General features: G+C 40.2%; 4 protein-coding genes across 8 annotated transcripts; 2 read left to right on the top strand and 2 right to left on the bottom strand.

Annotated features, from left to right (window-relative positions):
- Positions 1 to 50749: 50749 nt before the first annotated feature.
- SLC25A14 (solute carrier family 25 member 14) lies at positions 50750 to 106669 on the top strand. 4 transcript variants are annotated; one of them, XR_014239738.1, is made up of 12 exons: positions 50750 to 50954; positions 51085 to 51334; positions 56218 to 56311; positions 58280 to 58427; positions 60593 to 60687; positions 61954 to 62039; positions 65304 to 65399; positions 70140 to 70264; positions 71061 to 71196; positions 84022 to 84150; positions 88106 to 88266; positions 96407 to 106669. XR_014239738.1 is itself a non-coding variant. In XM_082377952.1 (11 exons), the coding sequence occupies exons 2-11, from the start codon at positions 51260 to 51262 to the stop codon at positions 88169 to 88171; spliced, it is 1050 nt and encodes a 349-aa protein (XP_082234078.1). In that variant the 5' UTR covers positions 50750 to 50954; positions 51085 to 51259; the 3' UTR covers positions 88172 to 90482. The 4 variants fall into 4 exon arrangements, 3 of the variants coding, with proteins under 3 accessions (XP_082234078.1, XP_082234080.1, XP_082234079.1); XM_082377952.1 differs by lacking the exon at positions 96407 to 106669 and having other exon boundaries at positions 88106 to 90482; XM_082377953.1 differs by lacking the exons at positions 88106 to 88266; positions 96407 to 106669 and adding an exon at positions 85094 to 85548 and having other exon boundaries at positions 50756 to 50954; positions 84022 to 84102.
- Positions 90577 to 96416, bottom strand: GPR119 (G protein-coupled receptor 119). The gene has a single exon (XM_082377966.1). It carries the CDS (start codon positions 95350 to 95352, stop codon positions 94345 to 94347), a length of 1008 nt encoding a protein of 335 aa, XP_082234092.1. The 5' UTR covers positions 95353 to 96416; the 3' UTR covers positions 90577 to 94344.
- Positions 106670 to 110138: 3469 nt separating the features above from the next.
- On the top strand, positions 110139 to 126917 carry RBMX2 (RNA binding motif protein X-linked 2). 2 transcript variants are annotated; one of them, XM_082377964.1, is made up of 6 exons: positions 110139 to 110242; positions 110454 to 110569; positions 111692 to 111743; positions 123018 to 123174; positions 124866 to 125043; positions 125824 to 126917. In XM_082377964.1, the coding sequence occupies exons 1-6, from the start codon at positions 110238 to 110240 to the stop codon at positions 126324 to 126326; spliced, it is 1011 nt and encodes a 336-aa protein (XP_082234090.1). In that variant the 5' UTR covers positions 110139 to 110237; the 3' UTR covers positions 126327 to 126917. The 2 variants fall into 2 exon arrangements, with proteins under 2 accessions (XP_082234090.1, XP_082234091.1); XM_082377965.1 differs by having other exon boundaries at positions 110143 to 110242; positions 123045 to 123174.
- Positions 126918 to 143083: 16166 nt separating this feature from the next.
- LOC309620164 (fibrous sheath-interacting protein 2-like) lies at positions 143084 to 217237 on the bottom strand. Its single transcript, XM_082376225.1, is given in 37 exon segments — positions 143084 to 144826; positions 144828 to 146162; positions 146166 to 147299; positions 147304 to 147926; positions 147929 to 148073; positions 148075 to 148527; positions 148531 to 148970; positions 148973 to 149406; positions 149727 to 149806; positions 149810 to 150648; positions 150651 to 152076; positions 152080 to 152562; positions 152566 to 153388; positions 153390 to 153918; positions 153921 to 154015; positions 164152 to 164312; positions 164316 to 164477; positions 171526 to 171549; positions 171551 to 172278; positions 172281 to 172470; positions 172474 to 173487; positions 173490 to 174228; positions 174230 to 176334; positions 176620 to 177669; positions 177703 to 177864; positions 177866 to 178756; positions 178758 to 179948; positions 179951 to 180395; positions 209697 to 209797; positions 209882 to 209992; positions 210703 to 210753; positions 210757 to 211022; positions 211711 to 211759; positions 212454 to 212543; positions 213284 to 213478; positions 216645 to 216737; positions 217025 to 217237. Coding segments are annotated over 37 exon segments (19266 nt in total). The 5' UTR covers positions 217226 to 217237; the 3' UTR covers positions 143084 to 144418.
- Between the last annotated feature and the right edge of the window lie 42192 nt (positions 217238 to 259429).

The raw sequence follows: 259429 nt of genomic DNA on the forward strand, positions 1-259429 counted from the left end.
CCCACCTGCCGCAATTAAGGAGCCCACGTGCTACAACTAAGGAGCCGGCAAGCCACAACCAAGGAGCCCTGGAGCTGCAACTAAGGAGCCTCCCTGTGACAACTAAGACCCGGCACAACCAAATAAATTAAAACAACAACAACAACAAAACTGACCATATCAAGTGTTAGCAAGGATGTGGAACAACTGGAAATCTTATACTCTGCTGGTGGGAATATAATATGGTACAAACACTTTGGAAAACAGTTTGACAGTTTCTGAAAATTTTAAACATAAACCTACCATATGACCTAGCAACTCCACTTCTAGCTATTCACCTATGAGAAGTGAAAACATATGTTCATATTAAGACTTGTACACAAATGTTCATAGCAGTTCTATTTGTAATAGCTAAAACTGGGAACAACCCAAATGTCTATCAACAGATGGATAAACAAATTGTGGTATACAATGGAAATTGGGGTATACCTATAAAATGGAATACAGCAATAAAAAGGAACAATTATTAACACAAGGAACAATATAGATGCATCTTAAAATCATCAAGCTTTGTGAAAGAAGCCATTAAAAAAGTGCATAGTGTGTGATTCCATTTGTTTAGAATCCTAGAAATGCAAAGTAATCTATAATGACAGAATGCACAGAATCGGTGAGTACTTGAGTTGGGGATGGAAGGAGAGATTCACAAGGTTGAGGCACGAGAAAACTTTTGGGAATGATGGAAATGTTTTATATTTTTCTTTTTTCCCCTTGAACTTATATTTCCATTCCACTTCTCTACAGAATTTTATCCTAATAAAATATATTTCTATTTTTGAAAGTCTTTAATTAAACATCCTCGAATACTTCTATGCAATAAAATCAGAGGCATATTCTTAATCTGATAAATTTTAGGGAAGAATTCAAAATGAAGCAGAGAATCTGGAAATTCTAGTTTAAAGATGATGGACTATAACATTCATTTGGCATTTACTACGTTAAATTACTACATAACTTATTATCTATATGCCTTATTTGACTAGATAATTAGTTCGTTGAAGGCAGGGATGCATCTCTGATCTTCTATAGCACAAGACCTGTATAGCATACAGTAGATGGCTCATTGATTTATTTTCTTATTCATCCATGCAACAAAGATTTCTTGAGCATTTGTATATAAGGTGCTTACCAGGCCTTGGGCATATAATGAAGGGTACATGCAGGGCTCAGTAAATTCCTCTTGATAACTGATTGATAACTGATTGATAACTAATTATTAGGTACATTTCAGAAAGGGTGTAATTCTCTTTTCTCCTGTAAGTACAGGTGCATCACAGGTCCTATTAACCCTGTTGTAAAATCAAGGACTCTAAGACACAGAGATTAAGTGACTCACTTAGGGTCATGCGCTTCGTTGTGAGTGAAGCAAAGATTAAGACCCTTACAGATTCTTTCCTGAAGCAAGGTGCTAGAGGAATTCATTCAGATTGACTGGGGTTCACATTTCATTTAAACACTCTCATTTCACTTCTGCTATATCCACCTTCTCAGACTCATATTTCTGAATTGCTTTACTTCCACTTTAGACACTGTCAGGATAAATTAGACACCAAGGGTCCATGATATCCTCGGAAGCAGAACTGCTATATAACAAAGGAGTTTTGTATTTCTATATAGTGTAGCACTTTTTTGGAGATGTTTTTCCTAAGACCAAAAATGGAAATGATAACTTGGGTGAATTTTGAAGCATAAAAAAAGAAAATAAATTTTTACTTTACTACATATCCTCCAGCAAATGCAGCCAAAGGAGTGTAAGTAATAGTAAATATTTTATCGCCTGACAATGCATCTACAAATCGTTCTGCTGAATAATCTGATAGATTCCTGACGATGAGCAGAGAAAGGAGAATGACTCTGATGATACATAAACTTGGACCAGATATAGGCTCCATTTTTGCTGTTATCATCCATCCATGGCCTAGCCCACTCAGTTGACATGGCATATTGTTAATAAAGCATTAGTACCACAAGTACATTGCCCTACACTGTGTTTATCTTGTTGGAAACTAATTGTGTGAAACAATGGCCTCAGTGAAAACCGTAATATGTTATGAATTATATAAAGATCAAAATAATTTAGACTAATAATAGTAGTTGTTCGTGAAGGATAAAAACATGGGTTATACTGTGTAGAGTTTACAACTCAGCACTGCTCTTAGGTTTTGTTTCCATTCTAGTCCCTGTGAGAGAGCCATGAATTTCAAGCCGAGCCTTGTGGGAGAAACAAAGTTCCCAGACCAGAATGTGAGCTCCATGAAGGTGGGGAACCTGATTTATTTAGCAGTATCTTCCTAGCACATTGTTCTTAGAACAGAGTTTACTATTTGTTGAATGAATAAATGCATAAATGGGAGTGTAAAAAGAAAAACAACTTTCAGTTTCAAGCTAAGTCATTCTCTGATTTCCTCCAGGATGAGACACAGAAAATTAGAGTGAACCCAATCTCCAAGGGACTGTGGCTGGTGGGGGTGCAAGGGAGCTGAGGATACCACGTGGCACTCCTACATCCCAGAGTGGGACAGAGAATCCTTGCGTATAGAATCTTGGTAGGAAACAATAAAACATGCTCTTGGCTCTTGCCTCCCTGTCCCCACTCCTGCCCCACCTCATAGAGTCTGAAAGAGTTCTTGCATCTTTAAATTCGGATTCCTCTGGCACAAAGAAAAGGGCTTCAGATCTCGCCTGATTCTCACTAATATAGTGCCAGGTGGAAAAGCCTGCAGATGTGGTTCAGGGATCACTGTAAGGGGCTAGAAAAAGAGCAAGGTCAAGGATCAATCAGGTAGACTGATAGAGGGTCAGGTTTTGAAATGGATGGGAATTACCTCTCTGAGATAGTACAGAATCTGGGTGAAGATAGAACAATTCAGAGGTGATTAAAAGGGAGCAGATACAGAAACATTTTGCAGTAGAATGGAGTATGTACAAACATTTTGAAGTAGAGGAGAGGGAAGGTGAAGGAACTTGTTGGGGCCTAAGCCACAGACACCTTTCCTTACTTCTTTCTGGTAAAATTTCATGTTTGAGCCTACTCTGCCACATCTTCTGGGAAGGTGATTTTCCTCCTCAGCATGGAAGATGGATTATGAGTACTGTCATTACCTTGACAAGCAATGAGTTTAGCATGGGTGTATGACACAATTTTGCCCAGTGGAACCCAGGAGCAATTCTGCTATAGGGCTCCTGAAAGGGTTTTTCTTCCTTTGGAGAGAGAGAGAGAGAGGGAGAGAGAGAGGGGGAGAGAGAGAGGGGGAGAGAGAGAGGGGGAGAGAGAGAGAGGGAGAGAGAGAGAGAGAGAGAGAGAGAGAGAGAGAGAGAGAGAGAGAGAGAGAGAGAGAGAGAGAATGAATATGAATATCACAAGTATGGGAGGCAATATCCCTGGTCTTTGCTGGATGCCCCCATTTGCATCTGACATCAAGGAATGCTGAAGCCATGGTGTAGCCTTGCCAGGAAGTGCCAGGAAATATACCATCATGCTGAGGATGGCAGAGCAGGAAGAAGAAATCCACTTGGGTCTTCGATGACATACTTGAGCTACCCAATTAACCAATCTTGGAACCATCTTCCCCCAAACTTATTTTATGAGCTAATACATTTCTTTATTTTTAAAAAGTCACTTCTGGGGACTTCTCTGGTGGTTCAGTGGTTAAGAATCCACCTTCCAATGCAGGGGACGCGGGTTGGATCCCTGGTCGGGGAACTAAGGTCTCACATGCCGCGGGGCAACTAAGCCTGTGCACTCTGGAGCCTGTGTGCCACAACTAGAGAAAAGACCACTGTGCCACAAGGAGAAGATTCCGCACGCCACAACAAAGATCCCACGTGCCGCAACTAAGACCTGACAAGGCCAAATAAATAAATAAATATTTAAAAAAAGATTTATCAGAACACAGCCATTAAAAAAAAAGTCACTTCTAGTCAGGTATTCTGTTGCACCTGTACTGATGCCTTCCTTGATCCTTTGGAGTAAAGTAAGAAGTGAGAGCATGTGTGATAAATATGAGGTGTGGGATTTGAAAAGTTTGAAACAGATATTTCAGCTTTCACCTTGGCCCCCCTTCTCTCACACCATCCCTACCCCACCTCCCACTGGACTCAGACTAGGGCCAGGAAACACAGGACTGGAGTCAGAGGATCTCTCTCTTCTGATGACATGGGCTTTGCTTTTGGCTCAAGCTTATTGTGTTTGGCTCCTTCTTCCTTCAGGACATGTCCTCTCCCAGGAGGCTCCTCAGTCACTGAGGTAATCGGACATATCTGAACCCCAAATCACAGCTTAGGCTCAAGTGGGGGACCTCAACTTCAGCACCATTTTGTGCATTATCTAGAATGCTCTGCTGACTTTGAGCATGAATAGAGTGAATGAAAACAGCCCAGACTCAGGGCTGGGAACTGGCACAGGCTTGAGAGAAGGTCAGAGTACGCAGGAAGGAGCGTGGCTCCACTAGGTTATAACGCCTATGAAGGCCACATACCACACAGCCCAGAATGCTGCATTTACAGAGTTAGTGCTCAACAGATGTGTACTGAATTTATCTGAAGTTGACTGGTTTCTAAACTGAAGGTCAAAAGGCTTCTTTCTACTGAATCTTCATTCAGAGTGCCTTTTACCTGCCACTCCCTTCCCTCCCAAAAAAGAAACCTTCAGTATTTTCACCTCAGATATCTGTTTATTTTATGACATTATTTGTGAAATAGGGAAGGATAAGAATAGTCTAACTTAATTTATGAGAAAGCAGCAAAGACACAAAGACTTAATCTAACTTGGCCAAGGTCCCAGAGGGTGTCTGTGCCCAAGCTGGGATCGCCCACTAAGTCCTCAGGCTCTCAAGCCATTGTACTGATGTCCCTGTACGTACTTTTTTTTACTTTATTGGAGTATAGTTGACTTACAATGTTGTGTTAGTTTCAGTTGTATAGCGAAGTGATTCAATTACAGATATACATATATTTTCCTTTTTTTTTCAGATTCTTTTCCCATATAGGTTACTACAGAATACTGAGTAGAATTCCCTGTGCTATCTACTAGGTCCTTGCTGGTTGTCTATTACATATATAGTAGTGTGTGTATGTTAATCCCAAGCTCCTAATTTATCCCTCCCACCCACATTTCCCCTTTGGTAACCAAAAGTCTGTTTCTGAAATCTGTGCAGACAAGCAGATTAAAATTTTATTGAGCTCTGCCCACCAGAGCAACACCCAGCTCTACCCACCACCAGTCCCTCCCATCAGGAAACTTCCACAAGCCTCTTAGATAGCCTCATACACCAAAGAGTAGACAGCAGAATCAAGAAGAACTAGAATCCTGCAGACTCCGGAAAAAAAGGCACATTCAAGGACCTAGAAGAACTAAAGAGCAAACAAACACTGAGGAACAACACAATAGATGAAATTAAAAATTCTCTACAAGGAATCAACAGCAGAATAACTGAGACAGAAGAACGGATAAGTGACCTGCAAGATAAAAGAGTGGAAATAACGACTGCAGAGCAAAATAAAGAAAAAAGAATGAAAAGAAATGAGGACAGTCACAGAGACCTCTGGGACAACATTAAACGCCCCAACACTCGAATTACAGGGGTCCCAGAAGAGGAAGAGAGAAAGAAAGAGACTGAGAAAATATCTGAAGAGATTATAGTTGAAAACTTCTCTAATATGGGAAAGGAAATAGTTAATCAACTCCAGGAAGAGCTGAGAGTCCCATACAGGATAAATCCAAGAAGAAACACCCCAGACTCATATTAATGAAACTATCAAAAATTAAATACACAGAAAATATATTAAAAGCAGCAAGGGAAAAACAACAAATAACTCACAAGGGAATCCCCATAAGCTTAAAAGCTGATCTTTCAGCAGAAACTCTGCAAGCCAGAAGGGAGTGGCAGGACATATTTAAAGTGATGAAGGAGAAAAATCTACAACCAAGATTACTCTACCCGGCAAGCTACCACCTTTTAATTCATTGTTTGCAAGCCCCTCTCTAGAAGCAGGTATCTCTAACAGGTGAATGACGCACACTAGTTTACGCGTCACGCCCTAGGTGGGTCAACTGACTAGGCTTTTTAAAAATATTAAATGACAAAGAAAACAATTATAAGGTCATCATCACTCACTTATAAATACTATTTCTATAAAACATCTCAGTATTTAATTTATAATACAGAAGAGTAACAGAAACTATCTAAACTCTTTCCCTCCAAATAGTGGACTGGTTAAATAAGAACTCATACATACATAAGATGCAGCCATTAAAAATCATCTTTTCCAGGTTTTCTTGGGGATATAGCTGACTGTAGGATTGGAGCAGAAAATTACAATGTGATTCTGCAACATCCTGTCATATCAGAAGTTAAATATCAAAGATCACTGGGTCATGATAAAAAGGACTCAGGAAGCAGAAAAGTTACCTGGGCTGGACCGGGAGGCCGGGTGCGCCGCGGCGCGGGGAACGGGCTCGAGGGCGCGTCCTCTGCTCGCTGCGCGGAGGCTCGGGCGTGGAGAGGAAGCCGCAGACGCGGGCCGCTCGCCGAGCTCCCCGCCGCCTTTTGCAGGAGCCACGGGCGCTCCTCGGAGCACACGCCCAGAGATGGCACGTGGCCAGGCTCGGCCGCCGCGGGACTTCAGGACCCTTGCTCGCCTCCACGGAGGGAGCGCCGCGGGACTTCAGGACCGTCCCGCCGCGGCTGCCTTCTCTATCCTGGCGCAGAGGCGCGCTCCGAGTCCGCCCGTCCTCTGCTCGCTGCGCGGAGGCGCGGGCGTGGAGAGGAAGCCGCAGACGCGGGCCGCTCGCTGAGCTCCCCGCCCCCGTTTGCACGAGCCACGGGGCTCCGCTGAGCACACGCCCAGGAATGGCGCCCTGCCAGGCTCGGCCGCGGGGGAGGGGGCGCCACCTGACTCAGGACCCTCCTACCGCGGCTGCCTTCTCTAGCCAGGCGCAGAGGCGCGCTCCGAGTCCACGCCTCCAGACCGTGCCAATCGCTTGAGCCTTTAGATTTCCGCCTGGCTCTCTATCCCCCGCCCCTCCCAGACACACCGCCCCCCGACCCCCTCGCCCCAGTGGGGGGAGGGTGTTCCTGACCTTCAGCCGCGCGGCTGACAGGGTCTCGGTGCTTGACAGGGTCTCGGTGCTTCCTCCAGGTGTCACGCCTGTGCCTGTGAGGTGGAAGAGCCGAGTTCAGGACGCTGGTCCACCAGAGACCTCCCGGCTCCACTCCACGTAATATCAAACGGTGAAAGCTCTCCCACAGATCTCCATCTCAACGCTAAGACACAGCTCCACTCACCGACCAGCAAGCTACCTTGCTGGACACCCTAGGCCAAACAACTAGCAAGACAGGAACACAACCCTACCCATTAGCAGAGAGGCTGCCTAAAATCATAATAAGGTCTCAGACACCCCAAAACACACCACCAGATACGGTCCTGCCCACCAGAAAGACAAGATCCAGCCTCATCCGGCAGAACACAGGCACTAGTCCCCTCCACCAGGTAGCCTACATAACCCACTGAAACAACCTTAGCCACTGGGTGCAGACACCAAAAACAATGGGAACTACGAACCTGCAGCCTGCAAAAAGGAGACCCCAAACACAGTTAGTTTAGCAAAATGAGAAGACAGAGAAACACACAGCAGATGAAGGAGCAAGGTAAAACCCACCAGACCAAACAAATGAAGAAAGAGGCAGTCTCCCTAAAAAAGAATTCAAAGTAATGACAGTAAAGATGATCCAAAATCTTGGAAATAGAATGGAGAAAATACAAGAAACGTTTAACAAGGACCTAGAAGAACTAAAGAGCAAACAAACACTGAGGAACAACACAATAGATGAAATTAAAAATTCTCTAGAAAGAATCAACAGCAGAATAACTGAGGCAGAAGAACGGATAAGTGACCTGCAAGATAAAAGAGTGGAAATAACGACTGCAGAGCAGAATAAAGAAAAGAGAATGAAAAGAATTGAGGACAGTCTCAGAGACCTCTGGGACAACATTAAACACTCCAACATTCGAATTATAGGGGGCCCAGAAGAGGAAGAGAAAAAGAAAGGCACTGAGAAAATACCTGAAGAGATTATAGTTGAAAACTTCTCTAATATGGGAAAGGAAATAGTTAATCAAGTCCAGGAAGCACAGAGAGTCCCATACAGGATAAATCTAAGGGGAAACACGCCAAGACACATACTAATCAAACTATCAACCATTAAATGTACAGAAAATATATTAAAGGCAGCAAGGGAAAAACAACAAATAACACACAAGGGAATCCCCATAAGCTTAAAAGCTGATCTTTCAGCAGAAACTCTGCAAGCCAGAAGGGAGTGGCAGGACATATTTAAAGTGATGAAGGAGAAAAACCTACAACCAAGATTACTCTACCCGGCAAGCTACCACCTTTTAATTCATTGTTTGCAAGCCCCTCTCTAGAAGCAGGTATCTCTAACAGGTGAATGACGCACACTAGTTTATGCGTCACGCCCTAGGTGGGTAAACTGACTAGGCTTTTAAAAAATATTAAACAACAGAGAAAACAATTATAAGGTCATCATCACTCACTTATATATACCATTTCTATAAAACATCTCAGTATTTAATTTATAATAAGAAGAGTTACAGAAACGTTCTAAAGCTCTTTCCCTCCAAATAGTGGACTGGTTAAATAAGAACTCGTACATACATAAGATGCAGCCATTAAAAATCATCTTTTCCAGGTTTTCTTGGGGATATAGCTGACTGTAGGATTGGAACAGGAAATTACAATGTGATTCTGGAACATCCTGTCATATCAGAAGTTAAATATCAAAGTTCACTGGGTCATGATAAAAAGGACTCAGGAAGCAGAAAAGTTACCTGGGCTGGACCGGGAGGCCGGGTGCGCCGCGGCGCGGGGAACGGGCTCGAGGGCGCGTCCTCTGCTCGCTGCGCGGAGGCTCGGGCGTGGAGAGGAAGCCGCAGACGCGGGCCGCTCGCCGAGCTCCCCGCCGCCTTTTGCAGGAGCCACGGGCGCTCCTCGGAGCACACGCCCAGAGATGGCACGTGGCCAGGCTCGGCCGCCGCGGGACTTCAGGACCCTTGCTCGCCTCCACGGAGGGAGCGCCGCGGGACTTCAGGACCGTCCCGCCGCGGCTGCCTTCTCTATCCTGGCGCAGAGGCGCGCTCCGAGTCCGCCCGTCCTCTGCTCGCTGCGCGGAGGCGCGGGCGTGGAGAGGAAGCCGCAGACGCGGGCCGCTCGCTGAGCTCCCCGCCCCCGTTTGCACGAGCCACGGGGCTCCGCTGAGCACACGCCCAGGAATGGCGCCCTGCCAGGCTCGGCCGCGGGGGAGGGGGCGCCACCTGACTCAGGACCCTCCTACCGCGGCTGCCTTCTCTAGCCAGGCGCAGAGGCGCGCTCCGAGTCCACGCCTCCAGACCGTGCCAATCGCTTGAGCCTTTAGATTTCCACTGCGATTTCCGCCTGGCTCTCTATCCCCCGCCCCTCCCAGACACACCGCCCCCCGACCCCCTCGCCCCAGTGGGGGGAGGGTGTTCCTGACCTTCAGCCGCGCGGCTGACAGGGTCTCGGTGCTTGACAGGGTCTCGGTGCTTCCTCCGGGTGTCACGCCTGTGCCTGTGAGGTGGAAGAGCCGAGTTCAGGACGCTGGTCCACCAGAGACCTCCCGGCACTGATGTAAGGAATTAAAGATGATACAGATAGATGCAGAGATATACCGTGTTCTTGGATTGGAAGAATCAACATTGTGAAAATGACTATACTACCCAAAGCAATCTACAGATTCAAGGCAATCCCTATCAAACAACCACTGTGATTCTTTCACAGAACTAGACCAAAAAATTTCACAATTTGTATGGAAACACAAAAGACCCCGAATAGCCCAAGTAATCTTGAGAGAGAAAAACAGAGCTGGAGGAATTAGGCTCCCTGACTTCAGACTGTACTACAAAGCTACAGTAATGAAGACAATATGGTACTGGCACAAAAACAGAAATATAGGTCAATGGAACAGGACAGAAAGCCCAGAGATAAACCCACGCACACATGATCACCTTATCTTTGATAAAGGAGGCAAGCATATACAGTGGAGAAAAGACAGCCTCTTCAATAAGTTGTGCTGGGAAAACTGGACAGGTACATGTAATAGTATGAAATTAGAACACTCCCTGACACCATACACAAAAATAAACTCAAAATGGATTACAGACCTAAATGTAAGGCCAGACACTATCAAACTCTTAGAGGAAAACATAGGCAGAACACTCTATGACATAAATCACAGCAAGCTCCTTTTTGACCCAGCTCCTAGAGAAATGGACATAAAAACACAAATAAACAAATGGGACCTAATGAAACTTAAAAGCTTTTGCACAGCAAAGGAAACCATAAACAAGGCCAAAAGACAACCCTCAGAATGGGAGAAAATATTTGCAAATGAAGCAACTGACAAAGGATTAATCTCCAAGTTTTACAAGCAGCTCATGCAGCTCAGCAACAAAAAAACAAACAACCCAATCCAAAAATGGGCAGAAGAGCTAAATAGACATTTCTCCAAAGAAGATATACAGATTGCCAACAGACACATGAAAGAATGCTCAACATCATTAATCATTAGAGAAATGCAAATCAGAACTACAATGAGATATCATCTCACACTGGTCAGAATGGCCATCATCAAAAAATCTAGAAACAATAAATGCTGGAGAGGGTGTGGAGAAAAGGGAACCCTCTTGCACTGTTGGTGGGAATGTAATTTGATACAGCCACTATGGAGAACAGTATGGAGGTTCCTTAAGAAACTAAAAATAGAACTACCATACGACCCAGCAAACCCACTACTGGGCATATACCCTGAGAAAACCATAATTCAAAAAGAGTCATGTACCAAAATGTTCATTGCAGCTCTATTTACGATAGCCAGGACATGGAAGCAACCTAAGTGTCCATCATCGGATGAATGGATAAAGAAGATGTGGCACATATATACAATGGAATATTATTCAGCCATAAAAAGAAATGAAATGGAGGTATTTGTAATGAGGTGGATGGAGTTAGAGTCTGTCATACAGAGTGAAGTAAGTCAGAAAGAGAAAAACAAATACAGTATGCTAACACATATATATGGAATCTAAGGAAAAAAAAAAAAGGTCATGAAGAACCTAGTGGCAAGACGGGAATAAAGACACAGACCTACTAGAGAATGGACTTGAGGATATGGGGAAGGGGAAGGGTAAGATGTGACAGGGTGAGAGAGTGGCATGGACATATAAACACTACCAAATGTAAAATAGATAGCTAGTGGGAAGCAGCCGCATAGCGCAGGGAGATCAGCTCCGTGCTTTGTGACCACCTAGAGGGGGTGGGATGGGGAGGGTGGGAGGGAGGGATACGCAAGAGGGAAGAGATATGGGAACATATGTAGTATATGTATAACTGATTCACTCTGCTATAAAGCAGAAACTAACACACCATTGTAAAGCAATTATACTCCAATAAAGATGTTAAAAAAAAAAGGAAGAGAAAAACAAATATCGTATATTAACGCATATATGTGGAACCTAGAACAATGGTACAGATGAACCGGCTTGCAGGGAAGAAATTGAGACACAGATGTAGAGAACAAACGTATGGACACCAAGGGGGGGAAGTGGCGGGGCGGTGGTGGTGGTGTGATGAATTGGGAGATTGGGATTGACATATATATACTAGTATGTATAAAATGGATAACAAATAAGAACCTGCTGTATAAAAATATAAATAAAATAAAATTCAAAAAACAAAACAAAACAAAAAACTACAGTGAGGTATCTCCTCCCACCGGTCAGAATGGCCACCGTCAAAACATCTACAAACAATAAATCCTGGAGAGGGTGTGGAGAAAATTGAACCCTCTTGCACTTTTGGTGGGAATGTAAATTGATACAGCCCCTATGGAGAACAGTATGGAGGTTCCTTAAAAAACTAAAATTAGAAGTACCATATGACCCAGCAATCCCACTACTGAGCATACACCCTGAGAAAACCATAATTCGAAAAGAGTCATGGACCACAATGTTCACTGCAGCACTCTTAACAATAGCCAGGACATGGAGGCAACCTAAGTGTCCACTGACACATGAACGGATAAAGAAGATGTGGCACATACATATGATGGAATATTACTCAGCCATAAGAAGAAATGAAATTGAGTTATTTGTAGTGATGTGGATGGACCTAGAGTCTGTCATACAGAGTGAAGTAAGTCCAAAAGAGAAAAACAAATACCGTATGCTAACAGATATATATGGAAGCTAAAAAAAAAAAAAAAAAAAGGGGTTCTGAAGAACCTAGGGGCGCAATAGGAATAAAGACGCAGACGTAGAGAATGGACTTGAGGACTTGGGGAGGGGGAAGGGTAAGCTGGGACAAAGTGAGAGAGTAGCATTGACAGATATACACCATCAAATGTAAACTAGATAGCTAGTTGGAAGCAGCTGCATGTCACGGAGAGATCAGCTCGGTGCTTTGTGACTACCTAGAGGGGTGGGATAGGGAGGGTGGGAGGGAGACACAAGAGGGAGGGGATACGGGGATATATGTATACATATAGCTGATTCACTTTGTTATACAGCAGAAACTAACACAACATTGTAAAGCAATTATACTCCAACAAAGATTAAAAAAAAAAAAAAAGAATCATATGTTGGTGAATTCCTTATGCACAGAAAGCAAGTTCAGATGCTGGGCAGCCAAAACACGCACACACCCTCAAATTTCCACTACAGCCTTGCGCAAACTCTGGTCCAGAAACCAGCATCACTGGTATCAACTGTTAGAAATGCAGATTCTGCTCCAGATCCTCAGAATCAGAATCTGTTTTTTTAACAAGCACTCCAGATAATTCATAGGTACAATACACTAAAGTTTAGAAGTGCTGCTCTACATTATACAATATGTAGTCCTTTTTAATGTCCCAACATTAGTCACTGTTACTCTCTACCACCCATAGGGTTATCAGATTTAGCAAATAAAAATACAAGACTCTCCATTAAATTTGCATTTCCAGATAAACAATGAATACTTTTTCTAGTATAAGTATGTCCTGTCTTTTATCTGGCAACTCTACTCATCCACATACTCCTCTCTCTACAATTAAGAAAATGAACAAAAAGAAAAATGAACATGAAGGCCGAGAGGAATGCAGGTACACCAGTTTTCTATTTTGACATGGTAGATTATAAATAGCATGACAGTAGAGCATGTAAACGCTATACAGTTTCAAGCACACTGAATTCTGCATACGCATTCCATTCCTGAGGTCTTTATAATTTGAAGGGTGAGTGGCTTCCTCTATTAACTGTTCCATAGAATACTGTCTTTTTTTTCAAACAGATCTATGAATTAGACCTACAATTACTTATACTTCAGGAATGTTGACCAACAACACCTTTATCCCGTAGAATCGGACTTACATTCCTTTCAAAATATGGATGAAATGAGTCTTACAGTAAATGTAGAAAATACGTCGTTAAAAACAAGAAAATTTTAAAATATGTGCTGGCTTCCCTCTGGACAGTGCTTCATTTTCTTCCTAAAGAAAAGAGTTGTTGCCCGTGTCCAGGAGTCTTAGAAAAACAGTTATCAAACAATCTGTCTGAGAAAGAGGCAGATTGTATGATGCATCAGTTGGAAGTAGAAGCATCATGTTAAAAAATTAGAGAAAACTTTTAGTACTCCAAAATACATACCAATTGCCTTGGTATATATATCAAGTATAAGACGGCTTAATTCAGTCTAACATTTCAGCCAATACGCCTATTGCCAAGCAACCAAATAAGGAACTTTGCATGGTTGGGAGAGAGTGCTTTCTGTTTATAATTCTTAGGAATAAGAGACAAGTTTTCTAGATAAAAGCTTCTTGCATAGGTGACCAAGAAGTGAGCTCCCTCCAATGAAGGTTAAAAACAAACACCTTTCAGTTATCATATTCTCACCAAGTATTAATATTATCCTCTTGACTGGTGATGAAACGTCCAGGGACTGTCAGAGGGATTATAGTTCCAGGAAGCAGAATATCCTTGGGGCTAATGAATATTAGCGACTAAAATGTACGTACTCTTCCCTCCAGAGGTTTTATTTCATGTTTGTTGCCACCTTTTATTTTCTTAGTTAATTTTGTTCGGCTACCACCTTTTAACTCATTGTTTGCAAGCCCCTCTCTAAAAGCAGATATCTCTAACAGGCGAATGATGCACACTAGTTTATGGGTCAGGCCCTAAGTGCGTCAATTGACTAGGCTTCTTAAAAATATTAAATAATAGAGAAGACAATTATAAGGTCATCATCACTCACTTATATATACTATTTCTATAAAACATCTCAGTATTTAATTTATAATACAGAAGAGTAACAGAAACTATCTAAACTCTTTCCCTCCAAATAGTGGACTGGTTAAATAAGAACTCGTACATCCATAAGATGCAGGCATTAAAAATCATCTTTTCCAGGTCTTCTTGGAGATATAGCTGACTCTAGGATTGGAGCAGGAAATTACAATATGATTCTGGAACATCCTGTCATATCAGAAGTTAAATATCAAAGATCACTGGGTCATGATAAAAAGGACTCAGGAAGCAGAAAAGTTACCTGGGCTGGACCGGGAGGCCGGGTGCGCCGCGGCGCGGGGAACGGGCTCGAGGGCGCGTCCTCTGCTCGCTGCGCGGAGGCTCGGGCGTGGAGAGGAAGCCGCAGACGCGGGCCGCTCGCCGAGCTCCCCGCCGCCTTTTGCAGGAGCCACGGGCGCTCCTCGGAGCACACGCCCAGAGATGGCACGTGGCCAGGCTCGGCCGCCGCGGGACTTCAGGACCCTTGCTCGCCTCCACGGAGGGAGCGCCGCGGGACTTCAGGACCGTCCCGCCGCGGCTGCCTTCTCTATCCTGGCGCAGAGGCGCGCTCCGAGTCCGCCCGTCCTCTGCTCGCTGCGCGGAGGCGCGGGCGTGGAGAGGAAGCCGCAGACGCGGGCCGCTCGCCGAGCTCCCCGCCCCCGTTTGCACGAGCCACGGGGCTCCGCTGAGCACACGCCCAGGAATGGCGCCCTGCCAGGCTCGGCCGCGGGGGAGGGGGCGCCACCTGACTCAGGACCCTCCTACCGCGGCTGCCTTCTCTAGCCAGGCGCAGAGGCGCGCTCCGAGTCCACGCCTCCAGACCGTGCCAATCGCTTGAGCCTTTAGATTTCCACTGCGATTTCCGCCTGGCTCTCTATCCCCCGCCCCTCCCAGACACACCGCCCCCCCGACCCCCTCGCCCCAGTGGGGGGAGGGTGTTCCTGACCTTCAGCCGCGCGGCTGACAGGGTCTCGGTGCTTGACAGGGTCTCGGTGCTTCCTCCAGGTGTCACGCCTGTGCCTGTGAGGTGGGAGAGCCGAGTTCAGGACGCTGGTCCACCAGAGACCTCCCGGCACTGATGTAAGGAATTAAAGATGATACAGATAGATGCAGAGATATACCCTGTTCTTGGATTGGAAGAATCAACATTGTGAAAATGACTATACTACCCAAAGCAATCTACAGATTCAAGGCAATCCCTATCAAACAACCACTGTGATTTTTTCACAGAACTAGACCAAAAAATTTCACAATTTGTATGGAAACACAAAAGACCCCGAATAGCCCAAGTAATCTTGAGAGAGAAAAACAGAGCTGGAGGAATTAGGCTCCCTGACTTCAGACTGTACTACAAAGCTACAGTAATGAAGACAATATGGTACTGGCACAAAAACAGAAATATAGGTCAATGGAACAGGACAGAAAGCCCAGAGATAAACCCACGCACACATGATCACCTTATCTTTGATAAAGGAGGCAAGCATATACAGTGGAGAAAAGACAGCCTCTTCAATAAGTTGTGCTGGGAAAACTGGACAGGTACATGTAATAGTATGAAATTAGAACACTCCCTGACACCATACACAAAAATAAACTCAAAATGGATTACAGACCTAAATGTAAGGCCAGACACTATCAAACTCTTAGAGGAAAACATAGGCAGAACACTCTATGACATAAATCACAGCAAGCTCCTTTTTGACCCAGCTCCTAGAGAAATGGACATAAAAACACAAATAAACAAATGGGACCTAATGAAACTTAAAAGCTTTTGCACAGCAAAGGAAACCATAAACAAGGCCAAAAGACAACCCTCAGAATGGGAGAAAATATTTGCAAATGAAGCAACTGACAAAGGATTAATCTCCAAGTTTTACAAGCAGCTCATGCAGCTCAGCAACAAAAAAACAAACAACCCAATCCAAAAATGGGCAGAAGAGCTAAATAGACATTTCTCCAAAGAAGATATACAGATTGCCAACAGACACATGAAAGAATGCTCAACATCATTAATCATTAGAGAAATGCAAATCAGAACTACAATGAGATATCATCTCACACTGGTCAGAATGGCCATCATCAAAAAATCTAGAAACAATAAATGCTGGAGAGGGTGTGGAGAAAAGGGAACCCTCTTGCACTGTTGGTGGGAATGTAATTTGATACAGCCACTATGGAGAACAGTATGGAGGTTCCTTAAGAAACTAAAAATAGAACTACCATACGACCCAGCAAACCCACTACTGGGCATATACCCTGAGAAAACCATAATTCAAAAAGAGTCATGTACCAAAATGTTCATTGCAGCTCTATTTACGATAGCCAGGACATGGAAGCAACCTAAGTGTCCATCATCGGATGAATGGATAAAGAAGATGTGGCACATATATACAATGGAATATTATTCAGCCATAAAAAGAAATGAAATGGAGGTATTTGTAATGAGGTGGATGGAGTTAGAGTCTGTCATACAGAGTGAAGTAAGTCAGAAAGAGAAAAACAAATACAGTATGCTAACACATATATATGGAATCTAAGGGAAAAAAAAAAAGGTCATGAAGAACCTAGTGGCAAGACGGGAATAAAGACACAGACCTACTAGAGAATGGACTTGAGGATATGGGGAAGGGGAAGGGTAAGATGTGACAGGGTGAGAGAGTGGCATGGACATATAAACACTACCAAATGTAAAATAGATAGCTAGTGGGAAGCAGCCGCATAGCGCAGGGAGATCAGCTCCGTGCTTTGTGACCACCTAGAGGGGGTGGGATGGGGAGGGTGGGAGGGAGGGATACGCAAGAGGGAAGAGATATGGGAACATATGTAGTATATGTATAACTGATTCACTCTGTTATAAAGCAGAAACTAACACACCATTGTAAAGCAATTATACTCCAATAAAGATGTTAAAAAAAAAAGGAAGAGAAAAACAAATATCGTATATTAACGCATATATGTGGAACCTAGAACAATGGTACAGATGAACCGGTTTGCAGGGAAGAAATTGAGACACAGATGTAGAGAACAAACGTATGGACACCAAGGGGGGGAAGTGGCGGGGCGGTGGTGGTGGTGTGATGAATTGGGAGATTGGGATTGACATATATATACTAGTATGTATAAAATGGATAACAAATAAGAACCTGCTGTATAAAAATATAAATAAAATAAAATTCAAAAAACAAAACAAAACAAAAAACTACAGTGAGGTATCTCCTCCCACCGGTCAGAATGGCCACCGTCAAAACATCTACAAACAATAAATCCTGGAGAGGGTGTGGAGAAAATTGAACCCTCTTGCACTTTTGGTGGGAATGTAAATTGATACAGCCCCTATGGAGAACAGTATGGAGGTTCCTTAAAAAACTAAAATTAGAAGTACCATATGACCCAGCAATCCCACTACTGAGCATACACCCTGAGAAAACCATAATTCGAAAAGAGTCATGGACCACAATGTTCACTGCAGCACTCTTAACAATAGCCAGGACATGGAGGCAACCTAAGTGTCCACTGACACATGAACGGATAAAGAAGATGTGGCACATACATATGATGGAATATTACTCAGCCATAAGAAGAAATGAAATTGAGTTATTTGTAGTGATGTGGATGGACCTAGAGTCTGTCATACAGAGTGAAGTAAGTCCAAAAGAGAAAAACAAATACCGTATGCTAACAGATATATATGGAAGCTAAAAAAAAAAAAAAAAAAAAAGGGGTTCTGAAGAACCTAGGGGCGCAATAGGAATAAAGACGCAGACGTAGAGAATGGACTTGAGGACTTGGGGAGGGGGAAGGGTAAGCTGGGACAAAGTGAGAGAGTAGCATTGACAGATATACACCATCAAATGTAAACTAGATAGCTAGTTGGAAGCAGCTGCATGTCACGGAGAGATCAGCTCGGTGCTTTGTGACTACCTAGAGGGGTGGGATAGGGAGGGTGGGAGGGAGACACAAGAGGGAGGGGATACGGGGATATATGTATACATATAGCTGATTCACTTTGTTATACAGCAGAAACTAACACAACATTGTAAAGCAATTATACTCCAACAAAGATTAAAAAAAAAAAAAAAGAATCATATGTTGGTGAATTCCTTATGCACAGAAAGCAAGTTCAGATGCTGGGCAGCCAAAACACGCACACACCCTCAAATTTCCACTACAGCCTTGCGCAAACTCTGGTCCAGAAACCAGCATCACTGGTATCAACTGTTAGAAATGCAGATTCTGCTCCAGATCCTCAGAATCAGAATCTGTTTTTTTAACAAGCACTCCAGATAATTCATAGGTACAATACACTAAAGTTTAGAAGTGCTGCTCTACATTATACAATATGTAGTCCTTTTTAATGTCCCAACATTAGTCACTGTTACTCTCTACCACCCATAGGGTTATCAGATTTAGCAAATAAAAATACAAGACTCTCCATTAAATTTGCATTTCCAGATAAACAATGAATACTTTTTCTAGTATAAGTATGTCCTGTCTTTTATCTGGCAACTCTACTCATCCACATACTCCTCTCTCTACAATTAAGAAAATGAACAAAAAGAAAAATGAACATGAAGGCCGAGAGGAATGCAGGTACACCAGTTTTCTATTTTGACATGGTAGATTATAAATAGCATGACAGTAGAGCATGTAAACGCTATACAGTTTCAAGCACACTGAATTCTGCATACGCATTCCATTCCTGAGGTCTTTATAATTTGAAGGGTGAGTGGCTTCCTCTATTAACTGTTCCATAGAATACTGTCTTTTTTTTCAAACAGATCTATGAATTAGACCTACAATTACTTATACTTCAGGAATGTTGACCAACAACACCTTTATCCCGTAGAATCGGACTTACATTCCTTTCAAAATATGGATGAAATGAGTCTTACAGTAAATGTAGAAAATACGTCGTTAAAAACAAGAAAATTTTAAAATATGTGCTGGCTTCCCTCTGGAGAGTGCTTCATTTTCTTCCTAAAGAAAAGAGTTGTTGCCCGTGTCCAGGAGTCTTAGAAAAACAGTTATCAAACAATCTGTCTGAGAAAGAGGCAGATTGTATGATGCATCAGTTGGAAGTAGAAGCATCATGTTAAAAAATTAGAGAAAACTTTTAGTACTCCAAAATACATACCAATTGCCTTGGTATATATATCAAGTATAAGACGGCTTAATTCAGTCTAACATTTCAGCCAATACGCCTATTGCCAAGCAACCAAATAAGGAACTTTGCATGGTTGGGAGAGAGTGCTTTCTGTTTATAATTCTTAGGAATAAGAGACAAGTTTTCTAGATAAAAGCTTCTTGCATAGGTGACCAAGAAGTGAGCTCCCTCCAATGAAGGTTAACAACAAACACCTTTCAGTTATCATATTCTCACCAAGTATTAATATTATCCTCTTGACTGGTGATGAAACGTCCAGGGACTGTCAGAGGGATTATAGTTCCAGGAAGCAGAATATCCTTGGGGCTAATGAATATTAGCGACTAAAATGTACGTACCCTTCCCTCCAGAGGTTTTATTTCATGTTTGTTGCCACCTTTTATTTTCTTAGTTAATTTTGTTCGGCTACCACCTTTTAACTCATTGTTTGCAAGCCCCTCTCTAGAAGCAGGTATCTCTAACAGGCGAATGATGCACACTAGTTTATGGGTCAGGCCCTAAGTGCGTCAATTGACTAGGCTTCTTAAAAATATTAAATAATAGAGAAGACAATTATAAGGTCATCATCACTCACTTATATATACTATTTCTATAAAACATCTCAGTATTTAATTTATAATACAGAAGAGTAACAGAAACTATCTAAACTCTTTCCCTCCAAATAGTGGACTGGTTAAATAAGAACTCGTACATCCATAAGATGCGGCCATTAAAAATCATCTTTTCCAGGTCTTCTTGGAGATATAGCTGACTCTAGGATTGGAGCAGGAAATTACAATATGATTCTGGAACATCCTGTCATATCAGAAGTTAAATATCAAAGATCACTGGGTCATGATAAAAAGGACTCAGGAAGCAGAAAAGTTACCTGGGCTGGACCGGGAGGCCGGGTGCGCCGCGGCGCGGGGAACGGGCTCGAGGGCGCGTCCTCTGCTCGCTGCGCGGAGGCTCGGGCGTGGAGAGGAAGCCGCAGACGCGGGCCGCTCGCCGAGCTCCCCGCCGCCTTTTGCAGGAGCCACGGGCGCTCCTCGGAGCACACGCCCAGAGATGGCACGTGGCCAGGCTCGGCCGCCGCGGGACTTCAGGACCCTTGCTCGCCTCCACGGAGGGAGCGCCGCGGGACTTCAGGACCGTCCCGCCGCGGCTGCCTTCTCTATCCTGGCGCAGAGGCGTGCTTCGAGTCCACGCCTCCAGACTGTTGCCAATCTCGTGAGCCTTTAGATTTCCACTGCGATTTCCGCCTGGCTCTCTATCCCCCGCCCCTCCCAGACACACCACCCCCCGCGCCCCCCACCCCAGTGGGGGGAGGGTGTTCCTGACCTTCAGCCGCGTGGCTGACAGGGTCTTGGTGCTTCCGCCAGGTGTCACGCCTGTGCCTGTGAGGTGGGAGAGCCGAGTTCAGGACGCTGGTCCACCAGAGACCTCCCGGCACTGATGAAAGAAATTAAAGATGATACAGATAGATGCAGAGATATACCGTGTTCTTGTATTGGAAGAATCAACATTGTGAAAATGACTATACTACCCAAAGCAGTCTACAGATTCAAGGCAATCCCTATCAAATAACCACTGTGATTTTTTCACAGAACTAGACCAAAAAATGTCACAATTTGTATGGAAACACAAAAGACCCCGAATAGCCCAAGCAATCTTGAGAGAGAAAAACAGAGCTGGAGGAATTAGGCTCCCTGACTTCAGACTGTACTACAAAGCTACAGTAATGAAGACAATATGGTACTGGCACAAAAACAGAAATATAGATCAATGGAACAGGATAGAAAGCTCAGAGATAAACCCACGCGCACATGATCACCTTATCTTTGATAAAGGAGGCAAGAATATACAATGGAGAAAAGACAGCCTCTTCAATAAGTGGTGCTGGGAATACTGGACAGCTACATGTAAAAGAATGAAATTAGAACACTCCTTAACACCATACACAAAAATAAACTCAAAATGGATTACAGACCTAAATGTAAGGCCAGACACTATCAAACTCTTAGAGGAAAACATAGGCAGAACACTCTATGACATAAATCACAGCAAGATCCTTTTTGACCCAGCTCCTAGAGAAATGGAAATAAAAACAAAAATAAACAAATGGGACCTACTGAAACTTAAAAGCTTTTGCACAGCAATGGACACCATAAAGTAGACAAAAAGACACCCTCAATATGGGAGAAAATATTTGCAAATGAATCAACTGACAAAGGATTAATCTCCAAGATTTACAAGCAGCTCATGAGGCTCAATACCAAAAAAACAAACAACCCAATCCAAAAATGGGCAGAAGAGCTAAATAAACATTTCTCCAAAGAAGATATACAGATTGCCAACAAACACATGAAAGAATGCTCAACATCATTAATCATTAGAGAAATGCAAATCAAAACTACAATGAGACATCATCTCACACCAGTCAGAATGGCCATCATCAAAAAATCTACAGACAATAAATGCTGGAGAGGGTGTGGAGAAAAGGGAACCCTCTTGCACTGTTGGTGGGAATGTAAATTGATACAGCAACTATGGAGAACAGTATGGAGGTTCCTTAAAAAACTAAAAATAGAACTACCATATGACCCAGCAATCCCACTAGTGGGCATATACCCTGAGAAAACTATAATTCAAAAAGTGTCGTGTACCACAATGTTCTTTGCAGCTCTATTTACAATAGCCAGGACGTGGAAGCAACCTAAATGCCCATCGAGAGACGAATGGATAAAGAAGATGTGGCACATATATACAATGGAATATTACTCAGCCATAAAAAGGAACGAAATTGAGTTATTTGTAGTGAGGTGGATGGATCTAGAGTCTGTCAATCAGAGTGAAGTAAGTCAGAAAGAGAGAAACAAATACCATATGCTAACACATATATATGGAATCCAAGAAAAAAAAAAGGTCATGAAGTACCTAGGGGCCAGAGGGGAATAAGGATGCAAACCTACTAGAGAATGGACTTGAGGACATGGGGAGGGTGAAGGGAAAGCTGGGAGAAAGTGAGAGAGTGGCATGGACATATATACACTACCATATGTAAAATAGATAGCTAGTGGGAAGCAAACATATAGCACAGGGAGATCAACTTGGTGCTTTGTGATCAGCTAGAGGAGTGGGATAGGGAGAGTGCGAGGGAGGGAGACGCAAGAGGGAAGAGATATGGGGATATATGTATATGTATAGCTGATTCGCTTTGTTATAAAGCAGAAACTAACAAAAAAATACATTAAAAAAAAGGAGTCATGTACCACAATGTTCAATTCTGCACTCCTAACAATATCCAGGACATGGAAGCAACCTAAGTGTCCATCAACAGATGAATGGATAAAGAAGATGTGGCACATATATACAGTGGAATATTACTCAGCCATAAAAACAAATGAAATTGAGCTATTTGTGGTGAGTTGGGTGGACCTAAAGATTGTCATACAGAGTGAAGTAAGTCAGAAAGAGAAAAACAAATACTGTATGCTAACACATATATATGGAACTTAAGAAAAAAAGAAATGGTTCTGAAGAACCTAGGGGAGGACAGGTATAAAGACGCAGATGTAGAGAATGGAGTTGAGAACATGGGGAGGCGAAGGGTAAGATGGGACGAAGCGAGAGAGTGGCATGGGCATATATACACTACCAAATATAAAATAGATAGCTAGTGGGAAGCAGCTGCATAGCACAGGAAGATAGACTCGGTTTTTTGTGACCATCTAGAGGGGTGGGATAGGGAGTGTGTTAGGGAGATGCAAGAGGGAGGGGATATGGGGATATTGTATACGTATAGCTGACTCACTTTGTTATGCACAGAAACTAACACAACATTGTAAAGCTATTATACTCCAATAACGATGTTAAAAAAAAAGAACAGGTGGTGTTATAGTGATGGATGGTGGTGAGGGCTGCACAACAATATGAAAGTATTTAATACCACTGAACTGTACACTTAAAATGGTAAATTTTATATTATGTTTAACACAAGTTAAAAAAGGAAAAAAATAACATATGGTAGACCTTGGTTTTATATTTCTTGCGAACCCAATCAAGAACTAGAATATAGCCTAGAATATAGTCCTATACATATAATATATGTATACATATAATATATCCTTAGAAAATACTTAGAAGTAATTTGATATTTATTAGCATCATGATTTAAATTAGTTCATATAGTACAGGAACAAATTTTATTCTGTATGTGACTTGCTTTTCATATGATGTTATACAATTACTATTTTTTTAAAGGACCTCCTTTATTTATTTATTTATTTTTGGCTGTGTTGGGTCTTCGTTTCTGTGCGAGGGCTTTCTCTAGTTGTGGCAAGCGGGGGCCACTCTTCATCGCGGTGCGCGGGCCTCTCACTATTGTGGCCTCTCTTTTTGCAGAGAGCAGGCTCAGTAGTTGTGGCTTACGGGCCTAGTTGCTCCACGGCATGTGGGATCTTCCCAGACTGGGGCTCGAACCCGTGTCCCCTGCATTGGCAGGCAGATTCTCAACCACTGCGCCACCAGGGAAGCCCTACAATTACTTTTGTTTACTTCTCACCATCCATCCTGTACCTTGCAATTTGGAGTTTTAGTCCTCACCATTAAAATGTTTTTTGTATTTCTTCCTGTTCCAGGACAAAATCAGAAAAATAAAAGTTATTTGTTTAATAAGTTGTTGTACTTTGAAATAAATAAATAAATAAAAGTGAAGGAGGGACATGTTTTAGATTAAAAGACATCTAAGACATAAACAATTGTAGGGACTTCCCTGGTGGTCCATTGCTTAAGTTTCCGCTCTTCCATTGCTGGGGGTACCAGTTGGATCCCTGGTGGGGGGAAGTAAGATTCCGCATGCCTCGCATAGTGGCAATAAATAAATAAATAAATAACAGGCAAAACCAACCAACCAAAAAAAAGCCAAACCAAACAACAATAACAAAACAATTGTAGTGTGTGGAACTTATCTGGATCCCAGTATGAACAAAAGAACTGTTACAAAAACATTCATGATACAATTGGGGGAAATCTGAATGCTGACTGAAAGGTTGATGCTATGAAAAATTATTATAAAAATTGTAAGTACAATATTGATATCATGGTTGTGTTTTTAAGAAGTATCCTTATCTTTTAGATATGTATGTTGAAATATTTATGGATAAAATGAATTGATATCTGGGATTTGCTTCAATTAATCAGGAAGTAAGGATGAAGCAAAATTGGCCATGAGGTGAATATTTGTTGATTCAGATGATAAATTCATGGAGGTTAATTATACTGTTTTATCCATATTATAAGGTATGAATTTTTCATAAAATATAATTAGGTTATAAAGTTGTATTTAGAATAAGATCTTACTTTTAATTTTGAAATGTATATTATATATGTATACACACATACATATATTAGAAGGGAAAGAAAATATACCAAAAAGTCCCTATTGGCTATCTGTTTGGTGGGATTAGAAGTGAAATATAATTTTTTATTTGTTTCTGTATTGTTCATTTATAGAAAATATACTTTTGAGCTGTAGTTCCTATACTGTAAAGTTAACTATTTTTAAAATATTTATTTATTTTATTTATTATTTTTTTGGCTGTATCGGGTCTTCATTGTGGCACACAGGCTTCTCTCTAGTTGTGGCATGCGGGTTTGCTTTCTCTAGTTGTGGTGTGTGGGCTCCAGAGCGCGTGGGCTCTGTAGTTTGCGGCACGTGGGCTCTCCCGTTGAGGCGCGTGAGCTCAGCAGTTGTGGCACGAGGGCTTAGTTGCCCCGCGGCATGTGGGATCTTAGTTCCCTGACCAGGGATCTAACCCGCGTCCCTTGCATGGTAAGGTGGATTCTTTACCACTGGACCACCGGGCAAGTCCCAAAATTAACCATTTTAAAGTGTCCAGTTCAGTGGTTTTTTAGTATATTCAAAATACTGTGCAACTATCACCAATCTAATGCCAGAACATTTTCATCACTCTGTAAAGCAAATCCATATCCATTAAGCAGACATTCACTAACCTCCTTTTTTACTTCAACCATAAGCAACCTCCATTCTCCCTGATGTCCCTATAGATTTGCCTATTCTGGACATTTTGTATAAATGGACTCATACAATATGTGGTCTTTTGTGCCTGGTTTCACTCACATAGCATAATGTTTTTCAAGGCTCATCCATGTGGTAGCATATAGTAGTACTTCATTCTTTTTTATGGCTGTATAATATTCTATTATATGGGTATACCTCCTTTTGTTTATCCATTTTTCATTTGATGGACATTTGGGTTGTTTCACCTTTTCGCTATCATGAATAATGCTTCTATGTATATTGGTATACAAGTTATTGTGTGAATATATGTTTTCCTTTTCCTGGAGTATGTATCTAGGAGTAGAATTGCTAAGTCATCAAAGTGTTTCCCACAGCGACTGTACCATTTTACATTCCCATCATTAATGCATGAAGGTTCTAGTTTCTCCAAATCCTTGCCAAGACTTGTTTCTCTCTTTTTAAAAAAATTATAGCCATCCTAGTGAGTGTGAAGTGATATCATATTGTGGTTGTGATGTGTATTTCCCTAATGACTAATGATGTCGAGCACCTTTTCATGTGCTTATTGGTCATTTGTATGTCTTCTTTACCATAGTTGATTATAGCACATTTTCATCACTTCAAAAAGAAACTCCCTATACTTAACTATCATTACCTTCACCCCTTGTTCCCCTAACCCTAATTAAACACAATCTACTTGTTTCTATTCTGGATGTTTCATATAAATGTAATCATACATTATGTGGCCTTTTGTGTCTGGCTTCTTTCCCTTAGCAAAATGTATCCAGGGTTCCTCCATATGGTAGCATGTAGCAGTACTTCATTCCCTTTTATGGCTTTATGCTGTTTTATTGTATGGGTTTACCTCATTTGTTTATTTGTTCTTCAGTTGCTGGATATCTGGGTTGCTTCTACTTCTTCTCTATTAAGAATAATTTTCTCTATAAGAATAATTATTAAGAATAATAATATTTTCAATTTTGGGGGTATATACCTAGAAGTGGGTTGTTTGGTCATATGGTAACTCTATGCATAACTTTATGAGGAACTGCCAAACTGTCTTTCACAGGGACCGTTCCATTTTATATTCCCATCCACAGTATATGATGGTTCCAGTTTCTCCACATTTTTTGCCAACACTTGTTTTTTAACCTTTTAAAAATTGTAGATGTACAGTGGATGTGAAGTGATATCTCATTGTGATTTTGATGTGTTTCCCTAATGACTAAAGAATTGAGGATTTTTTCATGTGTTTATTGACTTTATATATCTTATTTGGAGAAATTCCTGTTCAAGTCCTTTACCTATTTTTTTAACTGGGTTGTTTATCTTTTTGTTCTAAGTGTGAGAGTTCTTTATATATCCTTGATACTACCTTCTTATGAGATACATGATTTGCAAATAATTTCTCCCATTTGTATGTTGTCTCATCACTTTCTTGATAGTGTCCTTTGAGGCACAAACATCGTTAATTTTGATGAAGTCCAAGTCATTTACTTTTTCTTTTCATGCCTGTACTTTTGGTATAATAATGAAGAAACCATTTCTCAATGCAAGGTCACAAAGATTTAACCTATATTTCCTTCTAAATTTTTATAGTTTTAGGTTACATTCCATTTTTTTAAAATCCATTTCGAGTGAATTTTATGTATGGTTTGAAGTAGGGGCCAAATACATTCTTTTGTATATAAGTATCTAATTGTCACAGAATGATTTGCTGAAAACACTATTTTTCCCCATTGAATCAATGTGTCACCCTTGCTGAAAATCAACTGCCCATAGAGATATAGCTTACCTCTGGATTCTCACTGCTAAACACTGTTTTGGTTACTGCAGCTTTATAGTAAGCTGTGTAATTGGGTAGTGTGAATCTTTCATCATTGTTCTTCTTTTTCAAAATTGTTTTGGCTATCCAAGGTCTTTTGGAATTCCATATGAAATTTAGGATAAGCTCATCTATTTCTATAAAAAAAGGTATCTTGATAGTTCTTACATCAAACCGCAAATCGATTTGGGGAGAATTGCCATCCTAACCCTATTACCTCTCTAGTCTATCAAATCGGGCTGGCTTTCCACTTATTTAGGTTTTCCTTAATTTCTTTCAAGAATAGTTTGTATTTTTCAGTGTACAAGTCTTGCATTTCTTTGGTTAAATATATTCCTAAATATTTTTGTCCTTCTTAATGATACTTTTTTTGGGGGGTGATAACGGATTTTCAGAACAGCTTTATTGAGATATAATTCGTATATAATGGATTTGCTCACTTAAAGAGTACAATGCAATGGTTTTTGGTGTATTATGCTATTTTTTAGTTGTGGCAAAATATGTATCACATAAAAATTACCATTTTAACCATTTTAAAGTTTATGATATAGTGGCATTAAAAGTATTCACATTGTTGTGTAACCATCACCACTATTTCATAACTTTTCCATCACCCCAAACAGAAAGACTGTAACAATTAAGCAATAACTACCCATTTCCCTTGTCTCCCAGTGCCTGTAACCTCTCTCCTACTTTCTTTCTCTATAAATTTGTGTAAAGTAGATACCTCATATAAGTGGAATCATACAGTATGTGTCCTTTTGTGTCTAGCTATAATGAATAATGCTGTTATGACCATTGGTGTATAGGTTTTTGTGTGAACATATAATTTTTAATTTTCTTGGGTATATACTTAGGAATGGAATTACTAGATCATATATTTATGTATATGTTTAACTTTGTGAGGTATGGCCAAAGTGTTTTCCACACTGGCTGCACCATATTACATTCTTACCAGCATTGTATAAGGGTTTAGCAATTGTTTATTAGATTGATGCCAAAAATACAAGCAACCGAAGAATAAATAACTCTGACTTCATGAAAATTTAAAACTTTTGTTCCTCTAAGTTCATTATCAAGAATGTGGGGGGGGGGGGCTTCCCTGGTGGCGCAGTGGTTGAGAATCTGCCTGCCAATGCAGGGACAAGGGTTCAAGTCCTGGTCTGGGAAGATCCCATATGCCGCGGACCAACTAGGCCCATGAGCCACAACTACTGAGCCTGCGTGTCTGGAGCCTGTGCTCCGCAACAAGAGAGGCCACGATAGTGAGAGGCCCGCGCACCGCGATGAAGAGTGGTCCCCGCTTGCTGCAACTAGAGAAAGCCCACGCACAGAAACGAAGACCCAACACAGCCATAAATAAATAAATAAATAAATAAATAAAATTAAAAAAAAAAAGAATGTGGGGAAAAGACAAGTTATGAATTGTAGAAAATATTTGCAAATCATATTTCTGATAAGGGTTTAATATCCAGAATATATAAAAAACTCTTACAACTCAACAACAGAAAGACAAACAACCCAATTAAAAATCAGCAAAGGACTTGAATAAACATTTCTCCAAAGAAGTCATACAAAAGACCAACAAACACATGAAAAGATGTCCTTAAGGAAATGCAAATCAATGTGGTACCACTTCATACACACTAGGGTGGGTATAATAAAAAAAATGGATAATAAAAGTCCTGGTGAAGATGTATAGATATAGGAACCCTCATACATTCCTAGAGGAAATGTAAAATATTGTCCCTGCTGTGGAAAACAGTTTGGTGGTTCCTCAAATAGATAAACATAGAATTACCATATGATCCAGAAATTCTACTCTAAGGTATATTCCCAAGCGAAATGAAAGCATATCCAAACAAAAACTTGTACATTAATGTTTGTAGCAGCAATATTCATATTTGCCAAAAGGTAGAAACAACCCAAATGTCCATCGATGGATGAAAGGATAAACAAAGTATGGAGTAATCATAAAATGGAATATTATTCTTCCCTAAAAAGAATGGCGTACTGATGCATGCTATAACATCAGTGAACCTTGAAAACATAATGCTAAGTGGAAGAAGCCAGACACAAAGGTCATATATTGTATGATTTTTTAATATGAAATATCCGGAATAGTCAAATGCATAAAGTTAGATGGCAGATTAGTGGTTGCCAGGGTATGGGTGGAGGGGCAAGTGGGGAGTGAGTACTTACTGGGTATGGAGTGTTCTTCTGGGGTAATGAAAGGATTTGAAATTGGATAGGGGTGATGGTTGCACAGCACTGTGAATGTACTAGATGTCACTGAATTGAACACTTTAAAATGGTTCATTGTATGTGATGTGAATTTTACCTTAATAAAAATAAACAAGAATACCAGCAAGGTTTAGAGAAATCTTTGTATCTACCAATGTTCAGAGAGTAAATGTAAATGAATTTTCTACCAGGGAATCCCAGAGGTGGGATATTCTTGCTGGCTGATGGAGGAGAATAGCGGGAGTAAACTGTTGGTAAATTCTGAAACCTGGCTTATGATAAAGTAGGTTTAAATCTTGGGTTTATAGTTCAGTGATAACAGACATGCCGTGAACTGAAGGGTTTGATTGTTATTAAACTAATTTTTTAAATCATATTGTTCCCTCTAGTCCCAACTGGACAGAGCTATTATAGGAAACACCCTGGTGGGAATAATAAAATGTGTCATTAAAAATGACACATGCAAAGACTGCATTACAGCATACAATTTTTTCTGTTATAATGTCAAATGATTGACAGATTTTATTCCAGCTCCCATTTTCTGAGTGTCTACTTTGTTATATGTTGTAGAAAGATGCCCGGCAGCCCCAACTCTCATGGAATTTGCAGTATAGTGAAGAAAAGAAAGTATAAAATAAAACATAATGGGCCATAATAGCTATGAAAAATTCCACCATTCAGTCCTGCACAGGAGTCACCATGACTGAGGATTTGGGCAGATGGTTATTTCTCCCTCTGAATCAGTTGTTATGTGAACAGTGAAAAGTTGGCTCTTTGTTACTCTTGAAAACAGACATGAATCCCTCAGATCAGGTTACATGTTTCCTCCTTCTCCAGGATTTCCTTTTAGCTCTACCACTGAAATGAAGTAGACTCTTATCACTGGGATGGGGCCTTAAAAGTTATTTAATCCATCTGCCCCTTTTACGCTTGCGTCTTTGCTACCAAAAATGACCATTGGGCCTGTATTAGTTAGAAACACTAGATTACAAGTAACAGAAAACTCAAATCTCACTGGCCCAATCAATGAAGGTGGACCTAGACTCAAAAGCTGTTTGATTCAGAGGCTCAAAAATGGCACCAAAGTCAGATTTCTTTCTGCCTATGCTTCTTGATGTCTGCTTTATTTTAACTTGGCTCTTTCTTATTGCTAATGTATAGCTGCCCGCAGTATTAGGGGCTCTTTATTTCTTTGAGCACATGCAGAGGAGGGGGTTGCTTCTGAAACTCCTCCAGAATATGAAAGAAAAACTTCCTCCAAAGCCCCAGGAAATTGCTACCCTCATTGGCCCCAATTAGGTTATGCCCATAGACAACCAATGGCAGGGCATGGGACTACGCTGATTAATCTGGATTTGAATTGTGCCAATTTGCTAAGATTGGAATCATATGTTCCAGGAGGGAGTAAGGGCAGGGATGTGATATTAAAGAACAGGAGGTGACTACCAAGATAAGAAGGTATGGATATTGGGGAAGTTACCACAGCGTCTGTCTGGCACAGGGTCTTGGTTTAGCCATTGACAACATCATGAAAATCCCCATTCCCAAGCTACAATTGCCTTCCCTGCTGTACAACTCGCATTTTAAGAAAGTATATTTTCTGTTGAATCAACCTTTCTGTTTCCATCCAACTCAGAGTACCAACGACTCCTTCTTGCCATGCTGTTTCCTTGCATTTATTACTCTGGATGTGTCTTCTTTCTCAGCAGTGTCTTTTCTGCCTGGGCCTTACCATTCTTTACTGAATTCACTGACCCCAAAAGTGACTAGCTGTCACTGGAATTTCTTCCTGAATCCTGAATTGAAATGAATGGAGGTTAGTTATCTTTTCTTTCTACTGCTTTTGAGGGTTCTTCCTCAAGCCAAGTTCAGAACTTATGCCAGGTAGTGGCTATGTGACAGAACCTATCTGGTTCTTGGTAAAATGAAAGGGTGTTCTGATCCATTTCCAGGGACTGGTCCCACTGCAATTCTGTGACCATGATCGATATGAAAAATTCTACCAGTCAGTACCCACACAGAAGTCGCAGTGACTGAGGATTTGGGCAGATGGCTATTTCTCCCTCTGAATCAGTTGGTATTCGAAGGATGAAAAGTTGGATTCTGGTGGGAGGAAATGATCGTCGACGTGAGGGGCTCAGTGAGTGTCGTGTTTGGAAACCTGAAGCCCACACTGCTTTGTAGAGTTTGAGGGAGGTTTTGCCCTTTATTCTGCATTGGGCTCCGCACCGAATTTGACCAACCTAAACCTACTCCAAGAGTGGGCCGAGGTATCCTGGCCTCCCTTCCCTCATGCGCGCATCTTCAGCGCCAAGCGCAGCACAGCCTCCCCGGGCCTGAGTCGCCAGCGTCCAGAGCGGCTGGCTGGGGGACGGCAGCCATCAATGGCCTGGGCAGCGGATGCAGATGCGTCCGCAGCTGCATCTCCTTCTGGGTGCGCTTCGGGGAGGAGAAAGGAGCGGGAAGAGCGGAAGGCAGGAGGCGCCGCGGTGCCCGTAGCTCCGCACTCCCCAGCGGGCCTGCATTCCTCTCCGCCGGCCCCTCCTTCCCTCACAGAGGGCTTTGTCCTCCCGCTGTGTAGCGTCCCCCCGCCCCTTCAGATGCCCGCCGGCTCTTCTGCGCCAGCAGCCCCTCGGCCACCCGCGGGCCCCTACTTCCTCCGCGCAGGTGGCGCCAGCGAGCCGGGGGCTAAGGGGTTAACCAGGGGCTCTTCGCGGCCTAGAGGGCGCGCAGGAGCGGGAGCTGGGGCCGAGCCCGTGCTGAGACCACCCCAGCGAAAAAATGCCCGCCTGAGGCGACCCACCAGCTCTAATCCGGGGGACGGCCACCTCGTCCTGGGAGGAAGGGGCGGCCAGGACGGAGAGCCACCTACCCCGCCGGGATCCAGAGCCCCTGCGGGGCAAAGTGAACCGAGGCGCTCTCCCCACCAAAGGAACTGGAATCGCGGTGGATGGATACAGTCGTGGGGCGGCTGGCAGTTTCAGGCTGGCAGCAGGTAGAGGAGTGCCCCTGACCCGCGCCCCGACTCCTGCGCTCCTCGGTAGAGCGCCGAACCCTTAGCCCGCTCTACACTGGGGAGCGGATGTGGGGCGCGAGTCCGGGATCACGAGTCCGCGGGCGACGCGCCAGACTAGGGCCGGCGCCCGGGCTCCGGGGCACGTGGGACAGAACGCGGTTTCCGAGCCCAGCGAGCCTCGTGGTCTCGGCAGGTCCGGGGCCGGTCGGCCGCGGGCAGGGCAGCAAAAGTGGGAGGAGGCCAAGCCAAGGGAGGAGGATGCCAGGCGACAGCGAGACGCTGTTTTCTTTTTAACAACGCTCCTTGGACCTGTTTTCCGACCCCAGGACCCCGTTGGGGACATCCGGCGGCCTCTCGGATCCCGCGCTGCCAGAGGCGCGTTCCCTGCAACTTGGCAATTCTACCCTTGCGGGGCTAGCGGGTCACTTCACGTCTCTCCTCGCCGCCGCTGCCGCCCAGCTGGTGGGATGCCTAATTGACCCCCTTACCCGGCCTGGGGTCTCCCACCTCCTGCCCGCACCGCTTTGGGAATTAGTAGGGGACATTGGAAGTCAGCCCGTCGCCCCCAGCCTTCTTCCTCTTTCCCGACTCCGTGCCCCACCTGCCTACTCCCCACTCTGGCTTTGGTTGCCTCCCACTGAGCCCCTTTCCCCAGCCTTAGGACCTGCTGGAAGTGGGGTCCTAAGATGAAACCCAGCAGCAGCGCGTGGCCGCTATAGGGACCTAGGAGCTTAGCGACCTGTTCGACTTCAGTGCGGTATGAGAACTTTCCGCTGCATCTGGGAGTGCTGCCAGGTTTACAAAAAAAAAAAAAAAAAAAAAAAAAAAAAAAAAAAAAAAAAAGCGATGTGGAGATCAGGCAGTTTAAACCCCATCTGCTTTGAGCAGTAGTTCTCGGGGCTGGAGTCCAGCTTCCCCGACTTGGGCATCTGAATTTTGATGTAATGTCTAGACTTGCAGATTTAAAACTTGACTGCCAGAGGGGTCATTCGATTTAACCAGTTGAGAACAGTGAAATCATGAGTCACTCTCTGAGCCTGATGTTTATTAGGAATTTAGGTATTTGGGGTCTTATATGAAAAAAGAACATTAAATTTTCTTCAACATCCCTTTCAATTCCCCTCTCCAAGATCAGATTAATATAGTTTATGATACCTGAAAGATGTCAGTTATAAGAAAGACAGTACAGGGCTAGAATTTCCAGACAATTTAGCTGGGCACTTTTATTTTAAGACTGTTTTGGCTTTTTTTTTTTTTTGACATGGGGAATAATTTAATAACGAAAAAATTTCAGCTGAAACCAAAGGGCCACTGCCCTTTTAACGGGTTGAATTTTGTTGTTAACTGCTGGGTAGGAGGCAGGACCCACAGCTGTTCTATAGAACTGTGATATAATGGATCTTTACTGTGTATGGTAGTGTCACTGGATACAATTTTGACTGCATGTGTGTAAATGTAGTGAGATTCACTTCGTTCCAAAATGAAGATCAGAGGCAAAAATTTACAATTTAAACTTAATAATCTTAAAATCTCTCATGTAAGTGACTGGTTTTTCAAAACAGAACATAACCAATATTTCCCAAGTATTGTTGGGTAATAGTATCACTCAATGTATTTGCCTTATATTTGTGGACTATTATTTAAAATGTTAATGAAATAAATGATACAAATAAATAGAAATTTAGATTTAAAGTTAAATGAAATTCTTTTTCCTAGACTAGTGCTGTCTTTAAGTTTACTTTCTGTGTATTTATGGCTAATCTCCATTATTAAACATTTATCCCATTTATGCACTTTGTTTTTCTAACTTTTAAAACTCATAACTTTTAAAATAAACATTCCAGAAGCAAGGTATATCTCATCTCATAAGAAGGGTGTGAGAATTACACAGAGGAAACTTTATAAATTGTTTAGCACAATATGTGGAATTTATTAAGCACTCTATAAGCATCCATCCCTCTTTTTACTTCTGTTCCCATGAAAAGTTACAAATTGGTTTTGATACAAACCATGTTAGGAACTCTTATAAGTCTTGGATTCTCCTTAGAGAGGTAGCTGTTTTGAATTCCTACAGTTTGTCCTGAGCAAGATGATGGATCTGTTACTGTTTATTTATTTATTTATTTATTTATTTTTGGCTGTGTTGGGTCTTCGCTTCTGTGCGAGGGCTTTCTCTAGTTGCGGTGCGCGGGCCTCTCACTATCGCGGCCTCTCCTGTTGCAGAGCACAGGCTCCAGACGCACAGGCTCAGTAGTTGTGGCTCACGGGCCTAGTTGCTCCGTGGCATGTGGGATCTTCCCAGACCAGGGCTCGAACCCGTGTCCCCTACATAGGCAGGCAGATTCTCAACCACTGCGCCACCAGGGAAGCCCTGTTACTGTTTTTTAAGTGCTCAACCAAAGGTTCTGTAAGTCAGGAAAATTAAACTCTGTAAAATTGGAGTCATTGGAGAAGTTCACTAAATTAAATTTTTTTTTTTTGGTTTTGGAAATTATTGGGAACAAAACAGGGGCAACCCAGATTCTTATGACAGAATGCAGATTCTTAGAAGAGAGGATGCTTCAGTTTCTCAAATCTTTTTAAAAGGGACAGGGAGATATTTACCTCACAGGGTAGTTATGAGACCTAAATGGGGTAGGTATGTCAACAGCTTGTCATGCTCAATAAATATTAGTTTCTTTTGTGATGTACTTTTGTTTTCGTATATTGTAATATCTTTATTTTGAGAATAACAAGCTTGAAATGATTTCCCTCAACATACTGAACCGATACTTATTTATGATATATATCCAATGTTATCCAACTGAAATAATTATTTTAATGTTAGTATGTCATAATGTGCATTTTTTTGCATGGAGCAGAGCGTTTTCTTGGCCTTTAGCATAGCTAATTATTTAGAGATTATGCAGCAACGTACCAGCTGTCCTGAACCAAATATCTTCTCTGCATTGATGATACCACTATATCTCATTGGATCTTCTTTCCTGATGCTGTGCGAACCTCCCACCAATCCTGTCTCCCTCCCTTGGATCACTTTTCCTCAGTATCTTTCTTCCCAACTTGGAGTCTTGTACTCTTCTCTTGGATGTCTGTACTCTTGTTCTTGGGCTGTTCACGTGGAAATCTGCCCCCCTCCTTTTGTTCATGAAACATTTATTGAGATTCTGCTGTATTCTAGTCACTGGAACTAACTGGGCAAAACAAAAATGGTCAGTCCACATTCCCTGGGCAGAAGGAATGCTTAGTCTCATGGGGAATACAGGTGATTGTACTATATGATGATAAGTGCTATAATACAGACAGCCCATGGAGTAGTGGAAACACAGAAATAGAAGCAACACGTGCTTATGAAACCTTCAAGGCATATACCATACCAAATGAAAATGATAATCTGTTGTGTAATACAAGGAGCAGAAGATTTAGGCCTGCAGACATCTTCCATTATTCAAGTGGACTTGGTCAAGTGAACTCTCTCTCTGGACATCACATTCCCCACATGTAAAGCAAAAATTTTGAACAAGATCATAGTTTCCAAAGTGTGTTTCATAGACTATTACTAATGTGCAAATAAAGATCTCCATGGTCAAACACATTTGTGTATTACTGGGTTAAACAAAATTAAACAGATTTGTTTATTGTTGGATTTCTCAGTTTTTAATTGGATATTGTAAACTATAAATCTTTAAGAAAGGAATATAATTCTTCACATTTTTTTACACCATAGAATCCCTCTGTATCAGTTAGAAAGTAACTGCTGCATAACAGTTTCAAGAAATATTTAACCTTTAGGTCTATGATTCATTGCGAGTTTATTTTTATATAGGAAATGAAATAAGTGAAACTTGATTTTTTTTGCATAAGGTTATCCAATTTTGACAGCATCATTTGTTGAAAATATTATCCTAGTCACCTCAGTCAAAAATCAGTTGACTGTATATGTATGGATCAACTTCTGGACCCTCTATTCTGTTCCATTGATCAGTATGTCTATCCTTCTGGCAATACTATTGTGTCTTGATTACTGTACCTTCATGATTCTAAAATTATAAATTTATAATTTTATATAAATTTTATATAAATCTTGAAATCAAGTAGTATAAGTCTTTTGTCATTCTTTTTCCAAACTGTTTTTTATCTATTCTAGGTTCTTTGCATATCAATTATGAATTTTAGAATCAGCTTGTCAATTTTTACAGGAAATCCTCCTAGGATTTTGGTTGGTATTGTATTGAATCTATTCCTCAACTTGAGGAAAACTAACATCTTATTAATATTGAGTCTTCCAGCTCATGAGTATAGTATCTCTTTCTATTTAACCCTTCTTTAATTTTGTAGTCTTGTAGTTTTCAATATCTAGCTCTTGCACATTTTTCATCCAATTTATCCCTAAGTATTTCACATTTTTGATGCTATTTTAAATGATTTTTAAAAATCTAAATGCCCAATTATTTCTGACTAATATATGAAAATACAATTGATTCTTGTATATTGACTTTACATCCTGCAATCTTTCCAGGCTCACTTGTTAGTTGTTGTAGCTTTCTTGTACATTCTGGAAGATTTTCGGTTTGGACAATTTATCATCCCTGAAAGAGAGCTTAACATTTTCCTTTCCAGTCTATATGCATTTTTTTCTTGCCTTATTGCACTGACTAGAATTTCCAGTATAATATTGAAGAGAAGTAGTAAAAGTGGATAACTTTGCCTTGTTCCTGATGTTAGGGGGAAATCATTCAGTCTCTCATTAAATGTGTTGTTAGCTATAGGTTTTTCTTCAGATTGAGGAAGATCCCTTTCTATTCCTAGTTCGCTAAAAGATTTTATGCTTTTGTCAAATGCTTTCTGTGTCTAATGAGATGATTATATGTTTTTTCCTTATTCTTTTATTAATATGGTGAATTACAGTGATTGACTTTTTCTTTTTTTAATTGAAGTCTATTTTATTTACAACATTGTGTTAGTGTCAAGTGTACAGCAAAGTGATTCAGTTATACATACATATATTCTTTAAAAATTTTTTTGTTTTTAATTAATTCATTTTTATTGAAGTATAGTTGATTTACAATGTTGTGTTAGTTTCAGGTGTACAGCAAAGAGATTCAGTTTTATTTATATATATGTATATGTGTGTGTGTGTGTGTATATATATATATATATATATTCTGCCTCAGATTTTTTTCCCATATAGGTGATTACAAAATACTGAGTATAGTTCCCTGTGCTATACAGTAGGTCCTTGTTGTTTATATATTTTATATGTAGTAGTAGTGTGTATCTGTTAATCCCAAACTCCTAATTTATCCCCCTCCCCCGCTATCCCCTTTGGTAACCATAAGTTTGTTTTCTGTGTCTGTGAGTCTATTTCTGTTTTGTAAATAAGTTCATTTGTGTCATTTTTTTAGATTCCACATATAAGTGATATTATATGATATTTGTCTTTCTCTGTCTGACTTACTTCACTTAATATGATAATCTCTAGGTCCAACCATGTTGCTGCAAATGGCATTATTTCATTCATTTTTTATGGCTGAGTAATATTCCATTTTATATATACCACATTTTCTTTATCCATTCGTCTGTCGATGGGCATTTAGGTTGCTTCCATGTCTTTGCTATTGTAAACAGTGCTGCTATGAACATTGGGGTACTTGTATCTTTTCGAGTTAGAGTTTTCTCTGGGTATATGCCCAGGAATGGGACTGCAGGATCATATGGTAACTCTATTTTTAGTTTTTTAAGGAACATCCATACTGTTCTCCATAGTGGCTGCACCAATTTACATTCCCACCAACAGTGTAGGAGGGTTCCCTTTTCTCCACACCGTCTCCAGCATTTATTATTTGTAGGCTTTTTAATGATGGCCATCCTGACTGGTGTGAGGTGACACCTCATTGTAGTTTTAATTTGCATTTCTCTAATAATTAGTGATATTGAGCGTCTTTTCATGTGCCTTTTGGCCATCTGTATGTCTTTTTTGGAGAAAAGTCTGTTTAGGTCTTCTGACCATTTTTTGACTGGGTTTTTTATTTATTTATATATTTATTTATTTGATGCACCCGCATGGCTTGTGGGATCTTAGTTCCCTGACCAGGGATTGAACTTGGGCCCTCGGCAGTGAAAGTGTGGTGTCCTAACCACTGGACCGCCAGGGAATTCCCCAGGTTGTTTGTTTGTTTGTTTTGATATTAAGCTTTATGAGCTGTTTGTATATTTTGGAAATTAATCGTTTGACTGTTGCATCATTTGCAAATATTTTCTCCCATTCCGTAGGTTGTCTTTTTGTTTTGTTTATGGTTTCCTTTGCTGTGCAAAAGCTTTTAAGTTTAATTAGGTCCATTTGTTTTTCTGTTTTGTTTTGTTTTGCTTTTATTTCCATTACTCTATAAGACGGATCCAAAAAACTGTTGCTGCAATTTATGTCAAAGAGTGTTCTACCTATGTTTTCCTCTAGGAGTTTTATAGTATCTGGTCTTACATTTAGGTCTTTAATCCATTTTGAGTTTATTTTTGTATATGGTGTCAGAGAATTTCTAATTTCATTCTTTTACATGTAGCTGTCCAGTTTTCCCAGCACCACATACTGAAGAGACTATCTTTTCTCCATTGTATATTCTTGCCTCCTTTGCTGTACATTAATTGACATAAGCGTGTGGGTTTACTTCTGGGCTTTCTATCCTGTTCCATTGGTCTATATGTCTGTTTTTGTGCCAGGATCATACTGTTTTGATTACAGTGATTGATTTTTGATTGTCAAACTTACTTTGCATTCCTCAGAGAAACCCCATGTGGTCATGATGAAGTATCCTTTTTACATATTGTTAGACTCTATTTGCTAAAATTTTGCTAAAGATTTTTGCATATACGTTCTTGAGGGATATTAGTCTTTTTTTTTCTTTCTTATAATGTCTTTGATTTTGATTTTGGAGTAATGCAGGTCTCATAGAATGAACTGGGAAGTAATCTGTTATCTTCTGTTTTCCGGAAAAGTTTGTATAGAATTGTAAATTATTTCTTACTAAATGCTTTGGAGAATTCACCAGTCACGTCATCTGGGCCCAAAGTTTTCTTTGTGGGGAAGTTTTTTAACTACAAATTAATTTTTGTGTTAGTTGTAGGACTGTGTGGGTTATTGATTTCTTCTTGAATGATCTTCGATAGTTTGTGTATTTTAAGAAATTTGTCCATTCATCCTTTTCATCAAAGTTGTCGAATTTAACATAAAGCTGTTGATAATATTTCCTTATCATTTTAACATTTGTGCTAGTTAACTATTTCTACATAATAAATTATCAAAAACTTAGCAGCTTAAAACAATACATATTTATTATCTCACAGATTCTGCAGTTCAGGAATTCGGGCACAGCTTAGCTGGGTGCTCAGTTCAAGCTCGGTTGCATCAAAAGGCTGTAATCAAGGTGTCAGCCAGGACCAGGGTCTCATCTGAAAACTTGACTAGGGAAGGATCCACTTTTATGCTCACATGGTTTTTGGCAGGATTCAGTTCCTTGTGGGTTGTTGGACTGAGGTCCTCAATTTTTTTTGTTGGCTGTTGGCAAGAGGTGGCCCTCAGTTCTTTGTCATGTTATCTCTCCAACATGGCAGCTTGTTTCATTAAAGCCAGCAATAGAGAGAGTGTAGCAAGATGGTAGTCATAGCCTAGTTTTGGAAGTGACATCCCCCTACCTTTGCCATATTTTACTGGTTAGAAGCAAGTCACTAGGTCAGTTCACACTCAAGGGAAGAGGACTACACAGGGGCATGAATACCAGGAGGCAGGCATCAATGGGGACCATTTTAGACACGATATTTGTAGGATCTATAATTTATAGTTTATTGACATTCTCAAAGAACCAGCTTTTCTTTGTTTTTCTGTTTTCGATGTGTTTGAATTCTGTCATCTTTACTTTGGGTTTAAGTTTGCTTACTTTAGGTTTAATTTGCTTTTTGTCTTTTCATTTCTTATTTATTTATTTATTTATTTATTTATTTATATTTTTGGCTGCATTGGGTCTTCGTTGCAGCGCACGGGCTTTCTCTAGTTGCGGTGAGTGGGGGCTACTCTTCATCGCAGTGCGCGGGCTTCTCATTGCGGTGGCTTCTCTTGTGGCAGAGCATGGGCTCTAGGCGCACAGGCTTCAGTAGTTGTGGCGTGCGGGCTCAGTAGTTTTGACGCACGGGCTTAGTTGCTCTGCTGCCTGTGGGATCTTCCCAGACCAGGGCTCGAACCCATGTCCCCTGCACTGGCAGGCAGATTCTTAACCACTGCACCACCAGGGAAGTCCCTGTCTTTTAATTTCTTAGTGTGAAAGCTGAGGTCATTTTTTCCAGATCCTTAATGTTTTCTAATATAGGCATTTAGTGCTATAAACTTTCTTCTAACCATCACTTTAGCTGCATCCCATAAATTTTTCTATGTTTTCATTTTCTTTTTAGCAGTAGAATTTTTATTTATTTTTTATTGAGGTGTAATTGACATATAACATACTAGTTTCAGGTGTACAGCATAATGATTTGATATTGTATATATTGTAAAATATTCACCACAATAAGTCTAGTTATCTATGTCTTCATTTTATCCAGTTCAAAATGCTTTATAATTTCCCTTTCGTTCCTTTTTGATGTCTTTCTTGACATGTGTTATTTAGAAGTGTGTTATTCAGATTTCAAATACTTGGGGGTTTTCCAGAAATCTTTCTTTTACTGATCTACTTTAATCTTTAATCTAATAAAATCTAATTTAATTTCATTGTGTTCAGAGAACATACTTTGTATAATTTTAATAATTTAAAAATTTTTGTTAGGCTTTTTATGTCTTTATTTTGTTTTTTAAAATTAATTTTTATTGGAGTATAGTTTTTTCTCTTTAAGATTTTTTTGATGTGGACTATTTTTAAAGTCTTTATTGAATTTACAATATTGCTTCTGTTGTATGTTTTGGTTTGGTTTTTTTTTTTCATTTGTCCAAAAAGTATTAGTATTTTAGGAATTATCAGAAACATTTTATTCTCATTTTTCAAAATGTGAAAATCACTTGAAATTACATCAATTTTTAATTTAGCAGAGGTAATGGCAACTGTATTTAAATAAAAAATATGGAACGCTTCACGAATTTGCGTGTCATCCTTGCGCAGGGGCCATGCTAATCTTCTCTGTATCGTTCCAATTTTAGTATATGTGCTGCCGATGCGAGTACGCATGTTTTGGTTTTTTGACCACAAGGCATGTGGGATCTTAGATCCCCAACCAGGGATCCAACAAGCAACCCTGCATTAGAAGGCGAAGTCTTAACCACTGGATTGCCAGGGAAGTCCCTTATTGGAGTATAGTTGATTTACAATGTTGTGTTAGTTTCCGCTGTACAGCAAAGTGAATCAGTTATACATATACACATATCCACTCTTTTTTAGATTCTATCCCCATATAGGTCATTACAGGGTATTGAGTAGAGATCCCTGAGCTATACAGTAGGTTCTTATTAGTTATCTATTTTGTATATAGTAATGTGTATTAATTTTAATACTTTTAAATGTGTTGTGAATTGTTTTATGGCCCAGAAAATGGTCTATTCTGGTGAATGTTCCCTGGCCATGAAAAGAATGTATCTGTTGTTGATTGGAATGTTTTATAAAAGCCAGTTAGGTCAACTTGATATAGTGTTAACTCTTCTATAGCCTTACTGATTTTCTGTCTACTTTCACTATCAATTATTGACAGGTGTGTTGAAATCTCTGTCTGTTTTTGTTTATTTTTTATTTCAATTCCGGTTTTGCTTCATGTCTTTTGAAGCTCTGTTATTAGGTGTGTAAATGTTTAGTATTATATGTCCTCTTGTAAAATTTATCCCCCTTTTAATAATCATATCAATATAATGTCCTTCTCCTGCCCTGGTGATATACACTTTTTAATTGGATTATTTAAATTTTATTGATCTGTGAGAGTTCTTTGTCTAGATACTAACCTGTTATCAGATATATGACTTGCAAATATTTTCTCCCTTTCTGTGAGTTATTTTTTCACTTTTTTGGTAGTGTCCTTTAAGGCACAAATTTTTAAAAATTCTGATGAAGTTCAATTTATCTAAATTTTCTTTATTTCTTGTTTTTCATAATATTTCCTTATTATTGTTTTACTGTCTGGAGGACATGTCTCTCATTTCTGATATTGGTAATTTATGTCTTCTCTCTCTTTTCCTTATCAGTCTGGATACAGGTGTATACGTTTTATTGATCTTCTCAAAGAACCAGCTTTTGGTTCATTGATTTTTCTCTATTTTCTATTTCCCTGATCTCTGCCCTTAACTTTATTATGTCCCTTCTTCTGCTTACTCTGAATTTAATTTGTTCTTATTTTTCTAGTTTCCTAAGATCAAAGTTAGGGTCATTGATTTGAGGCCTTTCTTCTTTTCCTATATAGGGATTTTGTGCTATGAATACTGCTTGAGCTGCATCCCACAGGTTTTGTTGTTTTCATTTTTCATTTAGTTCAAAATATTTTCTAATTTCCCTTTCGATTTCTTGTAGCAGTGAAGGCTTAGTGATTGGCTAAGGGTCAATCATGGTTCTCTTGGAGACATGCAAGGAGTAAGTCACCAAGCCTGCTGTGTGAACTCTTTCCTCATAACACCCAAACATGAGATTTCCCTATTGGTAACTCCTGCCAATTTGAGGCACAGGTCTCAGTCATGGGGCAGTGAAAGATGGTTAGGGATTGGGCACCATTTAGTCTGTAATCACAAATAACCAGGAGTCATTTGTTTTAATGGAAATTACTCTCTTTTTCATTTAAAAATGTAAAGAATAGACACCTCTGCTTTTTTGTAGTCTTGCTTTTTCCTGATAACGTCAACTCTCCCAGACTCTTCGAATAAAATCCAAAGTCTTTACCAGGATGTTACAGTCCTACCTGGTCTCCCCGACCCCTGTTACCTTTCTGACCTCATCTCCAACTGCTGTCCCCCTTCATCCCTCTGCTCCAGCCACCCTGGTGAACTTGATGTTCCTCAAACACACCAGGGTCACTCCTGCTTAGGGACCTTTGCTGTTGCCGTTCTCTTTGCCTGGAACGTTCTCAGAGATCCTTATAGCTCACTCCCTCACCTCCTTCACACCTCTCCTCAAATATCACCTCATTAGAGAGGCCTTCCTGACCATTTAATGTAAAACAGCAGCCCCTGCCATTCTCTGTGTTCTTTCCCTGCTTCATTATTCTTCACACTCGACAATGTTATTAACCTGAATATTTACTTCCTTTTTGCCTGCTCCTCCCCCAACCAGACTGTCTGCTCCATGGAGGCAGGGAATGTTTCTAGTTCACTGCTAGATCCCCATGTCCAGCACAGTGCCTGGCACACAGTAGGCGCCTGTAGGTACCTATCAGTGAATGAATGAATGAATCTGATATAGATATAGACATCTATCTATCTAGATGTATATATATATATATATCATAGATATAGATATAGGGAAGGAAGGCATTTGGAACACAAGATTCCTAATCCTCAGCTCCAGACTATAGAGGAAAATTGCTCAATGAAATTCTTAACTTTCAGGATTTGAGTATGCAAATATATTTAATACGATAAAATCTCTTTTATAAAGATGATTTGGCTTTTTTTTCTTTTCATTTTTTTCTGATTACAAGTAACAGTTTTGTAAAAGAAAATGTAAGCAATGCAGAAAGGACTAAGGTGGAAAGTGAAAGTCCTCTGGACTGGAGGTGAGGAGAGAGGGCAGGCTGGGAGAGTGCACTGTGCCTTGGGATGGGACACAGTGGGAAACAGTGGCTGCGTTGGAGCAGCTGTGTCAATAGGGCTCATCAAAATGTCCCCACAGATAAATTGGCCACATCAGACTGTCTTGCTTTGTTTTTTATATCTTTTACCTATTTTTCTAGGAAAATATCTTGAAGTGTTTGTATTTTTTTAAGTTATGAAGCTCACTGTATATTAAAGAGCTTTTAGTCTGTCAAATTTGTTATAATTTTTCCCCAAATTATTGCTCATCTTCTAACTTTTTGGTGTTTTCTGCCATTCAGAAATGATTTTTATTGTGAGGTAAGTTCTAATAATCCTTTGCTTTTATTGTCTCTGCCTCTGATAACATGCTTAGAAGGTCTTCCTCAGCCCAGGATTATAAAAATGTTCACTTGCGTTTTCTTCTAGTACTGTCATGGTTTGATTTTCTTTTTCATGTTTAAATTTTCAGGGGACCTGGAATTTACTTGGTGAAAAGACATGTCTGGAATGCTTGTGGTGCGCCAGGCTCTGTTCCAAATGCCTTTTGTGGATCATCACATTTGAATGCTCAGTAACTCAGGAGGTGGGTGCTAGCAGTAGTGTTGTTTTCACAGGGGAGGAAACTTAGGAACAGGGAGGGTGGGTACTTATCCAAGACCACACAGCTGGTGAAATCTGGCCCATCAGTGGTAAAGTCTAAACAGGGTTGTTGTAAGGAATAGAGTCAGCATGTGAAAGGTTTGTGGAATATGGTAGTCAATAGAAGGTAGAGTTTATTATTATTATTACATAGTTCTCATAAACATAATTTCTGATGGCTGCATATTATTTGAAAAATGGTATATATTTAAGACAAGTATATCTCTAAGATATTATTCCTTCAAAAGCATGTTTAGAATTCCATGGTAACAAACAAAACCTTTATTTTAAGAAATAATTGTCATAAAAAGAAATCCTGGAAGAATGTTATCAGTATGTGAAGAGTTTTATGGGATAATGGGATTAGAGGTTTTTATAAAAATCTTCTTTGTCTCTATACTCCAGTTTTCTTAAAAGAGCATGTTTTTAAAATGTTCTGATCAGAAATTTAGCCACAATAACTGTTCTTATTTTTAAAAAGGCTATGACAAAATGATGCAGCTGCTGTGGAAAACAGTTTGGCGGTTCCTTAAAAAGTTAATTATAGAATCACCATATGGCCCAGCAATTCCACTCCTAAGTGTATACCAAATAGAATTCAAAGCAAGGAGTCAAACAGATTGTTGTACACCAATGTTCAAAGCAACGTTATTCACAGTAACCAAAAGGTGGAAACAACCCAAATGTCCATCAACAGATGAATGGATAAACAATATGTGGTACATACATACAATGGAATAATTATTGTACGAAGGAAGGAATTTCTGATATAGGGTACAACATGGATTAACATTGAAACCATTATGCTAAATGAAATAAACCAGACACAAAAGGACAAATATTGTATGGTTTCACTTATATGACGTATCTAGAATAGTCGAATTCAGAGAGACAGAAAGAATAGTGGTAATTAGGGGCTGCAGGGAGAGGAGAAGGGGAAGTGATTGTTTAAGGAGCTTCTGTTTGGGATAATGGAAAGTTCTGGAAATGGATAGTGGTGGTGGTTGCACAACATTGTGAATGTACTTAATGCCACTGAATTGTACACTTAAAAATGGTTAAAAGGTTAACTTATGTTATATATATTTTACCATAAACAACAACAACAGCAGCAGCAATGACAAAAGGAGACAAAATTAGACTATCGCATAGAGTGCTGGGCTTAAATGAGGTAATTCATGTGAAGTGCTTAGCATAATGCTGGGCTTGTAGGGAATCCTCAATAAAGGAAGGACAAATGTATTTCTAATAACTGGAACCATTTAAAGATGGAAAGGGCTTCCTTGTGGATGAGATAGTGAGTTTCACGCTACTGGAAGTGTTTAACAGGAGGTAGAACAGACTTCTTAAGTTTTGTATGCAAATGAATCACCTGGGGATAGTGTTAGAATGCAGGTTCTAATTTAAACAGGTCTTTTGTGGGGCCTGAAATTCTGCATTTCTAACAACATCAGGTGATGTTGATGCAGCCAAGTGAGCTAGATGATTCTTTGGAGTGGGTGGATGCTGGAGGAGGTACATGATAATCTATCAGGTGGAGCATAAAGTTAGATCTCTGCTGTCCAGTGCGGTGGTCAGATTGCCACACATGACTATTGAGTATTTGAAATGTATCTAGTCTGAGATGAGTTGTGAGTGTAAAATATACAAGAACTTAGTATAAAAAGAAACTATAAAACATCTCATTAATACTTTTTATATTGATTACGTTCTGAAATGATATTATTTTGGTTATATTGGGTTAAGTAAAATGTTAAATTTTTTAAAACGGCTATGAATGGAAGGTGATCGGGCAATATCTAGAGGGTGTCACAGGGTTAGAAGAGGATTTTCTTGCTTTGGTAGCCTGGAAAGAACATGAAGCTAATAAGAAAGGGAGAAGTTGGCTCTCCAGGATCAGCAATGGGGCGGTGAGTGAGAGAGCAAGGTCTACAAGGAGGCTGGAGGTAAGGCAAGGTTTATGTGGCATGTATACAGTAATAGAAAAGACGGAAAGACTAGAAAGAAACACATAGAAATGTTAACGCCGGTATCTGGGTAGTGGGGATGACGTTTACATCTTATTTTTACTTCTTTTGTAATATATGTTTTTGTATTTTCCTTTTTCCTCCATAAAGAGGCATAACTTTTAAAACTGGGGACTTTTAAAATCGGGCAAATATAGAGGGACCATAAATTAGAGGTAGCTGGAAACACTGACTTTAGCACGAGGCCACCCTGCAGGAACTTGTGACAGGAACATGCAAATCACAAGAATGACAGTATAAGCACGTGTGTAGGCATAGAAAAAGGACTAGGAGGAGGTGCTCCACACTGTTAAGAGGAGTAGTCTTTGGATGTTTGGCTTTCAGGTAATTTATACCTTCTTTCCACTTTTGTATATAGTTCAAATGTTTTATAATGACTATGTACTTTTTTATAATCAGAAAAATGAAGCTATTGTACTTTCAAAAAATAGGTATAGTCCTTTATCACAGAAAATAATAGTCCCACTATATTCTGCGTGGATAAAACCACATCTTAGGATCTTGTCTCCTGCTGGCCTGGAAGGAGCAAGTGGCCGTACTGTGAACTGCCTATGGAGAGGGCCGCATCGTGGGAAACGGGACTGCTTCAGGGGCTGAGAGTGGCCACTGGCCAACAGTCAGCAAGAAACTGAAGCCCTTGTGGTACAGCTGCATAGAAGTGAATTCTGCAACAACCTGAGTGAGCTTGGAAGTGAATTCTTCCCCAGTCAAGTCTCGAAATAAAAACACAGTCTGGCTGACACATTGATTGCAATCTTGTGAGACTCAGAGCCCGAGGACCCAGTCAAGTCACGCCTGGAACTCCTGACCTGCAGAAACTAAGAGACAGTAAATGTGTGATGTTTTAAGCCACTAAATTTGTGGCAATTTTTTTTAACACAGCAATAGAGAACTAATAGGTCCTCCCACCAGCAGTGTATGAGAATTTGAAATGCTTTCCACCAAACCTCTTGTTTTGACAGTCCTTTTAACTTCAGCCATGCTGGTGGGTGTGCAGTGTGATTTTAATTTTAATTTTCTAGATGACTAATAATGTTCAGCACTTTTTCATATGCTTATTGGTCATTTGGATCGACTCTTTTATGAAGTGTCTTTCAAGTATTTTTCCCATTAAAAAAATGAGTTGCCTGTCTTTTGATCACTGAGTTTACGAGCTTTTTTTTTTTTTTAACTTTTGAGTTTATTTATTTATTTATTTATGGCTGTGTTGGGTCTTCGTTTCTGTGCGAGGGCTTTCTCTAGTTGTGGCAAGTGGGGGCCGCTCTTCATCGCCGTGCGCGGGCCTCTCATTATCGTGGCCTCTCTTGTTGCGGAGCACAGGCTCCAGACGCGCAGGCTCAGCAACTGTGGCTCACGGGCCCAGTTGCTCCGCGTCACGTGGGATCTTCCCAGACTAGGGCTCGAACCCGCGTCCCCTGCATTGGCAGGCAGACTCTCAACCACTGCGCCACCAGGGAAGCCCGTTTACGAGCTTTTTATATTGGATATGAGATGTTGTGGGATACATGATTAAAAATCTCTTCTCCCAGCCTGGAGCTTGCCTTTTCACTCTCTTAATTGTGTCTTTTAATGAAAATAAAAACGTTCTCAATTTAATTTTTTTCCCCCCAGTTTTATTGTGATATAATTGACATAATATTGTATTAGTGATGTGAACTTCACCTCAATTAGTGAAAAAAAGGTCTTCTGACTCCAAATAAAATTCTCTTTTCATTTTTTAAGACCAGATGTTTCTCTTGGGAGAGTAGAAGGATGAAAGCACGTTTTGGTTCAACATAAGTGAGAGTTTTCAGAGTTGTCAAATAGTGTAATGGGCTGACTTGTGATCTATACTTACACTGGAAGCATTCTAGCAGGGACCGGACAACTGTCTATAATGAATATTGTAGAAGGGACCGCTAAATCTCCTTCCAACTTGAAGATTCAAGGATTCTATTCTCTTGAACAGCTTATCTCTTGGAGAGATCAGAATTTGAGCATAACACAAGACAGAGTATAATCAAATATGGGTCTGTGTGGTAGAGACTACAAATAGAAGGCGATAATGTTGGAAACAAACTAAGCAAACTGCAAATGTGTTAAATAAAAGTGTGCTATGTGTTTATAATGCTATTTTTAAATTCATCTATTGTAGATCTTTTAAAATAAGTCGTTTGAAAACAGTGCTCCTTTTTAACAAAATTTACCTAGGTGGTTGGTGAGATTAGCTGGTAGTGGCAGTGGCTGAGGAGACAAAAGTGCAGTGTAGTCTCGTAGAAAAGCTAAGATAGTGATTTGGTCACAAAGAGAGCCAAAATTCTACAAGGTTGAGCAATCTGGATGTGAGGGACAGGCCCAGGCCACAGCCACAGCTGGACATACGATTCATGTCACTGGAGAGAGTATAGTCCTTCCAAATAAGAGAGACTCTAAGCTACAACCCCCTTAGTGCGGCTGAAAGGGAGTACTTTGCTGAGATGTAAATTTAAGGGTATTCGCATTTTGGAATGCATGTACGGGTTTCTTGCATTATCTCTATATTTAGTAAGGAAGTTTCTGAAGGTAACAAGGGTATTATTAAAGTTGAAAGCAGTATAGCAGTGGTTAAGAGCCTGGGCTCTGAAGTCAGAACTGAGTTTGAGGTCTTAACTTCTTAAGACCTCAGTTTTCTCATCTATCAAAAGGGGGAAATAATAGCGCCTGACTCATAGGGTAGTTGTGCGCACATGAAGCTCTTGGCAGCACCCTTGGTAAGCATTCCATAATGTCAGCTAATACTATGTGTGCTGCCTGAATAGATTTTTAAGTGGGGGAAAAAAACCAAGATGTGAACTAAACTGAGAAAGATCCTTTTGGAACAGAGGTATTCCCAACATTTATTCATTTAACAAATAATTATTTAGGGCCACAGGCCTTGCATTGACTTACTTTTACTTATACTCAATGTCTAAACCATAGTATTTTGTATTCTTGCGTGATTACGGAACCTTCACGCGAGAGGCTTAAAAACATAGCCCATTGGTTAACGTAATCACCTATGGTGCTTTGAAGTTATTCCTTCTGGCTCCTGGGGTGGGGCTAGAGCCCGAAGCTGGTCACCAGGCCCTCTCATCATCTGCTGGCTGATTGTGAGGTGCGGATTAACTCGGATTCCCCCGTTAGTATTTCTACTCTTCATTTTCTTTATCTTGAACTTTTTATGGTCCCTTTTCTGCTCCTAACTTGCTGTTTCTCAACCATGTGCTTTGAGCACCTGGCGACCTCAGACCTGGTGCTGAGGTTATTTGCTTATTTGATCTTTATTTCTGCCCCCACCCTGCCCCACTCCTCCCCCCCCCCGCCCCACTCCCTCCCCCCAGCTCAGGCACCTCTCTAAATACCGCTCACTCCCTTTCCCTCATTTTTCCACTTTTGTTTTAAGCATTTGCCCCGCCCCCTCCCTTTCCCTCCTTTTTGGTACTCTGCTCACAGGCGCCCCGCTCCGCCCCTTCACTCTGCTGGCTCTGCCCCTCGTACCCCGCCCCTCCTTCTCCTAGTCCTAGTACGCGCGAGGTGGGTGGTGATGCGGTGACGGGGCGACATCTCTGCACCCACCTTAGCTGCAGAAGCTGCCAAATTTCTCACGTCTTAGCCTCCTCTCCCTGCACCTCCCTAGAGTCAGGTTGCCCCGTCTGGGCCTTTGCGCCTGCAGCCTGCCCGACTCCCCCATTAAGACCCTTGTCATTTCCGCCTCTTATTTCGCGCCTTCTCTTTTAGGCTCGGAGGGGACGGAGCTGGAATGGCTGTACCACCGTTGCCGAGGCGACGACTTGGTTACTTCCGTTGGTAACAATACTTCCGGGTTGGAGTTGCAGTGGCGCTTCCGACTGTGGGAGCCTCGGCTTCCCAGTCGTCCGATGAGCCCGAGCAGGTGAGGGGGAGCTCCTGGGCTTCCAGGCTGGGGAGCGGGGCTGGGCCGCGCCAGGCCGCGCGGGGCCGGGCTGGCCTGGTTCCCGGCCTGGGAGGGGCTTAACGGTCCTTTGGTCTCTCTCTCCCCTCAGCTGAGTCCCTTCCCTGTCTTTCACTCTTCTGGCATCGGTGGTTTTACTTCTTCTTCGATTGAACCCTGCTTCCTCGACCCCCCAGGGAGGCCGCCTCCTTCAGGCGCCTCCCTTCTCTCCACGAACTCGCTCTGACAGCTGAGGAACTGGCAAGATCCTGCTACCCAGAGGGTGAATGGGTATCTTTCCCGGAATAATCCTAATTTTTCTAAGGGTGAAGTTTGCAACGGCGGCCGTGATTGTAAGCGGAGTAAGCAAACACCTCCATTGTATTAGTGTGACGGATGCTGTTGAAAGATGCTCCCCTTCAGTTTCTACCCCCTGCCACTCCTTGAGGTCCAAGGCATTGAAGGCATCTATTAAAATGCAGTTCAGCTAACTAATTGGGATGACAGCCATTGTTAACATGAATTAGTTTCTCAGACAAGGTAACAGCGGGGACATTTGTAGTGTTCTGTCAGTGTTTCCTTGGTTTTTTCAGGCTGGGGATGCTTCAAGTCATCATGAACTCTTCCCTCGCCTTCATTCCCTACATCATCAAGTTCCTTTGTGTCTCTATTTTAGAAGTTTATCTCTAACCTCACTGCCAATAAACATCTTGTCTGCTTTACTTCACACCATCCTAAGCTAGTTTCCCTGCCTCTCCTGTTTGTAATCCACTGGTTGGCTGCAGCCCTAGTAGGCTAACTAAATGTGGTAGATTTCCTCAAGTCACTTCCCTATTCAAAAATGTACAGTATCCCTCCCACCCTGCCACACACACTTTGGTTTCAGGACTTTCAACTTAACCTGTTCCTTATCATACTTTTCGTCTGATATTGTTTCAGTCAGATAAAATAATTCTCTGTTCCAGTTAGATTGCACTCTTCCTTCTGAAAACAAACCGTACTGATGCTTGCCTCCACATGCTGTGTTTTTCCCCACGTTTGTATCTATCCATCCTGTTCTCCTCCCCACACCCTCTCCTTACCTGTACCTGTTGAGATTCTACCTGCCCTCTGTCAAGGCCCACTTTAAGTTCTCTCATCTCCATAAGCCTTTTCAAGTTATTCAAGCCCACGCGGATTGTCTCCTTTTCCATGCTTCTCCTGCTCTTATAGTTTGTGCTACATAGTTTAGCACTTATTTTTTTCTTTAATGAACTACTCTGATTTCTTCCACCAGTTTATAAGCTCTTGAAAGGCAAGAACTGTATTTCATACAACTTTTATCCCCACACCCATCTCCTTAATTATCCAGGAAACATAAATATTGTCATGGTGTTAGAACGTATGTATATGTGTGTGTGTGTGTGTGTGTGTGTGTGTGTGTGTTTTAAACATCACGTTTATACCCATAGCACATTTGGGCATTTAGTATGCCTTCAATAAACATTTGCTTGACTCTCCATTATTACCTCCTGAATCTGAGAATCTCTAACGCCTACTCTTCCTTAAAGGAGAAAGCAAGAAAGGCACCTGCATTTTTCTGACCAGATCTTTGGAGTAGTGTAACAGGGTTATGTAATTTGTGTTCTAGATATTCTTCTCACTCTTTAGCCTTAGTCAGGCTTCAGAATACGTGTCTGCATTTTTTTTTTCGTGTCTGCATTTTGAAGGCATTTTTCATTGGCTTCTTAACACGATAAAAATATTTAAGGTACTATATTTCTATTTCAACTCAGATATGACTCTTTTCTTTTACCCATATCTGGGGATAGCCCCCACAAGTCAAAATCATTTTTAGAGTGCTTGGAGTATTTTACACAAGTAATTCTCTGCAACAAAAGCCAGGGGAGAGAATTAGTAGGGAGAGAATCTCTGAGGATCAGCAAAGTGTCGTGTACAGTGTGTAGCATTGGTCAGGTCCAGTAAGTTAACTTTCAAATTTTCCCTGTAACCTTTTACATACAGGCTGTATACATGCATAAAGGACATCACACTGGAACCAACCAAGTATTTATCAATAATGGGCGTGTACCCAGTTCTGTGCCAGCTATTGTAGGGGTTATAAAAAGTACTGTGAGACATGGTGTCGGCCTTCAGGGATCTTACCTAGTTAAGAGAGAAAATAACATGGGGCAACCAGAAGATAAACCTCATCCTAGTCATTATTTGTATGCCTGAGATTTAAGATATAGAAGGGATAAATGAAGGCTCAAAAGAGCATTATACAGCTGTGGAATAGGTATGACATAACATGCATGCATATATACAGCATTATGTAAAAGGTTTTAGCTGACATTTGAATGATTCAGTAGTGTGATATGGCCCCCACAAAAGTGACTGCAATTTTCAGCTGTAGTAATTGAAGTGTAATATAGAGAATGACAAAAATGATTGTAGATATTTAGCTTAAAAAAATAAGATGTAGAACATGATAGCTGTCTTTAAATATTTGAAGGACTCCCCTAGGGAAAAAGAATAAATTGTTCATATTGCCTCGAAAATATGAGTGAAAACCAGGGGAAGGCAGACTTTTGGCTCAGTATGAGGAAGGAATGTCTAAAATCAGACCTAATCAAAGATGATACAGGATTTCTTCATAACAAGATTCTTTCCTGATATTGGAGGGAAAGGTATTTTACTATGAGATGGGGGTGGGAAGGTGGCAGTGGTCCCAGAGTTTTAGATTTCATGGACCAATAAAATTTAAATGAAAGTGTGGGGAGAGAGCACAAAGTAGGGTAGCCAGTCTTATTTTGCCAAATAAGAACACTAAACAAAATCAGCTACCAACTACTAATACATTTCATACAAGAAAGGTGATTTTTAAAAAATGCTCCAGGAGTAGGAAGAACATGATCTTCTAATAGTCCTTTACATTAAATACATTTAGCTGAAAAGAAAGGCACTAGGTGCCCTTATTTTCTTTAGTTCAACCCAGAATCATGAACATTTCATTAAAGAACCACTGGGCTAACGGACCTGAGATTGTGACTGGTCTTTCTGGTCCCCTGCTGTGGCTTTGCCCCCTGCCTTTAATTGCTTTATTATTGCTCCCTGAACCCTGAGCACATCTTCTTTATTAAAAGGCTGGGTAGCACGTTGTCAAGTCAGGCTTCTTCTGTGATGAAAAGGGTTGAAAGAAGTTACAAAGAGAACGTGTTGGAGACAAGTATAGCAGCCATTTGAAATGTTTGACTGTTTTGGGCAATCTCTAAATTGGTGAATGGAAAGGGCATTCCCCCTTTCCCCATCTTATAGAAGGGATATGCCGTGGTCCTTGCTTTTCCATGCCTACCCTCTCATCATTTGTGTCATGTTTTACTATCAATTGTAATCTTAAAATACGGGCATAGCTGAAAATGTTGATAAGGTAGTATTTAGTACTCAAGACTTATCTCAAGCTGCAGCTGATAATTGAATTTCTTATTCTTACTTTGCTTTTTAGAATTATTTTCAACAGTTTTCCTCCAAAAGAGTTGTCTATTGCAGACTCTGTCAGATGGACTGACTGATCATGCTATGTTTGAAAGGAAGTTTCCATAATTATTTTTGTGGCCTCTAAAACATTTGTCTGTATGTTAGCTATCCTCTCTGGAAAATTGTTCTTCTGTGCTTAGTTACAGAGAATTCCTTATGTGGAAACAAAACAAAACCTTGTCTCCCCTAAAAAGAGACTGTGATTCAATGGTGCTAACCCCAGATTGGGCAGTAGGGGAGGTGGGCAGTAAGTATTATCTGTTAAAATGTATATTTGAGTACTTAACTATTCAAAAATGTAATAATGATAATAGCTAATAGTTGAAGCAGGTGCCGGGTACTTTTCTAAGTGTTTTACGTATATTATTTAATTTTCACAACAACCCTATAATATAGTATTTATTATTATTCCCATTTTACAGTTCAGAAAACTCAGGCACACAGTGGTTAAATAACTTGCCCACGGTCACAGAACTAATAAGTGGTGGTGTCAGGATTTAAACCTAGGCGAGTCTGACTTTAGAGTCTTCATTCCTGACTGTAAACCACTTGAAGTTGCTTTTGAAATTCAATAGTATGCATACCATGAAGATCTGAAAAAGGAATATTTAAAAGAAATCTGAGAATCCATCCTCAGAAAATAGATTGCTTCCAGCTGGACCAGGATTTAGTAGGCAATGCCTAGAGTAGTAGTTCTTAAAGCATGGAAGCATCAGCATTATTTGCAAATTTGCAAATTCTCACGCCAGACCCAGACCACCAATCAAAAACTCTGAGGGTAAGGCCCAGCAGTCAATGTTTTAATCTGCCTTCTAGATGATTCTGGTGCACATTGAAATTTGAAAACCACTGATTTAGAAGGCAGAACTGTGGAAAAAATAAAATCCAAGAGAGAAATAGCTGGGGGTGGCTGGAAAAAAAGGCTGAAAAGATTGAGGGTGACAGGTCTAATGGGGGCGGGATGGGGAAGGAGGTAAGGGGAATGGGGAGTAGTATACATTGTTAAAGAACCCAAACATCAAAGAAAAACAATATTTGTATATATGTGCTTTAAAAGGCCAGGGAAAAGGAGATTCACTAGATGGATGTATGTTAAATGTCAGAGAGAGGAGAGACATCATCCATATTGCCGTCATTCCTCTGGGAACCAGAAGGAAGGTGAAAATGTGCCTAACTTACCCTGGGCCTAGTGGGGGGAGGTTGTGTGTAGCTGGAAAGTAGCTAGATGAAATAAAACCCTAAAATTTAGTGGAGAGATGAGAGGACTAAGAATATGAGAGGGTAGTGGTGTCAGTCTGCCTTGCACCTGAATCAAGCTAACTGAATACCATGAACTGCTTTTATGAGATGCCTCAGCCTATATAATTTAAAGTCCAGGCTCCTTCACTTGTAATTGTCTAGTTGAATGTCTAAGTTGGGTGTGCTGGATGGAATGAAACCTCTTCTTTGGGTGGGGATGGGAATAACATTAAAGAAACTAGAGAACGTGAAGGACACAGGTTGATATTTGAGTGAATCGCACACTTACCTCTACAGAATGGCAGTAAAGAACACATTCATGATCACCCATCACATAAAACAGGAGCCTTCATTTTTTGTCATTCCAATTGGTAGGGTTTTTTCTCTACATTTGTTTTATTTGCAAATTTTGTTGATATAAATTATGTGATCATACACTAACAGATGCTCCTCACTCTTGTGCCTTGTTCTGATTTGTGTTTATTTTTAGCACCAGAAAAGTGCCACTGTAAGCCATGAGATGTCTGGTCTGAACTGGAAACCCTTTGTATATGGCGGCCTTGCCTCTATTGTTGCTGAGTTTGGTAAGAATGTGAAAACTGAGAAACCTGCTACTTAGGGTATAGATATGGTAGCGTTATTTTTGGTAAAAACTAGAGAAGAAGCAAAAAGAAGCTTGCCCTATTTTTAAAAAAAAATTTATCATAAGAAAGTAATGTACTTAAAAAAAATATATTTATTTATTTATTTGGCTGCACCGGGCCTTTGTTGGAGCACGCAGGGCCTTCGCTGCTGCGTGCTGGATCTTTGTACGGCATGTGGGATCTTTAGTTGTGGCATGCGGGATCTTTTAGTTGCGGCATGCAGGATCTAGTTCCCTGACCAGGGATCGAACCTGGGCCCCCTGCATTGGGAGCGCAGAGTCTCAACCACTGCACCATCAGGGAAGTCCCGCCCTATTTGTTTTAAAAATTGTTGTCTCAAAGCTATCAAGTAATATTTTCTTTATATATGGAATCTAAAAAAAAAAATGGTTCTGATGAACCTAGGGGCAGGACAGGAATAAAGACGCAGACGTAGAGAATGGACTTGACATGGGGAGGGGGAAGTGTAAGCTGGGATGAAGTGAGAGAGTGGCATGGACATATATACACTACCAAATGTCAAATAGATAGCTAGTGGGAAGCAGCTACATAGCACAGGGAGATCAGCTCGGTGCTTTGTGACCACCTAGAGGGGTGGGATAGGGAGGGTGGGAGGGAGATGCAAGAAGGGGGAGATATGGGGATATATGTATACATACAGCTGATTCACTTTGTTATACAGCAGAAACTAACACACCATTGTAAAGCAATTATACTCCAATAAAGATGTTACAAAAAAGATATACACCTTAAAAAAAAAGTAGTACAAACGGTATGGCAAGTGAAGTTAAGAAAAGTCAATTTTGGGAAGCTGTTTTGATAGTTTAATGATTTGTTAATTTGCTAGGCTTAAGAAACATACATGAAAATATAGAGGGAGTTAGATAAGATAGGGGTTTCTGTTACATTCTTATACAAGTGGCCTTTCTTTGTGCTCAGTTGTTTATAAATTTCTTAGTAAGTATTCAGACTTCCTTTTTTCAAACCTCTTTCCCATTTTAGAAGAAAATTGACCAAGATCAAACCAGATTCTTCTCTATTTGATTTTAATTTTGAAATACTTTTAGATTGTGTTTTTTCATCTTCCAAATTTTCTTTCCTAAACTGTTCATAAGTGACCCCAATTCACTAGTTTTTATTGACTTTCTTGGCATATTGTCTGGTGTTATGATATCAAGGTCATCAGTGACCAGAGCTGCATAAACATCTTGTTAGTTTTAGACCTTGAAATAGTCTTTGAAATATATTTTGCCAATATAATGACCACTTCTGCGTGTTGATATAATAAGAGAAAGAAGTTTGGTTAAAGAAATTTTCCCACTAAGCACTGTGCTGGTGTTAGTCCTGAATTACCTGAGGAACCCAGATGAGTAGGCCAAATAGGACTTTGCCATTATCTTTCATAATACTAGAAAACTATTTCTCATAGACAGATAAAAGAAAAAACCCACAAAACTTTGTAATAGTATTTAAGAGTATGTGGAGCAGCAATCCCATGCTCTCCTATCTTCTTGGTGAAGATTTGGGGAGATTTTATGAGGGAGAAGTAGGGAGACTTGAGGTGGGAGGGGGCAGAAGGAAGAGACAGATAAATGCCAGATTGCATGTTAACAGATGACATTAAAACATTTAAGTATTTTGCATTTATAGTGTATTAGAACTATCCTAAAGCACTTTATTATATCACAGTTTCAGTTATACTGTGGGTCAAATCCTGCTGCCTAGATATAGTACATTTCACTTTATCAGATACAACTCTTGTCCTCTGATAGTGATATTTAAGTAGAGACCTAGGTGTTAGAAAAAGAACTTTGTCTCATGTTTTAAAAATTACCATTGGCTTAAATTCATCCAAAATTTAACTGTGATTCTTTGGAAAAACTTATAAATGAGTGTGTTCCTTCACAGGAACTTTCCCTGTGGACCTGACCAAAACGCGACTTCAGGTTCAAGGCCAAAGTATTGATGTCCGCTTCAAAGAGATAAAATACCGAGGAATGTTTCATGCCTTGTTCCGAATCTATAAGGAAGAAGGTGTATTGGCTCTGTATTCAGGGTGAGACTGGACTCTTTCCTTACGTCACAAATAGAAATACTTTTTGGAGAAGCCATGTATTTCAGCTGTCTGATAGTTTGTGCCCTTTTCACCATTTCAACTTATAATTCAATATTGATGTGCCAGTTTATATTTCACTTGCTTGTAAATCTTGAGCTTTGGATTTTGTGTTCATTTGGCTATAAGTGATACATTTTAAAATGGATATCTCTTTGCAGCATTGGCTTTTTCCTGTTTTCCTGAGAGTCATCCATAGCCACTGTGAATAGCAGCACCAATTCGCAGTATATATTTCTGTGATAATCTTCCTGAGTTGCCAAATACTGACTTGTAAAAAAATTTTTCCTCTTTAAAGAAATACTATTCTGGCAGTTTAAATAGAAAATGCAGAATGAGAGAGCGGGAGACCCATCATTTTTTTGGGCGGATCATCTTTTGGTTATTCATAAGTCGGTGATCTGTTGTCCAGTGTGTTGTTTATCTGCTGCCAATTTACTAGTCCACTCCTGCATCTAGGGTACCAGTTTATTGCTCAGAGAATGGATATCAGTTTTATTATTAACTTATGTTAGACTTAATTTCAAAGATAATTTACTTGGGGGAAAAAATCAAGTATTACATCCTTAAGCAAGTGAATCATGGATCATCTGTTTCACCTTGTTCTTTTATTGGCACAGATGATCACAAGATTATTTTTTTCAGATAGCAAGCAATAAAGTCAGAAATATGCATGTTTTGTCATCATTTTAAAATCTTAACTGTTTGAGCTGCGGCTGTCTTTCTATTTATAACTGCTAAAGTACAGTTCTGCAGTTGGAAGAATCTCAAAGGGAGGTATGAGTGAGAATGTCTCCAGTTTAATAGCAGAACTTAAATAGGGTGAAATCTTGGCTCTGGTACCTCCTTGATAGGATTGAAGATATATCTGCATCTGCTAGGAAGTAAGGTTGATTTTTTTAAAAAAAATCTATGAAGTGGGTAATGGTGTATACTTTTTCTACATTACTGGATTCGATATGCTGATATTTTGTTAAGGATTTTTGCATCTAAGTTCATGAGAGATATTGGCTTGTAGTTAGTTTTCCTTTTCTGTACTGTTTTTTGGTTTTGTTAGCAGGGTAATATTAGCTTCATAAAATGAGTTGGGAAGTGTTCCCTCTTCTGTTTTCTGGAAGAGATTGTGTAAGATTGGCATTCATTTATTAAATATTTGGTAGAACTCCCCAGTGAAATGATCTGGGTGGGCCTGGAGAGTTCCTTTTTGGGAACTTTTAAATTATAAATTAAAAAATTTTAATGATTATGAGATTATTCAGATTATCTATTTCATCTTGATCGAGTTTTGGTAGTTTGTAGTTTGCAAGGAATTAGTCCCTTTCTTCTAAGTTGTTGAATTTATGAGCATAAGGTTGTTTATAGTATCCCTTTATTATTCTTTTAATGACTGCAGAATTGTAGTGCTATTCCCCGTTTCATTCCTGTTGGTGACATTTCTCTTTTTACTACTGGGACCCTTGCTAGAGGTTTATTAGTTTTATTGTTTTTTTTCAAAATAACTTTTTGTTTCATTGATTTTTCTTTATTTTCCTGTTTTCAAGTTTATTAATTTATGCTCTTTATTATTTACTTCCTTCTGCTTGCTTTCAGTTCATTTTGCTCTTCTTTTTTCTAGTTTCTTGAGGGTAGGAACTTAGATTATTGATTTTGAGACTTTCCCTCTTTTCTAATGTAAGCATTTTGTGCTATAAATTTCTCTCTCAGCACTGCTTTGGTTGCATCCCACATATGTTAATAGGCTGAATTTTCCTTTTCATTCAATTCTATGTATTTAAAAAATACACCCATGTCACCCACGGATTGTTTAGAAGTATCATTTAATTTCCAAGTGTTTGTGGATTTTCCTTATTGATTTCCAGCTTAATTCCATTATGGTCAGAGAACATATTCTATATGATTTCAATTATTTTAAATTTTTTGAGGTTTGTTTCATGACCTAGATGTGCTCTCTTGATGAATGTTCCATGGGTGCTTGAAAAAAATGCGTATTTTGCTGTTTTTATGGAATGAGGTGGGTGATGGAAGTGAGTAGGCTGTCTAGATATGTATAATCTGTGAGTGCATGTTAAGTATAACTGACTTTCTTTTTCTTTCCTTCTTTCTGGCAGAATTGCTCCTGCTTTACTAAGACAGGCATCATATGGCACCATTAAAATTGGCATTTACCAGAGCTTGAAGAGATTATTTGTAGAACGTTTAGAAGGTCAGTATAAGACTCCTCATTCTCTTTTGAGGTAACACTCAAAGGGATTGTTGAAATCATGCTTAATGAGAAGTGTTCATCACAGGGTGCCTGAGAATGGGTAACAGTCATTGCAAGGACAAAATAAGCTTGTACTGATTTGTGATTAATCCTTGCAGAGGTGATGTATAGGTTAGAGGGACCTGCTCTTCAAGTTTGTCCCTTTTCCTATCAAACAAACAAAAAAAGGCTTCTGGTCATCACAGAGAGAACATGGAGCAAACTTGTTCAGAAAATTAATGCTGTCCTCATCTACAAGAGGACTTCAGCTGTAAGGAATCCTCTAGCTGTGGGTTTTGATAAGCTTTGGTCAGATAGAGTAGTTTTATATATATATAAAATATGGCCACCTTAACCCACATTCAGCATTACCATATGTCTCTCTATTTGCTGCTGTAGCTTTTTCAGCTGGATACTATACTAAAATGGTTATTTTACTACAGGCCTGAGGCTGTTGCATAGTTGGGGACAGCTGGAGAGCTTTTCGGTTAGTAATGTCCTTTGAATTGCTTTATTGTCTAAGTCAACTTTTTCTGGAGCCTCTTCTTTGAGGATCCTGAAGGATTCTAGTCCTAAAATAATTTCCTTTCACAGATTCTTCACTTGGGTTTACCTAGTTTTTAATTTGTAGGCTCGTTATGGTGAGGAGGCATGGTGAAGATTGAATTTTAGAACAATATACACTGTGGTTTCTTTGTTCTTTTTTCTAGCTGAGAGGATTTAGTTCCAAATGACTAGTTTTTCACATTTAACTACAGAAATCTTCTGTCAATAAATAGAGGCTAGTAGATAATATGGCCAATTAAAATTAATATTTAGGTATTTTTTTTCCTATTAGACATAAGATTTTATCCTTTAACATTCGGTTCCTAAGTCTTTAGAGTTGATGATTCTCCAGAAAAAGACTTAAAAATTTTTTTCTTTAGATGTTTGAAATGATTGAAGGAGAAATAGCACATTCTGAATTTATATGGAATATTGGCAGTTATACAGAATAATAGGATATATTCCAGGGTGTTTTAGAAATATTTATTTTAATTTTATATGTTTCAGTACTGATTTGGAACCTAGAAATATTTGAGTTTCTTTATTTTCATAAGCTTTGTGGTTCATTTCTGTAGTCAGTTCTCTGACATGGTTCCCTTTCTCTGATAGCTCAGCACTCTGTTCTCGGAAACTGGTACCTCTTACAAGCAGACCTTTCTTTTTTTTGTTCATTTTTTACAGATGAAACTCTTTTAATTAATATGATATGTGGGGTAGTGTCAGGAGTGATATCTTCCACTATAGCCAATCCCACCGATGTGCTAAAGGTAAGAGAAGTCTGGCAGCGTTGGATGTATGCAGTGTGACACGAAAAGAGCGTGAGCTTTGAGTCAGATTTGGGCTCAGATCCCCACTCTGTCACTTGCCAGCTGTAAAACCTTGGGCAAATCACTTAACTGCTTTAAGCCTCAGTTTCCTCATTTGTAAAATGAAGATAATTCAGTATGTATTGCATAGGGTTGTTAAGGATTAAAGATAATATATGTAAACTGTTTATCATTGTACTTGGTAGGTAGTTGATGCTTAATAAATAGTACTCAATTTATTATGATGTGCATTAATCCATTGGTCTTCAAACTAGAGTATGCAAACCTTTATAGGTTCTTTCCAAGGGGGCTATGCAATTTTAAGGGAATCAATTTCCAGATCCCTTACTTTCTTTGTACCCTTCTCCAAAACTGATCTGAAAATGAGCTTGTGTTTAGAACAGCCCTTGCCCCACTTTACAAAAGAAAGGCACATTCCCCCACCCATTCCAAATCATAGTATGGTATATTGACCTGTGGTGTAACCTGGAGTATCAGACAAAGGGATAAATTGAAATACAGTTTTTAGAGAAGCCTCCTTTAATAACTAATCGAAATACCGTAAATCTATAATGTCGCTATCTTTTCCTGTCTTATCCATATTTCTATTAAGGATGAGATTTGGCTTTAAAATGATGTATTTTGGCCTATTAGAGATATTCTGAATTCAGAACCAGAACAGTATAGGTTAGTGGTGCTGAGTTTTTTACAACGTAATTGAATTTCTTTCAGATTTTATCAAAATTCAGAATGAAACATTTATTTAATAATATCAATAATATCAATCTATATCTTATTTAATCTAATAATCTAACTTAATCTAATAATAGCAATCTGCATCTTATTTTTGAGATAAAATGGTTAACATTTTTTACTTATTAACTCATTTAAACTTATGATAATTAAAAGCACTAAATATATGATTAAAATATGTAAGAGGATCCCAAGTTTTTAAAAATCATTTTAGGGGGAATGTGAGAAAAAAAAGTAAGAGAACATATGTTTTATTTATTTGAAACCACAAGTGGCTAGGTTGGTGGAGGGGAGATCTATTTTGATTCAGAGTTTTGAGAACCAAGAGAGTGACTTGAAAAACAACACACATGAAAGAAACCAGTGGTGGTTGATAAAGAAACGATATGAAATGATATTTCTGGGTTAAATTGAGAATACTTTAGCTACAGAATTTTTATATCACTTTAGATTTACAGAACAAGTATTTTGAAGATAATTGACTATATCCTAAAACTCTAAAATATTTGCAATATAATTACACTGGTTAGAATGTGCTTTTCAAGAACAATAATATTTAATTCCCTAAAACTTCCTTTGTTATCCATCAGGATCCTAAACTTAATCATATACATGATTCACTTCAATTTCCTGTTGCTCTGACCTGTCTGGTACAATTACAACCATTGACCAATGCTACAATCTCCCTCTTCCTTTCATATCCTTAGGTAGGGCTGAGTGGTGAGTGGTGCTGGGACGTGGAGGGTCGGGGGTAGTCACAATCCTATATAGGAGTTATAATCACAGTTGGGCTGTTTAATCCTTTCATTTATCCTTGAATAGATCTTTCTCTGAACTACGTGCCGCTTCCTTGCCTTTGTGTATGTAGTTCTCTTTTTGCCTGCAATGCCTTTTCCCCCTTTCCTCATGAATTTATCCTTCAAGACTGCTCAGGAACAGGGCCAAGACTAGGACAAGGGAGATACTCCCCTTGGGTGCAAAATGTAAGGGTGTGCCAAAAAACTCAATAATCAAGAGAAATAACATTTTTATGCAATAGTTTTCAAAAATTAAAATGAATGTGAAAAATTCATGATGAACAAAATAGCAATATTTTGTACAATCCATCTCACTCACTCTAATCCCGCCCTGTTGGATCCTGTCTTTAATTACAATTTTGATACTTGGTTCATCATGGGTTTTTGTGCATTAATTTTGATTTTTAAAAATATCACATTAAGATATTATTTATCTGGATTACTGAGGTTTTTTACATCACCCCCCCACTACATTTTGTGCCTAAGGAAAGTGCCACACTTGCCTCACCCTCATCCCAGCCCTGGTCAGGAATCACCTGCATAAAGAAGTCTTCTACTTATCATAGGATATTTGTGGTTTCAATTTGTCTTTGTGATAGTTTCTATTCCATTTTAATTTGGTTTAGGTTTTATTTCAAAACTCTTAGTAGTAGCAGTTGACTTTCCACATAAAAACGTGCTGCTGTAACATGACTTACCAAGAACATTTATTAAAACCTAGAGTTGTGCTTCATGAAAATCAGGCCTACATTTGGGCCACTAGTACTTAGTGACTGACTGCTATGATCTATATGTGCAGTCGGTGGGAAATTGTACCAAATCTTTTACATGGCCTTTTAATGCTGTACCTCCTTTCTTGTGCCTCTCAAAGGCTACTTTGCAGAATACAGTATCATGCTTTTTACAAGTAAAACTCAATTTAAGGTCTTGTAAGCATTAAATTATATTTTTAAACTTTTTTCCTGCTTTTTTTATACTTCAATAAGCAATGCATGTTCAATGTAGTAAAAAGTGGAAGGCAGGAAAAAAACACAAAAGAGAAAAATGCCCACTTGGAGCTTCATCACTTAGACGTAAGCCACTGTCAACATTTGGGTGTGTATGTTCAGTCAGTCTCTTTGTTGAACATATGGTTATTTTTAAGTCTACATGTTTTTGATAAAAATGATATACCATACATACTGCTTTGCAACCTGCTTTTTCTATTTAGCAATTAATTGTTGACATTTTCCAATATCCACAAATATTATTCTACAATAAAATTTTATGGCGGCATAGTATTCCCTTAAATGGATGTATCATAGTTTATGCAACTAATCCTTTGTTGTTATTTTTGGACATATAGGTTGTTTATAGTTTTTTACTAAACTAATCATAGTTTAAATGGATTATTTTCTACCACCACAGAGTACTCATTCTTTCTTTTCCCCAAATTTTCTTCCAACTCCAGAAATGATGGACTTAGTATGAGGAATGTGAGGCTGATAAAAATCATCTTTATAAAATATACTTTGACACAAATTACATTCTTTCTATATGTAGCTTAAGTCATTAATTTCATCATAATAGTAAGCTGATTTTTAATTCCCAAATACTGTTTTCTTCATTTTAAATGAGTGAATCATCTCATTTTGGTTCTCTGTCAAAATAAAATGTTCACCTCTTCCGATTTTAGATTCGAATGCAGGCTCAAGGAAGCTTGTTCCAAGGCAGCATGATTGGCAGCTTCATTGATATATACCAACAAGAAGGTACCAGGGGTCTGTGGAGGGTGAGTACTCTTTTCTTGGTATTATTCTTTACACAGTTGCTAGAATTTGCAAAGATTACCTTTTATATAAAGCCATAAAATTGTGAATTGTCACCTTATACTATGTAAGATTCTTGGTAACCTAAAAAATAAGGTAAGAAGCTCCTTATCAGCTGTGAAAGGACCAAAACTTATCAGTCGTCTTTATTTCTGCTTAATGTTTGGGGATTGTATGTGTGAGAGAAGTTATATTGTTTGAGATAGCCATTTTGGTTTGTTCAAATTCACGGTGAGTTTAATTTTTCAATATATATTTTTGCCAGTTTTGTATTAACACAGCAATGTATGTTTATGGTAGTGTCTATAGTGCTTATGATCAAAAGTTATTGCCTAAAACAACTTTGTTAACATTATAAAAGGTAAAAGATGTACTATAAAATGTTGAGAAAATATATAAAAGATAAAAATATCCAGTAGTCCCACTAGCTAGAGATATCACTGTTAACATTTTGTCGTATTATCTTCCAGTCTTCTATCTATACTTTTTAAAACATTTTTGTTCCTGTAATTTTTTATCCAGTTTTAATCACTTAAGTTTATAATATTAAATAAGACTACTAGTAGTAGAGAGTAGAATGGGAAATCCATTAATAGACTCTTAGAAGGGAGAGCGTTGCTTTTATTATTTCTTTATAATTTTCCCTAACTACTTACTATAAAATTTTCAAACATACAGACAAGTTGGAAGAACAGAACAATGAACACCTACATAGCTGGATTAAATGACTCAAAGTTTGGCCCTATTTGCTTTATCTACTTATGTATATACACACATGCACACATATACCCATACACACACACACACACACACGTGCACACTCTTTTTTTGTTGTTTAAATATCTAATGAGTCTCTCTCTTTCCTTTTTTTCCTAAACTATTTGAAAGGAAGTTGCAGACATCGTGGTACTCCCCTAAGTACGTCATTATGCATCTCCTAAGAATAAGGACATTCTCCTACATAATAACAATACCATTGTCACACCTAAGAAAATTAATAAGTCCCTAATATCTAATACCCAGTCCATATTCAAATTTCCTTTATTGATGAGATCAGGTCAGTTTTCTTATATAAAATGCTTCCTTGCATTTCCCCTGTATTTCCTGTAAGCTAGAAGTTAGATCTGTTGGCTTGATTAGATGCATGTTAAACATTTCTGGTAAGAGAACTTCATAGATGACACTATTTCATATGCATCACAGCAAGAGACACAAAATGTTAGTTTGTCCCAAAATTGGTGATGCCAAGTTCGTTTACTTGTTAAGATGATGCCTACCAGGTCTTATCATAGTAAAAGGTACGTTTTTTTCCCCCTTTGCAATTAGCAAGTAATTTGCAGGGTAATATTCTAACAACGTGCATATATCCTATTACTTAATGACCTTCTGCCAAATGATCTTAGCATCCGTTAATGATCCTTGACGTTTGCTTTTTGATAAAAAGCACTTGGAGGTACACTTTCTTTTCCTTTTTCTTTCTTTCTTTCTTTCCTTTTTTTTTTTTTTGCCACACTGCACGGCATGCGGGATCTTAGTTCCCTGACCAGGGATCGAACCCGTGCCCCTGCAGTGGAAGGGTGGAGTCTTAACCACTGGACCGCCAGGGAAGTCCCAAGGTACACTTTCTTGGTTAGTCTAATTTAAAACCAGAAAATGGAACTAACTAGAGCTTTTTTCACAAACTAAGGCTAAGGAAAAGACAAAGACAGAACAATAAATAGAATTGGAGATTTTGTCAGGGGAACATAGCTACTTTGTTTTTAATTAAAATAATCTTTTAATTGTGGTAAAATACATATAAAATATCACATTTTTGTACAACCAGTCTCCAGAATTCTTTTCATCCTGCAAAACTGGAACTCTGTACCCATTAAACAACAGCTCCGCATTTCCTCTTCCCCTAGCCCCTGGCCACCAACCTTTTATTATCTCTCTATGAATTTGATGGTTCTGGGTACCTCATATAAGTGGAATCATACACTGTTTGTCTTTTTATTACTGGCTTATTTCACTTAGCATGATGTCCTCAAGGTTCATTCATGTTATCACATGTGTCAGAATTTCCTTTTTAAGGTTGAATAACGTTCCATTATATGCGTATACTACATTTTGTTAATCCAGTCATACATTAATGGACATTTAGTTTGTTTCTATATCATGGCTCTTGTGAATTATGCTGCTGTGAACATGGATGTGCAGATACCTCTTCAAGACTGATGTCAATTCTTTTGTGTATATACCCAAAAGTAGGATTGCTGGATTGTATGGTAATTCTATGTTTAATTTTTTGAGGAACTGAACATAGCTACTTTTATGATCCAGGCTATTTACTCCATCCAGGCATGTAAGGAGAAGTGAAGTATATTGTGTTATGTATTCTTTTGACACAGACATGTATTATTTACATATTAAAATATGGGAATCTTTTTTTCATTTCAACAAGGAAATATGTTTACCTTTTTCTTCAAACACATGTCTGTATTTTATTTTCCTGCTTTGATTGTAACATGGGTACTGGAAACATTTCACTTTCACTGGAAACACTTCACTTTCTCCCAAACTCCATTGTAAGAAATAACAACAGGAGTACAGTAATAAAGAGTAACTGGCACCTAGGTCAGAGTTAGACAGACAGTCGAGTAGTGAACTGGAGAGCACTTGCCCTGTTCATTGCTGTCATGCACCACGTTGAGTCCAGTGTGGCCAAATTTTCTGGGCTTTCAAGAGAAGCTGGAAATTTGCATTCCTGTGTGAAATATCCATTCCTGTGGTTTTGTTTTTGTTTTATGTTGACAGCTAATTCAGCCTTCTAAGAAACACTGTGTAGGCCACACAAAACATGTCTGTGACCTGAATTCAGCCCGTGGGGCCTTACGGTTCACCAAATTAGCCTTCTGAGGCCATCTTCTAACAGAGTTGAGCAGGTGGAAGGATCAGAGAGGAAGGTACTGCTGGGCCAGCCAGCCTGATGAGCAGAATCAAACATCTCCTGATGACAGCACAGCTACATCACTTCCACTTTATAAATGGAGTTTGGGAATTTAGAGATGATTGAACTCTTTAATTATAACAGGTATCACAGAAAGCAGTTGTTCCCCATGGTATGTTATTTTCAGTTTTTTAAATGATATTTAAATTTAAACACAATTGTAAAAGTAAAACATTCCTTGTGAAAATTTTTACAAAAATTTGGCATGTGTGTGTATGCCTTTTCCCCTAAAGTTAGAATAATACTATAAATAATTTTATGTCTTACCTTCTTCAGCATTACAGACATTTTCTCGTGTCATTCATATTCTTCAAAAACAGGACTTTTAATGCTCTGGCAGTCCTGTGTTGTAACATGAGCTGTGATAGGAATACTGTACTAGTGAGTGAAAAGCTGATAGTGTTATCACAGGAGGACTCATAAGGAGGTACTCCTTTGCCTTGGCCTTCTCCCTAGCTGCATCATACCTTTGCTGTCATCCTAGTGTGTCCTTTCTGCACATCCTAAATTCTGTGAAATAAACTTGAAAGCTCTCCTCTCCCTACTGACTTTTGCTTCATGGTTTTATTTTTAATAACATCTTTATTGAGATAATTCATATACCATAAAAATTTGCCATCTTAAAGTGTATAATTTAATGTTTTTTGGATATCCAAAGACTTGTGCAACCATCACCACTGTCTAAGTTTAGAACATTTTTATCACCACAAAAAGAAACCCCATATCCATTAATAGTCACTTCCCATGACCTCCAACCTTCCCAGACCTAGACAACCACTAATCTAGTTTCTGTCTCTATAGATTTACCAATTCTGGCATTTCATGTAAATGGAATTATACAATATGTGGCATTTATGACTAGCTTCTTTAGTTTAACGTACTGTTTTTAAGTTTCATCTATGTTTTAGCATTTATCAGTACTTCATTTCTTTTTATGGCTGAATAATAATTCCATTGTATGTATATACCATATTTTGTTTATCCCTTCATCAATTAATAAGCATTTGGGTGGTTTGTACTTTTTGGCTATTATGAATAATGCTGTTATGAACATTCATGCACAAGTTTTTGCATAAATATATGTTTATAATTTTCTTGGGTATGTATCTAGATGTGAAATTGCTGGGTCATGTAGTAATTCTCGGTTTAACCTTTGAGGAATTGCCAAAGTGTTTATCACAGTGGCTGCCCTATATTGTATTCCCACCAGCAGTGTATAAGTGTATATCTTCTTTGGGGAAATGTCTATTAGATCTTTTGCCCATTTATTAATTGGGTTGTTTGTCTTTTTATTGAGTTGTAAGAGTTCTTTATTTTGGATACTAGTCCATATATAGTATATGATATATACTAGTCCAGATATATGATTTGCAAATATTTTCTCCCATTGTGTGGGTTGTCTTTTCACTTTCTTGATGGTATCCTTTGAATCACAAAAATGTTTAATTGTGATAAAGTCCCATTTATCTATTTTCTCTTTCGTTGCTTGTGCTTTGGGTGTCATATCAGTGATTTTATTTTTTAGTACAGTAAGTGAATTGGGAATTTATAAATGTTCCGGTATTAGCTATTGATTTGAAGGAGGAATAACTCCTATACTTCAGACTTGGATTTTTTCTGTTATTTTTTAATTCCTGACTTACTTTGTTCACTTTTAGACTTATGTCGCTACCAGTGTATTTCCTTGGTGTCTCATGTCACTTATGTTTTGTAGGGTGTTGTCCCAACTGCTCAGCGGGCTGCCATCGTTGTGGGAGTAGAGCTACCAGTCTATGACATTACAAAGAAGCACTTAATATTGTCAGGGGTGATGGGAGACACAATCTTAACTCACTTTGTGTAAGTAGGATAGGTTGTACTCATTCCATATATTCAGTACTTTAAGCACAAAAAGCATCTTTCACTGAAGTCCTCATGTAGAATTGATAATGGGTACATATGGTCTAAATACCTTTTTCTCTCTCATCACCAGAACTTCAAGCCTTCTGATACAGGTACAGAGATTCCAGATGCTGTGGGCACTTTGGTACTTGGGGGCAGTGTCTAATACAGTAGCCTATCAGATGTCTGTAGGATTTGCATTTGTTCATACACAGCCTCTGTATCTAATAAACTCATCTTTTATTTGCTTTGGTTAATTTTGGATCAGAAAGCAAATTTTCTCAATGAGAAACAGAATAAAAGGGTGAAATTTTATAGGGCCTGTGAAACAAAACCACAGTTTTGGGCTGAAGACTGTTGCTAATTTCATCCTATGTTTTCTTCATCTTGCAACTTTTATGATATTTTACTACTCAAATGCATTTGGCATATGATGCTGTGGTTTGAAAAATTTACATAACTAATAGATGATGCATAATACTTCCTGCTTAGGGAACTTGCTAGACTTATAAACTGTCCCCTTAAAAAAAAAAAAGGCTATCTGAATTTTGGATTGAAAAGTGAAGGGGACAACTTTTGAATAATGTAAAGATTAGTAAAGATTTTCTTTCTCTTTAGATTGTAATGAAAGGACAAGTGCCAGGTTTTATCTGATGAGTCTGACTCATTGTACATGTATGTTTGGACTAATTTCAGTTTAAGTGGGCAGAGGTGCAAGTGGGGCAGTCTATCTTCTTAAAGTTTTTATCTTTAGTTCCAGCTTTACGTGCGGCTTGGCTGGGGCTCTGGCTTCCAATCCAGTTGATGTGGTTCGAACTCGCATGATGAACCAGAGGGCAATTGTGGGACATGTGGACCTCTACAAGGGCACTTTGGATGGTATTTTAAAGGTACACACACTGTGAACTTGGATTGTATTTTTAATTTTCTTTGATGTCTCAGACCTTCTTGCAGTCCTTATTCTTAGTTGCTGCATTTCATTCTGAAGATGGAAGAATCATTATGTCTATTTTTAGTAGCCTCTCAGAGTAATTCCTAGGTAGAAAAGCTGTCTCCTTGGCAATCTGCTGATGCACAGTGGTCCTTAATATTATTATTCCAGTTTGAATGCTTAAGACTGCACGATACTTTTATCAATAGCACCATGTAGAATTACTGGTAGAAAGGACTTAACATATCCCACATTTGCCCATTTCAGACAAGGCAGAGATGCTATAATAGAAAATCTGGTACTTGGTTTCCATTCAGCATTGTGCTGTTGTTCACGGTTTGGCTTTGAAAGTTTCTGCTATGTTGTGTTTGTAGGAAGCTGAATATCATACACGTATTATGTATTATATAATCATTTGTGATAATACTTCTACAAAAAACAAATTTGGAGCTAAAATATGATACTGTCATATGGTTTCTCAGTTTAGTTAACAACTGTTATCTATCAGGCACCATTTTAGTATGTACAGAAAAATTACAGTGCACCACATGTATACAAACAGATAATCAACACATCTTGTCAAGTGATAAACTCAGGGGTCTATGGGAGGAAATTTTAGTCCAATTTGGAAGTTTGGGATAGGTTTCCTGTAGATGGAGGCATCTAAAATAATAGTAACTCACATCTGTTGAGTGCTTTCCTGTGTATCGGGGACTGTCCTAATGAGACTTACATGTATTCATTCATTTAATCCTCACCATTACAGCATACTGAAGTGCTAAGATTAACTAACCTGCCCAAGGTTTCACAGCTAGTAAGTGGGAGAGCTGGGATTTCAACTTAGACCATTGGCTTCAACCCAACATTCTTCACACTGTGGTGCCTTCCTCATGTTGGTGGCTGAGGGTTAGTTAGGTTATAAAGGATATTGAATGCTATGCTGAGATGCTTGGACTTATTCTTTTACTTGATGAGGAGCTATTGAAAGATTTTAATCAGGTCAGATTTACGTTTTAAATAGATCACACTGGCTTTGTGGAGACAGTTGTTCTCAATCTTAGATGCACACTGCAGTCACCTGGGGAACATTCACAGCTTCTGCACCCACCTTAAACCAATGACCTCAGAATGCCTGGGGTGGGAGCCAGGTTGTCAGTATTTTGAAAACTCCTCAGGTGATTGCAATGTTCGCCCAAAGTTGAAAACCATTAATCTAAGGGTTTGTGTCTTCTGTGCTAGGCACTGTTCTAGGTTGGTGAACAAAAAAGTCCTGGCCTTCGTGACATTTTAATTCTAATAGGAAGGGACAGATAAACACATAGGAAGTGAGGAAAAGTAGACAAGTACAAAATACTCTTTCAAGAAGGTTGGCTAAGAGGAGATAGAGGGTATAATAATATAGTAATAGCATTTATTGAATGTTTATTATGTACCACACACTAGCGTATATCCTTTAACTCCCAGCAACCCTATAGAGTGGATAATATCTTTGCCATTTTATACAGGAGAGAACTCAGGTTCAGAGTAGCTAAGTATTTACCCAAGATTATACACCTAATAAGTGGCAGATCTGGGATTTAAATCAGGGTTTGTTTGATTCCAGAGTTTATACTTGTAACCACTATGCTGTATGATATTGTCAGAAACATGTTTTCATGTTGACAGTAACCTTTAAGTACTTACATTTACTCACTCATTCACTTACTTGCTATTAAAATTCTTTAAAACAACTTTGCTCTTTATTGTCATCATACTTTTTTATTTTATCTATAAGAGTGCCATAACACTTTGGTGAATGAAATTATGCATTCATCTCTGACGTAGAAATGAGCAGCTGCAAATCTCATCCTGCTACCTCTATATTAAAACCCTTGAATGGCTTCTCTCTGATGCAAGGTCCATATGATTTGACCCCTTTTTACCTCTACAGCCTTATCTTTGCTACCTTTACTCTGTATTCCAGACATACTGAACAAGTTCTAGTACTAGACTTTTCTTTCATTCCCAAGTTTTCAACCATGCCATATACTTTGTTAGACGGCTAGCTTCTGCTCATTCTTCAGATTGCATTATTTTTTCATAAAGGCCTTCCCTGACCATTAAACTGTGTATGTGTATGTAGTTTTATATACTTGCTCTGTCATAGCATTTAATATATTTTAAAAAACATCTTTTTTGATGTTTTTTTAACTTCATGAAATTCATAAAGTTCACCTATTCAGAGTGAATAGGCTTTTGGTATATTCACAGATATGTGCAACCATCATCACCACAGTCAACTTTAGAACATTTTCATGACCTCAGAAAGAAACCCTGTGCCCTTTAGCTATTACCTCCCTATCTTCCCAGCCCTAAGAAACTACTAATGTACTTTTATCTCTGTAGCTTTGCCTATTCTGGATATCTTATATAAATGGAATCATGCAATATGTGAGCTTTTTGACTGGCTCATTTCACTTATCATAATGTTTCAAGGTTCATCCATGCTGTAGCATGTATCAGTACAGGCATACCTCAGAGGTATGCTTCCAGACCACCACAATAAAGCAAATGTCGCAATAAAGCAAATGTCGCAATAAAGCGAGTCACATGAACTTTTTGGTTTCCCAGTGCATGTAAAAATTATGTTTACGCTATACAGTAGTCTATGAAGTGTGCATTAGTATTGTCTTAAAAAAATGTACATACCTTGATTTGCTAAAAAATGTTAACCATCATCTGAGCCTTCAGTGAGTCATTTCTTTGCAATAGTAACATCAAAGATTACGGATCACCATAACAAATATAATATAATGAAAAAGTTTGAAATATGACGAGAATTACCAAAAGTGACAGAGAGATACAAAATGAGCAAGTGCTGTTGGAAAAATGGTGCTGATAGACTTGCTCCATGCAGGGTTGCCACAAACCTTCAATTTGTTAAAAATCCACTATCTGCAAAGTGTAGTAAAGTGAAGTGCAATAAAATGAGGTATGCCTGTACTTTGTTCCTTTTTATGGTTGGGTAATATTCTGCTGTATGGCTGTATCACATTTGTTACATTTTATTGTCTAGTTGAACCTTGAGCAACATGAGTTTCAACTGCACGGGTCCATTTATATGCAGATTTTTTTCAAGAGTAAATACTACGGTACTGCACAACCTGTGGTTGGTTGACTCTCTGGATGTAGAGGGCTGAAAATAAGTTATATGAGGACTTTTGACTGCATGGAGGGTCGGTGCCTCTAAACACCTGCATTGTTCAAGAGTCAATTGTAATTGCTTTTAATGGCTGTCTGCCCAGTAGACTCTAAGTTCCGTGAAGGCAGGGCCATATGCATCTTGTTTATCACTTTATCCACAGCAAATTATTTGTTGAATGAATGTATAACTTCATGAAGTAGCCTCTTGTCTCTGTGTATCTACAGAAGTTCTTGCTTGTTTTCACTCAACTGCCTCAAGCCAAAAAGTGTGCATCCCAATTCTAATGTTTGGAAGAAGTTAGTCCCTGTTTTGGAGCTCTATGAGGATTCATATGGCTCATGAGAGTGTTAGAGGCTGTGTGTGTGTGTGTGTGTGTGTGTGTGTGTGTGTGTGTGTGTGTAAAAGTTTGTGTGTTCATTTACTCAACAAATATTTATTCAGATATTTAGTGGAGACTTTACTGTGCCAGACAGTGTTATGTGGTGGGATAGGATGGTGAAGAAGACCAACATGGTCCCTGCTTTTCTGGAGATTACATTCTAGTTGAGGGAGACAGACAATAAACACACAGGTAATAAACAGTGTAATTTTATTATTCCAAATCTTTTTTTGGTCACGCTGTGCAGCATGCGGAATCTTAGTTCCCCGACCAGGGATAAAATCCATGCCCCCTGCATTGGGAGTGCGGAGTCTTAACCACTGGACCACCAGGGAAGTCCAATAAACAGTATAACTTCAGATGGAAGTAAATACTATGAAGAAACTAACACAGCATAATGAGATAGTGACTTGGTGATAGTGGTGGGGAACTACTTCAGCTAGGATGGCCAGGGAAAGGCTGTGAGGAGGTGACATTTGAGCAGAGGTCTGAATGATGAGAAGAAGGTGGCCACGAGAAGATCTGAGAGAAAAGCATTCCAAAAAGAGGGAGTGGGTACAAAGGCCCTGAGTTGGGAATGAGTTGGACATGTTCAAGGGTTAAAAACAAGGCTGGTATGGCTGCATGTGATGAATAAAGGAAAAAGTAGTAGGAAATGAAACTGGAGAGAGAGGCAGGGGCTAAATCATGCAGGTCATTAAAGAAAATTTGCAGTTAGAATGAAATCCACTGGGAATTCATTGGAGAGCTTTAAACAGAAAAGTGACTATCTGATTTATAATTTTAAAAGATTGCTTTGGCTTCTCGGTGGAGATTGTAGACCAGTTCCAGGTGAGAGGTGATGGGGTTTGGTTGTATCTCTCAGGTGCCTTATCTTAGCAGTCTATGATTCTAGGTTATCTGTATCCAGGATTTATTTTGGTTGATTTTCACAATTTTCCAACATCAGTTTTGGTCTGAGACCTATAGCATTTGCTGATGATCCATTGGGGCAAGCATATTACCACTATGTTTCCATAAATAGTGCCCTTATTCTGTTACTATTTGCTTTAAAAATGATTAATAAGGATAATCGTATTGAGTGTTCTTAATCTATAGGATGGGATAAGGGATATTTAGACGTCTGGATTCTCATATTGTTGTCTTATCCAAATATTCATTTTTTAGTATACTGGTGGGTTTCACTTCACCAGTGGGAAGGCAAAATAACATTTTTTTCAATGTAGAATACAATGCCTAACACACAGGAGTTACTTAATAGATATTTATGCATTAAACAGGAACTGTTTCTGTTGGTGAAATTCAATACACATCATCAATTTATGACCTTTGGTATGCATTATTTGTCATTTAATTCTTTTGTTTTTGAATTTTATTTATTTTTTTATACAGCAGGTTCTTATTAGTCATCAATTTTATACACATCACTGTACACATGTCAATCCCAATCGCCCAATTCAGCACACCACCACCACCACCCCCCGCCACTTTCCCCCCTTGGTGTCCATACGTTTGTCCTCTACATCTGTGTCTCAATTTCTGCCCTGCAAACCGGTTCATCTGTACCATTTCTCTAGATTCCACATATATGCGTTAATATATGATATTTGTTTTTCTCTTTCTGACTTACTTGACTCCGTATGACCGTCTCTAGATCCATCCACGTCTCTACAAATGACTCCATTTCGTTCCTTTTTATGGCTGAGTAATATTCCATTGTATATATGTACCACATCTTCTTTATCCATTCATCTGTTGATGGACATTTAGGTTGCTTCTATGACCTGGCTATTGTAAATAGTGCTGCAGTGAACACTGGGGTGCATGTGTCTTTTTGAATTATGGTTTTCTCTGGGTATATGCCCGGTAGTGGGATTGCTGGGTCATATGGTAGTTCTGGTTTTAGTTTTTAAAGTAACCTCCATACTGTTCTCCATACTGGCTGTATCAATTTACATTCCCACCAACAGTGCAAGAGGGTCCCCTTTTCTCCACACCCTCTCCAGCGTTTGTTGTTTGTAGATTTTCTGATGATGCCCATTCTAACTGGTGTGAGGTGATACCTCATTGTAGTTTTGATTTGCATTTCTCTAATAATTAGTGATGTTAGCAGCTTTTCATGTGCTCCTTGGAGATCTGTATGTCTTCTTTGGAGAAATGTCTATTTAGGTCTTCTGCCCATTTTTGGATTGGGTTGTTTGTTTTTTTTAATATTGAGCTGCATGAGCTGTTTATATACTTTGGAGATTAAGCCTTTGTCCATTGATTCGTTTGCAAATATTTTCTCGCATTCTGAGGGTTGTCTTTTCGTCTTGTTTGTAGTTTCCTTTGCTTTGCAAAAGCTTTTAAGTTTCATTAGGTCCCATTTGTTTATTTTTGTTTTTATTTCCATTACTCTAGGAGGTGGATCAAAAGCGATCTTGCTGTGATTTATGTCAAAGAGTGTTCTTCCTATGTTTTCCTCTAAGAGTTTTATAGTTTCCGGTCTTACATTTAGCTCTCTAATCCATTTTGAGTTTAGTTTTGTGTATGGTGTTAGGGAGTGTTCTAATTTTATTCTTTTACATATAGCTGTCCAGTTTTCCCAGTACCACTTATTGAAGAAACCGTCTTTTCTCCACTGTATATTCTTGCCTCCTTTATCAAAGATAAGGTGACCATAGGTGCGTGGGTTTATCTCTGGGCTTTATATCCCATTCCACTGATCTATATTTCTGTTTTTGTGCCAGTACCATATTGTCTTGATTACTCTAGCTTTGTAGTATAGTCTGAAGTCAGGGAGTCTGATTCCTCCAGCTCCATTTTTCTCCCTCAAGACTGCTTTGGCTATTCGGGGTCTTTTGTGTCTCCATACAAATTTTAAGATTTTTTGTTGTAGTTCTGTAAAAACTGCCATTAGTAATTTGATAGGGATTGCATTGAATCTGTAGATTGCTTTGGGTAGTATAGTCATTTTCACAATGTTGATTCTTCCAATCCAAGAACATGGTATATCTCTCCATCTGTTGGTATCATCTTTAATTTCTTTCACCAGTGTCTTATAGTTTTCTGCATACAGGTCTTTTGTCTCCTTAGGTAGGTTTATTCCTAGGTATTTTATAATTTTTGTTGCAATGGTAAATGGGAATGTTTCCTTAATTTCTCTTTCAGATTTTTCATTAGTGTATAGGAGTGCAAGAGATTTCTGTGCATTCATTTTGTATCCTGCAACTTTACCAGATTCATTGATTAGCTCTAGTAGTTTTCTGGTGGCATCTTTAGGATTCTCTATGTATAGTATCATGTCATCTGCAAGCAGTGACAGTCTTCCTTCTTCTTTTCCAATTTGTATTCCTTTTATTTTTTTCTTCTCTGATTGCCGTGGCTAGGACTTCCAATACTATGTTGAATAACAGTGGTGAGAGTGTACATCCCTGTCTTGTTCCTGATCTTAGAGGAAATGCTTTCAGTTTTTCACTATTGAGAATGATGTTTGCTGTGGGTTTGTCATATATGGCCTCTATTATGTTGAGGTAGGTTCCCTCTATGCCCACTTTCTGGAGAGTTTTTACCAAAAAAGGGTGCTGAATTTTGTCAGAAGGTTTTTCTGCATCTATTGAGATCATATGGTTTTTATTTTTCAGTTTGTTGATATGGTGTATCACATTGATTGATTTGCATATATTGAAGAATCCTTACATCCCTGGGATAAATCTCACTTGATCATGGTGTATGATCCTTTTAATGTGCTGTTGGATTCTGTTTGCTAGTATTTTGTTTAGGATTTTTGCATCTATATTCATCAGTGATATTGGTCTGTAATTTTCTTTTTTTGTAGTAGTTTTGTCTGGTTTTGGTATCAGGGTGATGATGGCCTCATAGAATGAGTTTGGGAGTGTTCCTGCAAGTTTTTGGAAGAGTTTGCGAAGGATGGGTGTTAGCTCTTCTCTAAATGTTTGATAGAATTCACCTGTGAAGCCATCTGGTCCTGGACTTTTCTTTGTTGGAAGATTTTTAATCAGTTTCAATTTCATTACTTATGATTGGTCGTTCATATTTTCTATTTCTTCCTGGTTCAGTCTTGGAAGGTTATACCTTTCTAAGAATTTGTCCATTTCTTCCAGGTTGTCCATTTTATTGGCATAGAGTTGCTTGTAGTAGTCTCTTATGATGCTTTGTATTTCTGCAGTGTCTGTTGTAACTTCTCCTTTTTCATTTCTAATTCTACTGATTTGAGTCCTCTCCCTCTTTTTCTTGATGAGGTCTGGCTAAAGGTTTATCAATTTTGTTTAGCATCTCAAAGAAACAGCTTTCAGTTTTATTGATCTTTGCTATTGTTTCCTTCATTTCTTTTTTATTTATTTCTGATCTGATCTTTATTATTTCTTTCCTTCTGCTAACTTTAGGTGTTTTTTGTTCTTCTGTCTCTAATTCCTTTAGGTGGAAGGTTAGGTTGTTTATTTGAGATTTTTCTTGTTTCTTGAGGTAGGATTGTATTGCTATAAACTTCCCTGTTAGTACTGCTTTTGCTGCATCCCATAGGTTTTGGGTCGTCGTGTTATCCTTGTCATTTGTTTCTAGGTATTTTTAAAATTTCCTCTTTGATTTCTTCAGTGATCTCTTGGTTATTTAGTAACGTATTGTTTAGCCTCCATGTGTTTGTGTTTTTTATGTTTTTTTCCCTGTAATTGATTTCTAATCTCATAGCGTTGTGGTTGGAAAAGATGCTTGATATGATTTCAATTTTCTTAAATTTACCGAGGCTTGATTTGTGACCCAGGATGTGATCTATCCTGGAGAATGTTCCATGTGTAGTTGAGAAGAAAGTGTAATCTGCTGTTTTTGGATGGAATGTCCTATAAATATCAATTAAGTCCATCTTGTTTAATGTATCATTTAAAGCTTGTGTTTCCTTATTAATTTTCTGTCTGGATGATCTGTCCATTGGTGTAAGTGAGGAGTTAAAGTCCCCCACTATGATTTTGTTACTGTCGACTTCCTCTTTTATAGCTGTTAGCAGTTGCCTTATGTATTGAGGTGCTCCTGTGTTGGGTGCATAGATATTTATAGTTGTTATATCTTCTTCTTGGATTGATCCCTTGATCATTATGTAGTGTCCTTCTTTGCCTCTTGTAATAGTCTTTATTTTAAAGTCTATTTTGTCTGATATGAGAATTGCTACTCCAGCTTTCTTTTGATTTCCATTTGCATGGAATATCTTTTTCCATCCCCTCAGTTTCAGTCTGTATGTGTCCCTAGGTCTGAAGTGGGTCTCTTGTAGACAGTATATATATGGGTCTTGTTTTTGTATCCATTCAGCTAGCCTGTGTCTTTAGGTTGGAGCATTTAATCCATTCACGTTTAAGGTAATTATCGATATGTACGTTCCTATTACCATTTTCTTAATTGTTATTGGTTTGGTTTTTTTTTTAACATCTTTATTGGAGTAAAATTGATTTACAATGGTGCTAGTTTGCTTTATAACAAAGTGAATCAGCTATATGTATACATATATCCCCGTATCTCCTCCCTCTTGTGTCTCCCTCCCACCCTCACTATCCCACACCTCTAGGTGGTCACAAAGCACCGAGCTGATCTCCCTGTGCTATATGGGTTCGTTTTTGTAGGTCCTTTTCTTCTCTTGTGTTTCCCACTTAGAGAAGTTCCTTTAGCATTTGTTGTAGAGCTGGTTCGGTGGTGCTGAATTCTCTTAGCTTTTGCTTGTCTGTAAAGCTTTTGATTTCTCCATCGAATCTGAATGAGATCCTTGCCAGGTCAAGTAATCTCGGTTGTAGGTTCTTCCCTTTCATCACTTTAAATATATCGTGCCACTCCCTTATGGCTTGTAGAGCTTCTGCTGAGAAATCAGCTGTTAACCTTATGGGAGTTCCCTTGTATGTTATTTGTCGTTTTTCCCTTGTTGCTTTCAATAAGTTTTGTTTGTCTTTAATTTTTGTCAATTTGATTATTATGTGTCTCAGCGTGTTTCTCCTTGGGTTTATCCTGCCTGGGACTCTCTGCGCTTCCTGGACTTGGGTGGCTATTTCCTTTCCCATGTTAGGGAAGTTTTCGACTATAATCTCTTCAAATATTTTCTCGGGTCCTTTCTCTCTCTCTTCTCCTTCTGGGACCCCTATAATGCGAATTTTTTTTTAAATAGCTGAACTTTTAAAATTAATTAATTAATTAATTTATTTATTTATTTATTTATTTTTTTAATTTATGGCTGTGTTTGGTCTTCGTTTCTGTGCGAGGGTTTCTCTAGTTGCGGCAAGCGGGGGCCACTCTTCATCGTGGTGCGTGGGCCTCTTCACTATCGTGGCCTCTCTTGTTGCGGAGCACAGGCTCCAGACGCGCAGGCTCAGTAATTGTGGCTCACGGGCCCAGCTGCTCCGTGGCATGTGGGATCTTCCCAGACCAGGGCTCGAACCCGTGTCCCCTGCATTGGCAGGCAGATTCTCAACCACTGCGCCACCAGGGAAGCCCCAATGCGAATGTTGTGTTTAATGTTGTCTCAGAAGTCTCTTAGGCTGTCTTCATTTCTTTTCATTGTTTTTTCTTTATTCTGGTCCACAGCAGTGAATTCCACCATTTCTGTCTTCTAGGTCACTTATCCATTCTTCTGCCTCAGTTATTCTGCTATTGATTCCTTCTAGTGTAGTTTTCATTTCAGTTATTGTATTGTTCATCTCTGTTTGTTCTTTAATTCTTCTAGGTCTTTGTTAAACATTTCTTGCATCTTCTCAGTCTTTGCCTCCATTCTTTTTCCGAGGTCCTGGATCATCTTCACTATCATTATTCTGAATTCTTTTTCTGGAAGGTTGCCTATCTCCACTTCATTTAGTTGTTTTTCTGTGGTTTTATCTTGTTCCTTCCTTTGGCACAAAGTCCTCTGCCTTTTCATTTTGTCTATCTTTCTGTGAATGTGGTTTTTCTTCCACAGGCTGCAGAATTGTAGTTCTTCTTGCTTCTGTTGTCTGCTCTCTGGTGGATGAGGCTATCTAAGAGGCTTGTGCAAGCTTCCTGATGGGAGGGACTGGTGGTGGGTAGAGCTGGCTGTTCCTCTGGTGGGCAGAGCTCAGTAAAACTTTAATCTGCTTGTCTGCTGATGGGTGGGGCTGGGTTCCCTCCCTGTTGGTTGTTTGGCCTGAGTTGACCCAGCACTGGAGCCTACCCGGCTCTTTGGTTGGGCTAATGGTGGACTCTGGGAGGGCTCACGCCAAAGAGTACTTCCCAGAAGTTCTGCTGCCAGTGTCCTTGTCCCCACGGTGAGCCACAGCCACCCCCCGCCTCTGCAGGAGACCCTCCAACAGTAGCAGGTAGGTCTGGTTCAGTCTCCTATGGGGTCACTGCTCCTTCCCCTGGGTCCCGATGTGCACACTACTTTGTGAGTGCCCTCCAAGAGTCGAGTCTCTGTTTCCCCCAGTCCTGTTGAAGTCCTGCAATCAAATCCCGCTAGCCTTCAAAGTCTGATTCTCTAGGAATTCCTCCTCCCGTTGCCAGACCCCCAGGTTGGGAACTGACATGGGGCTCAGAACCTTCACTCCAGTGGGTGGACTTCTGTGATATAAGTGTTCTCCAGTTTGTGAGTTACCCACCCAGCAGTTATGGGATTTGATTTTATTGTGATTGCACCCCTCCTACCGTCTCATTGCGGCTTCTCCTTTGTCTTTGGATGTGGGGTATCTTTTGTAGTGAGTTCCAGTGTCTCCTGTCTATGATTGTTCAGCAGTTAGTTGTGATTCCGGTGCTCTCGCAAGAGGGAGTGAGCGCCTGTCCTTCTACTCCGGCATCTTGAACCAATCTCTGTGTCATTTAATTCTAATAACCACTCAATTGGCATATGTAGGACCTCCGCTGTATAAAACAGAAAACTTAAACTCAAAGCATTTTACACTATTCCTCATCTAATCCTCTGGTCATTCACATGAGGTCAGCCATGGCATTACATACACAGAATTTACAGTGATGAAACAGATTCAGAGAAGGACAGTGACTTGCCCAACTCCTCTTCCCCTACCCTGCTTTAGTTTTCTTATTAGTACTTATTATTTGTGAATATAATATATGTCAATTTATGTATTCGTTTGTCAGCTCCACTAGAGTATGCACTCCATGAGGGCAGGGAATGTATGTTATCTGTGGCTGTGTAACAAATTACTCAAAAACTCAGTGCCTTAACACAACATGCATTTATTATGTCACAGTTTCTGTGAGTTAGGAATTCAGAAGCAGCTTAGCTGAATGATTTCAGCTTAGGCTGTCTCATGAGGTAATAGTCCAGATGTCAGCTAGGGTTGTAATCATCTGAAGGCTTGACTGGGGCTGGGACATCTGCTTTAAGGATCACTCAAGTAGTTGTCAGCAGGAAGGCTTTGTTCCTCTCTGGCTATTGGCTGGAGGGCTTAGTCTCTCACCACATGGGCTTCTCTTCATGACATGGCGGCTGGCTTCCTCCATAGTAAATGATCAAAGACAGACAAGGCAAAACCTTATTTTTTAAAAAAATTTATTTATTTATTTATTTTTGGCTGTGTTGGGTCTTTGTTTCTGTGCAAGGGCTTTCTCTAGTTGTGGCAAGCAGGGGCCACTCTTCATTGCGGTGCGCGGGCCTCTCACTATCGCGGCCTCTCTTGTTGCAGAGCACAGGCTCCAGACGCGCAGGCTCAGTAGTTGTGGCACATGGGCTTAGTTGCTCCGCGGCATGTGGGATCTTCCCAGACCAGGGCTCGAACCCGTGTCCCCTGCATTGGCAGGCAGAGTCTCAACCACTGCGCCACCAGGGAAGCCCCAAAACCTTATTATATACAAAATGTCTTTTATAGCATAGCATTGGCGGTGACGTACGTTCACTACTGCCATACTCTATTGGTGACACAGACCAATCCTGATATGTTGTGGGAGGGACTACACAAGGGTGTGAATAACTGGAGTTGGCTTTCATCGGGGTCCATCTTGGAGGCTGGCTACCACAGACACTTTCTCTCTTGTTTACTATTATTACTATTATCTCAAAATGGAGAAGAGTACCTTGCATATTGTAGGTGCTTAGTAAATATTTGTTGAATGAGTGGGTGGGTGGATTTAGAACACAAAATGTATGTCTTTAGAAAAAGGACCATTCATGGATCCTAAGTTGTTGGGGAGGGGCATGGAAGATGAATACTAAAATAAAAATAATTGTCAGATGTAAAGTGTAAGGAGAATTCACTCTTATTTTTTTTATTATATCTTTCCCTCAGATGTGGAAACATGAGGGCTTTTTTGCACTCTATAAAGGATTTTGGCCAAACTGGCTTCGACTTGGACCCTGGAACATCATTGTATCCTTTTGGAACATGAGAATGAAAGTAAATGCTTCAAGCTCCCAGGTAATTCTAGGCTATAGGAAGGAAAATTTGATTATTGAAGCCTTTAGGCAAGTGAGAATCTACTCAAGCATTCTAATGGTGACCACTGTGGGTGGAACTAAGTACAGAAATGGCTTTCAGTTGGAGTCTAATACAAACTAAAGGGATTAGAAAAGAAATGGCAAAGTTTCTATTCCTCTTTAAAACAAACAACAACAACAAACACAGCCAAATCTGGAAGGGGCTAGGAAGTTTTGGGAAACCCTGCTAGGAGATGTCCACAGGAAGGTCCATGCTGAGGTAGTCCATATTTCCTACCCCTAAGTGTATGACTAAAATAGCTGGGGAAATAATAAGACAGAAAACACTCATTGAGCAAAAGAATCCAGAGCGAAGCAGGGCTCCTTCCTCATGGATGACCCTCCTTCCTTTAACTGTGTTTGAGTGCCTCCTATGGGCAGAGCCATGAGTTGGATAGTGTGTGTGGTGGTGTTTGTACAGTGGTGAGCAGTTCAGGGTTGAAAAGTAATCCTTGCCCTTGTGGAGTCTATAGGTTAAGGGAGATAGTATCTCCCTCCCTCCTTGGGATTCCTCTGATCACCTAATGTCTGTAACAGTTACTCTAGCACTGAATTATATGTCGTTGATGTTCTTGGATAGTTGTGTGTGTGTGTGTGTGTGTGTGTGTGTGTGTGTGTGTGGCCTGTTTGCCCCTGAAGAATATAAGTATGTTAGAATTTTAATATGTTTATATTGCTAAATGCCAACAATCAAAATTGGCACATGGTGAGCACTCAACACATGCTTGATTTGCCAGATATTGTTTTAAAAAAGACTTTTAAGCAAATGCAACTTAGAATAGCACAGACTAAGTACCTCAATTTAAGAGAATGCAATGCACAATTTTAGAACCGGGTTTGACTTTCAGTATCATCCCAGTGATCTTCCATGACTTACTCTTCAGTTTTTTATTACGTACGAGCAGCTCAAGAGGCTTCAAATCTAAGGACTGAATTATATGTGAGTCAAGCCCTGCCAACCTTTCTACTCTTCTTTTCCCTTTTTCTGTGTTCTAATGTATTTTGACAAAGTTGTAAGTGTTTACTGAACCATTGGTCTCCCAAGGCCCTCCTGATGGAAGAACGATAGGATGGTTCAAAATTGCTCATGTGTTTGTGTTGCCATGTGAACTTTTCCCTGAGAGGAAGTATTAACATTGAGACTCTGGCCCCAGATTGGTATCTTCTGTGAAGATGGATACTGATGGATGACACTCAAAATGACCTTCTCTTCAAATGTGGGTTAAATGTAGTTTGTTAGCCCCAGACTTGGGCTAGAGCAGAAGGCATAGGCCAGGGCAGTTACTGCTATTTATGTTACAGACCTTGGTTCTCATTAAAGTATTTATTGGCAGAATAACTTTGGCTTTGTCTTCATTTACTGTTTTCTCATTTGCAAAATCTTTAATTTATATTATGTTCTCCAGAAAGCAATAAAGAGAAGGTGACTATGAAGTTGAGTCTGGACTCCCAAAGCACATTTATGGGAATAGACTAAGTACATTGTGCTTTCCCATTGCCATTCATTGTCATAATGCCACTTGTAAACATCAGACAAGTGGTTCTATCCTAAAGAATGAATAAACAAGCAAGGGGCTCATTTGGAAGTTTTCACAGATAAAATGCTGGAAGAGGCTTAAAATAGAACCCTGTGTCCAGGGTTCTAGCTGTCTTACAGGCAAAAAGTTCTGGCTACTTTCTTGTACCAGAATAGTGCCTACCACTTTGTAGGCACTCAAATATTTGTGAGATGAATACTTTAGTTCTTCATCTTTATCCATTCATTCATTTGTTCAACAAACATTTATTGTTATCTATTATGTCTTAGATGCTGGGGATGTAAAAATAAATTAAAACATAGTCTCTGATTTCAAGGTCACATTATAGTAGGAGAAACAGACATGTAAGTAGGTACTAAGTACAATACAGTAGGTACTAAGTACTGTCTGAGAGATGAACTAAGTGCTGTAGAAGCACAGAGGAGGGAACAGCCAATTACCTAGGGGATTGGCCAAAGGCTTCATAGTGGAGGTGACAGTTGTGCTAAAAAGCAGATGTTACCAGGTAGATAAGGCAGGGAAGGACATTCCAGGCAGGGAAATGGGGGAGATTTCAGCGTGGCTGAAATAAAGGGTTATGGTTTTCAAATGCCACATGAGGCAGAATCACCTGGAGATCTTGTGAAAATGTAGATTCTTTTTTTTTTTTTTTTTTGAAAATGTAGATTCTTGTATCCTGTCACCTGAGATCCTAACCTTATTTGGGGCAAAGGCATTTGCTTTTGTCGTAGGCATTTGACGGAGGGTGATCCTTAGATTACACTTTGAGAAGCACTTGTAAAGAAATATGGGCTAGGGACTTCCCTGGTGGTCCAGTGGCTAAGGCTCTGCCCTCCCAATGCAGGGTGCCTGGGTTCGATCCCTGGTCGGGGGACTAGATCCCACATGCATGCCACAACTAAGAAGTCCATATGCCACAACTAAGAGCCCACGTGCTGCAACTAAGTCCCAGTGCAGGGCTTCCCTGGTGGCACAGTGGTTAAGAATCCTCCTGCCAATGCAGGGGACATGGGTTCGAGCCCTGGTCCGGGAAGATCCCATATGCCGCGGAGCAACTAAGCCCCTGCGCCACAACTACCGAGCCCACGCGCCACAACTACTGAAGCCCACGCGCCTAGAGCCCGTGCTCTGCAACAAGAGAAGCCACCGCAATGAGAAGCCCGCACACCGCAACCAAGAGTAGCCCCACTCGCCGTAACTAGAGAAAGCCCGCGCGCAGCAACGAAGACCCGGCGGAACCAAAAATAAATAAATAGATTAATTAATTAAAAAAAAAGATCTGGCGCAGCCTAAATAAATAAATAAATATTTAAAAAAAATAAGGTGATTTGAGAACAGAAAAGTTATGTTAATTAAAAAAAAAAAAGAAATATGGGCTAGAATGAAAGGAAATTAGAATAGTGTGGCCAAAAGGGTCAAATTGTGAAGGGTCTCTATATACCCTAAGAAAGAGTTTGGCTTTTATCCTGGAGGGAGGGGCCAGGCAAAGGAAGTTTAAAATAGGGAATAATATAACCAGCTTTTATTTTTTAGGAAGATAATCCTTGTGTGGAGGGTAGCCTGGAAGGGAGCAACCCAAACAAGGTTAAGCCCCACTGAGCTCTACTCCCCTTTTTGTATAGGTAGACAAAATAGGGTCCAGAAAAGCTAAGAAAATTTGTCCTAAGTCACATAGCCTGATGATGGCAGATTTGAGGCTAGCACATAGTTATCAGATTCCTTCTCTGTCTCATTCTACCACCCCACAGTGTCTTCTTAATTGTCAATCTAAAGTACTACCTTTTCAAAATAAATTTTAATAGACTTAATTTTTTTAGAGAAGTTTTAGATTCGTAGCAAAATTGTGTGGAAGATACAGAGATTTCCCGTGTACCTCCTACCCCCGCATACATGCAGCTTCCCCTTGATCAAAATTCCTCACCCAGGGTGATTCATTTGTTACAGTCAATGAACCTACATTGGCACATCATTATCAGTTCACATCCGTCATTTATATTAGGGTTCACTCTCAGTGTTATACATCCTGTGGGTTTTGACAAATGTATAATGACATGTATCCACCATTATAGTATCATACAGAATAGTTTCACTATCCTAAAAATCCTCTGTGCTCTGCCTATTCATCCTTCCCTCTCCCCCAACCCCCCAGAATCCACTGATCATTTTACTGTCTCTATGGTTTTGCTTTTTCCAGAGTGTCATATAGTTGGAATCAAACAGTATGTAGCCTTCTTAGGCTTATATGGGCTATACTATATATAAGTATATATCACTTAGTAATATATACTTAAGGTTCCTCCATGTCTTTTCATGGCTTTATAGCTCATTTTCTCTTTTTTCTTTCTGGATGTACCGCAGTATATTTATCCATTCACCTACGGAAGGACGTCTTGGTTGCTTCCAAGTTTTGGCAATTATGAATAAAGCTGTTATAAATATTCATGTGCAAGCGTTTATGTGGACACAAGTTTTCAGCTCATTTGGTTAAATACCAAGGAGTGCAATTGCTGGATTGTATGGTAAGCGTATGTTTAGTTTTGTAAGAAACTGCTAAACTATCTTCCAAAGTGGCTTATAAAGCTTTTATGTGCCAGATACTGTTTTAAGTGTATTATGTTTATAAAACTGTTTACATCCTTTCAACGACCCTATGAGATAGGTACTATTCTTATTTTTCAGGTGAGGAACTGAGGCACAGCAAGGTAAAAACTTCATTCCTAGGAAATGGCAGAGCCAGGATTCTAACCCAGGCCATCTGGGTCATGAGCCCATGCTTATAATCACCATGCTAGAGGTGTACTGACTCAGCCTTGGCCAGGGTCACTTAAAGTTTATGGCAGGTGAGCAGTAAAGAATACTGATTTCATTAGTTCCCCTGTCTTTATAGCACCCTGGGAGAAAGAAGGTCAATGGTCGTTGTGGTTGATTACTCTTTGACACTTAACTGTAAGACTAGATTTAAATTATTTCCTGGAGACCTGTGATTGCAAATATATCATTTTCTTCTTATTCTCCACTTTCTACTGCTTCCTTATGTTTCCTTTGTTGGCCTTTCTTCTCCATGACCTCCTTCCTCACTAGCCCCCTCTTCTTCCCCAGTCTAAGTGAGCATACCATACACACAGGAGTTTGTTCTTGTTGTATGTAATACTATTTATTGAAGAACTTAGAATTATTGATACAGATGTCACTAATTTCTTTTTTTTAAAGTCTTTATTGAATTTGTTACAATATTGCTTCTGTTTTATGTTTTGTTTTTTGGCCCCGAGGCATGTGGGATCTTAGCTCCCCGACCCGCACCCATTGGAAGGTGAAGTCTTAACCACTGGACTGCCAGGGAAGTCCCAGATCTCACTAATTTCAAATTGAGTAATTTGGGCATGGGGCTAGACTTCTCACCCTCTTTCCTCCCATGCAAAGAAGTCTGTTGTTAGGCTTATAAATTTATGGGAGGAATGATTAAACTTCTAAGAACCTGATTATAAATACTTCTTTTCTATTCACTAAAACATATCCCTTAAGGGATAATATTTTCGATCTTCATATCTTCTCAGTTAGAATGGCCACTCGCATTAATCCTAATTCCTGAGGTTTCAGTAAAGGATATCTCTTCTCTCTATCCAGTGTCTCAGCATCAGAATTCAGTATTTGGGGCTGTGCCTAACTCATTATAAACACTCTTCATGCATCCTTGGCTCTCCCGTTTATTTAGTAAATAAGAAAAACAATTTAACACATCATTGCATAAGATTACTAAGGGACCTGGTAATCTTAAAGTGGTAGTTGGAATTTTGGATTATGAGCCCGTTTTCCACATTTGAAATAACCTCACAGCCATTCAGCTCTAATTTCTTGGTTCAGTTTTCTTACTTTTTAAACCACCTCTGAGATGACGTCAGTTTGCTCTTCCATAGGATGTGCTTTAGTATTTGTCGAACGGCTCAGTGGGCAAATCCGCAAAACTATTATGAGTGGTAAAAGCACAATGAACAGTTTTGTAAGACAGCATGGCATTTTACTGGGCCAATGACTGTTATCTCAGCGTGTTCATCATCTTTTTAGTGCCATAATGTCAACTCAGTTGAGATAGAACTGGAACCAATATGGATTTATTATATTAAATGGGGAATATAATTCAATCATGGGACTATTGGGTGACATACACCAAATGAAAACAAACCTAAAAAAATAGAGAACCCCCCAGCCCCCAGGTTCTTGGTCTGATTTTAGTCCCTCTGGAACTTTGGAGCAAATGAATTCTGCCCGCCCCATTGTGTAGAAGGCATTTTGAAAGAAACAGGAACTGCTTTGTGCATTAAAACAGACTCTGAGACCCTTAGCAGCTGCATTAGTTGTTTCCAGGACTCCTCGTGAGAGGGCTCTTTGAGCTCAGTGGCTGCTTATGGTCCCAACAGCTTGTAAATCCAGTGAACATATGGCTGGCTAGTAGCATGTTAAGCTCTCCCATACTTCACCCTGCCACAGTGGATCCATTAGGTGGAGCACATCTTTCCTGGTCAGCAAGGCTGCGAGACTATGGCTTCGTGGTTTCAGCTGCATCAAGACCTGGCTCCTGGCTCCATGTGATCATATTTTCATATTCTCGTGCCTATTTAACATTTTATGGTATTGCACAAAGCCACTATCAGAAGATTTTAAGAGTGAAAACACACTGAAATTGGTATCTGTATATCACATGATGCTGTATCAATGATGCAGTTGTCCTGTGAGGGGTGTTGTTAGACTGCTGTGTCCCATTAGTCCAGAATTTTGGATTTGCAGATTAACTCTAGCAGTAGGGCATAGCAACAGGTTTCCTTTTGTTAAAAAAAAAAAAAAACTGGTCAGCTCTCTTGGTATGGTTTATGCTTTCAGGAAGCCATGCACTTTTATTTCTTTGAGATATTCATATCACTGTGGTCTGTTCATTTATGGCTGACTTTTGACTTCTCATAGCAAATATCCTAGGGAAACATTACCCTTCAAGAAAGGCCAGCAAAAGTATGAATCAAAATTCTTTTACGTGTTTAATGCTCCTTGACCTAGTAATACTACTTTGGAGAATTTTATCTTAGAGCATTAAACAGACATGTCAAAGATTTATACACAAGGGTATTTACAGTGGTATTATAACAGTGAGAAATTGGAAATAGCATAAATGTACAACTATAGAAAAATGGTTAAAATATTATATACTCATGTTGAAAAACATGCAATCCTTAGAACTCATGTTTTTGAAGAAAGCTTAATGACATAGGAAAATAGCACAATATAATATTAAGTAAAGAAAACAGATGAAGGAAAATAACAGTGATCATCTCTGGGTGGTATAATTATGGGTACCTTTATGATTTTCTGTATATTCAAAAATTTCTAAAATGAAAAAAAATTGCTTTTATAATCAGAAAAAAAAATAATGAACATCATGTATACATCAATATATAGCTCTAAAAGAAATCCAGGAAAGCTGGAGTAGTTTTAGCACCTAGCCCTCAATAAATGCTTGTTGGGTAGGTAGATGGATGGACAGATGAATGAATGAATGCCAGTTGACACTTGTAGGTACGATCATTGAGTTTATATGATTGCAAGAAATAACAAATGAAGATTTATTAATTAAAAGGAGAAGATTCCAGACCAGCCAGCCATTTGAAGGATGACGTGGAAGGTACCGAAGGAGTCACAAAATAAGTGAGTGGCTGATGGCAGCAAGGGGTTGGGTCTGGCCTTGGGACCATTGCTGTTCTCATTGCCCAGCTGTCAACACCATGTCTCCTCTTGTTCTGTGTGTCCTTGAAGTATCTCTCGAGCCTGCTGTTTTCACTGGTCTCTGTTTAGTTTGGCCAGTGACTGAGCAAGTGAGTCACAAGTTCATTGCCCATGTGAACCAGTAAACACTTCATCATATAGGGAGAATATATCCCAAGGCTAACTCTGGCTGGCCAACTCTCAGAGATGGGCTTTTTGGTCATGTGGACAAGCAGGAGAGTGTTGGTGGATCAGGGCAACCTGCCTCTAACATTTGTGAAACCACTCAAAATGCCCCTGTCCAGAGGGCTGTGTGTACTGTTCTTGAGGGTAGTCCTCTGAAACGGAGGTGTGCTGTACATAACATTAGCTACCCAAGGAATTAGTATAAAACTTAGTCATGTCACAATGTTTTTTAACGGATTCACAATAAGATTTTCATGGAGATTATAGATGGGACCAACTGATCTACATTCTGTCCTACAAGGTCTTAATATGTTTTTGGCTGTTTTGATCAAATTGCTGAACAGGATCTGGCTTCTCTGCAAGTCCATCAGGAGACAACATTGGATGTGTGAATGAAATCTGAATGTCTCCACTCCAGTGCATTCCCTTATCTGTACAGGAGCCTGTGTCAAAGAAAGCCATTAGGCTCTTTAGCATAGCATTCTGTATCTCTGCTCTTGGCGGCTTACTAAACACAGTGTTCTTAATTGCGGTTACTCTTAAACCCAAGAATATGATAACAGTGCCTTGTTTATATCTGCTCTGTCTTGATCCTGCTAAAGTATTAGATTTATGTTTGTCTTTTCCAGCCTGAGTCACCTCTCATCACTCATTTTTCCTAATGTCTGCAGATGTGACGGATTCCCTTAGATTGGTCAGCTGGATGTTTTATTCTTTAGGATTTTTAAGGAAGAGGAAGAGAACATTTTCTGAGCACTAACAATGTGCTGTGGTGTTCTAGGCATTTTCATATGCATTGTCTGAGTTAATCGTCACTATAGCCAAATAAGGTAGGCATTATCACCCCAATTTTACAAATGAGGAAACTGTGTCTTTGAGAATTTAAATGACTGAATCATAATTTGAACACTGGTCTGTTGGACTTCAAAGCCTGTGATTTTCCCACTGCGCACACTGACTCCCAGGAATAGCAGGGTTTTTTAGACTGAACCTCATAACACAGCAATCAGCTGGCCTCCCCTCAGCTCCTGCCTTTCTCCTGTAACTAGCTTCCATTCCGCTTTGCTTGTGTTACCTTGGGAAGATCAGTCCTTTGCAGCAAGGCCAGGAAATTAAGCTTTGAACCACCAATAAGGAGGGCATTGATTTGAGCCTGCTTTCAATTTTGTCCCCAAACCCAGTTACTATTTGTGTTTGTGTTTGGTACCAAATCCCAGACAAATCATTTCATACTGTTTTGGTTTCTTCTGCTCTTTTTTGTTGTCCACTCACCAGCTTTCTAGGGAGATAATCTAGTTGAGGGCCTTAAGAGACAAACTCTCTAGGAATGTACTGTGGAGACCAGGAGGTTGTGGAAAGGGTTACAGGAAAGCTCAGGAAGGCTGAGCGTGGTTCCTGGGTTTCTTCCCCACTCTATTCTTGTAGTTTCTGATGCCAGGGTTGCCCAGGGGGAGCCTGAGTATAATTCCCAGTTGCCAACAGTCATTTTCTGTACCTACAAGAAAGCAGGATAAGGCTGGTCTCTTGGGCCATTTTGGAGACATCCTCTTATGCAACTGAGTTTCTTAGGAAAATGCAAATTTGAGAGTAAATGGAAGAAGGTCAAGCTCTGAGGAGCAAAGTGGGTCCAGTGTGGGGGGCTTGGCAGTGACTTTTTTGGTACCTACCCCTTTTTTCCCTTTCTTTCCTTTCAATGTCTCAGAATTTGTGGTTTGGCATCGTCATCAGCAAGTAGCTACAAGTGACATAAGAGGCCAACTGAGGGGAAGGGGCACCACAGAGTTAGGAAGGTGGTGGGTTGGAGGGGTAACAGCAGAAATAATTACAAGACAGGCGATTCGCCAAAGAAACACTGTTTTGAACACCGTGACGTGTGGAAAAAGACAAGCTTTAGTATCTAATTCAGTTCCTACATTTATACAACCTCACTACATAAAATGTCTGATTTACATCAGGGAGGGCAGGACTCCTCATTTCACCAAAGCAATCACTGTAGTACACAGTTAAAAAGAACAGAACCTCATTTCTCTAGTGCTGTGCTGTCTAATATGATAGCCACTGGCCACATGTAGCTCTTGAGCATTTGGCACATGGCTAGTTTGAATTGAGATATTCTGTAAGGGTAAAATACACACCAGACTTCAAAGATTTAGCATGAAAAAAATAGTGTAATAATCTTTTATATTGATTACATCTTGAATTAGTGTTTTGGATATATTGAGTTAAATGAAACATTATTTTCGCCTGCTTCTTTTTTTTTTTTACCTTTTTAACATGACTACTAGAACATTTAAAATTACATAGGTGGCTTGCATTAGACTTCTATTAGACAGTGCTGCTCTAGTGTATTCAAAAATAAGATTTGAGTTTAAGCATCTTTCCAGTAGTATACTTCTTGCTTTAAGTAAGTATACCTCTACAGAAGAAACAGACTCATTGCAAAAGAAGGGCAGGGAGGAATGGAGATTTGCAAATGGGGAAGCTGATTATAGGGGGAAGTCAGCACCCTGCCTTAGTTACCTCTCAGTCTGAGGTTAGGAGGTGCAGGGGGTGGTCAGTTGCTGGAAGCAAGTGCTCTCTTTTCCCTAGCTCCATCTGATCTCCTAGCTGGGGCTCTGAGAAGGGAGAGAGAGGCACTTTGAAACTTGTCTGCCCTTACCATCTTAGCCATCAAGCTCTGAGTGGGAGATGGTGGTGATGTGACGGGCACTTTCCCTGGGCCCCTGTGGGCCACCATCCCTGGCCGAGAGAAGGAGGAGGAATGCGGCGAGCCCCTTCTTCATTCCCAGGGCCATCTGGGAGAACTGTTGTCGTATCTCCTTCTGCCAATAGGCATAGATGAGTGGGTTGAGCAGGGAGTTGCCCACACCAAGCAGCCACAGGTACCGTTCCAGCACTGGGTAGAGGTGGCACTCCTGGCAGGCCACCTGCACAATACTAGTGATAAAGAACGGGGTCCAGGACAGAGTGAAGCTGCCAATGAGAACGGCCACAGTGCGGACAGCCTTGAAGTCACTGGGGGTCCGTGGGGGCCGGTGAGCCCCGGCCGGGGCTCCCGCATTCTCTGTCTTGCGGATCTGCTGGCTGTGCGTGGAAGCAATCTTGAGTATGTCACAGTAGAAGAAGACAAAGAGGAGCAGGGCTGGGAAGAAGCCAACGCAGGAGAGGGTCAGCACGAAGCGTGGGTGAAACACAGCGAAGAAGCTGCAGGGCCCCTTGTAGGCGGTCTGCTGGAATACGCGGACCCCGAGTGGGAGGAAGCCAATGAGGTAAGACACCAACCACAGCCCGGCAATGCAGGCCCCGGCCATGAGCCCATTCATGATCTGGAAATAGCGGAGGGGCTGCTTGATGGCAAGGTACCTGTCAAAGGCAATCAGCATGACCGTGAGGACAGAGGCAGCTGCAGAAGAAGTGACAAATGCCATCCGAAGGCTGCACAGGGTCTTCTGTGTGGGCCGAGCCGGGCTGGAGAGCTGGTCTGTGACTAGGCCAGAGATGGCCAGGCCAAGGGAGGTGTCAGCCACAGCCAGATTCAAGGTGAAGCAGAGACTGACACCATCATTCTTGTGGATCAACGACAGCACAGCCATGGCCACTAGGGCATTAGCAGCAATAATGAGGGAGGCCAGGATAGCAAGGGTCACTCCAAATGAGAAAGACGACTCCATGTCTTGAAGTGGCAGGATTTCCACTTACCAGGGCATGCTGGCTCTCCAGCTCTAATTCTCACGGGGGTAGGCAGAGCAGTGGGTTCAGAGCTGCAACGCAGTGCCGGCCATCGCTGGCAGTCCAGGCCGGCAGCTTCCTTTCTTTGGGATACTGCTGGTCACCGAGAATCACTCCCCGTCTCGTTTTCAGTCCTCAGCCTCTTGCCTCTCCAACTCTCTGAAGGCAGCAATCCCAGCGCAGACGTCTCCCTGGGTCCTGAGCTAGTCCCTCCTCCTACGCCCAAGTTACTAGACAACTCCCAAGTACCTGCTGCCCGTTGTCTCGCCAGGCTCTCTCCCTTCACTGATGTTTCAAGGACTTTGTTTGGAGAGACTCGGACATTCATCAGGTCTTCCGTCTGGCAGAAGATATAATTGACTCTAATCACACTTTTTCTTTCTCCATAGCTTGATCTTAGATGTCCACTTCTTTTCTTCCTAAGACTCAAGTTCTAGCTTAACAACTAATCTCAGTTTAATTAAGCATTTGCTTAATAACGAATTCTCAGTTACTATTATGACTTCTTTTAATCAAGCAAGATGATCATAATCAGTTGAAGTGGGAAGTGGGGCAGGCAAGCTCTTTTAGGGTCCAGCATACTTTCAGGGGTGTTACCACACGCTTAGGCTGTTTCTTTTTTTTCTTTTTTTTAAACATCTTTATTGGAGTATAATTGCTTTACAATGGTGTGTTAGTTTCTGCTTTATAACAAAGTGAATCAGCTCTACCTGTTGTGTCCTAACACCTCAGATTCTAATTCTTTCAAATAGGGTGTGCTGGTCCCCTATTTCTCATCCCTCAGAACTTGATTAGTTGAGGATTCAGAAGGGCAGGAAAAGCAAAATAGAATTGTTACTAGCTGTCATTCAGTTTAGAATAGAGCCTACTCCCTGTCGAGAGCTGCTGTCTAATGGGTATACTCACTGAGAACTTTTTCTGCACTATGTTGGACCATGTCTCTGGTCATGAGTTGTGGCTGCCAGCCTTGTACTTTCTTTTTTTTTTTTTTTTTAGGCCACACCGTGAGGCATGCAGGATCCCTGAACAGGGATTGAACCCGTGCCCCCTGCAGTGGAAGTGTGGAGTCCTAACCACTGGACCGCCAGGAAATTCCCTGCCTTCTACTTTCTCGATCCTGTAGCCTTGCCTTTCTTTTTTTTAAAAAAATTATTTTATTGAAGTATAGTTGATTTACAATGTTGTGTTAATTTCTACAGTACAGCAAATTGATTCAGTTATACATATATACACATTCTTTTTCATATTCTTTTCCATTATGGTTTATTGCAGGGTATTGAATATATTTCCCTATGCTGTACAGTAGGACCTTGTTTATCCATCCTATATATAATAGTTTGCACCTGCTAATCCCAAACTCCCAATCCCTCCCTTCCCCACCTTCCCTCCCCCTTAGCAACCACAAGTCTGTTCTTTATGTCTATGAGTCTGTTTCTGTTTTGTAGATAAGTTCATTTGTGTCATATTTTAGATTCTACATATAAGTGATATCATATGGTATTTGTCTTTCTCTTTCTGACTTACTTCACTTAGTGTGATAATCCCTAGGTCCATCCATGTTGTTGCAAATGGCATTATTTCATTCTTTTTTATGGCTGAGTAATATTCCATTGTATGTATGTACCACATCTTCTTTATCCATTCATCTGTCGATGGACATTTAGGTTGCTTCCATGTCCTGGCTATTGTAAATAGTGCTGCAGTGAACATTGGGGTCCATTTATCTTTTCGAATTAGAGTTTTCTCTGGATATATGCCCAGGAGTGTGATTGCAGGATCATATTAACCTTGTTTTTCTTGATCCTGTAGACTTGAGGTATCTCTGGGACAGGAGAAGGGGAGGTGAGCTCCATTCTGGAAAGTATCTACTCTAATGTTTGGTTGTGGAATTTTCCATTTTCCAGGGATAGAGTTAGGCCAAAGGGCGGCAGTGTTGCTGAGGCAGGTGAGATGGGCCCAGGGAGGACGGCTGTGTAGCTCACTGCTATTTTAGATTGTATATCCATTTGCTCGGGTACATTAGAACTAACCTTTTGCCTGCTACTCTCATCTTGGATACCAAGAAGAGAGGGGTGGGGAGAAGAGTGGTTAGAAGCTTGTTTACTCAGTTCAGGTCAGAGCACAAATGGGAAAGGTTAGTGTTTTAAGTGAGGGAGTGAAGAGCAAGGTGCAGAGTTGGAAGCAAATATTATATTCCAGGATGTTTTGACAGTCTGAGAGGGCCTTCGGCAGATGTCTCTCTTACAAAGGATCAGAAAGGTTGTGGCGTGGGGACTTGGTATTCTGGTTGCCAACCTGAGAACTGTTTTTATTCTTTGGTACATCCATTAGGAGGCTGGTTTCAGTCGCTTAGCACCTGGCCTAATTTTATACCTGGATCTAAGGTGTGCTTTTGTTTCCCCAGCCCTTGACTCTATGCGTGGAGTCAAGGTGGCCCTTTTCAAAGCCATGCTAAAACTCAAGAGTGCATCAGAATCCCCTGGAGGGCTGGTTAACACCCAGATTCTTTTCTTTTTTTTTTTAAATGTGAATTTTATTTTAATCTCAATTCCCTTATGCTCTTGCATCTAATTTTTTTTCTTTAATTAATAGTAATCTCTTATTTATTTATTTATTTTTATATTTATTTTTGGCTGTGTTAGGTCTTCGTTTCTGTGCGAGGGCTTTCTCTAGTTGCGGCAAGCGGGGGCCACTCTTCATCGCGGTGCGCGGGCCTCTTCACTATCGTGGCCTCTCTTGTTGCGGAGCACAGGCTCCAGACGCGCAGGCTCAGTAGTTGTGGCTCACGGGCCTAGTTGCTCCGCGGCATGTGGGATCTTCCCAGACCAGGGCTCGAACCCGTGTCCCCTGCATTAGCAGGCAGTTTCTCAACCACTGCGCCACCAGGGAAGCCCAACACCCAGATTCTTGAGCCTCACCTCCAGAATTTTGAATGTGTTAGTTCTGGGGTGGGCCCAAGAATCTGCATTTCTAACAAGTTCCTAGGTGATGCTGATGCTGAAGCTGCTCTAGTGAAATGCTCTAGTGAAACGGTTCTTAACCTTAGCTGTGCAGTGGAATCACTTGTTGATTCCAAAACTAGTGATGTTTGGGTCACACACCAAGGGATTCTGATGTCATTAGTCTGGGATTTGACCTCTGCAACTGGAGTTTTAAAAGGTCCACAGGTGATTCTAATATTCAGCCAGGGGTGGGAACCACTGTCAAATGGCAGAAGCACAGGCTCTGGAGTCAGGGCACCTGGGGGCCAGCCTGACGCTATTTCTGTGCTTTTGTGTGGACAAGTGACTTCACCTCTCTGATTTAGCTTTGGCTTCCTCATGTGTGACATGGGGACAATAATACCTACCTCTCAGTGTTGTGGGTATGATAAAAATGAGATATGATGGATGCAAAAAGGCTTTATGAACAGTAAAATGTTACACAGGTATTTTTCTTGATTTTCTTCTATCCTCCTGTTAATCAAAGGGTGTATCAGATCAGGAACATTGGTATGACCTGACAGCTTGGTAGAAATGCAAATCTCAGGCCCTGCCCAAGACTTACTGATGCAGAGTCTGCATTTGAACAAGATCTCCAGGTGATCTGTAGGCATGTTAAAGTTGTCCTTTCCTCTCTTCTACTGTCAGGTGCCTGGTTGTATTGGTTTCATTTTGCTGCTGTAACAAACTACCACAAACACAGCGGCTTAAACCACACAAATTTATTATCTTAGTTCTCAAGATCAGAAGTCCCAAACTGGTCCCACAGGCTCAAATCAAGGTGTTGGTAGGGCTGCATTCCTTCGGGAGCCTCTAGCGGGGAATAATTTCCTTGTCTTTTTCAGCTTTTAGAAGCTGAGCACATTTCTTGGCTCATGGCACATCACTCAGACCTCTGCTTCCATAATCACATCTCCTCTGACTCTTACCCTTCTGCCTCCCTCTTTTAAAGGACCCTGTGATTACTTTGAGTCTACCCGGATATCCATGACATCCTCCCCATATTAAGATCCTTAATCACATCTGCAAAGTGCCTTTTGTCACGTAAGGTAAAATACTCATAGGTTCTGGGGATTAGAATGTGCACATCTTTGGTGGTGTGGGGACCATTATTCTGCCTATCGCACCAGTATTCTCTGCTGCCCAGGTCTCTTTTCCCTCCATCCCCAACAGATGCTCTTCTCAGTCTACTCTTCCTTTGCTCATACCCTAGACAGTTATTTGTTTTCTTTTAGCCATTAACACTTTCCTGTTTTCTGTCTCAGGAACCCACACGCTGATTCAAACTAATTTAGGCATCCTTGGAAAATAGTGAACTCTCTGTCATTGGAAGTATGCAAGTAAAAGATGAATGCCCACCTGTCAGAAGGGCCTTAGAAGGAGATTCTGCAGTGGTGCAAAACATCATTATTCCCACTGAATTGTCTTTCACTTGTCTTTCACTCCCTACACAATCTGTTTTTGATGGGCCTCCAAGAGTCTCCCTTAGCTCTCTCCCTTCATTCTTAGCTACCCCCATCTCTGTGTTCCCCTTGGTATTTTCTACCCCCTTTCCCACACTACCACCTGGTCTCAGCTGTGTGTCCTAGGTCATAGCCACAGAGAACATGGTTCCTTCCTGGGAGGTTGGTTGCTGGTCCTTACGGTCCTGGAGCAGACTGAGGACCCTGAGTCTCCAGTGTGGAGCATTGACAAGGCAAACAAGCTGGGGTTGAGAAAGGGAAGAATGAAAGGGCTTATTCTCTGGTCAAACTATCCTATAACGAATGCATTAAAGGCTGGTCATGGTGAGCTGTCACCAAGGATGCAACAGGGCGCTTCATCCACCCCGAGGGAATGGGACCAAGGGCCACAGGTTTCAGCTGGAATGGGAGTGCAGGAGATGCCAGGCTTCAACAGAGCCTGGCTTTGGAGCCAGGCTCGTGGGAGAGGAGCTCTAGGAAGATATTCAAGACAAGTCACACCTGATTTCTCATGGTGCCTAGACCAGCCATCTGCCGGTGATGGTTTAGCTGCATCTTGCCCAGGACTTTAATATCTCTTCCTGAATGAGTAGACTGGTACATCCATTACTGTGAAATATTATGCAGTGGTGTGAAAAGAATGGGATAGGTTTATATGTCCTGACACAGAGAGACCTCCAAGACATGTTGTTGGTTGATAAATCAAGTCACACATCAATATGTAGAGTCTGAACCCACTTATGAAAATAAAACCCCAAACCTCAGCTAAATGTATAGAGAGGAGATTGTTAGCAGTGAGTGAATAACTGTGAGGAGGGGAGTGGGATTGATGGGGGGTGAAGAAAGACCATCACGATTTACTTTGAATACTTCTTACTTGTTATATATTCTCACAGTGAGGATGTATTCATGTAATTTCAAAAGAAAAAACCTCCTCAAAACTCCACCTTCCTATTCCAACTCAGGCACTAGTTTGCAAAGGCCTTTTTCGGACTATACAGAAATGCACACACACGTATTCTCAGACAGCCATTTCCAACTGTTTCCTGAGGAAGATCTGGGGGTAAGATTTGGGGGTTGCAGAAGGGGTGGGGGATTGTAACAATGCCTGGGGGTATGTGGAATCTGAGAAGATTATTGTTAATATTAGTAATACCTACATTTTATCACACACACTTTACATGCGTGATCTCATTTATTCCTCACAATATCCCTGTGAGATGATATTATCACCAACGCACATGGAAGTTCATTGAAGCTAATTAAACTGCTCAGGGTTCCACAGCTAGCAAGGGGTGGAACTGGGGTTTGAACCCAGGTCTGCCAAGCCTCAGAGTCTATATTCTTCTAACTCTGTCAGCTGGTCTCTTCAGAATTGTAACGTTATTACAGAAATGTAAATTGCTGACCAGAGAAAGGGTGAAAGCTGTGTGGCATCATCTGAAGGCTTTGAAAACCTGTGCCCAGCCTCATGAAGGATGCTAGCCCTCACCACATACAAGAAGAATGCTGCCAGCCTACATGCAATGTCATTGTGACTTGAGCCAAGACAGGCCCGTCCTGTGCTGCTTTTCTGAGGGCTTTACTTGCCCCTCAGCTTGTCTCTCTGATCGCCCATCTGATCTAGTCTTTTCAATGATGTGTCTCAGTGATCTGGCTTCTCTGCCCTGTGGCCCACCCGCTCCTTTCCCTAATCTGCAGACTCTCTGGATCAGTGTTTCTGGATCATTCCTGCTAACTAGCTTCTTCACCTTGGTCTCGATATGTCATTCTGTGATATGGCTCAGCAACAGAACACCCCAGAAAAAGTCTGGCTCAAATAGAGAAAATGAGGACAGTAAAAGCTGATCATGCAGGGAACATTTTGGAGAATAGGGAGTGGAGCACTAGTCATTGGTTTGGAGATTGACCTGATCAGGCAGGCTCCTGTCATCCCTCAAAAATGCTTTTCCATTCAGCTCCAGCTGGATTGGCCCAGCTCTGTTCCTCACCCCATCTGCTCTGATTGTCCCATTCAGTTCAGCTCAGCACACACACTCCATAGCCCTGCCTGCCAATGAGGATTTAACATCATGGATTTAGAGTAAATGTGATTTGTGATTACAGGGGGCTCCTCTTGGATCAGAGCCATTTACTCCCCCAGCAATTTCTTCTTTACTCTCTCACTTTCTTCTCTGGAACTGGATTCTGCTTTCAAAGTCAGCTTATCAGAAATCTTGGCTGCTTCTGAAATTTCTGGTGCTTGACGTGTGGAAAGCTGCTGCTCTGGGCAGTGGAGGAAGGGGAAAATGACAGCCGGGTGGTAAAAGGACATCTGTTGTGTGTCTTCTAGAAGGCATACTCACCCCTGGAAGCAACTTGGCCTCTTGCTCCTCGGGAGTTCGGGATTCTCTGTCCAGTTACTTGGGATTTACCTAAAGCATCACATTGCCAGGGGCCAACAGTTGTGCTGAGCCTGGCGGGGAGCCCATAGGGGTGACTCACATAACTCATGCCAGTTCTCCTGCAACACCTTCTTGCTAAGCTTTGCAGACTGCTCTCAATTATCTGTGGATGACGGTATTCACAGATAATCAAAGGTGCTTATCTAAGGCAGTTATCCTTAGCTATTATTGTGGTATTTTTTAAAAACTGAAGTATAGTTGATTTACAATGTTGTGTTAGTTTCAGTTGTACAGCACAGTGATTCAGTTATACATACATACATATATTTATACACATATATAATCTTTTTCAGATTCTTTTCTAAGTTATTACAAAATATTGAGTACAGTTCCCTGTGCTATACAGTAGGTCCTTGTTGTTTACCTATTTTGTATATAGCAGTGTGTATATGTTAATCCCAAACTCCTAATTTATCTCCCCACCCACCTATCCCCTTTGGTAAAGGTAAATTTGTTTTCTATGTCTGTGAGTCTATTTCTGTTTTGTAAGTAAGTTCATTTGTATCATTTTTTAGATTCCACACATAAGTGATACATGATATTTGTCTTTCTCTGTCTGACTTACTTCACTTAGTATAATAATCTCTAGGTCCATCCATGTTGCTGCAAACAGCATTATTTCATTCTTTTTTCATGGTTGAGTACTATTTCATTGTATATATATACCACATCTTCTTTATCCATTCATCTGTCGATGGAAATTTAGGTTGCTTCCATGTCTTGGCTATTGTAAACAGTGCTGCAGTGAACATTGGGGTGCATGTATCTTTTTGAATTACGGTTTTCTCCAGATATACATGCCCAGGAGTAGGATTGCAGGATCATATGGTAACTCTGTTTTTAGCTTTTTAAGGAACTTCCATACTGTTCTCCATAGTGAATGCACCAATTTACATTCCCACCCACAGTGTAGGAGGGTTCCCTTTTCTTCATACCCTCTCCTAGCTGTTGTTTTTGAATCATAGAACCTTTTAAAAATCTGACGGAAGCTGTGGACCTCCTTCTAAACAATGCACATGTTCATGTACATACACATCATACAAACAAATTCAGGGTCTTCATAGACTCCCTGAAGCCCACGCATGGATTCAAGTTAATATCCCAGGAAGAGATGATAAGATCCTCTGTTAACACAATGCATCATTTCTTATTCCCTTTAGTCCTCCAGGAAACCTACAAATCAGGATCAGATCTTTTAAACAAATACATTTAAACAGCTTTCTTTAGCTCAAGTAAAGTGTGGCCTGCATCCATTTTTTTAGGCTTCTGTTTTGCTTCCATCAAGCAGCATTACCCCTAAGTCTCCAGTGTGGGAGCAGGTAAGTACAGGATGGCATGCTGCTTAGATCTATGGGTCCTCTTGAGTCAGCCTTCCTGATGGTGACATTGTTTTTGGATCAATTGAAATAAGTGGACGAAAACACTGAAAAATTAAAGGTGCTTCTACCAAGAGACCTTTTCTGTAGTGTCTGACAATGTTGATCACCTTTCACTCTTCTTGAATCCTACTTTCTCCTGCTGCTTCATCTTCATCTGTCATCCTCCTCCTCATCTCCTTTGTTGGCTCCTCAGGCACTTTGACTCAACAGTTTACCAACAAATTCATAATCTTTCTCCCAAACCAGTCTTCCTCCCTGCCTTTCTTGCCTCGGAAGAATGCCACTACCCAGCTAGTCTTGAACCAGAAACCTAAGCGTCATCCCTAGACGTTTCCTCACCACCCACATTTACTTCAATCAACATACTGTGCCACTGAAGTCTGTTGACTTTGGTCCTGCCCATCACAGCCAACTGCTCTCCCAACATAAAAACTCGTGCACCTTCAGTCTATTCTCCATAGTGGTTCCAAGGTGATCTAAAATAAAAGTGACCATTTCATTCCCAGGGTTAAGGGAGAATACCGGGATTGTATTTTTTCCCCCCACATATATGTTTTCCCTTGAGACTGAGCATGTTCACCTTTGTATTCTCAGTACCTAATGCAGTATCTGCGTATAGCAGGTCCTCAACAAAAGCAGCTGCCTTGTTGGTTGGCTGAATGACTGAATGACTGAGCCATATGATCACCTCTCATTGCCTACAGGCTGGAATCTGACTTTTTTAAAAACATCTTTATTGGAGTATAATTGCTTTACAATGGTGTGTTAGTTTCTGCTGTATAACAAAGTGAATCAGCTATATGTATACATATATCCCCATAACTCCTCTCTCTTGTGTCTCCCTCCCACCCTCCCTATCCCACCCCTTTAGGTGGACACAAATCACCGAGCTGATCTCCCTGTGCTATGTGGCTGCTTCCCACTAGCTATCTATTTTACATTTGGTAGTGTATATATGTCCATGCCACTCTCTCACTTCGTCCCAGCTTACCCTTCCCCCTCCCCATGTCCTCAAGTCCATTCTCTATGTCCTCTGCGTCTTAATTCCTGTCCTGCCCCTAGGTTCTTCAGAACCATTTTTTTGTTTTTAGATTCCATATATATGTGTTAGCATACGGTATTTGTTTTTCTCTTTCTGACTTACTTCCTCTGTATGACAGTCTCTAGGTCCATCCACCTCACTACAAATGACTCAATTTCGTTTCTTTTTATGGCTGAGTAATATTCCATTGTATATATGTGCCACATATTCTTTATCCATTCATCTGTCGATGGACAGCATTTTTCACAGAACTAGAACAAAATATTTCACAATTTGTATGGAAACACAAAAGACCCCGAATAGCCAAAGCAATCTTGGGAAAGAAAAATGGAGCTGGAGGAATCAGGCTCCCTGACTTCAGACTATACTACCAAGCTACAGTAATCAAGACAGTATGGTACTGGCACAAAAACAGAAATATAGATCAATGGAACAGGATAGAAAGCTCAGAGATACACCCACGCACATATGGTCACCTTATCTTTGATAAAGCAGGCAAGAATATACAATGGAGAAAAGACAGCCTCTGCAGTAAGTGGTGCTGAGAAAACTGGACAGCTACATGTAAAAGAATGGAATCTGACTTTCTTGGCTTCATCTACAAGGCCCTTCACAAAATGGCCTGAACTCTTCCATCTTCATAGGATGCCCTGCCCCCCATTCCATCCCCTGGTCACACTATACACGTTTTAAAAATGGAAGTATAGTTAATTTACAATGTTGTGTTAGTTTCAGGTGTACAGCAAAGTGAATGATATACACATATATATTCTTTTTCAGATTCTTTTCCATTATGGGTTATTACAAGATATTGAATATAGTTCCCTGTGCTATACAGTAGGTCCTTGTTGTTTACCTATATAATATTTGTCTTTCTCTTTCTGGATTACTTCCCTTAGTATGATAATCTCTAGGTCCATCCATGTTGCTGCACTTGGAATTATTTCATTCTTTTTATGGCTGAGTAGTATTCCATTGTGTATATATATATATATACCACATTTTCTTTATCCATTCATCTGTTGATGGACACTTAGGTTGCTTCCATGTCTTGGCATTGTAAATACACCATACACTTTTCACACTTTGATGCTTTTGCCTTTGGTGGTTCTTCTGCTGGTTCCTCTGCTTGAAATGCTCTTTCTGCATGGCACCCATCCCCTATCTTCCACCTGCATGGTGATTGCCTTCAAGGTCCAGCTCAACTGTTACCTGCCTTTCTGTATCTTTACACGACAATCTGCTTTCCATCCCCAGCTCCCTCTGACCCCAAGCAATCAGAATTAACCGATTCCTTATCTAGTTCCAATAGCATTTCACTCATGTCTTCATTATGACACTCATCCTTTTGTGTTATATTTATTCACATATGTAACTGTCTGGCAACATTGTGAGCTGGTGTCTTGTGGTCTTGTTCACTGTAGTATCCCCAGCATCTAGCCCAGCACCTAAACACTCGCAAACACAGGATATGACTTTATGTTGGTGTTAGATGTGTTCTTATTTATTTTTTTAAATATATTTTTTAGCTTAAAAAGATACCAGCATGGAATACCACCTCCTTTGCTGTCACCCTGAGGCAAACCACCAACATCTCTTGCCTGAATTATTGCAGAGCTTCCTAACTAGTCTTCCTGCTTCTACCTTAGGCATTCCTCCCCACTTCCCCGCCCCTGGCCACCTCCAATCTGTGGCCAAAGTGATCCTGCTAAAATGTAAGTCAGACTAAAATCCTTCGGTGGTTTCTCACCTCACATTGAGTTAAATCCAAAGTTGCCACCCAACATGGCCATGCCTGATTTGCTCCCCTGACCCCCACTTATCCTGTGCATAATGGCTAAGGGTACAGACTTTGGAGCCACACTATCCTGGCTCTCCCATTGTGTGACCTAGGGTAAGTGACTTAACCTCTCTGTGCCTCAGTTTCCTCATCGGCAAAATGGGGATTACAGCATCTCCTTCATAGTAACCTCTCTGTGCCTCAGTTTCCTCATCGGCAAAATGGGGATTACAGTATCTCCTTCATAGGGTTGTTGTCAGAAGTAAATAAATTAATATGTGTAAAGTACCTAGAACAATGTCTGGTACATGGTGGGTACTAAATTGGATTTTGTTAAATAAACAAAAATCTGTCATTCTTTCCCTTGCCTGCTCCTCTCCAGTCACTCTGGCCTCCTTGTTGTTTCTCAAACACACTCCTGTCTCAGGACCTTTGCACGTACTGTTCCTGCTACCTAGAACAGTCTTCTCCCAGATACCCCCATGGCTTGCTCCCCATCTCCTTGCAGATCTCTGCCTCCATGTCACTGTATCAGGGGGGCTTCTTTGACTGACACCCTTTATAAAATACCAACACTCTCTCACTCTCTGCCCCCTAATGCTGCTTTATTTTTCCTTCATAGCATTTATCAACATCGAATGTATATTTATATGTCTGTTTTCCTTCTTCCCCAACAAGAATGTAAACCCCATAAGGACAGGAATTCCACTTGCCTTGTTTACTGTTATAACCCCAGCACTTAGAACAGTGTCTAGCATATAATAGTTGCTCAATAAATATTTGTTGAATGAATGAATAAAAGACAAATCAAGAAAATTAAGATCATGGTCTTTCTGCCAAGATAACATGGCAATAAAAAAATGTGATAAAGGTAAGATAGCTGGATAATGGTAAGAAAATTCTAACAGTATAGAAAGGAACAATGGGAAAATAAAAGCCTCTTTCCCCCTACCTTCATCTGTTTCCCTAAAGGTAACCATAGTTGTGTTTTCAGTTTCATTAACCAATAAGTGTATTGTGTGCTTGCTATGTGTGCAGGAAAGTGTTTGAGGTTTGAGGTGCTGAGAGCTTAAAGATGCAGTCTTTACCTTCTAGGATCTCACAGTCTTTCTGGGGGGAGAACATAAAAGAGCGGCGAAGTGCTGCAGAGTTCAGAAGCGAGAGCCATCACTGCAGGCTGGCAAGGTCAGGAAAGGTTTCCTGCATGAGAGATGCCTTGATGAGAGTTTGGAGCTTGGGCAGGTTTCAGTTAGAGAGAGGCGAGTGGCCCAGGGATATGGGGCTCTCTCAGAAGAGGTATCTGGATTGGATAATGAAAGGGGCCCTTGAGGGAATGGATAGAAGTGGAGCCTGGCTGAAGTTGAGGCTTCATGGTGAGGCGCAGTGGGAGAAAAGACTGGAGAATAGGGGCTGGGGCAGTTATAAGAGTACTGAAAGAGCTGGGAGGCATGTGACAATGACTCGGAACACCACTGAGAGTAGACAGGATGTGTTTTATAGACACTGCAGTGGCACAATTATTGGGAATTGGTGATTGGATATATATTTTTGGATGAGTAATAGGGAAGACTGAAGTATGACATCCCTGTTTTTGAACCTGGGCAACCAGGAAAATGGTGATAACATTGCCTGAAATCGAGAAGTCAGGAGGGAAGGCTGTTTTGATGTGAGGGAAGGCTGTTTTGGGATGTGGTGTGGTGGTGGGAAGTGAAGAGATGAATTTGGCTAGATATATTGCTCAGCTTTTCCTTGAATGTGGGGACTGCCTTCAGTTTCCTTAGCATTACCCACTGAACCTAGAAGTGAGCTCTGCATGCAATGGGTGCTAAATGAATGTTATTGGTGGAGAAAGGAGTAGAAGCTGGGAGAGCTAAAAATCTTCCCAGTTTGCCTGGGACATCTCCATGGATGTGCTTCCAATTGGTAGGAATTGGCAGGTAAGATGATGCTTAGAGATTTCCATAAGTCTGAGTGGAAAGGGGATGGGAATCCAGAGGACCCTCTGAATTTAATGTCTGAGAGGAGGACCAGCGTTTGCCATCCAAGGTGGCTATTATTTCGTTCATCTTATTCTCCTCTTTTGCTTCACCTTCCTTTTGAACTCTGATGACTGAGGCCCAGGTATTGCTCCAATTCTCTCATTTCACAGTTGCCTGAAGAATCCAGCCAGATAATACTGCATGCTAGTTTACCACTTTGCAGTGACTACTTCAACCCTACAACTAAGCAACCTAAGGTTTCTAGGAGCAGATAAAACCCATATGCAATCTGTCACTGTTTAGTTTTCATTGCCAAAGTAATTCTACAAAGTTAATGAATAGCTGGGTTGGAGTAGGGGAGGAGAAGAGACACAGAATGAATGAAGAGAAACTGTCATTTATGGGCAGCCTCTGTTCTGCTTCTTGGCAAGACATTGGGTACATCGTGAACCACTGAGGGTACAGTTGTCATCATCACCATCATCATCAAAGTACTTTTATGAAGTGCCTAGTTTCTGGGGCTCTGAGCTAGGCCTACACAGAGAACTACACAGCTCTGGAATTTCACTTTTAGACCATGCATGATCTGAGACCAGATACTGATGTCCACATATGCAAGATGGATTCAAATCTTCAGTATGGTTTATTCACACATTATATGCCACCACCTCTTCTACATGTTCCTGATTATTTCTGTAGTAAAATCTATCAAGCAGATATACCCTGTCTCCTCGATGATATTATAGCTCTTTGAAGGCAGAGAACCCAACCTTACAATCCTGTCTACAGACTTTCTGTACAGGACAAATACAGATGCTCAGTAAGGATTGATGAATCAGCCAGACCTGATGGGTAGAGAGAGAGTACCTTTCAAGCTCTTTAACTCATTTAAACCTCAGTTTCTTCTACAAAATGGGGAGGATAATTTTATCTATAGACTTCACGGGGTTGTTACGAGGATAGAGGGCCAACTAATGTAAATTGATTAGCACACAATCTAGCATTTTCTGCTCAACTGTTAGCTATTAATTTAACAATATGAATTTCTACCTCCCGCTTGAGTAGGAGAGTGACTATGGAAAAGGGGTAGCAGCTTTCACACAAATCTGGGTATTCAATTCAGCCTATGGAAGCACACTTGTCAGTTGCTTATGCATTGGAATTTGAGAGACAAAAAGGATTTACCCCCTCACATATCTTCTTCACTTTTCTGCCGTCACTCCTGAACAGGGATGATTTGATGGGGGTGTGCGTGTAAGTAATCAGCTGGGAATGAAGGATGGAGTGGGAATTAGCCCTGGGAGCGAACGCTGGGCCTCAAGTCGCCGTATCAGGCACCTTTTTCAGTCTTAATTCAGCAAACATTTATAGCTAACCCAATCAAGGCCAGGAGTCGTCCAAGAGCTAGGAGTCCTGTAACAGACCAGGCTCGCACTCTTGCCCAATTTCACAGAAGAAGGAAGGGAGGGAGCAGGGAAAAACTCTGAAGGTACGAGTTCACCAAACCAGGAGAGCCGCTTCTCGACCTAGTGCGCAGGCGCCGCGCCCCCAGCGCGGCTGCGCTCTTCCGGCGCGGCGCAAGCTCCGCGGAGACCAATGGGCGCGCGACAGCACTCTTCCGGCGCGGCGCAAGCTCCGCGGAGACCAATGGGCGCGCTGCGCCGGGGCTGCGCATGCGTCTTGAGACTTCTCCCGGAAGTCGCTTCCTAGGTTTTGAGCGTGAAGTCGGTTCCTGGCTTCTGAGTGTGAACCCGCAGAGATGAAGTAAGGCCCCAGAGCTTACCCCCGAGGGGAGGTGTCGGGGACGGGCAGCCGGAGGTGGCCTACCGGGGCTGAGGTGATAGAGCATCTGCGGGGCTGAGGGGCGGGAGGGGCGGGAGGGGCGGAGAGACTAGAAAATTAGTCCCCCAGTTTTGCTCTCCTTTACCTCAGGCCGGGCCGCGCTTACTTGTGCGCTTTTCCGTTCCCTGTGCAGCCCTTTAACTAAAGTTAAGCTGATCAACGAGCTGAATGAGCGTGAGGTCCAGCTGGGGGTAGCGGAGAAGGTGTCTTGGCACTCCGAGTACAAGGACAGCGCCTGGATCTTCTTGGGTGAGGCCTACATCTTTCTCCCGTAGGGCTCCTCGTTCTCTCCTGACCTGCTCCCTAACATTTCAGCGTTCCCGCCCTTCAGTCCTCCCGACATTCATCACTCACTTTTATTTCCTTCCGCTCTCTGCCTGTAAATCCGTTTTCCATGTCTTTTTTCTCCCCCATTTCTAGTTTGCTCTTTCTGCCAAGGCAGTGCTCATGATAGGTACTGCTTGTCATTCACTATGCTAAGAATCGTGCCACTTGGTTTCTCAGAGACGATTTTTATCACCCCGCGTCCCCCCATTTATACAGCTAAGGGAACTGAGGTGCAGAGAAGTTAATGGACTTCCTTCCACATAGCTAGTAAGTGGAACAGCCAGAACTATGGGATTCTAGAACTCATGGTCTTAGCCCCTATCCCATATTACTGCCAACTCCCTCCCGCCCCATTCCCCTTCCCTCAGAATTTATTTTCCTCATCTAATTAGCTCCTGCCTTCTATCCATGGTCATATCACCATCTCTGTATTCACTTGTGTCACATCCAGTAATTTGACAGTTTATTCAAAGAGGTTATTGCACCAGACATTGTGCTAAGCATTTTATATCCATTGTTTTATTTAATTCTTATAACGGTTCTGTAAAGTAAGTACTAATATCCCCATTCTACTGATGAGGAAGGAAACATTTGCAGGGGAATTTATTTCCTATGAAATGCTTAACAGTTGACTTTATAATCCTTAGTCTGTGTGAGTTGGGGTTAATATTTGCATATTTAAAGTGATTTTGGATCTTAGCTGTGAATTTGTAGATAAAGAGCACATGAGTTCAAGATATGTTTATGGAATCCAAGTTTTGTGCTGGAAACTATCTGCTTTGTCCAGAAGATTTTGGGTGTGAGGGGGATTAGTTTGGTTAGGGGTGGCCCCGATCTTTCCACTCAAAGTTAATCACTGTTTTTTCTGTACTACTGCTACATCTTCTGTGTGTTTCTGTCATTGCATCAGACTGTGAGTTCTTTGAGGGCAGGCCCTGTTGTTTACTCTTCTTTGCACCCCCAGTGCCTGGCTTGATGCATGCATGGCACATAGTAGACACTTGGTAAATATTTGCTGAACTGAAATGTGTTTTTTTCTTCTAGGAGGGCTTCCTTATGAGCTGACTGAAGGGGACATCATCTGTGTGTTCTCACAGTAAGTCCCCTTTCATTTTCTGCCTTCTCAGTCATCAGAATAGTTTGCTTCCATAACACATTTTATGGCATCACAAAAACCATTTATTTTAATTCTAGGCTGACCGGCCTCCCTGCATGGGGAGGGCTGGAGCTTCTGCTCTAGTTTAGATCAGTCCCAGGACATGGTTCTGGTACTCTCCCAATGTGGAAGATCCAAGAAGTTGGATGATTTAGGAGGCTGTCTTGGGGATTCTGGTCTATTTTTATTGCTTTTTCACTGAGGCCTACACTGGAACAGGCTGGAACTCCCAGGAAGGTACTGTGTTGGCCCATCTCCTCGGGCTCCTACAAACTAGGGGTAACTCATGATCACGGGGCCCTTCTGGGCCCACACCTGTGTGGCATTGTAGGATTAGGGCAAAGCACAGAGGAATTGGGGAAAAAAGCAAAAGGTTTAGGCAATAGTTTGCTTGCTTTGTTTCTAGATTAGTGTAAGGTTAGTGAGCAGAGCCAATCTCTTTAACTGGAGGCTGAGAATCACAGGCTGCTGAGGAATAAGAATGTATAGGAGAACCTTATATTCTTCCTTCTGCTATGGGATGATAGCAGCAGCACTGGGTGGGAGAGGGTCTTGGCAGCTCACACTAGTAGTGGCAGCTGGTAGGAGAGGGGTTGGGTACAACCCCAGAGCTACATAGAGTAGTTAGTCTATAGGGCCAGAGGGCCTTGGCAGCTCACAGGAGCAGAGGGCCATGACTCCTGGGCTGTGTAGCCCTCAGGGGCAGAGGACCATGGTAAAAGGGGTTGGGAAGCAAACACGGCTAGCACACCCTGGCAGAGTCATTGCCATGGCAGGGCATGGTTGGGCCATCCAGTGGGCAGAGGGCCCTGGCTGAGTGGTTGGGCAGCATATAGGGCAGAAGGCCATGGGAAAGAAATTGGGCAAGAAGAAGGCCATGGTAGAGGGCCCTGAGAGGGACAGAGGCTGCTTCCTCCAACTCCTGGGTATTGGGAAGTTCACAGCAGGTACAGCCTATAATTTCCATCCCTTTGTGATACCTCTACCTGATCCAGCCTTCCACCTGGGAGCTGTTTTTGTATTATTTGCATTGAGTGTGTTTATTTCACACAGCTAGTGTGTGTGTTTATTCCAGTTCTCTGTTCTGGCTATACACATTACCCTCCATGAAGATTGCCTTTGTGACTGATAACAGTGGCTTTCAAAAAGTATTTTGTTTTCTGATTATCAGAGTAATGTATAGTCATTATAGAACATTTGGCAATACCTGAAAAAACCATAATTCAAAAAGAGTCATGTACCGAAATGTTCACTGCAGCTCTGTTTACAATAGCCAGGACATGGAAGCAACCTAAGTGTCCATCAACAGATGAATGGATAAAGAAGATGTGCCACATATATACAATGGAATATTACTCAGCCATAAAAAGAAACGAAATTGAGTTATCTGCAGTGAGGTAGATGGACCTAGCGTCTGTCATACAGAGTGAAGTAAGTCAGAAAGAGAAAAACAAATACCGTATACTAACCCATATATATGGAACCAAAAAAAAAAAAAAAAGGTCATGAAGAACCTAGGGGCAAGACGGGAATAAAGATGCAGACCTACTAGAGAATGGACTTGAGGATATGGGGAGGGGGAAGGGTAAGCTGGGACAAAGTGAGAGAGTGGCATGGACATATATACACTACCAAATGTAAAATAGATAGCTAGTGGGAAGCAGCCGCATAGCACAGGGAGATCAGCTGCGTGCTTTGTGACCACCTAGAGGGGTGGGATAGGGAGGGTGGGACGGAGGGAGACGCGGGAGGGGGGAGATGTGGGGATGTGTGTGTGTGTGTGTGTGTGTGTGTGGCTGATTCACTTTGTTGTAGGGCGGAGGCTAACACACCATTGTGGGGCAATTGTGCTCCAATAAAGATGTTAAAAAAAATTTATAGTTATAAAAAAAAACATTTGGCAAAAAGAAAAAGTATAAAGAAGAAAATAGAATGTACTTTAAGGAAAAGCTGTTAACATCTTGGTGTTTTTCTTTATTGTCTTCTTTTCAATGTTGGGCGTTATTTCTAATATTTTGCTGTTATAAATTATACTGCAAAATACATTGTAGTATACACATCTTTGTATGCATCCCTGATGGTTTCCTTAGTGAAATTACTGGATCAGTATGGTAGCATTTTTAAGATGTTTTATAAACATTGCCAAATTACTCTCTGAAAAGGTTGTTTCAGGTTCCACTGAAAAGGTTGTATCAATTTCCACTCTCACTAGAATGCTCATTTTTCTGAATCCGAATCAGTAATGGTTATTTAAAAAAATATTTGCCATACAGCCTCTCAGTATTATTTTACTTTGCCTTTATGTCATCATCAGGGAGGTTGAACATCCTTTCATAGATTTACAGGCCCTTATTATTTCTTTTTCTTTGTAAATTGTCTATTAATATCATTTGCCTATTTTTTTCCCTATTAGTGTATTCCTCATTTTCTTACTGATTTTACAAGAGCCGTTCATGTGTTAAGGATATTAACTTATTGTTGTAACACTTTATCGTGTACTGTATTGCTGTGGACTTATTTTTTGTTTTTAATTTGATGTGTTATACTACATTGCCGTTATTATTATTTCTTGATGCTCAAATTGTCCCAGTTTGGTCTGTAGTAGTCCCTTCAAGCCAACTCCTGTATTCTTTTCTTCTTTTACTTTTTATTTTGAAATAATTTCTGGCTTAAAACAGGAAAGTTATAAAATAGTATAAAGTATACCTGTACCCCCTTCACTTGGAGTCCCAAGATGTTAGCATTTTACCACATATGCTTTGTTATTATTTCGCGCCACCTATACATATTTCTTTTTAACCTTTTGAGAGTCAGTTGCAGACAAGATGCCCATTTACTCCTAAATTCTTCAATGTGTATTTCCCAAAATACAAGTACATTCTCTTGTTTAACCTCAGTATAGTGATCAAATTCAGGAAGTCAACACTGTTACAGTATTATTATCTAATCTATAGACTTTATTCAACTCCACCAGTTGTCCTGATAATGGCTTTTATAGCAAAAGGAAAAAAATGGCTTTCTAGTCCTTAATCTGTGATATAAATTGCAAACGTTTTCTCCTAGTTTGTCATTTGACTTTTGACTTTGCTTATTGTGATCTTTTTGCTATGCAAAATTATTATTTTTTAATTTTTATGCATTCATTTATTCATATGTTTAAATTATGTTATGGTAACATTGACTTTTTAGGGGATGCACAATCTACAGATTTTCCTGAGTGTGGTTTTAGCCACATCCCATAAATTTTGGTATATATTCCCATTTTTGTTATTTTCTAAATAGTCTGCCATTGATTTCTTTATTTTGTTTTACTTTCTCTTTCATCCAGTTGTTAGCTTGGAGAATAGGTTTCAAGTTCTAGGTAGGGTATTTTTTGTTTTAAAATATTATTTCCAGCTGTTTAACATTGTGGTTGGAGAATATGGTCTGTGCTGTTTTTGGAGATGATTGAGGTTTACTTTGAGACATAGTCTACAGTCAATTTTAATATGTGTTTCATGGATTCTTGAGAAGAAACTCTCATCTTTCTGTACAATCAAATATATCTATATATATACTAGTCTGATGTTAATATTTTTAACAATGTAATTGTTATATTATTAGTTATATGTTTATTTGTATTTATATTATATAATTTTATATTAATTAATTCCTCTGGCCTATCTTTCTCAATTTTATGTGTTATGAACTCAAAGTGGTGTGTTAAAATCTCTCATAACTTTCACTCTTACTTGCTCATCCTATTTTTAATTATAATTTTTGATTTGTTGATTTATGCATAAAGTTTCATGACTTTTGATATGTATTAGGACCTTTTTCAGAGCAAAAGAGCCCTCTTAGTCACAGGTAAATGTTTTTTATTGTTGGCCTTGAATTCATCATCTTTTTTTTTTAACATCTTTATTGGAGTATAATTGCTTTACAATGGTGTGTTAGTTTCTGCTTTATAACAGAGTGAATCAGTTATACATATAGATATGTTCCCATATCTCTTCCCTCTTGCATCTCCCTCCCTCCCACCCTCCCTATCCCACCCCTCTAGGTGGTCACAAAGCACAGAGCTGATCTCCCTGTGCTATGCGGTTACTTCCCACTAGCTATCTATTTTACGTTTGGTAGTGTATATATGTTCATGCCACTCTCTCACTTTGTCACATCTTACCCTTCCCCCTCCCCATATCCTCAAGTCCATTCTCTAGTAGGTCTGTGTCTTTATTCCCATCTTGCCACTAGGTTTTTCATGACCACTGTTTTCCCCTTTAGATTCCATATATATGTGTTAGCATACTGTATTTGTTTTTCTCTTTCTGACTTACTTCACTCTGTATGACAGACTCTAGGTCCATCCACCTCACTACAAATAACTCCATTTCATTACTTTTCATGGCTGAATAATATTCCATTGTATATATGTGCCACATCTTCTTTATCCATTCATCTGATGGTGGACATTTAGGTTGCTTCCATGTCCTGGCTATTGTAAATAGAGCTGCAATGAACATTGTGGTACATGACTCTTTTTGAATTATGGTTTTCTCAGGGTATATGCCCAGTAGTGGGATTGCTGGGTCGTATGGTAGTTCTATTTGTAGTTTTTTAAGGAACCTCCATACTGTTCTCCATAGTGGCTGTATCAATTTACATTCCCACCAACAGTGCAAGAGGGTTCGCTTTCCTCCACACCCTCTCCAGCATTTATTGTTTCTAGATTTTTTGATGATGGCCATTCTGACCGGTGTGAGATGATATCGCATTGTAGTTTTGATTTACATTTCTCTAATGATTAATGATGTTGTGCATTCTTTCATGTGTCTGTTGGCCATCTGTATATCTTCTTTGGAGAAATGTCTATTTAGGTCTTCTGCCCATTTTTGGATTGGGTTGTTCGTTTTTTTGTTATTGAGCTGCATGAGCTGCTTGTAAATCTTGGAGATTAATCCTTTGTCAGTTGCTTCATTTGCAAATATTTTCTCCCATTCTGAGGGTTGTCTTTTGGTCTTCTTTATGGTTTCCTTTGCTGTGCAAAAGCTTTTAAGTTTCATTAGGTCCCATTTGTTTATTTGTGTTCTTATTTCCATTTCTCTGGGAGTTGGGTCAAAAAGAATCTTGCTGTGATGTATGTCATAGAGTGTTCTGCCTATGTTTTCCTCTAAGAGTTTGATAGTGTCTGCCCTTACACTTAGGTCTTTAATCCATTTTGAGTTTATTTTTGTGCATGGTGTCAGGGAGTGTTCTAATTTCATACTTTTACATGTACCTGTCCAGTTTTCCCAGCACCACTTATTGAAGAGGCTGTCTTTTCTCCACTGTATATGCTTGCCTCCTTTATCAAAGATAAGGTGACCATATGTGCGTGGGTTTATCTCTGGGCTTTCTATCCTGTTCCATTGATCTATATTTCTGTTTTTGTGCCAGTACCAAACTGTCTTGATTACTGAAGCTTGGTAATATAGTCTGAAGTCAGGGAGCCTGATTCCCCCAGCTCCATTTTTCGTTCTCAAGATTGCTTTGGCTATTTGGGGTCTTTTGTGTTTCCATACAAGTTGTGAAATTTTTTGTTCTAGTTCTGTGAGAAATGCCAGTGGTAGTTTGATAGGGATTGCATTGAATCGGTAGATTGCTTTGGGTAGTAGAGTCATTTTCACAATGTTGATTCTTCCAATCCAGGAACATGGTATATCTCTCCATCTATTTGTATCATCTTTAATTTCTTTCATCAGTGTCTTACAATTTTCTGCATACAGGTCTTTTGTCTCCTTAGGTAGGTTTATTCCTAGATATTTTATTCTTTTTGTTGCAATGGTAAACGGGAGTGTTTTCTTAATTTCACTTTCAGATTTTTCGTCATTAGTGTATAGAAATGCAAGAGATTTCTGTGCATTAATTTTGTATCCTGCTACTTTACCAAATTCATTGATTAGCTCTAGGAGTTTTCTGGTAGCATCTTTAGGATTCTCTATGTATAGTATCATGTCATCTGCAAACAGTGACAGCTTTACTTCTTCTTTTCCGATTTGGATTCCTTTTATTTCTTTGTCTTCTCTGATTGCTGTGGCTAACACTTCCAAAACTATGTTGAATAATAGTGGTGAGAGTGGGCAACCTTGTCTTGTTCCTGATCTTAGTGGAAATGGTTTCAGTTTTTCACCATTGAGGACGATGTTGGCTGTGGGTTTGTCATATATGGCCTTTATTATGTTGAGGAAAGTTCCCTCTATGCCTACTTTCTGCAGGGCTTTTATCATAAATGGGTGTTGAATTTTGTCGAAAGCTTTCTCTGCATCTATTGAGATGATCATATGGTTTTTCTCCTTCAATTTGTTAATATGGTGTATCACATTGATTGATTTGCGTATGTTGAAGAATCCTTGCATTCCTGGGATAAACCCCGCTTGATCATGGTGTATGATCCTTTTAATGTGCTGTTGGATTCTGTTTGCGAGTATTTTGTTGAGGATTTTTGCATCTATGTTCATCAGTGATATTGGCCTGTAGTTTTCTTTCTTTGTGACATCTTTGTCTGGTTTTGGTATCAGGGTGATGGTGGCCTCGTAGAATGAGTTTGGGAGTGTTCCTCCCTCTGCAATATTTTGGAAGAGTTTGAGAAGGATAGGTGTTAGCTCTTCTCTGAATGTTTGATAGAATTCGCCTGTGAAGCCATCTGGTCCTGGGCTTTTGTTTGTTGGAAGGTTTTTAATCACAGTTTCAATTTCAGTGCTTGTGATTGGTCTGTTCATATTTTCTGTTTCTTCCTGGTTCAGTCTCGGCAGTTTGTGCATTTCTAAGCATCTGTCCATTTCTTCCAGGTTGTCCATTTTATTGGCATAGAGTTGCTTGTAGTAATCTCTCTTGATCTTTTGTATTTCTGCAGTGTCAGTGGTTACTTCTCCTTTTTCATTTCTAATTCTATTGATTTGAGTCTTCTCCCTTTTTCTCTTGATGAGTCTGGCTAATGGTTTATCAATTTTGTTTATCTTCTCAAAGAACCAGCTTTTAGTTTCATTGATTTTTGCTATTGTTTCCTTCATTTCTTTTTCATTTATTTCTGACCTAATCTTTATGATTTCTTTCCTTCTGCTGGCTTTGGGGTTTTTTTGTTCTTCTTTCTCTAGTTGCTTTAGGTGCAAGGTTAGGTTGTTTATTCGAGATGTTTCCTGTTTCTTGAGGTAGGCTTGTATTGCTATAAACTTCCCTCTTAGCACTGCTTTTGCTGCGTCCCGTAGGTTTTGGGACGTCGTATCTCCATTGTCATTTGTTTCTAGGTATTTTTTGATTTCCCCTTTGATTTCTTCAGTGATCACTTCGCTATTAAGTAGTGTATTGTGTAGCCTCCATGTGTTTGTATTTTTTACAGATCTTTTCCTGTAATTGATATCTAGTCTCATAGTGTTGTGGTCAGAAAAGATACTTGATACGATTTCAATTATCTTAAATTTACCAAGGTTGATTTGTGACCCAAGATATGATCTATCCTGGAGAATGTTCCATGAGCACTTGAGAAAAATGTGTATTCTGTTGTTTTTGGGTGGAATGTCCTATAAATATCAATTAAGTTCATCTTGTTTAATGTATCATTTAAAGCTTGTGTTTCCTTATTTATTTTCATTTTGGATGATCTGTCCATTGGTGAAAGTGGGGTGTTAAAGTCCCCTACTATGATTGTGTTGCTGTCGATTTCCCCTTTTATGGCTGTTAGTGTTTGCCTTATGTGTTGAGGTGCTCCTATGTTGGGTGCATTAATATTTACAATTGTTATACTTTCCTCTTGGATCGATCCCTTGATCATTATATAGTGTCCTTCTTTGTCTCTTGTAATAGTCTTTATTTTAAAGTCTATTTTGTCTGATATGAGAATTGCTACTCCAGCTTTCTTTTGATTTCCATTTGCATGGAATATCTTTTTCCATCCCCTCACTTTCAGTCTGTATGTGTCTCTAGGTCTGAAGTGGGTCTCTTGTAGACAGCATATATATGGGTCTTGTTTTTGTATCCATTCAGCCAGTCTGTGTCTTTTGGTGTGAGCATTTAATCCATTTACATTCAAGGTAATTATCGATATGTATGTTCCTATTCCCATTTTCTTAAATGTTTTGGGTTTGTTATTGTAGGTGTTTTCCTTCTCTTGTGTTTCTTGCCTAGAGAAGTTCCTTTAGCATTTGTTGTAAAGCTGGTTTGGTGGTGCTGAACTCTCTCAGCTTTTGCTTGTCTGTAAAGGTTTTAATTTCTCCATCAAATCTGAATGAGATCCTTGCTGGGTAGGGTAATCTTGGTTGTAGGTTTTTCTCCTTCATCACTTTAAGTATATCCTGCCACTCCCTTCTGGCTTGCAGAGTTTCTGCTGAAAGGTCAGATGTTAACCTTATGGGGATTCCCTTGTGTGTTATTTGTTGTTTTTCCCTTGCTGCTTTTAATATGTTTTCCTTATATTTAATTTTTGACAGTTTGATTAATATGTGTCTTGGCGTGTTTCTCCTTGGATTTATCCTGTATGGGACTCTCTGTGCTTCCAGGACTTGATTAACTATTTCCTTTCCCATATTAGGGAAGTTTTCAATGATAATCTCTTCACATATTTTCTCAGTCCCTTTCTTTTTCTCTTCTTCTGGGACCCCTATAATTCGAATGTTGGTGCGTTTAATGTTGTCCCAGAAGTCTCTGAGGCTGTTCTCAGTTCTTTTCATTCTTTTTTCTTTATTCTGCTCTGCAGTAGTTATTTCCACCATTTTATCTTCCAGGTCACTTATCCTTTCTTCTGCCTCAGTTATTCTGCTATTGATCCCTTCTAGAGTATTTTTAATTTCATTTATTGTGTGTTTCATCATTGCTTCGTTCCTCTTTAGTTCTCCTAAGTCCTTGTTAAATATTTCTTGCATTTTGTCTATTCTATTTCCAAGATTTTGGATCATCTTTACTATCATTATTCTGAATTCTTTTTCAGGTAGACTGCCTATTTCCTCTTCATTTGTTAGGTCTGGTGTGTTTTTACCTTGCTCCTTCATCTGCTGTGTATTTTTCTGTCTTCTCATTTTGCTTATCTTACTGTGTTTGGGGTCTCCTTTTCGCAGGCTGCAAGTTCGTAGTTCCTGTTGTTTTTGGTATCTGTCCCCAGTGGCTAAGGTTGGTTCAGTGGGTTGTGTAGGCTTCCTGGTGGAGGGGACTAGTGCCTGAGTTCTGCTGGATGAGGCTGGATCTTGCCTTTCTTGTGGGCAGGTCCACGTCTGGTGGTGTGTTTTGGGGTGTCTGTGGCCTTATTATGATTTTAGGCAGCCTCTCTGCTAAGCAGTGGGGTTGTGTTCCTGTCTTGCTAGTTGTTTGGCATAGGGTGTCCAGCACTATAGCTTGCTGGTCATTGAGTGAAGCTGAGTCTTGGTGTTTAGATGGAGATCTCTGGGAGATTTTCGTCGTTTGGTGTTACGTGGAGCTGGGAGGTCTCTTGTGGACCAGTGTCCTGAAGTTGGCTCTCCCACCTCAGAGGCACAGCCCTGACGCCTGGCTGGAGCACCAAGAGTCTTTCCTCCACACGGCTCCGAATAAAAGGGAGAAAAAATAGAAAGAAAAAAAGAAAGAGGATAAAATAAAATAAAGTAAGATAAAATAAAGTTATTAAAATAAAAAATAAAAAATAATTATTAAGAAAAAAAGAAAAAAAAATTTTTAAAGTAAAAAAACAAAAAAAAACAAAAAAACCCAAACAAACAAAAACGGACGGACAGAACCCTAGGACAAATGGTGAAAGCAAAGCTATACAGACAAAATCTCACACAGAAGCATACACATACACACTCACAAAAAGAGGAAAAGGGGAAAAAATAATATATCTTGCTCCCAGAGTCCTCCTCCTCAATTTGTGATGATTCATTGTCTATTCAGGTAGTCCACAGATGCAGGTACATCAAGTTGTTTGTGGAGCTTTAATCCGCTGCTTCTGAGGCTGCTGGGAGAGATTTCCCTTTCTCTTCTTTGTTCGCATACCTCCCGGGTTTCAGCTTTGGATTTGGACCCGCTTCTGCGTGTAGGTTGCCTGATGGTGTCTGTTCTTCGTTCACACAGGACGGGGTTAAAGGAGCAGCTGCTTTGGGGGCTGTGGCTCACTCAGGCCAGGGGGAGGGAAGGGTACGGATGCAGGGTGAGCCTGCGGCGGCAGAGGCCAGTGTGACGTTGCAGCAGCCTGAGGCGCGCCGTGCGTTCTCCCGGGGAAGTTGTCCCTGGATCACGGTACCCTGGCAGTGGCGGGCTGCACAGGCTCCCGGGAGGGCAGGCGTGGATAGTGACCTATGCTTGCCCATAGGCTTCTTGGTGGCGGCAGCAGCAGCCTTAGCGTTTCATGCGCGTCTCTGGGGTCCGCGCTGATAGCCGTGGCTCGCGCCTGTCTGGAGCTCCTTTAAGCGGCGCTCTTAATCCCCTCTCTTCGCACACCAGGAAACAAAGAGGCAAGAAAAAGTCTCTTGCCTGTTCGGCAGCTCCAGACCTTTTCCCAGACTCCCTCCCGGCTAGCTGTGGTGCGCTAACCCCTTCAGGCTTTGTTCACGCCGCCAACCCCAGTCCTCTCCCTGCAATCCGACCAAAGCCCGAGCCTCAGCTTCCAGCTCCCGCCCGCCCCAGCGGTTGAGCAGACAAGCCTCTCGGGCTGGTGAGTGCTGCTCGGCACCGATCCTCTGTGCGCGAATCTCTCCGCTTTGCCCTCCGCACCCCTGTTGCTGCATTCTCCTCCATGGCTCCGAAGCTTCTCCCCTCTGCTACTCGCAGTCTCCGCCCGCGAAGGGGCTTCCTAGTGTGTGGAAACCTTTCCTCCTTCACAGCTCCCTCCCACTGGTGCAGGTCCCATCTCTATTCTTTTGTCTCTGTTGTTTCTTTTTTCTTTTGCCCTACCCAGGTAGTGGGGAGTTTCTTGCCTTTTGGGAGGTCTGACATCTTCTGCCAGCATTCAGTGGGTGTTTTATAGGAGCAGTTCTACGTGTAGATGTATTTCTGATGTATCTGTGGGGAGGAAGGTGATCTCCGCGTCTTACTCTTCCGCCATCTTCTTAAGCCTCATCTTTGATCTTAATACTACCACCCATTTTTTAATTGGGTGTTCTTGATATATCTTTGTCTAACTTTTTATTTTTAACCTTTCTTTGTCATCTTGTTCTAGATGTGTCTCCCATACGGACTATATTATTTGAATTGTGTTTTATCATCCAATCTGAAAGTTTTTGCATTTTAAATCAACAGTGTCTTACTCTTTTATAAAATAAATAGATATGGCGAAATTGTTAACATTAACCTGGTACGGGACAAGAAGACTGGGAAATCCAAAGGATTCTGTTTCCTCTGCTATGAAGACCAGAGGAGCACAATTCTGGCTGTTGACAATTTTAATGGGATCAAGGTGAGTATGCTTACTAAGCAGAACTTTTCCTTCATGTAGGGCTTCAGTTTCATTTCCCACCTGATAGCCACAGGCTCAAGGGCAGTACTGGTCAGCTGGGTGTGTTGTGAAGGTTGCAGAGGTGTGGGGACATATTGACCAGGAAATGATCCCAGGAAATAATTCCATTGGCTCATGACTCTGCCAGCACTTGTTCCTTTTACCCATCTCTTAGCAAACCGTCTCCTCAGGAGCATAGGTACCATGACCCCCCACTCCCCTTCACCCGGCACCCAACCAGGTCTCTATTTTTCACCTTTCCCTCCTCACAGTCCACTCTCATTTCTGGTATACTGAAGAACAAAGAGACTAGCAAACGCTGCTCTTCCATGCCGTCCTGTGTCAGGAAATTTGGGGCTCCATCATGGTTTCATGGCTGAGGACATAGCCATGTATGTCTGTCATATGTCTCCACTGACTTAGCAGTACTGGGCCCTGGAAATTCTCTAGTTAAAATCTCATGACAAATTCTACAAAAGTAACTCATTCTGAAGTTTTCTCTCCTCTGTTCCCCTCTCTCTTCCACCCTTGTAAGTGAGACATTGGGCTGAGAGAAGGGGATGGGGCAAGTCAGGCTTATCTGTGCTCCACGTGGTCCCTCTGCTTGTTTAGGAAAAGCACTGCCATTGAACGAGCATTGTCACAGGTCAGAGGGGTAACTCTTGACTTGGAGAGTTTGTCACTGACTGCACCAGTGTGGAACAACTGGAGATTATAGGACAGGGTGGAAAAAGGTTATAGGCTTGATTTTTAAGAGAGCCAGCAGTGAAAGGGAGTCACCATAAAGGGAAGGTTTTCAAAAATATTTTGAAATGGGGAATAGGATAGATGATAGAAAGTGCTCAGGCTTAAAGGTAAGAGTAAAAACTTGCTCTTGAATGGAACAGGAAAAGCCAGACAATTCAAATTTCAGATGGCTTTGTCTATAGAATAAGTCTGTATCTGCCTGAATGTTTTTGTTTTAAGTAAGGAGTCAATTTTTTGTTGTTCACCTGGAGAGTTGTGCTTTGCAGTGATAGTATCAGTGTGAGCCAGTTGTTCCAGTATGCTGGGGGTAGAGCAGGGTGTGAGGGCTTAAGGAAAGAGAAAGTAGTCCTTTCTAGATTCCTTCCCCCCTCCCAACTATTGGTCTGCTTTGGCCTCGTCCTAATTGCTGTGTCGAGAAAGCAGCTGTAGCATTGAGCTCAATTTCAGGAATTCCCTCTTGCTGCCAGGCTTTTTCATGGTATGTTTCACTGTGGGTGTTACAGATTGAGGGTAATTCATTGTTTGTGTGTCTGAACTCTTACAGTTTTCCGAGCTGCTTGTGCTTTGGGGCAGTACTTCCCAGGCTCTTTTCACTTCATGGCACACGTAGAACATGAAGATATTAGTATGACACTCTGGGGTAAACTGATGAGGCTGCCTAGTACAACTGCCCTGGGGGCTCCAGCTGCCCCAGGCCCCACCTGGCTGCCCCAAGGACTGAGCGAATTAATGTGTAGGGATATGTGCCGTGACACACCAGTTGGGCAGGTCTGCTTTCGAGATTTCCTGAGAAATAGAATAGCAGGAGGGTAATGGGTATGGTTCAAACCATGGATTTCTGCAGCTGGGTTCAAATAGTTAGATAGGAGGGCTGTCTTTGCTGAAGCATTGCCTGTCTGTCTTAGATCAAAGGAAGAACTATCCGAGTGGATCATGTGTCTAACTATCGGGCTCCTAAGAACTCAGAAGAAATGGATGATGTGACCAAAGAGCTGCAGGAGAGGGGCTGTGGGGCTCACACTCCCTCACTGAGTTCATCTGAGGGCTCTGAAGATGGCAAACCCACCAGAAAACACAAAAAAGGTAAAGCATTAAGGCCCAAGAGAAGACTCTGGGTAGGCTTAGTGTTTGCTCTTCTTAGCATTCACTGAGAGTTGGTAATCAGTTCTTAAGTGTGAAGGGGGAAGGTTGTGGGGAAGCTTACTTTAATTGGGAAAGGAGAGGTATCAGCAGAAGGCTAATGGTATGGGCTGAATTCTGTCCACCAAAACACATATGTTGAAGTCCTAACTGCCCCCCCCCCCCCCCGTAACTCAGAATGTGACTGTATTTGGAGGTAGGGTCTTTTTTTTTTTTTTAAATTAATTAATTAATTAATTTTTGGCTGTGTTGGGTCTTTGTTTCTGTGCGAGGGCTTTCTCCAGTTGCGGCGAGTGGGGGCCACTCTTCATCGCGGTGCGCAGGCCTATCACTGTCACGGCCTCTCCCGTTGCGGAGCACAGGCTCCAGACGCGCAGGCTCAGTAGTTGTGGCTCACGGGCCTAGTTGCTCCGCGGCATGTGGGATCTTCCCAGACCAGGGCTCGAACCCGTGTCCCCTGCATTGGCAGGCGGATTCTTAACCACTGCGCCACCAGGGAAGCCCAAGAGGTAGGGTCTTTAAAGAGATAATTAAGAGTGGGAGTTGCCTTATACAGCAACTTGACATATCAAGGGTGACAGACATCCAGCTTGGCTTCTCGGAGGCACTTTTCTGGAAGTAGAGACTGTGACTGCTTCACGCTGCTGCCAAGGATGCTTTCCTTTTGCATGTCCTCCATCTTTTCCATCTTCCTTTTCTTATTTTGCCCTTCTTGTCCTCCAGACAGAAAGGAAAAAAAGAAAAGAAAGAAAGACAAAGAGAAGACTGACCAGGAGGTACAGGCAGAGCAGCCAGCCTCCTCTTCATCACCCAGAAGCAAGATGATAAAGGAAAAGGATGACCCTGGCTCTAAAAAGCACAGTGGCAAGAACTCAGAGAGGGGTCAGAAGTCAGAGTCCAGGGAGGTGCGGAAGCCCCACCCCAGCTCCCCTGAGATCAGGACGACCTGCCGTGGTGGAACAGAGGACCGAGAGAGGGAGCCGAGGAAGGAGAAGCCCAAGCACGAACACAAGTCATCAAGCAGGAAGGAAGAGAGAGAAGACAAGAACAGAGATAGAGACAGAGGTCGAAGCTCAGAGGCACATTGCAGCTGGCACAGTGGGCGCTCTGAGGGGCATAGTCACAGAAGTAGAAGTAGGAGTCAAGATAAATCCCACAGGCATAAAAGGGCCCGGCACTCCCGGGACCGGGAGTCCTCTAATCCTAGTGACCACAGGCATCACTGAAGCCACAGCCTGTTCAGCTGCATGGTAGAATTGGAAATGAATTGTGTTTTTAAAATGCAGTGAAATTCAGTTATGCTTTTACTATTTCTATATGTAAAATATCTGAGGATGCGTTCTTTTAATCCCTTGAGTGTTAGAATCATTGAGAGAGCTGTAGTTTTTATTTTATTTTTTTATTTTAATTTTTAATTTTTATTTATTTTTTTAGAGCTGTAGTTTTTAACGGCTAAATGTCCTGGATTTTTGAGCAAAATCCATTGTCCCTGGGAATATACTTGGTACTTTTGGTACTTAACCAGAGTATGTATCCTAAATTTGGTTTCATAAATATGGCCCTTGATTTTGTGACCCCAATTTATGATGAAATGGCCAGGAAGGGGAAATACCAGGCAATTCTAGAATTCCAGTCTTTGTGAGATATTTAGAACCCTTGCAGTAACCTTTCCAGTTGGCAGGTATAACCATAGAGTAGAGAAGTGTGGCTTCACTAGGCTCAGAAAGCTTGCTGTGAATGTGGTAAGGATTCTTAACATCAGCCTGCTCCCTTCCCACCTCCCCTCCCCCGCCCTTTTTATGAAATTTTAGACTTTTGTTTGTTTTTGTTTTGGTTGATATATCTCCACATCTTTTCCTTACAACTTATTTATTTATTTTATTGAGAAGAAATTAACGTAAAATTAACCATTTTAAAGGGAACATTCAGTGGCATTTGGTGCATTCACAGTGTTGTAAAACCACCAACCCTATCTAGTTCCAAAACACTTTCATCATCCCAAAATGAAACCCTGTACCCATTAAGCAGCTACTCCCCATTCCCTCTTCCTCCTTGTCCCTGGCAACCACCAATCTGCTTTCCATTTCTATAGATTTACCTATTCTGGACATTTCATATAAGTGGAATCATGTAACATGTGGCCTTTTGTGTTTGGTGCCTTTCACTTAGTATCATGTTTTTGAGGTTCATCCATATTGTATCAGTACTTCATTCCTTTTTATGGATAATGTCCCATTGTATGGATATTCCAGATTTTGTTTACCCATTCCTGAGTGGATGGACATGTGGGTTGTTTCCACCTTTTGGCTAGCCAGCTCCCTTTTCATGTTCCAGACATACCAGACTGCTTCTGGGCTTAGTCTGCTTTTCGAGTAGCTGCTCTTGATGAGATGGGAACATTTTGTCGGCTCCATTGTGTATCTAGCTGATCTGCTTGGTAGTTCTTTCTCATTTTGAGATTCTTTTTTATCAGTCAGTCCCTTATGAGTTTGATAAGAAGTAGTTCACAGGCCCTTAATACCCCTGCTGAATTATTAAAGTGGAATTTGTGACCCTGTAAAACAGAGGACTAGAGCTTTAATAGTGAATGCACTAAGTTAGGTTACGTGGTGTGTTAGTATGGGTCCTAGATTAGATGTGCAAGAAATTTTGGGGTTGGGATGCCCATGAAGGAAAATGGAGAGGGAGCTGGAGGAGTCTGGGAAAGCTGTCAGACAATGATGTAGGTCTAACTTCTTGGAGAAGAAAGGGAAGGAATGAAGGAAGTTGTGTAGGAAAAGTCCTACACTGCTGTGGAGTTCTAAGAATATTTCAGCAAGACCAGTGGTGAGCCCTTGAGCCAAAGACACCTGTCAGAGGAGTCCCGCTAGATGAGCCTTGGTAAGCAGGAATCCTTGCTGTTGGGCCTCCATCAGCCATTGTGGCCCCTCGTCTTATGTGTCCATCATGCCAGTTGTGTGGTAACTGATGAAGGCCCCTGCACCTGGCTGAGTCATTGTATCTGCTTGGTGGTTCAGTGCCTCTTCTGTGATAGATGTTTTCTGATGGGTGTTAACATGTGATGCAGAAATCTTCACACTTTGCCTGAGGAACCTCCCTCAATCCCCTGTTTCTCCACTCTTGTCTTTTTCAGCTTGTAGATCTTGAGTGATACCCTTGTTGGCTCTCTGTATTGCTTCTAGGGACACCATGGTCCATTCGTGCCATCTCCACGAGTCCCTTTGGGTAAAGCCCCCTTGGCTGCCCTTCAGACCGTGTGGTTCATTTTGGTATTTGTGGCCTCCTGGCTTCTGGTGGATAAGCACCTCTACCTGGGTGCCTTACTCTGGGGCTGCAGCTCTGTGATGGTCTCTTACTGCCATCCCTGGCCTGCAGAGGAGGCCACCTCTGAACCTAGTGATGCTGGTGCCCCTTTCACCAGTGTGTTCCTGATGGCCTCGGTGAATGGGATGTCTTCTGGGCCCCCCTGTGGAACACTACCCTCTGGTGAGGTTTTTGACCTCATGTAATCTCTCTACTCCAGCATACCTCCCCACCTCGGCCTTTTCATTCATTCTTTGGTCCCTTGCCAGGACAGCTCAGGTGTTTCTACTTTGCTTAGTGGTGGCCAGCACTTTCTCCAGTCCTCTAAGAGCCACCTTAGTAGAGACTGCTCACCCCCAGCAGTCCTTGCCAGGGAGGGGGTTAAATCCTGTATACTGAGAAAGTGCTCCCAAGTCTGAATTCTTGCTTTTCTGGCCTTCTTGATACAGCACCCTTGAAAGGCAAACCCAGTGTTTCCTTGGTTCCTGTCAGTACCTGCCAGTTAATTCTTGCAGCTTTTTGGTGTATACTCTCTCCTTTATTAGGCCCGGTACTTCCCCAGCCAGGTAAAGCTGGAATTTAATCCTAGTTATCAGTTTGATAACCAGGAGAGAGGCTGGACACAGCTCCTTGGGGGAGGGGGTGGGACCGATTGCCTGGTGGGGGGAGCAGCTGCTGTAGCATCTTCCAGCATGGGGTATGCTAGCTCTTATTTGGGAAGAGTGGTTCCCTCTGCAAACTGAGGGCTGGGTGGGGGTGTCTGCAGAGCCAACACTTTCAGGGATGTCTGGCCAGATGTTCCTACCCCGTGCTTCAGGGCCTCAGGGTTTAACAACCACATGAAGTCATGTGGCCCTGACTGCAGCAAAGCAGACCTGCCACATGTTAAATATTGAGTATTTAATCTCCCTGGAGTTCTGCAACTCTTATGGCCTCTTTGTTGCTCTGCTGTGTCCACTCCTCCACTGCAGGAACTAAGGACCTTTTTGGAAGCTCCACAGAGGCCCTCTGGCTCTCACACTTAGCCTTTAGCTACTTACTAACTCTCATCCATTTCTCACTACCCTGCTGCAGGGCATCAGTACAACTTAACACTGTCCAGCCATTTCCACTGTTTCTGTAGGCCTTATTCCTGCCCTATTTTCTTTTTTTTTTTGGTTTATTTTATTTTATTATTATTATTTTTTAACATCTTTATTGGAGTATAATTGCTTTACAATGGTGTGTTAGTTTCTGCTTCATAACAAAGTGAATCAGTTATACGTATACATATGTTCCCATATCTCTTCCCTCTTGCATCTCCCTCCCTCCCACCCTCCCTATCCCACCCCTCTAGGTGGTCACAAAGCACCGAGCCGATCTCTCTGTGCTATGCGGCTGCTTCCCACTAGCTATCTGTTTTACGTTTGGTAGTGTATATATGTCCATGCCACTCTCTTACTTTGTCCCAGCTTACCCTTCCCCCTCCCCATATCCTCAAGTCCATTGTCTAGTAGGTCTGCGTCTTTATTCCCGTCTTGCCCCTAGGTTCTTCATGACCATTTTTTTTTTTTAGATTCCATATATATGGGTTAGTATACGGTATTTGTTTTTCTCTTTCTGACTTACTTCACTCTGTATGACAGACTCTAGGTCCATCCTCCTCAGTACAAATAACTCAATTTCATTTCTTTTTATGGCTGAGTAATATTCCATTGTATATATGTGCCACATCTTCTTTATCCATTCATCTGTTGATGGACACTTAGGTTGCTTCCATGTCCTGGCTATTGTAAATAGAGCTGCAAAGAACATTGTGGTACGTGACTCTTTTTGAATTATGGTTTTCTCAGGGTATATGCCCAGTAGTGGGATTGCTGGGTCATATGGTAGTTCTATTTTTAGTTTTTTAAGGAACCTCCATACTGCTCTCCATAGTGGCTGAATGAATTTACATTCCCACCAACAGTGCAAGAGGGTTCCCTTTTCTCCACACCCTCTCCAGCATTTATTGTTTCTAGATTTTTTGATGATGGCCATTCTGACCAGTGTGAGATGATATCTCATTGTAGTTTTGATTTGCATTTCTGTAATGATTAATGATATTGAGCATTCTTTCATGTGTTTGTTGGCAATCTGTATATCTTCTTTGGAGAAATGTCTGTTTAGGTCTTCTGCCCATTTTTGGATTGGGTTGTTTGTTTTTTTGATATTGAGCTTCAAGCTCATACATTCTTTTTTTTTTTTTTTTTTTTTTTTTTCATACATTCTTAATGTATTTTGGCCAGCAGGCTTTGAACAGCTATGGTAGGTGCCTTTCCTACCACTCTGCTGCTCACCTTTTGACATTTAGTTCATTAGACAAAAGAGCATTTTAAAAAATGAGGACTGACTTTATTTGAAGCTACAAATGCAGCCATTGAAACAGACCGAAGCAGTGACATCAGGGCATAGTAGCTGTCAGATAGCATGTGCGCATTCTCTCTCTCCTTCCATTCTCACCTCCCTCTCTCTCTTCGTCTCTCTGTTTTCTGCCTTTTTGAGGGAGGATGTTCAATTAGACTTCCTTCTAAAGTCATCTGATAATACACTTGTTATCCATAGACTATCTTGAGGAGGGTACTCGGTCCATTGGTAATAGAAATTGCTTCTGGAGAGGAGAACTAGGTAGCAGCTGGGAGAGGAGAGGGAAAGAGCCTTACTTTGCACTGTACCTTTTGTAAGTTTTTTTTTTTCCCACACACACGCACTGTATTTTATTTTTACAAGAGATAAATAGACTGACACCAAGCATTGTACATGGATGACCACAACAAAAGCAACAATGATTGCAATTACCAAACATGAAACCCACTCATACTATGTCATAATATTGACATTCAGTCCAGTAATCCTCCACTGTAACAGCTCCTTTACTTTGCAGTGAAAATTGATTTGTATATTCTTTGCCTCTGAGACCTTGTGGGATTTTTTTTTTTTAATTCAGATAGAAAGTCACAAAAATTATACTCATCCTCATCAGTTCACTCAGTCCCATGTAATTAATTTTTTTTTTCATCTTGATCTTTTGTTAGCACTTTTATGAGTTCATCAGTTTTTCATTAGAGTTCTGAAAATGCTTATTCATTCAGTTCAGCAGTACAGTCAGTTACCAGAAACCTGTACTTGTCAGAGTCTTTTCCATGAATTTCTTGAAGATGAAACCCTTTTATAGGAACATATTTGCAAAAGCATCAGAGTTCACCCAGAACTGTCTGTAAATGACAAAAGACATAAAAATGACCACAGTTAAAGATTTGATGAAAGTTCATAATAATGCAGTTGACAAGAAAATTAGTTATTTCTTTTTTTTTTTTAAACATCTTTATTAAAGTATAATTGCCTTACAATGGTGTGTTAGCTTCTGCTTTATAACAAAGTGAATCAGTTATACATATACAATATGTTCCCATTTCTCTTCCCTGTTGCATCTCCCTCCCTCCCACCCTCCCCATCCCACCCCTCTAGGTGGTCACAAAGCACCGAGCTGATCTCCCTGTGCTATGCGGCTGCTTCCCCCTAGCTATCTATTTTACATTTGGTAGTGTATATATGTCCATGACACTCTCTTACCCTGTCACATCTCACCCCACCCCCTCCCCATATCCTCAAGTCCATTCTCTAGTAAGTCTGTGTCTTTATTTCCGTCCTGCCACTAGGTTCTTCATGGCCTTTTTTTTTTTTTCCTTAGATTCCGTATATATGTGTTAGCATACTGTATTTGTTTTTCTCTTTCTGACTTACTTCACTCTGTATGACAGACTCTAACTCCATCCACCTCATTACAAATACCTCCGTTTCATTTTTTTTTTGGCTGAGTAATATTCCATTGTATATATGTGCCACATCTTCTTTATCCATTCATCTGTCGATGGACATTTAGGTTGCTTCCATGTCCTGGCTATTGTAAATAGAGCTGCAATGAACATTTTGGTACATGACTCTTTTTGAACTATGGTTTTCTCAGGGTATATGCCCAGTAGTGGGATTGCTGGGTCATATGGTAGTTCTATTTGTGGTTTTTAAGAAACCTCCATACTGTTCTCCATAGTGGCTGTATCAATTTACATTCCCACCAACAGTGCAAGAGGGTTCCCTTTCCTCCACACCCTCTCCAGCATTTATTGTTTCTAGATTTTTTGATGATGGCCATTCTGACCGGTGTGAGATGATATCGCATTGTAGTTTTGATTTGCATTTCTCTAATGATTAATGATGTTGAGCATTCTTTCATGTGTCTGTTGGCCATCTGTATATCTTCTTTGGAGAAATGTCTATTTAGGTCTTCTGCCCATTTTTGGATTGGGTTGTTCGTTTTTTTGTTATTGAGCTGCATGAGCTGCTTGTAAATCTTGGAGATTAATCCTTTGTCAGTTGCTTCATTTGCAAATATTTTCTCCCATTCTGAGGGTTGTCTTTTGGTCTTCTTTATGGTTTCCTTTGCTGTGCAAAAGCTTTTAAGTTTCATTAGGTCCCATTTGTTTATTTGTGTTCTTATTTCCATTTCTCTGGGAGTTGGGTCAAAAAGAATCTTGCTGTGATGTATGTCATAGAGTGTTCTGCCTATGTTTTCCTCTAAGAGTTTGATAGTGTCTGCCCTTACACTTAGGTCTTTAATCCATTTTGAGTTTATTTTTGTGCATGGTGTCAGGGAGTGTTCTAATTTCATACTTTTACATGTACCGGTCCAGTTTTCCCAGCACCACTTATTGAAGAGGCTGTCTTTTCTCCACTGTATATGCTTGCCTCCTTTATCAAAGATAAGGTGACCATATGTGTGTGGGTTTATCTCTGGGCTTTCTATCCTGTTCCATTGATCTATATTTCTGTTTTTGTGCCAGTACCAAACTGTCTTGATTACTGAAGCTTTGTAATATAGTCTGAAGTCAGGGAGCCTGATTCCCCCAGCTCCATTTTTCGTTCTCAAGATTGCTTTGGCTATTTGGGGTCTTTTGTGTTTCCATACAAGTTGTGAAATTTTTTGTTCTAGTTCTGTGAGAAATGCCAGTGGTAGTTTGATAGGGATTGCATTGAATCGGTAGATTGCTTTGGGTAGTAGAGTCATTTTCACAATGTTGATTCTTCCAATCCAGGAACATGGTATATCTTTCCATCTATTTGTATCATCTTTAATTTCTTTCATCAGTGTCTTACAATTTTCTGCATACAGGTCTTTTGTCTCCTTAGGTAGGTTTATTCCTAGATATTTTATTCTTTTTGTTGCAATGGTAAACGGGAGTGTTTTCTTAATTTCACTTTCAGATTTTTCGTCATTAGTGTATAGAAATGCAAGAGATTTCTGTGCATTAATTTTGTATCCTGCTACTTAACCAAATTCATTGATTAGCCCTAGGAATTTTCTGGTAGCATCTTTAGGATTCTCTATGTATAGTATCATGTCATCTGCAAATAGTGACAGCTTTTCTTCTTCTTTTCCGATTTGGATTCCTTTTATTTCTTTGTCTTCTCTGATTGCTGTGGCTAACACTTCCAAAACTATGTTGAACAATAGTGGTGAGAGTGGGCAACCTTGTCTTGTTCCTGATCTTAGTGGAAATGGTTTCAGTTTTTCACCATTGAGGACAATGTTGGCTGTGGGTTTGTCATATATGGCCTTTATTATGTTGAGGAAAGTTCCCTCTATGCCTACTTTCTGCAGGGCTTTTATCATAAATGGGTGTTGAATTTTGTCGAAAGCTTTCTCTGCATCTATTGAGATGATCATATGGTTTTTCTCCTTCAATTTGTTAATATGGTGTATCACATTGATTGATTTGCGTATGTTGAAGAATCCTTGCATTCCTGGGATAAACCCCACTTGATCATGGTGTATGATCCTTTTAATGTGCTGTTGGATTCTGTTTGCGAGTATTTTGTTGAGGATTTTTGCATCTATGTTCATCAGTGATATTGGCCTGTAGTTTTCTTTCTTTGTGACATCTTTGTCTGGTTTTGGTATCAGGGTGATGGTGGCCTCGTAGAATGAGTTTGGGAGTGTTCCTCCCTCTGCAATATTTTGGAAGAGTTTGAGAAGGATAGGTGTTAGCTCTTCTCTAAATGTTTGATAGAATTCGCCTGTGAAGCCATCTGGTCCTGGGCTTTTGTTTGTTGGAAGGTTTTTAATCACAGTTTCAATTTCAGTGCTTGTGATTGGTCTGTTCATATTTTCTATTTCTTCCTGGTTCAGTCTCGGCAGTTTGTGCATTTCTAAGAATCTGTCCATTTCTTCCAGGTTGTCCATTTTATTGGCATAGAGTTGCTTGTAGTAATCTCTCTTGATCTTTTGTATTTCTGCAGTGTCAGTGGTTACTTCTCCTTTTTCATTTCTAATTCTATTGATTTGAGTCTTCTCCCTTTTTCTCTTGATGAGTCTGGCTAATGGTTTATCAATTTTGTTTATCTTCTCAAAGAACCAGCTTTTAGTTTCATTGATTTTTGCTATTGTTTCCTTCATTTCTTTTTCATTTATTTCTGACCTAATCTTTATGATTTCTTTCCTTCTGCTGGCTTTGGGGTTTTTTTGTTCTTCTTTCTCTAGTTGCTTTAGGTGCAAGGTTAGGTTGTTTATTCGAGATGTTTCCTGTTTCTTGAGGTAGGCTTGTATTGCTATAAACTTCCCTCTTAGCACTGCTTTTGCTGCGTCCCATAGGTTTTGGGACGTCGTATCTCCATTGTCATTTGTTTCTAGGTATTTTTTGATTTCCCCTTTGATTTCTTCAGTGATCACTTCGTTATTAAGTAGTGTATTGTGTAGCCTCCATGTGTTTGTATTTTTTACAGATCTTTTCCTGTAATTGATATCTAGTCTCATAGTGTTGTGGTCAGAAAAGATACTTGATACGATTTCAATTATCTTAAATTTACCAAGGTTGATTTGTGACCCAAGATATGATCTACCCTGGAGAATGTTCCATGCGCACTTGAGAAAAATGTGTATTCTGTTGTTTTTGGGTGGAATGTCCTATAAATATCAATTAAGTTCATCTTGTTTAATGTATCATTTAAAGCTTGTGTTTCCTTATTTATTTTCATTTTGGATGATCTGTCCATTGGTGAAAGTGGGGTGTTAAAGTCCCCTACTATGATTGTGTTGCTGTCGATTTCCCCTTTTATGGCTGTTAGTGTTTGCCTTATGTGTTGAGGTGCTCCTATGTTGGGTGCATTAATATTTACAATTGTTATACCTTCCTCTTGGATCGATCCCTTGATCATTATATAGTGTCCTTCTTTGTCTCTTGTAATAGTCTTTATTTTAAAGTCTATTTTGTCTGATATGAGAATTGCTACTCCAGCTTTCTTTTGATTTCCATTTGCATGGAATATCTTTTTCCATCCCCTCACTTTCAGTCTGTATGTGTCTCTATGTCTGAAGTGGGTCTCTTGTAGATAGCATATATATGGGTCTTGTTTTTGTATCCATTCAGCCAGCCTGTGTCTTTTGGTGGGAGCATTTAATCCATTTACATTCAAGGTAATTATCGACATGTATGTTCCTATTTCCATTTTCTTAAATGTTTTGGGTTTGTTATTGTAGGTGTTTTCCTTCTCTTGTGTTTCTTGCCTAGAGAAGTTCCTTTAGCATTTGTTGTAAGGCTGGTTTGGTGGTGCTGAACTCTCTCAGCTTTTGCTTGTCTGTAAAGGTTTTAATTTCTCCATCACATCTGAATGAGATCCTTGCTGGGTAGAGTAATCTTGGTTGTAGTTTTTTCTCCTTCATCACTTTAAGTATATCTTGCCACTCCCTTCTGGCTTGCAGAGTTTCTGCTGAAAGGTCAGATGTTAACCTTATGGGGATTCCCTTGTGTGTTATTTGTTGTTTTTCCCTTGCTGCTTTTAATATGTTTTCCTTATATTTAATTTTTGACAGTTTGATTAATATGTGTCTTGGCGTGTTTCTCCTTGGGTTTATCCTGTATGGGACTCTCTGTGCTTCCAGGACTTGATTAACTATTTCCTTTCCCATATTAGGGAAGTTTTCAACTATAATCTCTTCAAATATTTTCTCAGTCCCTTTCTTTTTCTCTTCTTCTTCTGGGACCCCTATAATTCGAATGTTGGTGCGTTTAATGTTGTCCCAGAGGTCTCTGAGACTGTCCTCAGTTCTTTTCATTCTTTTTTCTTTATCCTGCTCTGCAATAGTTATTTCCACCATTTTATCTTCCAGGTCACTTATCCTTTCTTCTGCCTCAGTTATTCTGCTATTGATCCCATCTAGAGTATTTTTAATTTCATTTATTGTGTTTTTCATCGTTGCTTGGTTCCTCTTTAGTTCTTCTACGTCCTTGTTAAATGTTTCTTGCATTTTGTCTATTCTATTTCCCAGATTTTGGATCATCCTTACTATCATTATTCTGAATTCTTTTTCAGGTAGACTACCTATTTCCTCTTCATTTGTTAAGTCTGGTGTGTTTTGACCCTGCTCCTTCATCTGCTGTGTGTTTTTCTGTCGTCTCATTTTGCTTATCTTACTGTGTTTGGGGTCTCCTTTTCAGAGGCTGCAGGTTCGTAGTTCCCATTGTTTTTGGTATCTGTCCCCAGTGGCTAAGATTGGTTCAGTGGGTTGTGTAGGCTTCCTGGTGGAGGGAACTAGTGCCTGAGTGCTGGTGAATGAGGCTGGATCTTGTCTTTCTGGTGGGCACGTCCACGTCCGGTGGTGTATTTTGGGGTGTCTGTGGCCTTATTATGATTTTAGGCAGCCTCTCTGCTAATGGATGGGGCTGTGTTCCTGTCTTGCTAGTTGTTTGGCATAGGGTGTTCAGCACTGTAGCTTGCTGGTCATTGAGTGATGCTGGGTCTCGATGTTGAGATGGAGATCTCTGAGAGATTTTTGCCGTTTGGTATTACGTGGAGCTGGGAGGTCTCTTGTGGACCAGTGTCCTGAAGTTGGCTCTCCCACCTCCAAGGTACGGCCCTGATGCCTGGCTGAAGCACCAAGAGCCTTTCGTCCACACGGCTCAGAGTAAAAGGGAGAAAAAATAGAAAGAAAGAAAGAAAGAAAGAAAGAGGCTATAATATAGTGAAGTAAAATAAAGCTATTATAAAGCAAAGCTATACAGACAAAATCTCCCCCAGAAGCATATACATATACACTCACAAAAAAAAAGGAAAAGGGGAAAAATTAATATATCCTGCTCCCAAAGTCCACCTCCTGAATTTGGGATGATTCGTTGTCTATTCAGGTATTCAACAGATGCTGGCACATCAAGTTGCTTGTGGAGTTTTAATCCGCTGCTTCTGAGGCTGCTGGGAGAGATTTCCCTTTCTCTTCTCTGTTCGCACAGCTCCCGGGGTTCACCTTTGGATTTGGACCCGCCTCTGCATGTAGGTCGCCTGAGGGTGTCTGTTCCCCGCCCAGACAGGACGGGGTTAAAGGAGCAGCTGCTTCGGGGGCTCTGGCTCACCCAGGCCGTGGGGAGGGAGGGGTACAGATGAGGCGGGGCGAGCCTGCGGCGTCAGAGGCCGGCGTGACGTTGCACCAGCCTGAGGCGTGCCGTGCGTTCTCCCAGGGAAGTTGTCCCTGGATCACGGGACGCTGGCAGCGGCGGGCTGCACGGGCTCCCGGGAGGGGCGGTGTGGAGAGTGACCTGTGCTCGCACACAGGATTTTTGGAGGCGGCAGCAGCAGCCCCAGCGTCTCACGCCCGTCTCTGGGGTCCGCGCTGATAGCCACGGCTCGCGCCAGTCTCTGGAGTTCGTTTAGGCGGCGCTCTGAATCCCCTCTCCTTGCGTGCCGCGAAACAAAGAGGCAGGAAAAAGTCTCTTGCCTCTTGGGCAGCTGCAGACTTTTTCCCGGTCTCCCTCCCAGCCAGCTGTGGTGCGCTAACCCCTTCAGGCTGTGTTCACGCCGCCAACCCCAGTCCTGTCCCTGCGATCCGACCAAAGCCTGAGCCTCAGCTCCCAGCCCCGCCCGCCCCGGCGAGTGAGCAGACAAGCCTCTCGGGCTGGTGAGTGCTGGTCGGCACTGATCCTCTGTGCGGGAATCTCTCCGCTTTGCCCTCCGCACCCCTGTGGCTGTGCTCTCCTCCGTGGCTCCGAAGCTTCCCCCCTCTGCCACCCGCAGTCTCTGCCCACGAACGGGCTTCCTAGTGCGTGGAAATCTTTCCTCCTTCACAGCTCCCTCCCACTGGTGCAGGTGCCGTCCCTATTCTTTTGTCTCTGTTATTTCTTTTTTCTTTTGCCCTACCCAAGTATGGGGGGAGTTTCTTGCCTTTTGGGAGGTCTGACGTTTTCTGCCATCGTTCAGTGGGTGTTCTGTAGGAGCAGTTCCACGTGTAGATGTATTTCTACTGTATCTGTGGGAAGGAAGGTGATCTCCGCGTCTTACTCTTCCGCCATCTTCTCTCCTCTAGTTATTTCTGAGATATACATTTTAAAGTAATAACTAGGATTATTACTTATAACATTATACCAGAACATATAAGATTTTTAGAAATTTCATGTAATGTCTGAAACATTTATATTAACATATTTCCATACAAATACAAATATAAGATTTTTAGAAATTTCATGTAATGTCTGAAACATTTATATTAACATATTTCCATACAAATAACCCAATGAAAGTTTAGTATTAGTTGTTTTGTTTGTTTGTTTTTTTATACTGCAGGTTCTTATTAGGCATCAATTTTATACACATCAGTGTATATATGTCAATCCCAATCGCCCAATTCAGCACACCACCATCCCCACTCCACCGCAGTTTTCCCCCCTTGGTGTCCATATGTCCATTCTCTACATCTGTGTCTCAACTTCTGCCCTGCAAACCGGCTCATCTGTACCATTTTTCTAGGTTCCACATACATGCGTTATACGATATTTGTTTTTCTCTTTCTGACTTACTTCACTCTGTATGACAGTCTCTAGATCCATCCACTTCTCAACAAATGACTCAATTTCGTTCCTTTTTATGGCTGAGTAATATTCCATTGTATATATGTACCACAACTTCTTTATCCATTCGTCTTTTGATGGGCATTTAGGTTGCTTCCATGACCTGGCTATTGTAAATAGTGCTGCAATGAACATTCGGATGCATGTGTCTTTTTTTTTTTTTTTTTAAATTGAAAGCTCTTGAAGCATGATGGATTTTTAATTAATTAATTAATTTATTTATTTTTGGCTGTGTTGGGTCTTCGTTTCTGTGCGAGGGCTTTCTCTAGTTGCGGCGAGCGGGGGCCACCCTTCATCGCGGTGCGCGGGCCTCTCACTATCGCGGCCTCTCCTGTTGCGGAGCACAGGCTCCAGACGCGCAGGCTCAGTAGTTGTGGCACATGGGCGTAGCCGCTCCGCGGCATGTGGCATCCTCCCAGACCAGGGCTCGAACCCGTGTCACCTGCATTGGCAGGCAGATTCTTAACCACTGTGCCACCAGGGAAGCCCCATGTGTCTTTTTGAATTACAGTTTTCTCTGGGTATATGCCCAGTAGTGGGATTGCTGGGTCATATGGTAATTCTATTTTTAGTTTTTTAAGGAACCTCCATATTGTTCTCCATAGTGGCTGTATCAATTTACATTCCCACCAACAGTGCAAGAGGGTTCCCTTTTCTCCACACCCTCTCCAGCATTTGTTGTTTGTAGATTTTCTGATGATGCCCATTCTAACTGGTGTGAGGTGATACCTCATTGTAGTTTTGATTTGCATTTCTCTAATAATTAGTGATGTTGAGCATCTTTTCATGTGCTTCGTGGCCGTCTGTATGTCTTCTTTGGAGAAATGTCTATTTAGGTCTTCTGCCCATTTTTGGATTGGGGTGTTTGTTTAAAATTGAGCTGAATGAGCTGTTTATATATTTTGGAGATTAATCCTTTGTCCATTGATTCGTTTGCAAATATTTTCTCCCATTCTGAGGGTTGTCTTTTCCTCTTGTTTATGGTTTCTTTTGCTGTGCAAAAGCTTTGAAGTTTCATTAGGTCCCATTTGTTTATTTTTGTTTTTATTTCCATTACTCTAGGAGGTGGATCAAAAGGATCTTGCTGTGATTTATGTCAAAGAGTGTTCTTCCTATGTTTTCCTCTATGAGTTTTATAGTGTCCAGGCTTATATTTAGGTCTCTAATCCATTTTGAGTTTATTTTTGTGTATGGTGTTAGGGAGTATTCTAATTTCATTCTTTTACATATAGCTGTCCAGTTTTCCCAGCACCAGTTATTGAAGAGACTGTCTTTTCTCCATTGTATATCTTTGCCTCCTTTGTCATAGATTAGTTGACCATAGGTGCGTGGGTTAATCTCTGGGCTTTCTATCTTGTTCCATTGATGTATGTTTCTTTTTTTGTGCCCGTACCATATTGTCTTGATTACTGTAGCTTTGTAGTATAGTCTGAAGTCAGGGAGTCTGATTCCTCCAGCTCCATTTTTTTCCCTCAAGACTGCTTTGGCTATTCAGGATGTTTTGTGTCTCCATACATATTTTAAGATGATTTGTTCTAGCTCCGTAAAAAATGCCACTGCTAATTTGATAGGGATTGCATTGAATCTGTAGATTGCTTTGGGTAGTAGAGTCATTTTCACAATGTTGATTCTTCCAATCCAAGAACATGGTATATCTCTCCATCTGTTGGTATCATGTTTAATTTCTTTCATCAGTGTCTTATAATTTTCTGCATACAGGTCTTTTGTTTCCCTAGGTAGGTTTATTCCTAGGTATTTTATTCTTTTTGTTGCAATGGTAAATGGGAGTGTTTCCATAATTTCTCTTTCAGATTTTTCATCATTAGTGTATAGGAATGCAAGAGATTTCTGTGCATTAATTTTGTATCCTGCAACTTTACCATATTCATTAATTAGCTCTAGCAGTTTTCTGGTGGCAGTTTTAGGATTCTCTATGTATAGTATCATGTCATCCACAAACAGTGACAGTTTTACTTCTTCTTTTCCAATTTGTATTCCTTTTATTTCTTTTTCTTCTCTGATTGCCGTGGCTAGGACTTCCAGAACTATGTTGAATAATAGTGGTGAGAGTGGACATCTTTGTCTCATTCCTGATCTTAGAGGAAATGCTTTCAGTTTTTCACCATTGAGAATGATGTTTGCTGTGGGTTTGTCATATATGGCCTTTATTATGTTGAGGTAGGTTCCCTCTACGCCCGCTTTCTGGAGAGTTTTTATCATAAATGGGTGTTGAATTTTGTTAAAAGATTTTTCTGCATCTATTGAGATGATCATATGGTTTTTATTCTTCAATTTGTTAATATGGTGTATCACATTGATTGATTTGCGTATATTAAAGAATCCTTGCATCCCTGGGATAAATCCCACTTGATCGTGGTGTATGATCCTTTTAATATGTTGTTGGATTCTGTTTGCTAGTATTTTGTTGAGGATTTTTGCATCTATATTCATTAGTGATATTGGTCTGTAATTTTCTTTTTTTGTAGTGTCTTTGTCTGGTTTTGGTATCAGGGTGATGGTGGCCTCATAGAATGAGCTTGGGAGTGTTCCTTCCTCTGCAATTTTTTGGAAGAGTTTGAGAAGGATAGGTGTTAGCTCTTCTCTAAATGTTTGATAAAATTCACCTGTGAAGCCATCTGGTCCTGGACTTTTGTTTGTTGGAAGATTTTTAATCACAGTTTCAATTTCATTACTTGTGATTGGTCTGTTCATATTTTCTGTTTCTTCCTGGTTCAGTCTTGCAAGGTTATACCTTTCTAAAAATTTGTCCATTTCTTCCAGGTTGTCCATTTTATTGGCATAGAGTTGCTTGTAGTAGTCTCTTAGGATGCTTTGTATTTCTGCGGTGTCTGTTGTAACTTCTCCTTTTTCATTTCTGATTTTATTGATTTGGGTCCTCTCCCTCTTTTTCTTGATGAGTCTGGCTAATGGCTTATCAATTTTGTTTATCTTCTCAAAGAACCAACTTTTAGTTTTCTTGATCTTTGCTATTGTTTTCTTTGTTTCTATTTCATTTATTTCTGCTCTGATCTTTATGATTTCTTTCCTTCTGCTAACTTTGGGTTTTGTTTGTTCTTCTTTCTCTAGTTTCTTTAGGTGTAAGGTTAGATTGTTTACTTGAGATGTTTCTTGTTTCTTTAGGTAGGCTTGTATAGCTATGAACTTCCTTCTTAGAACTGCTTTCACTGCATCCCATAGGTTTTGGGTCGTCGTGTTTTCATTGTCATTTGTCTCTAGGTATTTTTTGATTTCCTCTTTGATTTCTTCAGTGATCTCTTGGTTATTTAGTATCGTATTGTTTAGTCTCCATGTGTTTGTCTTTCTTCCGTTTTTTGCCCTGTAATTCATTTCTAATCTCATAGCGTTGTGGTCAGAAAAGATGCTTGATATGATTTCAATTTTCTTAAATGTACTGAGGCTTGATTTGTGACCCAAGATGTGATCTATCCTGGAGAATGTTCCGTGCGCACTTGAGAAGAACGTGTAATCTGCTGTTTTTAGATGGAATGTCCTATATATATCAATTAAATCTATCTGGTCTATTGTGTCATTTAAAGCTTCTGTTTCCTTATTTATTTTCATTTTGGATGATCTGTCCATTGGTGTAAGTGAGGTGTTAAAGTCCCCCACTATGATTGTGTTACTGTCAATTTCCTCTTTTATAGCTGTTAGCAGTTGCCTTATGTATTGAGGTGCTCCTATGTTGGGTGCATATATATTTATAATTGTTATATCTTCTTCTTGGATTGATCCCTTGATCATTATATAGTGTCCTTCCTTGTCTCTTGTAAGATTCTTTATTTTAACGTCTATTTTATCTGATATGCGTATTGCTACTCCAGCTTTCTTTTGATTTCCATTTGCATGGAATATCTTTTTCCATCCCCTCACTTTCAGTCTGTATGTGTCCCTAGGTCTAAAGTGGGTCTCTTGTAGACAGCATATATATGGGTCTTGTTTTTGTATCCATTCAGCCAGTCTATGTCTTTTGGTTGGGGCATTTAATCCATTCACGTTTAAGGTAATTATCGATATGTGTGTTCCTGTGACCATTTTCTTAATTGTTTTGGGTTTGTTTTTGTAGGTCCTTTTCTTCTCTTGTGTTTCCCACTTGGAGAAGTCCCTTTAGCATTTGTTGTAGAGCTGGTTTGGTGGTGCTGAATTCTCTTAGCTTTTGCTTGTCTGTAAAGCTTTTGATTTCTCCATCAAATCTAAATGAGATCCTTGCCGGGTAGAGTAATCTTGGTTGTAGGTTCTTCCCTTTCATCACTTTAAGTATATCATGCCACTCCTTTCTGGCTTGTAGAGTTTCTGCTGAGAAATCAGCTGTTAACCTTATGGGAGTTCCCTTGTATGTTATTTGTCGTTTTTCCCTTGCTGCTTTCAATAATTTTTCTTTGTCTTTAATTTTTGCCAATTTGATTACTGTGTGTCTCGGTGTGTTTCTCCTTGGGTTTATCCTGCCTGGGACTCTCTGCACTTCCTGGACTTGGGTGGCTATTTCCTTTCCCATGTTATGGAAGTTTTCAACTATAATCTCTTCAAATATTTTCTCAGGTCCTTTCTCTCTCTCCTCCTTCTGGGACCCCTATAATGCGAATGTTGTTGCGTTTAATGTTGTCCCAGAGGTCTCTTAGGCTGTCTTCATTTCTTTTCATTCTTTTTTCTTTAGTCTGTTCCGCAGCAGTGAATTCCACCATTCTGTCTTCCAGGTCACTTATCCGTTCTTCTGCCTCAGTTATTCTGCTATTGATTCCTTCTAGTGTAGTTTTCATTTCAGTTATTGTATTGGTCATCTCTGTTTGTTTGTTCTTTAATTCTTCTAGGTCTTTGTTAATCATTTCTTGCATCTTCTCAATCTTTGCCTCCATTCTTATTCCGAGGTCCTGGATCATCTTCACTATCATTATTCTGAATTCTTTTTCTGGAAGGTTGCCTGTCTCCACTTCATTTAGTTGTTTTTCTGGGATTTTTTCTTGTTCCTTCATCTGGTACATAACCCTCTGCCTTTTCATCTTGTCTATCTTTCTGTAACTGTGGTTTTTGGTCCACAGGCTGCGGGATTGTAGTTTTTCTTGCGTCTGCTGTCTGCCCTCTGGTGGTTGAGGCTATCTAAGAGGCTTGATTGGAGGCTCTGGTGGTGGATAGAGCTGACTGTTGCTGTGGCGGTCAGAGCTCAGTAAAACTTTAATCCACTTGACTGTTGATGGGTGGGGCTGGGTTCCCTCCCTGTTGGTTGTTTTGCCTGAGGCAACCCAACACTGGAGCCTACCTGGGCTCTTTGGTGGGGTTAATGGCAGACTCTGGGAGGGCCTTAAACCTTGATCTAACCCTTTTTGCTCTAGCTCAGGTTCCATTTTGACAGCATGCTCATGCGCCTTTTCAACAATTCGACCAACATCCAGATCGCCAAAGAGATTAGCATGTGAATCTTCTGGGCTAATTGTTTCTAATGGACAATTGGAAACTTTCCTGATTATTAAAGAAGCCACCTCTTTAGGAAAGATGTGGTTTGTTACCTTTCATGTCATGATAAAGTTCTTCATGTGTTCCAGATTGTTGTAGTACATGATTATAAACAGAATCGACCATCTGAGAAATAATTTCTATAGTTTCTGGATTTAAAAATTTTTCTTCAGGATTAACAGCTACAATGCTAATGTTTTTTCTGGAAATTTCAGTTGTCACGGATTTTGTCAATTGAGATGCAATTTTATTTAACTCAGGCTTTGATAAGTTTTTAACATCTTTGCTTGAGGCACTTGGCAACTTTACTAGTTTAGCCAAGAACAAGGCAAGTGTTTCCTCTAAAAACCTGGCATCTAATACAGCCTCTTTTTTGGATGAAGGTTTTTTCTTTGACTTAAGATCATCAATAATCTTAACCACCTTTTCCATAATTTTGACAGCTTCCAAAGCTAACTCTGAACTTGATGTTTCTTCTTCTACTTGAGGATGAAATTCTGAATTGGAAATTTCCTTCACCATTAAAAATCCTATTATATCAGAGAGGACATTGCTCTTACCCATTAAATCTTTATACACTGAAATATGGGAGCCAGAGTGCTTTAAAACAGTGTTATAAACAGAAGTAACTACTTTTTCAATAGTCCCACTGTCTGCTAAAGATACAGTGGATGATTCTTTGACCTGTGGTACTACTGTAATCTGACTTTTAGAGATATATTCTTGGAATGAATTTAAGATTTTTGAGCTTATTTTTTGCATTTCAGCATTTAGGGAATTGTTTTGCTCCTTATCCGCTTTTGGAAACTTAAATAGAAGCTTTGACAAAAAATTTATAGCAATTTCTTCTGTTATGTTAAAAGGCAGTTTGTAAGCCTGTGATGGCTGAGGCTGGGGAATTTCAGTGGTTTGGATAACATCTTTAAGGATATTTTCAACAACACTGTCAACTTCTGTACACTGAAGTGGCGTTAGTTCTCCAGAAAAATAGTTCTGTAACTGATTTCTGGTCACTTCTTGTACAACTAAATTAACTATGCCTTCTGAAAGGATTTTGCAACCACTGCTGATACACTTCTGTATCCTCTCTTGAGATCCAAATTGTTGCAAAAGATTATTATAAATAGTCTGAACCACTAATTGAATAATTTCATCATCATTAGGATGTAAAGATTCTACATACTGTATAATCATATCTTCATCTGTGGAGATCTCTGTTATAACTATACTTACTAATTTCATTTGAAGGAAATCCAATTCTGTGTACAAATTATCCTCAGATATTTCTGTTTTAGCGTTGGCTACTGCTGAGAAAATTTTTGATAGAAGAGAAGAAATTATCCTTTCTAAAAATTCATAAAGCAGCATTATGGTATATGGTGATGATTAACATTCTTTGCAAGCTGTTTGGGCCACCTTATGGACCTTTATCATAACCTCCTTAGATTCTAGAAGCAAACACACTGAATCTGGAGTCTCATCATAAAGTAGCAAGTTTAGCTGATGCTGAAAAATTTCTTCTATTACTGCATTAGCTAGCCTTCTTGCTAATTTTTCAACATTACTCTTTATGTCCTCGCAAATGGAGTCTTGAGATCTATATTTCTGCAAAATATTGCATATAGAGGGGTGAACAATCTTATTGACCAACATTTTATTGATTGATGGTATTTTAGCCATAAAAGGTGCCTGATCTGAAGAAGGTATTTTAGTTGCAGGTGCCGTGTTATGCATGGGTGGTATATTATCTATAATTATCTTTTTCTTGGGAGGTCTTTTTTCCACAGACAGTTCTTTTTGCCTGAGAGGTACTTTATGAACTGATGAAATGTTATCTTCAGATGGTAGGAACCTACTTCTTTGATCTGGGCTTAATACTTTAATTTGAGCATCTGAAAACTCCTTTAACAGGGAATCAATCAGTTTCATAGCCGTGTCATAGAGCTCAGCTTGATTTACACCTTTGCTTACATTTTGACATGCATCATCTGTATCCGATGAGGAAGAAAAAATCAATTTGTTAACTATTTCAGAGATAACATCTTCTAAAAAGTTAGCAGGGAAAATCCCGGGTTTATTTTCTGGTGGGTTCTGCGGATTGTCCCGTTTACTAGGTGTACTTTTAATCTCTTTATCTTTACTTTTCTCATTCTCTTCCTCTTTTGCAGGAACATTCTGTTTAGCTGAATTCATTGAAGCAGGTTGTGCAAAATCCTTGCCATCCGCTTGAGTTACATATGCTGCTTTATCACCTAGAGGATTTGGGGATTTTGAGTCATCCACTGGTCCTTGGAAAGAAGATATTTCTAAAACATTTCTGTAAATGATTCCAGTGACATTTTGGGCATGTTTAGAATGCAAGATCTGTTTGTCATCTGTAACTGCGTAAGCTGGGGAATCTCTTCTCTTCTTTTGGATCTCTCTATATCTCACCTTGAATTTCAGAGATGGTAATTCAAAAGGTCTATCCCCTTTTCCTAATGAAATTTCTTTTTTCTTGTCACTCATCTTTTTATCATCTATTTTAAGATCTGGTTCCAGGACAACGTTGTTTTTTTGTATCATTGATAGCTGGTGAAAGATTTTGGTATACCTCATCACCTTGCCCTTTCTCATCTTTTCTAGCCAAACGGTCTTTCTTCTTGATTTCATTCTTTGTAAGTGCTGTACCCAAATCTGGCCCCTGAGTATCTTTACTTTTCACACTGGTTGTTGTTGAAGTGAGTTTTGATACCTTCTCATTATCTTTTCCAGTTGAACTTTCGTTTTTCTTTTCATCCTCTTTCTTTTTCTTTGGCACACCTCCAACTGACCCTGATGCTAGGGTAGTTACTTCGCTCTTCATAATGCTATGTATATTGGTACATACTGGCTTCTGGATGCTGCCTGTTTTCATTGGTGTCTTCTCCATTTTGAAGTTCTCTTTTCCATTAAGTGCTCTTCCATCTATTTCCAAAGTGTCCATTTTGTCTTTCAGGTCTGAGGTTAGAGGAATAAGTGTAGATAATTGTTCTAGTGAAGAAACTGGGTTCTCCTTCAAGCTTCTGTTTATCTTTGTAAAGGTTTTATATGGTAGGTGTTGAACTCTTTGGATGATGCTATCCACATCTAGAAATGAAAAGAAGGTGGAAGACCAGCTTCCTGAAAAAGTGGTTGAATCTGGAAAGCAGAGATTGCCTTCTTGGCCAAAACAGCAATCATCTCTATAACAATGTTACTTCTATCATGTTTCTGAACATTTTTAGATCCATATATGTCTATGACCTCATCATACACAGAATCAGATACTTTATCGACTTGTCTCTTTATCTATCGGTGGAAATGAAAACATTTTTTCAGCATTTGCTAGAACTTTAATTTCACTTTTCCTAAATTCCCCTATCAGGGCATTTGCAAATTTTATAGCTACGCCCATGATATCTCTTTCTGATATCTCTTCGTCCTTAGGATTTTCAGCAATACTTGGTAGAGTATAAAATTTGCGAACAAGGTCAATTACAACATCTTCCAAACATGCAGCAGAGTATACAGAAACCTGTGGGAAGGACTGTATTTTTTCTTTCATGGGATTCAAGAGTTCAGTGACATGGTCATTTTGGGGTAAGTCACTGGGAAATGATTCTTCCTCACATAAATATGGGTGCAGATGGTGGTCCACAATTACCTTCATAATGAAACCAACTATTCTCCCGAGGAATGAGCCTCCTCTTTTGCATGTATCTCTCTGTACTTCATCTTCAAACTTAATTTTTTAAATAATATTGTTACATATGGAGTCAACGAAGTTATCGATTGCCCCTAATTGCCAACTCTCCACATGCTCCTCTGCCTTGGCAAGTCTAATCTCATGTTCAGAAATTTCTGTTACGATATCATCAGTTAGTTTTGAAGCACTATTCACAAACTCATAATCTGGTGGCACCTCTTCCTCATTTGGTTCTGTTTCAGTCTCAGATGAAGGGAACATATGTGTTAGAAGCTTGTAAATCGTATCTTCTAAAAGGGAACGAGGCAATACAGTGATGCATGATGGCAAGTCATGGCTATCGTTGATGGTGTCAAGTACATTTCTGATGATGTTCTCCTCTTGGAGGGAGGAATAGGAAGAAGTTGCTAATTCTCCTGTAACTAATGACTCCACCTGATAATCATAAATTTCTCCTAACAGTAAATAATACATTTTTTCCCCAAATTGACAGCATCATTTTGTATAGCTCTATAAACATGAACCAGAGATCGATAATCATCTAATATTTTTTCATAAATAATGTTGACAGTTTTTTTAACCATTTCTTTATATCCTTCTGAAAAATACAGATTTTCATCCAAGTGATCTGCAACTAAAATTTGTGATGTGGTGAACTCCAGCACAATTGATTTTACTAATCTTGTAACAATATCAGTAACATTGGCGTTTGCTTTACATGGGTTTTCGGCAGCCAGGACATTATGTGAGAATACATAAAGGATTTTGCATAAAAGCTCAGAAATTACTTCCTCCAAAAAGACGGCCGAATTCACAATGAAAGATAATTCTCTTTGTTTAGGATCTATTGCGCTCTGTTGATAAGTTTGATCCACTGTACCTGAAGGAAGAGTTTTATCTCCAGATAAGAATGACTCAAGAGGGCTTCCCTGGTGGCGCAGTGGTTGAGAATCCGCCTGCCAATGCAGGGGACACAGGTTCGAGCCCTGGTCTGGGAAGATCCCACATGCCGCCGAGCAACTAGACCCGTGAGCCACAATTGCTGATCCTGCGCGTCTGGAGCCTGTGCTCCGCAACGGGAGAGGCTGCGATAGTGAGGGGCCCGCGCACCGCGATGAGGAGTGGTCCCCACTTGCCGGGACTGGAGGGAGCCCTCGCACGGAAACGAAGACCCAACACAGCCAAAAATAAATAAATAAATAAATAAATAAATAAATAAATAAATAAATAAATAAAAGAATGACTCAAGATGATGGTTAAATATTTCCCTTATATAACTCGCTATTTTTGTAACAGGTATATTACTTATGCCTTTTTTATCTTTTCAAAGAGACTGGTATAGATTTGAATGAGAAATGTCATTATAAATGGCATCAACCATAGCCTGGATATCTTTTTCTGAAATCACATTTTGTTTTTCACTTCCATCTTTAATAATGCATATTGCATGTTTAGAAATTATTGACATGATTTCATCGATCAGTCTCACAACTGTGTCACTGAAGTGTGACTGCGAAAGGTATGGGTCTTCTGCACTGCAGTTCAATGGACATATCTGAGATAAAACCCGAGTGACTATTTTTTCCAAATGTGTATATGATAATATGGTGGTATATATTGTACAAGTCTGTCTTCGGAGTCTTGATTTACTGATCGCATAATGAACTCTCTTTATCAAAACATCAGCATTGAGTTTTGAATATGATTTAAAAGGCAGCTTTGCTATGAAATATGGAGGAATTCGGAAATCAAGAACTTCAGCCAGGATAATTTTAGTTACCCTCTCAGCCAGTGTCTTGGTGTCACTGAGAAGGTCTTTATTAGGTTCCAGTTCACATTCTTGTAAAACTTTGCTATATGCCGTGTCAATAATTTTTATCACTATGTCTCTATCTACTAGGGGCAAGCACAGTTGTTCCTTAGCATTTCCTAGGATGCTAACTTGAACTTCTGAGAATTCTTCCGTTATCAAATATATGAGTTTTTCAGCTGTTTCCAACAGTTCTTTTTCTGAATCTCTTAGTGATTTTGTTTGCACAATACCTAATACCCTGTGGAATATTTTGCTTAAAACCCCAGAGATCACATCTTCCAAAAAAGCTGAGGAGTAAACACTGGCAAAAAAACATTGCCTTCTTCTCATACTATCAAAGTATGCATATGATGGGGAAATGACAACTTCCCATACACAAATGGATGAAGATGTTGTTGACAGACATTTTTAATGATAAAACCTGCTATTCTATCGATAAGAACATTGTCACTGCTTGTGTTATCGTGCTCAACTGCTTCTTGAGACCCAGAGTTTTGCAAGATATTTCTGAATGTGGAATCAACGAGACGCTGAGCAGCATCCTCTGAATAAACAGATTCGGTTTCATCTTCATCTTTTGAAAATCGAATTTCATGTTGGGAAATTTTCATCCTAATATCACTGATTAACTTTGAAGAGATTTTACTGCGATTAATTCCTGATCTATCTTTTGGAGTTTCACTGTATAGAACCATGTTAGATGAAGAAGGAAAGATTCTAGATAATAATACTCTGATTATGTCTTCTAAAAATGTGTATGGCAGCAAGATGTTATATGGAGATAAATGCTGGCTTGGCTGGGTAGGTTCAGTGATGCCACAAAAGATGTTCTGAATAATGTTTTCTGCTGTTAAAGTAGCATAGGAAGAAGCCGACAAATCCCCAGAAAACAGTGGGTGAAAAAGATAATCAGAAATGGCTGCTATGATTAAATTGGTAAGGTTTTCCACAAAAATATCACTGTCTTTGAGTTCTTTATTATCAACCTCAGGGGCCAGCCCATGCTGTTTGAGAACATTTTCATAAACTGAATTGACAAGTTCATCCACAGTGTCTGTATCTACAGTGGGGAATGGCTGCTCTTGGTCATCATGAAGAATGCAGATTTTAGCTTTGTTAAAATGGTTGTTTATTGAGTTTACTATTTTTTGGGTCACTTTATCCAAATCACACTCAGTGTTATATTTTGGATCGAAGAGCTTTGAAAATAGTCTGGCAACAATTTCTTCTACAAATGCATTAGGATAAAAGTCCATACCTAGTGATGATGGCTTCTGGGGTCTGTGTGACCCTGTGACTTCACTGAGAACCTCTTTAACCATATTTGATATTTCATCCAATGGAGTCGTTGAATGAGGTAAGCCCTCTTCACACAAAAAGGGTTGAAGATGATTTTCAATAATCTCTTGAATAATAAGACTGGCCATTCGGTCAACCATTATTGGGCTTTGGCTTTCTATACTTTTCTGTATTGCCGCAAGCAAGCCAGACATCTGCAAAATATTATTATAAACAGACTCCACCATATTTTGAAGGTTTTTTTCTGTATATAGATACTGACAATCATATTTATTGAGCCAAATCTTATGCTTTGAAATGGCTAACAAAACCTTATTTATTATATAGGTGGCCATCTCATTAAAATCCGAAGTCATTAAGTATTTCTTTCCCAAGCATGAAGCCTCGCTGGGTGGAGGAATGAGCTGAGATAATAGTCTTCTGATGACATCTTCTAAAAATGCGTGTGTTAGGATGGTAGTATAGCCTGTTGAATGTTGACCTTAGTAATTAAGTTCACTCAGGTTGTTTTGAAGTTTCTGTAGTATATTTTCAGCTTTGAGAGGGTAATATGAATTAGGCATGAGCTTTCCAACAGAGCACAATGGGAGTTGGTAGTCTATACTCTCTTTCAATATGCCATTAGTTATCTGTTCTGCTATTGACGTGGCAGCATGTGCCAGATGATTGCCACAGGTAACTTGAAATGCATAGTGCCACAATACATCATTATAAACAGAGTCAACAATCTTACTAACAGTTTCTTTATAGATTGGTGGAAAACATATCCTTTCTTCAACAGTGACTTGAGCATTATTAAACTCATTCACCACAGAGTTGACATCTAATATATTCATCTCGTTGAGCTGGGCTTCAGTGATATTTACATTTTTGCCCTGCACTGCGGTGGTGAGATTAAGAAAAATGTCTGCAATTATTTCCTCCAGAAATGTGGCAGAGTACACTCCTGTGTTCATGCCTCCTGGATATCACATGTTAAGAAAGGCTGTTGCATTCAATTCCTTTTTACGTGGTCTTCGAAGAGGAGGTAGAGAAGGGAATTTTCCTGAAAATTGCTTACGAAATGGGGTTTGCATTTTGGAATGAATCACCCTACGATTATTCAATGGTCCTGTCAGAGGCTTGCTGTCATAACTCATGAATCTCACAGAGTCTTTACCCTGTCTTGATTCTTTTAATTCTGGCCTTTTTGCTTTTGGGAAACTAGGAGGTCTCTCTCTTGTCCTATATGCTAAATGCTTGTTTGTAAGTGGTAGACTTCTGGGAGGTTGCTGTATACTGCATGACAATTTTTCCATTAAGGATTTTACCAAGCTATGGGAAATAATACTAAGCATAGATTCTTGATCTATTTCTGCCAGATTTTCCAAAAGGTCTGATATGTCATATCCTTCAACTGGTAAGCCATAGTCCATTGTTCCCCTGCAATAATCCTCTACATTTTGAAGTATGTTGAACAGTTGACATTCTGTTGATATTTCATCAGAAAGAGGACCATCTGTAAGGAAGTTGTTGGTTGTGCATTCTTCCAAGAGTATTCTAATAAGTTTCTCACACACAACATTCAGAAGAAAAGCTGATTTGGGGGAGGGCCCTACGTTATTTCTAGGAATTCTATGACTTGAAGATAGGAACATTTCTCTTGCTATTTTACCAGAATCTGTATCCCAATTTGGGCATTCATCTGGCAAAAACAAATTGAAAACAATATTGAAAATTTTGTTGACTACTTCTTTGAATTCATGAGTTCTTAGGCTGCCAACCAGGATGTCTAACTTACATGCTAGAGAATTTATTTTTCTGTGCTACTTGATTAATTTGGTGAGTAGGAGCTGATTTCCTACCTCTGGCACCTATCTGTCTTTTCATAGTTTTGGTTTTGTTGCAAATGGGCAAACTATGGCTTTTAGGTGTGGACGGTGATTTGTTTCTTCCTTTGCTGTCAAGGTGATGATTTATTCCTATTTCTTTGGACAGAACATGGGTTACTCCTATTAAGAGATCCTGAAAGAGATCGCTAAAGTCAGCCACAGCTGGTTTTGGACAATAAATATATTTTGCTTTTACAGAAAGCACTTGTGTAACGTCTGCCTTTAAAATGTCACTATTTAAAAGGCTTCGAATAATGATTTCAGAAATGCTTAAGGCAAGTCCTCTGATAGAAATTGACCGACTCTCAAACACTTGGGAATGAACTAAAATAATCTTGCTAAAAGTTGCATCTTGGTTTTCCAGTGACTTCTGTATTGTTCCACCATCTTCGGTGCAATCAGAAATGCTTGAAATTATATAGGAAATAACCAATTCAGTGAGATGTTCACAAAGTTAAGTGAAGAATCACTGTTTATGCTTCTTAGAGGCTGTTTTGATTCGTATTTTTTGCTTAACAGCATGGAAATAATAGACACTTTTTCATCAAGAGGACATTGAAACAGAAAACATTGGTATTTTTAACATGCATTAAGGAAAAATGTTGACCATTCAAAATACTGGCAATATTTTACATATGAATTTCACTTTGGGTGTACCTCACTCAAGAAATAGGAAAATCTAGTCAAGAAAGGAACTGGGTTTTCTTCAAATCTCTATTTTCTACCTGTGGAATCTTTACTTCTGCTGGGAAGCCCATTTAGAGTTTCGTTTTTTTTTTTTTTCTTAAATTTATTTATTTATTTTTGGGTGTGTTGGGTCTTCGTTTCTGTGCGAGGGCTTTCTCTAGTTGCGGCGAGCGGGGGCCACTCTTCATCGCGTTGCGCGGGCCTCTCACTATCGCAGCCTCTGTTGTTGCAGAGCACAGGCTCCAGACGCGCAGGCTCAGTGGTTGTGGCTCACGGGCCTAGTTGCTCCGCGGCATGTGGGATCTTCCCAGACCAGGGCTCGAACCCGTGTCCCCTGGATTGGCAGGCAGATTCTCAACCACTGCGCCACCAGGGAAGCCCCGGGAAGCCCATTTAGAATTCAAATCTCTAATTGCTGGTTTCTTCCTTGGATAGCTATGTTGCTTTAAGAAGCTGAAATCCTGGGGCAGAGAAATGATTTCTAGCTTTTTTTTTTTTTTAAACATCTTTATTGAAGTATAATTGCCTTACAATGGTGTGTTAGCTTCTGCTTTATAACAAAGTTAATCAGTTATACATATACAATATGTTCCCATTTCTCTTCCCTGTTGCATCTCCCTCCCTCCCACCCTCCCCATCCCACCCCTCTAGGTGGTCACAAAGCACCGAGCTGATCTCCGTGCTATGCGGCTGCTTCCCACTAGCTATCTATTTTACATTTGGTAGTGTATATATGTCCATGACACTCTCTCACCCTGTCACATCTCACCCCACCCCCTCCCCATATCCTCAAGTCCATTCTCTAGTAGGTCTGTGTCTTTATTCCCGTCTTGCCACTAGGTTCTTCATGGCCTTTTTTTTTTTTCCTTAGATTCCGTATATATGTGTTAGCATACTGTATTTGTTTTTCTCTTTCTGACTTACTTCACTCTGTATGACAGACTCTAACTCCATCCACCTCATTACAAATACCTCCATTTCATTTCTTTTTATGGCTGAGTAATATTCCATTGTATATATGTGCCACATCTTCTTTATCCATTCATCTGTCGATGGACATTTAGGTTGCTTCCATGTCCTGGCTATTGTAAAGAGAGCTGCAATGAACATTTTGGTACATGACTCTTTTTGAACTATGGTTTTCTCAGGGTATATGCCCAGTAGTGGGATTGCGGGGTCATATGGTAGTTCTATTTGTAGTTTTTTAAGGAACCTCCATACTGTTCTCCATAGTGGCTGTATCAATTTACATTCCCACCAACAGTGCAAGAGAGTTCCCTTTCCTCCACACCCTCTCCAGCATTTATTGTTTCTAGATTTTTTGATGATGGCCATTCTGACCGGTGTGAGATGATATCTCATTGTAGTTTTGATTTGCATTTCTCTAATGATTAATGATGTTGAGCATTCTTTCATGTGTCTGTTGGCAATCTGTATATCTTCTTTGGAGAAATGTCTATTTAGGTCTTCTTCCCATTTTTGGATTGGCTTGTTCGTTTTTTTGTTATTGAGCTGCATGAGCTGCTTGTAAATCTTGGAGATTAATCCTTTGTCAGTTGCTTCATTTGCAAATATTTTCTCCCATTCTGATGGTTGTCTTTTGGTCTTGTTTATGGTTTCCTTTGCTGTGCAAAAGCTTTTAAGTTTCATTAGGTCCCATTTGTATATTTGTGTTCTTATTTCCATTTCTCTGGGAGCTGGGTCAAAAAGAATCTTGCTGTGATGTATGTCATAGAGTGTTCTGCCTATGTTTTCCTCTAAGAGTTTGATAGTGGCTGGTATTACACTTAGGTCTTTAATCCATTTTGAGTTTATTTTTGTGCATGGTGTCAGGGAGTGTTCTAATTTCATACTTTTACATGTATCTGTCCAATTTTCCCAGCACCACTTATTGAAGAGGCTGTCTTTTCTCCACTGTATATGCTTGCCTCCTTTATCAAAGATAAGGTGACCATATGTGCGTGGGTTTATCTCTGGGCTTTCTGTCCTGTTCCATTGATCAATATTTCTGTTTTTGTGCCAGTACCAAACTGTCTTGATTACTGTAGCTTTGTAATATAGTCTGAAGTCAGGGAGCCTGATTCCCCCAGCTCCATTTTTCGTTCTCAAGATTGCTTTGGCTATTTGGGGTCTTTTGTGTTTCCATACAAGTTGTGAAATTTTTTGTTCTAGTTCTGTGAAAAATGCCAGTGGTAGTTTGATAGGGATTGCATTGAATCTGTAGATTGCTTTGGGTAGTAGAGTCATTTTCACAATGTTGATTCTTCCAATCCAGGAACATGGTATATCTTTCCATCTATTTGTATCATCTTTAATTTCTTTCATCAGTGTCTTATAATTTTCTGCATACAGGTCTTTTGTCTCCTTAGGTAGGTTTATTCCTAGATATTGTATTCTTTTTGTTGCAATGGTAAACGGGAGTGTTTTCTTAATTTCACTTTCAGATTTTTCGTCATTAGTGTATAGAAATGCAAGAGATTTCTGTGCATTAATTTTGTATCCTGCTACTTTACCAAATTCATTGATTAGCTCTAGGAGTTTTCTGGTAGCCTCTTTAGGATTCTCTATGTATAGTATCATGTCATCTGCAAACAGTGACAGCTTTACTTCTTTTCCGATTTGGATTCCTTTTATTTCTTTGTCTTCTCTGATTGCTGTGGCTAACACTTCCAAAACTATGTTGAATAATAGTGGTGAGAGTGGGCAACCTTGGCTTGTTCCTGATCTTAGTGGAAATGGTTTCAGTTTTTCACCATTGAGGACGATGTTGGCTGTGGGTTTGTCATATATGGCCTTTATTATGTTGAGGAAAGTTCCCTCTATGCCTACTTTCTGCAGGGCTTTTATCATAAATGGGTGTTGAATTTTGTCGAAAGCTTTCTCTGCATCTATTGAGATGATCATATGGTTTTTCTCCTTCAATTTGTTAATATGGTGTATCACATTGATTGATTTGCGTATGTTGAAGAATCCTTGCATTCCTGGGATAAACCCCACTTGATCATGGTGTATGATCCTTTTAATGTGCTGTTGGATTCTGTTTGCGAGTATTTTGTTGAGGATTTTTGCATCTATGTTCATCAGTGATATTGGCCTGTAGTTTTCTTTCTTTGTGACATCTTTGTCTGGTTTTGGTATCAGGGTGATGGTGGCCTCGTAGAATGAGTTTGGGAGTGTTCCTCCCTCTGCAATATTTTGGAAGAGTTTGAGAAGGATAGGTGTTAGCTCTTCTCTGAATGTTTGATAGAATTCGCCTGTGAAGCCATCTGGTCCTGGGCTTTTGTTTGTTGGAAGGTTTTTAATCACAGTTTCAATTTCAGTGCTTGTGATTGGTCTGTTCATATTTTCTATTTCTTCCTGGTTCAGTCTCGGCAGTTTGTGCATTTCTAAGCATCTGTCCATTTCTTCCAGGTTGTCCATTTTATTGGCATAGAGTTGCTTGTAGTAATCTCTCATGATCGTTTGTATTTCTGCAGTGTCAGTGGTTACTTCTCCTTTTTCATTTCTAATTCTATTGATTTGAGTCTTCTCCCTTTTTCTCTTGATGAGTCTGGCTAATGGTTTATCAATTTTGTTTATCTTCTCAAGGAACCAGCTTTTAGTTTCATTGTTTTTTGCTATTGTTTCCTTCATTTCTTTTTCATTTATTTCTGACCTAATCTTTATGATTTCTTTCCTTCTGCTGGCTTTGGGGGTTTTTTGTTCTTCTTTCTCTAATTGCTTTAGGTGCAAGGTTAGGTTGTTTATTCGAGATGTTTCCTGTTTCTTGAGGTAGGCTTGTATTGCTATAAACTTCCCTCTTAGCACTGCTTTTGCTGCATCCCATAGGTTTTGGGTAGTCGTATCTCCATTGTCATTTGTTTCTAGGTATTTTTTGATTTCCCCTTTGATTTCTTCAGTGATCACTTCGTTATTAAGTAGTGTATTGTGTAGCCTCCATGTGTTTGTATTTTTTACAGATCTTTTCCTGTAATTGATATCTAGTCTCATAGCGTTGTGGTCGGAAAAGATACTTGATACGATTTCAATTATCTTAAATTTACCAAGGTTGATTTGTGACCCAAGATATGATCTACCCTGGAGAATGTTCCATGCGCACTTGAGAAAAATGTGTATTCTGTTGTTTTTGGGTGGAATGTCCTATAAATATCAATTAAGTCCATCTTGTTTAATGTATCATTTATAGCTTGTGTTTCCTTATTTACTTTCATTTTGGATGATCTGTCCATTGGTGAAAGTGGGGTGTTAAAGTCCCCTACTATGATTGTGTTGCTGTCAATTTCCCCTTTTATGGCTGTTAGTATTTGCCTTATGTATTGAGGTGCTCCTATGTTGGGTGCATAAATATTTACAATTGTTATACCTTCCTCTTGGATCGATCCCTTGATCATTATATAGTGTCCTTCTTTGTCTCTTATAATATTCTTTATTTTAAAGTCTATTTTGTCTGATATGAGAATTGCTACTCCAGCTTTCTTTTGATTTCCATTTGCATGGAATATCTTTTTCCATCCCCTCACTTTCAGTCTGTATGTGTCTCTAGGTCTGAAGTGGGTCTCTTGTAGACAGCATATATATGGGTCTTGTTTTTGTATCCATTCAGCCAGCCTGTGTCTTTTGGTGGGAGCATTTAATCCATTTACATTCAAGGTAATTATCGATATGTATGTTCCCATTCCCATTTTCTTAAATGTTTTGGGTTTGTTATTGTAGGTGTTTTCCTTCTCTTGTGTTTCTTGCCTAGAGAAGTTCCTTTAGCATTTGTTGTAAAGCTGGTTTGGTGGTGCTGAACTCTCTCAGCTTTTGCTTGTCTGTAAATGTTTTAATTTCTCCATCACATCTGAATGAGATCCTTGCTGGGTAGGGTAATCTTGGTTGTAGGTTTTTCTCCTTCATCACTTTAAGTATATCCTGCCACTCCCTTCTGGCTTGCAGAGTTTCTGCTGAAAGATCAGATGTTAACCTTATGGGGATTCCCTTGTGTGTTATTTGTTGTTTTTCCCTTGCTGCTTTTAATATGTTTTCTTTATATTTAATTTTTGACAGTTTGATTAATATGTGTCTTGGCGTGTTTCTCCTTGGGTTTATCCTGTATGGAACTCTCTGTGCTTCCTGGACTTGATTAACTATTTCCTTTCCCATATTAGGGAAGTTTTCAACTATAATCTCTTCAAATATTTTCTCAGTCCCTTTCTTTTTCTCTTCTTCTTCTGGGACCCCTATAATTCGAATGTTGGTGCGTTCAATGTTGTCCCAGAGGTCTCTGAGACTGTCCTCAGTTCTTTTCATTCTTTTTTCTTTATCCTGCTCTGCAGTAGTTATTTCCACCATTTTATCTTCCAGGTCACTTATCCTTTCTTCTGCCTCAGTTATTCTGCTATTGATCCCATCTAGAGTATTTTTAATTTCATTTATTGTGTTTTTCATTGTTGCTTGGTTCCTCTTTAGTTCTTCTATGTCCTTGTTAAATGTTTCTTGCATTTTGTCTATTCTATTTCCCAGATTTTGGATCATCCTTACTATCATTATTCTGAATTCTTTTTCAGGTAGACTACCTATTTCCTCTTCATTTGTTAGGTCTGGTGTGTTTTGACCCTGCTCCTTCATATGCTGTGTGTTTTTCTGTCGTCTCATTTTGCTTATCTTACTGTGTTTGGGGTCTCCTTTTCACAGGCTGCAGGTTCGTAGTTCCTGTTGTTTTTGGTATCTGTCCCCAGTGGCTAAGGTTGGTTCAGTGGGTTGTGTAGGCTTCCTGGTGGAGGGGACTATTGCCTGAGTTCTGGTGGATGAGGTTGAATCTTGTCTTTCTGGTGGGCACGTCCACGTCTGGTGGTGTGTTTTGGGGTGTCTGTGGCCTTATGATTTTAGGCAGCCTCCCTGCTAATGGATGGGGTTGTGTTCCTGTCTTGCTAGTTGTTTGGCATAGGGTGTCCAGCCCTGTAGCTTGCTGGTCGTTGAGTGATGCTGGGTCTTGATGTTGAGATAGAGATCTCTGAGAGATTTTTGCCGTTTGGTATTACGTGGAGCTGGTAGGTCTCTTGTGGACCAGTGTCCTGAAGTTGGCTCTCCCACCTCAGAGGCACAGCCCTGATGCCTGGCTGGAGCACCAAGAGCCTTTCGTCCACACAGCTCAGAATATAAGGGAGAAAAAAATAGAAAGATAAAAGGAGGATAAAATAAATTAAAATAAAGCTATTATAATAAAAAATAAGAAAAAAAATTATTAAGAGTAAATGTATTCAGAAAAAATTTTTTTTAATTTTTAAAAATAGATTTATTAATTTTTAATAGTAAAAAATAAGAAAAAGATTTTTAAGAAAAAAATTTATTAAGAAAAAAAAATTTTAATTTTTTAAAATAAAAAATATGAAAAAACTTATTAAAAAATTTTTTAATTTCTAAAAATAGAAAATCCGGAAAAAATTATTAAGAAAGCATATATTAGGAAGGTTGCCTATCTCCACTTCATTTAGTTGTTTTTCTGGGTTTTTTTCTTGTTCCTTCATCTGGTACATAGCCCTCTGCCTTTTCATCTTCTCTATCTTTCTGTAACTGTGGTTTTTGGTCCACAGGCTGCAGGCTTATAGTTTTTCTTGCTTCTGTTGTCTGCCCTCTGGTGGTTGAGGCTATCTAAGAGGCTTGATGGGAGGCTCTGGTGGTGGGTAGAGCTGACTGTTGCTGTGGCGGTCAGAGCTCAGTAAAACCTTAATCCACTTGACTGTTGATGGGTGGGGCTGGGTTCCCTCCCTGTTGGCTGTTTTGCCTGAGGCAACCCAACACTGGAGCCTACCCGTGCTCTTTGGTGGGGTTAATGGCAGACTCTGGGAGGGCTCACGCCGAGGAGACCTTCCCAGAACCTCTGCTGCCAGTGTCCTTATCCCCACGGTGAAACAGAGCCACCACTCGCCTCTGCAGGAGACCCCCCAACACCAGCAGGTAGGTCTGGTTCAGTCTCCCCCAGGCTCACTGCTCCTTCCCCTGGGTCCTGATGCACACATTACTTTGTGTGTGCCCTCCAAGAGTGGGATCTCTGTTTCCCCCAGTCCCGTCAATGTCCTGCAATCCAATTCCCACTAGGCTTCAAAGTCTGATTCTCTAGGAATTCCTCCTCCCGTTGCCTGACCCCCAGGTTGGGAAGCCTGACGTGGGGCTCAGAACCTTTACTCCAGTGGGTGGACTTCTGTGGTATAAGTGTTCGCCAGTCTGTGAGTCACCCACCCAGCAGTTATGGGGTTTGATTTTACTCTGATTGCGCCCCTCCTACCGTCTCACTGTGGCTTCTCCTCTGTCCTTGGACTGGGGTATCCTCCTTGGTGAAGTCCAGGGTCTTCCTGTCAATGATTGTCCAGCAGCCAGTTGTGATTCTGGTGCTCTCGCAAGAGGGAGTGACAGCACGTCCTTCTACTCCGCCATCTTGGTTAATCTCCCCCAAAGGCATATATTAGGAAAAAAAATTTTTTTAAGTAAAAAAAAAAAAAAATGGACGGACCTAACCCTAGGACTGATGGTGAAAGCAAAGCTATACAGACAAAATCTCACCCAGAAGCATACACATATACACTCACAAAAAAAGGAAAAGGGGAAATTAATATATCCTGCTCCTAAAGTCCACCTTTTGAATTTGGGATGATTCGTTGTCTATTCAGGTATTCAACAGATGCAGGCACATCAAGTTGTTTGTGGAGCTTTAATCCGCTGCTTCTGAGGCTGCTGGGGGAGATTTCCCTTTCTCTTCTTTGTTCGTACAGCTCCCAGCGTTCAGCTTTGGATTTGGACCCGCCTCTGCATGTACGTTGCCTGAGGGCGTCCGTTCCCCGCCCAGACAGAACGGGGTTAAAGGAGCAGCTGCTTCGGGGGTTCTGGCTCACTCAGGCCGGGGGAGGGAGTGGTACGGAGGAGGCGGGGCGAGCCTGCGGCGTCAGAGGCGTTGTGACGTTGCAGCAGCCTGAGGCGCGCTGTGTGTTCTCCAGGGGAAGTTGTCCCCGGATCACGGGAGCCTGGCAGTGGCGAGCTGCACCGGCTCCCGGGAGGGGCGGTGTGGAGAGTGACCTGGGCTCGCACACAGGCTTCTTGGTGGCGGCAGCAGCAGCCTTAGCGTTTCCTACCAGTCTCTGGGGTCCACGCTGATGGCCGCGGCTCGCGCCCGTCTCTGGGGTCCGCGCTGTTAGCCGTGGCTCGCGCCCGCCTCTGGAGTTTGTCTAGGCGGCGCTCTGAATCCCCTCTCCTTGTGCGCCGCGAAACAAAGAGGCAAGAAAAAGTCTCTTGCCTCTTCGGCGGCTGCAGACCTCCTCTCCGGCTCCCTCCCGGCTCGACGCGGCACGCCAACCCCTTCAGGCTGTGTTCACGCCGCCAACCCCAGTCCTCTCCCTGCGATCTGACCGAAGCCCGCACCTCAGCTCCCAGCCCCGCCTGCCCCAGCGGGTGAGCAGACAAGCCTCTCGGGCTGGTGAGCGCTGCTCGGCGCTGAGCCTCTGTGCGGGAATCTCTCCGTTTTTCCCTCTGTGCCCCTGTTGCTGTGGGATCCGCGCTGATAGCCACGCGGCTCGCACCCGTCTCTGGATTTCGTTTAGGCAGCGCTCTGAATCCCCTCTCCTTGCGCGCCGCGAAACAAAGAGGCAAGAAAAAGTCTCTTGCCTCTTCGGCAGCTGCAGACTTTTTCCCGGACTCCCTCCCAGCTAGCACCAAAGCCCGAGCCTCAGCTCCCAGCCCCCGCCCGCCCCGGCGAGTGAGCAGACAAGCCTCTCGGGCTGGTGAGTGCTGGTTGGCGCCGAGCCTCTGTGCGGGAGTCTCTCCGCTTTGCCCTCCGCACCCCTGTGGCTGCGCTCTCCTCTGCTGCTCCGAAGCTTCCCCCCTCTGCCACCCGCAGTCTCTGCCCGCAAAGGGGCTTCCTAGTGCCTGGAAACCTTTCCTCCTTCACGGCTCCCTCCCACTGGCGCAGGTCCCGTCCCTATTCTTTTGTCTCTGTTATTTCTTTTTTCTTTTACCCTACCCAAGTACGTGGGGATTTTCTTGCCTTTTGGGAGGTCTGACGTCTTCTGCCAGCGTTCAATGGGTGTTCTGTAGGAGCAGTTCCACGTGTAGATGTATTTCTACTGTATCTGTGGGAAGGAAGGTGATCTCCGCGTCTTACTCTTCCGCCATCTTGCCCCTCGATTTCTAGCTTTTAGTGTTACAAGGCCCTAGAGTGATTCCAGTGATATCTAGAGATCTCATATAATTCTTGAAAACATTTTTGGCTATTCAGCTAATTATCCCATTTGGGACTAAATAGTATATAATAAATAGAACAGAATGAAACTGCTGATGTTTGACATATAAAAATGGCTATTTCATATGGTTCAACCCAATATATGCATGTAAGCATTCATAGAAAGGGAGTGCAGATATCATACTTGTAAGCATGGGTTTAGAGTATTATACCTAAAAAGGATTTAGGTCAGAAAACTGGAACATGAACAGAACAAGAAGTTTAATGCCACTGTTCTTATAAACTATCATCAATAATTGTAAAGACTTTAACTGTATACCTCAAAAAGAAGTTGGATCATTACAGTCAATTAACTATGCATGAGGTTTGACTATAATGTAAGAAGTCTTTTATTAAAGAACTTAAAAAAAACCCTCTTGGAACTTCTGTTTGGGAATTGCCTTTAGAGCAGTTGTATGTCCCAAGCAAAACATCATTTCATAGCCATACCTCATGCCCAACCAAAATATCCCACCTTAAATTATGCCCATTTAATCTCATCTGTAGATAGGGAAAACTGAAAAACACTCCTCCATATAAAAATTATGTAAATGGGTAACATTTTTTCTTTTAGCATACTGACCATTTGAAAAACACACAAGTAAATAAACAGCCACCCCAAATCTAAGGCTATTTTCAGAGAAGCAGTGAATGTAGCTTCTTGCATGTGAGGGTTAAAAATAAAACTCTTAAAATTATCAATGACTTTTTTTCCCTAAAATGATGCCAACTCTTTATAAGTCAGTCCTCACTCACCTCTGGTTTCAAAGTTCTTGAAATGTGTGACCACAGATATAGTAACATATCTTGCTACTAGATGGATTTCATGTGGTCCCAGTTCCTGATCTGCAAAAGCAATGACCTCAGCCTCTTCGAGAGTTGCTATTTTCTCTAACTTTGGGTACTTATTTTTTCACTTTTCCAGTAAAGTGGAATCTTCTCCACTTGCCACAAAGCTTTTGTTTTCTTCTTCAATTTCATAGCTGTTTCTTTTCCCCCATATTTTAAGCAAGCTTTTCTCATCCTTTTGTTCTTCACACATTACAGAGAAAGGCCTTTCCTTTGATACAAAAAATGGCTTCATAGGGAGGAGAGAAGATGGCGGAAGAGTAAGACGCGGAGATCACCTTCCTTCCCACAGATACAGTAGAAATACATCTACACGTGGAACTGCTCCTACAGAACACCCACTGAACGCTGGCAGAAAACGTCAGACCTCCCAAAAGGCAAGAAACTCCCCCCGTACTTGGGTAGGGCAAAAGAAAAAAGAAATAACAGAGACAAAAGAATAGGGACGGCACCTGCACCAGTGGGAGGGAGCCGTGAAGTAGGAAAGGTTTCCACACACTAGGAAGCCACTTCGCGGGCAGAGACTGCGGGTGGCAGAGGGGGGAAGCTTCGGAGCCGCGGAGAAGAGCGCAGCCACAGGGGTGCGGAGGGCAAAGCGGAGAGATTCCCGCACAGAGGATCAGTGCCGACCAGCACTCACCAGCCCGAGAGGCTTGTCTGCTCACTCGCCGGGGCGGGCGGGGCTGGGAGCTGAGGCTTGGGCTTCGGTCTCGGATCGCAGGGAGAGGACTGGGGTTGGCGGCGTGAACACAGCCTGAAGGGGTTAGCGCACCACAGCTGGCTGGGAGGGAGACCGGGAAAAAGTCTGCAGCTGCCGAAGAGGCAAGAGACTTTTTCTTGCCTCTTTGTTTCGCGGCGCGCAAGGAGAGGGGATTCAGAGCGCCGCCTAAACGAACTCCAGAGACTGGCGCGAGCCGTGGCTATCAGCGCGGACCCCAGAGACGGGCGTGAGACGCTGGGGCTGCTGCCGCCGCCTCCAAAAATCCTGTGTGCGAGCACAGGTCACTCTCCACACCGCCCCTCCCGGGAGCCTGTGCAGCCCGCCACTGCCAGGGTACCGTGATCCAGGGACAACTTCCCTGGGAGAACGCACGGCACGCCTCAGGCTGCTGCAACGTCACGCTGGCCTCTGACGCCGCAGGCTCGCCCCGCCTCCTCTGTACCCCTCCCTCCCCGCGGCTTGGGTGAGCCAGAGCCCCCGAAGCAGCTGCTTCTTTAACCCCGTCCTGTCTGGGCGGGGAACAAACACCCTCAGGCGACCTACACGCAGAGGCGGGTCCAAATCCAAAGCTGAACCCCGGGAGCTGTGCGAACAGAGAAGAGAAGGGGAAATCTCTCCCAGCAGCCTCAGAAGCAGCGGATTAAAACTCCACAAACAACTTGATGTGATGCATCTGTTGAATACCTGAATAGACAACGAATCATCCCAAATTCAGGAGGTGGACTTTGGGAGCAGGATATATTAATTTTTCCCCTTTTCCTTTTTTTGTGAGTGTATATGTGTATGCTTCTGGGTGAGATTTTGTCTGTATAGCTTTGCTTTATAATAGCTTTAGTTTACTTCACTGTATTATAGCCTCTTTCTTTCTTTCTTTCTTTCTATTTTTTCTCCCTTTTACTCTGAGCCGTGTGGACGAAAGGCTCTTGGTGCTCCTGCCAGGCATCAGGGCCGTGCCTCTGAGGTGGGAGAGCCAACTTCAGGACACTGGTCCACAAGAGACCTCCCAGCTCCACGTAATACCAAACGGCAAAAATCTCTCAGAGATCTCCATCTCAACATCAAGACCCAGCATCACTCAATGACCAGCAAGCTACAGTGCTGAACACCCTATGCCAAACAACTAGCAAGACAGGAACACAGCCCCATCCATTAGCAGAGAGGCTGCCTAAAATCATAATAAGGCCACAGACACCCCACAATACACCACCAGACGTGGACGTGCCCACCAGAAAGACAAGATCCAGCCTCATCCACCAGCACTCAGGCACTAGTTCCCTCCACCAGGAAGCCTACACAACCCACTGAACCAACCTTAGCCACTGGGGACAGATACCGAAAACAACGGGAACTACGAACCTGCAGCCTCTGAAAAGGAGACCCCAAACACAGTAAGATAAGCAAAATGAGACGACAGAAAAACACACAGCAGATGAAGGAGCAGGGTCAAAACACACCAGACTTAACAAATGAAGAGGAAATAGGTAGTCTACCTGAAAAAGAATTCAGAATAATGATAGTAAGGATGATCCAAAATCTGGGAAATAGAAGAGATAAAATGCAAGAAACATTTAACAAGGACGTAGAAGAACTAAAGAGGAACCAAGCAACGATGAAAAACACAATAAATGAAATTAAAAATACTCTAGATGGGATCAATAGCAGAATAACTGAGGCAGAAGAAAGGATAAGTGACCTGGAAGATAAAATGGTGGAAATAACTACTGCAGAGCAGGATAAAGAAAAAAGAATGAAAAGAACTGAGGACAATCTCAGAGACCTCTGGGACAACATTAAACGCACCAACATTCGAATTATAGGGGTCCCAGAAGAAGAAGAGAAAAAGAAAGGGACTGAGAAAATATTTGAAGAGATTATAGTTGAAAACTTCCCTAATATGGGAAAGGAAATAGTTAATCAAGTCCTGGAAGCACAGAGAGTCCCATACAGGATAAACCCAAGGAGAAACACGCCAAGACACATATTAATCAAACTGTCAAAAATTAAATATAAGGAAAACATATTAAAAGCAGCAAGGGAAAAACAACAAATAACACACAAGGGAATCCCCATAAGGTTAACATCTGATCTTTCAGCAGAAACTCTGCAAGCCAGAAGGGAGTGGCAGGATATACTTAAAGTGATGAAGGAGAAAAACCTACAACCAAGATTACCCTACCCAGCAAGGATCTCATTCAGATGTGATGGAGAAATTAAAACCTTTACAGACAAGCAAAAGCTGAGAGAGTTCAGCACCACCAAACCAGCTTTACAACAAATGCTAAAGGAACTTCTTTAGGCAAGAAACACAAGAGAAGGAAAACACCTACAATAACAAACCCAAAACATTTAAGAAAATGGGAATAGGAACATACATATCGATAATTACCTTGAATGTAAATGGATTAAATGCTCCCACCAAAAGACACAGGCTGGCTGAATGGATACAAAAACAAGACCCATATATATGCTGTCTACAAGCGACCCACTTCAGACCTAGAGACACATACAGACTGAAAGTGAGGGGATGGAAAAAGATATTCCATGCAAATGGAAATCAAAAGAAAGGTGGAGTAGCAATTCTCATATCAGACAAAATAGACTTTAAAATAAAGACTATTACAAGAGACAAAGAAGGGCACTATATAATGATCAAGGGATCGATCCAAGAGGAACGTATAACAATTGTAAATATTTATGCACCCAACATAGGAGCACCTCAATACATAAGGCAAATACTAACAGCCATAAGAGGGGAAATCGACAGCAACACAATCATAGTAGGGGACTTTAACAACCCACTTTCACCAATGGACAGATCATCCAAAATGAAAATAAATAAGGAAACACAAGTTTTAAATGATACATTAAACAAGATGGACTTAATTTGAAATTTATAGGACATTCCACCCCAAAACAACAGAATACACATTTTTCTCAAGTGCGCATGGAACATTCTCCAGGGTAGATCATATCTTGGGTCACAAATGAAGCCTCGGTAAATTTAAGAAAATAGAAATCGTATCAAGTATCTTTTCCGACCACAACGCTATGAGACTAGATATCAATTACAGGAAAAGATCTGTAAAAAATACAAACACATGGAGGCTACACAATACACTACTTAATAACGAAGTGATCACTGAAGAAATCAAAGGGGAAATCAAAAAATACCTAGAAACAAATGACAATGGAGATACGACGACCCAAAACCTATGGGACGCAGCAAAAGCAGTGCTAAGAGGGAAGTTTATAGCAATACAAGCCTACCTCAAGAAACAGGAAACATCTCGAATAAACAACCTAACCTTGCACCTAAAGCAACTAGAGAAAGAAGAACAAAAAAACCCCAAAGCCAGCAGAAGGAAAGAAATCATAAAGATTAGGTCAGAAATAAATGAAAAAGAAATGAAGGAAACAATAGCAAAAATCAATGAAACTAAAAGCTGGTTCTTTGAGAAGATAAACAAAATTGATAAACCATTAGCCAGACTCATCAAGAGAAAAAGGGCGAAGACTCAAATCAATAGAATTAGAAATGAAAAAGGAGAAGTAACCACTGACACTGCAGAAATACAAAAGATCAAGAGAGATTACTACAAGCAACTCTATGCCAATAAAATGGACAACCTGGAAGAAATGGACAGATTCTTAGAAATGCACAAACTGCCGAGACTGAACCAGGAAGAAATAGAAAATATGAACAGACCAATCACAAGCACTGAAATTGAAACTGTGATTAAAAACCTTCCAACAAACAAAAGCCCAGGACCAGATGGCTTCACAGGCGAATTCTATCAAACATTCAGAGAAGAGCTAACACCTATCCTTCTCAAACTCTTCCAAAATATTGCAGAGGGAGGAACACTCCCAAACTCATTCTACGAGGCCACCATCACCCTGATACCAAAACCAGACAAAGATGTCACAAAGAAAGAAAACTACAGGCCAATATCACTGATGAACATAGATGCAAAAATCCTCAACAAAATACTCGCAAACAGAATCCAACAGCACATTAAAAGGATCATACACCATGATCAAGTGGGGTTTATCCCAGGAATGCAAGGATTCTTCAACATACGCAAATCAATCAATGTGATACACCATATTAACAAATTGAAGGAGAAAAACCATATGATCATCTCAATAGATGCAGAGAAAGCTTTCGACAAAATTCAACACCCATTTATGATAAAAGCCCTGCAGAAAGTAGGCATAGAGGGAACTTTCCTCAACATAATAAAGGCCATATATGACAAACCCACAGCCAACATCGTCCTCAATGGTGAAAAACTGAAACCATTTCCACTAAGATCAGGAACAAGACAAGGTTGCCCACTCTCACCACTATTGTTCAACATAGTTTTGGAAGTGTTAGCCACAGCAATCAGAGAAGACAAAGAAATAAAAGGAATCCAAATCGGAAAAGAAGAAGAAGAAAAGCTGTCACTATTTGCAGATGACATGATACTATACATAGAGAATCCTAAAGATGCTACCAGAAAACTCCTAGGGCTAATCAATGAATTTGGTTAAGTAGCAGGATACAAAATTAATGCACAGAAATCTCTTGCATTTCTATACACTAATGACGAAAAATCTGAAAGTGAAATTAAGAAAACACTCCCGTTTACCATTGCAACAAAAAGAATACAATATCTAGGAATAAACCTACCTAAGGAGACAAAAGACCTGTATGCAGAAAACTGTAAGACACTGATGAAAGAAATTAAAGATGATACAAATAGATGGAGAGATATACCATGTTCCTGGATTGGAAGAATCAACATTGTGAAAATGACTCTACTACCCAAAGCAATCTACCGATTCAGTGCAATCCCTATCAAACTACCACTGGCATTTTTCACAGAACTAGAACAAAAAATTTCACAACTTGTATGGAAACACAAAAGACCCCGAATAGCCAAAGCAATCTTGAGAACGAAAAATGGAGCTGGGGGAATCAGGCTCCCTGACTTCAGACTATATTACAAAGCTTCAGTAATCAAGACAGTTTGGTACTGGCACAAAAACAGAAATATAGATCAATGGAACAGGATAGAAAGCCCAGACATAAACCCACACACATATGGTCACCTTATCTTTGATAAAGGAGGCAAGCATATACAGTGGAGAAAAGACAGCCTCTTCAATAAGTGGTGCTGGGAAAATTGGACAGGTACATGTAAAAGTATGAAATTAGAACACTCCCTGACACCATGCACAAAAATAAACTCAAAATGGATTAAGACCTAAGTGTAAGGGCAGACACTATCAAACTCTTAGAGGAAAACATAGGCAGAACACTCTATGACATACATCACAGCGAGATTCTTTTTGACCCAACTCCCAGAGAAATGGAAATAAGAACACAAATATACAAATGGGACCTAATGAAACTTAAAAGCTTTTGCACAGCAAAGGAAACCATAAACAAGACCAAAAGACAACCATCAGAATGGGAGAAAATATTTGCAAATGAAGCAACTGACAAAGGATTAATCTCCAAGATTTACAAGCAGCTCATGCAGCTCAATAACAAAAAAACGAACAAGCCAATCCAAAAATGGGCAGAAGACCTAAATAGACATTTCTCCAAAGAAGATATACAGATTGCCAACAGACACATGAAAGAATGCTCAACATCATTAATCATTAGAGAAATGCAAATCAAAACTACAATGAGATATCATCTCACACCGGTCAGAATGGCCATCATCAAAAAATCTAGAAACAATAAATGCTGGAGAGGGTGTGGAGGAAAGGGAACCCTCTTGCACTGTTGGTGGGAATGTAAATTGATACAGCCACTATGGAGAACAGTATGGAGGTTTCTTAAAAAACTACAAATAGAACTACCATACGACCCAGCAATCCCACTACTGGGCATATACCCTGAGAAAACCATAGGTCAAAAAGAGTCATGTACCAAAATGTTCATTGCAGCTCTCTTTACAATAGCCAGGACATGGAAGCAACCTAAATATCCATCATCAGATGAATGGATAAAGAAGATGTGGCACATATATACAATGGAATATTACTCAGCCATAAAAAGAAATGAAATGGAGGTATTTGTAATGAGGTGGATGGAGTTAGAGTCTGTCATACAGAGTGAAGTAAGTCAGAAAGAGAAAAACAAATACAGTATGCTAACACATATATACGGAATCTAAGGGAAAAAAAAAAGGCCATGAAGAACCTAGTGGCAAGACGGGAATAAAGACAGAGACCTACTAGAGAATGGACTTGAGGATATGGGGAGGGGGTGGGGTGAGATGTGACAGGGTAAGAGAGTGTCATGGACATATATACACTACCAAATGTAAAATAGATAGCTAGGGGGAAGCAGCCGCATAGCGCAGGGAGATCAGCTCGGTGCTTTATGACCACCTAGAGGGGTGGGATGGGGAGGGTGGGAGGGAGGGAGGTGCAAGAGGGAAGAGAAATGGGAACATATTGTATATGTATAACTGATTCACTTTGTTATAAAGCAGAAGCTAACACACCATTGTAAGGCAATTATACTTCAATAAAGATGTTTAAAAAAAAATGGCTTCATAGTTTCCATACTTTCGTTAAGTGTGTGGGGTTTGACTTGAAAGGCCATAACTCAACAGCATGGTATTGACAGTATTTTCTGCAGCTAAACATATTTTGAGTGGAGAAATGGTTGTCTGTATTTGGTTTGGATTAACAACTGGTTTGGGGGGATCATAGTGAAGCACTCTTTGATTTTCACCTTCTTCCATTTCTCTGAAGGACATGGGGTGCTCTAGTGCTGCTTGTGCAGAGTCACTAGATTTCTGAGATGATTTTTGTAAGCCAGTGCCTTCGAGGAGAGAGCAGTATCCTTTCACAGCTTGATCAAAGTGGCTGAAGACTTGAGCTTCACTTCTAGAAGATGATGGTTTAAGGTCTGATTCGAGCCCTTCCATTGGCTCTGTGGTTTTAGTTGAATTTCCTGCAGAGTATCTGACATATGAAGGTATATTTGAGGAAGTCTTGTCCTTTATTTTCATATCTTCCTCTGAATAAGACAAGGCAGGGATTTGTGGAGGATCATCCCGGAAGCTAATTCCCTTTGACTTTGAAGTGGACATTCCCATTCCAGTTGCAAATCTGGACCAATTAGCAGTGCAGGCATTTTTAGCTCCTTGGAGCAGATTTTCCTTTGGGTGGCTTTTGCTCATCAACTCATAGAAATAAGTGCACTGGTCCATCAGTGTGCTGATGATCTGACTTGCTACAATGTTTTCTTCAAACATGCTAATTGAAGATGGTTCCTCATGGTATTTTTCTTTGTCTAGTTCTTAATTATACTAAGCATGTCATTGACAGTATTAACAGTATAAGTAAGCAATTCTGAATGGAATGAGTAAAGCTGTTGAAGGGTAATCTGTATGTTTTCCCGGGAAATCATACTACTTGATTTAGATTCACCAGGAAATTTATTCGGTGTTTGTAACTTGGGCAATATTGTTTTCATTAATGGTTTCCTTTACACAGCAAAAAAGTTTTCAATAGGTGTTCTCACAATTTCAGAAAAAGCATATGTAGAGACATATTTAAACTGTAGGTCTACAAATGACTCTAAGGTGTTCAGAACCCCTTCCAAGATCTCTTGAGCAATTTGGTGGCCAGAGCTCCCCAGTTTTCTGTCTTTCAACTTTGTGTTGTAAGTTGGTACATAATTGAGATTGTTTGTTCTCAAGGAACTACGTTTACTTGTAGCAGCAGTTTCTTTCTTGCTTTCTAGTGTTTCTTTACTATCTGTTGTGAACATCTGAGTCAAGAAGCACAACTCTAATTTTTCGAATAGTTTTTCAACAGTTTCCTGGCCAAATGTATTAATTTGTGTTTGGGAATCCTCAACTCTAGAAGCAGCTCTTTTAAAATTATGGTGCCTGCTTTCACAAGGCTCAAGAACTGACAAACTTAAAAGTGAAACAGATTGTTCTAATTCTTTTGCTCTCATTGAAATTTCATTCAAAACAGCCTCAGCTATCGCCGATAGCTTATATTTTTCATTATCCATGTCACTTGGTTCTGTTTGCCATTTATCAAACATTTGTTTAAAAATATTTTCTTTAGGAAAGATTTTTTCTAGTTGTGAAGAAACATTCTCTGTAGAGAAATGGGCTTCTGGATTTGCAAAAGAGATTGTACTAAAATATCCCTGTGAAAGTTTGAGATCATCTGAGTATGAGCCTTTTATTGGATGGGCCAAATTATTCTTCATAGCGTATAATCCTTGCAAAACTGCATCAGCTATTTCACTTGCTATCTCAATTTGATCAGAAGGTGAAGTGTTTACATTTACCATTGCTCTATTTTGCCTCACCTCTTGAAATTCATTCACAGTTGTTTCCAGAATATTACTTACTATATCCCTGGAATACATTTTTAGTTTCACAGTGGGGAGTTTTGCTCTCACTGAGGGATTTTTGGCATCCCCTATGGATAGCAGGCCTGGTAGCCCAATGGAAGTCTTGGACTGGTTGCCTCTTAGAGTCTTCTAAGACCTAACTTGGTTTTGCTTTTGGCTTTAGCTCCGCTAGGTCCTAGCTGTGGTTTTGTTCCAAACTTAGCCAAAGAGGTAACTTTTGATTTTGTTTTAAAATTTGTTTTAAAACTTGCCTTAGGGCTGCCCTTGGGGCTAGCTTTAGAACTGCATGGCCTCAGGTATCGAATTTCATCAGATTGACCTTTAGGGGATGAACTCTCTTCTAGATTCAGCAAAGCAAAATCTGTGATCTTTTTGAGAACCTTTTGGACCAATTGTTCACCCAGTCGCAATGGAGAAAATTGCAATAAAATGTTTTCCAATGAAGTGACACTTTCAATACCTGTGTAAGGATAAACTTGTGGTATCACAGGTTCAGGGGGAACACTTCTTTTTTCTGCTTGTTTCAATTCTCTAAAGCACGATGGATTCATCAGCAGTTCATCATTGCTAGGTGCTTCCAATTCTCCCCTGGTCTCACTGTTTTCATATAAAGATGTCATAATTATTGAGAACATTTTTCTGAAAACACTTTCAACTATGTCATTTGCGACACTGTTTATATGTGACTGGAAGGCTTTTTTTTGTGCTGATGTTTTAATTTTAGAATCAGATGTAAAGTGGGGGAGTTCATTAAATGGAGGCCAATGGTCTGTATCTTCCATTACCCTTTGATATACCTTCTTTAAAATATCCTTAACTACACTTAACAAAGAAGTTATATTTTCCTGTCCAGATTCTCCATTTCTAAATTTCTTCCAAAGTCCTTCTCTGGTTTTCTGCTTCTGATATAATTTGGTTTTGACCTGAGCATTTTGAAAAGAGAGGCAGTTCAGTGTTGTCTTCCATTTTTCTTTGACCAGGCAATATTTCATTTTGTACTGTTAGTTGTGTAAAAAGACCAGGGTCCTGCTTTGAGTAAAAGCTACTTGCCTTTAAAGGTATTTTATCATGTAAACTCTTTAAGATGTTGTTGACAGGTTCACTTGCAATGATGTTTTCTTGGAATGAAGTATTATTTTGATATGTATACATCTTTTGGATTTCTAGGTATATGTCATTTTTTATAAGTGTCAAAATGGTACTGGCGATTATGTCAGCATATTCCTTAAGACTAGCTTGTGTTACATGAATTGCAGGTCTATGTTTTTCTCTATAATTAGCAAATATGTAATTTGTGACTTGTTGACTGAGAACGGTTTTAGCTGTTGATATTTTCAGGATATTCATATCTAATGGTATTTGGTTTGATTCAAGAAATATGCTGTCATCTTGTTTACAGTTTGTAAATTCTGGTCCAACATATGGTTTTTCTCTAGTCTCCGTATCAGGAATAAGTAGCAAATCTATTCTTTCTGTGGCAAAAGATTTTAATCTATTCAAAATAGTTTTAGTAATGAAATGAGCATTTTCCTCACATGGCTCAGGAGCAGATTTCTTGGCATCTTGTTTCTTAAGTACAGTTGTCTGATTATCATCAGAATAAGCTGATTTCAGCTGTACATCTCTTTCCTTTCTTGCAAATGGAAATCTCTCCCTTTTCCTTTCATTCATTGAGTCTATAACAGGAGATTGTTGATGCTCTGCTTTGGGAAATGCGTCAGAAAATATCAGAGGCAGTCTTGGAGAAATAGAATCCTTTGCATTTACTGCAAGCATGATAGCAGAAGTGAGATTTTGAAGAACAGTATCCACCATACCGTTGGAAATCATAGCAACATCCTCCTTAGGAACTAAAAGCCTAAGAATAGCCTTATTTGCATACTCAGGGTCCCTTTCAGAGTTTGTTTCTAAATGCCTCCCACTTACATTACACTTAAGAGTGGATACAGCAAGTGGGAGATTATTCTCATCTATTGTTCTCTCACAGATGTCAATTAAGATACCTTCAATGGTATCTAGTATTTGAAATTGAAGTTTTTCTCGATAATCACTTTTATTGAACAGCTTTTCAACAATATCTTCTGGCCGACCGGGGTCAGTCTCTCTGTCAAATATATTCTTTTCATATTTGCCTTTAGTAGACACAGTATCTAACATTGTGTTAACAACCTGACTTGGAATGCTTTCAGAAGCCACAACACTATGAGTTAATAATGAACTTTTTATTTCTTTATCTAACTTACGTTTGATTCCTTGTAAAATTTGTCTAGCCACTTCTGTTGCATATATATTTAATTTAGAGGCACTCAGTTGACATATTGAGGTGGTCTTTCCTGATTTAGTATGATCCACTGAGCAACAAGAAAATTGGTCATCAGAATATGAATCTTTGGTTGATAAGCATGGTTGGCTTGAAGCAGTCTCATCCTGCTGTAGAGGTAAAGCCATTGGAACTGTGAAATTGATAAGAGGACAAAAGAGGGCTTTTACTTTGGTACTAGCAAATGTTTCTAAATTTGTTAATACTGACTGTATAATATCTTCAACTACATTTATTTTGGTCAGTTTACCAATATTGACTGTGGACTGAAGTGTACATGCATTTCTGTCCAGTATGGTAGAATAAACAGGGGACTTTCCTCCACTGGTATGTTCAGTAAAAGAGATATTTGCTGGAAAGGTGATAGTATTATACCTATTTTCATTTTCATTTCTATCTGTCGTAGCAGCAGAATAAAGTTTTTGAAATATGGTTCTAACAACATTATCTGCAACAATGGTTACATCCGCTTCAGACACTAAAGGGCCCATTGTTTTATCCAGGGATTGAACAGATGTTTGAGCAAGTGGCTCATCACCAGCATGAGGAATGTCACATAAATGGGACTGGGGAAGAGGAAGCACATTTGGTTGATCAATTAAATCATTCTGAAAAATTTCATTCAAAATATTTCTTATAATGGGCACGACTGGGGACTTTTTTTTTCTTCATTTTTATTTTTTATTTATTTTTAACATCTTTATTGGAGTATAATTGCTTTACAATGGTGTGTTAGTTTCTGCTTTATAACAAAGTGAATCAGTTATACATATACATATGTTCCCATATCTCTTCCCTCTTGCGTCTCCCTCCCTCCCACCCTCTCTATCCCACCCCTCTAGGTGGTCACAAAGCACAGAGCTGATCTCCCTGTGCTATGCGGTTGCTTCCCACTAACTATCTATTTTACGTTTGGTAGTGTATATATATACGACTGGGGACTTTTGTAGCTCTTTGAGTTCTACTTCAAATTTTTTTAATGTTCTTTCGAGTTCCCGTTGCTTAAGAGAATCTGATTTAGTTTCTTCTTCTGTTGGTCTTTCCTCTTCAGCACTTTCTTTCTCTGTTTCTGCAGGATCTTCTAGATATGACTCTGGGTCAGCTCCTCCAGGAAGAAAATTTCCATAGGTTGGCCTATATCTATAATTTTCAATGCCTCTCTCTTCTGGTTCAGTTTCATTAAACATATCTGGAGAAGTTGCATCCAAAATGAAATGGACTAAATTCTTAAGCGTTTGTTTCTCTTGTAGTGGCTTGCTTATACATGTTTCCAAATCTGGCAAGCTCACATTTAATTCAGTTTGAATAGCTTTCAAAATAGTACTTGACACTTTCTCTGCATGCATGTATAAAGTCGACTGCAATCGTTTTTCACGTGTGTTAGCACAAATGTTGGTATTTTCACTTTCCCAGTATGTCCTGCTGTTCTTTTTATTTCCACTGATTATAGCGTCCAGAGTTTCTAAATTTCTATTGGCAAACCCTTCCAATTTAGCAAAAACCATTTTAAGGATATCTGAAGCCATGATTTTCAGTTTATTTAGATGCTTTTCTTTTGTGGTTCCTGTTTTGGGGGCAGTAGTTTTTCCCTTTTTGTTAGTTACCTCTTGGCTACCTGGCCAGGTCACATTGGGCACCATGCTGGAGATTATGTCAGAGCCTCTGCTCATTTCCTCAAGAAGCAAAGCAAATGACAGGCTGTCAGTGTCAATATACTCTGAGATAGCTTTAAATTCTGAATTTTTGAAAATGCAATCTATCTCAACACCACATAATTTTGAAACAATACCTTCTAGAATTGTATGAGAAATTAGCTTAATACTGGACTGCAATGTACTGGTTGTTCTCAAATTCTTATTGATCCCCTCTGTAGTTTGCTCATCAGGTAGGGGAGAATGTGGATGGTCTCCTATGAGCTTGCATAACATGTCATATAAGGTATCTCCAATTCTATCTAACACTTGCAATCTAGTACATTGGTGAACTTCCTCCTGCATGTGCTGTCAATGAGAAGGCAAAAGTTTTTGTTGATCAATGCCACCAGTTCCATATGAGATTTTAGACCTTAGTTTATCTGAAGGGAGTAAAATATTGCTTTTATTTGTGTTTCCACTTAACACCTCACAAATGCAAGTTGCTAATGAACTTGTCATAATGTCATTACTTAGCTTTGTGACAACAGAGTCTTAATTCATTTTCGGTGTCAGTGAAAAATCCTCTATCTCTAAAATTCTTGGGAGGGCTACTCTTCCTAAGATTTAGATTTTTCTTATTGTATTGTAGTTCTTCCTGGATAGCATCCAAAACAATTTTTATCACTTTAATTGTGTAAACACTAAGGTGAGATCGAGACAAAGATTTCTTGTCAGGCGCAGGCTTTGAATGGGCAGCATGGCTTTCTGGTTTGAAGCAGTTTTGTAATTTTGGACAAATAAATGAGTTCAACTTCTTAAAAATCGTGTTAATGATCTTATCATTAATGTGATCTACAGGTTCAGATGTCGAGCCACTTGCTCCAGGTTCTAACCAGGTATGTTTTGTAGAGTCTACGCCAAGTGCAGATAAAAATTTCTTCCTTTTACTGTCAAACCATGTTGCTAATGGCTCTTTATTTGGTATGTCAGCATTATCTAGAGAAGTTTGATGTACTGATGAAGAATATCCGATAATGTGACTAGAAGCCATGTGAAGTATTTTTAATATAGCATCTACAATATCTTGAGCTACCGTATGGATTTCTGACACAGAGAACATCTGGTCCATCCATTCTTGATGTGACAGATCTTGTGGTTTTCCTGAGGTAAGAAGTGAAGCCTCTCTACCATTTTTATAATCTAAGTGTTCAGAGAGCCCAGAAGATATATCTTTGGGCGTCTGTGCTAAAATACTTCTAACTATATTTTCTGAAGCTTTTTGTATTTGATACGTTTCATCTTGGCTGAAAAGTAAAATGTCTTTTTTCACACCAGGCTTGTCCTTAAAAAGGTCCTTATTATTAAAAGTTGGAAGGTCAGTATTTAATCCCTGATCGTGAAATGCTACTTTGTCTTGATAAGCAGGCTTTGTAGGTAGGTAAGTTCATATTGCTTTTGTATTTAAAGCCAGCATTTTCCTTTGTTAACCAGTGATCAGGAAACTGTTCTTGTAATTTTGCTTTTTCATCTTTGATAGATGAAATCAATACATTTTCTACAATTTTGTCTATTTCTTCATTTTCATCTTCAGAATAAAGGACCATGCCAGGAACATTAATAGGTGGAAATAGGCGCCCATACCTAGGAGCATTAGTTACTCTGGTGCTGGTGACTCTGTTCTCTTCTTCAGTGCCAGAAGGACTGCTCATTCTGGAGTGTCTACTCTTTTGGACATCTGTTTTCACTGGTGTCTGATGTAGCTGAGCCAAGATATCATCAAGTAGCTGAAGGATGATCACTGTTTCTTCAGTTGCAATGAGCCTTTCATTATTAAGTCCAATTTGTATATAGCCTAGTATAGTGCTGATTGCTTCCTCTATATAACCAACCAGAGAGGACTGAGAAAAAATATTTGACACTAAATTTTGTATTTCTTCCTTGCCAATCAAATTGGCAGCATCAGCTTCAACACTGGATTTCCTTTTGCTGGCTCTTTGAAGGAATGTATATGTTGGATCTTCCCTGTGTTGCTGATAAGCCAGTTCAGTTGTGATTTCAAGATGAACAAGTTCACTTTGCTTAGAAGATGCAAGAGCCGTCAGCTTTTCTAAAATCACATGAACCATATTCTCTGCAATATCATTCATGTTTTCCAAAACATAGGGCAGTGAAGCTTTTGAAGTTTTTTCTTTTGAGGAAATGACATGTTCTCCACTGACTAAGTTTGATTTAAAGTGAACGGATACATTTTCTTGTGAAAATTCCTCGGTACATTTTTTCTCAACTGCAGACTGTAGCTTCTCAAGCACATTTTCCATAATTTCAGCAGCTGCTGAGGAAATATCAACAATGGAGAGTAAGTCTCCTTTGTCAGTATCAGTTTGGTCAACCAAAGCTTCGGCCGTAACAAAGGAAAGGGTGGGGATGGTCTGGGTTAATTCAGACACCATTTCATGAAAAATGTTTCCTAAAATCAACTCATTTTCCTCTTTTAGGTGATATTTAAAGTTAACTAAAACATCATTTAACTCCTGCATCTCATTTACAGCTTTTGCTTTTTCATCAGGAGACAGTGGGCGTTCTAAGCCATCTGTTTCAGTGGTAGCATCTTTACATTTCCTCGTGCCTGTTTCAATCAGTGCAACAAGGTGACTATTGGATTTACAGGTTTTAAGCTTGTGGGGGGTTCAGGTTTCTCATTATATTTAGGTTTGGGGATTTTAGGTTTCTTTTCTGAGTGTTCTTTCCTATGATACGTTCTTTCTACATCTGTTCTTTCTTTATGGGCAGGAGATGATTTTGACGGTGCCACTGGTTGCCCTATTGACCTGTCAGCTGCCTCTGCACAGGGCTCTGCCTGAACCATCTTACTTGTTTCATATAGAAATGTTTCACGGCATGTGCTACAGCAACTCTCACTATCAGAAGACAGGGTAGAGTCATCAGGCATTGGGTATGTAATATTTCGTGACCTTTCTTCATATTTTGTGATGGCTGGATATAATACACTGGTCACTGCATCCACAACGCAGGTCATTATATTTTGAATTATACTGTTCAGTTCTTCAGAAGTTATCTGGAAAGGAGGTGAGCGGGGATACAAGGGAAATCACATATGAATTTACTCTATTTTAGGGACAGGGACTAACCTTTAATTCCTTTTATCAAACAATGCATAGCTACAATCCAGCCACGGCGTATAGAAAGAAAATAGGGAATCTATTTAGAACACCAGATTAGTTTCAAGTTGGTTTATTCTCTGTGGCTGTGATCTATTTTTTGAATAAGATTTCCTTTGATTCAAAATCCCTTGGACCCTATACTTGTGCTCCTAAGTGTATAGTTACACCACCACCTAGATTGTCTAATTGTTGAATATATTGTATAGTGTTAAATACATTGCACCCTTAAAGCTGTCTGTCCATTTTATCTTTGTTTCAAAAATCTGAACATATGGCTAGCATATACTTGAGCTCATTGTTGGTGAAATTTAAATGTTAATAAAATAGTACACCCATTAAAATAAAATGAAGCAGAAAAAACCCCCAAAATCCCTTGGAACTATAAAAGTTTATTGCTGAGGATAAATGGCTTCCTGGTTAAAAAAAAAACAGCCAAGTGGGTGTCTAGGCTCATAGAAAACAAATGCCCTGGCAAGAAGTAAGACTGTGTTTATGACCCAAGCAATATTTCTTAAAAATACAAACCAGGTTACCTCTAACAAACTGTTTCATGAAACAAATTCGCAGTTCAAACATTTATGTGCCTTTGTGGATATAGCCTCCTTTTACTTAGGCATCCATTTAGCTAGGAGATGAGGGTAAAAAATGAAGCCCCATAGTGGAGGGGTCAGCCTGTGGGTTCTGTGGCTGGCCTGTTGCTGCCTTCCTCTGTCAATTGACTGTGTTTATATATGCAAACGACTACAGCTAGTTGTTCAAGTTTAATCAGTGGGCAACGGTTAGCACTGATGATTTAAGGGAAATGAACAGGCTTAGGTCCAACAAAAGATTATCAGTGCAAACTGTCTTGGATTGGGAGGCAGAGGACAGCTCAAGAAATAAAGAAACACATTAATTTCGGAAGGAAAAAAGGCTGAGCCAGAACTCGTACTCAAAGGGCCAGAAGGCCAAGCAGTGGAGGGAAGTTGGGGCTCTTTTAGTATGAGCTGAAGTAGAAACCCAGGGACCAGACTTGAATGGCCATTTCCTCATGGTTAATTATGCTCACTATTACAGCTTAGACTGGACCAGGGGCAGATGCAAAGTGCACCTGCCAAACTCTATAACTGTTTATGTATGTGTACTTATTGCAGATATATTTTGGGATCATAAAAATCCTTTTGCCTATAATAAAACAGTATTCTTTTTAAAGTTGTTATCCTCAAGACAGCCAGACCAGGAGCGTGTACCTTCCACAGGAACTCTATTTCTCAAGGCTGTGGCTACAAGTCAGTGGCAGCAAAGGCTGGATGCCTGGCATTTTAGCTGTGCATTGTTTGATATCCTGGCATTTGGGCACCCTATTCCCTATAATGTTGTTGTTGCCTCAGAATTATCTCCAAAGGTAGCCCCAGATTGTTCAGGTTTAGGCCAACATTCAAAGTTAACACCTTGCCGTATGTAGTATATTCTCTCCTGACCCAGTAGAGAAGGTTTGAGGGACGCTTCAAGGAAAAGCTGTTTTATTCGAGTCCATTTCCCAAATCTCCTAATGCATTTTTTATTGTGATAAAATACACATAACGTAAAATTTACCATTTTAAAGTGTATAGTTCAGCAGCATTAGGTACATTGACAATGTTGTACAAACATCACTACTATCTAGCTCTTGTAATGTATTTTTTTTAATATATGTTTACCTACTTTTCTTTTTTTTTAAATTAATTAATTAATTAATTTATTTATTTTTGGCTGTGTTGGGTCTTTGTTTCTGTGCGAGGGCTTTCTCTAGTTGTGGCAAGCGGGGGCCACTCTTCATCGCGGTGTGCGGGCCTCTCACTATCGCGGCCTCTCTTGCTGCGGAGCACAGGCTCCAGACGCGCAGGCTCAGTAATTGTGGCTCACGGGCCCAGCCGCTCCGCGGCATGTGGGATCTTCCCAGACCAGGGCTCGAACCCTTGTCCCCTGCATTGGCAGGGAGATTCTCAACCACTGCGCCACCAGGGAAGCCCCTCGTAATGTATTTTTTTTTCACCTATTGTGCAGACCAGAAAATGGCTACTGAGTTTGGAAAACATAGTTTGAAATGACAGCATACGGTTGAAAAAGACTTGTTTTACTTATGTAAAATGTCCTAAATCAAACACTTCTAAGAATAACGTTTAAACATTAATAAGTAAGTTACTCACCTTCTTGGTCTAAATTGATCTAAATCCGTTCCAATACATATGAGCTAAGAATTTCAATATATATTATTTTCTTATCACCGGAGATAACGTACAGCAGACCTACATTACTACTCTTAGGGTAGCTGAGAAAAAGCATGCCCAACTTTGACATATAAAATTGGGACATTCATCAAGTTTTCAATGAAGCGAAATGCGATAAGTAGAATCTGATTATTCAGCTCATTTTCACTATACTATTAAACCAAGAAATATCGTTTTGGTGCCAGTATGTCTCAGCCTTTGTGTTTGTTGCACATTCTATGAATTGATCAGGTGTATGTGTGAAAGAGTGTGTGAGTGTGCTACTCCCCTGAACCCCTTTCTTGTTCATGATTCCTCTGCCTAGCCCCAGAGTTGGGGCTTATCAAATTTACCCTCTGCTCTGCCTGGCCCAAGTTGCAGCTCTCTTGTGACCAGGTCCCTTCTTTTGATGGAGTAGCCATCCTAAGACTCTTCTTACTCCCGGGAGAATTAAGAGACCGATCTAGGCATCCTGGCTCACCTGCCTGAGGGGCAGGATGCTCAGCCCTGAGCCAGGTCTGCAGGAGTCTGCCAAGGCATTTCCCTTAATGTCCTCCCATTATGGAGTGGGTTTGTGGTATTTGATGCTTTCCCCGTGATGATTAAACCTCCTAAGCCTCCCCCAATCTACCCTCCTGAGCCCCCTGGGCAAAAGGCCAATAACAGTAACTTTGTACCCCCCTTACCAATAACTCTTTTAACAATAATTTTGGACCTCTGCAAAACTCAAGATTAACTGAGAGTGAAAGGCAAGGAAGAGAAAAAGGCAAAGAGGGAAACTGACTAATATCAGCAGATGATTTTGCTGGTTGTCTGATTCACAGATTTTTCTCTAATAACATATTAGAAAATATCCTTAATTGCTTTATCAGTGAGTTTCATCGTACATACTTTTTCTTGACAGTGATTTTGATGGTAGTCTTGTTGCCTGAAAAAGTAAAAAGAGATTGATTTTATTTCTTATGGTTAATAATTTATGTAACTTTCCTCCAAATTCCTAATCATTGAATCAGATTACCCGCTTTGTGCTTGGGAGTTTTTTTTTCCTCCCCAGCAATTCACAGAGAAGAATAAGCTTTATTTTTTATCTAACCCTCCTATTTAGCCTCTTATTTAGAAATTGGCCCCTGGGTATAGGACATGCTCTATTAATTACTCAGAGGAGTAGAGTAATTGCTGCATAAAGAGTAGAATAATAGGTGCTGAGTAAACTAACACCTATCTGATATTACCACTCTTGATCCACCTTAGCCATGTTTGTTCTGTAGTGAGTTGAGAAGAGCATGGATGGGGTTGGAGAGAGAGGGGATGGGCTAGTCCTTTTTGCCTGTCCTGCTTGATCAGAGCTTTCTGATAATTCACTTTCTACCCACCTCCTCAAAATTCCTAATCTCCTCTCCTCGCCCCACAGTAGGAAAACATCTATGGATGATCCACTGACAATGATAGATTAAAATAACGGGTTTCAGATCATATGCAATACCAAATTAGATGGAGCCCTTTTCTAGGTATCACAATATTCTATTCTGTGTTCTAATCAGAATTATTTGTTATGACCTACTACATGGAACCAAACTTATATTTTACTAAATTGTAGCAAGAGAACAACAAAATCATGTAAATTATAGAATAATAACAAAAAGTTTTAAAAAATCAAGGCCTAAGACTAATTATGATTTACTTTCATATTTTTCTGCCTCCATGGATCCCTTGCCGCTCTTCTTCTTGACCTTCTTAAAGGAAGCATGGTGCTTCTATTTTCATTTTTACTTGGCCTGCCTTTATGTTATCAAATTTACTTTTTCCTCCAAGGCCTAGCAATTTAATTTTGAGACATACAGTCAGACTGTGAAATTACAACCTAAATCCTAGCAGGAAAAGGTCTCAGTTAGGGTTAGGCATCAGTAGCCCATCCACAGACTAATACCTTTTTGCAATATAGAACCTAGAACATGAATGCTCACATCAGTGACATAATTCCTATCCTTTGGCTTCATTCATTTTTCTAAGACCCAGTTTCTTAGGCCAACTCTAGCACAATTTCTTTTTTGTAGATCCTCTGCAATCCAATGCACCCCGATTCTTTTTTTCTGCTCTCCCTATCTTATACCACAGGCAGCAAGTGGAGTCCTGTGTATGTTTCTACCTGTCCCCACAGACTTTCTGTCCCAAAGGCATGCATTTAGATAAAAGGAAATAGCACAGAACTAAGAACAAAACTAACCATACAGATCAGAAAAGCCTTATATAAGACCACTAGAAACTAGTTGTAATATTGTATCCAAATCTGCAATTTGCAGTGAATTATCAGTTTCTCTTTGGAGTCAATTGAGCAGAAACATGCAAATGAACTCACTGTTATGTTGGAAAGTTCCACCACAGTTCTAGGAGTGCCATAATATTCCATCCACTTTTCCCTAGTCTTAGGTGGTTTTCCCTAATAGGTTGATGCTACTAAAGCATCTAAGGTTTAGGTCATTTGTACTGCCAACTCTCTACTTCTTAAATAAAGAGAGCAGTGATATTAATGATAATTAGTTTAGAAGCCCCAAAGATAAGGCACAGTTTTTCACCGTTTAACTTGCTATGTCATAAAACTATAAATATAACCTTTCTCTTCGTAACCTTCTCCTCCATACAACCTCACTTTAGTCCAAAAGATAACTGGCCAACCACCCCTTGAAGATTAATGTGACAAGACTGAATTTTAGTCTGTCTGCCTAATCCTTCTGAATATCTAAGTTTTAATGTAACTGGTGGTCCTCTACTGGTACCTCAGGCCCACAGCTTTGGGGTGGTGTCTCATACCTCCTGATCATACATACATGTAGTCCATTCTATTGCCAAATCCATTTACTCATTCCAGTGGTTGAATGGGATTTAAAAGCAGCACCTCTGTATCCTAACATCAGTGTTCCAATCTGATAAGCCAAAAACTGGGTATAGTTCCATGGGTGGCCCTCCCTTTGCCTAACATTTTATCCCCTGTCCTGCCCTCAATTCACTCTCTGGTATTGCTCATGTCTCCCTGTCTTTTCTCCTGGTGCTTTGTGAAGCACAAATGAGGTCAGGGGCAGTGCTTTATTCATCTTGGTATCTGTCTAATAACCAGCACTATACTTTGAACATAGTAGGTTCTCAAGAAAGTTTGGTAAATAAATTTCCATTTAACATATTTTAGCTCTATGTGTACAAATGAAGGCCACTGTGCAGGCTACAAATCATTAATGGACTTCTGCAGCCAGCACCTACTTAACTGTCTTCAATTTGTCGTATATGATGCTATCAGGGGTGTTCAGCAAAGTTACTAATTTGATAATATTACATCTCTCCTCAAAACCTTAGACTGTCACTCAGTGAGTGAAATACAGACTTCTGAGCACAGTCTTCAGGGCAACAGACTCACTGCCTTCTTTACTCTGTTTCTCCTCCCATCTTCTATCCCAATCATCAGAACATACTCAGTATCTAAATGCAAAGCTTAATAATTACAACTGTTTACCACATCGCTATCTTATCACATTTGCTTCCTCCTGTCCTGACTTCTTTGGTTCCTAATTCTATTTTATTAAGCTTACTGTGTATGTCCTTTACATTAACATTAGAAAAAACAGAGAACCAAGGAGTTGGAGGAAGAGAAGAGAGAGGAGGTAAATGGTGGAACAGACATGATGCGTCCACAGTTGAGTCTTGGGAAGCAAAGAGCTGCATCAGAACAAGAGGACTAAGCCAAAGGCCTTGAACCTGGGTTCTTTTCTGTAAGGTAAAGGAATGTGACATGGGTGCAATGGGCAGAGCCATACCAGATGTGTTGTAGCTAGGTTTTCTTGTGCTGTGTCCTGGAATTGTCCTAGGTATAGCTAAAGGTATTTTAACCCTGTGTATTTGAGAGGAATGGGAGAGAAGCTCCAGGTCATATACAGAGTTCTTCATCTTAGCTGATTTTTAATAAAAGGATATCCAGAGCATTTGCTATTGAAAAGACTCAAGTGATTCTGTAGTTCTGTAGCCTAGGGTGGGAGTTGGGCAGGAGGAAGAGGGAGGCAGGAATTAACACTCTATAAAACTACACATAATCATTATCCTCTCACTTTTATTTCTTGAAACTACCTTGATACTGAGCTAGTCAGTTTCCTTACTTCAGCATCCTTGTATCCCATGAGCCCTCAGCAAATCAGACAAGCTGACTGCTGTCACTCCTACCCCCAAATCCTTTTCTAAGAAGCTTGGTCTGAACATCAACACCATTTACCACCACACACTACTTCACTTTACCCAACCATTTGCATCAGAGTTTGGGATTTATAAAAACTATCCTGAACCTCATTTGGTTTGTTGAGTGTTTAAAAGATGATGGTGTTGGGTATGTGTGTTCCATCAGGAGTTATTTTATGTGCATGAACTATTATTCAAGTTTGAGGGGAATAGGACATCAGCAGAATGGGTGGCCACCAAGGTTTGAGGGATGAAAGGCTCCCAGGCCAAAGAAAAGTTCTCCACTGGCCTTTATTTTGCATCATGAGAGACTGATTACTTCGGATTACAGTGCAAATATCCTTAGGGGGGTAACAGATTAAGTCATTAATATTATATAGTAAACTAATTTGTCATCATTAGAAAACCAGTAACCTCAAAAGGCAGAAGTAATGCAGCATTTTTGAGTGGGGACAGGGGAAAAGAATAGATCCAGATCCCAGAAGTAGTGCTCCCTGAGAGGGGAGTGAAAGTACTGTCTATAAGGGGAGCCCAGGACTAAAGAGAGAACAAAGAGAGAAGGAGGTGGAAGAGCACGAACAACTAACTTTGCCTACTTTACAATTTTAGCTTAGCCCTGAGAGGTCGCAAAAGGCGAGAGTTTTACTACAGACAAGTAAAACTACAAGAATGGAGGATTCAAACAGCACTCCTGTGTAATTATTTAAATATTAATTTAAAACAACACATTACTTTATTAAGTTTTCTTAGATACTTACTTAATTGATGAGTCGTGAGAAAAGAAGATTCCGGGAGCTGCAGGTGAATTTTCAGAGAGAAAAAGAAAATTACTCTTTATTGGTATCCTTCATGGGCTACTTGTAAAATGGTAATTAACATATCTTAATAGGTCTTTTATTCCCTGCTGTCAATGCTCTGTTTAAACCCTCCAGGGACTACCAGTCAGGCATCAAATATACCTTAAGATCTGGGATGATTGCCTTCCTCACCAGCCTCATCTCTGGTCACCATTCTTCTACATATATTCTATGCTCCAGACATACTGAACAACACGCAGTTCCCTTTGCCTCTGCCCTTACTATTTCCCTTGTAACTCTAGTGTCCCTCTTAAATTTCTCACTTTTAGGACTCATTCAGCTTGTGTCACCTCCTTAAGAGAGCCTTCCTTGATATCTGCCTAGATAGACGCATTCTCTGTCAATGCTCCTGAAGCACCCTATACATCCTTCTGTTATAGGACTTACTATGCTGTATTGTGAGTACTAGATTACAGTGACTGGCATATACTAAGCACTCAAGAACATTTATTTGTTGAATTAATTCTTCTTCTTTTTTTTTGTCTGTGCCACGCGGCACACGGGATCTTAGTTCCCCAACCAGGGATCGAACTCGCGCCCCCTGCAGTGGAAGCGCTGAGTCTTAACCACTGGACCTCCAGGGAAGTCCCTTGAATTAATTCTTTAACACATGCGTTGGCTCAATGTTTGTTCATTAGTCTGCCTGTCATTAATCTCTTCCCACTCAAATACTGTCTAACATGCTTTGTATGCCATCTAGCAAAGTTCCATAAGTGGATTTTAGTAACTATTTCTGGATAATGATACTAAAGCAAGTTTTCATGTAGAATACATCCATAGGAATACTGGGATGGTGTATGTCAATTGTGCACAATCATGACTAAACAGTCTTAGACAAACAGAATACTTTGAATAATAGAAAGTATTAGAAAGTATTGGTAGTATTACCAATTAAAGCCAGTTCAAAGTCAAGGTGAATATCTATTTATTTTTCTCCCAATAAATGTAAAGTGTATTGTGAATAACCAGTAAATTCCAACAATCTGCATAGAAGTTTTACTTAAATTCTATATACCTTCTTGAGTTTCTTTGTGTATGAGTATGTTTTTGAGTGTGTACAGTTTTGGAAACGAAGGAGCTGGAATTAATAGTGAACAAACCTGAAAAAAAGTGTGATGATAATACTGTTGTGGTGTTTTTGAAATATGTCTACAAATTCTTTCATAATACTCCCTCCTGTGGTGGAGGTTAATTCTTTTCTCCTAAGTGTGGGTTGGACTTAGTGACTTGCTTCTAATGAATATATAGTGGAAGTGATGGTGTATAACTTCTGAGACTAGGTTGTAAAATATAGTGTGGCTTCAGCCCCTTTCTCTTGGATCACTCACTCTGGGGGAAGCCAGATGCCATATCATGAGGATGCACAAGAGATGTATGGAGATTCCCACATGGTGAGGAACTGAGACTTCCTGCCAACAGCCATGTGAGTGAGAAACCTTGGAAGTGAATCTTCCAGTCGCAGTCAAGCCTTTAGGATGACTGCAGCAGCCCTGGATGACATCTTGACCATAACCTCATGAGAGACCCTGAATCAGAACCATCCAGCTAAGTTGCTTCTGTATTCCTAACCACAGAAACTGTGAGATGACTTTTTTTTAAGCTGCCAGGTTTTAGGGTTTTTTTTTTGCTTATTCAGCAATAGATAAATAATGGTGCGGTTAAAAGAATAAGGAACTCTTCTATGGTTTCTAGCAACATGGTGCATTAAATATCCTAAAGAGCCTAACTGTGTAAAACCTATTAGAAATGCAATGGGAATTTGATAAAAATACAATTATAGTATAGAACTTCCATACACCTCTTTGATGGCTGGACACATCTAGCAGACAGTAAGAAAAGAGTCTAGTAGACAAAAAAATCAGTAAAGATGTATAATAATTGAATAATATAATCAATAAATATAATTTAAAATTCATTTAGAGCCTTACATCCTTTAAATAGAGAATTATACATTTTTTTGTATGTCCATGGAACACTTTCAAATATCAGTCACATATTTGGCCACAAAGAAAATGTTAACAACTTAAATGTGTTAAAGATCTGCAGGCTACATTCTCTGAACCTAACTTTAAAAATGTGGCCGAAAATATTAATCTCCTGATAATTAAGAAACATACTTATGGATAACTCTTAGATCAAAGAGGGAATAAAAAAGAGTATAATCTACCTTAAAAAGAACACTTTATATTAAACCTATGGGAACAGCTTTTATTATTTCCCATAGGTTTTGATATAAGGTGTTCTCTTCACTGCTTCTCCCATGCATCCCAGACCAATATCTACAACTGCCTCCTTGACTGTTCCACTTAGATGTCCCACTTGGATGCCTTCAGGCATCTCAAACTCAACATATTCAAAGCTGAACTAATTTTTTCTCTTCCCAACTTGTTCATCTTTCTGTATTGCCTGTCTACTGAATGGCGCCACTATTCACTATCCATTAAGTTGCTCAGACTAGAAATCTGGGAGTTGTCTTCAATTCATTCTTCCCCCATATTCAATCAGTAACCAAATCTCATCCATTCGACCCTCTTAGTCTGAGTCAAATCTGTGCCCAGCTCTTCATCCTCACTGCCACTGACTTTGTTCAGGACTCATTTCTAGCCTTGACTATTGTAATAGCCTCTTAATTGTAATGAGGGGCAGTATGGTATTGCAGTTAGGATTGGTTGAGTAAGATAGACCTAGGTTAAAACCCTGGCTTTGCCACATATTATGTGAAATCTTGGGCATGATAATTTACCACTCTGAGACTTAGTTTACTTATGTGTAAAATGTTAGATAAAAATACTTTTATTGTTGGGAGGGTTAAATGAGAGAATATAGTTTAGTATAGTTCCTGGTACATAGTAAGTGTTCAATATGCTGTTATTTTTATTGTCTCATTGCCTCCAGTCTCTTCACGTCTACTTCCACTTTCCTTTTTTATAAAAGGCAAATTCTTTTTTTTCTTTCTTTTTTTTGGTCATTTTTTGAAGTCTAGTTAATTTACAATGTTGTGTTACAGGTGTACAGCAAAGTGATTCAGATTCTTTTCCAGATTCTTTTCCATTATAGGTTATTACAAGATATTGAATATAGTTCCCTGTGCTATATAGTAGATCCTTGTTTTTTATTTATTTTATATATAGTAGTGTGTACCTGTTAATCCCAAACTCCTAATTTATTCCCCCCCCGCCACTCTCCCCTTTGGTAACCGTATGTTTGTTTTCTGTGTCTGTGAGCAGAAAAGGCAAAATCTGACCATATTATGCTCCTGCGAATATTCTTCAATAGTTGCCCTTCGATAACAGGATAAAAGGTAGATTTCCTGGCACAGCTTACCAGAATCTTAATGATCCAACACTTATCTACCAGTCAAGCTTCATCTTCTGTAATTCTCTAACTTGAACTTTTAGTTAAAGCAATTCTGAAAAAAAAACTATTTCCACAAACCCACTATGCGCTAATGTATATATCTCGGTAAATGTATTCCCTTCTCCTGGAAGGTTCTCTTTCCATTTGTCTGCTTAGAAAATTCTTTCTTATCCTTCATGTCTCAGCTCAATTGTGGCACATTCTGTAAAAGCTTCCTTGGCTTCCCTATGGAGAGTGGACTTTGTATATACCTCCTTTATTGCACTTATCATATTGGATTGTGATTACTGGCATGACTGTTCTATGCTAAACTGTAAAATCCAGGATAGGGACCATGGCTTCTCTACTTCGTGTGTTCAATAATTAGCATAGTGCATGGCATGTAGCAAAAGCTCAATAAATGTTAGTTGAATGAATGCATGAATGGATTGCAGGATTTCCTTAATAGTTATTGTTAATGTTTACCTGACTCATAGTTTAAGCTCGATTTCTTGGCCTTTTCCCCATTCAAATCAGCATATGTCACCTATACATGCCAAAAGAAAAAACAAAGAAAATCCTCAAATGAGTTTTCAAAGAATTTGAACATCATCTATTTCTCACAGAAATTTAATAAAGTGATTTAAAAAGTCCATTTATAATATACACGTGTTTCATTTGGTTTACATTACATACATTACTTACAGAATTCAAAGGCTTATAGAATTCATTAGTATACTAAAATTAACTAACTGAGGAATGCACTGATCAGCATGGAAGGTAATCAGTTGAATAGCTAAAAAGAGTATGTGTGGTTTTTAAAGAAAGTTAACTATAGGGAAAATGTTTTGAGAGAGCTGGAAAGCACAGAGCAGGTTTTCTGCACACAAGGGATGTGACTCTTTGATTTGGCCAAGAGCTCTACCTGCTTAGGTAATTATACAGGAAGATAAATCCAACAGAGTAGACTTTATTTGTTTTCCAGGCCTGAGAGCTGAACACAAGCCACCAGAAGTACATTTCCTGACACTGATGGGATGGGTGAAATAAGCTGGAAAATAGCATTGGATTCTATTGTAATAAAAGTGGTCATGCTATTTCTCAAAATAAATTAGGTATTTGTGACCATTTGATTTACTCATATTGTCCAATGTATTTTAAAGCCTTCTTTAAAAACAGATGGTCTAAATTCGTTTATTGCGTTTTTTTGATAACATATGTAGTACTAAGTTTGCCGTTCATGCTACACTCAGAGAATACTTTTTTTCTGACTGTATAGTGAGGCTAGTGAAAAAAGTTATTAATTCCAGATGTACAACTACTAAACTATCTTAAAGTAGTTAAGAAGATTCTTTAATCAGGTACTAAGCATACAGATTATGGATGTTAGCACAGTAGCACAGTGCCCTGGACACAGCAGGTGTTTTATAAATATTTGTTTATATAGAGAAGCATATTGTGGCTAACATGCTACATTTGAAGAGTTATATATAATTGAGTCTGTCACTTTCTATGCATTTAACACAGAATATGGCAATATATGTTAACTTTTTAGAACAGGTGAGCCAGTTAATGCAGTGCTAACGGAGCCAAGGAGGTACATTTGATTCTTATAATGAATGACAAATCGGCAACCCACAGAGGTAATATATGTTGTGACCAGGTACCCTGAATGTCTGTTGCCAACTTCCCGCCGTCAGATGAGTGATCACTGGTCACAAAGGGGATAGGGCGAGGCAGTATGGCTGTCTCTGCACAACCCATCAGCACTAGAAGAGAAATGATTCACAAAAACCCAATATGTTGATTCCTCTGCAGGGCATAGGTATGGACCTTGAAGCTCTTGAAGCTCATCATTTAGGAAGACTATAACCTAAGGGCTAAGTGGGAACACTCAAGTTGTTTGTGGTAAATCTCTATTAAGAATTGAGACAAATATTCAAATTTTGGATCTATTTAACACATTTAAACTCTCAGGCTCACCATTTTTCTTTTGTTAGCTTACACCTTGTTACTGATATTCCCTACACTTAGAGTATGGCAACACTAACATAACTGATAACCATGAGCGCTGGAAGTCTGAAGTAGCACAGGATTATTCCTGTGGGTTCACATTTCAATTTTTTTCTTTTAAGATTGATTGATTGATTGCTATGTTGGGTCTTCGTTTCTGTGCGAGGGCTTTCTCTAGTTGCGGCAAGCGGGGGCCACTCCTCATCGCGGTGCACGGGCCTCTCACCATTGTGACCTCTCTTGTTGCGGAGCACAGGCTCCAGACGCGCAGGCTCAGTAGTTGTGGCTCACGGGCCTAATTGCTCCGCGGCATGTGGGATCTTCCCAGACCAGGGCGCGAACCCGTGTCCCCTGCATTAGCAGGCAGATTCTCAACCACTGCGCCACCAGGGAAGCCCCACATTTCAATTTTTATAAAATCTTACTATAGGGTGGTTAATTTCAGGGAATAAGGCTGTTCTGAATTGTCATTTAATACATGAAACTGTGTTATGCCAATCTTGATCATAATTTCATATTTCATTTGTTCTGTCTGTATCTGGGACAAAAGAAATGTTACTTGCCTCTTGTTTTGAAGTATCCTGTAGAGAGTGTCTATAGACATTTGCTGTTTTTGCAGAAATACCTGGAGTTTGAAGTGAAGTACTTGTAATTTCGGGGGAAAAGAAGAGGTACCTTTAAATAAGAAAAAATGATATAGTTCTCCTTGTTGGGCTGCCATAATGTCTAGAATTACCATAGTCAACGATGTATTTATTTATGGAAGTTAAGGCAGTATCTCCAAGTATAAAAGGCCTTTTTTTGAAGTCCCCTGCTTACCAGCTTCCAGTGGCCCACCACTGCCATCAGGGACAAGCCTGAACTCCCTAACTTCTGGCCCTAAATTACTTTGCCAGCTAAATCTCCCACCACTCCCCTGCCCTAGAATGAACTGTTTTGCACTTCATTCAGTAGGCAAGGGGGAACCACCGAGGACTTTTTGGTAGAGGAATTATACGTCCAAAGCTGTATTTCAGGAAGATTACATTCACAGGATAGATTAACAGGAAGAAGAGATTGGAGGCAAATTATTGCAGTGCTTAAGGGCATGGGTGGCACGAATGGAAAGGAAGGGAAGGTTATGAGAGAATTTAAGGTGGTGGATTGGACAGAAGGTGGCAACTTTTGGATGTAGAATATGAGCAGTAGGAAAGAGTCAAAGATGACTCAGGTCTTGTACCTGAATAAAATTAGGAGAAGCAGAGAACGGGTTTGGGGGTGACTAGAAGATGATGAATTTGGTTTTACACATATTGGATCTGAGGTGCTTGTGGGCTGCCCAGGTGGAGATGTCCTAGTGCTCTTGGTGAGTGTGCAGGATATGCGTGGGAATCTTTTGCAGAGGCTAACAGAGACTTAGCTAACCTCTAGTCCAGTCCTGGCAGATGGGAAACAGGATGTATTTTTATGTCTGGGGAGAAAAGATGGCATTAGAGGGTAGAGACCTTCATGGGGAGAATTCTCTGCACTAGGACTCCCTAATGGCAGTATGTTGGGAATTTATATAGGCAGCCACAGCAGAGGGTCTAACTTCCCCACGCTTTCTTTGCCAATTCCAAAGGGCCTATTCACCCAGCAATCACTCAAAAATGTGTGATACTAATATTTACAATCATGAATAATTTTTATATCTTCCTTTATCAAATTAATCATAGATTTTATAATCAGGGAAAAAAGCATAACTTGGAAAACTATATGATAAAACTAATTATTTAACTGGAAGATATCAGAGCAATTGCAAATATTGTTCATTTTCTTACCTCCATCATTTAAAGGGTATGATGTCTTAATTGTTTCTCTATCTTTCTGTATGGTTTAACATTCAAGACAAAAAATTAGTTAGTACTCAGCCTTCTAAAAGAGACTTTTGCTGACTCTAGAGCAATCAAATTAATACAGTATCTCCCCTTTCCCCTCATCCCCTACTTCTCTCCTAAGCTCTGGTCTCAACGCTAATATCTATTATTAACCTCTGACTGGATATCTTTTACAGGTACCTAAACTTAACTAGTTTAAAATGAAGCTTATCATGTACCCAGGTACTCCCATCTTTCCAAACTTGCTACTTCTCTGTCTTCCATATTCTGGTTAAAGGCATAACAATCCATCCAGTGCTCCATTCCAGAAAGCTTAAAATTGTTCCGTTTATTTCAGATAAGGCTAGTTTAATCCAATCTGATGCTTATTGAGTACACGGCTTGGAACTGAAATAAGATACATAATTCCTGACCTCAAGAAGTTTATCATCCAGTAGAAAAGACAGACAAATATGATGGAGTATAATGAGTTCTGAGATAGAGGTAAGCCTCAGCACTATGGGAGCACAGAAAACCCATACACAAAAATTAAATCATCATCATCATCATTGTCATCTCCCTTTCTCTGGTTCTACTCATCTGTTGAGTCACCAAATCCTGGCATAGTCTGATTCTGAAATATCTTAAATCTGTGGCCTCTTGTTTACCCTCATTGTCACTGCTTTAGTTCGGGCCTTTATCATTTTTATCTGGACTATCCCAGTAGACTCAAAACTATCTTGCTTCTCAGAAACCAAACGTATCATCCAACATACATAAAGGTCATTTATGTTAATGATCATGGTGAAACATATATGTGAATATTCTTATTTCATGGTTATTTTGTGTGATTGGGGCCACAAAAAAATTAATTTGTATCATTGAAAAAAAAAAAAGTGGGCGGTGGCCCAGTTCCTGGAAATCCCCTCCCCTTCCCGAAATAGCTGGAATACTCCTCCCACTCATTAGCCTATGAAATTACCCACCCCTATAAAAACTTGACAACCCCATACCCTGGGGCCGCTCTCACCTTCTGAGATGGCCCACACTCTGTCTGTGGAGTGTGTTTCTCTCTAAATAAATCTACTTCTTACCTATCAAAAAAAAAACTATCTTGCTTCTAATCTCTTCTCTCTATGTATCTTTCTCGCACACTGCAACCAGATTATCTTTTTTTTTTTTTTTACAATTTTTATTTATTTATTTATTTATGGCTGTGTTGGGTCTTCGTTTCCGTGCGAGGGCTTTCCCTACTTGCGGCGAGCGGGGGCCACTCTTCATCGCGGTGTGCGGGCCTCTCATTATCGCAGCCTCTCTTGTTGCGGAGCACAGGCTCCAGACGCGCAGGCTCAGTAACTGTGGCTCACGGGCCCAGTTGCTCCGCAGCATGTGGGATCCTCCCAGACCAGGGCTCGAACCCGTGTACCCCGCATTGGCAGGCAGATTCTCAACCACTGCGCCACCAGGGAAGCCCCAGATTATCTTTTTAAACCCAAATCATTCTTATTTCACACCCCTACTCAAAGACCTGCATTGGCTCCCTACTACTGAGAGAATAAATTCATACCTCAGCAAGGTATACTAAGTTCTGGCTTCAACCTACCTTTTTAGTCTGCTTTCCTCCCCTGCCATGGTTTTGCTGGCTTGAACTTTCATGCCTTCACTTAACACTTTAAGCCTGTCTGCAATACGGCCTCACCATATCCTCACATCTACTCATCTGGAAGCTTCCCACTCATGTTTCAAGACCTAATTCAATTAAGCCCTCCTTTTATAAAGCTTTTTTAAATTTCTCTTGGCAGGACTATTCTCTAAATCTTCTGTGCTTCTACATTTTGTACAAATCAAAACTCTTCTCTCCTTTGACTGTAAGCACTTCTGTTTATGTGTGTCTGATCCCTGGAAGATGAGTCCTCAAGAGCAGTGATGATGTCTTTTCCATCTTTGTATCCTATGTCACCTACTTTCCCCCCTTTTCCTTCCTTCTAGCTTAGCACAGGACCTGACCCACAGCAGGTTCTCAATAAATGTTAGCTATCATCATCATCATTGAATATTTGTTAGTTTCTGCTCAACTGCATGGTACATTTAGCATGAAGCTGACTCAGAACCTTCACTACCAAGGAGAGGGTCCAGACTTGTGTAGAACCCCATTATTTCTAACCAATCAGTACCATGCCAGTGAAGGGGCTATCCCATAGACAGGAAAGTTAACCAGATAAATAAATGATCAATACAAAGCACCCGAGACATACAGCTTTCTACCTTTTGTTCTGTTGTGTTACTCTACATCATGAGGAGAAGATAATGAGGGTGATGCTTTTTCAGGAATATTTACAGAACTATACAAATGGTGAGATGGTCCTATAGCAAATGAAAGAGAAGTCATTTAATTTTAAAACTTTATTGAATTATAATTGGAGTACAATAAACTGCACATATTTAAAATGTACCATGTGTTCAGTTTTGACATGTATATAAACCTATGAAACCATCACCACAATCAAGATAAACATTTACATCACCCCCAAAAGTTTCCTTGTGCCCCCTTATAGTTCATCCCTCTCTCTACTCCTGTCCCCCAGGAAATCACTGATCTGCTTCACTATAAATTAGTTTGCATTTTCTAGAGTTTGCTATAAATGGAATCAAACAGAATGTACTAATCTTTTTTGGGGGGGTGGTGATCTGGCTTCCTTCATTCAGCATAATTATTTTGAGATTCATCAATATTGTTGCCTGTATTAATAATTTATTCCTTTTTATTAGTGAGTAGTATCCCATGGTACGGATGCAGTACAGTTTATCCATTTACCCGCTGAAGGACATTTGGGTTTCCAGCTTTTTGGCTATTATGAATAATGTTGCTATGGACGTTGATGTACAAGTCTTTATGTGGACATATATTTTCATTTCTTGTGGGTACATACCTAGGAGTGGAATGACTGAATCATGTGGTAGATGTAAGTTTAACTTAGGCTGCCAAAATGTTTTCCACAGTGGTTGTACCATTTTACATTCCCACCTGCAATGTCAGAGAGTTCTAGTTGCTTCACGTCCTTGCAAATACTTGGTATGGTCAGTTACTTAAATTCTAGACATTTTACAGGGTGTATAATGTTATCTCATTGTGGTTTGGTTTATATTTCCCTAATGACTAATAATGTTAAACAGCTTTTTGTGTGCTCATTTGCCATCTGTATGTCTTCAGTAAAATGGTTGTTCATGCCTTTTGCCCAAGTTTATTAGGTTGTCACATTACATATATTGCATGTTTTTCTGTATTTTACACTTTTTACAGTGATCATGCCTTCTACATGTAGGTCTGGAGACCATCTTTTGCTGTACTCACTTTTGGGGCTTGACAGATGCGAAACAGCCATTATGCAACAGGGCTATTTTTTAAATTGTATATTATTTTTTTCATTTTTGACTCTCTAAGTACAAGACCTCTACCCTAGTCTTCCATAGGCATCCACCCGCCTGGGGGTGGAGCTAGGGGAGGGGAGGTTAGAATTTTTAACAGGAGGAATGCCACGATAAACACCCAGGTAATATTCAGCACCTGTCATCCCCAAATATGATGACACAGCCAAGACAGTATGACCTGCAAGCCATGCAATTGTCTCAAGAATTTCCCTAAATTTTATCTTCTTTTTTGTGTAGCAAGAGCCTGGAATACTTAGAAAATTCTCCTTTAGTGTACTGGAGATACCCTAAGCCCACCAATAACAGTTATCTGGGCTCAGAAAGAAGGGATTTGACTTAAGGAAAGTTAGGGGGAAAAAAGTCCACTCCTTTAGCAGCTCAGAGATGGTGGGAAAATGGAAAGGTGGTGGGAGAGGCTGGAGAGCAAACAAGTCAGATGGGGCTTCACATTTGGGCCTTGGTGCTTCAGATAACTGAGGTTAATATGGAGAGAAAAGAAGAGCTATTGCTCTGCTCTCTGTTTTGGACTCTGGAAAGAGATTTCTTCGGCTACCCCCACCCCTGCCTCCTCCTCCTCACCTGGGGCATGACCCAGAAACCTTGCAATACAGTGTGGTCAGGCAGAGCAAGGCTCTCTCTGAAGTTCTGCCTTAACTATCTTACAACTGACATAAAATTGTAAGATAGTTAAAGTATACATTGTGGTGATTTGATATATATGTATACTGTGAAAGGATTCCCCCCATTTAGTTAATTAGCACATCCATCACCTCACATATTTACATTTGTTGTTGTTGTTGAAAACATTTAAGTTCTACTCTCTTAGCAAGTTTTAATTATACAAAACAGTGTTTTCAGCTATAGTTGCCATGTTATACATCGGCTCCTCAGAGCTTATTCATCTTATAGCTGAAAATTTGTACCCTTTTACCAACCTCTCCCTATTTCCCCTTGAGGTTTTGCTTTCTTAAGCCACTCTTGGTTCCCATGTGGTATACACATGGCCCAGAAAGGGCTGAGAGTCTAGCTGGGAAGCTTGCCATGGGGAGTCACCGGGCTGGGGGTAAGAGGGCTCCATCCCCAGTGTTAGTGGAGCAGCCAGCCAGAACTGAGGTGGAATGGGAAAGCCAGAGGGTTCTACTAAGCCCAGTGAGACTAGACCGTGAGTCATGGCAGTGATGGCCAAGTCAACTGTGAATGACAGCAGGCCAAGCACTATCTCAGTGGAGATAAGGTCATCTCTCTGAAGACCAGAGAAGGCAGAGGACAAAAACGTCATCCAAGCCCCCTTACTTTATTCCACCTCCATGAGGTCATGGAAGCCAGTGTTTCCCAAACTTTAATGTGCATATGATACACTGGGGATCTTATGAAAATGCAGATTCTGACTCAGTAGGTCTGGGGTGGGGCCTGAGAATCTGCATTTCTAATAAGTGCCCTGGTGATGCCCATACTGCTGACACGTAAAGGAGTAAGAACATAAGCCACACCTCTTGCCCCAGACAACATCTTTGGGAAAGAAGCAGAACAATGGGAGGCTCTCTGAAGGTCTGAGCCATTTTGGGGACCCCACAAAGGCAGAATCTAGAGGAATATGTTAAAAAAATCAATGACTGAGCCAGAAAACAAAAGGAAGGAAGGCACTTAGATCCAGCAAATAGTGCTAGCCCTACATGTGCTAAAGAAGCCAACTCAAGAAGTAGGTTGAAATGTTAAAATGGCAACAGCTACTACTCAGTTGGGCAGTTCTAAAAGGAACAGGGGAATAAGAGTGGTGACACTGATTGCACGCTCCACTGCTGCAGAAAAATATGTGGCAGAATGAAATATTGCTGCTGCTAGCAAAGTGACAAGTTACTTCAGGCCTGAAAAGTCCAAAGCCTAAGGAAGGGTAGGGTTTTGAGAGAAAGCACTGGTCCGGGTCTTGATCCTCGCGAGGTCTTTAGGACCATAGGCTTCAGAAACATCAGTAGCAAGCACCTCCAGTCAGCAATTTGCAAGGTTGATGCTCCAGGTGAAACCAATGAGCTTCCCTAGGAGGCAGAACTGCTGAGCAAGGTATAACAGCTGTGGTGGCAGCAGCCAGTGAAGCACAGCCTAAAAAAATGCTTTGGGATCTTGTTGGGAATGGAAAAGTACAGAAATGAGATCAGGAGCAGGGGCTGTGTGTGGAGGGGACAGGGCTGTGCACTGGGCTTGCAGAGTTGTCAGCTGCAAAACGTGGGCTGTCCTGCTCAGAGGCGTGTGGAGACAGTGACTCCAACTGAGTAATTAGGACCGCAAGCGCGGCTGTAGCATTGTTGGTAAGCATTACTCAAAATCCATCATTTATAACAGAGGACGGAGGATTTATCCACATTATAAGCAGAAGCAATCAGTACCAAATCCAGTCTTTACACAAATTACTATTTTAGTATTTCTAATCATAATATTACAATTACGTTTTTGTCCTTGGTGTAATTTCTGGTGACCGGCAGTGATACTCATTTCCTTGATCTTTGGATAAGAAGCTTAAAAAAACACAATAAGATTTATTTTTAATAGTGGCGATGACAAAGTTATTCAAGATAGATTCTATTTATCCTCTCATGCCCAACAGGAGGGAGCCATAGCCTAATCTGTATATGGGGTTGTGGGAAGGAATTAGAGAGGATAGGTAGTGGGTCTCAATGGGAGGCAATTTTGTACCCCAGGGGATAATGGAATTTGGACATGTCTGGAGACATTTTTGATTGCTACAAATTGGGGAGGGGGATCTGCTCCTGGCATCTAGCGGATAGAGACTGGGGATGATGCTAAACATCCTACAATGCACAGGACGGTCCCCACAACAAACAGTTATCCAGCACAACATGCCAGTAGTGGCAAGGTTGAGGAATGCTAGGACAGATGTGATGGGGAGGCAGGACAATCACTTTTATAATATCATCTTGTCTAGTTAAAGTTATACTTGTGGGGACAGAGTTGTCTTCTGGCAGAAGGGAAAAACTCCATCCCTCCGTCCTGCTCAAGAAGAACATGGCTTTTTCTTTGTGTGTGGATGCAGACCAGCATAATGACTGTGCTGGAGGCCCTGTAGGCCATGTGCTGGAGACCCCCCAGTGGCCATTGACAATTCTTGGTTGTGCCTCAGAGCCTGACTGAGGTAACCATACCCGATTTGTGAAAAAGGTGACTACCGTTTCTGTTTCTAATTGTTTAGAAATAGACAAGAGGATTTCAAACTATATGTGTGCTAATTGGGTTTTCATTAGAGTTTTGTGTATCCCTTGGTGTCCACGTGGTAGAAGGTGATGGGCTTCTTACAGTGGTGTAAGTCAATTTCATATGTGAAATAGACATCTTCATTCTCTTTTCACCTCTGTAATGCTGTGAACATAAATCCTTTTATATTTTCTTTTTCAAAAAGCATTTGAGGTGGCCACTGTTTAAGATGCTTACCTGAAACTTTCTTCCTACTGGAAGGAGAAGTTAACAGTTGAAGATGGAAGGAGCAATCTGGCTGCTAAAGTGATGTACTGTCCCAGAGGGAGAAGGTTACAGCCTCATCTTATCACTGAACTGAACTGTGAGCTTTTCTTACTGACTCCTCCTTCACAAACTTTTCATTCCTTCCTCCCTCTCACATTGTCTATGTTTACTGGCTGGTCCTTTATAAACGTTCTCTCGAACACATTCTCTTGCTCATTTTTTAAAAAAGGCCTTTTCTGCTCTCCCTTAAAACTTCTTTTTCTCTGTTTCTTTTCCCTTCCCTCTTCCTCTTCTGTCCCCTCCCTCCCCCACCCTCTTGTCTCCTGTCCTCTCTTTTCTCTTTCTTTTTACTCTCTATTTACTGACCCACTTTAAAAAGTTTTTCATTTCTTCTCTTTCCAACTCTCTACCTTTTATGTACTGACTTCTCGCTGGTTTCTCCTTTTCCAAATCAGTTCTATCTATCTTTGTGTCTGTCTGTCTGTCTATCTATCATCTATCTACCTACCTATCTATCTCCTTACTTATCTATCCCTCTACCTACCTAGCTATCTATCCATTTTTTTGGTATCGTCTTTTAAAAAAATTGACTTCTACTTTATAAATCCGCCCCCCTCCATTGCACACAATTGTACTTGATTTTCTTATTGGCTCCCCCCGCCCTCACTCTCACATTGTCTTTTTCTGCTTTATGTAACACTTTCCCCTACTGACTCATCATTATAAACCTCTTTTCTTTCTTATTTCCTACTTCTGTTCCATCATCCTTTCTTCCCATCTTCCTTCCTTCCTCCCTTCCTCCTTCCTTCTTTATCTTTACTCCCTCCTTCCCTCTCTCCTTCCCTCCAGTCTTCCTTCATTACTTTCTCCTTTTTTTCCCCTTACTTCCTCTTACCTTCTTTACTCTGTCCCTCATTTCTTCCTTCCTCCCATTCTCCTTTTACTCTCTTTCTGCTGGCTCCCCCCTTTTTTTTTTTTTTTACATCTTTATTGGAGTATAATTGCTTTACAACGGTGTGTTAGTTTCTGCTTTATAACAAAGTGAATCAGTTATACATATACATATATCCCCATATCTCTTCCCTCTTGCGTCTCCCTCCCTCCCACCCTCCCTATCCCACCCCTCTAGGTGGTCACAAAGCACCGAGCTGATCTCCCTGTGCCATGTGGCTGCTTCCCACTAGCTATCAGTTTTACATTTGGTAGTGTATATATGTCCATGCCACTCTCTCACTTTGTCACAGCTTACCCTTCCCCCTCCCCGTGTCCTCAAGTCCATTCTCTAGTAGGTCTGCATCTTTATTCCCGTCTTGCCCCTAGTTTCTTCATGACCATTTTTTTTTAGATTCCATATATATTTGCTTTTACCATTTGTCCTGGCTCCCCTTTTAACACTTTTTTCTTCCTGCTGTAACTCTCTCATTCTCTCTTTTTCATACATTCCTCCTTACCGGCTTCCACTTTTAAAATTATCTACCTACCTACCTTGCTACTTACCTGTGATCTGTATAACTGCCTACCTACCTATCTATTCAGCTATCAATCATCTGTCTTTCTGTCCTTATTTTTGTCTTTGTTTTTCTGACTCCTACTTTTAAAATCTCTGTCCACCACCACATGACTATTCTCGAGTTTTGTAACGGCTCCTGCATTTTCACCCTTACATTCTCTTTCCTTCTTTAACTCTTCTTCTCTACTGACTCATCCCTTGTAAACTTAGTGCCTGCCTGTCTTCCTCCTTCCCTCCCTACCTCCCCCTACTTCCTGCCTTCTTTACCTCCTTCTTCCCTTCCTTTCTACTCCTTTCCTTCCTCCCTCCCTCTCTTCTTCCCTCTCTCCCTCTTAGACTTTTTTTTTAAACAGGTTTCCTCTTTTAAACTTTTTTCTTTGCTTCACTCTCTCTCCTTTTATCTTTTTAATACTGACTTTTTTTTTTACCACATCTTCCATATAAAACCCTGTCTACTTACCTATCTATCCATCAACCTGCCAAACTACCTAGATATCATCCATCCATCTATCTTTATTTTATTGGATTTTACCTGAGTTCCTCTCTTTTAGATCTTTCTCTCCCTGCTCTCTACTTTCTCCCTTCCTTCTTTCCTTCTTCCTTCCTTCCTTCCCTTCCTACCCTTTCTCTGTCTTTTCCTCACTCCATTTCTTTCATGGTCTCTGTCTTTCTCTTTTCTTTCTGTGCCTGCATGCATGCCTGCCTTCCTCCCTCCTTTCTTTCATTCCTTCTCTCATCCCTTCCTCCTCCCTTACTATCTCCTGCCCCTTAATCCTTTTCCTTTCCTCATTTCTTTCTTCCTTCCTCCTGCTTCCTCCTTTCCTTTCACCATCCATCCACCCACCCTTTCCCTCTTGTCCTTTTTCATTCGTTTCTCCCTCCTTCTGTCCATTCCTGTCTCCTCCTCCTTTCATCCCTCTTTCTTTCTCTCTCTCTCCCCTTTCCTTCTTTCTTCCCTTCCTCCTTCCTTTCGTTCTTCTTTTGCTTAATTTATACTACTCCTCTTTCAAAACGTTTCCTTTCTTTCCCTCTCCTTTTCTTTATACCTTTTTCTTTTGTCTTTACTACTGCCTTCTCCTTTAAAAATCAGTTCTACCTATCCTCCTGCCTAGCTGGCTGACTCTATATCCAGCTATCAGTCACCTTCTTTCTGTCTTTATTTTAATGATTTCTACTTTTTTTAAAATATTTTATTTTATTTTATTTTTTTTACATATACTTTTTTAAAAAACATCTTTATTGGAGTATAATTGCTTTACAATGGTGTGTTAGTTTCTGCTTTATAACAAAGTGAATCAGTTATACATATACATATGTCCCCATATCTCTTCCCTCTTCGTCTCCTACCCTCCCACCCTCCCTATCCCACCCCTCTAGGTGGTCACAAAGCACAGAGCTGATCTCCCTGTGCTATGCGGCTGCTTCCCACTAGCTATCTATTTTACGTTTGGTAGTGTATATATGTCCATGCCACTCTCTCACTTTGTCACAGCTTACCCTTCCCCCTCCCCATATCCTCAAGTCCATTCTCTAGTAGGTCTGTGTCTTGATTCCCGTCTTGCCACTAGGTTCTTCATGACCATTTTTTTTTTTAGATTCCATATATATGTGTTAGCATACGGTATTTGTTTTTCTCTTTCTGACTTACTTCACTCTGTATGACAGACTCTAACTCCATCCACCTCATTACAAATACCTCCATTTCATTTCTTTTTATGGCTGAGTAATATTCCATTGTATATATGTGCCACATCTTCTTTATCCATTCATCTGTCGATGGACATTTAGGTTGCTTCCATGTCCTGGCTATTGTAAATAGAGCTGCAATGAACATTTTGGTACATGACTCTTTTTGACCTATGGTTTTCTCAGGGTATATGCCCAGTAGTGGGATTGCTGGGTCGTATGGTAGTTCTATTTGCAGTTTTTTAAGGAACCTCCATACTGTTCTCCATAGTGGCTGTATCAATTTACATTCCCACCAACAGTGCAAGAGGGTTCCCTTTCCTCCACACCCTCTCCAGCATTTATTGTTTCTAGATTTTTTGATGATGGCCATTCTGACCGGTGTGAGATGATATCGCATTGTAGTTTTGACTTGCATTTCTCTAACGATTAATGATGTTGAGCATTCTTTCATGTGTCTGTTGGCAATCTGTATATCTTCTTTGGAGAAATGTCTATTTAGGTCTTCTGCCCATTTTTAGATTGGGTTGTTCGTTTTTTTGTTATTGAGCTGCATGAGCTGCTTGTAAATCTTGGAGATTAATCCTTTGTCAGTTGCTTCATTTGCAAATATTTTCTCCCATTCTGATGGTTGTCTTTTGGTCTTGTTTATGGTTTCCTTTGCTGTGCAAAAGCTTTTAAGTTTCATTAGGTCCCATTTGTTTATTTGTGTTTTTATTTCCATTTCTCTAGGAGGTGGGTCAAAAAGGATCTTGGTGTGATTTATGTCATAGAGTGTTCTGCCTATGTTCCTCTAAGAGTTTGATAGTGTATGGCCTTACATTTAGGTCTGTAATCCATTTTGAGTTTATTTTTGTGTATGGAGTTAGGGAGTGTTCTAATTTCATACTTTTACATGTACCTGTCCAGTTTTCTCAGCACCACTTATTGAAGAGGCTGTCTTTTCTCCACTGTATATACTTGCCTCCTTTATCAAATAACTTTCTATCTTTTTTGTCCTAACTTTCTTATGGGCTTTTCCTCTTTAGAGTCTTATCTATATACCTACCTATCTAGGTATCAGTCATCCTCATCTCTCTTCTAACTCTCTTTATTGACTTTTCAAAACTTCCCCCACCCACATTGTACTTGATTTTCTTACTTGCTCCTCCTTTTCAATTCTCTCTCCTGCTCTCTTCTCTCTCTCCCCTTTATTTTATTCTTTCATACTGTCCCATCCCTTTTAAACTTAGTTTTTCCTTCTCCTTCATTTTCTTGTTTTTATTTCACTTTCTGTTTCTGTTTTCTTTACTTTCCTTCCGTCACTCTTACCTTTCTCTCTAGCCTGTCTTCCTCACTTCCTTTATCCCTCCTTCCTCCTTCCTGCCTTTTTTTTAAACTCACTCTTTATGGGCTCTTCCTCTTAAACTTCTGTCTTTTATCTATTTATCACCCATCATGTTTATTTAACAGTCTTTTTCCCCCCTCTGAAGTCTCCTTTTTAAACAGCCCCCCTTCCCCAAATTGTACTTGAATTTCTTACTGGCTCCTCCTTTCCAAGCCTCTCTCTTACACAATCACATTCCCTCTTTTTTATTTCACTTTTCCTACTTCCCCATCCTTTAAAAACTTCCCTTCCTTTTTTCTTTCTTTCTTTTTCTGCTTTTTTCTTTGTCTTTTATGTGCTCCCTTTCATCCTGTTTCTTTCCATTTTGTCTTCCCATCTCCCTCCTTTCCCTCTTTCCCTGTCCCTCCCCCTCCTTTTTAACTCACTTTTAAGGGCTCCTCTTCTTAAACTTTTTTTCTTTCCTTCTCTTTCTTTCTCTCATCTGCTACCTTGTTTTGTACTCTCGATTATTCCTGGGTTATTCTTTTAAAAGTTGGTTCAACCTATCTATTATCTACCTATCATGTTTATTTTACAGTTTTTTTTCTGACTCCTTTCCAAGTCTCTCTCTTACTCAATCACATTCTCTCTTCTTTATTTTACTTTTTCCTACTGACTCATTCTTTAAAAATTTTTTTTCTTTCCTTCCTTCCTTTCTTCCTTTATTCCCTTTCTCAGTAGCTCCTTGTCACGCCTTTTCTTTCACTCTCTCTCTTTTCTTTGCCTGCCTGCATGCCTGCCTTCCTCCCTTTCTTTCTTCCTATTTTATTCTCTTTTTACAGGCTTCTCTTTTCAAACTGTTTTCTTTCCTTCTCCCTCTCTCTCTTCTTTTCTTCTATCTTTTTTGTCCTGCCTTTTTACTGGCTCCTGTTTTGTAAACTCATCTTATTTACCTACTTTCTATGTTTCTTTTCTCTCTCTTTCTCTGTCCCTTCTTTCTTTCTTCCATGGTTTCTTTCTATATTTTCTTGTACTGTCTTTCTTACTGGCTACTGGCTCTTCCTTTTTGAAGTATGTTCATATTTTCTTCCTTCCATCCACCCATCCTCCCTCCCTCCTTCTTGCTCCCTCCCATTTAACATTACTCTCCTTTGTAACTTTTTAAATCCTTCTCATTCCTTACTGTACCATTCTTTTTCTCCTCTCCTTTTTGCTCTGTGCCTCTATGTCTCCTCTTTTCATTTCATTCTTTGTCTTTTTTCTTTTTCTTCCTTTTTTGTTTTATTTTCATATTTTCTTTTACTGCCTTATTTATTGCCTCCATTTTAATATTTTCTTTCCCTCCTATTCTCCCTCTCCTACTGTATCCTTTTCTCCCATTCAGTCTATTTTCATTGTACTGGTTTTGCTTACTGGCTTCTCCTTTTAAAAGTCTCTCTCTTTCTGTCTCTTCTATTTGTCTTCTTTCACTACTCATTTTTTCCCTCTGTCTCTGTCACTGCCCCCTCCCCCAAATTGTATTTGATTTTCTTACTGGTTCCACTTTTCAAAATTTTCTCTCACTCTCACATTATTTTTCTTTATTTTACCTTTTCCTACTCACTCATCCTTTTTAAACTTCTTTCTTCTCTATCTCCCTCCCTCCTACCTCTTCGTTCCTCTATTTTTGTCTGTATGTCTTTTTCTTGCTCCCTTTCTTTCACTCTCTCTCTTTTCTTTGTCTGTTTGCCTTTCTTCCTCATACTCCTTGTCTTTTTCTGTCTCTTATTTGTTTCTTTGCCTTTGTCTTCCTTCCACTCCCTCATCCTGTATGTGTGTGTGTGTGTATTTTCTTACTGGCTTCTTCTGATCAATATTCTTTCTTTTTCTCTCTTATTCATTCATTTTCTTCCTCTCTCTCACTCTTTACATTTCATTCTTTCTTTGTGTATCATCTTTTCTTACTGCCTCTTCCTTTTTTTTTGCTGTGTCGGGCCTTGTTGCAGCATGCAGGATCTTCATTTTGGTGTGCAGGCTCTTTGTTGTGGTGTGTGAGCTTCTTTCTAGTTGTGGTGTGTGGGTTTTCTCTCTCTGGTTGTGGTGTGTGGGCTCCAGAGCGCATGGGCTCTGTAGTTGTGGTGCACGGGCTCCAGAGCACATGGGCTCTGTAGTTTGTGGCATGTGGGCTCTCTTATTGAGGAGTGTGAGCTCAGTAGTTGTGACACGGGGGCTTAGCTGCCCCACAGCATGTGGGATCTTAGTTCCCCGACCCAGGATCGAACCCTTGTCCCCTACATTGGAAGGTGGATTCTTTACCACTGGACCACCAGGGAAGTCCCTGCCTCTTCCATTTTAACCTTTTTGGTCTTTCTTTCTATTTCTGTTTCTTGCTTAGGATATTTTAAATGTCTCTTCTTTTTTCTACTTCAAACTTCTTTTTCTCTTTCTCTTATTAGCTTACTCTGTTTTGTATAATCTGTTCTTAGCGGACCTCACTTAAAATTTTTCTTCTGTTTTTTCTACATTTTTCTTTCATTGTCTCCCTCTTTGTTTCAGTCTATTTTTTTTGGTAATGTTTTATCTTACTGGCTCCTTTTCTCTCTATATAACTCTCTCTCTCTGTCTTTTTGTTGTTGTCATTCTGTCTCCTCTTACTGGCTCCTTTTTAAACTTCTAGTAAAGGCAGTCTTGTCTACTGAGCCACTTTACAGAAATGTTTAATTTGTTATAATGTCTGTAATATAATAATATTTTGTGTATGTGTGTGGGTGTCTGTACATTCTCTACATCTTGACCTGTAACTGGGAAGTGCCTTGCACAGTGCCTGGCACAGGTAGTGTGAGCTTCTAGGATTTCCCTTTGCAAGGGCTTTGTGACCTCACTATATAAGCACATAGAGGGGTTTTACAAAGCCACCAATATTTAATATTAGTTATGCATATTCTGTTTACCTACTTTGTCTTTTATTGTCTCTCTCTCACCTTCTGTTTCATCTTGACTTTTGTTTTCAAATGTACTTTCCTCCGATCCTTCTCTCTGAAGGTCATTCCTTTGCATTTTTTGTAAATGAAAATTTTTCTCTAGAAGTGCTTGTTTCTAAAATATTAAAAATATATATTTAATATGTTTAAAAATTTAATATCAACTTGCCACTGGAAATGCAAAACAGACACTTCAAATATGATGGTACATTTGAAGGGAGCCCTCATTCCTGTCTTGAGATTTCTAAAGTCACAAAGAGTACAAAGCTAGGAAGGTAATAAGGGTAAGTTTCCTTTTGTTGTCCAGCATGAAGAATATATTTTAATAACTAGATCTAATTTAACTCATTGCCTACTTTCTGGAGACTGGTCCCATTTCAGACCAGCCCTTGAAGTCCAGGTTCAGACCAGACTCGCTCTCTCCATCAATAGCTATCCTTGTGAGTTTAGGCCACTTCTGAAAATTCACACTTTAAAATATCAAAATTGGCAAAAGCCTGTCCTCAAAATAGCCCAAGTTATTGGTCAAAGCTCACTCTACCTTCTGGTGAGCTTCTTCTTTGACTTTTCTACTCTGTTCCTCAACTCTTGCTTCTCTTTTTGCTTCTTCTCCAATCTTTGTCAGAAGTAACATTTCTTTTGTTTTCCATTCCTAAGGAGCGCAATGTCACGGTAGTCAGCAGGGGTTCTCTTTCATAATCTTTTTTTGTTTTGTTTTGTTTTTGTCAGTAAGTGAATTAGGTCAAATCAAGGGCCTTACAGAAATTTGGACAACCATAATGAAAATCTTACATTGGCTTTAGAATGGGCTTATCTTACTGCTTTTTTAATTCAGAATGTATTGGTGGATGCAACAGAATGGCAAAAGGAAGGAAATTATTTTGTTACTGGAAACAATTCAAACATAAGCCCGGCTCCAAAGATGGGTCTAAAAAGATGCTGGCAAGGGGACTTTCTCTTATGGATTTGGGGGATTATCATATGTAATCTGTTGACCTTAAATGTATTTTGACAGAGAACCTAAACAAGTAGCCTTGTCTGAATGTTGAGGAGTGAGAATACAGGCATGGTTATTTTTCACTAGAGTTAAATTCTAAAACTTTAAGAGCAGATGAAGTGTGACTGTACTGTGATGGATATATAATATGTGGTATCAGTCTCACTGTATTAAGTAAAAGCTTGTCTGTTATAACAGTGATACAAGATTAATAGCAGTTTAGTATTTTAAAAAATTATAAACAGCGGTTTACTTTTTAGACCTGAAATAACTTCAGGTAATATGGTGGGACTGCTAAAAATGTTTATAAATAAAACAATCATGCACAATTTTCCCATCAACATTTAAAATTTGGTGTTTCTCACCTCTTCAATTTGTCTACAGAGACTAAGTTTTCTTCTAATGTGGTCCCAATGTCATCTTTCTTCTTCCTTTATCTGGAGTATGTTCTGCTTTTCTGCCATGTGCTCAAGCTTGTTTAATTCCCTACTAATCATATCTAAATATCTAAGTAAAAGTGTAAATATAAGTGAAGATAAATTGGGTGTTTCCCTTATGATGGTATTATCTATTCTGACATTCCCAAACCACCTTCTGGGTTGCTTTTTATTTCTTGAACTACAGGAAACGTAGAGATTTTCAGGGACTTTTAAGCTAGTCAGATCCACCAACTCACCATGATGTACTCATTTGATCAGACTCTGTTATTGTGGCTGGGACAATGGCAAAATATAGAACAGAGTGATTATTACAAGCATTTTACACGGGGGATTAGTCATAACTCAGGAGTTCTGAGAACATGAGTTTCCAAAGACAGCTGAAATCAACTTAAGGACTGACTTCAAAAAACAAGTAGATTTGAATTTCCTTTAAAAAATAAGTGGGTACTGGCCTCTCTGTAATTCCCAAGTCCTTGAACAACCTCTCATGTATAGATAGGTCTGTAGACTACTAGTCTGCCACTCTGGTGAATCAGTATATATTCTGGCATATCATGACATGAATCCATGAAATATAAGAGCCAGGTGATGGGGAACTGGCCCCCATCCCTGATAAAGGAGAAAGAGGAGGAACTATATATAATTCATCGCTTTGCCTCCTGGGGCATGGGCTTGGCCGTTGAATGGTAACATTGAATGTGTGTGGGTAATAGCTGAATGAACATACACAGTTGGTTGGGGAATAACACCTGTTTATATTATCATCAGATGAAGTTATGGCAACTCTCTCTTTTTGATCTTGCAGTAATTTCCTTAAACTTAAGTTTGAAATGTGCTAATGACACCTTCTTTCCTCTGTTACTGTGGACTTGGGTTTCCCAAGGTCAGGGATCTGTACTTTGGAATTGTTCTTCAAATATCAGTTTGTCTTACCTCTTGGGCTCCCTAGTGACTCCAGTTTCTCAGGTAGAAACTCTCCTCCCTAGCCATGGTACCAAGGTTCCCAATCCCTGTTACCTCTTAATCTCCTTTCCTTTCTCTCCACATTGAAGACTACAGGAGATTAAATAGTGTCTAATACTTTTTTCATTCTGCTTTCAATTATTTCTAGTACTTTTACAACTTTCTGGGGTCCACAGTATGTCCGCAAAAAAATGCAGTAACTTCGGTCATACCTCTGCTTTATTAACAGCTCTTGGTCTGGAGTTGTTTGTATACTTTCCTGTAACAGCCAATCTTGGAACTGTGTATTGTCATAATTGTCACAGGCTCTCTTGGTTTCATACAACTTATTTACTTGTTTTTCAATCATTTTCTGAGAGAGAAAAAAGAATTAAAAGTTTTTATATTGGCCAGAAATAACCCTGTCCTTTGATATGCCTTCTTATGTTTAGGGCTTTGTAAACTTCCTATAGTTTACAAATGGTTAATTAACCTGCATTTAAGTCTAGTGTGGCTCCACGCCAGATAAGTGAAAATTTCTCTGTAAGTGAAAGGCAGAGGTCTCATTTTTATCTCATAGATATTTAGAGATATTTTTTGATTTGTTACCTTAATACTTCTAGATCAGAATATCATAAGAAAATATTCTGTATAAGACCAAACCTTTTTTCTACAACCTACATAAAAACTTTCTTACAGGCCTCAAGTAAAACAAATTTAAGTGTTTAACTTACTTGTTCTCTTATATAGTTTATTTCAAAGTGTAATTTTAAACTGGTGAGATACTGCCTGTACTTATTCAATTCCTTCAAGGTACATACAACCTATAAAATCAAAAACCAAAAACCAAATATATACATAGAAAGTTGTAACAATCATGAAACTTTCCAGAGAAGAGAGTCATAAGAACATTCATTTTAGTAACAATTTTGGGATCAAGGGTAGTGATAGCATATTTTGGTAATAATTTGGAAGGCAGTATCTCTCTACGGTGGTTTATCACCAGGAAATTTCTACCTAAATAATATTATTTCAATAATATGGTTCACATCATAATCAAGAATTTACTATGCTCAATGAATTTGTTATTAAAACACCAGTATAATAATGATGTTAACTTTCAGAAGAATTTATTCTATCAAGCTGTATTCTGCTAGGTTTCCATTTTGTTTCTAGTCTTCTCAAAGGGTATAGGAAATATTCCTTGACAGGTATACAGTGCCATTATTACTTTTAGAGCCAGAGGAAAGGCACTAATAATGCTGCTGAGAGAAAATACATAAATAAATAAATGTGTATGTATATGTCTTTACATATTCAAATCATTTGGTGCTTATCTTTTGCTTTTATCAAAGAAAAAAATCAAGTGGGAACAATTAATTTTATTTAGAAACAGCCACCTGATTTCTCTTTACTCAAATACTGAGTAATTCATTGAGTTTTCTGTTAGGTATTCTTTATTGCTCAATTAAAAGTTGACACAGGCTCCCAGTGAAGTACAGAAGCAAGCGTCTATCAAGTCCATAGGTTTTTGCTGGTTAACAGGAAGCAGGATTCAACCCACCTTATTATTGCTGGTGACATACCTGCCTTTCTTTAATCTCCTCAGGATATCCTTTCGCCTATAGTATATTTTTAAATGTGGATCGTGCAGGCTTTTATAGCTGGTTTCCAAAAGTTGACAATAAGGATCAGTCAGGTTAAAGTCATAAGAAGGCTGATAAAGCTGCAAACACACAGATTCAAAAGTACTACATGTGTAAAATGAATGAAATCACACTTTTAAACCTCAATTTGTTGAATAGGCTGTTTGTTGAAAATAAAACATGCAAGAAGAATCTGAAGTGAGGGAATACAGACAATGGGCTGATTTGGGTAAATCTAATGCCTTTCTCTTCCTCTCTATCAGAGCTGACTTTAGGCTGGAGGTGGCAGCCTCAGCCTCAATCCCATTCCTGGACACTGAGATGTGGCCCTAAGAGTTCCTGCAAGGTAGATAGGATACTAAATATGAGCAGAGGAGCAGACAGGAAGGGGCATGATGGGTTTTAGCTTTGTTTTTCCATTTAAAAGCTTCTTTTGTAAGTTTCTGACTGCTTGATTGATGCCAGCCTCTTGTCTCTCGCAAGGGACCTATATAAGGAAGCTGGATTCCCTGACTACCAATGTCTCCTTAAAAAGGCAAAGAAAGACATCCTTCTGGGCAATGATTTAAGTTACAGTGAAACTAAACAGGAAGCCCATAGCTTTCCTAGAAGAGAAACAAAAATCAGCAGTGATGGCAATTGAAACAGTGTTGCAGTTAGTGGGTTGATTATTGCTTCTTTTAGATGTTGACTTTTGTTGGTGTTGGCATGTGTTGACCAAACCTTGGCTACTGACCTATCAGGAAAGAACAAATCCATTCATTAAGGCCAGGGTAAGCTTTCTATTGTCAATCAAAATAATTGGTTTCCCTGAACAGAAGAATTTATTATGTCATCACTACCTGCCAGTGGGAGATCATAGGGCAGACTTTTAAAAGTATGCAAATTGTTCTTTTCACTTAATGTGATATCTTTTCTTGAAAGCAAAATGTCAAGGTTAATTGGCAAAGTATTTACTATTTACTTTACAATAAAACCAATTTAAGGAGTTTGTGAACAGGTGCTACTCAAGTATAGTATACTAATAAGCAAATTAATTTATAGATAAATTACTTGGGAATAAGTTTACTATCAAATGTTGAAGGACTATAGCCAATATTTTATAATAACTATAAATGGAGTATAACCTTTAAAAACTGTGGATCACTATGTTGTACACCTGTAACATATAATATTGTACATCAGCTATACTTCAATTAAAAAATGTTGAAGTAATAGGATCAGTTGTCAGGTTTGGATTAATGAATAGCTAGACAGGTACATTACATTGTTATATATATATATATTTTTTTAAATAAATTTATTTTTATTTATTTATTTTTGGCTGCATTGGATCTTCGCTGCTGCGTGCGGGCCCTTTCCAGTTGTGGCAGGCGGGTGTTGCTCAGCAGTTGTGGCGCAGGGGCTTAGCCGCCCCGCAGCACGTGGGATCCTCCCGGGCCGGGGCTCGAACCCGTGTCCCCCGCACTGGCAGGCAGACTCCCAACCACTGCGCCACCAGGGAAGTCCCACATTGTTATATTTTAATCTTATTGAAAAGAAGACAGTAGAATACTATAATTCCCCTTACACTTGCATTCAAAATAATATGAAAGACCTTTAAATTCCCTGTTTCTGTAGTGCTCTGCTAAAGTGGTTTGCAGTTCAGGAAGCAGCAAGGTCAGGTGAAGGAGCGTGGCCTAAGAAATCAGGAGACTGTGGTTCTGGTCTAAACTCTGCCACCATCTACCTGTCATAGCTTCACCTTAAAAGGTGGTCATGAGGGTAAAGTAAGTTGAAAAAAAACCAACTAAATGTGTAAATATAAAGTCTTACTTCCTTGAGGAGATCTTGCCAAAAGACAAAGAAGGATCCCACTAAGTTAGTCTTTACAGGAGTTGAATATAGTACCTGACCATGATTAAATGCATACGTTTTGGTCTTCCCTGGTGGTGCAGTGGTTAAGAATCTGCCTGCCAATGCAGGGGACACGGGTTTGATCCCTGGTCCGGGAAGATCCCACATGCCACAGAGCAACTAAGCCCGCGAGCCACAACTACTGAGCCCGCGAGCCACAACTACTGAAGCCTGCACTCCTAGAGCCCGTGCTCCGCAACAAGAGAAGCCACCGCAATGAGAAGCCCGCTCACCGCAAAGAAGAGTAGCCCCAATTGGTTCAACTAGAGAAAGCTTGCGCACAGCAACGAAGACCCAACTCAGCCAAAAATAAATAAATAAATTTATATGTAAAAAAATAAATGCATACGTTTTGGGGGAATCAATATAATATACAGCAAATCAGTATAATTAAGTATGGAAAAAAATCAGGAAATAAGAAGTAGCTAACAAGTGAATAACAGAGTAACAATATAAATATGGCAAATAAAAGGTATTTGAGGAAGAAACCAACAGAGGGGGCTACATTTTACAAAGTAAAAAGGAGTGTTATCACTAGTAGTGAAATAGGCTTTGAGTATGTTTTAGGAATGCTAATTCATGGGAGTGGGTAGAACATATTGGTTTTGAAAATAGAAATTATATTGTTTTCCAGCAATAAAACTTTAAAAAATCATATATATTAGACAAATATCAGAAATACCAAGGAGCCCTGTACTCATCCTTGATGACACCCTAGAGAGTGGAAGGGTAAGGATGTCATAAATATTCCTGTAGAACCTTTTGCTATTGTGATCAAAGCACACACTCAACCAGAGAGTTCTCAACCTCCTTCAGGCTTGGCCTAAAGCTAAGGACAGTGTGCGGAGTGTTAGGCAGAGGACTTAAAATGTGTAACAATGTGAGTGCAGCACTCTGAACCAGTAATAGTACTTTCAGTGCTGAGTGAGATAGTGCAGGCCAAGGGCAATGTAAATTCTAAGGAAAAATGAGACAGTTGGGGGTTGGGACACTGGGGAAAGGCTTCATATAGTAGCTCTTGAAAGATGGCTCAAATTAAAGGTCAGGAAGGGGAGGAGTGCATGCCAGGTTTCAGGAGCCAGAAGAACAAAGGCACAGAAGTAGGAATTAGCATGGTGCATGTGGGTAGGCAGAAAAGACCCTGACCTTTCAGAGTTGAGGCTCTGGGCTGGAGATAAAGCTGAATTGGGTGGCTGAGGCATATCATGGGGGCTTCTATCATTAGAGTGAGGTTCAGACACTGAACACTTCAACTCATTTTAACTTCACTTGGTGTGTGAAATTGAAGTTGACTCAAAGCAAAGTCATAGCAGTGTTTCAAGTTTAATAGCAAGCTGAAAACAGTCAAGAAAATCACTTCAGCACTATTAAAAGTTAGTTTACCTTTTCACTTAAATTTGTAGGCAGCTTGACCCCAAGAGGAAGATTCAATAGATGAGCGGCTCCCACCTCTGGAATGGGGTTTTTTTGAGAGCTCTGTCAGATATAATTAGAAAGTTTCTTTTTTTCTAGAACTATTCTTTTAGTTTAGACCAATCTACTTAAGCTTCAATGGGCTAATACCTCCAAATAAACCAAAGAATCACACACTCAGGGTTGAAAGAACCCGCCCTGCTGACAACCTGGAAGGCCTCCCAGTTTACCCTGGTCACCAATCCTATCTCTGAGCACCATTCAGAGCTAATCCAGGCCAGAGGCAGCTCTAGGCACTAACTGCGGGGGGCCTGGGAGCCAGAAACCAAGCGTCAAAGACCCGTCCCCACCTCTGCTGAGATCTCCCCCTCTTCCGTCTGCCCGCCCTCCTTCCCTTCCGAGACCAGCCCCGGATCCCGGAGGAGGACCAACTGGTCGCCACTCACGGAGTTGCACTGCTCCCTGTCGGCAGTTAGGCTGCTGGCAGCCGCCTTAGCGGCGGCGGCTTGGGCAGTGTTATAGCAGTTGCTGAGGTACAGATCCATGGCCATCCGTCAGCCCCCAGGGGGCCGGGGGCTGGGGCGCAGCAAGCAGTCTTCATTCCTTCTCTTCACGCACCCCTTTCCCGCTCTACGCCCACATCCAGTCTGGGCAGCCGAGACAGTGGTCGCCCGGGTAAATACATTGAGAGCCGAGGCTGCACTTGGTTTGTTGGGAATTTGTACTTTGTCTCCATGTTCTTTCATGCATCTTTTTATTGTGCTAAAAATGCATAACATAAAATTTACCATCTTAACCATTTTTAAGTGTACAGTTCAGTAGTATTACATATATTCAAATTGTTATGCAACAGATCTCCAGAACTTTTTCATTTTGCAAAACTGAAACGCTATACCCATTAAACAGTTTTCCTTTCCTCCCTTCCCCCCAGCCACTGGTAGCCACCATTCTGCTTTCTGTTTCTATGAATTGGAATACTTCAGATACCTTATATAAGTGATATAAGTGGAATCAAGGAGTATTTGTCTTTTTGTGATTGGCTTGTTTCACTTAGTATAATGACTTCAAGGTTCATATGTGTGGTAGCATGTGGTATGATTTCTTCCCCTTTGAAGGGTGAATAATATTCTGTTATATGTATATATCACATTTTCTTTATCCATTCAACCATTAATGGACATTTAGGTTGCTTCTACCTCTTGGCTATTATGAATAGTACTGCTATGAACATGGGTGTGCAAATGTCTCTTTGAGACCCTACTTCAAAACTTTTTGGATATATACCTAGAAGTGGGATTGCTGGATCATATGGTAATTGTATTTTTAATTTCTTGAGGATCTCTACTGTTTTCCATGGTGGTTATGCCATTTTACAATCCCATCAACAGTATACAAGGGTTTCAATTTCTCCACATCGTTGCCAACACTTATTTTCTTCCTTCCTTCCTTCCTTCCCTCCTTCCTTCCTTCCTTCCTTCCTTCCTCTAGCTCTCCTAATGGGTGTGAGGTGATATCTTATTGTACTTTAGATTTGAATTTCTCTGATGATTAGTGATGTCAAGCATCTTTTCATGTGCCTTTTGGACATTTCTTGTCTCCATGTTTTTGGTCTACTTCTTTGTTATATCTTGGTCATTTAGTAACAATACCTATCACTTATTGAGAACTTATTAATTTTAGATTCTGTGCTAAACCTTGCCTCATTTAATCCTCACAACAACCCCATCTATATTTACTCCATCTCTGTAGATGAAGACTGTTCACAATGACAATGGATAATTTGTGATGGGGCTGAGATTTGAATCCAAGTTAGCTGACTCCAAAAGCTATATTCTTAATCAATACACTGTACTCTTATATGTGTTCTTGTTTTAATTCCACATATATGATTACAACTCCTGCATTTAAAACTCTAGCCTGGTTATATACACTACTGCCAGCCAAACATTTCTACATGGATGTCTGACAAGCAACTGAAATTGACATACTCAACACTCAACTCAACCTCCCCTCACTGAAACAGAACCAAAAAAGGCCTAATTATTCCTTCTGTATTTCCTCTGTCAGTGACTGGTACTAGTTCTACTGAAGCCAGAAACCGGAGAATGCTCCTAGATGCCTCTCTTTCCCCACGACCTTGACATTCAATCTATCCTTAAGTCCTACTGTGTTTACCTCCTAAATATTTCCTGTATTTTTCCTCTCCTTGCCACTTCTTCTACCACTGCTCCAATTAAGCCACTCATCACTTCTTGTCCACACCATTATCACAACCTCTTAATATCTCTCACCTTTCACTCTCTAATCCATCTTTCATCCTGCCACCAAAGTGATCTTTCTAAACTGCTAACTGATCATGTCTCTCCCCTGCTTAAAACCTCTAATGATCCTAAGGAAGAAAGAATGAAAACAAAGCATAAAACGTTTTTGTGACTTGGTCCCTGTCTACCTTTCCAAGACACTACTGCAATACCATCTCTCAAACTTGACCCAACAGTAAGATAGAACTGCACACAACCTGCCGGTTCGTGACTCTGCCTTTGCTCATGCTGTCCCCTCTGCCTTGCATGACTATGCCCCTTCTTTGCCTGGCTAATTCTGGGGCCTCAATTGGAATGACTGGGGTAATTGGGCTCTCTCTCCGTGAGTTTTTCATCCTCTAGGAGCTAAGGCCATGCTTCTTCACATGGTGGTCTTAGGGTTCCCAGCAGCAAGAAAGGGCAAGCCCCAAAGTGCAACTACTTTCAAGATTTGGCTTGCATCACCTTTACCAAAGCAAGTCACACAGACAAGCCCAGTCAATATAGCGGAGGGTTAACCAAGGGCATGGATACAGAGAGGTGTTGTTTATCGTTGGTTATTAATATGACAATATAGCACTGTCCTCCCTCTCGTCCCTGTAATTCCTGTTCCTCCTATAGGCAAAATATACTTACCTCTCCCAAGACCCCAAAAGTTTCATCCAATTATAGCATCAGCTCAAAGTTCAGGATTTTGTCATCTACATTCATACCCAGAGGTAGCTTCTTGTTATTCCAGAGATTTATGAACTGTAAAGCAATTTACATTAGTTATCTATTGCCATGTGACAAGTTACCCCTATATTTAGTGACTTTAAACAATACAAAATCATTTATTACCTCCTTGGCTTCTGTTTCAGACAGGGCATCAGAGAGTATAGTTTGTCTCTGTTCCATGATGTCTGGGGCTTCAGTTGGAAGGCCCTTTCAGTTGACAGTGAAGGCTGGCAGCATCTTAAGACTTTGTTCACGCACATGTGTGGCTTGTAGCTGTTGGCTAGGAGCCTATCTGGGGTTGTCAGCCAGAACACACACACTAACCTCTTTGTATTGACTGGGCTTCCTCACAACATAGCACCGCATTCCAAGGGCAAGGGGAGAGAGAGAGCTAGAGCAAGAGCACGTGAGAGAGGGTACCAAGTGAAAGCTCTGTTGCCTTTCATGACCTAGCCTCAGAAGTCCTGCAGCATCACTTTCACCACATTTTATTGGTTGAGGCAGTTACAAAAGTCCACCCAAGTTCAAGGGAAAAGAACATGGATGCCACCATCTTGATGGAGAGCTGTCAATGTCACATTGTGAGAACAGCATGTGGGATAGTCTATATATTGATGTGACCATCTTTGGAAAAATACAATCTGCCACACAAGTTATCTGCACCACCCTCTAACCAACAATGGTGATACAAGGACAAGATAGCTACAGTAAATAAACACTCCCATTTGAAAAGAGAGGTACAAAGGAGTCACTGGCCCATAGCAACTGTGGAATCCACCTGGGTACATGTTGCCAGGTCCCCCTTTTCTTGGAGCAGAGATATCCTTGACTAGATCCTGATTCTATTCCCTGGGAGTGGCTTTCTAGTTCACTGTTATCCATAGTTCTTATTTTAATCCTCTGGGCTCTTGACTTGGCCCCATGGGTCATACTTTTATATAAGAAATGGCCTGTGTTTACAGCTTAGTGGCTTTCTCAGCCTGCCCACTCCCTGCCCACAGAAAGCTAGGGGCCCAGTCAGAATTTGCAAATTGAGCAATCTAGGCTCTCTTAGATCTATTTGAAGGTATTTTGCTAGTTCAGCTCTCTTAAAAATGTGAGTTCATATGAATCTGACTCCACTGAACAGAAGTTATACCCACAACACTTTTTTTTTTTTTTAAATTATTTTTTTAAATTTTTTAATGCTATTCTTGTCTGCTTACATTCTTTTTTTTTTATTTATGTATGTATGTATGTATGGTATGGCTGTGTTGGGTCTTCGTTTCTGTGCGAGGGCTTTCTCTAGTCGTGGCAAGTGGGGGCCACTCTTCATCGCGGTGCGCGGGCCTCTCACTATCACGGCCTCTCGTTGCCGAGCACAGGCTCCAGACGCGCAGGCTCAGTAATTGTGGCTCACGGGCCGAGTTGCTCCGTGGCATGTGGGATCTTCCCAGACCAGGGCTCGAACCCGCGTCCCCTGCATTGGCAGGCAGATTCTCAACCACTGCGCCACCAGGGAAGCCCCCCCACAACACTTTTTGAGACGGGCTTCTCTCTACTTTGGGTAGCATGTTAAGGGCTGTGGGACAATGCCCTTTTTCTTTTTAAATTGAAATATCATTGATTTACAATATTATATTAGTTTCAGGTGTACAGCATAGTGATTCAATATTTTTATAGATTATACTCCATTTAAAATTATTATAAAATATTGGCTATATTCCTTGTGCTGTACAATATATTCTTGTAGATTATTTATTTTATACATAATAGTTTGTACTTCTTAATCCCCTACCACTATCTTGTCCCTCTCCTCTTCCCTCTTCCCACTGGTAACTACTAGCTTGTTCTCTATATCTGTAAGTCTGTTTCTGTTTTGTTATATTATTCATTTGTTTTATTTTTTAGATTCCACATATAAGTGATAACATACAGTATTTGTCTTCCTCTGTTTGACTTAATACCCTCTGGGTCCATCCATGCTGTTGCAAATGGCAAAATTTCATTCTATTTTTATGGCTGAATAATATTCCATTATTGTTTATAATAATATAAATAATATTACAATTTATAATATTAATAATATAATTTATATTATTATAAATAATATTATATAATATTATTATATAAATAATATAAACAATATTATTTATAATAATATAAATAATAATATTCCAAGATGCTTCCATAAAGAAGCATCTTCTTTATTCATTTGTCTGCTGGATGGACACTTAGATTGCTTCCATATCTTTACTATTGAATCAATAAATATTGCTGCTATAAACATTGAGGTGCATGTATCTTTTTGAATTAGTGTTTTTGTTTTTGTTGGATATGTGCCCATGATTGGAATTGCTGGATGATATGGTATTTCTATTTTCAGTTTTTTTAGGAACCTCCATACTGTTTTCCATAGTGGCTGCATCAATTTACATTCCTACCAACAACGTACTATGGTTCCCTTTTCTTCACATCCTTGCTAACATTTGTTATTTGTAGTCTTTTTGATGATAACCATTCTGACAGGTGTGAGGTGGTATCTCACTGAGGTTTTGACTTGCATTTCTCTGATGATTAGCCATGTTGAGCATCTTTTCATCTGCCTGTTGGCCATCTGTATGTCTTCTTTGGAAAAATGTCTATTCAGTTCTTCTGCCCATTTTTAATTGGGTTGTTTGTTTTTTTGATGTTGATTTGTATGAGCTGTTTATATATTTTGGATATTAACCCCTTATTAGTCATATCATTTGTAAATATTTTCTCCCATTCAGTAGGTTGTCTTTTTGTTTTGTTGATGGTTTCCTTTGCTGTGCAAAAGCTTTTAAGTTTAATTAGGTCCCATTTGTTTATTTTTGCTTTTGTTTCTTTTCCCTTAGGAGACAGATCCAAAAAAATATTGCTATGATTTATGTCAAAGAGTGTTCTGCCTACATACAATGCCTTTTTTCTATTTGAAAGTGTCTCTTAGGCACCAGCTTATATCTTTCTGGTGTCTTCACAAAGGATCTTACAGTTACACTCTTAATCTTTGCTGGCTTGGAAAACTCAAAATGTGAAACAGTTTCATTTTCTGACCCAGGAAATCTTTGCTCTTCTATATTTCCTCTAAAATTCTTTTTGTAAATTCTGTTAAGCTCACCTCTCTCTTTCTGTACATTATGATGTGCAGCTAAATGTCAAATGACACTCTCAACATTCTTCATGACTAGACATTCTCCTTAACTAGATACACAAGTTCATTAGGTACATTTTTTTCCATCTTCCACATTACTGCAGGTGACAGTTTTGCCAATTGTTTTGTTACTACATGACATGAGATGTCATTTTCCAACCTTCTATTACAGTTTCCTCACCACTTTTAGAGCTTCTACTTTGTTCAGCCATTTCCCAGCCTTTACTAACATTTTCTTTGCTGCTCTTCTAGCCTCTACCCACCACTCGGTCCCAAAGTTAATGCACCTGTTTTAGTTTTTTTCTTTTCTTTCTTTCTTTTTTTTTTACAATAGTGCATTACTTTTAAGTACCAATTTCAGTGGTCTAAGATGGCTTTACTCATGTATGTGGGACCTTGGCTATGAAGGTTGGAATAGCTGGAATGTCTGGGCCCCTCTCTCCACATGCCCTCTTATCCTCCTTCAGGATTCAGCCAGGGAAGTGGCAGAGCCACTACATGTTTTGTGAAATAACATTGGACTTTACACAACTTTGGAAGGGTTAGTTGGAGAGTCAGAAGATCTGAGAAACTGTCACTAAGCAACCATGCTGAAGTGCTAGCATGGGTGGACAAATAGGAGTTTTCAGGGACATCTGAGAAGCTAAGCATGTTTAGTCAGTGAAGTGAGACAGTGATGGGGTAATTGGTGGAGAGGAGAAAAGCTGGAGCCTCTGGGTTATTACTCTTTTTGTGGCTTCACAGCTAAGAATATGTTGGTGGTCCTGGTGGAACTTATAAATAAGTCAAGATGGAATCCTAAAATCATGTGCAAGTAACCCACAGAAAGGCAAAAAAATAGAAACGATGTAACAAGAAATGAAAACAGAGCTTCAAAATGCATGAAGCAAAAACCGATAGACATGAGAAAAGCAATAGATAGATCCACAGTTATATGTGGGGAGTTCAACACTCCTCTCTCAGTAAGCGATAGAACAAGTAGACAGAAAATCAGTAAAGGACATAGGAGACCTGAACTAAACTGTCAACCAGCATAACCCAAGTGACATTTATACAACACTTCACCCAACAGCCCCCAAACACACATTCTTTTCAAGTGCCCATGGAATATAGGCCAAGACAGACAGACCATATTCTGGGCCATAAAACAAGTCTTGAATTTAAAAGCATCTAAATGATAAAAATATGGTCTTCGATAATGTTATTGGTTGAATCGTGTTCTCCCAAGACATATGTTGAAGTCATACCTTAGAATGTGACAGAATTTGGAAATAGGATCATTGCAGATGTAATTAGTTAAGATGAGGTCATCCTGGAGTTGGGTGCCCTTAATCAAATATAGTTGATGTCCTTCTAAGGAGACACAGGAGACATATGAAGGGAGAATACCATGTGACAACAGAGGCAGAGACTGAAGTGCGGCAGCTGCAAACTGAGGAATGTGAAGGATTGCCTGCAACCACCAGAAGCTATGAAGAGGCAAGGAAGGATTTTCCCCTATAGGTTTTAGAGGGAGCGTGGCCATGCTGGCACCTTGATTTCAGGCTTCTAGCCTCCAGAACTGTGATATGACAAATTTCTGTTGTTTTAAACCACGCAATTTTTGGTACATTGTTATGGCAGCCCTAGGAACCTAATACAGACCATAGTGGAAATAAACTAGGAATCAGTAGCAGAAATGAAGATTTCCACTACTGGCAAGGTAGAATAGATATACTTTTCCCCTCTTCCCACTAAGTATAGCTAAAAACCTTGTACCTTATATATAAAACAAACACAAGAAGACTCTAAATGATCTTCTCTGAAAGAGAAGAAGGAAGACCTGCTAAAGACCTGAAACCTGAGGTGAGTTCCCTGGGTTTCCTTTTTGCTTCAAATGTCCCAAACTGAATACTGGAGAAACCAGCAACCCAGAAATGCCAATGAGTACAAACAAAAATGTCTCGAGAAAATCCTACTTTCTTCAGCCAAGACCAGGAAAGGGGCAGCCTAGCAAGACAGAAAACTTTCTGACAGTAACTAACACCCAAACACCACAGACAAAACTCTGGTTTCATCCCTACCCACAGCAGCTAAGGCTGAGTGGAGCACCTAGCATTCCCCCTTGACAGACTGTAATATATTGTCCCAGCCCTCACTGCTGGGGTCGTGTCAGAGAAGCTGACTCAGGAGCTGGGACTTTTACCCTCACTGGGCAGTAACAATCTTCTTTCCCTCTTCCCCCTTAACCTCCTCTTCCTCCACCTTAGTGGCAGTGGAGGCCACATGGGAGACGTGGACTTCCACCACCACTTGGCAGTAACAAGGCACCTTTCTCATTTTCTGCTAGAGTGGTGGCGTGGGAGGCCTAGTGGACATTCAGGACACTCCCCACCCAACCTTGACATTAATGAGTCAGTGCTCCCTCCCTCATTCCCCCTCATTCCCTTGCTAGAGCAGTGTCAGAGGAAGCCTCCTAAAGCAAAAGATATAAACAGGATTCAGATCTTATAGTACTTAAAATGTCCAGGTTTAAATAGAAAATTTCTCATCATACTGAGAACCAGGAAAGTCACAACTTGAATATGACGCCAACAGTGAGATGAATCAGATGTTGGAATTATCTGATAAGAATTTTAAAGCATTCATCAAAAAAATGCTTCAATAAGCCATTACATGTTTTCTTGAAAGAAACAATAAATAGAAAAATCACAGCAAAGAAATAGAAGCTAAAAAAAAGGACTAAACGGAAATTATAGGACTGACTGAAAAATATGATAACAGGAAATTTTAAAAACCCACTTGTTGGATGGTCTCAATAACAGAGTGAAAATGACAAAGGATAAAATCAGTGAGTTTAAAGACAGATCAATAGAATTCACCCAATCTGAACCATAGAGACAAAATAGAGTTTAAAAAAATGAACAGATCTCAAAGAACCTGTGGTACTATAACAAAAGATCTAACATTTATGCCATCAGAGGAGGAAGATAGTGTTGCTGATAGAATATTTAAAGAAATACTGGGTGGAGACATCCCAAATTTGGTGAAAGACATAAACCTATGGATTCAAGAAGTGGAGCAATCCCCCCCCCAAAAGATAAACCCAAAACACATCATAATTAAATTTCTGAAAACTAATTACAAGAAAATTCTTGAAAGCAGCCAGAGATAAATGGCACATTACTTATAGGGGAACACCAATGTGCATGACAGAGTATTTGTCATGTGAAACCACAGAGGACGGAAGGAAGTGGCACAGCGTTTTTCAAGTGCTGAAAGAAATGAATTGTTAACTATGAATTCTATGCCTAGTGAAAATATCCTTCAGGAATGAAGAAAAAGACATTTTTAGATGAAGTAAGACTAAGAATTTTATGCTAGCAAACTTATCCTTAAAGAATGGCTAAAGGAGTTCTCTAATCAGAAAAGAAATTAGAAGAAGACTTGGAACTTTAGAAAGGAAAGAAGAACATCAAAATGGGTAAAAATAGGGATAAATATAATAGGCTATCCTACTTTTCATGAGTTTCTTAAATCATATTTGATGGTTGAAGTAAAAATTATAACACCATCTGATGTGGTGGTTATGTATGTAAAGGAACTATTTAAGACAATTATATTTAAAAAGTGGGCAGTGTAAAGGGACATAAATAGAAGTAAGGTTCCTATGCTTCACACAAAGTAGGCTTTGGTAAGTTACCTATGTATATTGTAGTTCCTAGAGCAATCATTAAGAAAAGTATACAAAGTGACATATTTAAAAACATTATAAATAAAATGGACTCCTAAAAATGTTCAAGTAACCCACAAGAAGGCAATAGAAGACAGAGTAATGAGAAACAGAGGAAACAAACAGAAAACAAATAATAAAATAACAGACTTAAACCCTAACATAGCAATGATTACCTTAAATATAAATGATCTAAACATAGTAATTAGGGAAAAAACAGTCTCCTTAATAGATGGTGTTGGAAAAACCAGACAGTTACCTGCAAAACAATGAAACTGGACCGCTTGCTTACATCATTATACAAAAGTGAACTCAAAATGGATTAAAGACTTAAATGTAAGACCTGAAACCATAAAATCCCTAGAAGAAAACATAGGCAGTATAGTATGCTCTTTGACATTGGTCTTAGCAATATTTCTTTGGATATGTCTCCTCAGGCAAGGGAAACAAAAGCAAAAATAAACAAGTGGACTGCATTTAAAAAACTCTTGCATAGTCAAGGAAACCATCAACAAAATGAAAAGGCAACCTACTGAATGGGAGAAGATATTTACAAGTGATATATCTGATAAGGGGTTAGTATCCAAAGTATGTAAAGAACTCACACAACTCAATATTTAAAAAACCCAAACAATCTAATTAAAAAATGGGCAGAGGACCTGAATAGACACTTTTCCAAAGAAGACAAACAGAGAGCCAAAAGACACATGAAAAGATGCTCAACATCGTTAATCATCAGGAAATGCAAATCAAAACCACAGTGAGTTATCACCTCACACCTGTCAGAGTGACTATCACCAAAAAGACAACAAAATCAAGTGTTCACAAGGGTGTGGAGAAAAGGAAACCTTCATGCACTGTTGGAGGGAATGTAAATTGGTGCAGCCACTATGGAAAACAACTTGGAGGTTCCTCAAAAAATTAAAAATAGAACTATCATACAATCCAGCCATTCAAATTCTGGGAGTTTATACAAAGAAAATGAAGACACTAATTTAAAAAGATATATGCACCCCTATGTTCATTACAGCATTATTTACAATAGCCAAGGTATGGCGGCAACCCAAGTCTCCATCCATAGGTGAATGGATAAAGAAGATGTGGGGGACTTCCCTGGTGGTCCAGTGGTTAAGACTCCGCTCTTCCAATGCAGGGGGCATGGGTTTGATCCCTGGTCAGGGAACTAAGATTCCACATTCAAAATATAAATAAAAACAGATAAAAATAAAAAGCTGTGTAAAAAAAGATGTTATATATATATATATATATATATATATATGAGTATTACTCAGCCATAAAAAAGAATGAAATCTTGCCATCTGTGACAACATGGATGGCCCTAGAGGGTGTTATGCTGATTGAAATAATTAAACAGAGAAAGCTAAATACTGTATGATTTCACTTATATGTGAAATCTATAAAACAAAACAAATGAATAAATGAAACAAAACAGAAACAGATTCATAGATAATAGAGAACAAACTGGTGGTCTCCAGAGGGGAGGGCAGTGGGGGGTTGGGTGAAATAGGTCAAGGGGATTAAAAGGCACAGACTTCCAACTATAAAATAATCACAGGGATGTAATGTACAGCATAGGGAATATAGTCAGTAATATTGCAATAACTTTGTATGGTGACAGATGGGTACTAGAATTATTGTAATCAATTTGCAATGTATATAATGTTGAATCACTATATTGTACAATTGAAGCTAATATAATATAGTATGTCAACTATACTTAAGTAAAAAAAACTAAAAAAATAAACTAATTAAAAGACAGAGATTGGCAGAGTGAATTAAAAATATTTTCCAACTATATGCCGTCTATAAGAGATGCACTTCAAATACAATGACATAAGTAGGTTGAATATACAATAATGGAAAAAAGTATTGAAGCAAATATTAATTAAAAAATAGCAAGGGTGGTCATATTTATATCAGATAAAGTAGACTTCACTTGCTAGATACAAAGAGGCACATTATGTAATGATAAAAGAATCAAACCACCAGGAAACATAATGATTCTAACATGTACATGTACCAAAAAACAGAGCCTCAAAATACATGAAACAAGAATGATAGAGATGAATGGAGAAAAAGACAAATCCACGGTTATAATGTGGGACTTACTAAATGCCTATCAACAGGAGAGTGGATAAATAACAATTATGCTGTACTCATGCCTATACAGTAGCTTAAGTGAAAGACTTGGAGCTACATATATTAACAACACAACATGCACTTTAAAAACATAATGTTGAGCAAAACTCAGTAAGCTGCAGAATGATATAATTTATTTGAAGTTTGAATCATGTTTATGGATAACCAGTTATGTAGTAGTAGTATAAAATCCTGCATGAAAAAGAGAAAAATTTAGGATAGTAGTCCCCTGGGGAAAAAGGGAGGTGAATGAGATCATGAAGGAATGTGAAAGAGACTTTGACTTCATCTTTCATATTTTATTGCTTAAAACCAAGTCTGACTCTTCTTTTACCCCTTCCTTTCCTTCGCTTCCCATCTCTTCTATAAAAATTTATTCCTACAGTAAATAGATGGGACAGAGCAAGGTAGGTGTCCATGCAGAGGAGCGGCTCTGGGTGGGGGTGCTCAACTGTGGTAAGGTAGAAAACCACAGATGAAGGCAGCCTGGAGTGGAGTCAGAGCCTGAGAAGAGTGAAAAGGCTGTTTTTCTATGGGGGTTGGTTTGGTGTAAAGAATCAGAATCCAGGAGGAGAGAGGAAGGCATCCACATTTATGAGCAATTTACAGGCAGCTCAGTGTGGAGTGTCAGAGCCCAAGCCGGTCAATGAGGGTATTTACATGGAAGGGTGATCTAGCATGGAGATTCAGAGCATGAGTAGGATGGGGGATTAGCAATGTGTGGGACACCATGGAGTATCAGAGTCTGTATTAGTTTTCTAGGGCTGCTGTAACAAAGTACCACAAACTGGATGGCTTAAAACAATAGAAATTTGTTGTCTCAGAGTCTTAGGGGCTACAAGCCTGAAATCACAGGGTTGGCGGGGCCATGTTCCCTCTGAAACCTGTAGAGGAATCCTTCCTTGACTGTTCCTAGCTTCTGATGTTTGTAGGTAATCTTTGGTGTTCCTTGACTTGCAGCAACATAACTCCAATCTCTGCTTTCATTGTCACATGGAATTCTGGCGTGTCTCTGTCTTCACGTGCTTGTCTTCTTATAGGACACCAGTCATAGTGGATTAGGGACCCACTCTACTCTAGTATGACCTTATTTTAACTAATTATATCTGCAGTGACACTATTTCCAAGTAAGGTCACATCCTGAGACACTGGGGGTGAAGACTTCAATATATACTTTTCTGGGGATGCAATTCAACCAATAATGATCTGCCCTTTGCCTTCCCCCCAAATTCACGTTCTCCCCACATGCAAACTACATTTACCCCATTCCAGTAGCCCCCAAAGTCTTAACCCATTTTAGCATCAACTCTTATGTCCAAAATCTCATGCAAATATCATCTAAATTAGGTATGGGTAAGACATGGTCCATCCTGGGGCAAAATTCCTCTCCAGCTATGGATCTGTGAAACCTAGAAAACAGTTATCTGCTTTCAAGATATAATACTGGGGCAGGCAGAAGATAAACATTTCCATTCCCAAAGGGAGAAACTGGAAAGAAAAAAGCTGTCACTGGTTTAAAGCAGTTTGTAACACAACAGGGCAAATTCCATTAGGATTAATAGCTGTAGAATAATTCTCTGTGGTTCTGTCCACTGGCCCACCTCCTCAGCCCCACCATCTGGCAGTAGAGATGGCCTGGCCCTCTGGCTCTTGGTGGTGTCCTTGAGCCCTGGGTGGAAGTTCTGCCCCCTCATACCTGGGCAGCTATGCTGCCCTCTGCATCAGAGGAGGTAGCCCCTCCCTCTGGAACCCAGAAGGAGACTCTGCTCTTGGGACAGGAAGAGGTCTGCACCTCTTAGCCCTGTCCAGAGACCCCAACCCCTGGACTCAGGAGGGAGCCCTACTCTCTGGAGCCCAGAACATGGCCAGTCACATTGGCCCTGGCTGGCAGCCTGCATCCATCCTGGGTGGCAACTTTGCCCCCTGATCCTTGGGCAGTGACGTCACCCCCTGATCTCTGGGCAGAGATCCCACCCTCTCAGGCCTACACAGTGACCCTGTCCTCTGGAACCCTGACGGTTGCCCCACTCACTTGGATTCTGGTGGTGGCCCCGTCCCCTAGCCCTGAGTAGCAGCTCCACACCCTCGTTCCTTGATGATGGCCCTACACACTCATGCCTGGGCGGTGGCTCTGGCCTCTAGAAGGAACTGGTGGCTCTGCCCTCTAAAACCACAAGTTTGGCCCAGGTGTCTGCATCCATGGCTCTTCCAGTTACTCTTCCTTCATTTTGTCCCTGTCTGTTCCTTCCAGTCCAGGTTGGTAGTGTTTCTGAGGTGTAAAGCTCTCAAAAACTCTGTAAGCGTCCCTGCAATTCACAGAAGTCCAAGCCATCAGAAAAGAGGACTCTCCACAGATCTTTACTGGTTTACTACATCTCTATTCCTAGCTTCTGCTGAGATGGTTGATTGGATCCTGACGTCATACTTGTAAGCTCTTTATTAAAGGTTGTCCAGCCACACCTTTGTTCTTCTCTCCAGAGCAACCTTTCTCATTTTTTTACAATATAGTTAGGCTGAGAATATTTCATATCTTCAAGTTCTGGTTCCTTTTTGCTTAACAATTCATTCATTAATTTATCTCTTTCTTCTCTCTTCTTAGTATAAGCAGTAAGGAGAAACCAGGCTGTACCTTCCACACTTTGCTTGGAAATTTCCTTAGCTAACTATCTAAGTTCATTGCTTACAAATTCTACTTTCTTCCCAACAGTAGAAGATAATTCAGCCAAGTACTTTGCCACGTTGTAATAAGGGTCACCTTTCTTCTAGTGTCCAACAACCTTTTTTCTCATTTCTATTTGGACCTCACCAAAAGCACCTTCCAGTGTCTACCCATTACCCAATTCCAAATTTTAAGGTATTTAAAATTTAAGGTACAGTTCCACATTTTAAGGTATTTGTTACAGCAGTACAGTACCCCACTTCCCAATACCAAAATTGGTATTAGTGTTCTAGAAATGGCTTAACAGAGTTCTGAAAACCATGTGGCTGGAGACAATAAACAGAAATTTATTGTCTCAGTTCTGGAGGCTGGAAGTCTGAAATCAAGGTATCAGCAGGGCCATGCTCCCTCTGAATCTGCAGGGGAAACCTTCTCTGCCTTTTCCTGGCTTCTGATGATTTGCCAGCAGTCTTTGATATTCCTTGGCTTTCAACTATATAACTCCAATCTCTGTCTTCATTGTCACATGACATCCTCCCTGTACATGTCTCTATTCACATGGACATCTTCTTATAAGGGCATCAGTTATGTTGGATTAGGAGCCCATCCTACTCCAATATGGCTTCATCTTAACTAATTATATCTGTGATGTTCTGAGGTACTATGGGCTAGGACTTCAATGAATGTTTCTTTTTTGACGGGGTGGCATGCACAACTCAAGCTTTTACAGAGCCTAAACAAGGTGAGGAGGGTCTTCTTGTGTGTGGGTGGCCTGGCATAGAGAGTCAGAGCTGGAACAAGGTGAGGAGGGTGTCCACACATGTGAGTGGCATGGTGTGGGGTGTCAGATCCCTAGCAGTGTAAGGAGGACATCTATGCAGGGGAAAGCTTGATGAGGGGGTCTGAGCCCAAGCAGGACGAGGAGAGAATCTGTGAGAGTTGTGTTGGGATTCTGAGAGTGGGCAGCCTTGTCTTGTTCCTGATCTTAGAGGAAATGGTTTCAGTTTTTCACCATTGAGAACAATGTTGGCTGTGGGTTTGTCATATATGGCTTTTATTATGTTGAGGTAAGTTCCCTCTATGCCTACTTTCTGGTGGGTTTTTATCATAAATGGGTGTTGAGTTTTGTCGAAAGATTTGTCTGCATCTACTGAGATGATCATATGGTTTTTATCCTTCAGTTTGTTAATATGGTGTATCACATTGATTGATTTGCATATATTGAAGAATCCTTGCATTCCTGGGATAAACCCCACTTGATCATGGTGTATGATCCTTTTAATGTGCTGTTGGATTCTGTTTGCTAGTATTTTGTTGATGATTTTTGCATCTATGTTCATCAGTGATATTGGCCTGTAGTTTTCTTTCTTTGTGACATCTTTGTCTGGTTGTGGTATCAGGGTGATGGTGGCCTCGTTGAATGAATTTGGGAGTGTTCCTCCCTCTGCAATATTTTGGAAGAGTTTGAGAAGGATAGGTGTTAGCTCTTCTCTAAATGTTTGATAGAATTCGCCTGTAACTCCATCCTGTCCTGGACTTTTGTGTGTTGGAACATTTGTAATCACAGTTTCAATTTCAGTGCTAGTGATTGGTTTGTTTATGTTTTCTATTTCTTCCTGGTTCAGTCTCGGAAGGTTGTGCTTTTCTAAGAAGTTGTCCATTTCATCCAGGTTGTCCATTTTATTGGCATACAGTTGCTTGTAGTAATCTCTCATGATCCTTTGTATTTCTGCAGTGTCAGTTGTTACTTCTCCTTTTTCATTTCTAATTCTGTTGATTTCAGTCTCCCCCCACCTTTTTCTCTTGATGAGTCTGGCTAATGGTTTATCAATTTTGTTTATCTTCTCAAAGAACCAGCTTTTAGTTTTATTGATCTTTGCTATTGTTTTCTTCATTTCTTTTTCATTTATTTCTGATCTTTCTGATTTCTTTCCTTCTGCTAACTTTGGTTTATTTTGTTCTTCTTTCTCTAATTGCTTTAGGTGTAAGGTTAGGTTGTTTATTTGAGATGTTTCTTGTTTCTTGAGGTAGGCTTGTAGTGCTATAAACTTCCCTCTTAGAACTGCTTTTGCTGCATCCCATAGGTTTTGGGCCATTGTGTTTTCATTGTCATTTGTTTCTAGGTATTTTTTGATTTCCTCTTTGATTTCTTCAGTGATCTCTTGGTTATTTAGTAGCATATTGTTTAGCCTCCATGTGTTTGTATTTTTTACAGTTTTTTTCCTGTAATTGATATCTAGTCTCATAGCATTGAGGTTGGAAAAGATACTTGATACAATTTCAAATTTCTTAAATTTACCAAGCGTTGATTTGTGACCCAAGGTATGATCTATCCTGGAGAATGTTCCATGAGCACTTGAGAAGAAAGTGTATTCTGTTGTTTTTGGGTGGAATGTCCTATAAATATCAATTAAGTCCATCTTGTTTAATGTATCATTTAAAGCTTGTGTTTCCTTATTTATTTTCATTTTGGATGATCTGTCCATTGGTGAAAGTGGGGTGTTAAAGTCCCCTACTATGATTGTGTTATTGTTGCTTTCCCCTTTAATGGCTGTTAGCATTTGCCTTATGTATTGAGGTACTCCTATGTTGGGTGCATAAATATTTACAGTTGTTATATCTTCTTGGATTGATCCCTTGATCATTACGTAGTGTCCTTCTTTGTCTCTTGTAATAGTCTTTATTTTAAAGTCTATTTTATCTGATATGAGTATCAGATAAGCTCCTCCAGCTTTCTTTTGATTTCAATTTGCATGGAATATCTTTTTCCACCCCCTCACTTTCACTGTTTATGTGTCCCTAGGTCTGAAGTGGGTCTCTTGTAGACAGCATATATACGGGTCTTGTTTTTGTATCCATTCAGCCAGTCCATGTCTTTTGGTGGGAGCATTTAATCCATTTACATTTAAGGCATTATTGATATGTATGTTCCTATTACCATTTTCTTAATTGTTTTGGGCTTGTTATTGTAGGTCTTTTCCTTCTCTTGTGTTTCCTGCCTAGAGAAGTTCCTTTAGCATTTGTTGTAAAGCTGGTTTGGTGATGCTGAATTCTCTTAGCATTTGCTTGTCTGTAAAGGTTTTAATTTCTCCGACGAATCTGAATGAGATCCTTGCTGGGTAGAGTAATCTTTGTTGTAGGTTTTTCCCTTTCATCACTTTAAATATGTCCTGCCACTCTCTTTTGGCTTGCACAGTTTCTGCTGAAAGATCAGCTGTTAAGCTTATGGGGATTCCCTTGTATGTTATTTGTTGCTTTTCCCTTGCTGCTTTTAATATTTTTTCTCTGTATTTAATTTTTGACAGTTTGATTAATATGTGTCTTGGCATGTTTCCCCTTGGATTTATCCTGTATGGGACTCTCTGTGCTTCCTAGACTTGATTAACTATTTCCTTTCCCATATCAGGGAAATTTTCAACTATAATCTCTTCAGATATTTTCTTAGTCCCTTTCTTTTTCTCTTCCTCTTCTGGGCCCCCTATAATTCGAATGTTGGAGCGTTTAATGTTGTCCCAGAGGTCTCTGAGACTGTCCTCAATTCTTTTCATTCTTTTTTCTTTATTCTGCTCTGCAGTCGTTATTTCCACTCTTTTATCTTCCAGGTCATTTATCTGTTCTTCTGCCTCAGTTATTCTGCTGTTGATTCCTTCTAGGGAATTTTTAATTTCATCTATTGTGTTGTTCCTCAGTGTTTGTTTGCTCTTTAGTTCTTCTAGGTCCTTGTTAAACGTTTCTTGTATTTTCTCCATTCTATTTCCAAGATTTTGGATCATCTTTACTATCGTTACTGTGAATTCTTTTTCAGGGAGACTGCCTCTTTCCTCTTCATTTGTTTGGTCTGGTGGGTTTTACCTTTCTCCTTCATCTGCTGTGTGTTTCTCTGTCTTCTCATTTTGCTAAACTTATTGTGTTTGGGGTCTCCTTTTTGCAGGCTGCAGGTTCGTAGTTCCCATTGTTTTTGGTGTCTGCACCCAGTGGCTAAGGTTGTTTCAGTGGGTTATGTAGGCTACCTGGTGGAGGGGACTAGTGCCTGTGTTCTGCCGGATGAGGCTGGATCTTGTCTTTCTGGTGGGCAGGACCGCATCTGGTGGTGTGTTTTGGGGTGTCTGTGACCTTATTATGATTTTAGGCAGCCTCTCTGCTAATGGGTGGGGTTGTGCTCCTGTCTTGCTAGTTGTGTATCATCAGGTGTCCAGCACTGTAGCTTGCTGGTCGTTGAGTGGATCTGGGTCTTAGTGTTGAGGCGGAGATCTCTGGGAGAGCTCTCCCTGATTGATATTACGTGGAGCCAGGAGGTTTCTGGTGGTCTAATGTCCTGAACTCGGCTCTCCCACCTCAGAGGCTCAGGCCTGACACCCGGCTGGAGCACCAAGACCCTGTCAGCCACACGGCCAAGTACGTGGGGGAGTTTCTTGCCTTTTGGGAAGTCTGATGTCTTCTGCCAGCATTCAGTACGTGTTCTGTAGGAGTTGTTCCACCTGTAGATGTATTTTTGATGTATTTGTGGGGAGGAGGGTGATCTCCACGTCTTACTCCTCTGCTATCTTGAAGGTCCCTCAGGCGGGTGATTTTTTAAGGTTAAAATCAGATAGGTCAGTTTCCTTTTTTTTCACCTTTAGAGGAAAATTTGAAATTTCTCCAGTTAGTGTGTTGGACTTAGGTCCCTGTTCACTTGCAAGTCATTGCTGGAGGCACTAGAGGGCGCACTCCTATCAAAGACCATACAAAATTCTGAAAATAAAATATTGTAACACTTTTTGAAATCTAAAAAAAAAAATAATAAAAAATCAAATAAACCTTCATCCATTGTTTTTAAACGCCAACATGGTATCCTGGTATCCTTTTCATTTATCTTATGTCTGTTTACTTTTAGAATTGTAAGATGTGGAATCTACTACTGTCTACATCATGGCTGTCAAAATTCTGGCTTTTCTACTTAAGACTAATTCTACCTCTTTGCCCTAGGTAGTAGCATGAACCCTACTGGGGCTCTGTTGGTTCTCACTACAATTTTCTCACACTTCCACAGAGATGAAATTGTCACAAATACCTTGTCAGTTGTCCTGTCATGCTCCCTTTGGAGTTATGAGACCAGTTTTTATTTTTATAGATTAAAAATATTCTTTTGTGTGTTTGATGGTTTTTGAGAAAAAGGCAAAGGTTTTTTCCTTTGAAAACCAAATCAATCCTGATATTGGGGTGCGTGGGAGGGGGCAGGAGCTGGGTTTATTTGAGGAGGTGTTTGGGGGTGGCAGTACTTGCTAGGGGAACTTTTCCCATGAAGCAAGCCCATTGCCACACTCAAGACTGAGTCAGTTCACTGTTGCTATGATGCATACATCACTGAGCCACAGAGAGTGTCAGCTGTGAGAGAGACCTAAACAAACAACATCATTTCCTGTCTGTATTTAGTGAAATCCTAGGGCTGCACAAATGTTTGATGTGAATTTTGTTAAGAAGTTTCAAGCCCAAACTTGTACTAAAGGAAACTTTGTCCACTCAAATGCCAAGCTAGCTTCTTCTGGGTTCTACCTCAACATAATTACTCTTGGTATCTCATACTCAAACTTCTTTTATTTTTTATTTATTTTTTTTAACATCTTATTGGAGTATAATTGCTTTACAATGGTGTGCTAGTTTCTGCTGTATAACAAAGTGAATCAGCTATACATATACATATGTCCCCATATCTCCTCCCTCTTGCGTCTCCCTCCCACCCTCCCTATCCCACCCCTCTAGGTGGTCACAAAGCACCGAGCTGATCTCCCTGTGCTATGTGACTGCTTCTCACTAGCTATCTATTTTACATTTGGTAGTGTACATATGTCCATGCCACTCTCTCAGTTCTTCCCAGCTTACCCTTCCCCTCCCTATGTCCTCAAGTCCATTCTCTACATCTCCATCTTTATCTTGTCCTGCCCCTAGTTTCTTCAGAACCATTTTTTTTTTAGATTCCATATATATGTGTTAGCATATGGTATTTGTTTTTCTCTTTCTGACTTACTTCACTCTGTATGACAGTCTCTAGGTCCATCCACCTCACTACAAATAACTCAATTTTGTTTCTTTTTATGGCTAATATTCCATTGTATATATGTGCCACACCTTCTTTATCCATTCATCTGTCGATGGACACTTAGGTTGCTTCCATGTCCTGGCTAGTGTAAATAAGCTGCAGTGAACATTGTGGTACTTGATTCTTTTTGAATTATGGTTTTCTCAGGGTATATGCCCAGTAGTGGGATTGCTGGGTCGTATGGTAGTTCCATTTTTACTTTTTTAAGGAACCTCCATACTGTTCTCCATAGTAGTTGTATCAATTTACATTCCCACCAGCAGTGCAAGAGGGTTCCCTTTTCTCCACACCCTCTCCAGCATTTATTGTTTGTAGGTTTTTTGATGATGGCCATTCTGACTGGTGTGAAGTGATACCTCATTGTAGTTTTGATTTGCATTTCTCTAATGATTAGTGATGTTGAGCATCCTTTCATGTGTCAAACTTCTTTTAAATTTCATTGATTAATAATAATAATATCTGATACTGAATGCTTACTATGTAGCAAGAAACTTGCATGCATCATCTGGTTTAATAGTATGGTTAACACTGTTATTTTCCTACTTTACAGATGAGAGAACAGAGGCCTGGGGTCAAGGGGAGAGTGATTTTTAAAAATCAGATTGGTCGTTTTTCCTTTTACACCTTTAAGTGGTTTGGTCACTTAACTTAGGTCTGTTGGACACTAAGTCTTACTTACTTAACCATTAAACTATATGGCCTTTCCAGATAGGTAGTTTGTAACACTGTGTTTTTTTTCCCCAATATCAGCCTGTCTGTGTCTGTTTATATAAAGTTGTATAGACAATAAGCCAAAAGGCACATATGGGCCACACTCAGCTTAAAGCTAGGAAAGCCTTTGAGAACTTGCACTGGGTGTGTGCTCTCGATGCAACAGAGAACACTGAGTGAAAAGACGTGATGGAAACCTGTGCGGAAGTTTGAGGGGTAGCAAAGTAGGCCCATGTGGCTGAAGTGAGTGAATGAGGGGGAAAGTAAGAGAAGGGACCAGATTAATAAAAGAGGACCAGATTTTATAGGAAATTATAGACCTTTTACTTATAGGCTTTTACTCTGAATGAAAAGTGCAACCATTGCAGAGTTTTGAATAGATGAGAGACATGATCTGACTTAAAGGTTTAGTAGGATTGTTCCAGCTACTGGGTTGAAAGTAGACAGTGGGCAGTCAAGGGTAGAAACAGGGAAACCAGTTAAGAGGCATATTAGTTTCCTAGAGCTATAAAAAAGTGCCACAAACTGGGTGGCTTAAAACAATACAAATTTATTGTTTCACAGATCTGGAAGCTGGAAGTCTGAAATCAAGGTGTCAGCAGGGCCATGTTCCTACTGATACTCTGGTTAGAATCTTTTCTTGCCTCTTCCTAGCTTCTGGTGGTGGCTGTTGAACCTTGGAGTTCGTTGCCTGGCAGCTGCAGCACTTCCATCTGGGCCTCTCTCATCATATGGCTTTCTCCCTGTATGTCTCTGCCCTCACATGGCCACCTTCTCTCTGTGTCTCTTTCCTTTTCTTATGAGGACACCAGCCATATTGGATTAAGGGCCCATCTTGCTCCAGTATGACCTCATCTTAACTTATCGAATTATATCTGCAATGACTCTGTTTCCAACTAAGATCACATTCTGAGGTAGTGAATGTTGAGACTTCAACATTTTGGGGGGGACACATTTAACTCATAATGGGATGATATTGTGATACTCTAGGCAAGAGATAATTGGAGCTTGGGCCAGGGTGGCAACAACAGTGGTAGTGAGAAGTTATCTGGCTATGAACATGTGTTGAAGGTAGAGTCAAAAAGCTTTGCTGAAGCCGCATAGCACAGGGAGATCAGCTTGGTGCTTTGTGTCCACCTAGAGGGGTGGGATAGGGAGGGTGGGAGGGAGAGAGACACAAGAGGGTGGAGATATGGGGATATATGTATATGTATAGCTGATTCACTTTGTTATACAGCAGCAACTAACACACCATTAAAAAGCAATTATACTCCAATAAAGATGTTAAAAAAAAAGCTTTGCTGATGAATAGAGAGTGAGGCCTAGATAAAGAAATGGATCAAAGATGAGTCCAAGGTGTTTGGCTTGAGGAACTGGAAGGATGAAGTTAGCAACAACTGAGCTGGTGAATGTAGAAGAGTCAGTTTAGGGGGAAATCATGGTTTGAGCTTGGACAAATTAAATTTGAGTTACCTATGAGGCATTCAAGTGAAGATGTCCAGTATAGTAGGTAGTTAACTATATGAGCCTGGAATTCAGGAAAGAGTTCCAAGTAAGAGACAAAATTTTGGGAGTGATTTCTAGGGAGCATGAGAGCCCACTTACAATTTGAGGTCATGAAGCTTAAAATGAAACTTAACTCCATCTAAGCTCAGTTGCCAGGATGCAGATGTAGAGAAGATGGAGAGTTGAACTTAACCTTGGTTCAGGTGTTTCCAGGTAAGTATGATGGTGGGAGAAGGAGTTGGGAAGTTGAGGATGGATGCTAGGAGTGATTATAATAGTGGACTGTGAAATCTAAGCAGGATAAACATGGAAATGAGGATATGAGGGAGGTGGTGGAGAGGAAAAAATGGTTGGGAGGATTTTTGGAGTGGTGTTATTAGAGGGAATTAGATAGAGAGAGGAGAGTGGCGTGCTTAAAACTAAGATTTTAAAGGTGATAATTTGTAATGACAAGGCCTAGGAAATGAGTGTGGGCATGGGTGGATGGGATTGGTAAGAGGACAAGATCTTTGAGTAGAAGTCAAACAACTGAGAGGCCAGAGTATTACATGGATTGTTTACAATGTAGACAATATATGTATGTAGACTCCACACAGATATTGAAATCTCCAAGAATGATGACATGAGCAGTTGTGAGAAAGACAGTGAACCATGAGCTAAAATCATCAATGAAGAAGGGAGCTTGAACAGGAGGAGGGTAGATAACTGCAATAAGGAGGTGTAGTAGGTGCTAGAGTCTGAGAGCAAACTGACTGAAAGGAGCTGGGCCAGGGGGTTTAGGGAGGACGCACGGACAGAAAATGCCAAGGAGGAGCAAGGACACATACACCACCTCTGCGTTCAGTTGTATGTCAGGCATGAGAAAAAATGGCCACCACTTGAGAAGGCTGTACAGGAAGCAGGATCCTCAGAGGGGAGCCAAGTTTTTGATAAAGAAGTTCAAGGGAGGTTTTGGAGAAGTTGAGGACGTTGGGGATTTTGCAGAGAGCAGGAGAGAAGGGTTTGGGAGTGTTGGGGAGGGGTGGTAGATTGAGCCAGATTAGGGGATGTAGGAATTCATTTCCATGTGCAAAAGAATGCGAGTGATCAGGTATAGAGAACAGGCTTGTGGTTGCCAAGGGGGAGCAGGGTGGGGGAGGGATGGATTTGGAGTTTGGGATTAGCAGATGCAAACTATTATATATAGAATGGATAAACAACAAGGTCCTCCTGTATAGCACAGGGAACTATATTCAATATCCTGTGATAAACCATAATGAAAAAGAATATATATATGTATACATTCTATTTCATATTATATTATATTATCATATATACACACACACACACTTTGCTGTACAGCAGAAATTAACACAACATTGTAAATCAACTATACTTCAATAAAATAAAATTTAAAAATATTAAAAAAAGAATGTGAGTGATAATGGATGATCTAGGTGGTTTGAACTTTTTGTGATGATCGAGATGAATAAGCATTTAGAGCATGATGAGTCCCTATGATCTCTTGGCTGGGAATAAATGGTCAGTTTTAAATGTAGGCTCTTCTTGAAAATGGTGTCTTCTGTAGTATATAGTGGTTGATAATGGAGATTATAGGGGGAGGTGGAGTGGTGGTCTCACCAGGAGCATGTAGAGCACTGGGCCCCCCTTCGATCTTTTCCAGAGAGGTGGCAAGTCTGGAAGAGGCTTGATCTTACCAGGAGGGATTGTAACTGTCAGGGCCTCCCTTTTAATCCTGTTGGCTAATTGCAATACTTCTTTTATTTCTTTTATTTTCATATGCTGCTCATCACTTTAAAATAGCACAGTAGCACAGTGATGTTTGTTTTTATAAAATTGATATATGATCATTATAAGATATGCAAGTAATTGAGAAAAGTGAAGTAAGAAAAAGCCTCCAGACTCCCTCTTGCAAGAGCACCGGAATCACAACTAACTACTGAACAATCATCAACAGGAAGACACTGGAACTCACCAAAAAAGATACCCCACATCCAAAGACAAAGGAGAAGCTGCAATGAGACAGTAGGAGGGGCGCAATCACAATAAAATCAAATCCCATAACTGCTGGTTGGGTGACTCATAAAATGGAGAACACTTATATCACAGAAGTCCACCCACTGGAGTGAAGGTTCTGAGCCCCACATCAGGCTTCCCAACCTGGAGGTCCGGCAACGGGAGGAGGAATTCCCAGAGAATCAGACTTTGAAGGCTACTGGGATTTGATTGCAGGACTTTGACAGGACTGTGGTAAACAGACTCTACTCTTGGAGGGCACACACAAAGTATTGTGCACTTCGGGACCCAGGGGAAGGAGCAGTGACTCCATAGGAGACTGAACCAGACTTACCTGCTAGTGTTGGACGGTCTCCTGCAGAGGTGGGTGTGGCTGTGGCTCACCATGGGGACAAGGACACTGGAAGCAGAAGTTCTGGAAAGTTCTCCTTGGCATGAGCACTCCCAGAGTCCACCATTAGCCTTACCAAAGAGCCGGGTAGGCTCCAGTGCTGGGTCACCTCAGGGCAAACAACCAACAGGGAGGGAACCCAGCCCCACCCATCAGCAGACAAGCGGACTAAAGTTTTACTGAGCTCTGCTCACCAGAGCAACACCCAGCTCTACCCACCACCAGTCCCTCCCATCAGGAAGCTTGCACAAGCCTCTTAGATAGCCTCATCAACCAGAGGGCAGACAGCAGAAGCAAGAAGAACTACAATTCTGCAGCCTGTGGAAGGAAAACCACATTCACAGAAAGATAGACAAAATGAAAAGGCAGAGGACTTTGTGCCAAATGAAGGAACAAGGTAAAACCCCAGAAAAACAACTAAATGAAGTGGAGATAGGCAACCTTCCAGAAAAAGAATTCAGAATAATGATAGTGAAGATGATCCAGGACCTCAGAAAAAGAATGGAGGCAAAGATTGAGAAGATGCAAGAAATGTTTAACAAACACCTAGAAGAATTAAAGAACAAACAAACAGAGATGAACAATACAATAACTGAAATGAAAACTACACTAAAAGGAATCAATAGCAGAATAACTGAGGCAGAAGAACGGGTAAGTGACCTGGAAGACAGAATGGTGGAATTCACTGCCGCAGAACAGAATAAAAAAAAAAAGAATGAAAAGAAATGAAGACAGCCTAAGAGACCTCTGAGACAACATTAAACACAACAACATTCTCATTATAGGGGTCCCAGAAGGAGAAGAGAGAGAGAAAGGACCCGAGAAAATATTTGAAGAGATTATAGTTGAAAACTTCCATAACATGGGAAAGGAAATAGCCACCCAAGTCCAGGAAGTGCAGAGAGTCCCAGGCAGGATAAACCCAAGGAGAAACACGCCGTGACACATAGTAATCAGATTGACAAAATTAAAGACAAAGAAAAATTATTGAAAGCAACAAGGGAAAAATGACAACGTACAAGGGAACTCGCATAAGGTTAACAGCTGATTTCTCAGCAGAAACTCTACAAGCCAGAAGGGACTGGGAAGATATATTTAAAGTGATGAAAGGTAAGAAGCTACAACCAAGATTACGCTACCTGGCAAGGATCTCATTCAGATTTGATGGAGAAATCAAAAGCTTTACAGACAAGCAAAAGCTAAGAGGATTCAGCACCACCAAACCAGCTCTACAACACATGCTAAAGGAACTTCTCTAAGTGGAAAACACAAGAGAAGAAAAGGACCTACAAAAACAAACCCAAACAATTAAGAAAATGGTCATAGGAACACACATATTGATAATTACCTTAAATGTGAATGGATTAAATGCTCCAACCAAAAGGCACAGGCTTGCTGAATGGATACAAAAACAAGACCCATATATATGCTGTCTACAAGAGACCCACTTCAGACCTAGGGACACATACAGACTGAAAGTGAGGGGATGGAAAAAGATATTCCATGCAAATGGAAATCAAAAGAGAGCTGGAGTAGCAATATTCATATCTGATAAAATAGACTTTAAAGTAAAGAATATTACAAGAGACAAGGAAGGACACTACATAATGATCAAGGAATCAATCCAAGAAGAAGATATAACAATTTTAAATATCTATGCACCCAACATAGGAGCACCTCAATACATAAGGCAACTGCTAACAGCTATAACAGAGGAAATCAACAGTAACACAATCATAGTTGGGGACTTTAACACCTCACTTACACCGATGGACAGATCATCCAGACAGAAAATTAACAAGGAAACACAAACTTTAAATGCCACGATAGACCAGATAGAATTAATTGATATTTATAGGACATTCCATCCAAAAACAGCAAACTACACTTTCTTCTCAAGTGCACACGGAACATTCTCCAGGATAGATCACATCTTGGGTCACAAATCAAGCCTCGGTAAATTTAAGAAAATTGAGATCATATCAAGCCTCTTTTCCGACCATAATGCTATGAGATTAGAAATTAATTACAGGGAAAAAAAACGTAAAAGACACAAACACATGGAGGCTAAACAATACATTACTAAATAACCAAGAGATCACTGAAGAAATCAAAGAGGAAATTAAAAAATACCTAGAGACAAATTACAACGAAAACAAGACAATCCAGAACCTATGGGATGCAGCAAAAGCAGTTCTAAGAGGGAAGTTTATAGCTATACAAGCCTACCTCAAGAAACAAGAAAAATCTCAAATAAACAATCTAACCTTACACCTAAAGGAACTAAAGAAAGAAGAACAAACAAAACCCAAAGTTAGCAGAAGGAAAGAAGTCATAAAGATTAGAGGAGAAATAAATGAAATAGAAACAAAGAAAACAATAGCAAAGATCAATAAACTAAAAGCTGGTTCTTTGAGAAGATAAACAAAATTGATACACCTTTAGCCAGACTCATCAGGAAAAAGAGGGAGAGGACTCAAACCAATAAAATTAGAAATGAAAAGGAGAAGTTATAACAGACACTGCAGAAATACAAAACATCCTAAGAGACTACTACAAGCAACTCTATGCCAATAAAATGGACAACCTGGAAGAAATGGACAAATTCTTATAAAGGTATAACCTTCCAAGACTGAACCAGGAAGAAATAGAAAATATGAACAGACCAATCACAAGCACTGAAATTGAAACTGTGATTAAAAATCTTCCAACAAACAAAAGTCCAGGACCAGATGGCTTCACAGGTGAATTCTATCAAACATTTAGAGAAGAGCTAACACCCATCCTTCGCAAACTCTTGCAAAAAATCACAGAAGAAGGAACACACCCAAACTCATTCTGTGAGGCCACCATCACCCTGATACCAAAACCAGAGAAAGATACTACAAAAAAAGGAAATTACAGACCAATATCACTGATGAATATAGATGCAAAAATCCTCAACAAAATACTAGCAAACAGAATCTAACAACACATTAAAAGGATCATACACCATGATCAAGTGGGATTTATCCCAGGGATGCAAGGATTCTTCAATATACACAAATCAATCAGTGTGATACACCCTATTAACAAATTGAAGAATAGAAACCATATGATCATCTCAATAGATGTAGAAAAAGCTTCTGACAAAATTGAACACCCATTTATGATAAAAAACTCTCCAGAAAGTGGGCATTGAGGGAACCTACCTCAACATAATAAAGGCCATATACAACAAACCCACAGTGAACATCATTCTCAATAGTGAAAAACTGAAAGCATTTCCTCTAAGATCAGGAACAAGACAAGGATGCCCACTCTCTCCACTATTATTCAACATAGTTTTGGAAGTCCTAACCACGGCAATCAGAGGAGAAAAAGAAATAAAAGGAATACAAATTGGAAAAGAAGTAAAACTGTCACTGTTTGCAGATGACATGATAGTATACATAGAGAATCCTAAAGATGCCACCAGAAAACTACTAGAGCTAATCAATGAATTTGGTAAAGTTGCAGGATACAAAATTAATGCACAGAAATGTCTTGCATTCCTATACACTAATGATGAAAAATCTGAAGGAGAAATTAAGGAAACACTCCCATTTACCATTGCAACAAAAAGAATAAAATACCTAGGAATAAACCTACCTAAGGAATTAAAAGACCTGTACTCAGAAAACTACAAGACACTGATGAAAGAAATCAAAGATGACACAAACAGATGGAGAGATATACCATGTTCTTGGATTGGAAGAATCACTATTGTGAAGATGACTATATTACCCAAAGAAATCTACAGATTCAATGCAATCCCTATCAAATTACCAGTGGCATTTTTTACAGGACTAGAACAAAAAACTTAAAATTTGTATGGAGACACAAAAGACCCCAAATAGCCAAAGCAGTCTTGAGGGAAAAAAAACGGAGCTGGAGGAATCAGACCCCCTGACTTCAGACTATACTACAAAGCTACAGTAATCAAGACAATATGGTACTGGCACAAAAACAGAAATATAGATCAATGGAACAGGATAGAAAGCCCAGAGATAAACCCACACACCTATGGTCAACTAATCTATGGCAAAGGAGGCAAGGATATATAATGGAGAAAAGACAGTCTCTTCAGTAAGTGGTGCTGGGAAAACTGGACAGATACATGTTAAAGAATGAAATTAGAACACTCCCTAACATCATATACAAAAACAAACTCAAAATAGATTAGGGACCTAAATGTAATACTGGACACTATAAAACTCTTAGAGGAAAACATAGGAAGAACACTCTTTGACATAAATCACAGCAAGATCTTTTTTGTTTCACCTCCTAGAGTAATGAAAATAAAAACAAAAATAAACAAATGGGACCTAATGAATCTTAAAAGCTTTTGCACAGCAAAGGAAACCGTATACAAGATGAAAAGACAGCCCTCAGAATGGGAGAAAATATTTGCAAACGAATTAACGGACAAAGGATTAATCTCGAAAATATATAAACAGCTCATGCAGATCAATATTAAAAAAAACCCAACCCAGTCAGAAAATGGTCTGAAGACGTAAATAGACACTTCTCCAAAGAAGATATACAGATGGCCAAGAAGCACATGAAAAACTGATCAACATCACTAATTATTAGAGAAATGGAAATCAAAACCACAATGAGGTATCACCTCACACCAGTTAGAACAGGCATCATCAGAAAATCTACCAACAACAAATGCTGGAGAGGGTGTGGAGAAAAGGCAACCCTCTTGCACTGTTGGTGGGAATGTAAATTGATACAGCCACTGTGGAGAACAGTATGGATGTTCCTTAAAAAACTAAAAATAGAACTACCATACGACCCAGCAATCCCGCTACTGGGCATATACCCAGAGAAGACCATAATTCAAAAAGACACATGCACCCCAATGTTCATTGCAGTACTGTTTACAATAGCCAGGACATGGAAGCAACCTAATGCCCATCAAGAGACGAATGGATAAAGAAGATGTGGTACGTATATACAATGGAATATTACTCAGCCATAAAAAGGAACGAAATTGGGTCATTTGTAGAGATGTGGATGGATCTAGAGACTGTCATACAGAGTGAAGTAAGTCAGAAAGCGAAAAACAGAGATTGTATGTTAACGCATATATGCAGAACCTAGAAAAATGGTACAGATGAACTGGTTTGCAGGGCAGAAATTGAGACACATATGTAGAGAACAAATGTATGGACACCAAGGCAGGAAAGTGGCGGGGGGTGGTGGTGGTGAGATGAATTTGGAGATTGAGATTGACATATATACAGTAATATGTATAAAATAGGTAACTAATAAGAACCTGCTGTATAAAAAATAAATTAAATTAAAAGAAAACCTCCATAAATAACCATCATTAACTCTAGGTATACATCATCTGAGACAACTGTATGAATTTTTACATTTGTAACTATTTTACACGTTCTTGGATCTCTTTTAAATAACATTGGCCCATTGTTAGAAACAGTTTGAATAGTGTAGATTGACTCTAATCCTCTTAATTTACAAATGAAGACATTGAGTCCTAGAGGCAGGAAAAGTCCTGTCCAAGGTCACTTATCCCATCAGTTAGATCCAGGTCTCTTGACTGGCCAATTCAATTTTTTTTCTATTAAACCATGTTCCTCTTTTCTTCTCTTACCATCTACATGGCATACCTCCTGCTCTTTCACCATATAGGTCTCTGAAGGGCTCACTTTGTCATTTGATTCAAACATTCATTCATCTAGTCATTCAACAAATATTTATTGAACACCTACTATATGCCAGGCAAAAATCATAGCCATTGGGCATGTGGTGGTGAACAAAGAAGACAAGATCTCTGACCTTGTGATGCCTACATTCTATAGAATGCACAGAAAGTTTATGTTTCCCTTCTCAGTTTTCTCCAATCAGGCCATGACTCCTGTAACTATGATTTATTTATAACCTCAAATCCTTCAATGATGGGAAAACAAAATGGAAGTTTGTATAAAGAGTGAAAGTTCCTCACATCCTCACCCCCAACCCCAGTCTTAGTGAGTAACCATTAACATATTGATGTGCATTTGATGTGAATGATTTCAGATCTTTTTCTATGCACTTAGAAACAAATCTGTGTGCACACATATGTGTATGCACACACACATGCACATGCAAACAAAAGGGACTCATTAAGTTTTTTGTTTTAAGCTAGCAGTGGTTGGAAGCTTAAAGTTCAGTAGTTGAGAGCGCATTCCTGTGTTTTCATTTTCTATGAGTAGAACAAAGCAGCCATATGCCAGTCCCTCTCTGGATTTAGTACTTGATGCTTGGAATGTGAGCAGATGCTGAAGGCCATTAACGAAGCGCTTGAAGGGAGGCCCATTCGTGTATGTTGTAGACACAAGGCCAAAGTTGAATGTAGTATCTAACTGAGCAGCTGGCAAGGGGGTAGAAAAATGAAGAACACGCCAACATTGGTTGCAAGTTGATGGGCCATGGGAACCACATCATCTGGATCAGTGTTCCATAATTCCTACAGTTTTGTAAACGGAAGCAGTACTTAGAGCCTCATGGTTTTAACCTCAATTGTTAAATTAGTGTGTTGCAAAACAAACAAACAAACAATGCCCTGATATGGTCTAAATAAGACTGATTTGTGTCATGCCTAAAATTGGAAAACTCCAAGATTTTCAGTTTTTAAACTCCTTAGATACAAAGAATAAGCCACAGTAATGTATGTTTGATTAATGCCAACTCTCTAAACCCTTTACTCTCAACTCACTACTCTTCATTGCCAAACACCACATGTACTCTTCTTTCAGTTTAGGCATAATGACCCAGCTGCAGAAGACACAGTGGTGGTCTCTATCATGCCAACAATCAGATATTTGCCTTCTAATCAGATTTCACAAGAAGCCTCAATGAAGTAGTTATAACCAGACATGAAATAATTAACCTTTGCTAATTTAAAAGGCCTAACAGGGAATGGTCTCTGTGACAGGTGTAAAATTCCATTCCTTCCAGAAAATTACTTGTCCAACACATGTTCCTTTTGACTGAAAAAGAAATTTCATTTTAAGAAAAGTTTCACCTTTTATCACGACCATTCCATGGGCACAACATACGAAGACAAGGGTTTTCCATGTAGCAGTTCATGACCTTGATCTTCTGATTGTTAATATTTATTGGTCACGTGCAGATTATAAATATCCACTTGTTTCCATTCTCCATCAGTGCACTTGAGTTCTAGTACTTCCAGTCCCTGGAAGTCTTATACTGTATCATAGTATTGCTTTCTCAGAGAGAAGTAAAGTAGGTTGGTACGTCAAAGAGTTGAATTGAAAATAGAGATTGGGAAAAATAATCCTATTTCCACTGTCACAGAGAAGAATCAAGAGCAAAGAGAAACTATTTTGATACCATAGTGCAAATATAAGAAACCTTTGACCTATCATTTGGGTGTGACCCTGGGCTTAATTTAGTACAACTTGAAGCAATTTTCTGAGTTCTTACCTTTCTCCTCCTACACTGACCCACACACATATACAATTTCTTCAAGTCGAGTTTAACATGAATGTTGCATGAATTCAAAAGAGGTCTCTGGGTGTTAAAAGACCGGCCCCAAGGCCCTGAGACAGCCTTTGAGAGGGAGAGGTGCTTTGCACAGAGACTTAGTTTTCAGGAGGAGGAGTTGTGTGGATGAGAGCAATGGGAGAAGGGATGGAGTCTGTATCACCTTTGGGTTAAGCGAGATTAAGTTTGAGAGGAAGTTAGTGAAGGGGGGTTGCTGATCTTGGGTATGTCAAACTTGCTGAGTGCTAACTGGAGGTGACATTAAGGTGGCAAAGCTGGAAAGGGCATAGTGGTAAAGGCTTCTGAAAACAGTGGCTGATAAATGGTCAGGCAGAGCATGCTGGCTGTTCTTTTGATTTTTTTCTCTTTCTTCTTGGGTTTCTCTGCTCTCTCTGGCTTGATTTTGTTCTCTCTCCCTCTTTTTCGTGAGGTAGGAGTGAAAAGGATGGGCTTCAGAGAGGCTATGAGCTCACTGAAATTTCACTAAAGGGAAGGATCTATAGTTTGTGTAAGCTTCTCAGAGTTGTCCAGATCCAGAACCCCCAAAGCACTGGGAGCTGCTTCTCTGCTCTGCCTCACATCTAATCCAAGTTGTCTCCATATGCCCCTTTAGAGCCCTCTTCTTTGAAAGTTCCCATTTCCTTGAGTCTCTTCTTTCCCTTAGTTCTTCTCTCATTTATTTAGACATAAAATGGAAGCAAAGTTATCTTTATTCACTTTTATTTATTGAACAGAGTTTTACCTTTTATTGTAAAAGCAAGTGAGTGGGATTTCTTTTATTTTTTTTCCTCATAAAACCTCACCTAGTTAAATTTTTTCAAGTTTATTTTTTTTGCCCCCTTTGGGACAGTTGCTCTTAATAGAAAAAGTACTGCCCATCCCTTCTGTGAGGGCTTTGTATTCTGCAGACCTATTGAGAAATAATATTCATAATAGGAACTAGCAGTTATTGAGCTTTCTGTGTGCCAGGGATTTAACATACATTATCTTATTTAATAATAGTACCTACAGCACAGGGTTGTTGTGAATATTAAGTAAGCTCATGCATATGAAGTGCTGAGTGCAATGCCTGGCACATAGCAAGCTGTCAATAAAAGTGAGCTATTATTACTGTTATTGTCACTACTCCTCCTCCTCCTCCTCCTCCTCCTACTACTACTACTGTGTTACTAGAATAAGACACAACCAGTGGCCTTGAAAAAGCAAAGTTCAGGGTCTACTAACCAAAATTCTTTCTAGATACAACAAGACATCTGGGAATAGGATAGTATTCTTGAGATATGGCAGAGGAATAATGGTCTGGAAGCAAGGGATAGGCTGAGAACTGTCCCAATTCCCAGCCCTGGGGATAGGTGTGACAACTTTTGAAGATGGTCTCTAGCAAGGCTGACTGTTGTAGTGAAAAAGAGCACATCCAGACTTGAGTTTCAGTTCTAGCTGTGTCATTCATTAGCTGTATGATCTTGGATAAACCACTTAACCGTTCAGAGCCTCACTTTCCTCATCTGTAAAATGGGGGAGCTAATAGAACTTAGTTCAGAGGGTTGTGTGATAACACATGTGAGATAATAATACATGTGAAGTAACCTTAGAATGCCTGCCACCTAGTAAATGCCATTGTTATTATCATTCTCCTTCCAACCACCCTGCTAAATAGGTATGATTACCCCCGTTTTATAGTTGAGAAAACTGAGACTCACAGGGCTTAAATAGCTTGCCCAAGGTACAGTAAATAAGCACAAGGCTAGAATTTGAACTGAGATTGATCTGCCCCAAAGCCTGTGATCTTTCTATCACTGCATGATGTTTCCCAGAAACATTGTTCTTATTCCAGAAATGAGAAGCACAAGGGCAGCTATCACCTTAAAATAATTACAATAACAAACCCCAAACATGCGCCTTAGCCCTTGAGGTACCCTGGCTACTCATTTCACTTGCTTTCAACTCTAGGGAAAAGGAGCTGTTTGTTACCTACATTTTGGTGGAGCTATTTTTTTTCTTCTCTAAAGCCCGCTTCCCCTTTTCACTAAATTAGTGTTATTTCCACGAAACAAAGGTGTTTCTGATGTTTCAGCCTTTTCATCTCCTGCTAAACATCCACTTTCTGGCAGCTTTTTATTTTCAGGTAGATTACTGCTGCCCCAAACACAAGGGCCTCAGGTCTAAGGATTTTTCTAGCGCCTCAATATCTTTTTGAGGACAATGCTAGGGCTGGGCTTCTATACAGGGGATTCTAGACATATTTTCAGAAGACCTACATGCTTTTCTCATCCCCTACACGATGCTGCACTCACACCTTTGGCTTTAGTGTTTGGCATATGGCATTGCTGGCTCTGGCATCTGATAATCTCTGCAGCTTTTGTGTTGGTTGTTTTTTTGAAATAGCATGCCCTTTAAAGGTATGGCTCACATATGACCTGTTTAGTATTGCTAGCATATGGCGTTTCTAAAGCTTCACTATTCTTACCTTGTAGAAGGGTGAATAGATAGGAGCACATTTATCTTGCTGAACTTGGGGAGAGCAAGGATTCAGTAGGATTAATGTCTCAGGGAAATTATTGGAATTGTGAGTGGGGAGCATTATTAATTGCATGGTGTCAATTTATTTGACAGAAAGTTATTGAAAGTGTATTCTGAAGATGCATTGTGCTGAAATACTGCAGGAATACAAAGACATGGTCTCTGTCCTTATGGAGCATATGAGTTAATAGTGGGCTAAAACAATCTTTCAAGTCTTTGTGAAGTCGAGCATCTTTGAAGGCAGAGAGGAAGGGGCCTGTGGAGAGGGAAAATCTGGAAATGTGGGAGAAACTGGCTAATTCATACAAAGAATTCACAGAGGAGGAGGGCTGAGATGGGAATTAGTGGAAGAGTTTTCCTTGGAAAGGAGCATTTTCTTTTTCAGACATGGGGTGAAAGGAAGAGTGATTTAAAGGAAATGTTTTGAGGAAGAGAATGAGCTGCAAGAAAAGGAGAGAGTAACAGAAGTTTGTTCAGGCCTGCATATAGAGCCTTACTCTCTTGGCAGAATCCTCAGAACACATTTCTCAAAGCCTGCCCATCACCCAGGCTTCTTCCCAAAGATTTATGGCCTGATTGATTCTCTTCAGCTTCAGTCAGAGACAACCTGACAGCTGCAGTCGGCTCAGCCCTTCTTGCAGTGAGCTGACACCATTTCTGGTGGGCTTCAACAACAGTATAAATGGCTTTCCCCTGAGAGCAGACTATGCTGGGTGCCTAGGCAGCCTCATTACACAACCAGTTAAACTGCTGTCACTTGAAAGGAATCGATGGCAGTTCGAGGTCTGCTTGAGTAGTCTTTGCATTTCCATGTTCACACATTATTACAGTCTTACAGTCAGGGAGCTCCCAACCACTGCAAGGGGAAGATGTAAACATGACCTTAGAAACAGTGTATTCTCTTTCTCTAAGGGGAAGTCCCATGGTAAGCAAGATCCCTTTAATCTTTCTGAAGAGGAAGGAGTCCAGGCAGTTCTTTAAAACAGTGGGAAGCTCAAGCTTTTTGTTCTGTCGCACCATCTGGACACAGGCATATCCATTCTCAGTGTCTGTCCTTCCTGGGGATTCCTAAATGAGGTCCCTGGGTGTTGAGCTCAGTAAGCCAAAGTCTGGGTTTTCCCCATAGAAAGGCTACAACTCTCTTGAAAATATATCTTTCAGAAACCAATTTAGCTGGTTCCATTGAGGTGAACTGGGAAATAACCCAACAAAAAGACTGAAGTGGGAGGCAGAGGGATGTGTGCCAGTTATATTGCTGCATCAGGAGTGGCCACGCTGGGCCTTTTGCTTTCCGCAGGAGAATGTTGACTTTCTGAATGCAACACACTTTCCCATCTACTTAACTGTGTTATTTAAATAAATTGCTTTGCTCTTGAGGGACCTTCTACTCTTTGGCTCAGTGAGAAGCTGGTAGATTGGAGTCAGAAGGAGCTGTCAACGTGGAATCTAATAGAGTTTCAGTGTGGGAATATTAGGGGTCAGGTGCAAGCTCACCTTAGTTATCGCATCTTGTCATTAGATGACATGGATATTACTATAAAGAGTAAATCTGTGGGGAGCACGAAGATGAAAGCGATAAATTGGCTAGAAGAAGTAGGAGATTTCAGTATGAAAGCAAGTGCTTCTATTCAAGATGTGAACACCAGACCACTCCACGGACTGCTCAGACTCCCTGCTTTACTCTGACCTCATATCACTTTTTACTCTTTGAAATACTGTCAAATTTGGATTATTCATTGATTCTTTTAAAACAAGGTCAGGCCTTCTTCCTTAGTGGCCTCAGCAGACAAGAGTTCAGCACCAGCAGACTAATTTTAATGCCAACCTAAACAAACTTAATTAGGGAGGCTGTTCTGCTGCCAAAAATCACCAAATGCCTTCTAAAGCAAACCTAAAGGGCTTGGGGAGTTTCTGTTGTTGTTTTTCTTCTTTCTTGCAGGGCAAGGCACACAGGAGCTTATTGCTACCCTGGCTCCCCCGCTGACTGGCTGTGTGACCTTGGCTGAATTATTTAATTCCTCCGTTTCTCCTGTGTAAGGTGGAGATAATAATGGGACTGACCTCTTGAGAATTGCTGAGAGGGTTCAGTGAAGTCATGCATTTGGAGTGGTTGGCACAGTGCCTAACACACAGTAGGCACTAAGTAAATTATAGTTTAATAATAACAATAACAACCATTTAAAGCAAATATGTAATGAATCAGATGTGTGTGTACTCTGGGGGTTGATTCATTTTATTTGATCTGATTAAAGATGTTTTGAGGGCTTCCCTGGTGGCGCAGTGGTTGAGGGTCTGCCTGCCAATGCGGGGGACACGGGTTCGAGCCCTGGTCTGGGAGGATCCCATGTGCCGCGGAGCAGCTGGGCCCGTGAGCCACAATTGCTGGGCCTGCGTGTCTGGAGCCTGTGCTCCGCGGCAGGAGAGGCCGCGATGGTGAGAGGCCCACGCACCGCGATGAAGAGTGGCCCCCGCTCGCCGCAACTAGAGAAAGCCCTCGCACAGAAACGAAGACCCAACACAGCCAAAAATGAAATTAATTAATTAATTAAAAAAAAAAGATGTTTTGAAAAGGACAAAAAATGTGAGGACAGAGAGGTAGGTAATATATATTCACGTGTCTGTTTTCTTTGCATCTGACGGTTTCATAATTAAGATTTTAAACTAAGTTAAGTGAGAAGGGTGCAATAATCTGCCTTTGCTAGTGTCCTCCAAACTCAAGAGAAGACTGCAAAGAACTTCTGTGTTTTGTCACCCATAACTTATAACATCACTATTACTACTGGTAAAAATACATATATTTTAAAAATATATCAAGTGATGGGACCTAGGGGTCCATACTTTGTATTAGCTGAGCTATGCAACATCTTATTTCTCTTTGATCCATCATTTTTTTTAGTGGACACATCAGAAAAATTGGAACCTGCATATCCTGTGCAAATTAAGTCTTTTGGGCCTCCTTAGAGGTTCAGGTTCAGGAGGATTGGAATGGGGCTCAAGAATCAGAAGCACCACAGGTGATTGAGATGCCAGTGTGCAAAAGTCAGACTTTGAAAACCATAGGCAAGTGGTTTCTGTTCTCTCCCTACCCCAGTGACACCCCTGGCCATTCCATGCTGCAGTCTGAGATCCTTTTGTATTCTTTAGTTGGCATGGCTTTAGGGTCCCAGTTCAACACTCTTGTCTCCTGCAGAGTAGACATGAGTCCTTAAGCGAGGTTTGCCCTCTCCTCCTGATACGAGCTCCCTCCTGCACCCCACATCATTACCATAATTGTCTCCCAACTTCTGATTAGATACAAACATGACACCAGCAATCATGTTTCATCTTCAACTTGTAATTGGATGCAATATGGTAATTACGCATCCTGCTCGAAGGTCATTTCCATGGGGTAATAAGTGCTCACAGTAACAGTCTCCTTGGGATGTTTTTGCTTTTGCGTTATAGCTGCAAGTCCTGTCTCAACTTCCCTTCCCACAAAGGGAGAGCATGACTTCAGCATCTGCCGCTGATTTCGTCTTGATTTTCCCATCTCACACACACACACACACACACACACACACACACACACACACACACACACACACACACAATCTAATATGGTGCATCTGTTGTTAATTGGCAGCCTTTCATGGCTAGTTCTCCCTCTTGGGCTCACTCCTTCCTCCAACAATCCCTCTAAGCCTCACGGTCACTTAGAGTGGAATTGATAAAAATGATCTGTGAATCACTTCAATAGAAGATGGGTTTATTTTCCTCCATTAGTACATAGCATCTTTTTCCTTCATTTTGTCCTTCTCATTGTCTCATCTCTCTATTAACAGAATCGGGCCCATGGTGTTCTTTCTCTCTCTCTCCCCCCACCCTGTCTCTCCTCATCTGTAAATGGGGAATTAACATGGTGCAGTTGTAAGGAGCCTAGGCTTAGAAGTCACATAGTCCAGTTCTGCCATCTACTAACTGTGTGAACCTCAGCAAATTATCTCACTTCTCTGAGCCTAAAGTCTTTTTTTTTTTTGGCCATGCCTCGCAGCATGCAGGATCTTAGTTCCCTGACCAGGGATTGAACCCGTGCCCCCTGCAGTGGAAGCGTGGAGTCTTAACCACTGGACCGCCAGGGAAGTCCCATGGTCCTTTGTCTATAAGATGAGAATTGTTGTGCTTACAGCATTCTGTACTTTGCAGTATTATTTGCAGGAATAAATTATACATATGAAACTGCGAGGCTCAGAATGAGCACGCAATAAATGCTGGTCATTGTTTTAATACCTACCACACAGGGTTTTTAAAAAATGAGATAATGTGTATAAATAGTTTAGAACAGAGCCTAGGGAGTTGCAAAACAATTAACTGCTCCCTTCCCGGTAGCTTTTTTGGAAAATAGGATCCAGAATGGAGAGGAGGAAGAAATGTCATTGGATCCCAAACCAAAGATTTAAGGATTCTTCATAATCACGCCATCTTGCACTAATGTGGTCAAATGGTCAAATGTTTCCACTGTACCTGACCTAATCAGTGCAATAGACCACATTTCCCCTTACTCCTTAGAAGGCTCTGTGTCTTCCTCACTGTGTGGCACAGGCCCCCTTCTGGGAACCCTTACATTATATTCTATATTACCCTCTGTGTGGGCTGTTCCAGGGCTTGGTGATGGTTGATACAAAGGTTATCTTTGGAAATCATTGTTCACACTCTACCTCTTTCTTTTCTCATCCTTGCCTCTTTTTACCTTGCATAACCCTGCTGTTGGCATTCAAGACTGAAGAGGGTGCTAAACTAAGTGCTATATTTCTGTGTCAACCACCATGTATCTTACTGAATTTGATTTTTGTTTACTATTCTGTAAATGGATAAATCATGGCATATCAGAGTTTGGAAGACATTTAGAGACCATAAGTCCAAGCCACTCACTTAAAGAGAATTGACACTCAGAGATGTCAACTTATTTGTTCAGGACCAGGCAGGGGATTCATGACAGAGCTTAAGCTAGAGGCCAAGTCCCTGACACTAGTCAAGTGCTTATCCCTCTACTTCACACTGCTTTTTTAGGTTTTTTTAAAAATCTATTAAGCCATAAGTTACAGATAATTCTACTCTTTTTATTTATCCCAAAGGCTGCCATTTTGATTCTTTTCTATTGTTTCTGGCTCCCAAAATATTTATGGGTTGAATTGTGTCCTACCCCTCAGTACTTCAGAATGTAACCTTATTTGGAAATAGGGTCTTTGCAGCGGTTAAAAGTTAAAAATGTTGAAGTTAAAAATGGGGTCATTAGGGTGAACTCTCATCCAGTATGACTGGTGTTCTTATAAAAAGGGAAAATTGGGCACCGAGACAGACATGCACAGAGGAAAGATGGTGCAAAACGCACAAGGAGGTGATGGCTACGTGACTGGAATGAAGCATCTACAAGCCAAGGAATGCCAGGAATTGCCAGCAAATGCCAGAAGCTAGGCAGAGGCAAGGAAGGATTCTCCTCTAGAGCCATCAGAGAAAGCATGGCTCTGTTGACACCTTGATTTTGGGCTTATAGTCCTCAGAACTATGAGACAATAAATTTCTATTGTTTTAAGCCACCCAGTTTGTGGTAGTTAGCTATGGTAGCCCTAGGAAGCTAATATACCCACCTTGGATACTCTTGTAATCTCCTAAGGGTAAATATTATTAAAGCCAGACAGAGAACTTTGTCAAAAGAGCAAATATCTAGCACACAAGACTTTTCTACTTTAGATTACACTGTATCTATACTTGGGAGCCAAGAAAAATGTCCATGGTATCAGTGTTATGATTGTTTCCCAAGCCTTCTATTGAATCTCTAAAATCATTTTGTTGTTGTTTTGTTGCTTGTGCTTATTCTGAGACTTGGAGGATTTCTGAAGAATGTGTTTTGGTTGGTGTTTGCAGGGGGTGGATGTGCTGGCCAACACTACTCCTCTGTGCATAGTTATAGTTTTTTTTAAAAATTTATTTAATTTATTTATTTATTTTTGGCTGTGTTGGGTCTTTGTTTCTGTGCGAGGGCTTTCTCTAGTTGTGGCAAGTGGGGGCCACTCTTCATCGCGGTGCGTGGGCCTCTCACTATCGCGGCCTCTCTTGTTGCGGAGCACAGGCTCCAGATGTGCAGGCTCAGTAGTTGTGGCTCACGGGCCCAGCCGCTCCGCGGCATGTGGGATCTTCCCGGACCAGGGCTCAAACCCGTGTCCCCCGCATTGGCAGGCAGACGCTCAACCACTGCGCCACCAGGGAAGCCCCATAGTTATAGTTTTGAAGGATTGTTACAGCTTCCTTACTTGTGCGGCACTCTCCAGGTATACCTTTGTTCTCTCATCTTGCTTTCAAGCCAATGTATCTGGGCCATGCTAACATAAGTTTCTTTATATTATTACCTTGTTAATACAGCTGTCACTGCAATCTCACAGGACAGTGACAAGATCAAGAGATGACGTTTTTGATAAGCATCAAAGTTAAGAAATTCATACCAATAAGTACCCTCTTCCCCATCCTGGCACTGGTGCAGTTACTAAGAATTGTCAACATACATGTAGTGGTAATCTACACTAGGAAATACGCAAACCAGATCTCATGACAGATGCTTGGAAATTTTCATAAACAGGCATCTTCACTTTTAATCCTCTTTTTAAATAAATTATTTTAAAATTCCTATACACTAACAATGAAAGATCAGAAAGAGAAATTAAGGAAACAATCCCATTTACCATTGCAACAAAAAGAATAAAATACCTAGGAATAAACCTACCTAAGGAGGCAAAAGACTTGTATGCAGAAAACTATAAGACACTCTTGAAAGAAATCAAAGATGACACAAACCCATGGAGAGATATACCATGTTCTTGTACTGGAAGAATCAACACTGTGAAAATGACTATACTACCCAAAGCAATCTACAGATTCAATCAATCCCTATCAAACTACCACTGGCATTTTTCACAGAACTAGAACAAAAAATTTCACAATTTGTATGGAAACACAAAAGACCCTGAATAGCCAAAGCAATCTTGAGAAAGTAAAACGGAGCTGGAAGAATCAGGCTCCCAGCCTTCAGACTATACTACAAAGCTACAGTAATCAAGACAGTATGGTACTGGCACAAAAACAGAAATATGGATCAATGGTACAGGATAGAAAGCCCAGAGATAAACCCACGCACATATGGTCACCTTATCTTTGATAAAGGAGGCAAGAATATACAATGGAGAAAAGACAGCCTCTTCAATAAGTGGTGCTGGGAAAACTGGACAGCTACATGTAAAAGAATGAAATTAGAACACTCCCTAAC

This window comes from Balaenoptera borealis (assembly GCF_965194805.1).
Source record: "Balaenoptera borealis genome assembly, chromosome: X".
In the NCBI taxonomy this organism is placed as follows: domain Eukaryota; kingdom Metazoa; phylum Chordata; class Mammalia; order Artiodactyla; family Balaenopteridae; genus Balaenoptera; species Balaenoptera borealis.

Excerpts from the sequence above, each read along its gene's own strand:
- SLC25A14 (XM_082377952.1), top strand. The coding sequence starts at position 51,260 with ATGGGTATCTTTCCCGGAATAATCCTAATTTTTCTAAGGGTGAAGTTT. Across the intron at positions 65,400-70,139 it reads GTACCAGGGGTCTGTGGAGG|GGTGTTGTCCCAACTGCTCA; the intron begins GTGAGTACTCTT and ends TATGTTTTGTAG. Across the intron at positions 84,151-88,105 it reads TAAATGCTTCAAGCTCCCAG|TATATTTATCCATTCACCTA; the intron begins GTAATTCTAGGC and ends GATGTACCGCAG.
- GPR119 (XM_082377966.1), bottom strand. The coding sequence starts at position 95,352 with ATGGAGTCGTCTTTCTCATTTGGAGTGACCCTTGCTATCCTGGCCTCC.
- RBMX2 (XM_082377964.1), top strand. Across the intron at positions 110,570-111,691 it reads CAGCGCCTGGATCTTCTTGG|GAGGGCTTCCTTATGAGCTG; the intron begins GTGAGGCCTACA and ends TTTTTCTTCTAG. Across the intron at positions 125,044-125,823 it reads CACCAGAAAACACAAAAAAG|ACAGAAAGGAAAAAAAGAAA; the intron begins GTAAAGCATTAA and ends CTTGTCCTCCAG.